The sequence below is a fragment of the Muntiacus reevesi genome, chromosome X, assembly GCF_963930625.1.
Source record: "Muntiacus reevesi chromosome X, mMunRee1.1, whole genome shotgun sequence".
Taxonomy (NCBI): domain Eukaryota; kingdom Metazoa; phylum Chordata; class Mammalia; order Artiodactyla; family Cervidae; genus Muntiacus; species Muntiacus reevesi.
The window spans coordinates 142,986,066-143,220,199 of record NC_089271.1 but is presented as its reverse complement, the minus strand read 5'-3'; the positions used below and the strand labels follow the sequence as shown (position 1 = coordinate 143,220,199).

Sequence of the window (234,134 nt, the reverse complement as noted above, 5' to 3'; positions counted from 1 at the left end):
TGGGTTGCCATTTCCTTCTCCACTATGTCCTTAAGTATATGAAAAGAAAAGCGTTCAATCTCACTCATAAGTGACTTGTATATTTCAAAGTACATGGACTATAAAATATCTGACCTCTATACCTCCAAATTGTCGAGGTCACCAAACCATTAAAAATCCTTGTCACAGCTAAAGGAATCAAAGGGACATGATAACTAAATGTAATGTGGTATCCTGGATGGGATTCTGGAACAGAAAAAGGGCCCTAAAGAAAAAATAAGGAAATATGCACAAACTATGCACTTTAGTTAATAGTAAGTTTCATTAGCTGTGACAAATATACCAGTTATATATGATGTAAACACTAAAACTAAGTGGAGGAATACAGAATTCTGTACTAGGCAACCTATCTTGTGTGTGTTTGCTTGTATATGCAGTAGAATACCTTGTGGAAAAGGAAGACATACTTCCTATCCTGAGAATTTCTAAAAGATGAGACTGCCATGGCAAGTACTAGAGTTATCCAAAACCTGGCCTTGTGTATTAGTTGCTCAGTCATGTCCAACTCTTTGTGACCCCATGGACTGTAGCCTGCCAGGTTCCTATATCCATGGGATTCTTCAAGTAAGAATACTGGAGTGGGTAGCCATTCCCTTCTCCAGGGGATATTCTTGTCCCAGGGATCAAATCCCGGTCTCCTGCATTACAGGCAGATTCTTTACTGCTGTCTGATCCACCAAGCAAAACATGGCATATGCAAACAACTGTGCTTCTGAAGCACACAGGTGAATGGATACAGCTCTAACATGCCCTTTTGTGGCTTTGGCACAGAACAGTCAGAATCTAAGCAAAAACAGTGTGGGTTATATCATAGTCCACACCAGGTAAATTCTATTTGGTGGTCGGGCTGAATTCTGCTGCTCAACCAAACTGTCCAGTTGACACAGTGATAAACGATGAAATGGAAAAATACACCAAGGTTGCTAGTGTGTTTGTCCCCTGGGAAGGTGGCAAAGGGTGGAACAAATACTACACTGACCACCACACCAGACTTGTACGCAACTTCTAATAAAACATATATCCTTCTGGCTTACTTCACTCTGTATATACGGAATTTAGATAGATGGTGGCGATAACCCTATATGCAAAACAGAAAAAGAGACACAGAAGTACAGAACAGACTTTTGAACTCTGGGGGAGAACGTGAGGGTGGGATGTTTTGGAAGAACAGCATGTATATTATCTATGGTGAAACGGACCACCAGCCCAGGTGGGATACATGAGTCAGGTGCTCGGGCCTGGTGGGCTGGGAGGACCCTGAGGAGTCGGGTGGGGAGGGAGGTGGGAGGGGGGATCGGGATGGGGAATACGTGTAACTATATGGCTGATTCATGTCAATGTATGACAAAACCCACTGAAATGTTGTAAAGTGATTGACCTCCAACTAATAAAATAATATTAAAAAAAAAAAAAAAAAAAAAAGAAGTGAAAAAAAAAAAAAAAAAAAAAAAACATATATCCTATTGGTACTGAAGCGATACACACTACATTACAAATCCACTAGGTGGGATGAGTGGAGAATGAATGGCTAAAAAGACATATATGGGGTGGAATTACTAGAAAGCAAGGTCATAAGGAAGTGCTCTATGTATTTGTGTATAATTGTAGTCAGTTTAGTGGCAGGTACCAAGGGACAAACATTTAGAAAATTGCACTAGAAGGAAAACTGGGCTATTTTTCTAGCTCTGCCAAATTTATTAACTGTGGAATAATAGCTATTCCATTTCCCACAGCATCTTCTCCCCAATTCATAAGGCTATCAGACAGTACATAAAAGGCTTGGAGATTTCTAGATGTTATTCATGGGCACAGAGATCTTATCATGAGGTAATTTCACAAATTCACCCCAGAAGAATTTATGACAAGCTGAAAAATATGCCTCATTTGTCTTTCTGACAATTTAACAAGGTTAGTTTAATTAAGCTAGAAGTTCCTCCTTAACATAGACATATTTTCAGGCTTTGTCCTTTTTAGGTGTTTTGTTCACAACACACTTTTGATGAATATATTATGAAGCAATTATAATTTCCAGATATAAAAGAGGATGCTAAAACCAAAAACCTTCTCTTTAAGAGGGAGAACATCACTCATCTAATATTAAGAGTAAATAATTGTGCATGTCTTTCAAATTCTCCAAATTAGATAGCATAAATGCTATTATAGAGAGAACAAATATAGCATCTTTTTCAAAGGACAAAAAAAAGTAGATAAGCACTGGGAAAGTGTCAGCATGACAAATTTAAGAATTCTCCTTCAGCTAATACAGCTGGTCTTTAACAATGAGGGGGTTGGGGGGTGGAGGGGTCTCAAGAATCCAGTACCTAACAAAAATGTAGACTTAAAATTACTGGCATGAATAGGTTATTTCTGATCTTGTAATTCATGTCTGCTCAACAATGTCACATCTTTTAGACACATTAGAACCACAGTCAGTGAAAAAGTGAAAGTATAAGTCACTCAGTCACGTCCGACTCTTTGCAACCCCATGGACTATATAGTCCATGGAATTCTCTAAGCCAGAATACTGGAGTGGGTAGGGTAGCCTTTCCCTTCTCCAAGGGATCTTTCCAACCCAGGGATTGAATCCAGGTCTCCCGCATTGCAGGCAGATTCTTTACCAGCTGAGCCACAGGGAAGCCCAAGAATACTGGAGTGGGTAGCCTATCCCTTCTCCAGCGGATCTTCCTGACCAAGGAATCGAACAGGGGTCTCCTGCACTGCAGGCAGATTCTTTACCAACGGAGCTATCAGGGAAGCCACGTCTTTTAGATACATGTTAGAACCACAGTCAGAAGTAACCTTAAAGACAATTTAGTCTAAGGCGCCAAACAGTACACAGATCCACCAGTAAACTTACAGTGTAACTGCACTGATCTAGAAGTCACTTGCCATTCACGTGCCTCTTTTATGTCCTGGAAAAAAAAATATTAGACTTCTCAATGCAAGGTCAACAGGAAAACTATAGCCCCCTCTTTATTTTACTGAGGAAGTTTTAGGGTAAGCATGTATTGGTAGTGAAAAGATATAAAGGAAACACAAAACTTGAGAGAAGTGGAAACTAGTTTATCCCAGTTGGGAAAACTTTCATATGGTCCAACTCTATTATGTTGCAGACAAAAGATAATTCTCCAGATGAAACTATCTGTCCAGTTAATTAAGCAGGGACAAGAATAAACCCAGTGTTTTCTTCTATATATTGTATTCTCTTTACTGAATGTGAAACAACATATTCACAGACTACAAGAGTTGAATTGCAAAAAAAAAAAATACAGAAAATGTCTTTATCTAGGGTACAGTAGTGACAATATTGTACTCAAACATTAAAGATTACTCAAGATTATACTCAAAAGCTGTTTACCTACAGAAATCATCCATAAAATTAAATGGCCTCTGAATTTTTTTCATATTCTATAATTTTGAGAGGTAATAAAAATTTATCTGATTAGAGGCTGCTACTTTGAGAAGTGTGGGTAGGAAAAAAAAGAGGCCATGTAACTATTGATATTTGGCTTACTCATAAGGTGATGTAAATCGCTAATACTCATTTCAAAAATATTTTCTTTCCATAATATGTCTCCCTCAGGATGGTCATGTTCAGTTAGTACAATAGAAGTTCAGCGCAGTAATGACAAGCAACTAGCACTAGTCACTCAAAAACTTTTTAAGTAGTTTATTTTATTTTTCAGAGCATTGCCTTTATTTATGACTTAGGTAAAACACGAAACACAAGAAATCAGAGGCTAAGAACAAGGCTTTTTCTTGAAAAACAAATAAGTACACAAACCCCACAAGTATTAATCACATGCTAAAATCAAGTAAAATTCCAGATTATTTGCACATTAAAAATAAACTGCCTGAACCATACCCTTTAAAAATAGCCTAATTCAAGCCCTAAATCCACTCTAACTTTTCCTCCCTTCTCTGAAATTCTTTTAATATTTTTATTTATTTATTTGGCTGAGTTGGGTCTTAGTTAAAGCAGGCAGGATCTTTAGTTGTGGCATGCAAGGACTTTCAATTGTGGCATGTGAACTCTTTAGTTGTGGCATGTGAACTTAGCTGTAGCATGTGGGATCTAGTTCCCTGACCAGGGATCAAACCTGGGCCCCTTGCACTGGGAGGACAGAGACTGAGCCACTGGATCACTAGGGAAGTCCCACTTCTCTGAATTTCTATAGCATACTTTCTGTAATTCATAACATGCTTTCTTGTATTGTCTATACTATTTTCATATAGAAGGCATTAATTGTATCTCAAAGGAGACAGTAAGTGCCTTTGAGGAGAGAGACTTCACAGTAGCTAACACTATATGCTGAATGTTAACAAGCACCAAGTAAAGACTGGCTGGCATCTATTTTTTGGCAAACATTTCTCTATGATCTGGCTAGAGTGAAAAGGACAATGCATACTGGCAGTAAGATATGGAGTCTGGGAGAGTAAGCCATGAATTATACACACAGCGTCAACATCAAAGAGGTTGCTGCCTAGACAGAAGAGCTGATAAAGTTCTGATTTGCTAATACTAAAAGCCAAACTACAGAATCATTTTCAAACAGCACAATATTTAAGTGGAAAAAAAATACATGCATACTTTATTGTCACCAAAGAGGGAACAGTAGCTGTAAATACTATTCTAATGAACACCTTCAAAATTTGAAGGTAGTGTATAATCCAAAAACAACATGCTCAAAATAGGGTCATTTAATCAAAAGCCATCTTGACGTTGCATTCTTCCTCCTTGCAATGACGATCGTCTAGAATTTGTGTTACCTCTTCTACCTTCCTCTGCAGCATGTCTATAAGGGGAAAGGCACACAGCGTTACTCAGAGGTAGAAATATCCCAGGAACATAATAACTTAATTCTCCCTTCAACATATGATTGATAAAACTTTACATGTCAATTTTAATAGTGTTAAGTATTAAAAGAAGAGAAAAACATGTGTCTATCTGGTAGGAAACTACTGGATAAAAGCGTTCTTGATTTTCTCTCCTTAGCTTTCATGGAAATTATGGTCTATCCTGATATTTATGCTTTGCTGAAGAGAAGTGTTAACTGCTTTTTACTCATTACAGCCTAAAAGTGCCATGAAATTGAATGTGTAGATCTTTGCTGCCTATAAGCAAATTAGTACACTGAGTAGCTTCATATTTCTATTTCATTCTAATGATTAATTTAACTTGGTGGTCCTTAAATTTGCTCAGAGCACAGCAACACAAAATATCACTAGTTTTACAATATAAAACAGTAACTTTCTGTAATAAAAATAAGCTGTTGAAGTAAGTGTGATAATCTGAGTTTTTCTATTAATGTGTATAAATAAATGTGGTCATTTGCTTTAGTGTTCATTAATGCTCACTGGTTGATAAGCAATAACTGGGCCCAAAAATTTAAGAAAAATTTTACAAGAGAAAAACTAAAAAATGTAGAGCACTATACTTTAATTTTCTTTAGCCAATTGGAAAAGAACAGATGTTATAGAGTTTTTGAAGTATAGTACCTCATTTTATCCTATGACATACAGGTACTATAAGATCACATCTTTTAAGAACAAGTGATTTAAATGATGGTTGTCTACTGAAAGGCTAGGAAAATAATCTGGAAAAAACATCTCCTTTCTGTTGAAATAACAAACTGCAGGGTGCAATTTTTCCCCCTAAATAACATTTTTCAATGTGATAAAAGCACAAATGGGCACTACAACAAATCATTAACTTGAGGCCAGAAGTGTCAACATAAGCACAATCTACTTAATTTGCTGATTGATATATATTAAATGCAAAGGAGTAAATTTATAAACATTTTAAAAAATCAATGAAATGTTGAGAAACACAAGTCAGCATTATTAAGAGAGCCTTACCATAAATATTTTGTCATGTTTTCAAATTGAATTCTCGACTATTTCTGTATTAACATACTTCATATTTTTCAGAAGTGTCATTCTTTAAGGGCAAAAACTGCACCTAGGCACTTAACTGTGCAGAGTAATGGTCCCATGATATGCATCAGTGATTAGTCCCTGCATGTGTGCATGCTAAGCCACTACAGTGGTGTCCAACTCTTTGCGATCCTATAGACTGTAGCCCACCAGGCTCTTCTGTCCATGGGGTTTCCCAGGCAAGAACAATGGAGTAGGTAGCTGCTTCCTCCTCCAGGGGATCTTTTCAACCTAGGGATCGAAACTGAGTCTCCTGTGCCTTCTGCATTGCAGGCAGATTCTTTTTATTTATTTATTTAATTTTTTTTAATTTATTTTTTTTATTAGTTGGAGGCTAATTACTTCACAACATTTCAGTGGGTTTTGTCATACATTGATATGAATCAGACATAGAGTTACACGTATTCCCCATCCCGATCCCCCCTCCCACCTCCCTCTCCTGAAGGCCTATTAAATTATATGCCATACTAGAAGTAAAATGCTAGTAATAGTTGAAATTTGATGGGAAATAAGCCATACACATTTGCTATTATTTACAAAGGAACTGTACTGAACAATATGAAATTGAAATTAATAAAACAACTCCATTCACAAGAGCATAAAAAAGAATTAAAACACCCAGGAATAAATAAAGATAAATTTAGGAATAAACAGCAAATGAACTATAAGACTTGTACACTAAAAACTATAAATCACTGCTAAGAGAAACTAAGAAGATCTAAAAAAATGAAAAGATATTCCATGTTCATGGACTGAAAGACTCAATAGTTTTAAGATGTCAATTCTCCACAAATTGATCTACAAATTCAATGCAATGCCTATGAAAATTAAAGTGGGCTATTTTTTGTAGAAATAAACAAGCTTTAAAATTTACATGAAAATACAAAGGACCCAAAACAGCTAAAACAATCTGAAATAGAATAATAAATTGCAGGAATTATATCACCCAGTTTTAAAACTTATTACAAAGCTACAGTAATCAAGACAGTATGGTATTATCATAGGGTAGCCACAGAGATCAACAGAACAGAAAAAAATATCCAGAAAAATCTTATTATTTATGGTCAATTCATTTTTAACAAAGGTGCCAAGATAATTCAATAGGGGAAGCATACTCTTCAACAGATAATACAAGGACAACTGCAAGTCTAAGTGGAAATGAAGTTGAACTCCTACCTCTAACTATGAACAAGGTAGACTACTGGTTAAATCTAAGAGCTAAAATTATATTTGGAAGACAAAACACAAATGTCAAACAACTGATGAATGGGTAAACAAGATATGATATGTACATGCACTGGAATACTACACAGCAATGAAGAGCAATACAATACAGATATATGTTACAATACAGATGAACCTGGAAAACATTAGGTCAGACAGAAAAGGCCACATATAATATGATTCCATTTAATTAAACTCTCCAGAAAAGGCAAATCAATAAAGACAGAAAGTAAATAAGTAGCTGCTTAGGGTTCAGAGTAGGAATGGGGATTAACCACAAACAAGCTAGAGAGAACTTTTAGAGGTAATGGAAATGTTCTAAAAGTGGATGGTGTGATGTTTGCACAGACCTATATCTTTAAACAGCTATTGTTTAAGACAGCATATTTGTGTGTTTAAAATATTTCTTAAAAATGACTTCCCCCAAAAAGGTTCTGGTAAAACTGCTTCCAGCTAGTTCCATTCTGTTTAGGGACAGACGTTTTCTTTACCTTACTTGAAGTGAAGTGAAGTGTAGTCGCTCAGTTGTGTCCGACTCTTTGAGACCCCATGGACTGTAGCCTACCAGGATCCTCAGTCCATGGGATTTTCCAGGCAAGAATACTGGAGTGGGGTGCCATTTCCTTCTCCAGGGGATCTTCCGACCCAGGGATCAAACCTGGGTCTCCCGCATTGTAGGCAGACGTTTTACCGTCTGAGCTACCAGGGAAGCCCTTACTTAGTCTACTTGCAAATATTTCACATAAAGATTGCAAGATTTTCATAGAAATTTATGAAAATTAGCAATTTGGTCATTAAACACAAGCACAGCCTTCTACTATAATTACTTTTAAGTTATACATATAAATATTATTTGATGCTATTAAATTCACTATCAACAGAAGCAAAGTATTCTCATAAACACTACTATAGTATACCTCTTATTCTCCTTTTAGAAAAACAATTGGGGTATTAAAGGAAAAAATAATCTGACAAAAATGATCAAAAGACACAAATAGGCAACTTAAGAAATGAAGTACAAATTGTTTATAAACATTTTTTTAAAAACTCAACCTCATTAATAATGACAGGAATGTAAATTAAACAAGGGAAATATTATTTTCATCTATAACTTAGAGCAAGGAATGATAACAATGATAATGGTGGTAGTGATGATGATTTCAGGTGCAGAAAAATGAGTACCTAATGAATTGTATCGATGTGAGAGTTGGACCACAAAGAAGGCTGAGCACCAAAGAATTGATGCTTTTGAATTGTGATGCTGGAGAAGACTTTTGAGAGAGTCCTTTGGACAGCAAGGAGATAAAACCAGTCAATCCTAAAGGAAATCAACCCTAAATATTTATTGGAAGAACTAATGCTGAAGCTGAAGCTCCAATACTTTGGCCACCTGATGTGAAAAACTGACTCACTGGAAAAGACCCTGATGCTGGGAGAGTTTGAAGGCAGGAGGAGAAGAGGATGACAGAGGATGAGATGGTTGAATGGTACCATTGATTCAATGGATAGGAGTTTGAGCAAACTCCGGGAGATAGTGAAGGACAGGGAAGCCTGGCATGCTGCAGTTCATGGGGTTGCAAAGAGTAGGATACAGCTTAGTGACTGAACAACAACAATGAATTGGTGGTGAAAATATAATTAGGGAAACTTACTTGGAAAGAACCATAAGTCAAAAGCCTTTAAAACAAATATTACTCCTAATTCAGCAGTTTAACTTCTAAGAATCTTATCTATGTCCAATAACCATGCATATATCCTAAAATTTACCTACACTGGGGCTCACTGAAGCACAATTTAAAGAAGCAAAAAGCTAGAAACATTAACTAATATGTAACAACAGGTACTAGTTAAATAATAGTATATCCTTATAATGTAAAATTTAACAACCATTAAAATGTAGACTATTTAATAATATGGAACAATATTCATGTACACATATCTGTTACATCTGTATCTCTTTTTCCATCAAAGATTGAGTACAGTGTGCTGTGTAAATATCAGGGGACAAATAAATTTAAAACATATATACTGGCCCCCAAGTTCATCTCCAGTGAATGAGTGAAGTTGCTCAGTCATGTCCATCTCTTTGTGATCCCATGGACTGTAGCCTGCCAGGCTCTTCCATCCATGGTATTTTCCAGGCAAGAGTACTGGAATGGGTTGCCATTTCCTTCTCCAGGGGATCTTCCCAACCCAGGGATCGACCCAGGTCTCCTGCACTGCAGGTAGACGCTTTACTGTCTGAGCCACCAGGGAAGCTCAAATTCATCTCAGACAATGCTAAGTTCTGAAGAAATAACTAAGATATAACCTCTATCATCAAGAAGCTCAAATTCCAGTAATGAAGGTAAATATGTGAATAAATAACTACAACAGTGTATGATAAATGCTGACAATATTGTATATAGAACAAGTTATTAAAAACAGGAGTCAAGGAAGGCTTCATAAAAGAGATGGTCTGAGCAATTACCAGGTAGCAATTACCATGGGGGACCATGGGAGCAATTACCAGACAGACAATGATGGGGTGGGGTATGCCAGGAGAAGCATCTGAATATCCAAAAATATGGATAAACGAATACTGAGTGTTTGCAAAACCATAAATATTACTCACACACATAGAAAACAAACTTATGGTTACCAAAGTGGAAAAGAAAGGAGGGACAAATTATGGGTATGAGATTAACAGATACAATCCACTATACATAAAACAGTTAAGCAGCGAGGATTTACTGTATAGCACAGGAAACCATACTCATTATTTTGTAATAACCTATAATGGAATATAACCTGCAAGATACCTGAATCATTATGCTGTATTCCTGAAACTAACACAATATTGTAAATAAACTATACTTCAATTTTAAAAAGTAATGCTGCAAACAAAAGATGAGGCTGAAAAATACGTAGGGGCTCGATTATACATGGTACTCTGTATATTATGCAAATAAAAAATACAGAGCAATGGTAAGCACTGAAGACATGATTAGCAGAGAGTATTGTTATATCAAAATCAATCTGGTAGTTGTGTAAAAGTGAATTGGATTGGGGTAACACTGGGAAAATGAGACCAATAAAAGACTAACTAAAGATTTAAACATATGTATTTATTGCTGCTGCATTCCAAAACACTTGTGAAATGGCAGTAAGGAGATTTTAAAAAAAAGAAGAAAAACATAAAAGCACAAAACCACAAGGACAAAGGTGTAAGAAAGGAGACAAGAACAAAATTTTGAAAACTGTAACATCTGAACCCTAGAAAGGATTTGGAATTAGCAGGAAAAGGTAATTCAAAGTGGTGCTGCACTATTTACAACAGTTAGGACATGGAAGCAACCCAGATGTTCATTGACAGATGAATGGATAAAGAAGATGTGGTACATATACACAATGGAATATTACTCAGTCATAAAAAGGAATGAATGTGAGTCAGTTGTAGTGAGGTGGATGAACTTAGAGCCTATTATACAGAGCAAAGTAAGTTAGAAAAACAAATATCATATATTAATGCATATATATGGAATCTAGAAAAATACTACTGATGAACCTACTTGCAGGGCAGGAATAGAGATGGAGACATAGAGAACAGACATATGGACACAGTGGGGGAAGGGGGAGAGGGTAAGATCAATTGAGAAATTAGCATTTACACGTATACACTATCATGTGTAAAACAGGTAATTGGTGGGAAGCTGTTGTATAACACAGGGAGCCCAGCCTGGTAGCAGAAAGGTGGGATGGGAGAGGGAGTGGGATGGGATACACACACATACACACACACACATATATAAACACCATATACCCATGGTGGTATATATATTATGAAAGGTGGTGTTAGTCGCTCAGTTATGTCTGAGTCTTTGTGACCACATGGATTGCAGCCCACCAGGATCCTCTGTCCATGGAATTCCCCAGGAAAGAATACTGTAGTGGGTTGCCATTCCCTTCTCCAGGAGATTTTCCCAACCCAGGAATTGAAGTGGGGTCTCCTGCATTGCAGGCAGATTCTTTACCATTAGAGCCACCAGGGAAGCCCCACATATATTATATGTATTGCACAATTATATATCTAATTGTGTACTACATGCATATTTTATTAATAATATATTACACATGGATAGAGAGAAAGAAATGGTGTGGTAAAAAGAGTTAAATCCTCACCTCTCACTTTGGGAAGTTAGTACAGAAGGCCTAAAATGGAAAAGCTACAAAGTAATAGTATATATGTTTTTTAGAGATATAGACATGCTTTTTTAAAAAAGAGCTAAAACAAAGAACATGTTTCTGGGGAATGGGAAATGTGATGTGGACAAGGAGGTGATATTTTTCATAAACCTAATAAAACTGATCTACTTTTAAGGTAGGAGATGAAGACCCTAAATAAGACAGCAACAGAAATCTGCTTAAAAGAAAAGATTCAAGAGCTATTTAAAAAGTATAATCATCATTGGGTGGCTGAGCAGTAAAGAATCCACCTGCCAATGCAGGAGACACAAGAAACATAGGTTCGCTCATTATTGAATATCAATACTCACTCCAAGTCTATGCCCTAACCATTAATGTTGAAGAAACTGAAGTTGAATGGTTCTATGAAGACCTACAAGACCTTCTAGAACTAACACCCCAAAAAGATGTCCCTTTCATTATAGGGGACTGGAATGCAAAAGTAGAAAGTCAAGAGATACCTGGAGTAACAAGAAAATTTGGCCTTGAGTACAAAATGAAACAGGGCAAAGGCAAACACAGTTTTGCCAAGAGAATGCACTGGTCATAAAAAACACTGTCTTCCAACAACACAAGAGACGACTCCACACATGGACATCACCAGATGGTCAATATGGAAATCAGATTAATTATATTTTCTGCAACCAAACATGGAGAAGCTCTATACAGTCAGCAAAAACAAGACTGGGTGCTGAGTGTAGCTCAGATCATGAACTCCTTATTGCCAAATTCAGACTTAAAATGAAGAAAGTAGGGAAGACCACTAGACCATCCAGGTATAACCTAAATCATATCCCTTATGATTATACACTGGAAGTGATAGATAGATTCAAGGGATTAGATCTGATAGACGGAGTACCTGAAGAACAATGGACAGACGTTCATGACATTATACAGGAGGCAGTGATCAAGACCATCCCCCAAAAAAGAAATGCGAAAAGGCAAAATGGTTGTCTGAGAAGGCCTTACAAATAGTTGAGAAAAGAAGAAACACTAAAGGCAAAGGAGAAAAGGAAAAGATATACCCATTTGAATGCAGAGTTCCAAAGAAAAGCAAGGCGAGATAAGAAAGCCTTCCTCATTGATACAATGCAAAGAAATAGAGGAAAACAATAAAATGGGAAAGACTAGAGATCTCTTCAAGAAAATGAAGAGATACCAAGGGAACATTTCATGCAAAGATGGGCACAACAAAGGACAGAAATGGTATGAACCTAACAGAAACAGAAGATATTAAGAAGAGGTGGCAAGAATACACAGAAAAACTGTACAAAAAAGATCTTCATGACCCAGATAACCATGATGGTGTGATCACTCACCTACAGTCAGACATCCTAGAACGTGAAGTCAAGTGAGTCTTAGGAGCATCACTACGAACAAAGCTAGTGGAGGTGATGGAATTCCAGTTGAGCTATTTCAAATTCTAAAAGATGATGCTGTGAAAGTGCTGCACTCAATATGCCAGCAAATTGGGAAAACTCAGCAGTGGCCCAGGACTGGAAAAGGTTAGTTTTCATTCCAATCCCAAAGAAAGGCAATGCCAAATAGTGTTCAAACTACTGCACAATTGCACTCATCTCACACTCTAGCAAAGTAATGCTCAAAATTCTCCAAGCCAGGCTTCAACAGTATGTGAACCATGAACTTCCAGATGTTCAGGGTGGATTTAGAAAAGGCAGAGGAGTCAGAGATCAAATTTCCAACATCTGCTGGATCATCAAAAAAGCAAGAGAGTTCCAGAAAAACATCTACTTCTGCTTTATTGATTATGCCAATGCCTTTGACTTTGTGGATCACAACAAACTGTGGAAAATTCTTAAAGACATGGGAATACTAGACCACCTAACCTGCCTCCTGAGAAATCTGTATGCAGGTCAAGAAGTAACAGAACTGGACATGGAACAACAGACTGTTTTCAAATTGGGAAAGGAGTACGTCAAGGCTGTATACTGTCACCCTGCTTATTTAACTTCTATGCAGAGTATACATCATGAGAAATGCTGGGCTGGATGAAGCACAAGCTGGAATCCAGTTTGTCAGGAGAAATATCCATAACCTCAGATATGCAGATGACACCACCATTATGGCAGAAAGTGAAGAACTAAAGAGCCTCTTGATGAAAGTGAAAGAGGAGAGTGAAAAAGTTGGCTTAAAACTCAACATTCAAAAAACTAAGATCATGGCATCTGGTCCCATCACTTCATGGTAAATAGATGGAGAAACAATGGAAACAGTCAAGAGACTTTATTTTGGGGGGGCTCCAAAATCACTGCTGATGGTGACTGCAGCCGTGAAATTAAAAGATGCTTGCTCCTTGGAAGAAAAGCTATGACCAACCTAGACAGCATATTAAAAAGCAGAGACATGTGCTCGCTTCGGCAGCACATATACTAAAATTGGAATGATACATAGAAGATTAGCATGGCCCCTGCGCAAGGATGACACGCAAATTCATGAAGCATTCCATATTTTTGTCAATGTATGACAAAAACCACTACAATATTGTAAAGTAATTAGCCTCCAACTAATAAAAATAAATGAAAAAAAAAATAAAAAGCAGAGACATGACTTTGCCAACAAAGGTCCATTTAGTCAAAGCTATGATCTTTTCAGTACATGGATGGATGTGAGAGTTGGACTATAAAGAAAGCTGAGGGCCAAAGAATTGATGCTTTTAACTGTGTTGTTGGAGAAGACTCTTGAGAGTCCCTTGGACTACAAGGAGATCCCACCAGTCCATCCTAAAGGAAATCAGTCCTGAATATTCATTGGAAGGACTGATGCTGAAGCTCAAACTTCAATACTTTGGCTACATGATGCGAAGAACTGATTCACTGGAAAAGACCCTGATGCTGGGAAAGACTGAAGGTGGGAGAAGGGGATGGCAGAGGATAAGATGGTTGGATGGCATCATTGACTCAATGGACATGAGTTTGAGCAAGCTCAGAGAGTTGGCGATGGACAAGGGAGTGTGGCACGCTGCAGTCCATGGGGTCGTAAAGAGTAGGACAAGACTGAGCATGAACTGATTCAACTGAATGAAATGTAAACAGCCTACCTTAAGTCCTGAATAAATAGCAGCAATCAACTGAAAAAAAGAAAAGTAAAAGGAGTTACAGACCTGGGAGGCCCAGGAGAGAGTGAAGATAATGAGTTTAGTTTTATACAAGTTTAATTTGAGGTGCCATGGGATATCTTAAGTGCAGATGTTTGTTACCATGAAGCTTTAGAACAGACAGTCAGAGAAACATTAGTGAAACTAATGGTTAGAGATGACAACTGAGGTTTCAAAAATGTTGATTATCAGGAAAGTCTTAGAAGAGAATACGTTTAGAAACAAGGAGAGGTTGCAAGTAAAAACCTTACTTCCTAATTCCAGAAAACTGAAAAAGAGCAAAGCAGGCAAAAGGAAGGAAATAATGAAGATAAAACTGGTTATCAATGAAATTGAAACCAGGAACACTACTGAGTAAAAGCAAAGAAACAAGCAGCTTAATTGTTCAGAAAAAAATCAGTAAAATTGATAAACCTCTACCAAGATAGAAAAAAATAAGAGAACACAAATCACCAATATAGAAATAAAACAGGGTATATCACTACAGGCCCTGCAGCCAATAAAATGATAAAAATCCTATAAACAACTTTATGTTTATAAATTAAATGACCTAGTAGAACTGCACCACAAATTATAATAACCACAAATTATGAAAATTCAACCAAGCTAATCTGAATAGACTTAGAAGCATTAAAGAAATTGACTTTGTATGTAAAAAGCTTTCCCAAAAGAAATAACCAGGCCCAGGTGGTTTCACTGGAGAATTCTACTAAATACCTAAAGAAGAATCAAGAACAGTTCACAAATGCTTCTAAAAGTAGAAGCCAGTATTACCCTAATAACAAAACTAAAAATGACAGTATAAAAAAGGAGAAAACTACAGATCAACATCTCTCATGAACATTTAAAAATCTCTCACCAGAGAGATAGAGGGTGATAAATTTAAGAGGTTGGGTTTAAGATATACATACTACTATATAAAAGACAGATAATCAACAAACACCTATGTATAACACAGGGAACTCTACTCAATACTCTGTAATAACCTATATGGGAAAATAATCTGAAGAAGAATGGATATATGGATATGTATAACTGAATCACTTTGCTGTACACCCAAACCTAATACAACATTGTAAATCAATTATATTCCAATGCAAAATAAAAAAATTTAAAAATCTCTCAAACACTTAAAGATCCTCAAGAAAATTCTAGCAAACCAAATCCAATAATATATAAAAGGTACTAAAAACTAGGACCAAGTAGAATTTATTCCATAAATGTAAGGCTGATTCATTTGATGTTTAAAACTGTGTCAATGAAGGGACTTCCCCAGTCGTTCAGTGATTATGAATCCACCTTGCAGCGTAAGGATGCAAGTTTGATCTCTGGTCAGGGAACTAAGACCCTACATGTTGCAGAGGCAGCTAAGCCCATACACGGCAACTACTGAACCTGCACGTTCTGGAGCCCAACAGAGATCCCATGTACTGCAAATAAGATCTGATACAGCCAAATAAATAAATAATTTTTAAGGATGTGTCAATGTAATCCACCATATCAACAAGTTAAAGAAGAAAAATCATATGATTATATCAATTGATGTAGAAAAAGCAATTGACAAAATGCAATATTCATGAATGATAAAAATTAGTGATTAAAAAGAAGTCAGGAAAAGAGTGGAATTAACTCAATTTGATTAAAAAAAGCATCTATTAAAAAACCTATAGCTAAAATCATATACTGCTAGTGAAAGACTAAACTCAGAGGCAAGGCAAAGATGTTTGCTCTCATCACTCTTATTCAACATGGTACTGAAGCTCTAGCCAGTGCAATGTAAGAAAAAGAAAGAAATAGCATACTGATTGGAAAGAAATAAAACTGTCCCTTTTTGCAGATGATGTAACTACCTCTGTAGAAAATCCCAAGGAATCAAAAACAAAAAACAAAACTCCCCAAATCAAACTCTTAGATCTAAGAAGTGAATTCAGCAAGCATACAAGATCAACATTAAAAATTGTGATTTTATGTATTAAAAATGAACATGTGGAAACCAGAATTTAAAACACAATACCATTTATAATCACTACAAATAAAATGAAACACTTAAGTATAAGTCTAACAAAATCAAAACATATAGATGACGTGAGTGCTGAAAATTACAAAATGCTGATAAAGGCAGGCGCTTTACCATCTGAGCCACCCGGAAAGTCCTAAAAGAAATCACAGAAGACCTAAATAAATATTTAGACATACTATGTTCGTGCACGAGAAGATTCTACATGCGAAAGATGTCCATTTCCTTTCAAACTGATCTGTAAATTTAATGTGTGTGTGTTTAGTCGCTCAGTTGTGTCCGACTCTTTGTAACCCCATGGAATGTAGCCCACCAGTCTCCTCTGTCCATGGAGATTCTCCAGGCAAGAATATTGGAATGAGTTGTCATACCCTCCTCCAGGGGATCTTCCCAACACAGGGAAAGAACTCAGGTCTCCTGCATTGCTGGCGGATTCTTTACCATCTGAGCCACCAAGGAAGCCCTTGGTAGCTCATAATGATATAAATTTAATGTAATCCCTATCAAATCACAGCCCAGCAAACTTTTATGGAAATGCAAACAAATTAAAATAGCTAAAACAACCTTGATGGAGAAAAATAAAGTGGGAGAAATCAGTCTCCAAGATATTAAGGCTTATATGGGAAAGGCTTACATTAATGAAGAGAGTGTGGCACTGGTGGAGGGAAAGACATAGATCTATGGAACAGTGATTCCAGAAAACAATTTGATAAGGGAAAAACTTCCATAAAAGGAAAAAAAGTTGATCTAAACTTCTCACCTTATGCAAAAATTAACTCAAAAAGCCTTAAATGTAAAATATAAAACAATAAAACTTGTAGGAAAAAAACAGTAGAAAATGGGAGGATATAGGACTACACAAAAAGCTCTTAGACTTGACACCAAAAACATGATTCATAAAAGGTAAAACTGATAAACTGGACTTAATTGTAAAACTTTTGTCCTATGAACAACTCTGTTGAGAACAGACAAGCTACAAAGTAGGAGAAAATATCTGCAAACCACATAGCTACCAAAGGACTAGTAGTAGCTGGAATACACAATAACCTCTCAAAACAACAGGTAAAGAATCCAGTTAGGGATAACCAACAAGGACCTACTGTATAGCACATGGAACTCTGCTCAATGTTATGTGGCAGCCTGGATGGGAAGGGAGTTTGGGGGAGAATGGATACATGTATATGTATGGCTGAGTCCCTTTGCTGTTTACCTGAAATTATCACAACATTGTTAATCAGCTATACCCCAATATAAGATAAAAAGTTAAAAAAAATAGTAACCAACAATATATAATTCTCAGTAACCAAATGAATCATCTAATCAAGCTTCATAATGTTCTAAATAAATAAACAAATATAAAGTTGAAGTATATTGTTATATATTGGCATTAATTTATTATTTTTAAAAAGTTCTTATTTTAAAATATTTTAATGACACATAGTAAAAAACTAATGATATAATAAATATGGATATGTCCCACATGAAGGTTTATTTTATCTTACCCTGATAACTTTATTTCTTTTCCTGTTTTTAATAAAATGAGATTCCAGCTAGAGTTGATACCCTTTGTGTAACTCCCCACAATCATACCATATACCTCTTACCTCTCCTGCCATAAACACAGACTTGAATTTGTGGTTAAATATTGCCATCAATGATACTATATTTTGCTGAATATGTCTATCTTTATAAAAATTACACAATGTGATTCAGAAGACTTTTATATTCGATACAATAGATATTATATTCTACACATAATTCTTCAACTTGCACATTTCACACATTATGTTTTTAAAATTAACCTACGTTGATGTAAGTCAAGTTTGTTCATGTGAATTTTTAAATACTTGTACAATATCCCACTGAACAAATATAACATCAACTTATTTATGCATGTTCCTATTGATGGATATTTGGGTTGCTATATGTTCTATGTCATTACAAATAACAATTGCAATAAATTTTTAAAAATCCAATTAGAAAATGGACAAAAGATGAAAACTGATATTTCATCAAAAAGGATATGCTCATGACAAATAAGCACATGAAAAAGATGTTCAACATCACTAGTCATTTATGTCGGAGAGTGTTTTGCCTATGTTCTCCTCTAGGAGTTTTATAGTTTCTGGTCTTACATTTAGATCTTTAATCCATTTTGAGTTTATTTTTGTGTATGGTGTTAGGAAGCTGTGGTACATATACACCATGGAATATTACTCAGCCATTAAAAAGAATTCATTTGAATCAGTTCTAATGAGATGGATGAAACTGGAGCCCATTATACAGAGTGAAGTAAGCCAGAAAGATAAAGAACATTACAGCATACTAACACATATATATGGAATTTAGAAAGATGGTAATGATAACCCTATATGCAAAAAAGAAAAAGAGACACAGAAGTACAGAACAGACTTTTGAACTCTGTGGGAGAAGGTGAGGGTGGGATGTTTTGAAAGAACAGCATGTATATTATCTATGGTGAAACAGATCACCAGCCCAGGTGGGATGCATGAGACAAGTGCTCGAGCCTGGTGCACTGGGAAGACCCAGAGGAATCGGGTGGAGAGGGAGGGGGGAGGGGAGATCGGGATGGGGAATACGTGTAACTCCATGGCTGATTCATGTCAATGTATGACAAAACCCACTGAAATGTTGTGAAGTAATTAGCCTCCAACTAATTAAAAAAAATTAAAAAAAAAAATCACTAGTCATTAGGAAAATGCAAATTAAAATTTCAATGATATCACTACACATCTATTGGAATGGCTAAAAAGAAAAAAAAATAGTGAAAATACCAAATGTTTAGGACACAGACAAATTAGATCACTCATACATCACTGGTGGGCATGTAAAAAAGGTACAGTCTCTCTGGAAAACAGTGTATCAGTTTCTTATAAACTTAAACACTCAACTACCACATGACCTAGCAACTGCACTCTTGGGCATCTATCCCAGAGAAATGAAAACTTACGTTCACATAAGACTCTGTACATAAACATTCACAGGAGCTTTACTCATAAGTAGCCCCAAACTGAGAACATCTAAGATGTACTATAACAGGTAAATGTGTAAACAAATTGTAGTACATCCAAACCATGGAAAATTACTGAGCAACTAAAAGGATCAAATCATTGATACTAATATACATAGCAAGTTAGATGAGTCTCTGGGGAACTAAGCTGAATGATAAAAAGTCAGCCCCTAAATTTTACATGCTATATGATTTCATTTTATATAGTATTATAAAATGGCAAAATTTTAGAAATGGAGATTAGATTAGCGGTTGCCAAGAACTGGGGAGCAGCGATTAGGGGGATTAGAAGTGGGTGTGGCAATAATAGAGGAATATGAGGAATTCTTGTGGTGATAGAATTATTCTGCATTTTGACTATGGTTGTGGATATAAAGTTGTTTATGACTAAACACACACACGCACAAGTAAAACTGTGGAAATCTGAACAAGACAGATTTTATTGATATTAATATCCCAGTTGTGATATAGTACTAGCGATTTGTAAGATGTTATCACTGGGGAAAACTAGGTAACAAGAAATAGGAACTCTACATTATTTCTTCATTACCTATATTATTTCTTATGTTATATGTGATTCCACAATTACCTCAGTAAAAATTTCATTAGTGTAAAAGACTAACCCACACAAATAAGATTTTGAGTCCCAACTTCTTCTAGAAGTGCCTGCTGATTAGGCACATAATATGACCCCAAATTTTTGTGAGGCAACAAACAGCTTTAACAAATTTATTCTCACTGCTTAGTATGCTTGGCCATCTTTTCAGCTTCCAATATGGGTTTCTTTACTTCTGTACGATTGCTAAGCCAAAGGCACATTTAAAGGTTTTTAGTTACTGTAGTATATACTAGGTTAGGCTGCTATTTAAAAGCAACCTTGAAATCTCAGGAGCTTAACCTGATTAAGGTTTATTTCTCATTCAAAAAGGAGAAGGAGGTAGGAAGAGGAAGAGAGGTGGAGGGAGAGAGGAAGAAAGAGAGAGTGGGAAGGAGGGAGAAAGAGAGAGAGAACACTATCCTCCTACTTGTCATTGGTACTTTTAAGAAGAGTCCCAGGTTATTGAAACTAAAGTAACACTCAGAATAAATACACTTGAATACTTAGTGCTAACTATGGCCTGATAGAAAGAAGAGAGTTTCTAGCTCAACTCTGCCATCAGAATTCTCATCCTGATCTTATCATTGATACATTAAGGTGATGTTGATAACACAGTCTGCTTGTATAAAGCAGTACTGCTTACTCAAAATTAATAAAAAATATGTTTCAAGGAAAGGAATAAAATAAAAGGTGGTAAAGGTATTGTGAATTCTTGGAGGCTAGGGTGGGAGAAAGATAGTAGAATTATTGCATTTGAAGTGGTCCTCAGACAGTCATCCTGTTGAAATGTTACTTACTCTTCAAGTCTCACTTCAAATTCTAGCTCTTCTAGGAAACCAACAGAAGATAGGTTTCTCTTTCTTTACTGACTCCACACTTTGAAACTTTTCAAGGCAGAGATGCATGCCATTGATGTTTATATCTCCTATACCGATTTAAGAGAACACCTTGACACATAGTAGGTGCTTTGTATTGAGAATCACTACTCTGTGGTTTTGACTTGCATCTAAAAGAACACTTTCCATTATACAGCACTTGAGCAAAATGCCTATGCATATTACCTTATTCGATTCCCACAATAGCTTAGAAAAACTAAAAACTCCAGAATGCTCAGTGGCTTCCCAAAAGCCAAAAGTAATGAAAATTGATAACAGGACTCATATCTTCAGACTCCCATCTAAGAATGCTTTTCCTATTACAATGCATCTGTATGTCAAAGGCTATGAAAATTTTAAATAAAATGTACTAACTGGCACCACAACATAACACTATTTGTTATTCCTTCACATACTGAAGTGCTCAAAATAGGGTAGTCCTATCTAAACTCCAACTGGGGAGATTTCATTGGTGAAATACTATCAGGCCACTTTATAGATAAAGTACTATATAGATAAAGTACCTCATAGATGAGGAGGCCATAGAGTGTGGGCCCCTAAACTGCATTATAGCAAGGCTCCAGTATATTTATAGTTTTTAGTCACTAACAGGAAGAAAATTGCTTTGGAGAAAAATCTGTATATCTCACAAACAATATAAATTCTGCTATTTGGGAGTGATTTAAATGATGTTACATATAATTCATCTGGGGAAATGCTCCAGCTTGAGGAAATTCACTTGGGCACAAAATGTACATAAGGAGGATTAGTGGAAATCTAATTTTGCAGATGTATTGAGTGTATTTCAAATCTGGATTTACATATAGAAAAGAAGTTTGGGAAGAGAAGCTCTGAGAATGTTAACCATCATGCATTCTTTGCTAACAGGAACTGAAGACTTGATCATTTTTAATCTTAGTGTTCTAATCTAACCTACAAGAAATTCTTCAGAATCAAGGAGAAATTGTGTGACAATAAATCTATTTTGTCTGTAATGGGGAACAGAGATGAGCAGGTAGCTCATTAAACAATGGAAAGATATAAAATACCTTTCAATTAACAGGCAGTAGGTAGAAGCAAGTAAGTAGCTATCTCTGTTGAGCTTAAAGAGACCTTTAAAGTGAGTCTTTGTGTTGTTGCCACATCTCTGACAGATCAAGAGCTTTCACTTCTGAAGTATCTGAAGTGGAACATTATACTCCAGAACACAAGAGATGATCTCATCGATCAACCAATGTGTCAGCAAGATTTCCCATGAAATTTCAGAAAAAGAGGTAAAAGAAACCAGCTCAATCTGTAAATCAGATTCTGCTCTAGAAGATGGAATAGGAAAAAGACACTTTGATTGGAATTCAAAGGTGTCTTTTGGTATCTCAGCATTAGATACGCTTCAGATATGAGAGGGCTAAAAGTAATTAATAAAATTTTTTTTTACCATTTCTTATCTGTGCCAAAGCTTCTTAAAAAATACAGCACAGTAACTATAGTTAATGTGTGTATGCATGAGTGCTCAGTCATATCCAACTCTTTGCGAGCCCATGGACTGTAGCCCACTAGGCTCCTCTGTCCATGGGATTTTCCAGGCAAGAATACTGGAATGGGTTGCCATTTCCTTCTCCAGGACGTTATTAAAACTGCATTGCATATTTGAAAGTTGCTAAGAGAGTAGATCTTAAAAGTTCTCATCTCAAGAAAAAAAAAAGTTTTGGTGACTATGTAAGGAGACGGATGTTAACTAGACATCGTGGTGATCATTTGGTAATGTGTACAAATATTGAATCATGTGGTACATCTGAAACTAATATAATGCTCTATGTCAAATATACCTCAATTTTTTAAAAAAGGTAAAAACATGCCCAGACCTGAAAAATCCAATTTAAAATAATCTCTCAAACAATAATCACTAACATTGGGTAAAAGTGAAGTATGATTATGACATATCACAAAAAGCTGCTTCTCTAAAATGATCCTGAGAGGGTATTTTATGCAAGTTAGTAGAATCATGCTAGATTACCAAATATGTTTTACGTCAAAAATAAATAATTAAGGTGTTCACAGACCAGTGCTAATAGAACTATACTGGAGAAATATCACAAAACTCCTCATGGCATTTTAGTTACTCTAAAGATTCTTCTCTTTCTGTCATAAATAGCAGTCTAAATGTTGTGAGCAACTATTAAATAATTATGGGGTAACCCATGAGAGACTACAGTGATTATGGGTGAAATACGTTTTAGTCACTTCTTATCATCATGAAGCTCTGGGACACTTCATGAAAGAAGCAAATGCCATCAAAATACTCAAAGAACTTTGAAATAATGACAAGCCTAAGATTTTCTGCTGCCTGTCTCTTTATTACAGTGTTTGACAAATATTAACAGACAAGACAAGGTTGGTTATATGAAGAAATACAAAACACCTAAACTTCAGCCCTACCTCCCTGCTCTAAAAGAGTAGCTTCATATATTTATTTATTTATTTTTAGCTTCATATATTTAAAATGAATAACAAGTTGGCTCAGATTGATTGCCAACCCTGTCATAAGTGGTCCCAGTAGAGCTGAAGCTGCTGCAGTTTCAGTGACTGCCAGTTGAGAAGACAGATGTGTGACTGCAGCACTGCCATCAAGCCAATCTTGAAATAATGACATAAGTTTGCACAAAGAGAAATACAAGAGAGGGACCAGTATTTGACTATAGTTATTATTAATTTTCAGTTAGCTATATTAATCATGAGGAAAAGAGGCATATAAAATGTTTCTAAAATAGATAAATATCTATTTGAAAAAATTGGAAGAAAAGTTATGGCAAAACCAGACAATGTATTTAAAACACAGAGACATCCCTTTGCTGACAAAGGTCCGTCTAGTCAAATCTATGGTTTTTCCAGTAGTCCTGTACGATGTGAGAGTTGAACCATAAAAAAGGCTGAGTGCTGAAGAACTGAAGCTTTCAAACTGTGGTGCTGGAGAAGACTCTTCAGAGTCTACTGAGGGCAAGGAAATCAAACCAGTCAATCCTAAAGGAAATCAACCCTGAATATTCACTGGAAGGACTCATGCTAAAGCTGAACCGCCAATACTCTGGCCACCTGATGCGAAGAGCCAACTCACTGGAAAAGACCCTGATGCTGGGAAAGATTGAGAGCAAGAGGAGAAGGGGACGACAGAGGACAAAATGGTTGGATGGCATCACCGACTCAATGGACACGAGTTAGAGCAGATTCCAGGAGATGGTGAAGGACAGGAAAGCCTGGCATGCTGCAGTCCATGTGGTTGCAAAGAGTCAGACACTACTTTGCAACTGAACAACAATAGCAGCATATATGTTCAGTGTGCTCAGTCACTCAGTTGTGTCCGACTATTTGCATCTCATGGACTGTAGCCTGCCAAGCTCCTCTGTCCATGGGATTTTTCAGGCAAGAATACTGGAATGGGTGCCATTTCCTCATCCAAAGGATCTTCCTGACCCAGGGATCGAACTTGCGTCACCTGTGTCTTCTGCACTGAGCAGGTGGGTTCTTTACCACTGAGCCACCTGGGAAGCCACTCTCTCACTCAAAACTCTTATACTTACCTCTTCCTGATTTGGTTCCATCAGTGAAGTTCTATGTGATTTAGAGGAAGAAAGGGGCCTGGTTCTCTACTTACTCATGGATATTGAAAAGTTGACTGGACAGTATAATATTTTAACATATATAAAGTGTAATGTGTGATTTTCAAATCACTTTTAAAGACAAGCTGATTTTTAAGTTAAATATATAGCACAATATTTATGGTCCATAGCAGAAAAAAATTCTATACTGTCATTAAAGATACCAAATCATAAAAATATTTCCTAGAAATGTTTCAGAATACAGATTTAAGCTTTAAAATAATTTTTTAGAAAAACCTACCAGTTAGAGATTTCTCTTTACAATTTTTCTTATTTCTATTATTAAAATAACATGTTTTGGGTTTTTAAAAAACTATTATTTGGATGTGAATAAAGAGATTCATTGAAAAGTTTAATTTTAAAATTTCTCAGTCCACAGACCATTTCAGCAGACATGATGCCATTAATTATTAAGTAAAATAAACCACCACCATCACCACCAAAAAAAAAAAAAAAAAAAAAAAAACCCCTCTTAGCATAATTAAATCCTGCCACTCCATTCCCTGATCGTTTTTTCCTGACATGAAAAAGAAAGGTTTCTTGTGGGAACAAAAAAAGCAGCCCACAGTATCAAGAATCCCTAGGCTTTTTTCCATTATCATGGCCTCTCCACCTCATTTGAGAACCTGTATGAGCTCTCATTGCCTCTTCAGCTCAACTCAATTTTTAGCAGAAAAGTAACTCCAAGTAATCGTTACTTTCTATTGTCTTATCTTTTTTACTGTGTTGACTGAAGCTTTACCCAGACCACTAGAGTTTACATCCTACCCAAGTACTACCATTATCATATTTTGAAAACCCATGTCCTCTACTGCTAGGTAAATGATTGGGATTTGTTTTTATATCCGGTGACGCCCACGTTAGAATTGTTTTAAGAGCATACCAGTAGAAAGAATACTATTCTGATGATTATTCTGGTCTGAGCTCTGCCACTAATTAACTGTGTGTTCTTAGGGAAGTCGTTTAACCTCTCTGAACCACAATTCCTTCATTTACATAATATAGTAAGTTCTTGGTAGCACTAACAACCTTAATTTTACTAGTAGGAAAACAGTGGCTGAGAGCCTTGAGATTTCATTTATGACAAAGAGGATCCCAGTCAAAAAAAAAATCATTATAATCTTTCTTTACCTAATTACATTTTGACATCTCTCCAACTCCACCCAAAAGCACTGCTCACTGTAGGGAAATATGCAACAGAGAGGAATACAGCTGAGTCAAACTTTCTATGATCTCATTCCTCAGTGTTCTCTAGCCACCGATATGCTTCCACATCACAGCTGTTCTTAACCACTTCTCTAGGTAAGTGGTTTTCAATGATAATGTGTGGAACTGCCTTCTCTAGACTCAATTTAATAGCTCCCCTTTGAACCATATGACCCTTTTTTGTCTTTCTCCCTCAACCCATCCCCATCCACAGCAAACTCTGACAACCAGTTCTGCCGCTATCATTTACAGACTACCAATCATGGAACAGACACTGCTTAAGGAAACTTCAATGTTGCTTCTTTTAATCCTTACAAAAGCCCTAAAAGGTATATATTACTCATTTTTAAAATGAGGAAACAGACTCAGAGAAACTGAGTTACAATTAAGGTCACACAACTATTAAGTGGTAATATCTTGACTTGAGGGCTTCCAGGTGGCATAGTGGTAAAGAATCTTCCTAACAATGCAGGAGATGCAAGAGATGGGGTTCGATCCCTGGGTTGGGAAGAGCCCCTGGAGTAGGAAATAGCAACACACTCCAGTATTCTTGCTCATGGATAGAGGAGCCCGGCAGGTTACAGTCCATGGGGTCACAAAGAGCTGGACACCTACTGAGCATGCACACACACACACCCCTTGACTTGAATCCATATCTATCTGATTCAGAAACCTCTCCCCATCAGGTAATTAATACTAAAGTGAAAATCGCTCAGTCGTATCCAACTCTTTGTGACCCCATGAACTGTACATTCCATGGAATTCTCCAGGTCAGAATACTGGAGTGGGTGGCCTTTCCCTTCTCTGGTGGATCTTCCCAACCCAGGGATTGAGCCTAGGTCTCCCGCATTGCAGGTGGATTCTTTACCAGCTGAACCACAAATTAAAGCAATATAGAATTTAACCTCCCTCTGATGATTCAAAATACAGTTTAGAATAGAATAGGATATTTTTTTCTTTTAACGCAGGAAAGAAGGAAGTAAACATGGATGATGATGATACAGGTATATTTGGAAGGGAAAGAAGCAGAAGTTCATGGTTGATGACCTCTATTAATGCAGAGAATGAGGAATCTATAAAGCCAAATAATATTTGTATTATTTTCATACTACATCTTTAAAAATAGTAACTCTGATTGGTTAACTAGCTCCCATTTGTCTCAATTACTGACGTCTCAGTATATTCCATATAGGCAAAGGTCTATGACAATCATTTCCCACCAGTTTTTATTTTAAATCTATTGAAAAGCTGAGAGAATAGTAAAAGTCACAAATTTAAAAACCTTTTTCCTAGGTTAACCCACTGTTCCCATTTTGCCACAAATTTCTCCATCTTTTTCTCCTCACAAATGATTTTGGTTGAACCACTTGAAATAAAACTAGCATGCAGCTAATTTTATTCTCTAAATGTAGCATGCAGCTTCTAAGAGTAAAAATACTTTCTTGCATAACCATAATAACATACATAGGAAAATAAAAAATCCCTTAATATTTAATGTGCAGTTCATACTCAGTTTCCCTAAATGTTCTAAATAATGTCTTCTGGGCTTTGATCCAGTATCTAATCAAAGTTAACATGGTAGACTTGATTGTTATATCTCTTTTAATCTATAACAATCTCCTTAATTTTTTTGTTCTGAACTTTCTAGTTATCCATGACTGATTTTTCAAGAGTTGAATCCATTATCTTTCAGAATATATTCCCCATAGAATGTCTGATTATTTTCTTATCATTAGATTCAGGTTAAACATTTTTAATAAGAATACTACATATTATGCACTTCTCATGTCAGATCAAGAAGCACACAATGTCGACTTATTGCAATACTAGTGATATTAAATTTGATCACTTGATTAAAGTGGTACTTGTCAGACAGCACTGTTGCAAAGGTACATTTTCTCCTTTGTAATTTTTAAAAAATGGGTAGAGTTTTAGCATTCCTAAGTGGTTTTAGCATTCCTTGATGACCCTTGCCAGAATCAATCAATAAGCCAGGGCTAAAAAATGGTAACTTTCTCATTAAATTGTACAATTAAAATGACTGCATGTAAATTGAGTACATAAATTATATCTAAATAAACTTAAAAATCACTTAGTAACTTGTAGTCTATATTTGATCCGTTTCCTGTCTGTGTGTGTATATACATATATATATAATATATATATATTTGTTTTTTGCCAAGAAATGACTGACAGTTTAAATATAAATGAGGTAGAGGATTCAACATCATGGAAACCTTAATGAAAGTATTCTTTTGATAATGTTTTAAATAGTGGTTCTCTATTTCTTCTACAATTATTAGCTGTACAATCATTCCTTCTACAATTATTAGCTGCCATGCTTCTATAAAGACTCTTCACTGCATCTCCCATTTCTCTCTGTCTCTGTCTTTTTTGGGAATATCACTGTGGTCTCATGAGGTTTTTCTCCCTCAGTGTATTATAATCCATCACTGTCATTATTCTTTTTGACGTTGAAACCTGATTTGGCCAGTAGAAGCCCATTAAAGCACCATCTCGTGTCCTGAATATCTCATTAGTTTTTGAATAATCTGTTTTCTGGCATAAAAAGTGCCAAACTCACCCTGTACTTCCCCTGTGTAAGACCTGAGATCAGATATTTCTCTAAGAAGCCTTGGTTCACTTTAATGGTAATGGTATGTAGAAACCAAGATCTAAGTGCTAGATGTGCTCACTGCTATCAGGGTATATCATTGCTTTTTGGCCCTTTCCGTGTATAGAAAAAGGGAACAGTAATTCATACTGATGTTTGCAATTCAAATTTATAACAAAATATGAAAGAAAGAAAAATATCTTATTTCTGATTTATCTTTTAATGAAAATCTTGGTTTCTATTATTAATAAATCTGTGCATTTGCTTTCTACTATATTTATAATGATGGGCTTCCCAGGAGGCACTACCAGCCTGCCAATGTTAGAGATGTAAGAGATGTGGGTTCGATCCCTGGTTCAGGAAGATCCCCTGGAGGAGGGCATGGCAATCCACTGCAGTATTCTTGCCTGGAGAATCCCATGGATAAAGGAGCCAAGTGGGTTACAGTCCATAGGGTTGCAAAGAGTCAGACATGAGTGAAGTGACTTAGCAAGCACACACATATTTATAATGGTAGAAATATCATTATACCACATGCATATGTAATATATAGCATCATCCTGAAACTAATGATAAATTTATTAAGAAAGCTTAAGATTTCTTTGTAGTTCTTTTTATCATTAAGATTATATCCTAGCAAGGATGCACCATCAAAAACACAATGTACAAAAGTTATCCGAACTGCATATTTATGTTATAAATTAGTTACACAGGTTTGTTTGGTTTCATTTTGTATTCAGTTTTAGCATTTGTCTTTCTTCCCACTATTTTTGGCTTAATTTTAATTTTTGAATATTTAAATTTTTACATGGTCCAGAAGTCAAAACTGTATAAAAAAAAAAGGCATACCCAGAAAAGTCCTGTTTCCATTCCTACCTCCTCCACCCCATTCCTAAACACCCCCTATTTTCATCAGTTTCTAGTTTATCCTTCCTATGTTTCATTTTATAAAAATAAGCAATTACAGTTCTTCAGAATTAATACAGACATAACATGTGTTAAATAGTACTCCTACAACTGAGTTCTTATTTGAGTGTGGTCATGGTGCACAAAACCTGACTTGTATCACATTTTCTACTTACAGATAACTTGAGGTACAAATAAACTCCCACCTGAAGTATGATTAATCCACTGTAGACAGTCCAAATGAACATTTAGAATTCTGCAGATCTGCTGGAGCTAAAAACACACAGGAATGCATTTGAATAAGTTCTAATAAGGTGGAAGAAACTGGAGCCTATTATACAGAGTGAAGTAAGTCAGAAAGAAAAACACCAATACAGTATCCTAACGCATATATATGGAATTTAGAAAGATGGTAACAGTGACCCTATATACAAGACAGCAAAAGAGACACAGATGTAAAGAACAGTCTTTTGGACTCTATGGGAAAAGGCGAGGGTGGGATGATTTGAGAGGGTAGCATTGAAACGTGTACATTATATGTGAAGCGGATCGCCAGTCAAGGTTCAATGCATGAGACAGGGTGCTCAGGGCTGGTGCACTGGGATGACCCTGGGGGGTGGATGGGATAGGGAGGGAGGTGGGAGGGGGGGTCTGGATGGGAAACACATGTGCACCCGAGGCTGATTCATGTCAATGTATGGCAAAAACCACTAAAAAATTGTAAAGTAATTAGCTTCCAATTAAAATAAATAAATTAATTTAAAGAATATTAGCTGTAAAAAATTAAAATAAAAAAACTGTTCTGTAAAGCAACTATCCTTCAGCTAAAAAATTAAATTTAAAAAACTGGAAAAACAAACAAACAAAAAACTACACAGGATTCTTAGATTATGATTATTCTGATATGGTAAAGAAAAAATAAACATAAAAAATGAAATTAGGAAGTTATTTACATTTCTTCTGATAAGAAATTTACTGAGAATATGCTAAGTATTAACTGCATGGGTTTTTTGCTATTTTATGTTTGTAATGTTCATATATTAGTTTAATCTATTTCAACTGTCAAGAATTCAATTCCTACAATTCAGTAAAAAAAAAAAACCACCTAACTTCTATAGTACAAAAATAAGGAAAGAAAATTAAGAGACATTTGACAGAACAAGAAATTCATATAAAACCTTTAAAATATGACCTTTTATCAACCAAACTAACTTTTTTTGGGGGGATTTTATTTTATTTTATTTTATTTATTTATTTATTTTTATTAGTTGGAGGCTAATTACTTCACAACATTTCAGTGGGTTTTGTCATACATTGACATGAATCAGCCATAGAGTTACACGTATTCCCCATCCCGATCCCCCATCCTTTTAAATTGAGGTATAATTGATACATATAACATTATATTAGCTTTAGGTATATACAATAATGATTTGATATTCATATATATTATGGAATGACTACCACATTAAGTCAGTTAATACTCACCATAGTTACAAAAATTTTTTTCCTTATAAGGACTTTCCCAATTTATTCTTTTAGCAATTTTCAAATATGTAATACAGTATTATTAACTGTAGCTACCATGGTTTTTTCATTTTGTAACTAGAAGTTTGTACCTTTTGACTCCCTTCAGCCATTTTCCCCACCACTCACCTCCATCCTATGGCAGGCAATCACCAATCTGTTCTGGGTATTTATGAGCTTGGTTTAGTTTTAGTTTTTTGTTTTCAAATTCCATATATAAGTGAGATCGTATGGTATTTGTCTTTCTCTAACTGACTTATTTTACTTTGCATAATGCTCTCAAGGTCCATCCATGTTATTGCAAACAGCAAAATTTCCAAATCATCCATTTTTAATAACGGTAATATTCAGTTGTCAAGTGTGTGTGGAAAATAGGTACATTCATACACAGCCTATGATAATATAAATTGACCCAGCCCTTCAAAATGTAAATTTTTGCAATATATACCAAAGTCTTATATATATATATCAAACTAAGATATATATCAAATAATATATATATATCAAATTATGTATGTATATTTATCAAATATGTATGTATATTTATCAAATATTTCAAAACCTAAGCTATCAGGGTTTCCCTGGTAGCTCAGCTGGTAAAGAATCTGCCTGCAATGAAGGAGACCCCAGTCCGATTCCTGGGTCGGGAAGATCCTCTGCAGAAGGGATAGGCTACCCACTCCAGTATTCTTGGGCTTCCCTTGTGGCTCAGCTGGTAAAAAATCCATCTGAAACGCAGGAGACCTGGGTTCAATTCCTGGATTGGGAAGATCCCGTGGAGAAGGGTATGGCTATCCACTCCAGTGTTCTGGCCTAGAGAATTCAGTCCATGGGGTTGCAAAGAGTTGGACACGATTGAGTGACTTTCACACCAAAGTCTTACCTTTTAACTCAGTATACTCTACTTCTAGAAATCTATCCAGAAGAAATAATGAAATCTAAACATACACCAGGTCATTACAGGTTAATTTCATAATGGTAAAATTTTGCAACAATATCTCCATCAATAAAAATGATTAAATATATTATGGTAAAGTCATCTCTAATGAAATATTATAGAGTTATTATAACCATATTTTCAAAGAATGGTTAAAATTTGGGGAAAATACCATGAAAGAATATTAAATGAAGACAGAATCCAAAACTTTACATAGATGTGTTTCTAATAATATTTAAAAGAAAAAAAGTATATACCTCTATTTTAACTGTATAGCAAAAATACTTGAAAGAAATATACTAATATATTGGCAGAATACTGGTAACACAGGGGATTTAATTTTCTTTACAGATTCTCATATTTTCTAAGCTTAACACATTGAATAAGCATATATATTTATTTTGTAACAAAATTACTAATCCTTTTAAAAATGTTAGAATACTTTTGACAAATAGACATATATTCTGGCAAAGTCCAGGATAATGAAAAACGAGGAGAAACGAAAATGTTACCACACTTAAGTGGTATGTAATAAAAATAACAGATTTAGTGTATATTAATATAATAAACAGAAATAAAATTTGTAGTAGGAACAATGAATTTTTATAAAAATCTGTGGCTGAATATCATATACCATAATATAAACTTGCTTAATAAAAATTTCAGAAAGTAAGTGGTCTTTCCTATGTACCCCTTACCCCTGAAAACGGTAAAAATAAACAAGTAAATCCCATCACTGTGAATATCGTTGAACATACTTGCTATTTTTCTACCCTAGTGTATTGGCCTACAGTAATAAGGCTTTGTTGATCTGGTTACAATTAATTATCTACAAGAATATTAGTGTTCAGCAAATGTTTTCTCTGCTTCCTGTCCAATGATTTATGCTATCTGAGAAAAGAGATGAATTATTGCTGATTTCTTGCTTCTTTTGTCCTGCTATCAAGAAGCAATTATCCTTGCATTAACTCATCTTAAACATCTCAATCACTCTTGCCAGGAAAAACAGAAACAAAAGACTCAAATCCTTTACTCCCTACTACTAAAACAAAATAAAACAATCCAAGGCTTAGTAGAGATAAAGGATAAGGATAGGATTACAGTTTCCTTTCACTTACTCTGTTTAGAACACTTATCTTACATTAATTCAACATAGAGACTAGACATCAGCTCTGCCTTATGTCTAAATCGACATGTATTTATTTATGCATCAAAGTTCTATGATAAAACAATCTTGAATTTTGAAATCATAATGGTGATCTGATCTTTCACTAAAAGGAAAGTCTATAATGTTAACTCTTGCAGGAAGATGGTAGCATGTGTAAACTCAAGACTAATTTATATTTGTTTTTGTTCAATTTTAGATTCACTTGAAGTAGAGAATAGCAAATTTTTATAGTTGGAGGAAAATTCAAGATCATTTAGTCCACCCTTGACATTCTACAAAAGGGGCCAAGACTTAGATTAAGTGACTTGAATAAAATTCTAGTGCTTTCTCAACTATACCATGCTGTCTCTTTCTAATTAAAAAAGCTAGTAAAATGTTATATAAAGAACTGTCTGTATATAATTGGACAAACAGCTTAATCACTACTTATAGATATGTCATTCATCCTCACCTCTCCAGCTTCAGGCTCCACTCCTAATTATAATCAACTGGTAGAAAGTACAACCTGAGCTCCCACAACAGGAGACTTCTCTTACCATTATTGTCATGGGGTGGGAGTGGGGAAAAGGACTAAGACGATAGGGAAAGGCAGAGGAAATAAGTTCTTTAATTAGAGTATAGATAAAGGAAAATAAATCAATCTTTTCTTATCACCAAATTAATTGAAAACATCTCAACTCTATAACTGGAGCCTCGGCTGTATTTTCTCATGTTATAATAAATTTACATTATGAGTTAACTAGGATTCCACAAGGCAGGTGGAAACCTAATAACTATACTTAAAATTTCTATGGAAAAATATACTGTAAGTCTTGAGTAGTTGACTTTTCGAACTTTTGAAATATAACCTAATTATAAATTAAGGATTGCCTGGATATACCTACAAGACTCAAAATGTGTATGTATATATATAGACATACACTCACAATTATATGAACATGTAGATGAATATGTGAAAGGACAAATAAACTAGCTAAGGAGTAAGTGAATAGAAAAATTAGAATAGAGACATATTTATGGGAAGAACAGAGAGAAAACCCTGAAAATTTTGGGAGACCAGTAATTTTTTTACCCTCCTGGAAATAATATCAAAAAACTCACAACCTTTTTCTGCTCCTGAATATTTCCTGCTCCACTAACTACACCCAAAACTTCATACCTCTGGAGGCAGATAAGGAACACTATAGAGGACAGGAGAAGGTGACTAGGTAAAGGAACAACAGAATGCTAATTTCATACTAAATTTTGGTTGTCTAAATAGATAAAGCAGTTAACATACCGGGTCAGTAGAGTCAGCAGGACTTTCAAATATATTCAGGTACTCAATGATGTCCTTGAGATCTTGGGTTATTTGTTTCAGCTGAGCATCTACATTTTCTGCTAACTTGTAACTGAAAAGGCAGGTAAAATAAAGGGATTAACAAAAAATGTTTTCTCCACTATGCATTGTTACTGACATACAAAGAATGATACTGCCAATTGAATTTGCCCTCATTCCCCTACCTTCTCACTGTGTCTCAGTCATGACTAACAGCACATTTTTATGGATGTAGCATTCATGACCGTATTCTAAAAAGATTCCATAGGTGAAGGCTTTTATGCACTTTGCCATTTTTACAGTAACCCATTACCTCACCTATTAGATATCAGAACAAATCCATAGGTTACTTAGTTATATGAGAAGTTATTTTGGGGTTTAGTGATTTTAAGAAATGTTGAGATGTCTGCAACAATTTTGAATACACAAATCTTCAAAGTAAAATCTCATACAAATATACTCCATCATCCAAGAAAAGATATTTTAAAAAATGAGATTCATAACAATCAAAGTCAGAAAAATCTGCTGAGTTCACAACAAATCGATTAGTTGGCTAAGTTCTCAAGATTTCCACCCCAAGTATTTGTGTGTGCATACACACACAGTTAACCTGTCAATGAATGTGTTTATGAGAATTAAAGTAAGCAGAGGATTTTTCAATGTCTATCAGTTCAGTTGCTCAGTAGTGTCCGACTCTGCAACCCCATGGACTGCAGCACTCCAGGCATCCCTGTCCATCACCAACTCCTGGAGTTTACCCAAACTCATGTCCATCGAGTCGGTGATGCCATCCAACCATCTCATCCTCTGTCGTCCCCTTCTCCTCCTGCCCTCAATCTTTCCCAGCATTAGGGTCTTTTCCAATGAGTCAGCTCTTCGCATCAGGTGGCCAAAGTATTGGAGTTTCAGCTTCAGCATCAGTTCTTCCAATGAATATTCAGGACTGATTTCCTTTAGGATGGATTGGTTGGATCTCCTTGCAGTCCAAGGGACTCTCAAGAGTCTTCTCCAACACCACGGTTCAGAAGCATCAATTCTTCAGCACTCAGCTTTCTTTATAGTCTAACTCCATCCATACACAACTACTGGAAAAACCATAGTCTTGACTAGATGGACCTTTGTCTATAAAGACTAAATAATTCAATTAAATTTATTTGTAACTACTACCTTTCTGTCCCAAAGTACTTATAGATAATTGGCTGCCTAGATTGTTGAAGATTCTAGTAAAGATTCCAAAGCAATATAAATCTGACTACCTAAAAAGCAATTAGAAAGAAAGTAATGTTTCTTTAACCTACAGGTAGGATCACATGGCTGAAAATGTAACTCTATATTTCCAAGAGAATGATAGAATGCATAGGATAATCAGTGCAATGAAAAGAAAGATTCACAAAGGCTGAAATACAAAAGAAGAAACAGAGAGCTAGGGTTCATACAGATTAGGTGTACTTAATCACATTTAATACATCTACAAAAAGTTAACTTGCAAGGTTTTAAAAAATAAGCTCAGTCTTAACTAACTAATAAGCCATTGATAAAATCAATCAGATTTAGTTTATGTAGTACATTCATACAAGTTCTTCTAATAACATTTTATAATTTGGCCTGATTACCAAATCTCAGTTCTAAAGAAATAAAGTTACTGTGGGAATATTGGCAATATATTGACTAAAGATAAAAACCAAATCACACACAAATAAAATATATTCAATCTAAGACATCGACAAAATCATTCAATGTTTAAAAGCCACACAGTCTGCTCCTGTATTAACAAACTTCCTTTAAAATAAGAAACAGATTTATCACTGAAGCAACTGCATAAACATTAGGTTTAAAAGAGTCAGTACAAATAGGAGGTCATAAATATTCCATAATATAATGATACTGCACACATAAAATTTGTATTTATAATTTAAGAACAAACTTGACAAATATAAAAAACTTTACAGTGGTCATGTCTAACCCTGAGATTAATAACAGTGTACAAAATGCTACAAAACAAAACTGCCAGAATGACTACTTCATTTACAAGCATCCTGAAAACATAAACAGCAGTCAAATAAGTTGACAAATGGCAACTGCCAGAACTTGCACTTTTCTCCTGATTTTTATTCCCTGCCTTCAAAATCATTTTTACTTTTGTTCAGTTAGCTAAGACCTGCCCTATTCCTCAGTCTTTATTTAGTTACTTACGTCTTCTCATGCTCATCTATATAGTGTGGATAAACAGACCCACTATGGTCCTTTAGAGACTCCTCCAAAGGGATCAAGAGATTTTCCAGTTCCTTTTGCTGTGACAGGATAAAATCCAATTCTTGTTCCAGCCTGAAAAAAAAAGTCAATAGAAGGGCTGATGAAAGGAATTTGGAGTGGCAAAATAAATGTCAATAAACTATAACAAGGAAAAACAACTAGACAAAGAAATGGATCTTTAATCTTCCAACCTAGGGAAGCTAAGGTTCTACCTTTTCTGATCCAGTTTCACTTTTTCTACTTCTCCATGTAAAGCAGTTATCTATAAAGGAAAATAAGAATATAATAGTATAAATATTTGAATTTATATTGTAACTGTAAGGCAATATTTATTTTGTAATATACACTTCAAGTATGAAAGAGTTCCTAATTCAGGACACTTATTACCTAAGGAAAATATTTTTAAGTTTATCGCTAATATTGGAAGGAAAAATTAACCATGAAACATGGGTCTATTTTCCTGTGTTCATCAGAAAATACTTGTACAATGCAGGTAAATTAATCAGAATATATTCTTACTTTCTCACCATTCTTCATCAGTGTATAGTCCCAAGCATTGACCAGGGTGGCCTGATGAAGAAAGTGTTTCTCTTGATCCTCTAACTCAAGGCTCCATTTGTTTACCAGACCATCCAGCTGACCATATGTCATCACAGGAGTTATGATTGCACTAAAAAGAAGGATACAGTATGATTGGATGATCATACTTTCCAGAGTATGATCAGATTTTTAAAAGTATAACATAGAAGAACTTAGAGAAAAAAATACCACATTTTACAGGCATTTCTCCGACCTGCTCCCCAACAAAACCACCAAAACTGGTAAAGATTATTTTAAAAACAACCACTCAAAGTCTCTGGAAGTTATCCTAAGGAAATACAGCAAATGTAAAACTATAAATCCTTCAGAAAAAAATTAGGAGAAAATCTTTGGAACCTAGGCAAAGAGTTCTTAAACTTGGCACTAAAAGCACAGCTCATTAAAGGAATAATTGATAAATCAGACCTTGTCAATTAAGTTTTGTTTGGTGAAACACTCTTTAAAAGATGAAAAGATAAATTACAGAGTTGGAAAAAACTGTTCATAAACCACATATCTGACAAAGGGCAGGTATCTAGAATACATAAAACTCTCAAAATTCAGTAAAAAAAATTCAAGTAGAAATGGACAAAAGATATAAACAAACACTTTATCAAACAGAATATGCAGATGGGAAATAAACATATGAAAAGATGTCCAACATCATTAGTCATCAGGGGAATGCATATTAAAACTACTATGAGCTGAAGACTCTTGAGAGTCCCTTGGACTGCAGAGATCAAAAAAGTCAATCCTAAAGAAAATCAACCTTGAATATTTATTGGAAGGACTGATACTGGAAGCTGAAGCTCCAATGCTTTGGCCATCTGATGCAAAGAGCTGACTGCTAGAAAAGACCCTGATGCTGGTAAAGATTGAGGGTAAGAGAAGAAGGGGGCAACAGAGGATAAGATGGCTGGATGGCATCACTGACTCAATGAACATGAGTTTGAGCAAACTCTGAGAGAGAGTGAAGGACAGGGAAACCTGGGATGCTGCAGTTCATGGGGTGGCAAAGAGTTTGACATGACTGAGCAACTGAACAACAAAAATAAAAAAAATAGTGACAACACCAAATCCTGGCGAGAATATGGACAAGCTGGATCTCTCAACATTGTTGTTGGAGAGGTAAAATGGCACAGCTACTCTGGAAAAGATTTATAGCAATTTCCTTAAAACCTAAACTTGCAACTGCCATACCACCCAACAACTGTACAGCTGGACTGTACAGAGAAATAAGACTTAGGTTCACCAAAAGCGTTAGTTGTTCAGTCGTGTCCGACTCTTGGACCCCATGGACCATAGCCCAAAAGGATCCTCTGTCCATGGAATTCTCCAGGCAAGAATACTGAATGGGTAGTCGTTCCTTTCTTCAAGCGATCTTCCCAACCCAGGGATTGAACCTGGGTCTCCTGCATTGCAGGAAGATTCTTTACCATCTGAGCTACCAGGGAAGCCCAGCTTCACCAAAATCCTGTACACAAATGTTCATAGCAGCTTTGTTCATAATAGCCCCAAACTGGAAATAAATTATTTCCAAACTGGCATAAATTATAAGAATTTAGGCTCTAAAGCTCGACTGCCTGAATTTTAATCCTGGCTCAACCATTACCAAGTATATGACCAAAGGCAGATTATAAAATCTTAATGTGCTCTAATTTCCTCATCTATAAAGTGAGAACAAAATAGTACCTAACTCATAAGGTTATTGTGAGGATTAAATGATATGATGTGTGTGTAAAGCACTGTCATATTGCTCAACATATAGTAATCACATAATAAATATTATGTTATTTGCAATAGTAATAAATGTATTATAATGATATTCAGAAGACAAAAGTATCCACTCATGGCAGATTCAAGTCAATGTATGGCAAACCAATACCATCTTGTAAAGTAAAATAAATAAATTAATTAAATTTTTAAAAAGTATCCTTTTAGTTGTTCAACTTCTAAGAAACAGAAAGCCTTTCTCTAACTGCTCCTTGACTCTGAGTCATTTACCTAACTTTCAAACACTATTCTAAAGATATACAAGCAAACTATGTCCTGTGTATGACAAATAAAATGAAACTAATACAAATTTTCAAATGAATACTTACTTAACAGTCGGAGTAAAAGGTATAGATGTAATGCTGACTGGAACAGTGTTATTAATCCCAATTGATGTCAGTGGTTTTAGGTTCAAGGTAAAGCTACTAGTGGTGGTAGTAGTGGTGGTGGTGGTAACAGTGGTGGTAGTGGTGGTTGATGCTGTAGCTGGAAAATAAAGTGTCTAATGTTAATAATAAGTAAGAAATTTTAAAACTCAGCACTTGATCATTCAGGATAAAACACCACAGAAGTACTTTTTAATGTGAATTTGAATTCAAAGTTGTAATGGGTTTTAACTCAACATTGCTATAACATATAGCAGGCCAGTTATCTGGATTAAGCTTCCTGCTAAAAACTGAAAATCTTGGATAAGTGTGTAGAAAAATAAAATTTATAACCTAACCAGACCTATAACCATTAAAGAAATTGAATCAATCCTCTAAACTCTTCCCATAGAGAAAACTCCGGACCCAGATAACCTCACTGGTAAGTTCTGCTAAACTTTGAAGAAAAGAATAATTGCAATCTTACACAAAATCTCTGTACATCTCTAACCTTGCATACTTACTTGAATATATCTGTGTAATTAATCCTAGAAATGAAATTGCTAGACCAAAGGGTCAGCATGCTCTAAATTATAATTCTTTCTTTCCAAATTCCCCTGTCAAAAGATTTTGCCAATTTGCATTCCTATCAGTAGGGGAGACTGCTGCTTCTCTAATACCATAGCTCATAGTTGGCATACATCTTAGTTGGTATTATAGTTAAAAGCCACAATTTTTTTGTGCATTGTTTGTTAAGTGCTCATTGTGTAAGAAAGAACCAAAATTGCAATACAAGTTCAGAAAACCAAGAGAGAACTATGGGTAGAAGATAAGTGGGCAATAAACATGCGGAAGGATAGAGTTACTAAAACTCTATCCTTTGATCCTAGTTCACAAGGGTGGGCATCTATGTTACTGGCAGCCTATGAGAGGGTCTGGCACAAAAAGCTCTAGCCAAACAGGGATAAGATAGGTCAGAATCTCATTTTCAAAAAGTTAGGAGTCTGGAAAGAATCAGATGGCAGGTAAAAATATGGAAGTATTTCCAGAAATATGGAAAGCATCAGACTCTAAGCAGAAATTTGGAAATATTTCCAAACATGTAGAGAGAATCAGACAATAGACAAAGGGGAGCTTAAAGGACTGACAGAGGTAAAACACGAAGTAGAATTAAAGAGTAATGAGCAAGTCAAAATTAAAAATAAGCTAAAATAGTAAGGCAGAAAAAGGGGTAAAGAAACCAAAAAGAAGTTAAAAAAAGACAAGAGGAGAATGGCTGAATTATGTTTATGCAACATTAAATTCAGGAGGTCCCTAAAGCTGACTATAAAACAACTTCTAAATTCCAATTTCCTTTAAGTTCTTTGCTATGATAATACCTGTATTAGCTTTCCACAAGATTTCATTTCCCTTTTGGCCACAAGGATCCTTACAATAATTCCCCTGTTCTTTGTGTTAGAAAGTGGAATGGGCAAGAGAAGATCATGCCCAAATACAAAAGATCTCTGGGGTCACCATCACTGGAGAGATTACAGACTAGATCCCACGTGGCATTCTTCACTGACACATGTCATCACATTCTTCATCTAAGAATAAAAAATCTGATCTGGAAAGAATTCCTTCCTCAGAAATGCTGAAAATTAATGACATTATCAAGGCCCCCCCTTTACTGATTAATCATTCTAACATTGTGTAATTACTACATTCAAGACAGAAAAACAGGTAAACCATTAAGAAAAACACAAGTCTTTCTTGTAAAGGACCTTATCTTCACCCAAAGAAGTTTATTTTTTTTTAAAGTCAACATTTCCTGACATGGACAGATGTCCAAAGATAATATAAACTTAAGAAAACGGCAAATTCTAAAATTAAGTGTGTGCATCCCATTTTTTGGGAAAAAAACAAACACATTTAATGTATGTTTGTATATGCTGGGAAATAAAGCTGCTAAGGAAAGAACCATACTGTTCCCTCTAGAGGGTGTGATATATGTATGTATGCACGTGTGTATGCTTTCTGTAATATTTAGAAAAGCAACTACCATCACTACCACTAAACAAAGAAATTAACACAAATCAATGTCTCTCCAAAGATGCTGTGTGATACATTCAGGAAATTAATACCTGTCAGTCTAAACACAAAGGAATCAAGTCATAAAAAACAGTATGATTATTTTAAACTTTTTTATAGAGTCATAAAAAATGGCATGATTATTTTAAACTTTTTTATATAGTATTTTAATTCCTTATTCTTATGGTAAGAATTAAAAAATTCTTATTTTTAAAAGGTATAAATTAGTTCTGTCATAGTAGACAATATTAAAATAACAATATTTCAACTAATTCCAAAACAAGCAATAGTTTTGAGAATGAAGGTTCTATCACAGTCTGATTTTACAGGTTACAACTCTGGTCAAAACTAAATACAAGTCAACTCCATGTTATCTGTGTACTAAAAGGAAAGTACTGTTCTATAAATAATAGAGAATAATTACATAACAAATTTGGATTTACATTTAAATAAATCTCATTCTGATAATCTTAAAAATCAATACATAAAAAAGTGAGTGCTCAATGTGTTATGCTCAGTGTGCTCAGTCGTGTCCAACTCTTTGACATCCCCTGGACTATAATCCACCAAGCTCCCCTGTCCATGGGATTTCCCAGGCAAGAATATTGAAGTGGGTTGGCATTTCCTCCTCCAGGGGATCTTCCTGACCCAGGGATCAAACCACGTCTCCTGCATCTCCTGCACTGGCAGGTGGATTCTTTACCACTGCACCACCTGGGAAGCCTAAAATAGTGAGACCATCCTTTAAAAGACCCTACAATTCAATTTTCCTATCCTGTCTGATCAACAACTACGTATCTTATTCCATGCTAGGAATGGACAGCATTAGACTCATTTCTTAAGATTCACTTTAGATTCACTTTCTTAAGACTCATGCAAAAGATGAGATTGACAACAAACAAGCTTCTCTTAAAACTTGCTGATTATATCCAGGACAGAAAACAATCCCAAACGGTGATAGATTTACAGACACAGGTATCTGAGAGCTGCCCTACAGGGCTAATTTGTGAGATGAATTTGAGCAAGTAAATATACTTGGGGAGAAAGAAAGGTGAGTAGGGGAAAAAAAACAACTCTGAGCTGGGTGTACTGAGTTGAAACACATCTGATGGGAGGTGGGTTAAGTACACAAGGCAATGGTAGATACATGGGCTTGTAGCAGAGGTACCAGTATGCAGGAAGGAATTTGAAGACTTAGGTGGGGGTGAGGTATGGCAGAGTCACCAAAGAGCTTGCAAATTCATACTTCACTGACTTAACCCAGGACTGAAAGAATCAATTTTTTGTTCAGCATTTTATAAGGGAAACTATGTTTTACATTTTTTTTTGCAAATATGGTAACTTAAAAAGTTCTCAAGCCACACCCTTCATAATGCTTATAGGATGGCCAGTTAGCCAAATACACAATAGAAACTCAGTTAAGTGTTGGTCATGCAAAAGATGGTGTACATCTCTGTTTACAAATAATTACTTTAAACTTAAGAGGGACTGACTTTTAGCTTATGACGGGGTTTGAAGATTCATTTCAGCCCTAAGTAAACTTTTTAAAGTGAAAACAAACAACACTTCCCTAAAGTGGAGTCTAACTTAAATGGTAGGTTTAAGTAGTAACTGATCTCTAACCACCCAGCTCACAATAGGTAACAGTCAATGGATAACTATAGGTAATAGACAATGGATAACTAGGGGCTTCCCTGGTGACTCAGATGGTAAAGAATCTGCCTGCAGTGAAGGAGACCTGTGTTTGATTCCTGGGTTGGGAAGATCCCCTGAAGAAGGGAATGGCTACCCACTTAAGTATTCCTGCCTGGAGAATTCCATGGACAGAGGAGCCTGGTGGGCTACAGTCCATGGGGTTGCAAAGAGTCGGACACAACTGAACAACTAACACTTTCACTAATGGATAACTAAGTTTTCTTTAATTTACAACCTACCTAGTATCTAACTGGCAGAAATAAATTTAGGATATGTCTACAGGAACTCTTGTCATCAACTTTAGGAGAGGATCAACACAGGTCAAATCTTAAGATTAATTTTTAGAGACTAAAACTAGGAATCCCAATATATTGGGTCACTTTAAACAGTATGCTCAATAATAAAAATGTTTAAGCTTCAAAGTTGACAAGAGTTTGATAGCATCTCTGATTATAGTCATATAAAAGAAGTAATATCATTGGTATCAACTATCTCCTTCCACTCTTCGACAATTCTCAACATTGACGTACCTTTTGGATACTCCGATGAGATGATCAAAACCAACTGAATCCTAGAAACTAAGGAATACAGCCTACTTACTGTTGTTACATTTCCAATGAGTATCCAGATATATCCTAATAGTTGTAAAATCTTACTAGATGCAACAGCAGCTGCTCCATATGCTCCAGAGAAATTTAATCCAAATCTCAAAGATGTACCACCAAACATTCCAGCTGAAGTTACTGGGGCACCAACTGCAGAGAATAACATACTACCTATTACCCTTTTAATCAAACATAGTGAATGAAGAATTTATATAGAGTCTTTTTCATCTGAGGAGTCCTTTAGTAACTTTGGCTAAACTTCAAAAAACTATAGTCAACCCATTTATATGAAAAGTGCGGAAAAGGCATAGATAGAGACAAAAAACAGATCAGTAGTTGTCTGGGACTGAGAGATCTTACTGGGATGATAGAAATGTTTTAAAACTGGATTATCATGATAGTTATACAATTCAGTAAATTTATTAAAAATCAGTGAAATACACACTTAAAATAATTATAAGACATGTAGACTATACCTCATTAAAGTTAATTTTAAAAAATACTATTTTCAAGATTTCCTTTCATTTTTTAGGCAAGTACATCAAAGACAGGAAAGAAAAAAAACCTATCAAAAGTCAGAAGTCAAGACTTTGAAAATGGAATTCATTCAATAACTCTAACTCTCAACCTCAGATAGGGTCATATTCACAACATTTATTATACTTGAGAAAGATATTATATATCAAGAGGTTTCCAGAATCTCAGTCATGTCTCAAGATTAGAATCATCCCTACTTGGAAGAAAATACAACTCAAGTGGTAACCTGCAATTTCAACCAGTGTTCACCTATGCCAACTGCACAAGATGATGGGGATGGCAAGCCACCAGTTTTCATGCTGAACTAGGTATTAGCAATTCCTGGCAACTTTTATTAACAGAAATGGTGACAATTTTGCTATAACATAGCTTTGGGAGGACCATATTACTGCTAGGATTATAATAACGAAGTCTAACGGTTAATATCACGGCATTGTGTAGATGCCTCCAAAGCACCAGCAGTTTATGTGGATCTATAAAAAATAATTACCTATGATTTATACAGAATTCAATATTCTCAACATTTGTTATTACTCTACTAATGGAAGATGTGTAGCAAAGAAGTTGGGGTTATGAGATAATTAATGTCCCACTTCTCAGCTCAAAGCATCCAGGTGTTCATCTTTAAGAGGAGAGAACAGGAGACATCTCACAGTGTCATAAAAGTACAAAACTACAGCCGGTCCTTCTGTCATGTAACACTTCTTATAGGTAAAATGTAAGGATCACAGACTTGGTCTATATAGAAGAATAAAATACAGCAAGGCTCCAACATTTGTTTCCCATTCTATCTTATTCACAAGGATAAGACTTCTTTCCTTCAGACATACTCCCACTCTACCCCTTCAGACAAAACTCCCACTCTTCCTATTCCCATTAGCTTCAAGAAGTTGTTTCAAAACATTACAATGTTAATGAATTATATGCTTAAAATCATCACATTAAGCTGTAATAATCATGTTAATATAAAATTCACAGTGGAAGCCATGATAATTAGGTTCTTAAGCAAAGCTACTACTGATATCAGCAATTACAGATGGGATCAAGCATAATGATAACTTATGAGATGTCTGAGATCCATAGCTTCTACTGGCAAATTGAGTTAAATGGCCTAATGCAAAGTAATAGCATTTTCTTTGCAATCAGTAACTTACACAAGGGCCCAGTAGCAGCAGTGCAGGTAGAAGAATTTGAAAACGAGGTAAATAGCATGGTATTTGAACTAGCAGTGGCAGCAGGAGTAGATGCTGGAGTAACCCTAAATTAAAGTAACAAGCAAAAAAAAAAAAAAAGTCAAAATCATTTTTAACAAGTAAACACCATTATAACAAACTTTACTTATATAGAGAAATGACAAAGCAAGGAAAATTAAGTAACGTGATATTTAATAAGTATGACATAGTAAAATCCTGATTTAAAAAATAGTTCATCAGTACTGATTAGTATGGGCTTCCCAGGTGACTCAGTGGTAAAGAATCTGTCTGTCAGTGCAGAAGATGTGAGTTCAATCCCTGGGTGAGGAAGATCCCCGGAAGAAGGAAATTGCAACCCACTCCAGTATTCTTGTCTAGAGAATCCCACTGAGAGGAGCCTGGTGGTTTACAGTCCACGTGTGTGTTCAGCCACTCAGTTGTGTTCAACTCTTTGTGACCCCATGGATTTTAGCCCACCAGGCTCCTCTGTCCATGGGATTTCCCAGACAAGAATACTTGGGCTTGGTGGCTCAGAAGGTAAAGAATCTGCCTGCAATGCACGAGACCTGGGTTGGATCTTTGGGTTGGGAAGATTGCCCTGGAGAAGGAAATGGCAACCCATTCGGTGTTCTTGTTTAGAAAATCCCATGGACAGAGAAGCCTGTCGGGCTACAGTCCATGCGGTTACAAAGAGTCGGACACAACTGAGCGACTAACACTTTCACTTTCAAACACAGGTTACATATTGTATGATTCTATTTATATGAAATGTCCAGAAAAGGCAAATCCATAGACAGAAAGTATAATAGTGGTTAGTTACCAGGAGCTGGGAGGAGCGGGTAATGAGGAGTGATTGCTAACGGTTACAGGGTTTCTTCTAGGGGTCATGAGAATGTTCTTGAATTACATAGCAGTGATAGTTACACACTCTGTGAATACATTTAAAAAAAAACACTGTTTTGTACATTTCAAAAGGGTGAATTTTAAAATAAATGAATTATACCTTAATTATCTCATTATTTTAAAAATACATGATCATCTCAATAGAAGCAGAAAAGCATTTGAGAAAATCCAACACTTTTTCATGATGAAAACACGCAGCAAACTAGAAAAAGAAGGGAACTTCTTACACGTGATTAAGGGTATTTATGAAAAACTTACAGCTAACATCATTCTTAATAGTGAAAGACTGAATACGGATATATGCTCTTACCACTTCAACAATACATAGGAAGTTTTTCCCATGACAATTAAGCAAGAAAACAATTAAAGGACACCAGATTGCAAAGAAGAAATAAAATTATCTCTATTAACAGATGATATGATCATGAATACATAACAACCTAAGGAATCCATAAAAAAATCTATTAGAACAATAAGCAAGTTCTGCAAAGTTGCAAGATACAAGATCAATATAAAAATAAATTACAATTCTATTTATTATCAATGAACAATCCAAAAATGAAATTAAGAATATTTCATTTATGATTACTCAAAATGAATAAAATAGTTATGAACAACCCTAACAAAAGAAGTGCAAGCCTTGTATCCAGAAAAATAAAATATTACTGAGAGAAAGACATCCTAAATAAATGGAAAGATCTCATGTGCATGGATCAGAAAATTTTATATTGTTAAGATGGTGTGGTAGACAGAAAAATCGTCCCCCAAAGATGGTTACATCCTAATATCCAGAGATTGTGAACACATTGCCTTATTTGACAAAAGGGATTTTATAGATGAGGTAATGGTTAAATTGGTTAAGTAACTTGATATAGGGAGTTTATCCTGGATTATCCAGGTAAGCAAAACTAAGGACATGAATCCTTAAATGTAGAGATCCTTTCCAGGCTGTGGTCAGGAGAAGATGGTGACTAAACAAGAATGGTCAGAAAGATGGTATAAATGGCCACCTAACACTTGAAATCATACTTAATGCCATCAGTCATTAGGGACTTGCAAATCAAAACCACAATGAGATACTATTTCATAGCAACTAGAATGGCTAAGGGCTTCCCTTGTGGCTCAGCTGGTCAAGAATCTGCCTGCAGTGCAGGAGACCTGAGTTCAATACCTGGGTTGGGAAGATCCCCTGGAGAAGGGAAAGGCTACCCACTCCAGTATTCTGGCCTAGAGAATTCCATGAACTGTATAGTCCACGGGGTAACAAAGAGTCAGACACAACTGAGCGACTTTCACATTAAAAAATCAAAAAGAATGGTTAGAGTAAAAAAGACAGATAATATCAAGTGTTGGCAAGGATATGGAGAAATTGGACATCTCATGCAATGTTGATAGGAATGTAAAACAGTGTAATCTCTTCAATAAAACTGTAGTATAGAACAGACTTTTGAACTCTGTGGGAGAAGGTGAGGGTGGGATGTTTCGAAAGAACAGCATGCATATTATCTGTGGTGAAACAGACCACCAGCTCAGGTGGGAGGCATGAGTCAAGTGCTTGGGCCTGGTGGGCTGGGAAGACCGAGAGGAATCGGGTGGAGAGGGAGGTGGGATGGGGGACCGGGATGGGGAATACGTGTAACTCTATGGCTGATTCATATCAATGTATGACAAAACCCACTGAAAAAAAAAAAAAAACTGTATGGCACTTTCTCAAAGTGTTCAACATAAAGTTACCATATGACCCAGTAATTCCACTCCTAAGTACAGAAACAAAAGCTATGATAATATAGATCCACACTGAAATATGTATATGAATGTTCACAGCAGCATTATTCATAAGAAAGGATGAAAGAAATCAATCCAAATGAATATCAACTGATGAGACGATGAATGAAATATGGTATATTAATACAATAGAATTTTATTTGGCCATAAAAAGGAAAAGAAATATAGATATATGCTAAAACATGGATGAGCCTTGAAAACATGCTAAGAGGCTAATCACAAAATACCATATATTGTATGATTCTATTTGTATGAAATGTACAGAACAGAGCAGTCTATAGAGACAGAAAGCAGATTTGTGGTTTCCAGAACTGGGGTGAAGAAAGAATGGGCAGTGACTGCTAAGGTGCATGGTGTTTCTTCAGTGAATGATGAAAATGTTGTAAAACTGACTTCAGTAATGGCTGCATAGCTCTGTGAATATCCTAAAAAACAATTAACTGTGCACTCTAAATGGGTAAATTATGTGGTATGTGAATTATACAATAAGTCTGTGAGAAAAAATAATAAATAGAAATCTGGAATAAAGTTTCAGAAAACATTACTTGGCCGCTTGCTTGAAATTTTAAAATAAGAACTATAAAAGAAATAAAGTTTGAGAAATCAAGTACATAAAGACACAAATAAGATTAACTGGTTAACAGAAAACAGTTTATCTTTTCATCCTCACTATAGATCACTGCACAGGGCACATGATACTAAGTGCTCAATAAATATTTGTGCTGAATTGAACCAACCGTTTCCAGACTCCAATACATAATTACAGATATTCTTCTTCCTTTTTAAAAGGGAAAAAAGTGCTTAATAAGTAATTGCATTTGAATCTATTGCTGCCTACATCCAACTGTTAAACAATTCATGACAATAAATAAGACCCTGCTATCCAAAACATGTAGGGCCACTGGGGGTTTGGGGAAAGGGAGGAGATGCTGGGAAAGAATTGGGAACATTACCACCTACCTCCAACTATCATGGGGAATTTCCCTGGTAGCCCAGTGACTAAGACTCTGAGTCCCCAATGTGAGGGGCCTGGGTTCGAACCCTGGTCAGGAAACTAGATCCCACATGCAGCAACTAAGATCCTGGGTGCCACAACTAAGACCCAGTGCAGCCAAATAAATAGATTAATTTTAAAAACTGAAGCCTATTATACAGAGTGAAGTAAGTCAGAAAGAAAAACACCAATACAGTCTATTAACACATATATATGGAATTTAGAAAGATGGTAATGATGACCCTATATGCAAGAGAGAAAAAGAGACGCAGATATAAAGAACAGACTTTTGGACTCTGTGGAAGAAGGCAAGGGTGGGATGATTTGAGAGAATAGCATTGAAACATGTATATTATCATATGTGAAAGAGATCACCAGTCCAAATTCAATATATTAAACAGGGTACTCAAAGCTGGTGCACTGGGACAACCCTACTGGATGGGATGTGGAGGGAGGTGGGAGGGGGATTCAAGATGGGGGATGCATGTACACTCATGTTAATGTATGGCAAAAACCACTACAATATTGCAAAGTAATTAGACTCCAATTAAAATAAATAAATTATTTTAAAAAATGGAGAGATATTCCACGTTCCTGTGTAGGAAGAATCAATACTGTGAAAATGACTATACTACCAAAAGCAATCTACAAATTCAACATGATCCCTATCAAATTACCAATGGCATTTTTCACAGAACTAGAACAAAAAATTTCACAAGTCATATGGAAACACAAAAGACCCCGAATAGCCAAAGCAGTCCTGAGAAAGAAGAATAGAGCTGGAGGCATCAACCTTCCTGACTTCAGATTATACTACAAAGCTACAGTCATCAAGACAGTATGGTACTGGCACAAAAACAGAAACACAGACCAATGGAACAAGATAGAAAGCCCAGAAATAAGCCCATGCACCTACTGGTACCTGATTTTTGACAAAGGAGGCAAGAATATACAATGGGGCAAAGACAGCCTCTTCAATAAATGGTGCTGGGAAAAGTGGACAGCTACATGTAAAAGAATGAAATTAGAACACTTCCTAACACCATACACAAAGATAAACTCAAAATGGATTAAAAACCTAAATGTAACACCAGAAACTATAAACAACTCTTAGAGGAAAACATAGGCAGAGCACTCGATGACATAAATCAAAGCAAGATCCTCTACTGACCCACCTCCTAGAGTAATGGAAGTAAAAACAAAAGTAAACAAGTGGAACCTGATTAAACTTAACAGCTTTTGCACAGCAAAGGAAACTATAAGCAAGGTGAAAAGACAACCCTCAGAATGGGAGAAAATATAGCGAATGAAACAACTGACAAAGGATTCATTTCCAAAATATACAAGTAGCTCATACAGCTCAACGTCAGAAACACAAACAACCCAACCAAACAGCGGGAAAAGACCTAAACAGACATTTCTCTAAAGAAGACATACAGGTGGCTAACAAACACATGAAAAGATGCTCAACATCGCTCATGATTAAAGAAATGCAAATCAAAACCACAAGGAGATATCAACCTCACACAGGTCAGAATGGCCATCATCAAAAAGTCTACAAACAATAAATGCTGGAGAGGGTGTGGAGAAAAGGGAACACTCTTGCACTATTGGTGGGAATGTAAATTGATACAGCCACTATGGAAGATGGTATGGAGATTTCCTTGAAAAACAAGGAATAAAACCACCGTATGACCAGCATTCCCACTCCTAGGCATATATCCTGAGGAAACCAGGGTTAAAAAAGACACATGTTTCCCACTGTTCATTGCAGCACTGTTTATAATAGCTAGAACATGGAAGCAACCTAGATGTCCATCGGCAGATGAATGGATAAAGAAGCCGTGGTACATATACACGATGGAATATTAATCAGCCATAAAAAGTAACACACTTGAGTCAGCTCTGATAAGGTGGATGAACCTAGAGCGTATTATACAGAGTAAAGTGAGTCAGAAAGAGAAAGATAAATATCATATTCTAATACACATATACAGAATCTAGAAAAATGGTATAGAAGAATTTTTTTACAGGGCAGCAATGGAGAAACAGACACAGAGAATAGACATATGGACATGGGGAGAGGGGAGGAGCGGGTGAGATGTATGGAAAGAGTAACATGGAGACTTACATTACCATATGTAAAATAGATAGCCAATAGGAATTTGCTGTATGGCTCAGTAAACTCAAACAGGAGCTCTGTATCAACCTAGCGCAGTCGGATGGGGAGGGAGGTGAGAGGGAGGTTCAATAGGGAGAGGATATATATATACCTATGGCTGATTAATGTTGAGGTCTGACAGAAAACAACAAAATTCTATAAAGCAATTATCCTTCAATAAAATAATAAAAAGAAAAAAATTCAAATGGTTGCACTGCATTGTTTAAAAATATAATAAAATAAAATGTATATCATAGAATATCCCTATATTTCATTTTAGAGAAGCCCTAGATGTATAACATATATATTTTTAAAGAAATAACCAATTATCACAAAGGTGTTTTAATATTTCTAAATCAATACCTATCAGTGAGACTAAATTTTTATCATGGGTTTAATGGTTACTTTAATTTCTTCATTTGAAATTGCCTATTCATATCATCTACCCATTTTCTCATTGGATTAATGTCTTATTACTGATTTTTAATAAAAGTATATATCAAAGCTATTTAGTCAAATGTTGCAAGTACTTCCCAACCCCAGTTTGTCATTTGTTTTTCTTACTTTGTTTTTATTTTTTATGTAGTCAAATCTTTCCACTGTTTTCTCCTTTATGGTTTATGCCTCCATATCATGCTTTGAAATTCCTTCAAACATATGAAATGTTCAACCTCATTTTTAGGAGAAAATCACAAATTACATCTACCTTTAGAACAATTTTACCTAATACATGGGAAGAAACTTAAAAAAAACGATTAATACACTGTTTGAGGACACTGTGAAGAAAGGGGCAACGTCTGTGATTTCTAATGGGAGTGTAAACTGGTATAAACCCTATGGAAAATAAGTGGCCAATGTTTGAAAAAGTACAAATGCATCTATCTTTTGAACCAGTAATACTTCTTTTGGAAATTTATCTACAAAGATACACATCTGTAAAATGACATATAAAATGATATCCATTGCACCACTGTTTATATTAGCAGAAGAGGAAACAACCCAAACACCCACCAGCAAGGGGCTAGATAAACTATAGCACATGCAGAAAATGTATGATGCTATAAAAATTCTGAGGAAGCTGTCCATATACTGACTGATGTGAAAAGAACTACAAAAAGTTTAAAATAAGTGTATAAGCTTTAAGTTTAAAAAGCAAGGTACAGTGTGTAGAATATATTATCATTTATATTTTTAAAACAAGCAGAGGGCTAAGAATATATATTTTTATTTGCTAGCAAAGCCATAAAGAAAATTTGGAAGAGTATATACAATTACAGTGGTTAGCTGAATAGAAGGGGGGAGGGGGCAGGGAGTAATACAAGGTAGATGGGGGACAGTATACTTATTTATACTATGTTTATAGTCTTATTCTTGAACCATTTGACTGACTATTTATATATTTTTAAATTATACTTCAATAAATGGCCCTCTCTCCAACCCAACAATTATTATTTATACATCTTCATATTCATATTTACACAATTTAAATATTTATGGTTTCATTTTCTAGCTTTAATTTACCTAGCATTTCTTTCAGTTAATATCTTTAGGCAAAACATAACCCACTTCCCCCAAATCACCTGGCTAACCTGCTACTGCAATTCATTTATTCACTATTCCATCCTCTCTCTCCAGAATGGAAATGTCATCTTCATAAACCCAGGTTTGATTCTCTACTTTAAAATTTTTCACTGATTTTTCTTTCTGTCCTTGTTCTACAAGAGATTTCCAATTACTGAAGCACTAGAACTCATTTATTTTTATATTAAATATTTTAAATTTACAGTCAGATAATAAACTTACAATATATTTTCATGTTTTTCTACAAGCAAGCTGTCATTACTTTCCTTAAAAAACAAGAGATGACTAATCTCATGCATTTATCCCCTCCACTTAAAACTTTAGAATCCTGTCGAAACTCTCCTTCTTTTCCTTTCCCCAAAGATTCCCAATGTGGTTTTATAAGAATCATATTAAATGCATCAATTAATTTGGAGCTAAATGACATTCTTATACTATTGAGTCCGTGTATTCTTCATTTATTTATGTCTTCTCTTATATGCCTCAGTAAACTTTTATGGTTATCTTCATATAGGTTATGTACATTTTTAAAGTTCACTCTTATGTAGGTACTTCATACTTCTGGTTGAAATTGTTAATGGGAACTTCCTCCATTATATTTCCCAATTACTACTGTTTAAACATGGGAAAGCTACTGTTTTTTGCATTATTTATTTTGTAACTGGCTGCATTACTGAAACCTCTTCACTAGCACTAATTAAATTTACACTTGATTTATGCCCATATTTTAAAATCTTGATCATGTGTCTCAGAAACTGGCATAATTTCAGGAGCCTGACCTTAAATCAAATACCCAGAGGTAACTAAGGAAACAAATGCCATTTAATATGACTTGCTTTCAAGCTAAAGCCTTACCCTTTATTGAAGAGGTTTCAGTAATACGGGTCAGTTACAAAATAAATAATGCAAAACCAAGAGCTTCTTTTTTAAAAAAAAAAAAACAGTCTCATTTTCCTAATCATAGGACTAGAGCAGAGTTTTTCAACATGGCACTGGTGACACTGGACCCGATAATACTTTATGGCAGAGGGCTGTCCCATGGTAAGATATGAGGCTTGTATATTTCGTCTTGTCCCTTTTTCTAAACCCCTCGTAACTTCCTAAGTAAGGAGAGAGACAGAAGCTTATTTGGGTTTTCTTCACAGTTCCAGAAACAGCTCCAGGAGCAATAAAGGTTTCAATCACACCTGATTTATGTTAATGAGGTGAAATTTAGAAAGCCCCTCAGGCTGAGAGGCTGGTTACCAGAGGAACCAACAAAGTGATTCAGTTTAGTTCAGTTCAGTTCAGTCACTCAGTCATGTCCAACTCTTTGCGACCCTATGAATCGCAGCACGCCAGGCCTCCCTGTCCATCACCAACTTCCCAAGTTTACTCAAACTCATGCCCATCAAGTTGGTGATGTCATCCAGCGATCTCATTCTCTGTCGTTCCCTTCTCCTCCTGCCCCCAATCCCTCCCAGCATCAGGGTCTTTTCCGAAGAGTCAATTCTTCGCATGAGGTGGCCAAAGTACTGGAGTTTCAGCTTCAGCATCAATCTTTCCAATAAACACCCAGGACTGATCTCCTTTAGGATGGACTGGTTAGATCTCCTTGCAATCCAAGGGACCCTCAAGAGTTTTCTCCAACACCACAGTTCAAAAGCATCAATTTTTCGGTGCTCAGCTTTCTTCACAGTCCAACTCTCACATCCATACATGACTACTGGAAAAACCACAGCCTTGACCAGATGGACTATGTCGGCAAAGTAATCTGTCTGCTTTTTAATACGCTATCTAGGTTGGTCATAACTTTCCTTCTGAGGAGTAAGTGTCTTTCAATTTCATGGCTGCAATCACCATCAGCAGTGATTTTGGAGCCCCCCCAAAAATAAAGTCTGACACTGTTTCCACTGTCTCCCCATCTATTTCCCATGAGGTGATGGGACCAGATGCCATGATCTTAGTTTTCTGAATGTTAAGCTTTGACCCAACTTTTTGACTCTCCTCTTTCACTTTCATCAAAAGGCTTTTTAGTTCCTCTTCACTTTCTGCCATAAGGGTGGAGTCTTCTGCATATCTGAGGTTATTGATATTTCTCCCGGCAATCTTGATTCCAGCTTGTGCTTCATGTAGCCCAGCGTTTCTCATGATGTACTCTGCATATAAGTTAAATAAGCAGGGTGACAATATACAGCCTTGATGTACTCCTTTTCCTATTTGGAACCAGTCTGTTGTTCCATGTCCAGTTCTAACTTGCTTCCTGACCTGCATACAGGTTTCTCAAGAGGCAGGTCAGGTGGTCTGGTATTCCCATCTCTTTCAGAATTCTCCACAGTTTATTGTGATCCACACAGTCGAAGGCTTTGGCGTAGTCAATAAAGCAGAAATAGATGTTTTTCTGGAACTCTCTTGCTTTTTCGATGATACAGCGGATATTGGCAACTTGATCTCTGCTTCCTCTGCCTTTTCTAAAACCAGCTTGAACATCTGGAAGTTCACGGTTCACGTATTGCTGAAGCCTGGCTTGGAGAATTTTGAGCATAACTTTACTAGCGTGTGAGATGAGTGCAGTTGTGCGGTAGTTTGAGCATTCTTTGGGATTGCCTTTCTTAGGGATTGGAATGAAAACTGACCTTTTCCAGTCCTGTGGCCATTGCTGAGTTTTCCAAATTTGCTGGCATATTGAAGGCAACACTTTCACAGCATCATCTTTTAGGATTTGAAATAGCTCAACTGGAATTCCATCACCTCCACTAGCTTTGCTCGTAGTGATGCTTTCTAAGGCCCACTTGACTTCACATTCTAGGATGTTTGGCTCTAGGTGAGTGATCACACCATTGTGATTATCTGCATTGTGAAGATCTTTTCTGTACAGCTCTTCTGTGTATTCTTGCCACCTCTTCTTAATATCTTCTGCTTCTGTTAGGTCCATACCATTTCTGTCCTTTATTGAACCCATCTTTGCATGAAATGTTCCCTTGGTATCTCTAATTTTCTTGAAGAAATCTCTAGTCTTTCCCATTCTGCTGTTTTCCTCTATTTCTTTGCATTGATCTCTAAGGAAGGCTTTCTTATCTCTCCTGGATATTCTTTGGAACTCTGCATTCAAATGGGAATATCTTTCCTTTTCTCCTTTGCTTTTTGCTTCTCGTCTTTTCACAGCTATTTGTAAGGCCTCCTCAAACAGCCATTTTGCCTTTAAGCATTTCTTTTCCATGGGGATGGTCTTGATTCCTGTCTCCTGTACAATGTCACGAACCTCCATCCATAGTTTATCAGGCTCTCTATCAGATCTAGTCCCTTAAATCCATTCTCACTTCCACTATATAGTCATAAGGGATTTGATTTAGGTCATACCTGAACGGTCTAGTGGTTTTCCCTACTTTCTTCAGTTTAAGTCTGAATTTGGCAATAAGGAGTTCATGATCTGAGCCACAGTCAGCTCCCAGTCTTCTTTTTGCTGACTGTATAGAGCTTCTCCATCTTTGGCTGCAAAGAATATAATCAATCTGATTTCGGTGTTGACCTTCTGGTGATGTCCATGTGTAGAGTCTTCTCTTGTGTTGTTGGAAGAGGGTGTTTGCTATGACCAGTGTGCTCTTTTGGCAAAACTCTATTTGCCTTTGCCCCACTTCATTCCGTACTCCAAGGTCAAATCTGCCTGTTACTCCAGGTGTTTCTTGACTTCCTACTTTTGCATTCCAGTCCCCTATAATGAAAAGAACATCTTTTTTGGGTGTTAGTTCTAAAAGGTCTCGTAGGTCTTCATAGACCTGTTCAACTTCAGCTTCTTCAGCGTTACTGGTTGGGGCATAGGCTTGGATTACTGTGATATTGAATGGTTTGCCTTGGAAACGAACAGAGATCATTCTGTAGTTTTTGAGACTGCGTCCAAGTATTGCATTTCGGACTCTTTTGTTGACTATGATGGCCACTCCATTTCTTCTAAGGGATTCTTGCCCACAGTAGTAGATATAATGGTCATCTGAGTTAAATTCACCCATTGCAGTCCATTTTAGTTCGCTCATTCCTAGAATGTTGACATTTACTCTTGCCATCTCCTGTTTGACCACTTTCAATTTGCCTTGATTCATGTACCTAACATTCCTGGTTCCTATGCAATATTGCTCTTTACAGCATCGGACCTTGCTTCTATCACCAGTTACATCCACAACTGGGTATTGTTTTTGCTTTGGCTCCATCCCTTCATTCTTTCTGGAGTTATTTCTCCACTGATCTCCAGTAGCATATTAGGCTCCTACCGACCTGGGGAGTTCCTCTTTCAGTATCCTATCATTTTGCTTTCTCATACTGTTCATGGGGTTCTCAAGGCAAGAATACTGAAGTGGTTTGCCATTCCCTTCTCCAGTGGACCACATTCTGTCAGACCTCTTCACCACGACCCGACTATCTTGGGTGGCCCCACATGGCATGGCTTAGTTTCATTGAGTTAGAGAAGCCTGTGGTCCTGTGATCAGATTGGCTAGTTTTCTGTGATTATGGTTTCAGTGTGTCTGCCCTCTGATGCCCTCTCAGAACACCTACCTTCTTACTTGGGTTTCTCTTACCTTGGATGTGGTATCTCTCACAGCTGCTCCAGCAAAGTGCAGCCGCTGCTCCTTACCTTGGACAGGTGTATCTTCTTACGGCCGCCCCTCCTCACCTTGAACATGGAGTAGCTCCTCTCGGCCCTCCTGTGCCCACGCAGCAGCTGCTCCTTGGAGGTGGGGTAGCTCCTCTCGGCCGCCGCCCCTGACCTCGGGCCTGGGGAAGCTCCTCTCGGTCACCACTCCTGCGCTGTCGCAGCCTGGCATTCTCGGTCACTACCTCTGACCTTGCGCTTCTGTGTGGTCCATCGCAGCCAAAGCGCTTCAACTTTTAGCCTAACCCTCTGACCTCCCAGGAGAGGAAAGGAACTGGAGACTGAGTTCAATCATCAGAGGCAAAAGATTTAATCATTTATGCCAACATAATAGAACCTCCATCAAAACCCTAAAGGAAGGGGTTTGGAGAGCTTCTGGGTTGGTGTAGGTGCTAGGAGGGTGCTGTTGCCTGGAGAGGACATGAAAGATCTGTGCTGATCCCCGATACTCAGCCTTACAGCATCCCTCTATTTGGCTGTTCCTAAACTGAAGCATTTATAATGAGCCAGAAATTGTAAGTCAAGTGTTTTCCAGAGTTCTTTGAGGTGGTGAGCATCATAACTGAACTGTAGAATACCCAGCTGGTGTCTGGAGAGTTGGGAGAATTAGTTGGTATGGGAAGAACTCCCACATATTTGGTATCAAAAGTGTTGTGCGTTGAGGACAGTAAAAATTTCCTTTATGTGCACTGCAAAGTATTAAGCAGCATCCCTGGGCTTTAGCCACTAGATGCAGGAACACTTACACAGTTTGGAAAACCAAAAATGTTTCCAGAGGGACCTCCCCGGTGGTCCACTGGTTAAGAATCCACCTTCCAATGCAGGGGACGAGTTTGATCCCTGGTCATGGAACCAAGATCCCATATGCAGAGTGGCAGCTAAGCTCACATGCCATAAGTAGAGAGAAGCCCCAGGGCCCCAACTAAGACTCGACATGGCCAAAAATAAATAAATAAATAAATAATAGTATTTTAAAAGATTGTCTCCAGATAATGCCAAACATTCTCTGGGAGAGGTGGTGAAAATTGCCTCCACTGGACAAGAGGAAGAGTTCAGTATCACAATTTTCTCCATCTAGTGCTATAAAGATAACATAATCATCCTTAATGTCTTCATGTTTATGAACACAGGAAAATATCAACTATCTTAAAAAATTGTTGATCATAGAAAGTAAGCATGATTTTTTTAACAATAGGGGAAGGTGGCCTTACAAGATAATGGCACTTGCTACAATAACAAAATGTTGATACTAGAACAAGAAAGGACAGATCAATAGAACAAAATAGGATGCCCAGAAGCAGAACTAACCATATATAATAATTTGGTGTATGAGTAAGGCAGCATCTCAAATCAGTAGAGAAAGAATGGCTATTTAATAAAATACAACAGTTTAATTCACTGATCATTTAGAAAAAATTAGATTCCTAAAAATGTTCAAGTAATCAATAAGAAGGCAGGAAATTTCTAAAAATATAAACCATAAAAGAACAAAAAGAATTAAATCATAAGATGAAAAATGTCTATACAAATAAGTCCAGAGAGAGAAATTCAGAAGAATGAGAGATTTGAAAACATGAATATTTAAATCTTAAGGAAAATGTACTTTTCCCTATTTTCCAGGAAAATGTACTTTTCCCTATTCCTCCTCCTACATACAGCTAAAATCCCTGGACATTATATATAAAACAAACAAGAAACCCTGAAAGGTGGAGACAAGAAGGAAAATTAGCTAGGGATCTTGAGACCCAAGAAACACTGTGGTAATGAATTCCACAGGTTTTCTTTCTGTCTTATACTTCCCAGGCATGGAGTTGAATAGGCTGGCCAGTAAGAAACAACAATGGGTATAGAAAAATAAAACCCAACAAAAGCCTGCTCTTTAGACAAAAGACAGAGACAGACCAATAAGACAAAACTTTTAGACAATAACCACTCTCCAGTAACCAAACACCACAGGAAAAAAGTGTGGTCTCACAACCTACCTATCCCAGAGAACAGCAAGTGAGGAGCCTAAACTTCTGCCAATGCGAAGCTACAGTGAGGTGTCTCAACATCCTAGCCAGGATAGTATCAGAGGAGGTCAAGTAGGGAGCCAGGATGTCATCTCTGCCAGCAGTTAATGAACCATGTCCTCACAGTGTCAGGGGAAACCACATCAGAAGCAGGAACTCTCACTCTCACCCAGCAGGAACTAGCAGACCTTTGCTTCCGGTAGCAATGGAGACGAACTGGGGAAAACAATGTTCTACTCCCACCTTACAGTAACACAGCGAAACCCTTCTTTCTCATGCCAGATGAACCCAGCTAAAGCAAAAATCTTCTATCTGATTTAAAGTCTCATAACATGATCCAACCAGTCTATCCTGAAGGAGATAGGTCTTGGGTGTTCATTGGAGGGACTGATGCTGAAGCTGAAACTTCAATATTTTGGCCACCTCATGCAAAGAGTTGACTCATTGGAAAAGACCCTGATGCTGGGAGGGATTGGGGGCAGGAGGAGAAGGGGACGACAGAGGATGAGATGGTTGGATGGCATCCCCCACTCAATGGGCATGAGTTTGAGTGAACTCCGGGAGTTTGTGATGAACAGGGAGGCCTGGCGTGCTGCAATTCATGGGGTGGCAAAGAGTCGGACACAACTGAGCGACTGAACTAACTAACTAACTAACATAATATGTCCAGGTTTCAGTTAAAAATCACTCATACTACCAAGAACCAGAAAGAACTCAGATGGAATTTTAAAAGACAATACCAAGATGACAAATGTTAAAGCATCCATGATAAAAATGCATCAAAAAGAAATTACGAACACACTTAAAACACAAGAAAAAATAGCCTTAGCAAAAAAATAAAAGAAGAAGAAACAAAAGTCTCTACAGAGAAACAGAAGACAGAAAAAAGAGCCAAGTGGAAATTTGAGATAACCAGGTAACCAATAACCAAAATGCAAAGTTAAAGTCAAGCAAAAGGACTCAGCAGTTGACTAGAGGGGATATCCTAGATTAGTGATCTTGATGACAGAATGATAGGAATCCACACCAAGACACTTAATAATAATTAAATTTCTGAAAATTAAAGTCAAAGAAGAAATATTGAAAACAGCAAGAGAATAATGGCATCTGACCTATAGAGGAAAAATTATTTGAATGACAAATAGTTACACAAACTGAGGTCCATCCATACCATGGAACACCATGAAGCAATAAAACAAAAAACAAACATGTAACAATCTGGATGATCTAAAGAAAAGTATACTGAGTGAAAAAAGCCATTTCCAAAAGATTATATGCCATATGATTCCATTCATACAACATTTTAATTTATTTATTATTTTTGGTTGCACTGGGTCTTCATTGCTGTGTGTGGGCTTTCTCTAGTTGTGGAGAGTGGGGGCTACTGTCTGTTGTCGTGCGCAGGTTTCTCACTGTGGTGGCCTCTCTTGTTGCAGAGCACAGGCTCTAGGCATATGGGCTTCAGTATTTAGGGCATGTGGGCTCCGCAGTTGTGGCTCGCAGGCTCTAGAGCATGGGCTCAGTAGTTGTGGTGCACACAGGCTTAGTTACTCTGCGATATGTGGAATCTTCTGGACCAGGGATCAAACCTGTGTCCCCTGCATTGGCAGATGGATTCTTATCCACTGCACCACCACAGAAGCCCCATATAACATTTTTGCAATAACAAAATTATAGTAATGGAGAGCAGATTAATGCCTGCCAAGATTAAAGAGTATGGGAGCAGTAGAAAAGTAGGTGTTGCTATCAAAGGGTAAAATGGGGAATCCTAGTAGTGAGAAGAACTGTTCTATATCTTGACTACCAATATCAACATCCTGGTTGTGACACTGTACTGTAGTTTTGCAGTATGTTATCACCAGAAGAAAATGGACAAAGGGGATGTGGGTGGGATCTCTGTAATTTTTCATACATACATTTCATACATACATACATTTCTCATACATGAGAATCTATAATTATGTCAAAATAAAAAGCTTAATTTAAAAATTTAAAATCTTTTAATATTCATAAAATTCTAAGAAAAATAAAACAAACAAATGGGGGAAAATAATTATTTTGGAGGTGGATGGAAATTACATCTATCTTCACTAATGTCTAGCAGAAATTGAGCACTTCCCTTAATTATAAAGGTAAACAAATCACAAAGGTTAGCAGTACCTGTGATTTTTGTCACCAACAGAAATCACAGGTATGAAAATACTTCTTATACAAATATCAGAGTTAAGATGTTGCAATTGCATATAAACAAGAAAAAAGATAAGCACCATATTAGAAAACTGAGCAGGGAAATCCCTGGTGGTTGAATGCTTAGGACTCCATGCTGTCACTGCTAAGGGCTCAGGTTCAATCCTGGGTCAGGGAATTAAAATCCCACAGGCCATGCAGTATGGCCAAAAAAAAGAAAAAAGAAAGAAAGAAAACTGAGCAATGAAAGATACAAAAAGGGAAAAGGGAATTCATTCAATTCCCACTCTCTTCCCCACACAAACATATACCAAAAGAACACAAGTACAATTAATCAATAATTTGAATAGAAGTCAGTCTTACTAATAATTAAAGAAAATGTAGATGAACACGATGCTGTGATACTATTTTCAGTGTTAAACTACCAAAGCTTAAAATACAAACAAACAAAAGGGATTATATCCAACATATTTAATACTGCAGGGAAATGTATACTTTCATAAAAATAACAAACATAGCTAATATTTATTGAGTACCTATTACATGCATGTCAGACAGGGTTCTAAGCATTTATTTATTTATTTACTTTATTTATTTATTTATTTTACTTACTTACCCAATCCTCACAACAACCCTACAAGGTAAAATGTTGAGCACTTATTGATGAGCAAACCAAATATTAAGAGATTAGAGTAATTTTTCCAAGGTCAGAGGGCTAGTAAATATCAGAGACAAGATTCAAACATTTATTTTGTAGCTATTTTTTGATAACAGATATGTATTGCTTGTAGCATCAAAAATTCATTTATGCATAATTAAAATAATGCCCCCCAAGGTAGTGACCAACTATTCTAGCATCATAATGATTTTAATACTCTACTTCATCTCTTTGTGTCCTACAATGCCAAACCAATCAATTAAAATTGGTTCAATTATCACTATTACAAATTATAAATAAGCTATTTCTCTATTATCTATAATTGTAAAAATACTTTACCTTTTTGGTTGTTTCTAAAAGCTCTGAAATCATGACTATGAATATGCAATTTAATAAAATATACCATAAAGTAAAATGCTTAACTATCTCACTCAGTTCTAAAGTATCTGAGGCATTTACAATAAAACCATGCTTATATGGCTTATAAACCAGTACTCTTTATTAACTGCATTTTGCTTTAGCAAGATCCTAAATGTCTTCTCAATAATTTCCAGTTAGGTTAAATGTATTTTACTGAATCCTACTTATTTAGAAACCCATGCATGTAAGGTGTCTCTACTAGCCTAAATATTTTACCATTTCCCAACTATGCCATATAACTCACTTTATTATCACATCATTATTTTAATATTCTCTAAAATTTTATACTACTGCAAAAAATGTTCTTTCCTGTTCCATTGTACCTCCTGATAAATTTCATTTCGTAAGTTTTATTTTTAAAAAGGAAAACAGAACATAGCAACAGATTGTGAAAATATATATACTTGGTAAATACAAGCGTTAGGCAAGTTGAACAAAACACTTCAGTGTAACTTTATTATTACTAGAGGCCAATTTGTCTAGACTACTCATTCTCATAAGGGTTGTAACTTTCCCCCTCAAACATTCCTTGGTTCTAAACCTAAAACTGCAAAGTCAGAAGTAGTAGTTTAGGTTTAATTTCTATCACATTTTTCAATACTACTAATCTCACAAGAGAAGGAAGTCATATTTGGATGAGTCAATCAAATTAGAATCTCAAAATCAATCTTCTTCTCCATTATACAATATTGTGCTTCTCCATTAGAGAGCACAGTTCAAACCCTACCAGTGGACTGTTCGCTGAAAAGAGCAATTGATTTTGTAGCAATTGTTCCACTAGATGCCCATGTAGCAGGAGTGAAGAGTAATCCTACAAATGCTTCATTCCTCATCAAGACTATATTGAAACTGGTGCAACCAGTCTGCAGTGCACTTCCACCAATGTGATTAAGAAGCCTGTTGCAGTTGCACACCTAGTAACTGAGTAACAGAGCTAGCAGGGCCAAAAACAAAAGGAGTGGATGCTGTTACCTGGGGTGATAGGTCTCTGCTTGTTTTAGCATTAGTATGGATGCTGGCACCCAGCCTAAGTGAAAGTCGATCAGTCGTGTCCGACTCTTTGTGACCCCGAGGACTATACAGTCCATGGAATTTTCTAAGCCAGAATACTGGAGTGGGTAGCCTTTCCCTTCTCTAGGGGATCTTCTGAACCCAGGGATCGAACCCAGGTCTCCCACATTGCAGACAGATTCTATACCAGCTGAGCCACAAAACCCAGGTTCGATTCCTGGGTCAGGAAGATCTGCTAGAGAAGAGATGGGCTACCCACTCTGGTATTCTTGGGCTTCCCTTGTGGCTCCAAAAACAATGAGAAGCTGGCACATTGCAATGAAGAGTAGCCCCATCCTTGCAGCAAGAGAAAGCCCAGGCATAGCAACAAAGACTCGGCACACCCATAAATAAATAAATACTTTTAAAAAACAAAGCAGTTCTCTGACACACTAAATGGCAGCTAGATAGCATAGTTTCTGTCAAATTTTTTTAATTGAAGGATAATTGCTTTACAGAATTTTGTTGTTTTCTGTCAAACCTCAACATGACACAGACATAGGTGTATATATATATATATATATATATATATCCCCTTCCTTTTGAACCTCCCTCCCATCTCCCTCCCCATCTCACCTCTGTAGGTGATACAGAGCCCCTCTTTGAGTTTCCTGAGCCATACAGCAAATTCCTGTTGGCTATCTATTTTACATATGGTAATGTAAGTCTCCATGTTACTCTTTCCATACATTTCACCTGCTCCTCCCCTCTCCCCATGTCCATAAGTCTATTCTCTATGTCTGTTTCTCCATTGCTGCCCTGTAAAAAAATTCTTCTATACCATTTTTCTAGATTCTGTATATGTGTATTAGAATATGATATTTATCTTTCTCTTTCTGACTCACTTTACTCTGTATAATACGCTCTAGGTTCATCCACCTTATCAGAGCTGACTCAAGTGTGTTACTTTTTATGGCTGATTAATATTCCATCGTGTATATGTACCACGGCTTCTTTATCCATTCATCTGCCGATGGACATCTAGGTTGCTTCCATGTTCTAGCTATTATAAACAGTGCTGCAATGAACAGTGGGAAACATGTGTCTTTTTTAACCCTGGTTTCCTCAGGATATATGCCTAGGAGTGGGAATGCTGGTCATACGGTGGTTTTATTCCTTGTTTTTCAAGGAAATCTCCATACCATCTTCCATAGTGGCTGTATCAATTTACATTCCCACCAATAGTGCAAGAGTGTTCCCTTTTCTCCACACCCTCTCCAGCATTTATTGTTTGTAGACTTTTTGATGATGGCCATTCTGACCTGTGTGAGGTTGATATCTCCTTGTGGTTTTGATTTGCATTTCTTTAATCATGAGCGATGTTGAGCATCTTTTCATGTGTTTGTTAGCCACCTGTATGTCTTCTTTAGAGAAATGTCTGTTTAGGTCTTTTCCCGCTGTTTGGTTGGGTTGTTTGTGTTTCTGACGTTGAGCTGTATGAGCTACTTGTATATTTTGGAAATGAATCCTTTGTCAGTTGTTTCATTCGCTATATTTTCTCCCATTCTGAGGGTTGTCTTTTCACCTTGCTTATAGTTTCCTTTGCTGTGCAAAAGCTGTTAAGTTTAATCAGGTTCCACTTGTTTACTTTTGTTTTTACTTCCATTACTCTAGGAGGTGGGTCAGTAGAGGATCTTGCTTTGATTTATGTCATCGAGTGCTCTGCCTATGTTTTCCTCTAAGAGTTGTTTATAGTTTCTGGTGTTACATTTAGGTTTTTAATCCATTTTGAGTTTATCTTTGTGTATGGTGTTAGGAAGTGTTCTAATTTCATTCTTTTACATGTAGCTGTCCACTTTTCCCAGCACCATTTATTGAAGAGGCTGTCTTTGCCCCATTGTATATTCTTGCCTCCTTTGTCAAAAATCAGGTACCAGTAGGTGCATGGGCTTATTTCTGGGCTTTCTATCTTGTTCCATTGGTCTGTGTTTCTGTTTTTGTGCCAGTACCATACTGTCTTGATGACTGTAGCTTTGTAGTATAATCTGAAGTCAGGAAGGTTGATGCCTCCAGCTCTATTCTTCTTTCTCAGGACTGCTTTGGCTATTCGGGGTCTTTTGTGTTTCCATATGACTTGTGAAATTTTTTGTTCTAGTTCTGTGAAAAATGCCATTGGTAATTTGATAGGGATCATGTTGAATTTGTAGATTGCTTTTGGTAGTATAGTCATTTTCACAATACTGATTCTTCCCACACAGGAACATGGAATATCTCTCCATCTGTTTGTCTTTGATTTCTTCCATTAGTGTCTTATAATTTTCTGTGTACAGGTCTTTTGTCTCCTTAGCTAAGTTTATTCCCAGATATTTAATTCTTTTTGTTGCAACAGTGAATGGGACTGATTCCTTAATTCCTCTTTCTGATTTTTCATTGTTTGTATACAGAAATTCAAGTGATTTCTGGGTATTGATTTTGTATCCTGCAACTTTGCTAAATTTACTGATTAGCTCTAGTCATTTTCTGATACTGTCTTTAAGGTTTTCTAGGTACAGAACCATATCATCTGCAAACAGAGAGAGTTTTACTTCTTTTCCAATCTGGATTCCTTTTATTTCTTTTTCTTCTCCGATTGCTGTAGCTAGGACTTCCAGAACTATGCTGAATAATAGTAGCGAAAGTGGGTATCCTTGTCTTGTTCCTGATCTTAGGGGGAATGCTTTCAGTTTTTCACCATTGAGAATAAAGTTTGCTGTCAGCTTATCATGTACACCCTTTACTATGTTGAAGTAGGTTCCTTCTATGCCCATTTTTTTTGAAGTTTTAATCATAAATGGGTGCTGAATTTTGTCAAAGGCTTTTTTCTGCATCTATTGAGATGATCATATGATTTTCATCTTTTACTTTGTTAATATGGTATATCATGTTGATTGATTTGTATATATTGAAGAATCCCTGCAGACCTGTAATAAACCCAACTTGATCATGGTGTATGAGCTTTTTGACGTGTAACTGAATTCTGTTTGCTAAAATTTTGTTGATGATTTTTGCATCTATGGTCATCACTGATATTGGCCTGTAGTTCTCTTTTTTTGTGTTGCCTTTGTCTGGTTTTGGTATCAGGGTGATGGTGGCCTCATGGAATGAGTTTGGAAATTTTCCTTCCTCTGCAATTGTTTGAAAGAGTTTTAGAAGGATAGGCACTAGCTCCTCTCTAAATGTTTGATAGAATTCTCCTGTGAAGCCGTCTGGTCCTGGGCTTCTGTTTTTGGGGAGATTTTTGATCACAGCTTCAATTTCAGTGCTTGTAATTGGGTTGTTTATAATTTCTATTTCTTTCTGGTTCAGTCTTGGAAGATTGAACTTTTCGAATAATCTGTCCATTTCTTCCAGGTTATCTATTTTATTGCCATATAGTTGTTCATAATAGTCTCTTATAATCCTTTGTATTTCTGCATTGTCTGGTGTAACCTCTCCTTTTTCACTTCTAATTTTGTTGATTTGATTCTTCTCTCTTTTTTCCTGATGAGTCTGACTAAAGACTTGTCAATTTTGTTTATCTTCTCATAGAACCAGCTTTTAGTTTTATTAATCTTTAATATTGTTTCTTTCATTTCTTTTTCATTTATTTCTGCTTGGATCTTTATTTCTTTTCTTCTACTAATTTAGGGGTTTTTTGTTGTTGTTCTTCTTCTTCTTTTTCCAGTTGTTTTAGACATAAAGTTAGCTTGTCTATTCGATGTTTTCCTTCTTTCTTGAGGTAGGATTGTATTGCTATGAACTTCCCTCTTAAAACTGCTTGCGCTGCATCCCATACGTTTTGAGTTGTCATGTTTTCATTGTCATTTGTTTCTAGAAATTTTTTAATTTCCCTTTTGATTTCTTCAGTAACCTGCTGGTTATTTAGAAACGTGTTGTTTAATATACATGTGTTTGTGTTTCTTACACTTTTTTCCTTGTAATTGATATTTAGTCTCATAGCCTTGTGGTCGGAGAAGATGCTTAATATGATTTCAATTTTCTTAAATTTACTGAGGTTTGATTTGTGACCTAAGACGTGCTGTATCCTGGAGAATGTTCCATGTGCACTTGAGAAGAAGGTGTATTCTGCATTTGGATGGAATGTCCTAAAGATATCAATGAGATCCACTTCTTCTAATGTATCATTTAAGACTTGTGTTTCCTTATTAGTTTTCTGTTTTGATGGTCTGTCCATTGGTGTGAGTGGGATATTAAAGTGTCCTACTATTATTGTGTTACTGTCAATTTCTCCTTTTATGTCTGTTAGTGTTTGTGTTATGTATTGAGGTGCTCCTATGTTGGGTGGATAGATATTTATAATTGTTATGTCTTCCTCTTGGATTGATCCCTTGATCATTATGTACTGTCCTTCCTTATCTCTTGTAATCTTTATTTTTAAGGTCTATTTTGTCTGATATGAGGATCGCTACTTCAGCTTTAATTTGCTTCCCATTTGCACGGAATATATTTTTCCATCCTCTCACTTTCAGTTTGTATGTGTCTTGAGGTCTGAAGTGGGTTTCTTGTGGACAGCATATATATGGGTCTTGTTTTTGTATTCAGCCAGTCAGTCTATGTCTTTTGGTTGGAGCATTTAAACTGTTTACATTTAAAGTAATATTGATGTATATGTTCCTATTGCCATTTTCTTAATAGTTTGGGGTTGATTTTGTAGATCTCTTTTCTTCTCTTGTATTTCTTGACTATATAAGTCCCTTTAAATTTTGTTGTAAAGCTGGTTTGGTGGTACTGAATTCTCTTAACTTTTGCTTGTCTGAAAAGCTTTTTATTTCTCCATCAATTTTGAATGAGATCCTTCCTGGGTACAGTAATCTTGGTTGTAGATTTCTCCCTTTCAGTACTTTAAATATATCCTGCCATTCCCTTCTGGCCTGCAGAGTTTCTGCTAAAAGATCAGCTGTTAAGTGTGTGGGGCTTCCCTTGTATGTTATTTGTTCCTTCTCTCTTGCTGCTTTTAATATTCTATCTTTGTGTTTAGTCTTTGTTGGTTTGATTAACATGTGTCTTGGGGTGTTTCTCCTTGGGTTTATCCTGTATGGGACTCTTTGTGTCTCTTGAACTTGATTCCTTTTACATGTTGGAGAAATTTTCAACTATAATCTCTTCAAAAATTTCTCATACCCTTTCTTTTTCTCTTCTTCTTCTGGGACCCCTATAATTCAAATGTTGGTGTGTTTGATATTGTCCCAGAGGTCTCTGAGACTATTCTATATTCTTTTCATTCATTTTATTTTAATCTGCTCTTCAGAAGTTATTCCCACCATTTTATCTTTAAGCTCACTAATTCATTCTTCTGCTTCAGATATTCTGCTATTGATTCCTTCTAGAGTATTTTAATTTCAGTAATTGTGTTGTTTGTCTCTGCAGGTTTATTCCTTAATTATCCTAGGTTTTTTAAATTTATTCTTGCATTTTCTCCATTTTGCATTCAAGGTTTTGTTTTTTTTATCATCTTTACTATCATTATTCTGAATTCTTTTTCAGGTAGTTTGCCTATTTCCTCTTCACTTATTTGGACTTCTGTGTTTCTAGTTTGTTCCTTCATTTGTGTAGTATTTCTCTGCCTTTTCATTATTTTTTTTTAACTTATTGTGTTTGAGGTCTCCTTTTCCCAGACTTCAAGGTTGAATTCTTTCTTCCTTTTGGTTTCTGCCCTCCTAAGTTTGGTCCAGTGGTTTATGTAAGCTGAGTTTTTGTTCGTTCATTTGTTTTTCCTCTGATGGGAAATGCTGAGTCAGGTGGTAATCCCGTCTGCTGATGATTGGGTTTGTATTTTTGTTTTGTTTGTTGTTTAGATGAGGTGTCCTGCACAGAGTGCTATTGGTGGTTGGGTGATGCCAGGTCTTGTATTCCAGGAGTTTCCTCTGTGTGAGTTTGATACCTTATTTGATACCCTCCTAGGGTTAGTTCTCCATAGTCTAGGGTCTTGGAGTCAGTGCTCCCACTCCAAAGGCTCAGGATTTGATCTTGTCAGGGACGAAGATTCCACATGTGGTTTGTTATGGCATTAAGTGAGATTAAAACAAATATCCCAAAATGAGAAACTAAAGATGAACCCCAGACAAATGGCATTTACAAAATCAGGCAAATAACAATTAAAATAATGGAACATACACATATACATATACACCCATGAGCAAAGTCAAAAAAGACCAACAAAAATAAAGTACAGTAGATTGACCTGGCAAACAAAGGAAATCAAAAATTATATTTACCAGTTAAGAACAAGACTAACTAAAGCACAAACTGGAAAACAAAACTAAAGCAAGGTGTCAACTGGGGAATAAAGCAATGAAAATAAAACTAACAAATATGTTGAGACTAAAGGAAAGAAAGAAAAGAAAGAAAGAATAGATATGTAAAGTTAAATAGTGTTAGATAAAGAAGATTTATATATGTTAAAGACTAACTGCAAGGGGGAAAGAACAGTAGGAAAACCAAACAAGAAATTAATGCAGAAGAAATAATAATGGGTTTTAAAAATTAAAAATTAAAATTAAAAAAAGAAAAACAAAAAACAAAAAAGTCCCCAGAACTGCAAAAGATAGAGGCAGAGGTTTATAACAACAATTAAAAAATGTGACTGAGAAAGAAACAGAAAAAAAGAAAGCTCAAAAGCTTAATTAGATTTCATACAGCCAATAAAATCAAAAACTACAACAGGGGTGGGGGGGAGGAGAAAAAGTACAAATGAATCTATAAAACAAGTCAAAACATAAGAATAATAAATGTTTTTTTTGAGCTACTGCTGTCAGAGTCCTTTCCCTCACTGGGAGTCACAGTCCACTTCACCTCCCTAGGATGCCCTCTAACACTGTGCTGATCTCTGGAACTGCTGTGGGGGGAGCTCAGATTCTGTTCTGGTCCTACTCCTCTGTGTTCTTGCCTCCAATGTCCACAGCTATCAGAAATAGTGTGCTTTCTTTTGTGGGAGTTCTCAAAGACATTTTATATATTCCATAGACACAGAGTCTGCCTAGTTGATTGTGTGGATTTAATCTGTAGCTTATACAGCATGAATACGCAGAAGAACTGTACAAAAAAGATCTTCAAGTACCAGATAGTCACGATGTGTGATCACTCACCAAGAGCCAGACATCTTGGAATGTGAAGTCAAGTGGGCCTTAGGAAGCATCACTATGAACAAAGCTAGTGGAGGTGATGGAATTCCAGTTGAGCTATTTCAAATCCTAAAAGATGATGCTGTGAACGTGCTGCACTCAATATGCCAGCAAATTTGGAAAACTCAGCAGTGGCCACAGGACTGAGGTCAGTTTTCATGAAAACTGACAAAGGTCAGTTTTCATTCCAGTCCCTAAGAAAGGCAATGCCAAAGAATGCTCAAACTACTACACGACTGCACTCATCTCACACGCTAGTAAAGTGATGCTTAAAATTCTCCAAGCCAGGCTTCAGCAATTCGTGAACTGTGAACTTCCAGATGTTCAAGCTGGTTTTAGAAAAGGCAGAGGAACCAGAGATCAAATTGTCAACATCTGCTGGATCAGAGAAAAAGCAAGAGAATTTCAGAAAAACATCTACTTCTGCTTCACTGAGTATGCTAAAGCCTCTGACTGTGTAGATCACAACAAACTGCAGAAAATTCTTCAAGAGATGGGAATACCAGACCACCTTACTTGCCTCCTGAGACATCTGTATGCAGGTCAGGAAGCAAGTTAGAACTGGACATGGAACAACAGACTGGTTCCAAATAGGAAAAGGAGTATGTCAAGGCTATATATTGTCACCCTGCTTATTTAACTTATATGCAGAGTACATCATGAGAAATGTTGGGCTGGATGAAGCACAAGCTGGAATCAAGATTGCGGGGAAAAATATCAATAACCTCAGATATGCAGATGACACCACCCTCACGGCAGAAAATGAAGAAAAAGAGGCTCTTGATGAAAGTGAAAGAGGAGAGTGAAAAAGTTGGGTCAAAGCTTAACATTCAGAAAACTAAGATCATGGCATCGGGTCCCATCACTTCATGGCAAATAGATGGGGGAACAGTGGAAACAGTGGCTGACTATTTTTCTGGGCTCCAAAATCACTGCAGATGGTGACTGCAGCCATGAAATTAAAAGATGCTTACTCTTTGGAAGGAAAGTTATGACCAACCTAGACAGCATATTAAAAAGCAGAGACATTACTTTGTCAACAAAAGTCCGTCTAGTCAAGGCTATGGTTTTTCCAGTAGTCCTGTATGGATGAGAGAGTTGGACTATAAAGAAAGCTGAGCACACAAGAATTGATGCTTTTGAACTGTGGTGTTCGAGAAGACTCTTGAGAGTCCCTTGGACTGCAAGGAGATCCAACCAGTCCATCATAAAGGAGATCGGTCCTGGGTGTTCATTGGAAGGACTGATGTTGAAGCTGAAACTCCAATACTTCGGCCACCTGAAGCTAAGGGCTGACTCATTTGAAAAGACCTGATGCTGGGAAAGATTGAGGGCAGGACAAGGGGATGACAAAGGATAAAATGGCTGGATGGCATCACCGACTAAATGGACATGGGTTTGGGTGGATTCCGGGAGTTGGTGATGGACAGGAAGGCCTGGCATGTTGCGGTTCACGGGGTCACAAAGAGTTGGACACGACTGAGCGACTAAACTGAACTGATACAGCTGGTGGGAGGGTGTTGGGTCTTGTTCCTTAGTCACACTGACCCTGAGTTTCAATTGTGGTTTTATTTCCACCTCTGTATGTGGGTCCTCCACTGGTGTTTGCTCCTGAGGCTGCCCTGGAGGACGAGAGTTTGCCCCTGTGCAGGCCAGGTGTGGAGGTGGTGCAGTTGCTTGGGTTGCAGGGGTTCTGGCAGTACCATGTCCTCAGGGGAGCTGGCATCTAGAGCAGCAGGAAATATAGTGCTCTAGAAGGGTATGGCAATCAGTATTGGCCAATACGCTACAGTATTCTTACCTGGAGAACCCCCCCTCCCTGAAAGAGAAGCCTGGCAGGCCACAGTCTACAGGGCTGCAAAGAGTCAGACACTACTGAAGCAACCCTACACGCATAGGCACAAGACTTTTTTTTTTTTTTTGCCTGTGGCATCTCTGTCCCAGTAACATTGAGCGTGAAGGTGGAGAAGCTGCTTGCCTTGCGGGGACCCTTGCCGGACTCTGGCGGCACCAAGTGTGCAGGGACATGGACTGCCTCCACCTCAGTAATTATGGCCTTATCAGAGTCTTTTTCCTAGCTTCTTGTAGCTGGCGATCAGGTCTTTTTGGCCAGTCTTTCTCTGTAGCTCTGCATGTTCAGGCACTGAGAGGGCTTCCTTGCCTGGGGTCCTTTGTTGTTCGGTGCTTCAGGCACATACAGCCCACCCCATTGCTGCCCCCTGTCCCTGGCCCGGGCCCTGACTGGGGTCCTACTCTCAAGTTCAGTGCATCAGGCATTTGATGGGCCAGCCTCTCTATTGTTCAACTGCCAGTGCTGGCCTGTTGGGGGAGAGAGGTGAAGCTCCCCCTTTGGTGATGGCTCCACCACCATGCATGACTCAATAGTATCGCCTTGCTTCCATGGCTGCCTGGCTTTCCTCCAAAGGCATTTCCCACCACGATCTCCTCCCTCACATCCCCTCAATTCATCTCTCCACAGTCAACAGCAGCCCTCTCCCTGGGATTGCTCCACAGTCCCTGAACTCCAGCTCCCAGCCACCATGCTGTCTGGGGTATGTATGGCTGCAGCAAGGACTCTCTGATTCTCATTCCATTTAGGCTGCCACAGATCAGCTGTTTCACCATCAGCCTTAAATGTTTCTCCTCTGACTCAGAAAGTTGCCCCTATGTGGGTATCGGACCCCTGCTTCAGTTCCCTCACATGCTGAAGGCACGTCTAATCCTACTAACACTCCTGTTTTTCCCCCTAGTTCCTTCATCCTACCCAGTTTTGAGTGGGTCTATATATTCTTTTCTGCTGGTCAGGTACTCCTGTCCTCTCTCAGCTGGTGTTCTGCATGCACTTCTGTGTCTGAAGGTGTATTCCTGATGTATCCATGGAGAGAAATGTACTCCACGTCCACCTACTCCTCCACCATCTTGTTCTCCCCTCCAAATTAACTTTTAAATATGAACATTTTATAAGATTTTACTGTATCAATTAGTTCATCTCAATACAGAAGGAAAGACAACCAGATATTAATACAGGAATACATGTACAGAGCTCCCTATTTGCCTGCCAGGACACAGGGCAGATTAAGTGATGGGAAAGAAGAGAGAGATAAACAGATACGGAGAATATAAAAGAGAAGTTTCAATATATATCCAGAAGGAATGTCAGAAGGAAAATAACAGAATGGCAGAGACAATATTCAGAGTTAATAAATGAGTTTGCTAGAATTGAAGAAAAATGAGTGCTCACGTTTAGACCCACCAAGTGCAAGGAGGTAACCCCTCCCATCACCATACACACACACACGCACACACACAGCCTTTACAGTGAAACCCTAGAATATTAAGCATAGAAAAAAAAATCTGAAAGTTACTAAAGAGGAAAAAACACTTACCTAATAAGGAGTAACAATCAGATTGACAGCAGGCTCTTCATTAGCAATGATAAATGTTAGAAGAAGATGAAATAATATCTCTAAATATCCTTTAAAATGTAAGGATAAAATCACTGTGTACTTATAACTCTATCTCAGTCAAGATTTATAAAATGGGATGCGACTAACAATCAATTTTTATACAATAGCTCTGAAAGGCTATTCTAAGAAATTAGTATCAAAAATATTTCATCAAAGTTAAGAGCCCCATTACTTTATGCACCAGTAAAAAGGAAAAAAAAAAAAATACCAACCTGTCACAATTTCTTATCATTTAAATTTTTTTACACTTTTCAAAAGATCTCCTTTCAGTGTAGACACACTTTTATTCAAACGTGCATACATTAAGAAAAATATTCAGAATCCAACTTTCAACTCAAATTTCTTGAGGTCTTCTGTGCCACCAGGAGCATTGTTGCTGCAGCAATTCTTAAAAGAACTCACAAGAGAACTAAAAGCCATTTTTGCTGTGCTTTCAAGCCAGCTTTGCAAGTATGTAGACTAGCTTCCTTTTGTCTCCCACTTCAGCATAATCAATAACTAAACTTAATTAACCATCTTTTCCATTCACTCCCCACAACCACTGGTTTCCAGGAGTTTCAGGCGATTGCCTGTTTTCTCTGGGATTTTCACTCAAGCCACCCATTATGCAGGTTTTGATTCTAGATGTGTTGATGTTACATGTGCATATGGAAACAACTATGACATTCACAACTGCCACCAAGCCAAAAGGGATTGTAAGATACAATCAACTGTTAAGATTCATTTCAATGTCAGAGATGTTAAAATATGGAAAACTGTACCTCTTAAAATTGATGAAATACAGTATCTTGAGTAGTGTTAGTGTTACAAGTGAACACCTACCCAAGGGGAACTCTGAAGGACAAATTTATCTAAATGTGTTAATATGACATGCTTATTTTTATGTCATACACATCTCAAAACTTTAAAGAGCTCCAAAGGTGATTTCAATGATGTGATAACTCAGTTGTGAAAGGCATAGAAAGAAAGGTATTCTGTACAGAATAAGAGCCCTTGCTGTATTTTCTTGTTTTCTCTTTTGTTGGCCAGCATGTGGGATCTTAGTTCCCTGACCAGAGATCAAACCTGTGCCCCTTGCACTGAAAGTGCAGTCTTAACCACTAGACTGACAGGGAAGTCCTCATGTATTTAGTCTTCTATTTCCAAAGGTACCACTCTCCTGAGAATATAGGCATTATGTTATAAATTATATTACAATATTACATTATCATGCTATATAATTATATATACATATTTATGATATGCAAGTATATGGTAATATTACAAATGCCGATAGAAAAACTACTGTTGTCAAACCATTGTTCTGATACTGTCATAGAAACTGATCCTTTCACAATGGGTACTGTCATCAATGTGATACTGTAGGTCAAATTAAAACTTCTGGTAGCCATCAAAGGGTGGAATTTTTCTGTGCTCTTGCATTTCTGGACTTTCTTTTCATCTGAAAGTAATTTAAGAATTACCTTGCTATTAGAATTTCTCTATTTAATGTAGCATGTACATTCAAATTTTTTCTTCCTTAGGAATTTGAAAAATAAAATAAATGAAAATCACCTTTGGATTAAAAATATCTCTTTGTCATTAAGAATTTGGAGTTAAAGATTCTTTCCCTTCCATCTCATTTAGATCATATACCTGTCACATCCTTGTACTTAAAAAAAAATTTAATCTATTTTGCTTAACCAGTTTCTGCCAAAAGTGTTTTAAGTCTCTCATTATTATTAGAGTGTCAATTTCTCCTTATAATCCCAATGCTTTTGCTTTATATATTTCAAGACTACGTTAGGGGTATAGATTCATGGTCGATATTCTCTTGGTAGATTCCCTTCTTTCATCAGTGTGAAGTATCTATTTAATACTAAACTGCCTTAAACAGTATTTTGTCTGACATTAATGTTGCCTCACCATTTTAATTTTGGTTGGCATACGCCTAGTGTATCTTTTCCCATCACTTTGTTTTCAACCTCTCTGAGTCATTTTCAGTGTGTTTTTTAGAAATAGCAAAGCTGAAAATTTTAAAATATAGTCTTGTTTTTGTTGTTGTTTAGTCGCTAAGTCATGTCCAACTCTTTTGCAACCCCATGGACTATAGTCCACCAACCTCCTCTGTCCATGGGATTTTCCAGGCAAGAATACTGGAGTGGGTTGCCATTTCCTTCTCCAGGGAATCTTCCAAACCCAGAGATTGAACCTGCATCTCCTGCTTGGCAGGTGGATTTTTTACCACTGAGGCACCTTGGAGGCCCTAAAATATAGTCTAAGAATCTCATCCAAGGTGGAAATGTAAGCTGAGTTCAACATAAAAAGCTGTAGTTTTGTCAGCTTTAAGCTTCTAGTCATGCAGTGTGGATAAGGAGAGAGCTTTGAAGAGAAACAGAAGTTGGCTAGAGGAACTCAACATTGACAGAGACAGATATTCCTACTCATAGCCACCCAGAAGGAGTACAGAGTTGTTTTCCATTTTTTTATTAAAACATTTACATGCAGAGAGAAGCTGAAGTGTGCTATGGTCTTTTTTGTTAAAAAGGATATAGAATACTCATTAGCTTCAGGCTTTGTTAGAAGAACATACATTTAAACATGTTAAAGAATTCAAGAGAAACTCATACAAATAAATATTATTAGAATATGTAACTCCCCAAGTATGGGAAAAATGAAGGAATAGAAAATTTCATCAATCCAATTATGCATAAAAAGATAAAAGATAATACAACATAGCAAATAAAATAGATAGAGACACTGAGATTTAATGAGCTGAGTTTAATTTATTTACATTTATATGACTACTGATACAACTTGACACTTATTTAGTCCATCCTATTTTGTCTTATTTATCTGCCACATCGTATTATCTTTTATCTTTTTCTGCATAATTGGATTGATGAAATTTTCTGTATTTCTTCATTTTTCCCATACTTTGGAAAAGTTACATATTCTAATTATATTTATTTGTATGAGTTTCTCTTGAATTCTTTAACACATTCAAATTTATGTTCTTCTAACAAAACCTGAAGTTAATGAGTATTCTGTATCATTTTTAACAAAAAAAGATCTTAGCACACTTCAGCTTTTCTCTGCATGTCAATGCTTTAATAAAAAAATGGAAAACAAATCTGTACTCCTTTTATGTGGCTATGAGTGGGCTATGAGTCTTTGTCAATGTTGAGTTCCTCTAGCCAACTTCTATTCCTCTTCAAAGCTCTCTCCTTATCCACACTGTCTGAGTAGGAGACTAAAGTTGATAAAACTACAGCTTTTTATGTTGAACTCAGCTTACAGTTCTGCCCTGGATGCCTTAATGCAAGCACACATGTTCAAATAAAAAAATAATAGGTGGTAAACGACTCAACTGAGTCCTTTACACACACACACACACACACACACACACACACACACACACACACACACACACACTCAAACACACACACAAAGAACTTCTGCAGAAAAATCACTAGGCATACAGAAAACACCAGAGCTCCCTGAAAAGGCTCCTGGAAATGGGCAGATGATCCTTGTCTAGTAGTCCAATCTAAATGAAGCTTCCTGAATTAACTAAATACCTGGATAGGCAGAAAACAATTCAGTGAGTGTTACTGCCTATCGCAGGACTTCTCTGGTGGCTCTGACAGTAAAGAATCTGCCTGCAATGCAGGAGACCTGGGTTCGATCCCTGGGTTTGGAAGATCCCCTGGAGAAGGGAATGGCAACCCACTCCAGTATTCTTGCCTGGAGAATCCCATGGACAGGAGAAGCCTGGCAGGCTACAGTCAATGGGATCGCAAAGAATCAGACACAACTGAGTGAGTAACACTGCCTATCTGACCATGCTAGTCACTTAAATGCATTAGAATCTCAGTTTCCTCACCTCTAAAATTCTGGCAGCTCCACTAAGCAAGAAACCAAAATGTCTTCTTAAAAATAAGTTTACAAAGGGCCCTCCACATATATTGTCTTGTCTAATGTAAAGTGCTATACAAAAGTTTTCCAAAATATAATGCTGGGGTTCTCCTCACTGTCAGTAAAGGATCAGTCAATCAGGGATATTTATGGAACACTCTCTGAACTGGCCCAGAGAGTGAACATAAATTGCATTTCAAATTACAATTCAAAAAAATCACTACATGACTATCTCATTTATCAGCATACCAATTATCTTCTCTGTATGCTACCAATCATCATTTATAGATCCTGGGAGTCTTCTGGGTAGTTAGAAATCTGACTGAGGATCAGTAAACAATGGTAGGTCATTTCAGGATACACCATTTTATCTCTTAAGTTTTTGAATCTCTTATATAAAAGGAAAATGACAAAATCATTTATTGAATCTGAAATTCCTCATCTTTGGATTACCTACAACAAACCATTTTGATCTCCATATTACAGCTGAAGAAACTGAGGCTCTAGGATAATAAATTACTTTCCCAAGGTCAAACAAGTAGCAAGTGAAGGAATTGGACATAATACTTTCACTGTGATATTAGTTTAAGTAACACAGATTAGGAAGATAAAATTGATTCTCAAAAGGCAGATTCAAAGTAAGTTCAAGTCTGGGTACTTATTATAAGCCATTTCAGCATAAATGTTTACGGGCTTCTGTCTCACAAAGTAAAAAATGATTTGGGGGGTCACTCATGCCATCATTTCCCTACATTACTTTCAGAAATGACTGTCAAGAAGTGACTAGTATGAAAGTTCATCCCTGTAACTGACTTAAAAACTTCCCCACCTTCTTGGAAGAAAATCTCTGGAGACAATATTCTCCCAAAAATGCTTAGTTACTTGATAACCATTAAGTATCACGAATTCACTTCACCTTCTCAAGAACATCATGACTAAATGATCTGGTCTGAAAATTCATGCAATGTGATTAGTCATGTTATAAAACCATTCCTATAAATAGTCACTTCTGATGATACATACAGTTCCTTAACATATCATTAATTATCAAACTAAGGAGAGAGGCAGAGAAGCAAAGGAAAAGTACAAAATCACTGAAGAAACCTCTTGTTCCACAAAGAAAAGCCTTACAGAAATGGAACTAAAGAAGAAAGTGGGAAAATTAAAGTCTCAAAGTACAGCAGGGTCCTTATTTGCACTGACAGTCATTGATGCCAACTCTGGAAGTGGAAACTGAATTACAAATGTTTTATCTTAAATGTTTGAGTCCCCAAAGAGAAATGGATAGGGAGAGGTGAGATCAGTACAGCCACTGTAAAGGAAATAGGAAGGGGTAAAACTTCTAATGGTGATCATTTGTACTTTATGCCAAACTAAAATATAGAGCTACTGAAAATGGTGCATTAGATTTCACTTCATATTAAACATCTTAGGCAATGTAACACACTGATTATCATTCACATTAAGTGCTTTTCTCTTCCTTTGTACTTAAACTTGTCAAGGCCATGCCTGAATCTTATTTTAAGGGCTAGAAGTGAGTGAAAGCCACTCAGTCATGTCCAACTCTTTGCAACCCCATGGACTACAGAGTCCATGGAATTCTCCAGGTCAGAATACTGGAGTGGGTAGCCTTTCCCTTCTCCAGGGGATCTTCCCAACCCAGGAATCAAACCTAGGTCTCCACATTGCAGGCGGATTCTTTACCAGCTGAGCCACAAGGGAAGTCACAAGGGAAGTCCCCTTGAAGGGAAGGACTAGAAAGACTTTTTCAAATCCCCAAATTAAGACCAAACTTTCCAAATATTACAAGTCTGACATCACAGAAAACTGTAACTTTCCATAAAACAGGTCTTATTTTCAGCAAATGCCTTCAGCAGATACAAAATTGGAAAAGACCAGAGATGGGACCAAAGGAGAGGGTGAGCAGAAGAACTCAAGAGAGGGGAAATCTGGGAAGAGCTGAGAAGGATGCAGGAGTGGGGCAGAGTGTGGGGGGGATGGGGTGGTACTCAAGAGAGGACCAAAGTGGAGGGTGGAGAAACCCAGAGAGAAGGCTGGGCTAAGTGGAAAGGAGGCAGAGGGATCCAAAAGGGCAGAGCTTGGGGGAGGAACTGGTAGAGTATAGGGGGGCAGCAGTGAAAGAACAGGGTTAAGGGAGGGGAGAGGAGAAAGGAAAGTAAATCACTGGAGAAAACTAGCACAAGAAATGAAAGAGGAATGGTATTCTAATGCAAAATACAGCCTCAAAGGCCTACTTACTTTCAGAAGTATCCTCTCACAAAACCTTAGAGGAAAAAGGCAAAAAGAACCAACAAAACTGGAGACTTCTGAAGTATGGTATTCATAAAAATCTTATACAAGCATGAAGTAACAGTAGTTATCTAAAGATTTCAAAAAATTTGATTTTACAAGGAAAAACAGATCTGGCTAATACAACTTAATTTGTTTATTTTTAAAATACATTTCTCTTTTCTCAGGGCTTTGATTCACAGAAAACAAGTCATAGAGTATATGTCTCTGAAAAATAAGTGTAATTGTTATGTTTGTAACTTTTTATTGTGGCAAAATATAATGTAAAATTTACCCTTCTAACCATTTTTAAGTGTACAATTCAGTGGCATTAAGTATTAATACAGTCACAACATTGCTCATCCATCACCACTACCTATTTACAGAACTTTTTTATCACCACAAACAAAAACTTTGCACCAATTGAACAATAACTCCCCATTGTCCACTCCCCCAGTCCCTGGTAACCTCTATTTTACTTTCTGTCTCTATGAATTTCCCTATTTTAGGAAACTTTTTTAATGGAATCATACAATATTTGTATAATTTACATGAACATTTGTATACCTAAATGTCTAACAACAGTGGAATTTTTAAGTGGCATAGTTATATAAGGACTACCTTACAGTAATAAAAATAACTGGTTTTTTTTAGTTAATTTAGATTTTATTACCCCTAAGTGATTTTCTATTTTAAGCTTTATTCCTGGACTGTGCAATAAATTCACTGGGAGAAGCCTATGAAGATTGTACATATTAAATGGCAAGATAGCATTTTTGAATATTTCTGTGTTATGGAAATAACTGTGAAAAATAAAAAAACCACTTCACATTTTAGTATTTATGTGAGTTATATATATGTTATATAATTTAAAATTTTTATTTAATTAATTTTTATTGGCATATAGTTGATTAACAATAAAAGGAACAAAGCATTATATAAACAGGGATTAAGATCATGCAAAAAAAATCAATACATTTGGGTAAAATAGGAGAGAAACAGAAATATCAGTTTTCTATAGGTAACAGAATTGAGGGAAATCTTTCATCTTTAATTTCTTCTAATTCTGGTTTAATAAATTATTTAATTAGTGTTTTAGAACAGATTATATATTATAAAAGAATTAGCTAAGCTGTATCCCTTTGTCACACCTATAACTCAAGAAATATTTAGTTGTCTTTTTGATATTTTGGATCTCTCAAGTTTCCCTTCTTTAAGATCAAACTTGTAGTCAAAGCCAGAAATTCTATTGCCTCTGTTTCTGGGATAGGCAAGCTTGGGAAACTTCTTGTTTTCAACAGCTACCTCTACATCTGACCTGCTAACAAGGCAAGATGGATGAGGATATTAAACTTAATCAAGTGAGCTCCATCTCTTGAGATCCACTCACTGACAATGTGACTCGGAGAAAGTCTCTGAACTCCTCTAACCTTTATGTTCCTCAACCACTAAGTTTTTGTATTTACGGAATCCTCTATGGAAGTGAAGTGCTTGAAGATTCACCTCAGATACAGGATGGATCTCCAACCTTCCTAGCTCTCCAACCCTAAAGAAAATAGCCCTTAGCACGGATTCAACCATGTCATGACATGTAGGGCCACCCAAATGGACGGGTTATGGTGGAGAGTTCTGACAAAACGTGGTCCACTGGAGAAGGAAATGGCAAACCACTTCAGGATTCTTGCCTTGAGAACCCCATGAACAGTATGAAAAGGCAAAAAGATAGAACACTGAAAGATGAACTCCCCAGGTCAGTAGGTGCCCAATATGTTACTGGAGATCAGTGGAGAAATAACTCCAGAAAGAATGAAGAGAAACAGCCAAAGCAAAAACAATGCCCAGGTGTGGATGTGACTGGTGACAGAAGTAAAGTCCGATGCTGTAAGGAGCAATATTGCATAGGAACCTGGAATGTTAGGTCCATGAATCAAGGCAAATTGGAAGGGGTCAAACAGGAGTGGCAAGAGTAAACAACGACATTTTAGAAATCAGTGAACTCAAATGGACTGGAATGGGTGAATTTAACAGATGACCACTACATCTACTACTGTGGGCAAGAATCCCTTAGAAGAAATGGAGTAGCCATCATAGTCAATAAAGGAGTCCAAAATGCAATACTTGGATGCAATCTCAAAAACGACAGAATGATCTCTGTTCATTTCCAAGGCAAACCATTCAATATCATAGTATGTATATATATCAAGTCTATGCCTCGATCAGTAATGCTGAAGAAGCTGAAGTTGAACAGTTCAATGAAGACATACAAGACCTTATAGAACTAACACCCAAAAAGGATGTCCTTTTCATAATAGGGGACTGGAATGCAAAAGTAGGAAGTCAAGAGATGCCTGGAGTAACAGGCAAATTTGGCCTTGGAGTATAAAACGAAGCAGGTCAAAGGCTAACAGTTTTGAAAGAGAACGCACTGGTCATAGCCAACACCCTCTTCCAACAACACAAGAGAAGACTACACATGGATGTCACCAGATGGTCAATACCGAAATCAGACTGATTATATTCTTTACAGCCAAAGATGGAAAAGATCTATACAGTCAGCAAAAAAAAGACCAGGAGCTGATTGTGGCTCAGATCATGAACTCCTTATTGCCAAATCCAGACTTAAATTGAAGAAAGTAGGGAAAACCAGTAGGCCATTCAGGTATGACCTAAATCATATCCCTTACGATTATACAATGGAAGTGACAAATAGATTCAAGGGATTGGATCTGATAGACAGAGTGCCTGAAGAACTATGGATGGAGGTTTCTGACACTGTACAAGAGACAGTGATCAAGACCATCCCCAAGATAAAGAAATGCAAAAGGCCAAAATGGTTGTCTGAGAAGGCCTTACAAATAGCTGAGAAAAGAAAAGATGCAAAAGGCAAGGGAGAAAAGGAAAGATATACCCATTTGAATGCAGAGTTACAAAGAATAGCAAGGAGAGATAAGAAAGTCTTCCTGAAGTGATCAATGCAAAGAAATAGAGGAAAACAATAGAATGGGAAAGACCAGAGATCACTTCCAGAAAATCAGAGACACCAAGGGAACAATTAAGGCAAAAATGGGCGCAATAAAGGACAGAAAAGGTTTGAACCTAACAGAAGCAGAAGATAATAAGATGTGGCAAGAATATACAGAAGAACTATACAAAAAAGATCTTCATGACCCAGATAACCACGATGGTATGATCACTCACTTAGAGCCAGACATCCTGGAGTGCGAAGTTGAGTGGGTCTTAGGAAGCATCACTATAAACAAAGCTAGTGGAGGTGATGGAATTCCAGTTGAGCTATTTCAAATTCTAAAAGATGATGCTGTAAAAGTGCTGCACTTAATATGCCAGCAAATTGGGAAAACTCAGCAGTGGCCACGGGACTGGAAAAGGTCAGTTTTCATTTCAATCCCAAAGAAAGACAATGCCAAAGAAGGTCCAAACTACTGCACAATTGCACTCAGCTCACAGGCTAGCGAAGTAATGCTCAAAATTCTCCAAGCCAGGCTTCGACTGTATGTGAACTGTAAACTTCAAATGTTCAAGCTAGATTTAGAAAAGGCAGAGGAACCAGAGATCAAACTGCGAACATCCATTGGATCATTGAAAAAGCAAGAGAGTTCCAGAAAAACATCTACTTCTGTTTTATTGACTATGCCAAAGCCTTTGACTGTGTGGATCACAACAAACTGTGGAAAATTCTTAAAGAAATGGGGATACTAGACCACCTGACCTGCCTCCTGAGAAATCTGTATGCAGATCAAGAAGTAACAGTTAGAACTGGACAGGGAACAACAGACTGGTTCCAAATTGGGAAAGGAGTACGTCAAGGCTGTATATTGTCACCCTGCTTATTTAACTTCTGTGCAGTGTACATCATGAGAAATGCTGGGCTGGATGAAGCACAAGCTGGAATCAAGACTGCCGGGAGAAATATCAATAACCTCAGATTTGCAGATGACACCACCCTTATGGCAGAAAGTAAAGAAGAACTAAAGAGCCTCTTGATGAAAGTGAAAGGGGAGAGTGAAAAAGTTGGCTTAAAACTCAACATTCAGAAAACTCAGATCATGATGTCGGTCCCATGACTTCATGGCAAGTAGATGGGCAAACAATGGAAATAGTGAGAGACTTTGTTTTTTGGGGCTCCAAAATCACTGCAGATGGTGACTGCAGCCATGAAATTAAAAGACACTTGCTCCTTGGAAGAAAAGTTATGACCAACCTAGACAGCATATTAAAAAGCAGAGACATCACTTTGCCAACAAAGGTCCGTCTAGTCAAAGCTATGGATTTTCCAGTAGTCATGTATGGATGTGAGAGTTGGACTATAAAGAAAGCTGAGCGCTGAAGAATTGATGCTTTTGAACAGTGGTGTTGGAGAAGACTCTTTAGAGTCCCTTGGACTGCAAGGAGATCCAACCAGTTCATCCTAAAGGAAATCAGTCCTGAATATTCATTGGAAGGACTGATACTGTAGCTGAAACTCCAATACTTTGGCCACTTGATGGGAAGAACTGACTCTTGGAAAAGACCCTGATGCTGGGAAAGATTGAGGGCAGGAGGAAAAGGGGACGACAGAGGATGAGATAGATGCATGGCATCACTGACTGGATGGACATGAATTTGAATAATTTCCAAGTTCCGGGAGTTGCTGATGGGCAGGGAAGCCTAGCATGCTGCAGTTCATGGAGTAGCAAAGAGCCAGACACGACTAAGCGACTGAACTGAACTGATGGATTCAACCTTGCAGGGGCAGAATGAAGAGACAGTTATAGCCCTAAATATAAATAGCATTTGTTTCCCAAGAAGAAAACTATTATTTATTAAATATTTGTGCATCTGGTACCTTGCCTAGAACTTTATATTTGCTATATGAACCACCTTTAGGGGGGAGCCCACCACAGAGGGACAGAACCAGTTCCTGTAGTAAGTTAGGAAAACCGGCATTTGTAACAAACATGCTAAGTGATTCCTAAACACACACAAGTTTGAAAACCAATGATCTAAGACCAGAGTTTTCAAACTGTGAATGGCAATTCATTAGTGGGTAGTGGTCCACATTTAAATATACATATTATATATATAATATATATATACACACACACACACACACACACATATATATATATACACACACACACACGTAAAATTGGAAGTTTCAGAGAATTATCCAGAATTCCACAACACGGGTGTGTTAACACCGGGCAGAAAGGGGGCGTGGGGAGAGCGTGTGAAACCGCAGCAAAATCTCCTCAGCCCCCGGGCCACCGAGCCTACCCTTCAGTCCCCCTGCTCCGGGTCGGCGGGAGAACAAGAAAGATAAAAGCAATCAAGAAAGAAGAGACAGCATATCTTACATAACTTAAGCTCCACAAGTATCTGAGAGAAGTAATATTTAATACACTTCAACTCTGATCACCTACAGTAATAAAGGGAATTACGGTATAGGTAATTTGGCCAAAAAGCCAAAAGTTTAGCCAAAACTTAAATGTTCTACGTTCGCTTTTTGTTTACTGTGGTAATAATAGCAAGTAGAATAGACATATTACTCAAGCTTTACTATTCTCTTCACCAGAGAGCTGAAAGAAGGAAAACAATTTAGTTAATTTATAACTGAATTCCAAGCCCTGGAAAACCAACAGTAACCATCCATTAAAGCCGCCCTATCTCTCTCCTCACTTACAACACACAAATACTGTATGAAGTGACCCACTAGCGAACACAGCCGATCGGTTCTGAACACTCCAAATATTTATTAAGCCAAACAAACCACAGGATTATGGAGAAACGAGGGTCACAAAGGACCCTCTAGAGGAAGGGTAAACACTCCGATAGTAAAGCAGCGACAAACCCGCGGAGCGCCTGCGTTTCTCCACTCCAAGGCGGGAAACGCGGGGTACCGAGTCCGGCGACTTTCCCAGGAGTGGGACCAACACGTAGCTCCTGTCCTCTAGTAGCCACACGGCAGCAGAAGAAGCGCTCCCCATTGGGGCTCCGGATCCCGAAGGCTTGCACACCACAGGAGGGGCGATCCCACCCTACACACCCATACACACAAACACACAAACGGTAAGTCGGGATGTTACCACAACACGCCTCTCTAACACCGGGCAGAAGCGGGGCGTGGAGAGCTCGAGTGAAGCCGCAGCAAAATCTCCTCAACCCCCGGGCCACCGAGCCCACCCTTCCCACCGTGCTCCAGATCGGCGGGAGAACAAGCAGTCCGACCTAGAATTCACGCTCAGGAAAAAAGTAACGAGGGAACTGGCTGATGGCCGGAACAAACGAAACCCCGCAAACTTACCCTGGTGGCACTTCGAAGTAAATCGTGAGGCGGCCGAGACTACGAGAGAGGCGAGGTCGGGGCCTTCTGGGGCCGGAAAAAACCGGTCTCCAAAGTGGCCGCGTCCCCTTTGGAGCGAAGCTCACTGAGACCGAAGCTTAAAAGGGTCGACCTAGTTAATTAGAAAGGGCGGTCACGGACCCCAACTGGCACAAGCTCCGATTGGTTGATTCCCGTGAGGGTTCAAAGAAGACTCCTCTATGATTGGCCAGCAAAGTCAAGCGGGAACCCGGAGGTGGGGGTTGGGGGAGTTGGGAAACAAAGTTGTTACCCAGGCAACAGAGCGACGCAGAGCTCTCCGCTTTATTTTCGGAGCCAAGAGAGGCATCCCAAAAGTGACGCAGGTGAGGAAACCTGACCCTTAGGAGGGGAAAAGAAGAGGTCCTCAGATACCTTAGCTATCTGAGAAACTAGGGAGGACTCTAAATACTAACGGCTCTGAGAGATACCCCGCAAACGCCACAAGTTGCAGATAAAATAGTCTTGTTCTAAATCCCGCAGCCTTTGGTGCTAGAAGCAGGATTCAGCTTTAATATAACTCAGTCTATTAGAATGTGAGTGAGATGAGCCAGTTTTACTAGACAAGGGATGGTTGCTTCTCGAATGTTAGAAGGCCAAAGTGAGTCTGTGACGCCTTACCCACTTCTTTAGACACTCACACGCACTTAATCTGAGAGTATCGCTAATCTGAGAGTGAAAACTTTTTCGTTGTAGGTAGATCTGGGTGCTCCAAGTTGGAGCAGCCGGTGTACTTTTTGTTTTACACGTATAGGCATGATTTATCTTGGACCAGCATGCTTGGTTGCGATATATTTTTAGGGGGTATTTCGCTGTTCAGACTGTCCCTTGCTACGTGGACAATGCCCTGTGTGAGGGAATGTGAATGCTGGGCCTGAGAGCTCTGAGGGATGTTAGTCAGATCAGTTGAGTGAGAAGCGGTCAGACGACACTTGGGGGTCTGGAGCGTGGTGTGTAAATGACTACTTGTACCTACCAAACCTGCTACTGACCAAGGGCTGATTGAGATAGTATTATATTGTTGTTGAACTGTTCACATCAAAAGGTAACAGACTGTGACAGAAAATAAAATCTGAGTGAGGGTAGAGAATAGAGTTTGAGCCGAGAGTTAGGGGTCATTTCTCCTAAGAGCTTTGATTCAGAACAGAGACTATTTCCTGAAGAAATGAATAAAACAGACCTGTTGACTTTGGGAGAAAATTTAAAAGTACTAAAGGACAATGAGCCATCTCAACTTTTCAGATAAAGGTGGAGTATGGGAATGGGACAGAAACAACAACACGAATTATTGGCAAGTGTTTTAAGTTTGGCTAAAATAAAAAATAATGGATATAGGAAATACTAAATCAAGCGGCTCATTTCTTGACCTTTACGTTTATGAAATATCCCAGGTACTTTCAAAAATCATCTTTCATTAAATATTTTAAAATTGTAATTAAAACTCTGTTAAGTCCCCATAGTTACTTATGACTTAGTACACTTGATGGCAGTGAAAGTTAGAGACATAAAATAGGAAAATCATTCTTGGTATTTTAAAAACAAAGTCAAAATGAATTAGTTTTAATAGTCATGGAAGGACTTCTCTGGTGTTTCAGTGGTTAAAATTCCATGCTCTCACGGAAGGGGTCACCAGTTCCATCACTGGTTGGGAAGTTCCTAAAGCATGCACATGCATGGTGCAGCCAAAAAAGAAGGAAAACGAAAATAGGGAAGCATTGATGTGTATAGTTGTCAAAAATGTAAGGAAAAAAAACTCAGTTAACCAGTACATTATAATTTAACTCAGACATAGGCAGCGATGATGTTTACGTTTGTGGTTTTGGAAGAATTTTAATACAGGAATTGTTAAATAAGGCACTATGTAAATAAAGTTGCAGAAGATATGCCAATTTTAAGAGAGTAAATGAATTTTTAATACTTTCAAATCATTCAGCTGTAAACAGTCAGTACTCTACATGGGGATATGTGTTTACCTATTAAACAAGTTTCCAAATGATAATATTTGGTAAGCCTTTATTATTCTAATTTTATTTGCTATATAAACTTGAATCAATAAGATATCATTTCTTTTTGAATAGTGCATAATTCAGAGTTTTCACCCATTTAACCTAGACTTTCCTCCAGTTAGTTCAAGTCAGAGAGCCGTTCCTATTGACACTGTAAAAATAAAAAGAAATAAAAGGTAAAAATAAAAAGGAAGTATGATCCCAGTCCTCTTAACTACAGTCTGACTTAATCTCATGTTATTGATTTTATTGTTTCAGTACTATCAGTCGGGAGTAATCCTAATTGATCTTGTTTAGTCCCTAAATGGCTCCAATATTTTGGTTAAAGAGCTGATCCTGAAGCATTTGCCCCTTTAGTACCAAGAGAGATCCCCCTCCATTACCTGTGAAGGCCCTAAGGTTTCAAGTCAGTGTGGGAAAAATGAAAGGTACTGTCTAGAAAACTCTGCCACTGGAACTGGCCAGCAAAAGAGAGTGAGAGAAAACAAAAGGGGGGGGGGGGAATCTAGAAAATTTATTTTCTATATAACCAAACCTCAAAGAAAACATTTAGCAATATATATTTAAAATGAAATTCCTACTGGCCTTAAATTTATTCCTGGCCTGTTTAAGTGGCAATATCAGAAAAATCACTGTACTCTCAGTACTGTAAGCAAAAGGAAGAATGCATTCCAAAGTACAAAGGCAGGAGGTTATAGGGTATGTTTAATTAGAAGTTCAGTTTTTAACAGAATGCAGATTACATGTAGGAGAATAATAGGAGGGAAGGGCAGAAAATTAGGCTGGGGTTATATCCTGAAGATCCTTGATTGCCAGGCTCAAAATGAACTTTATATCAAATTTACAAATAAAAGATAGTCCTACAAATAAATAACAGTGCATAACTCATAAAAAGGTATATTGCTCTAATTTTTCCAATGTGATCTATTTGTGTCAAATGAATTACAGTAGGTTTTTAGTAGTTTTAATGAATTATTCTTGATTTGTTAGACTTCTAAAAAAGCTAGTAGAATCTTCACTTTCATTGAACTTAGAATATAGTTTTCTGACAATTCAAATTCTTGTTTTTCTCTTTAGACACTTTGAGTTCTTTGATTAATATTGCTGATTCTTTTGTTTGTTGGAATACAATATCGAGAAGCTTGTCATGGTTTATTATTTTGTGCTTATAGGTGATTATTATAGTTGCTATGGTAAAAATTATTTTTGCTGGCATACCAACTTTTTATGATATTTCCACTTCAATCTATCTAAGTATGAATCTATGCCATTCTATGACAGCATAATTTGGAATTTAAGAAGTTCGATTCCTAATATACTTCAGATATAAAAAGCATTATTATAAATTATTGTAATTTGTATTACATCCCAAGGAGTGGTATTCCCTTCAAAGCAGTCACTTTGGGAGACTATCCACTTATTATAATGCTGTTGTTATTGCTCAAATTACTTTTGAAACTACTCTTAGAATCGCCTTAAGGCTTGTAGCTCATTCTTTTGAATATCCTCAAAGTATCAGATCTTCATAGTTTGAAAGTAGATGTGATATCTAGATATAGCTAGAAATCACTTGGAGACAAATCTGATGTGTAATCAAACTGAGTGATACCATAATGACAACTGTTTTTTTGGTAATACATATGAAGGCAATTCCAAAATACTTTGAGCATTGATAGCATAATTTCCATCAATGTATAACCTTCCAAGATGACTAGGAAATCAACTTTTGTGTGAATTTAATCATGCTTTGTTCAGTCTTCACCAACTGCTGACTACATGCTGGCTCTAGTTACTGAAGACACGCAACTTCCAGGTGTACCTTCCCATTGCCCACACTGCTTTGTCTCTCACCAAATGAGAACAAGGCCAGATGTGCATTTAGAATTAATCTGCTTTTCCTAAATACAGTATCCAGTGCATCTAATGAACCGCAGCTTTCCTTCATAACCTGTCCTGGCACATTAGAAAGCCTCTGATGGAGTGTCTGGTTCCTCTTCTCTTTTCTAGCTGTGATGTTGAACCCTACCATATTCTGAACCTTTCTCTGACTGCCAACTCCCACCTCAAGAACTCCACTCTGCCTCCTGTACTCCCACCTGTGGACCAGGGTCCTGCTTTACCTAAATAGACCTCGCTGTAACCATGGCTATTCAACCTTTCTGCTGAAACACTGTTCATGTGCTGAAACTCTCGCTACCATGTCACTGCCAAGCTAATGAGCATGCATGAATAGCAGTTCTGATTGCTATCTCAGATGCTGTATTTGGGACTTCTGAATGCCCTTCTTCTGGGTTAGCTCTACTGGTTCCAGTTTCTTCCTCTCTCACCAGCCCACTGTTGATCTCTAACAATCTTCATCATTGTGTACCTGTGTTGCTGGCACTATGTACCAAATAATAATATTTTTAGAAAGTTTTTCGTATTTTAGCAAACTCTTTCACCCACATTGCATAATATAGCCATCACAACAATACTGTGAGGTAGATAATGCTGGAATAATAAAGCAATTTCTGCTATATTTGTTTTTTAAAAGTCTCATTGTACAATATCAACTCAAAATACCACTCATATCATTGCATCTGATATCTGGACCCATTTTTTCTCTTTCATTATCTAAGGTAGAAAATGTTTCAGTAAACTTTTTGCTTTTAATGTTAAGTAAATATTTAATGAACACATAATCAGCTAGGTCTTTAAAAATATAAACAGGAGCCTCTTCATTTAATTTAATGTGTCAATTATTCATTCCCATAGCAGACTACCAGACCATATTGTGAGAGAAGATTGTTTTATTGCCTCTTATTTCACCTTTTCCAGTTTAATGAGTTTTCAGTGTAATGAGTTTTATCATTAAGTTATTTGACATCATTATTAGAAATGATATTCATGCCCAGCAAAATTAAATTTTTTAAGAACCAATAATAGCTAACATGTGTTGAGTACTTGCTATGTGCCAGGCACTTTTCCCAGCTCTTTTATGTGTATTAAGCTACGTAATGCTTGTAACAACCTATGAAGTAGCATTATTATCATCCCTATTTTATAGATAAGGAAAATGAGGTATAGAGAGATTAAATGATGTGTCCAGGGTCGCAGAATAGGAAGTAAATGATAGATACATACCTAGGCAGCATGACTCCAAAGCCCTTACTCTTAACCACTGTGATATACTTGCCTCTATGCAAGATGTACAGAGTTATTTAACATTTGTTTCATACCCTTGACATCTCCAATAAACATTCAGATCAGTTTTCCTGTTAAAAAAAGAAAGTCATAATAATGGTAAAACATAAGAGTAAAACAATAGATTTGTAAACTGCCATTACATGCAGATTGATTTTGACAGGAGATTGTGCCAGCAGTCTTTTGAGAATCCTTTTATATTACTTTTCTATGCACAATGGAAACATTTTAATGGGTCATTTAATATAAGCACTAAAGAAATTTTTTCTATGAATTAATTTTATAGAATAATGTTTGAAAAATATCAGAAATGTAGAAAAGATTCCTATTATATTTATGCCCAAATCACTAATAATAAGCCTAATTCTACAGTCTTTATTCAGGTTTTTCATTAGAGTCTGACACTTTCAAGATTTTTAAAAATCCTGAACTCCTACTCTAAATACAATGGTAGAGAGTATTTTAAAGACTGATGTCTGGTTGGTAGGAGTACAGGTATTTGTGATTTTCTTATTTCTACTTTTAATGTATTATTTCCTAAAAGTTCCACAATAGACATATACAGTATCACTATTATAATCAAGAGAAAGCAATTTGTTTCCATGAACTTTCACTAAAGTTAATGAACCAACTCACTAGAGGCCTCAAACAGCTGCATAATGCGAGACATCATCAAGGGTTGATTAAAATTTTAAATAACAGAAAGTACGGGGCTGCCTGAGGCAAAAGTGTGAAATGAATAACTTTCCTTGAGACATTCACCCCAGCAAACATCCTTTTCAGTTCACTAAATAGAATATACAGCTTAGACAGCATAAAAGAGACAAGGTAAAAAGGTAGTCTATATAAGTACATTTCTAAATAATGATGTACATTCTACATGACACTGACATACCCTTTCTCTAGAGGTAGAGTTTAAGAACGTGCATTTTTAGTTAACTCCCCAGTGATTCTTAAGCACACTAAAACCTGAGAACCACTACGTAGGTGCTCAAGAAATGCTTGTTAGATTAAGCATGAAGTTTTAATAAAGCAAGTTGAATACTTTTGTCTACTTGCTGCCCTGTGAGTCTGTGAGTCTCTGTGAATCAGCACAATATATATATTTGAAGGCGTTTACAAGGATTTTCAAGGAGGAATAAGAGATCATGGAGCGACCCAGGGAAAGAAGGGAGATAGGACAATTTAGAAAAATCTTCATGTCTTAAATAAAATAGAAAACTAAAATACCTCTTTCTGATTATCTTCTTCCTCAGAATATGGAATCTGAAAATGCAGAAAGTGAAAATATGGAAACAGAAAATATGGAATTTGAAAATATGGCAATTGAAACAATTTCTTCAGTTTCAGCATTACAGGCTCTCTCTAAGCTACTTTATCCTGAAGAGGATGACTTTGAATCTGAACAGGTGGTCGTATACTTACAGATGAATTAGTTCTGATCACACTAACTCGTGAAACTGTCTTTGAACAACTTGTTCCAACCTTGCTGTGGGAGCAGGGCTGTGTCATCTAATACATTCACAGGAGGTTGCAGGACTCATTATGCATGAGAGTATAACCTCTAGTACATTTCTAGCAAACATAATTATATTTTTTCTAAACTACCTGAACACTGAATAGGAAAATAGTTCTGTAACTATGGTAGCAATAGCCACATTTTGTTTGTCATTTATATTTATGGCCAGAGAATGCTTGACAACCAATGCAAAGAGTGGTAGCTAGGATTTTTAAGCCTAGACAATATTTCTATAAAACAAATAATTTTAATTAGGCAGTATTAATTAAGCCTCCAAAACCCTTAATTTTTTTTATTTGTCTACACATGAAAGCAGAACAGAAAACATTTTGAGCCAAATAATGGGACAAACTAGCTTCAGCCTATTAAAATTGGCTTCCGGCTGCATGCTCAAATAGAGCTGCGGAATCTAGTTAGCCAAATAGCATTTGGGGTCAGGAAAGGGAACCTCAGGGAGTCTTGCAGCAGCAAGATGGGATTCATTTTGGGTAGGAGAGTTGCATGAATTGACCTTTGACTTTTTCACACTCACTGTCAGTATGCTTAGAATACTCAAAATACTTCCGTGTAACCCCTTGCTCTCCATTCTCCATCTCTGTGGACATTGGCAAACTTTGACTATCAGACTGCCAGTGTGAAGGCACACAAAATTTGTTTGAAGGCAGAAATCTCCTAGTATAGCAGAATATATCAATTTGCTTTAAATTATTTTAATGTTCTTTGTTATCATGGTCAGTTTACCATGAATAAACCATCTCCCATGACCATACATATCAATTTTCTCCTCCCCAAATTCTTTTTTCCCATAGTGTGGAAAAACAAGTAGTATAATCTAAATAGGCAGCCAATTCAGTGGTTCAAGTTGACACTGGATTGAGCTTCTACCCTCCAGGAAGAAGTTAGGTGGAACAGGGCAAGTAAGACTTGCAGATGGAAATAAAATTTGTAGAGGAGGGGAACTAAATTGGCTTGGAGCCAGAATTAGTAACCAAGAAGTTTTAGTCAGGGAAAATTCTTAGTAGAGGCCAAAGAAAGAATCTCATTAGTAACAGCATTGAAGATAGACAACAAATAAGACCCAGAAGAAAAAGTTAAGAGCAATATACCAATAAGTTGGGAAGGCAAACTCATTTTTGCTACCTTAGCTGAAATAGAGTGGTACATCCTGGGAAAGGTAAGGTTATGCCATATAGAAAAAGTATAGCCAGTGCTTGAGAAATAGTGATCTTGAATAAAGTGAGATGGAACTTGTAACTGGAACAGATTCAGAGATAAGAATTTATTCTGGTTACAAAGCCTGTTTCCTTTGGCATTTATGCATGGTGATGTTTATTTGTAACTAGAGGCATTTTCAGGGGAAAGATGAGTGCCTATGAGAATAAAGAGACTAGAATCATTTTACCAAATTGTAAAATTTATAGAGGAAAATTACTATAATAATGTACAATTCTGTATATCTGGGTTATAAGCAATATTTTAGATAACTGGTCATTCAGACGCCACAGTACAGATATTATTAGAGGATGTAGAATTGGAGTATCAGAACAGTAGGAGAATAATTAATGTTTCTAATGAACTATTAAATTTTCCAGGAGAGAAATGGCTCTTCATTTTTTAACATGCATTAATCTTGGGAACTGCAGAATGATTACAAGAGTGATGTGTTTTTGAAAATATACTTACTGTAAACAGCATTTAGAACTGTTGCATACACGTTGGTTTATTTACACTATCCTCACCATGAATTGCTAAGAATATAGGAGATTGGGAAAGAATATGTCTGTTATCTTTTAAACTCACAAGGGATTTTAAGACCTTGGGAAATAAGGTTCACCACTTTGCACAGGGATGTTCTAACTCTCTTACATATTGCAGGGTGGCATGAATTACAATGATAAATTGCTCAGATAATTGGATGTAGATTCATAGTAGAGGCTGAAATGATAATCTTACAGAAACAATTGCCAGATGGTTTTACTGTTTTTTATTATCCTGATCCATCTTTTCACGTGAAAATTTTATTTTTAATTATTTATTTTTATTATGTTAATCAACTGAAACTCCCCTCTGTTCTGATATACTGATCCAATCATCAGTGTTCATAGAGGGCATACCAATTTTTGTCAGGAATGTTCAAGTGTTTATTTCTATGGATTTTTATTTGCTATGGAAGGAAACACTCAACAAAACAAGAGACCCTCATGTTCCAAAAAATCCTTTACCCTGATCGACTGTTAGTATTATTAGTATTCTGGTGATTAATAACTTAAGAAAAGCACTGCAATTTTATATGACTTCAGTGATTTAAAAGAAAAAAATGTACAGAATATTATCTTGGGAGTTGCACATTAAAATGCCTGTAACACCTTAAGGGTTTCCCTGGTGGCTTAGTAGTAAAGAATCTGCCTGCAATGCAGGAGACACAAGAGATGTGGGTTCAATCCCTGGGTCAGGAAGATCCCCTGGAGGAGGAAATGGCAACCTACTCCAGTATTCTTGCCTAGAGAATCCCATGGACAGAGCCTGGCGGGCTACAGTCCATGGGATCACAAAGAATCAGACACAATTTAGCAACTAAACAACACCACCTTAACCACAGACATAGCACTTTTCAAGCAACTTTCTGGAAAGGAATAGTTACTGCCTGAGAAACTGTTGAAATGTTATAGATTAATTTATAACTAATAACCTACAGCTGTTGGAATAATTTAGTATAATAAAGACAGGTGAGATTTTCCACCAGCTTTCAAGGACAGACCCTATTTCTCTTGCCCAAACAGGACATTTTAACTTTTGTACTTGTCTGAAATCTTGGGAGATAAGGGCAGGATCCTGGAAAGGGAGAGTTAGAGGCGCTGGTTGGCCAGGGCCAAGTGATAAGACGTTTTCCACTGCCAGCAATGGAGTGAATTGGAGTTAGAGAATCTGACATCAGATTAGTAAAAAATTGGGATTTTCTTGAAATACTGAAGAACTCCTGAGAAGGACCAATGAAGTGGTTGCCAGTATATTGAAGGTGTAATGTGTGTTATGGCAAATAGATGGGGAAATAATGGAAACAGTGAGAGACGTTACGTTTTGGGGCTCCAAATCACTGCAGATGGTGACTGAAGTCATGAAATTAAAAGACACTTGCTCCTTGGAAGAAAAGCTATGACCAACCTAGACAGCATATTAAAAAGCAGAGACATTACTTTGCCAACAAAGATCCATCTAGTCAAAGCTATGGTTTTTCCAGTAGTCATGTTTGGATTTGAGAGCTGGACTATAAGGAAAGCTGAGAGCCGAAGAATTGATGCTTTTGAACTGTGGTGTTGGAGAAGACTTTTGAGAGTCCCTTGGATTGCAAGGAGATTCAACCAGTCCATCCTAAGGGAAATCAGTCCTGAATATTCATTGGAAGGACTGATGCCGTAGCTGAAACTCCAATACTTTGGTCACTTGATGTGAAGAACTGACTCTTGGAAAAGACCCTGATGCTGGGAAGGATTGAAAGCAGGAGGAGAAGGGGATGACAGAGGATGAGATGGTTGTATGGCATCACCAACTGGATGGACATGAGTTTGAATAAGCTCTGGGAGCTGGTGACGGACAGGGAAGCCTGGCGTGCTGCAGTCCATGGGGTCGCAAAGATTCAGACACGACTGAGCGACTGAACTGAACTGAATGTGTGTTATACTTAGTTGAAAAAAAAAAAAACTATTCTGCTGGTGAGCCAGAGGCAGTCCTGTAAGCTGTGTGTTGGGGGGTATGTATGCTTGTGCAGAAGATGGCAAAGTAAATCTCAATTTGCATGAAGACTGAAGTGGTTCATCATGTGTTTGACACTGTTACTTTGGGGTTGCTGTTTAAATTCACTCATTTAGTGTCATGAGGTGGTGAGACGAAGTATTTCATACCCACGGTGGAAAGAAGTAAAAGCTATTAAGACTTTTTTTTCTTTTTTTTTCTTTTTTATTTTTCAATGGGTTTTGTCATACATTGATATGAATCAGCCATAGAGTTACACGTATTCCCCATCCCGGTCCATTAAGACTTTTAAATGAGTTGTTTGATGTCTAAATAGTTCGACTCTATTTAGTTGTTTGTTTTCATTTCTATAAAGCCTACCCACCCTTCTGTTCCCCATCTAACTAGACCAGACAACTGCCAAAATCCAAAATCCATGTTCTTATACTAACGCTTGGTTATAATCTTCAAAGAGATGAATGTGGCTCATTCCCCTATCCCCAGAAACACATGATTCACTGGGCTGGAACTGGGGATTTAGTCTGATCAAAGATCAATTCTGCCATAGGGTCTGTTAAACCAAATGCTTTTTGAAAGGACAAGGAAAACACATTCAAAATAATACTTGATATCTGTCTCTTGGTTGTATAACAACAATGGATAATTAAACTGGGTAGCTCAATGAAATTGTATCTGGAAAACTTATCAAATTTAAAGTATTACTGGTCATATAAGTTATACAAGTAGTAATTATAGAACACTGGACTTTTTTCTTCTCCTCCAGTCAAATAGTTCACCAACAATGGGAGCCATGGGACCTGGAAATATTGGACCACCAAAAAGAGAAGAGCTTAAAGGTAAGTTATACTATAAGAAGTATAGCATATAGATCAATATAATCAGCATACTCTCTTCTTTGGGAGCAAAATTATAGGGAGAGTAATGCTAACACTAGCACTTATCAAAGATGAACTCAAATAATTGTGGGGATGATGAACAGCTATTTACATATAAAGATGCAGTTTTTACCCTATGTTGCAGGTAAGTTGTTTTTCTAGTAATTGAAGTTAATTTGCCTTGAGTTATTCACATTTTGGGGCATATTTCCTGAGATGGGAAAAAAAGAAAATCCATGTGTTTAGAGAACTTTTTTTTTAATTATTATTTAGGGTCTAGTTAATGGCAACCCTCTCCAGTATCCTTGCCTGGAAAATCTCATGAACAGAGGAGCCTGGTGGGCTGCAGTCCATGGGATTGCAAAGAGTCGGGCATGACTGAGCGACTAACTCTTACTTACCAAGATGCTTAGCTTCTTCACCTTCTATGCTGCTATATTCTGGCAGTTTCACAGAATTCATTCATTAATTCATTAAATAAATATTTGTTGAGAGCCTATTATGTACCAAGTAGTATGGTCATCTCTGAGACTACAACGGAGATCAAACTAGAGTCATTGCCCCCTTTGAACTAATAGTCTTCTGGAAAACACAATAAAACAAACAACTACAAGATTTCATCTAATGTTAAAAAACATAAATTAAGGCCCTTGGGGTGACTTATAAAGTCATGGGTCCAATAAACTAGAATAAGTATTTTTTGGATGTTTTACTTGTGTTTTGGCTTGTACATTTTCACAGAGTTGAACATTTTACACAACTTTAAAAATCTAGAAAGTTCTAATTCTATTGGTCATGATTACAGTTACCAGAGGGTGGACTGGGAAAGGAAATGAAGTATTTAGGTAATTGTGAAAAATTTTGTCTGGAAAAATGGTTAAAATAATGACTAAAATGAAAAAAAAAATAATGACTAAAATGATGTCTGAGTGGACAATTTTTAAATTTCGGTAGTTATTATTCTACATACTCAAGAGTATATTTGTCTTATTCAAGAGATATTCACTTCATAGAAGACTAGTTCAAATTTGGATGTATTTCTGTGCTGCCTATATTTCTTATAATGTTATGTCTAATAATCCTGAAATTCTGAGAACAAAAAGTCATACATAAAACTTTATATATAAAATTGTAATTATGCTTTACAAAGCCCATGTTAGATAGACACAGGTCATTTCAAAAGAACTGGCAGAATTGCAAACCTGACAATCAGGTACATTTCTGGGAATGCTTGAAAGACTCAAAATACTGTTCTGCACCTAATGTGGGTTGCCATTTGCTGTCCCAATAGTTGGAACAAATTCAAGCTAAGATTTTGCATGCTTATTTACCTTTAAACATTCGAATATGACATGTAGAAACCCAGGCACATACTCAGTTTGATATAAAAGACAAGTAAGAGAGATTTTCTTTAGAGCTCATGTCTACATGAGGATAATACTGAATTAAAAATGATCATTGTCTCAACTGTTTTCAATTTCTTTCACTGATAGAATTTTTAAAGAATTATGTCAGACTTGCATGGAGAAGGTATTGAAGGGCTTTTATATAATAAGACTTCAGTTCAGTCACTCAGTTGTGTCTAACTCTTTGCGACCCCATGGACTACAGCATGCCAGGCTACCCTGTCCATCACCAACTCCCGGAGCTTGCTCAAACTCATGTCCATTGAGTTGGTGATGCCATCCAACCATCTCATCCTCTGTTGTCCCCTTCTCCTGCCTTCAATAATATAGCTTAGTACAAGATAAAATATTTCTACCCAAATCATCTTGGTTGCATATTTGGTTTGTCCTTTAATGTAAAAATATTTTACATATGATCCTATTTGTTTTTGAAAAACAGTGTAATATTTCTTTGCATATATGTTGTGCAATATATTATATATACATTTTATATATAATATATTTTATATTCAATGTTATTTTATGTACAAAATATTTCTATATCATATGTTCTATATGTGTATATACACATATATGTGTGTATATATATATTTGTAGATATATATATGCACACATGTACAGAGAGAGACTAGGAAGATATACACCAGAATGCTATCATTGACTATCTATGAGTGGTTGGATTGTAGATTATTTTATTTTCTTCTTTTTTGCTTATATATCTTTTCCAAATTTTCTACATGTATTATTACAACTCTTCAATGTATTGATTGTGTGTTAATTAAAAACTTTAAGTCAATTGTTACTAATTTAGCTTCCTTTGACCAAAAAACAAACTAGCGATTACAAATAGAAAATGTTTCACTTCAGTGATCCCAAACTTAACGTAAAGAAAGACAGGAGGAATTTCAAGGGGTAAAAGGGGCAGGAGTTTCAGCTTTATCTCCTCTTTCTTCACAGTCATCCCTCAAACTCGTAGTGAAAATTGTGAGGAAATCTGGAATCCAGAGGAAGTTTCAGAAGGAGCAGAGCATCACGATACGTGGGATGTTAGAGACACACCAGAGTAAGTCAAATGAAGTCAGGAACATGTTTGGGAGTTTAAGTTAGATGTGTCATCTAATACTGTTCTATTTTTGATAAGATTCACAAAGTAATTTCTACCACTTAAAAGATAAAACTATGGTGACACACAGAAGGCATGTGTAATTGATTATTTTTCTTCCTTTTAGAGCAGAAATGAATAATAAAACCTAATACCTTTCTTTCAGTTATTATCTAGCAAAAGATGAAAAATACAGTCACTTCCATTATAAATTTATATTTAGTATCATTTAGTTGTACAGTGTGTAAGTACCAGTGGGTAAAACCAGCCCGTTAAATTACAAGTATTCATACAAACTAAATTGTTATGCCATGTTTTTGTGTCAAAGACCTGCTTTTAATTACTCAATGTTCCATAATCTGAGTAAAATACTATGTTCTCCCACCAATTATCTGCTGTTACCTGGACTTATTTACTACTTACTTTAGTATGGTGTTTAGTATATTTTGCAGGCAGGATTAAAGGCTTGCTTTCTAGCCTTTTCAATGGGAATCATAAATATGAATTTTAGAATTATCACAAAAGCCTTGCATACTAATAAATGAAATCACTCTTTCTTTTAAGAATTAAAGTATGTTTACATACATCATTGGAATTAATGATTAAATACACCAAGCTTTAAATATATGTATTTTAAAATAAAATCTTGGTTGAATATTTAGCTTGAAAAACAAAGGCAATACTTATTGAATTATAATGTACTTTAGAATTTATTGAAAACTTCTATGGTAAGTGATCTGAGAAATTTTCTAATTCCAACTGCAAAACTGTGTCCAATATTAAAAAAAAAAGCTATGCTTCTATCTTCTACCTCAGTTCTGAAAATAGAAGCAGTGGGAGGCTGCAGATAATTAACTGGAAAAATGTAGTCAACTTTCAAATAAACAATGTTTAAAAAACAGTAAATCTCATAAATAGAGAAATCAAAGGGGATTTTAAAACATTTCTGTCTGCATCTTAAATATCAAGGGAGTGAATCCCAGGTTATGTTTATACAGTGCCCACACATTCCTGTGAAAGGTAAGAATTAAATCATTCATTTGTCATATAGTTTCAGTTCAGTTCAGTTCAGTTCAGTCGCTCAGTCCTGTCTGACTCTTTGCGACCCCATGAACCACAGCTCTCCAGGCCTCCCTGTTCATCACCAATCCCTGGAGTTTACTCAAACTCATGTCCATCGAGTCGGTGATGCCATCCAGCCATCTCATCCTCTGTCGTCCCCTTCTCCTCCTGCCCCCAGTCCCTCCCAGCATCAGGGTCTTTTCCAATGAGTCAACTCTTCGCATGAGGTGACCAAAGTACTGGAGTTTCAGCTTCAGCATCAGTCCTTCCAATGAACACCCAGGACTGATCTCCTTTAGGATGGACTGGTTGGATCTCCTTGCAGTCCAAGGGACTCTCAAAAGTCTTCTCCAACACCACAGTTCAAAAGCATCAATTTTTTGGCACTCAGCTTTCTTCACAGTCCAACTCTCACATCCATACATGACCACTGGAAAAACCATAGCCTTGACTAGATGGACCTTTGTTGGCAAAGTAATGTCTCTGCTTTTTAGTATGCTATCTAAGTTGGTCAAAACTTTCCTTCCAAGGAGTAAGTGTCTTTCCATTTCATGGCTGCAATCACCATCTGCAGTGATTTTGGAGCCCCAAAAAATTAAGTCTGACACTGTTTCCACTGTTTCCCCATCTATTTGCCATGAAGTGATGGGACCAGATGCCATGATCTTAGTTTTCTGAATGTTGAGCTTTAAGCCAACTTTTTCACTCTCCTCTTCCACTTTCATCAAGAGGCTTTTTAGTTCCTCTTCACTCTCTTCCATAAGGGTGGTGTCATCTGCATATCTAAGGTTATTGATATTTCTCCCAGCAATCTTGATTCCAGCTTGTGCTTCTTCCAGCCCAGCGTTTCTCATGATGTACTCTGCATATAAGTTAAATAAGCAGAATGACAATATACAGCCTTGATGTACTCCTTTTCCTATTTGGAACCAGTCTGTTGTTCCATGTCCAATTCTAACTGTTGCTTCCTGACCTGAATATAGGTTTCTCAAGAGGTAGGTCAGGTGGTCTGGTATTCCCATCTCTGAGAATTTTCCACAGTTTGTTGTGATCCACACAGTCAAAGGCTTTGGCATAGTTAATAAAGTAGAAATAGATGTTTTTCTGGAACTCTCTTGCTTTTTTGATGATCCAGCAGATGTTGACAATTTGATCTCTGGTTCCTCTGCCTTTTCTAAAACCAGCTTGAACATCTGGATGTTCACGGCTCATGTATTGCTGAAGCCTGGCTTGGAGAATTTTGAGCATTACTTTACTAGCGTGTGAGATGAGTCATATAGTTTAGTGAATGTCAAACAGCCATCTGTGACAAGCTCCAAATCTGAGTAAATTTTTGCTTTTCATCCTGATGTTTGATGTTCTGTTGAAAGAATATCCCTCAAAACTTCAAATGAACAAGAACTCCAGTCAAGATATGAAGATAACTGCTTTACAAGATTTTTTCATCTTTATTTTCTACCTTATGCAAATACATTTCAAAATGTCCTAATTGATAAAGAACAAAATGGATAGAGAATGGGAACAGGCAGATCACAAAAGAAGAATCACAAGTTACCAAATAAAAATAGTAAGGAGCTGAGCTAAGTCACTGACCTTAGAGAGAAATATAAGGGTCTTTATCTGAGAGATATTTGAAGGAAGATTTGGCATTTGATTAGATATGATGAATAAGAGGAAAACATCAAAGATGGTGCTGAGATTACTTGCTTGGGTGACTGGGTGAAGAGTGAAGCCATTAACTGCAATTGGGAATGTAGTGAAGTAGAAGCGGTGGGAGTTTGATTTTGGTTGTGTGGATTGTGAGGTGCCGTGGGACCTTCAGGCAAATATATATAGAAGGCAGTTGGAAAATTGCATCTGGAGATGAGGGGAAAGGCAACAGCTAGAGCAAATCCATGTGGGAGTCCAGGGCATGTAGATCAATATCTTTCTGTTTTGTTTTAACCTGGCTTCATCTGTGTAAATATCTGGGAGCTGTTATAGTCTATTAAGAAAAAAAGTGTTCCATCTCAAAATGCTGTTTACTCTTAGTCCTATTCCAACTCAGAGAAATCCCTCTTTCATTCTTGGGTATTCTGGTTTGCAAGTGATCAGAAGTTCAGTGTTGTCTTTTAGTCTTCTATCCAGAGATTTGCCATTTCTTCATTAGAGTAGAATTAAACAGACAAGATTATTTGTAAATGTTTACTTACTTCATTCCATCTAAAAAGATAGGTTTCATTTATGGCTGGGTTTCTATAAACCACTGTATCCCTAGGGTCCCAAATTTGGAGCCTAGGAAAGATTTGTGGATTGTCTTGTGTGATGTAAAATACCAGGAAAATCATTCCTTGAACTAAGGATTCTATAGATTCTAAACACTATAGTTGTAGCTGTGCTGTCTACATGATCAGTGTTTCTACTTTAGAATTTTTGAGGTGGAAAAGACAATACAGATCATTTAGTTCAAACCTACCCCTTTCCATAAATTGTACAAATCCAGAAGCTGAGACCACATGAGTTTGGGATTTGACCAAGATCACACAGCTAATGACAGAAAGAATACTAAACCTGGATTTTTTTTCACTCTAATCTGTGGCTTAAATTTGGCAGAAGGTTTCTTTCTGCCCATGAAACCCTGGATTATGGGTCCACTATTCTTCTGAGCCATTGTTTTCCAGGAAAGAACCTTCTTTTTTTCTTCTACTTTTACTGTTTGTATAGCTCTGAAACAGTTAAGTTTTATTTTTAGACAATTAAGTATATACAACATAAATCCTGCTTTACAGTTTTAGGTATTTTTGACTAAATTTCTGATTTCTATTTTCTTTAAGTTGTGCTACATGCCTGAAAAACTGAAAGTGCTTTACTTATTTTGTCCTTTTATGTTTTGTAAGAACATGTCCTTATAAGTTTTTAGTTTTCTGCTCTGTGACAGGAAATTGCTCTTTCATTTGAGTCTCTGTATCACTGGCTTTTTTTCAGATATGAAATTGTATTCAAACAACAGGTGGGAACAGAAGATATGTTCCTAGGATTGACCAGAAAGGATGCGTCAACTGCATGTTGCAAGGATCTAGTGGTAAGCCTCTCCCCGTTCCCCATTTTCCATATGACCATTATAGTTAAATTGACTGTTATGCAAGGCTGTAAGCCCTTTAAAAATAGTGGTTGCTATGTTTGAGGCACTAAGGGAATAATAGAATAGACTGTTTGTTTTAAATTGATAAACATGTACAAAATAAAATAAGTTTACACATGTGGATAAGATTTACAAATAAATAGAATCATATGATATAACACACTATTTCTAGCCTAATAACACCACCCAATCTGCACTGAGTTTTCTTTCATCCTAGTTCTGTCCTATTCATACCATCTGATTGGTTATTAATTTCTGATGAGTTGACAGTCAATCAGAATGAAATGTTTCCTTCCCTGAATCTGGCTTATCTCTTATATCTGTATCTTTTAATGACTCAGCTTACATTAGGAAATGTAAAAGGGAATTTTTTTCCCCTTAAACTTTGGATCTGAACTACCGATTTAACACTCTAAAAAGACATCCAATGAAACTGGAGCCTATTATACAGAGTGAAGTAAGCCAGAAAGATAAACACCAATACAGTATACTAACGCATATATATGGAATTTAAAAAGATGGTAATGATAACCCTATATACAGGTCAGAAAAAGAGACACAGATGTATAGTCTGTTGACTTTTGGACTCTGTGGGAGAAGGCGAGGGTGGGATGATCTGAGAGAATAGCATTGAAACATGTATGTTATCAAGTGTGAAACAGATCGCCAGCCCAGGTTGGATGCATGAGACAAGTGCTCAGGGCTGGTGCACTGGGAAGACCCAGAGGGATGGGATGGGGAAGGAACTGGGAGGGGGGATCAGGATGAGGAACACATGTAAATCCATGGCTGATTCATGTCAATGTATGGCAAAAACCACTACAATTAAAAAAAAAAAAAGACATCCAAAATGTTGCTTGGCTCCCTGCTGAATGACGTACAGCATGTTGGAGGGCATCCTTTGCCAAGCAAAGGATGTTTGTTTCTGTGTAACAATAGCAATACCAGTGATATCAGTGAGACTACCTTACTGGATCTAACAAAGAATGTGAAATGCAACTCACTTTGGCAATATACACTAGTAATTCTGGTGTTTGGTGCTGGGAGTTTATTTTTTGAGATTAGAGGCTGTGCATCTGTATTTTCCCATCTCTCTTTTAGAATACTCTATGACATAGAATACTGAGGTGCCCATAGGAGATACTTAATATTTTTCCTTAAGCAACTGGTAAATGGATTCTCTTTTGCATAAATTTCAGGTTTTCTCTTATTAACAAAATCTAAAACATTCAATTGGATCAAATAACATAATGGGAATAGCATCTTTAAGGACCTCAGGAGATTTTTCAAACTCTAATGAGTTAGGTTTCAAGTGATCTTGAAGTAATTAGCCCCAGGGTTTTACCAGTAATATTCAAATTTCTCCCTCTTAAATGACTGTAAGATTATGTTTTTGATGTTTGATATTGTGAATTACTCTAAACTCTAAAGAAATGTTAGGCCTTAAATAAATAAAACTGTTGTGAGCCTTGGCATTTCTCTCATGAAAATTACTACTAGCATTAATAATAAAGGTATTCTGAGTGAAGAATCTTGGAAACTAAATCACACCTCAGAATAGGAGTGTATAGTTTGTCTGAAACAGGCATGTACAGAAAAAGACTTGATCTCCCCCTCTAATGATCTTATAGTTGATTAGAGAAATAAAACTAGCATAATTTAACTCATTTTATATTTAACAATTATGCTCTGTGTTGATGATTGTAATTTTATCATGAGTTCAGAAGGTTTGGATAAGACATGAACACCTTTGAAGTCAGAGACAAATGAAATATTTGTTCATGCTATGGGACTTCACCACATGTATAGTATTCTTTTTATTCATACATTCAATCTTTAAATACTTACTGAATACTACTGCTTATTACGCACTGTCCTTAAGTATTAGGGATGCAAAGACAAATAATTAACAGTCAATTGCCATCAGGGAATTTACAGTTAAGGGGATGGAAACCTAATAAATCATTGTAGTTCAGTGTGGTAAGTATATATTTAGAGGCATATACCAGATATGTGGTGACAAAGTAGAAAGGGATCAACGCTGGGTGGATAGAATTTCTCCAGTGGACAACATTCCAAGAAGAGCTTTCCAAACAGAAGTAAGAGCACATGGCAAGGTATCCAGGCATGAAATAGCATGGCCTATTTGCGTAAGCATTGAGTGTAAGTAAGAATAAAGAATAATTTGGACAGTGGTGTACTGGTAAGCTGTGTGTCTCTAAAAAAAGAAAAAAAAACAACAACTGTAGCTTGAATTTTATGACATCCACTGTTATTACTTAACCCCACTGGGAAGGCTCCGACTGCAGAGGTTGATGACCTCATCTCAAATATTTCTTGCACAAATTTTAAGCTTGAGTATTTTAAGCTTAATGTTAAGCTTTAAGTATTTCAGTTAATAATATGGCATTTTCTCAACTCTAAGACGTCATCAAATTGTAGATATGCCATTTGTTTAGTAACAAAGCAAAAATAGGTACACTACCACATTAAATATAAACATTGATTATGTGATTCATCCCAATAACAGAAACATAAAAATGTGAGGAAAATAGCACCTTAGAATTAGCTAAATATGATGTTTGGGGCCTGGATCTGATCTCTGTGTAACAATCAGACACAGAGACTTTAAGAAGAAGGCCTATGCTAAAGCTGAGGAAGGTACTGGGTTGTCCAAAAAGTTCGTTCGTGTTTTCCATCACATCTTGCAGACAAACCTGAATGAACTTTTTGGCCAACCCAATAATAGGACCATAAACAATCTATTTAAATACAAGGACTGATTTGGAGTTTAAAAATTTATAAGAACCACCTTTCCTTTACCCTCTCCAGACTCCAAGTAAGAAAGCAAGATTTATGAGTCCTAAATCAAAGAGTGAGTCCTAAACAAAAATCAGAGTTAGGAATATGTATGTTTTCAGCAAACCTTCTATCCTTTCCTTCTAACCCCAACCAGAGGGTTCCATTATTCATATTATGCCTGCTGCTCCAATTCTGAGTTTGTAGCTACCAAGCTTCCCTTGCCTTAATCTATATTTAGGCATCTTATTTTTAAATAAAAATTATGTGTATTTAAAGCATATAATATGTTGATTTGATAGACATAGTGAAATGATTCCTACAGTCAAGCTAATTAACATACCATCTCCTTGCCTACCATTTGTGTGTGTGTGTGTGTGTGTGTGTGTGTGTGTGTGTGTGTGTGTGTGGTGAGAGCACCTTAAGTCTACTCTCAGCAATTTCCCAGTATTCAACACAGCATTATCAACTATTATTATCATGCAGTACATTAATTTTAGAGCTAGAACCAGGCCAGTGGTTTGCATGTTTGTTTTGTTTTGGGTTGCTAACCCTTTTCTTCAAGCAAAATTCTATGAGAAAGCCAAACATATAAAACAATTACTGCTGCCTTAGTTTAAAAGGTACTATCATCCATGACACAGCTCCTAGGAGAAAAATTTGGGCTCTTTGGAACACAGTTTGAAAGATGTTGATTTAGGATTTCCTCCTTATATTACAGGTGAGAAAATAAGGTCAAGCTTACAAGGTCTCTTGTACTAACACAAGAGAGTCTAGAGGGCCTTTTCTCCTAGATGGCATGCATGTTTTTCTTTAATCCTCATGAGTAGAATCCTATTTTATTTTATCTTAAATCATATTTTATCATTTATCTTCTATACTCTCCATTCCTCCCCACAAGACTTCTACTATAATGGATTTGATACATATCATTGAATACATATTTGTCATTGTTTTCTGTAATTTTTAAAATTCAACACATACTTATTGAGCATTTACTGTAGGCCAGACACTTGACATACAGTGTTGAACAAAATAGATATAAGGTTCTCTTTCTCTCCAGGTGATTACTGTTAAGAGATCAAACAGTCCATAAGCAGCACAGATTTTCATAGCCCCATCCAATAAGGAAATAAACCCCAAAGGATATAGTTTATGATTTACACAAATGGCATAGCAGAATTAGCATGGTATCAGATCCCCATGTCCCTTTGCCCCACAGGACGACAGTGAACTACAGGAGCCAGATGACAGGTAACGTGAATAGTGAGACACTCTTGCTGAAGAACCAACTCTAGACTTCAACTAAGCTGTTTTATGGCCTGCATCTATACCCAGGGAAAGGGAGGTGGAAAGTCCTTTGTTGGAACCTCATGACAGCCTCCTGCAAGATAGGGTGCTTCCCACAAAGTAGAAAGACAGATAAGAAACAGCCTTGAGACAGCTCCTCACAAGACCGCCTGTCTTCTCATGCTCCAAGAGAATTACAGGATGTTCTGCCAAGACCTCCAGCAGACTGCAGCTGAGCCTTGCTTACATGGCCTCCGTGAATAGTGGAAGATTGCCAGAGTGCCATAGTGGAGCCATTTCCCTACATTTACAGTCCATAAATAAAAGTTTTTATCCTGATTGTTTTCACTTAACATGATATAATAACAACAAACAATTGATACAATGCTTACTATGTGCCAGGCATTTCCCTAAGAACTTTGCACATAGTTATTCATTAATCTCCACACCAAAACTCGATGAAATAAGTGCTATTATTCCTGTTTTACAAATACAGTTCCTGAAGCACAAGGAAGTTAAGTAACTTGCTTAAGGTCATGCATTTAGACTCTGGCAGAACTACAATTTGAACCTAGGCCCAGCTTGAATTTGATAGACATGTATGCAAAGTGATCTGGGTACAAAAAAGAGGAAACTCAGGTAGACTTCACAATACAGGTGGCATCTGATGACATTTGAGGGACATAATGGTTTTCCAGGTTGGAAAAGCTGTCTAAGAAGTGTAAATAGGGTGAACAAAGGTGTAGTCCTGTGAAAGTATAATATACAATGTATTTTGAGAACTATTTGTAATGGTCTTCGAACCCCAGAATTCTTTGGCATGAAGTAATAAGACAGAATACCCAGCTTAGAGCTAGTTGTAAAAGTCTTTGAATATCATACCATATGTTACAGACTGAATTTTGTCCCCCTCAATTTGTATCTTGAAACCCTAACTCCCAACATGATGGTATTCAGAGATAGAACCTTTGGCAGGTAACTAGGTTTAGATGAGGTCACATGGGTAGGGCCATCATGATGATATTAGTGCCCTTATATCAGAGACGCCAGAGTGCTTTCTCTGCTTGCTTTCTATCCCTGCCATGTGAGCATAATGAAAAGGTAACCATCTATAAGCCAGAAAGAGCTTTCACCGGAGGCCAATCATGCTGGCATGTCTGGCATATTCAGACTCCCAGTCTGTAGTACTTTGTTATGGTAGCCTGAACAGACTCAGATGCCATGAAATTTGGACTTACTGTGGGGTTTAGAGTTCTTAGACATTTTAAAGTGGGTGAGTTAAATGAGTAGATGTATATTTCAGAACAACTCTATTTTGGCAGATTATGGTGGAGAATTTGGTGGAGATTATGGTAAGAGATGAGTGTGAGTTTGGGAGACTGGTGATAAGAAAACCAGATGATAGTCAATTGCAGTAGTTCAGGTAAGAGAAATAAGAGCCTGGATTATGGCTGTGGAGACAAAGAGGAAAAAATGGTTTCAGTAGACATTTTGAAGATACAGTTGACTCTTGAACAATGTGGAATTTTGGGGTGCCTGCACTCCATATAGTCAAAAATCTAATTCTGACTTTATAGTTGGCCCTCTACATCTGTGAATCTGCACCCATGGATTCAACCGACTGCAGATGTGTAGTCCTGTAGTATGTATTTATTAAAAAAAAATAAACAGATAAGTGGACCCACACAGTTCAAACTCATTGTTGTTCAAGGATCAATTGTAGTATTTTTGAATTAATTAATTTATGGCTGTGCAGGACCTTTGTTGCCACGTGGGCTTTTTTTTTTTTTTTTTTTTTAGTAGTTTCGGTGAGCAGGGGCTATTCCTCACTGCAGTGTGCAGGCTTCTCACTGAGGTGGCTTCTCTTGTAGCAGAGTGTCTCTAAGTGGGCAGTCTTCAGTAGTTGTGGCGTGTGGGCTTCGTTGCTCTGCAGCACGTGGGATCTTCCCAGACAGGGATCGAACCTGTGTCTCCTGCATAGGCAGGCAGATTCTTTACCACTGAGCCACCAGGGAAGCTCTCAATTGTAGTATTGATAGTATTTAGAAAGTGGTCGAATGTGATGTGTAAGGGAGAAACAGGAGTCAAATTTCTAGCTTGGGTGACTGGGTGAATGGTGATGGCATTAATCAAGATATGGGAAGATAAAGTGGTTTATACCTGGATAACAGGCTTATGTTTTTTAATTCATATTTGCTCATCTGAATTTTCTACATTTTTTATAACTACTTTGTATTACTTCTGGAATGAGAGTAAACAAAAGGTGGTTTTGTTTGTTTTCTAGGGATCGGGTATGGAGTACAAAAGAAAGAAGACAAAATTCTAGAACAAAAATATTAAGTTTGGGCTATACTGAGTTTGAAATACAAATATGTATGGAATTCAAAGATAGAGACTAGAGATGTTGATTTTCAGATTGGTGTTTGTTCTCTATAGGGGTTAAAATATACTACCACAGACTGCTGGCTTTGCGTCTGGCTTGGAATGAAGTAGAACTGTTTTTAAGTAGTAAGTGTGTGTGTTTGGAGAGGGGTAAGTATGGAGGGTTATACTAGGAAACTTGCAGAAATGGGGCTAATTGAAGACAAAATAGATGACCCTTGGGGAGGCTCAACAATCAGAGACAAAGTTCAAACAGACATTGTAAATTCTCAGTCAATTTCCAGGCTAAGCATTGAAAACTGAGATGTTAGCTCAACGAAATGAGGTTGGAATTGTGGCAGGCTTTAGAGATACAAACAATGATGATGGAGAAGCCAGGAAACTGTCATAGAAGCAAGGGAAGAATGGGAGCCTGCCTACCCCTGACAAACAGGGATGACTGTGGTACCTGACCTTTTGGGTGCCAGCTGGGGAGTGTGAAAAAGGAATTTTAGGTATTAAAAATGTGTAAGGAGGCCTCCCCATAGGACTGTTGATGGCAGGAATGAGGATGGGTGCAGTGGAGAGGTAGGTCAGTGGATTTCCATCTTCACCTATGGGTGTTTAACAGCACACTATCTCTAAAATCCAAAAATGAATGACTAGGTTTCTTGATTTTCTGCCAGATGGCCCATCATTTGTTCGAGGAGCAGGGACAAGCCAGCAGATGGCTTCATACATACTCTTTTTGAGCTGCAATGGATACATAATATTTTGGTGCTCCTACTATAATGGATCTCTATTGATAAAGGAACATGCTGATGTGACTTTAAAAACAAGCCATTAAGCCTATTTTTATTTTTCATTGTCACCTCCTCACTGGGATATGAGCCTTACTCCATCTCTAAATCTAACTGGGAATGAAGAGTCAGGGATAGGATGGGAGTCGGTCACCATCTGGCAGACACAATGAGGAGTCACATGTTTATCACACGTATTCATCTCAGAAAGAGCTAGCAATCATTCTGAGCAAAGTGTCTGCACATCCTCTGAGAAGTCACTTGTTTTTTGAATGGTATGCTTCTCAAATCCCGATTTCTCTCTTAAGGTTAAAACAGTCATTTTCATTTACTTCTTATAAATAAATAGATTTGGCTGCTTGATAATGGAATGGATTCTCTTTTTCATTTAAAATTCTGGAGAATGGACACCTTTTTTTCTAGGCTTTCTGATTATGCTAACTGTACTTGATTGGTTATATATCAGACTGTGTGGCAGGGAGAAAGATATTTGAGCTGTAATACAATTCCTCATTATCAGCTCCAGGCAGCACAGTAAACCTTCAATTAAATTTCTAACAATTCTTACAGTAATATACATACATTATAGTTAATATCATAATATTTTTCCATAATGATGGTAGGGGGATAAATACCTCTTTAATAGCTAATTTAACTGTATAGACTTAATATATATCTGATGATGGAAATTATATATATTTAAAGTTTTAAATAATAGCACAATTAGTAGAGTTGATAATAAAAGTCCCCTATAAAACTTCCCTACTGGTCCAGTAGTTAAGACTCCTCACTCCCACTGCAGGGAATGCAAGTTTGATCCTTGGTTAGGGAAGATCCCACAGGCTGCAGTATGTAGTAAAAAAAAAAAGTTCCCTGTAATGAGAAAGCTATAGATAGATAGACTGGGGGCGGGGGTGAGAGGGAGTTTGAGATGGGCTTAAGGTCATGGATTAAATAAGGGTGAAAGATGTCCTATATATATTACTTGGTAGCAAAATCAGTAATTTTACATTTTGATTATGTCATTTGGAGGAGGTTTCATCAAATATCTTAATTATATGGTCCAGAATTCTTGAACCAGAACTGGAAGAACCTTCTGAATACATGCAAGCAGATTCACAGATAGACCATAGAAAATACAAGTATTTGAGGGATGGATAAAGGAAAGGAATGTAAACGATATGCAGAGATGGGGAAAACCATAATAGTATCTACTGCTGCAGAGAAGTAAAGCAGGATTAAGAAGTCTTTGGTGATTTTTGAAAGAGAGCAGCTTCAGAGGCATGATAGTGGTTAACACTGGGTTGCAGAAAGCTGAGAAGTGGATAGGAAATGAGAAAGAGAAGGCAGTAAATATAGATTATTCTTTGAGACAGCTTACCAGTGAAAGGGAGGAGAGAGAAGAGATGGGTGGTGAAGAGAAGGCCTGGTTTAGGAATTTCTAAAAGAATATTTTTCAGTTAATGACAGGAATCCATTCACTTACTCATGTAATATTTATTGAGTGGCTACTGTGTGTCATTAGACTTAATGAACAAACCATAAAGAAGTAGTCATGGTACTGGCCCTTAGGGGACTTCTAGAATTGGGTAGGGGCTACTCAAGTGGCTCAGTGGTAAAGAATCTGCCTGCCAATGCAACAGATGCAAGAGACTCGGGTTTGATCCCTGGGTGGGGAAGATCCCCTGGAGTAGGAAATGGAAACCCACTCCAGTGTTCTTGCCTGGAAAATTCCATGGACAGGGGAACCTGGAGAGGCTGCAGTCCATGGGGTTGGAAGGAGTTGGACATGACTGAGCATGCACACAGAAATGGGTAAAGGCATTTTTGGCTACATGATGTTATTGACATTTAGTACTCAGGGGCCAGGGATTCTATAAATCCTGCAATAAGAGGAACAATCCTAAAAAAATGAAGAGTTGTCCTAGACAAAATTAGAAAAACAGAGGTTGAAGACATGAGAATGACCACTCAGCAATATTCTACCCTGTTGATTACTCCTTCCTTCTTTTTTTTGAATACAAAAATATTCATTTTAATAAACTTTATATTTCAAATAGAATTTTAATCTGTCTACTCACAAAACCTAATTCAAAACATGATACATTTATCTCTCTAGCTGATTTGATGTTACTCTCTCACAAACAATACTCAATTTGTAATTGTTTTATATTAAGACTCTGTAACTAAATGAAGTCTATTTTATCAGAAAACATTTCCCTTTAATCTTAAAGAGTGTTTTTTTAAAATGAAGTCACCGACAAGAACTACTTTCAGATAGTACAGAATTTCTTATTTCTTAAAGACTCTGTGGTTGACCACTTTTTCATTAGTTCCCTGTAGCAAGACACTTTCTATTTTATTCTCAACACATTTTTTCTCTTTAATGACCTCACTCTTCTGGTTTTCCTCCAAAATCTCTGGACATTCCTCATCTCCTTTGCTTCCAGATCACTGGCTCTTCTCCTGCCTGAAGTTCTCTAGGTCTCTGAAAAAGACCTATGTATTATTTCTCTAATATCTTTCTATCTAGTCCCATGGTTTTAAATGCTGTTTATCTGTATAGTCTTAATCTCTTCAATGAGCTTCAGGTTCCTATAACCAACCTCTCACTTGACATCTCCTACTTGTTTAATAGGCGGTGCAATCCTAACATGTCCAAAACAGAACTCTTGTCTTCTCCAAGCCTATTTCCTATTGATATTCCTCATCTCAAGAGACGACAACATTCACCCAATTGCACAAGCTAAAAATTTAAACCATTCCTTATTTCTCTTTTCTTTATACCTCATGTGCAATTCATGAACAAGTCTTATCGGCTCTGCTTTCAAAATATATTCTAAATCCATCTAATTGTTATTACTACAACAACTACCATCATCTTTCAAACCACCATCACCTCTCAACTGGACCATTATGATTCTCTCTTGATTCATCTCCCTGTTCCCACTGTTGCTCCTTTGGAAACTTCCCACAGTGTCCAGAGAAATCCTTTTAAAAAGTGTATCACATCACTCCTTCACTCAGCACCCCTGATGGATTCTTATTGCACTTAGGACAAACTCCAAATTCTTTATCTTAATCCTTGAGGTCTCAGATTATCTGCCCCTGCATACTCTTCAGTTTCATCTCATGCCACATTTTCTTCCTTGTTCATTATGTTCTAGTCACCGTGGCCTTCTTTCTGTTCCTTTAGTATGTCAAGTTATTTCCTGATTCTTGCTGTTCATTCCAGGCGGAAGACTCTTCCTTCAGTTCAGTTCAGTTCAGTTGCTCAGTCGTGTCCAACTCTTTATGACCCCGTGGACTGCAGCATGCCAGGTCTCCCAGTCCATCACCAACTCCTGGAGTTTACTCAAACTTATGTCCATTGAGTCGGTGATACCATCCAACCATCTATCTCATCCTCTGTCGTCCCCTACTCCACCTGCCTTCAATCTTTCCCAGAATCAGGGTCTTTTCAAATGAGTCAGTTCTTCACATCAAGTGGCCAAAGTGTTGGAGTTTCAGCTTCAGCATCTGTCCTTCTAATGAATATTCAGGACTGATTTCCTTTAGGATGGACTGGTGGATCTCCTTGCAGTCCAAGGGACTCTCAAGAGTTTTCTCCAACACCACAGTTGAAAAGCATCAATTCTTTGGCACTCAGCTGTCTTCTCCATCCAACTCGCACATCAATACATGACTACTGGAAAAACCATAGCTTTGACTAGACAGAACTTTGTTGGCAAAGTTATGTCTCTGCTTTTTAATATGCTGTCTAGGTTGGTCATAGCTTTTTTTCCAAGGAGTAAGCGCCTTTTAATTTCATGGCTGCAGTCACCATCTGCAGTGATTTTGGAGCCCCCCAAAAGTAAACTCTGTCACTGTTTCCACATTCCCTATCTATTTGCCATGAAGTCATGGGACCAGATGCCATGATCTTAGTTTTCTGAATCTTGAGTTTTAAGCCAACTTTTTCACTCTCCCCTTTCACTTTCATCAAGAAGCTCTTTAGTTCTTCTTTGCTTTCTGCCATAAGAGTGGTGCCATCCGCATATCTGAGGTTATTGATATTTCTCCTGGAAGTCTTGATTCCAGCTTGTGCTTCATCCAGCCCAGTGTTTCTCATGATATACTCTGCATAGAAGTTAAATAAGCAGAGTGACAGTATATACAGCCTTGACGTACTCCTTTCCCAATTTGGAACCAGTCTGTTGCTCCATGTCCAGTTCTAACTGTTACTTCTTGACCTGCATACAGATTTCTCAGGAGGCAGGTCAGGTGGCCTGGTATTCCCATCTCTTTCAGAATTTTCCACAGTTTATTGTGATCCACACAGTCAAAGGCTTTGGCATAGTCAATAAAGCAAAAGTAGATATTTTTCTGGAACTCTCTTGCTTTTTCAATGATCCAGTGGATGTTGGCAGTTTGATCTCTGGTTCCTTTGCCTTTTCTAAATCCAGCTTGAACATCTGGAAGTTCGTGGATGATGTACTGTTGAAGCCTGGCTTGGAGAATTTTGAGCATTACTTTCCTAGCATGTGAGATGAGTGCAATTGTGTGGTAGTTTGAGCATTCTTTGGCATTGGCTTTCTTTCGGATTGGAATGAAAACTGACCTTTTCCAGTCCTGTGGCCACTGCTGAGTTTTCCCAATTTGCTGGCATATTGTGTGCAGCACTTTCACCTCATCATCTTTTAGGATTTGAAATAGCTCAATGGGAATTCCATCACCTCCACTACCTTTGTTCATAGTGATGCTTCCTAAGGCCCACTCAACTTCTCACTCCAGGATGTCTGGCTCTAGGTGAGTGATCATACCATCATGATTACCTGGGTCGTGAAGATCTTTTTTGTATAGTTCTTCTGTGTATTCTTACCACCTCTTCTTAATATCTTCTGCTTCTGTTAGGTCCATACCATTTCTGTCCTTTATTGTGCCCATCTTTGCATGAAATATTCCCTTGGTATCTCTAATTTTCTTGAAGAGATCTCTAGTCTTTCCCATTCCATTGTTTTACTCTATTTCTTTGTTTTGATCACTGAGGAAGGTTTTCTCCTTGCTATTCTTTGTAACTCTGCATTCAAATGGGTATATCTTTCCTTTTCTCCTTTGCCTTTAGCTTCTCGCCTTTTCTCAGCTATTTTTGAGGCCTCCGCAGACAACCATTTTGCCTTTATGCATTTCTTTTCCTTGGGGATGGTCTTGATCCCTGCCTCCTGTACAATGTCACGAACTTCCACCCATAGTTCTTCAGGCACTTTGCCTATCAGATCTTATCCCTTGAATCTATTTCTTAGTTCCACTGTATAATTGTAAGGGATTTGATTTAGGTCATACCTGAATGGTCTAGTGGTTTTCCTGCTTTATTCAATTTCAGTCTGAATTTGGCAATAAGGAGTTCATGATCTGAGCCACAGTCAACTCCCAGTCTTGTTTTTGCTGACTGTATAGAGCTTCTCTATCTTTGGCTATAAAGAATACAATCAATCTGATTTTGGTATTGACCATCTGGTGATGTCCATGTGTAGAGTCTTCTCTTCTGCTGTTGGAATAGAGTGTTTGCTATGACCAGTGTGTTCCCTTGGCAAAACTCTATTAGCCTTTGCTAAGTCTTTACTTCATTCTGTACTCCATGGCCAAATTTGCCTGTTGCTCCAGGTATTTCTTGACTTCCTACTTTTGCATTCCAGTCCCCTATTATGAAAGGGACATCTTTTTTTTTTTTTTTTGGTGTTAGTTCTAAAGGGTCTTGTAGGTCTTCATAGTGCCGTTCAACTTCAGCTTCTTCAGCATTACTGGCGTTGACTTGGATTACTGTGATATTGAACGGTTTGCCTTGGAAATGAACAGACATCATTCTGTTCTTTTTGAGATTGCATCCAAATACTGCATTTCAGACTCTTTGTTGACTATGATGGCTACTCCATTTCTTCTAAGGGATTCTTGCCCACAGTAGTAGATGTAATGGTCATCTGTGTTAAATTCACCCATTCCAGTCCATTTTAGTCCACTGATTCCTAAATACCAATGTTCACTCTTGCCATCTCCTGTTTGACCCCTTCCAATTTGCCTTGATTTATGGACCTAACATTTCAGGTTCCTATGCAATACTGCTCTTTACAGCATCGGACTTTACTTCTATCACCAGTCACATTCACAACTGGCTGTTGATTTTGCTGTGACTCCGTCTCTTCATTCTTTCTGGAGTTATTTCTCCACTCTTCTCCCGTACCATAATGGGCACCTATCGACCTGGGGAGTTCATCTTTCAGTGTCCTCTCTTTTTGCCTTTTCATACTGTTCGTGGGGTTCTCAAGGCAAGAATACTGAAGTGGTTTGCCATTCCCTTCTCCAGTGGACCATATTTTGTCAGAACTCTCTACCATGACCCGTCCGTCTTGGGTGGCCCTACATGGCATGAGTCATAGTCCATGTGATCAGTTTGGTTAGTTTTCTCTGAGAGTTGTTTTTAGTCTGTCTGCCCTCTGATGGAGAAGGATAAGAGACTTATGCAAGCTTCCTGATGGGAGAGACTGACTGAGGGGGAACCTGGGTCTTGTTCTGATGGGCAGGGCTATGCTCAGTAAATCTTTAATCCAATTTTCTGTTGATGGTTGAAACTGTGTTCCCTCCATGTTATTTACCTATGACCAAACTATGGTGGAGGTAATGAAGATAATGGCGACCTCCTGCAAAGGTCCCATGCACTCACTGCTACACTCAGTGCCCCCAACCCTGCAGCAGGCCACCGCCGACCCACGCCTTTGCCAGAGACTCCTGGACAATCACAGGCCAGCCTGGGTCAGTCTCTTCTGGGGTCACTGCTCCTTTCTCCTGGGTCCTGGTGCACACAAGGTTCTGTTTGTGCCCTCCAAGAATCTGTTTCCCCAGTCCTGTGTAAGTTCTGGCAGCTTTATGGTGGGGTTAATGGCGACCTCCTCCAAGAGGGCTTATGCCACACCCAGGTCTGCTGCACCCAGAGCCCCTGCCCCTGCGGCAGTCCACTGCTGACCTGTACCTCCACAGGAGATGCTCAGACACAGTTCTGTCTTGGTCTCTGTGGTGTCTCTGGGTCCTGGTGCACACAAGGTTTGTTTGAGCCCTCTGAACGTCTCTGGCGGGTATGGGGTTTGATTCTAAACGCTATTTCACCCCTCCTACCGTCTTGCTGGGGCTTCTCTGCCCTAGGCGTGGGGTATCTCCTCATAGTCGCTCCAGCGCCACACAGCTGCTGCAGCTCCAGCACTGCACAGCCACTTCCGCACAGCTCTTCCTTCAGATAATGATAATTTTACCTACTAATTCTTTCCTATTGAATTACATAAGTTAGTACCTCCAGAACTATGTTACATAATAGTAGTAAATAATGGTTTTATTTCTTATTTCTCCCCTTTAGAATATTTCTGATGTTTCTTCATTCACCCTGATACTCACTTTTGTGTTGTGTTAAGAACCTGCTCATCTATTCTGATTGATCAAATGCCTTTTTAATGTTTATGGAGATCTATGATATTTTTACTTTTGATCTATTGGTAAATTCCATTTCTTAATATTGAAACATCTTTGTATAAATTCATTTACTTAAAACATATTTATTGATTACCTATGATATTCCAGGTACTGTTCTAAGCATTGAGATCCTATAGTAATAAACAAAACACAAATATCACTGTATTCACAAAGTATACTTTCAGTGGGAGAGTTAAATGAACAAAATAAAGGCATAAATTTTATTTTACATTGGAAGGTAATTAATGCTATGAAGGGGGAAAAGTAAGGGGAAGTGATAGGGTGTACTAGAGTAGCTATTGGCTGCAGTTTTAAATACCGTGATAAGGGAAGACCTTACTGAGAAGGCAATTTGTTCAAAGACTTGAAGGCATCTCTCCCCATCAGGAAGTAAGGCTGGGATGCTGGAAAGTTTATCTAAGTGGATATTTAAATCACCAATGTTCAAGATACCAGTTAATGTTAGAAATATCAATAGAGAACAAAGAACTATTCTTAGAGAAATAGATGTAGGAGATCTGGCACAGGAATTGGTAGATGGTGCCAACAAGGAGGGTAATTGGTGGTATAGTATGAAGACATGAGATTTATTTTTAAAAAGATGGAAGGAAGCAGAGGCAGACCTAATGATATATGGGAATTGGGAGGGGAAAAAAAGACAGGCACAAATTGAGAAGACTATAAGGGAATCAGTGTCATCAAGGTAAACTAAGGTAAACCATCAGTTAAACTAAGAAAAGTTGCAGAGAATATTCAGAGAGGCTTATGAGATAAGGGATGTTGTACTATGTGTTCCAGAAGATCTAACGGAAGTGTTTCATGGGTTGGTAAGGGGTAGGAAATGGAAACAAAACAGAAGCTAGGAAGACCAGATGGTAATTATTAGGTGATAAGGAAAGACTTAGAACTATCTGAGGCTTCCTGCGTTTATTGACAAATAGAGATAAAAAGTATAATGAATTTAGTTCCAACAGTCTCAAAACAGATAATGGCAGTGAGGCTGTGTTTGGGGATAAATGTGGGTACCAATAGAAGTATGAAGGTCCTCTAGATGAGTGTTCTTACTCCAGAATGAGCTGGGCTTACTCTGGACTCCTGTGAGAGGAGAGGAATCATGCTCATGATCTTACAAAACAAACATGGCCATATCGTACTGGAATGTTATAGAAAATGTATCCATTACTTTTAAAAGATATCTGTTGGTTTCATATCTTAGTTTTTGAGAACATATATCTCCATATTTTTATTCTCCAGAGGTAAATATTTATACAATTTCAAAGTAGGGGAATCTACCACCTTTAATTTTTTTTTCATTTTCCTATAGATTATCATTGCTCCTGAGAGTTTTTATAAAATACTATGGTTGCACTGGAAAAAAATATCTCACATGTGTTTCCATAGGTAAACAATGAGATGTTATCACTGAAGCAATTCAAAATGAGACTTAACCAAATTTTTCTGTTAATCAAAATCTCCTAATATTTTTGTATTTCAAATGGAAACTCATATAGTCTTAACTTCTTTGTCGAGAATCAAATATACTGGAGGTGGTTGCTGTATTTCAATTTTTTCTGTATATATTAAGCTTCACTAAAATTTCAGTAGATCACACAGACTAGTCAAGTCACATATATAAGGTATGTATCACTTATTCTTCTGTTCTGGCATACAGGAAGTGACAGTTGAGGAGAAAGCCTAAAATGGTTGATTTCTAACAAACACTTGCTATTTGACTTTGTCATTTTGATTTTCAAACAACTTAGAGTATGATCAAAGACACTTATAGAGGACCTGGAAAGTCTATATTAATCACTTACAGATTATAGTAATATACTGTCTTTAAGAACCATCTTGTCATATAAATCTAACATATGAATAAGACAATAAAGAGGAAATTTAAGACTCAAAATGACAATCTCACATTAATGACCCCACTCCCAAAAGCTTTGGCATATTAAGCTAGCTCTGTTACAACACATAGGGGAGAATAAATGAATGACAGTGAAAACAATTGGTAAGCAATTTGACCTACATTTACCCATTTCCAGGAAAGCCTCAAAGTGAATTCCTAAAGAGACTGAAGAAGTAGTTTTGACTACTCACCTGAAGACAAGCTGAAAGTAGAAAGAAGGAATCTCACAAGCTTTAAATTAGTGGACTCTTCCTGTTTTATTCACATGACTGAAAGGCAGAAGTGTAAACTTAAGTTAGTGTTGGGTATAGCGGTAGTCAGGCTTTGAGATGACCCACAATGATTCTCACCTTCTGATATTCTTCCCTTTGTGTATTCCACTCTCACATCGAATGGGGCTGACCTGTATAACCACTAGGATATTATAGAAATGAAAGTATACAACTTCTGAGGCTACATTTCTGAGAAAGGCATGCCTTCTGCCTCACACCTTTGGATCATTCACTCAGGGGAGAAGACAGCTGTTGTGTCATAAGGACAGTCAAGACCCTAAGTCCTATTGAGAAGTCCATGTGGTGAAGAACTGATGTTGCAGGAAGGGGAACCCCTTCAAGGGCCCAAGAATGGGCTCTTGTCTAACACTTGGAAATGAATTATCTGAAGAGACACACATGCTGACAAAGCAAGAGACTATTGGGAAGGGGTGCCTGGGTGGAAAGTAGCAGGATAAGGCAACATAGAAGAACTTCTCTGCCACGTGGCTCACAGTCTCCAGTTTATAGTAATGGAGCTAGTTTCTGGGTTGTCTCTGGCCAATCATTCTGACTCAGGGTCCTTCCTAATGGTATCGCTCAGCCAAGTGAGAAGGATTCTGGGAGGTTGGTAGGACATATGAACTAGTATCTCCTCTCTCCTTTTGACCTTTCCTGAATTCTTCCTGTTGGTGATAGCTTGTTAGTTCCACATTCTTTACCAGGACCTCCTGTTGTAAGATAACTCATACACATGGTTACTATGGTGCCTAGCCAGTGTAGGTTGTTTTGGTCAGTGATTCCCTTAACACTGAGGACTCTTGCCATCAGATATGTGAGTGAGTCATCTTGGAGGCAGATTCTCTAGTCCCAATAAAGCGTCAGATATCTGCAGCTCAGCCAATATCTTGAGCATAAACTCATGATAGAACTACCTAAGACAGAACTACCCAACTAAGCCACTTCTGAATTCCTAACCTATGAAATATATATAAGATAATAAATGTTTATTGTTGTTTTTGAGTCATAAATTAAGGAGGGAGGAGATATAATTGGTTTTGGTTATACAACAATAGATAACTAATAAACAGTAACTATTAGGTTGGTACAAAGATAATTGCAGTTTTTGCATTGTTGAAATTTGCCACTTGATGTTAAAATGCATTCTTAATAAATGTGATTATGTTGTACATCATTTCAATGTGCATTTCTCACTTTGTGCTTTTTTTTTTGCTAATTACTTTGCATGCATGCTAAGTTGCTTTGGTCATGTCCAACTCCTTGTGACCACACAGACTGCAGCTCACCAGGCTCCTCTGTCCATGGGGATTCTCCAAGCAAGAATACTGGAGTGGTTTGCCATGCCCTTCTCCAGGGAATCTTCTCGACCCAGGGAAATGACTTATTGCTTGCTGTTTATTTTATATTAATTTTGGACTATGGAAGTAATGTTAGACAAAAAGTAAATTCAAGCGGTTTTCTTATTTGAGTTCAAAATGAGTTGTAAAGCAGCAGAGACAACTCGCGATGTGAACAACACATTTGGCCCAGGAACTGCTAATGAATGTACAGTGCAGTGGTGGTTCAAGAAGTTTTGCAAAGGCGATGAGAGCCTTGAAGATGAGGAGCATAGTGGCCAGCCTTCAGAAGTTGATAGCAATTAATTGAAAGGATCATTGAAGCTGATCCTCTTACAGCTACACAAGATGTTGCCAAAGAAATAAACATCAACCATTCTATTGTCGTTGAGCATTTGAAGCAAATTGGAAAGGTGAAAAAGCTTGATAAGTGGGTGTCTCATGAGCTGATTGCAAATTTTTAAAAAATCATTTTGTCATGTCGTCTTCTCTTATTCTTCCCAACAACAAACCATTTCTCAATCGGATTGTGGCATGTGGCAAAAAGTTAATTTTATATGAAAACTGGCAATGACCAGCTCAGTGGTTGGACCAAGAAGAAGCTCCAAATCACTTCCCAAAGCCAAACTTCCACTAAAAAAAGGTCATGGTCACTGGTGGTCTGCTGCCAGTCTGATCCATCTTTCTGAATCTGGCAAAACTGTTTTCTGAATCCAGCAAAACCATTACATCTGAGAAGTATGCTCAGAGCAAATCAATGAGATGCACTGAAAATTGCAACACCTGCAGCTGGCATTGGTCAACAGAAAAGACCCAATTCTTCACGACAATGCCTGACTGCATGTCACACAACCAGCACTTCAAAAGTTGAACGAATTGGGCTATGAAGTTTTGCCTCGTCTGCCATATTCCCCTGACTTCTTGCCAACTGACTACCACTTCTTCAAGCATCTTGACAGTTTTTTGCAGGGAACATGCTTCCACAACCAGTAGGATGTAGAAAATGTTTTCCAAGAGTTCGTCAAATCTCGAAGCATGGATGTTTATGCTACAGGATTAAACCAACTTATTTCTTGTTGGCAAAAATGTGTTGATGGTCCCTATTTTGATTAATAAAGATGTGTTTGAACCTAGTTATAATGATTTGAAATTCAGTTTGACAGATCACCAGCCCAGGTTGGATGCATGAGACAAGTGCTTGGGCCTGGTGCACTGGGAAGACCCAGAGGGATTGAGTAGAGAAGGAGGTGGGAGGGGGGATCGGGATGGGGAATACATGTAAATCCATGGCTGATTCATGTCAATGTATGGCAAAAACCACTACAATATTGTAAAGTAATTAGCCTCCAACTAATAAAATTAAATGAAAAGAAAATTTGCCAATGAAATTTTTATCAGTTTTCCTTAGTTACCTATTAAAATAATTTTTCTTTGAAACGAATTCGATTTGTATCCTATGTAAAGAGAGGAAAACCAATTCCTTTGGTCAGTGAAATACTCTGTTTACTAATACTGGACACATTAGGTCTTGGGTACAGTCAGTTCTAAGTCAATAATAGCCATGTCTATTTTCCAGGTATTCATTAAAAGTATTTTTGAAGAAGTCTGACTCATGTTTCAGGAGGAGTCTTTCTGTTGACTCTTCATTGACTCTTCTACTTTATGAGATATTAATGTGTACCATTCCACTTAATTTGTTCTTTCTCCTGTCTCTCCTCTGAAACCATTTTAGTATACAATTTTAATTTCCTCAAGAGGAAAAATTACTGAGTTGTTTCTGAATTACCCTTGACTAGACTTGCAAGCAGTTTTAAGAACCACTTTGAAGTTTCTACCCAAAAGTTGTATCAAAATTTCATGTAAGTCATTTTTTTAACTCAAATGTCATTTAAACCCTGGGGAAATAACCTTTTACCTTGAAAGATATAAACATTTCAAACTAAAGAAAAATTTTTGTATTTCTGAGTCCAAGTGAAATGAGTCATCTGGCAACTAAAGAACATCTCAACCCGACTATCCTATCTGAATGTTATTGTGGTAAAAATTGGTCTTTCTTGTCCAATAGACTGCTCATTTAATTTGAGGTAGAGCCTCTATAACTACCTCTTTGAGAAATGTTCTGTTCTCTCATTAAAAGCATCTCTATTTTAGAAGGTTTGAATTTTCAAAATATAAATTAGGAGGTAATTCTTTGTTTAATGAAAATATGAACCAAAGGATGCATTTAGATGGTAGGACCTCCAGAGTTCTATTTACAAATGTTTGTTTATATACAGATTTAATAAAGTAAAATATAACTCACAGACATGTATTTATTCTCATACTTAATATTGTGAAAACACTATTGCCTATTTTAAGCTTCTTGTAAGAAATTCTGATTTTTCCCACTATTTGATTTGTATTTTCTTCATAATGTATTGCTTTTATCCTTGCTATTCCAGCTCTGAACTCAACAGATGTTCAGTATTTCAAGTCTTCTAGCTCATATTAGTGAAGATTTCATAATTTGACTTAAACTTGTTTATGGAAACTATATGCCAAGAGAGATCAACTTCTATTGAAAAGAGAATGGATTAGAGTTAGAGATGAGACTTTGTATTGTGATAAAATACACATAATATACAATTTACCATTAGTGACATGTAGTGTGCTCACAATGTTGCACAACCATCACCACTATCTAATTCCAGAAAATTTTCATTAACCCAAAAGGAAATCCTTTTGTCACACCTCTTTTCTCCTTCCCTAGTCCCTCCAGTAACCACCAATCTGTTTTCATTCTCTATAGATTTGCCTATTCTGGATATTCCAGATAACTAGAATCCTACAATATGTGACTTTTTAGCTTAATGTTTTCAAGGATCATTCATGTAATAGTACTTCACTCCATTTTATGGCTGAATAATACTCCACGGTAGGGATAGACTACATTTTGTTTATCCATTCATTGGTTGATGCGCATTTGGGTTTTTTATGCCTTTTGGCTATTGTGAATAATGCTACCTTGAACAAAAACATTATGTGCATATTTTTGTTTGAGTGGTTGTTTTTAATGCTCTTGAATAAACACACACACACACACACACACACACACACATATATATATATACTCAGGAGTTGAATTGCTGGGCCATGTGGTAACTGAGATGAGACAGTTTTGAGTGAAATCTTACTAAATCAATAAATAGTCCCATTTTTGAGTAGTGGTCATATTGTTGTTTCTCTTTTGTTATGTTAGCAAGTTTTCTGGACTCCTACATTTCTCTAGGAAATGTGGCATGGGAGTTTATGCCTAAAGACTACAACATAACGTCACCAACCCACACCCAACAAGCATCACCAACCCACATGCAACATGAGAATTAACCATTTTTTATACAAAGTACCCAGTGATATAAAGGCAGTGGAAGGTTCCCAGCTCTAGCAGGTGTACTAGCATGCACCTTCAAGCAATGAAGTTACTGGCATGTAACCAAAGTGTTTCAATACTAACTTTGAAGGCAGATAATCTTAGTCAAATTACAGATGGTTGCCTTGGTTCACTCACTAAACTTCTATGTATCTTGGTTTCTCCATCCGTAAAATGAAGGTAATAAACACTGCTTCTCAAGATTGTTATAAGAGCAGAGTCTGGCACATAGTCGGCATTTAAATAAATTTTAGTTCTCATTCCCTCTTATTTTACTGGACTCTTCAAATTGTGCTTCAAGACAACAGTATTTTTCTTCTCATTTTTTCTTTCAGGTGAAAATTAAACTGCCAAACACCAACCCTTCTGATATTAAAATCGACATTCAGGAGACGATCTTTGACCTCCGTACTCCTAATAAGTGAGTAAAACTTGGAGCTAGAATAATGAAAGTTATGATGTTAATGAATCTTTAGTCAATATCCTTTATAAAAGTGTATATAGTTATTTTGTATCACCCCCAAAGTCAGAAGAAAAGTGAAAAAGTCAGTTAATCATTCAGATGTTTGATCTGGTTAATATAAACATAAATAGATTTGTAAATACTTAGATTTTTTACCACTTTGCATGCACAGATTTGGAGTAGGTTGATACCACCAAAACATAGTCCCTGACATTCAGATGCAGTTTGCTTATCTGTGAGGAAAAATAGCTAGAGGTGAAAATCTCTTAAGTTGTAAGTCTTGTGTGTGATATTTTGGTACAGTGATGGCATGAAAGAAGCAATCTTTAAACATTTTGAGTATTGTGGGGCTCTAAAGTTGTTTGATTATATTCATATAAAAATCAATGAAAAGTCTTATCAATTACTTAAAGTAAAAATCTAACAGCTAACTTATCACTGGATCCTCAAGTTGCATGAATACATTTTAAATTAATGCAGGTGATAATGGAATAATTCAATTAAACATTTGATATTTTCAAAAATAGTCTTGTGATTATACAAGTTCAAATCATGTTCCCCAAACACAATATATAAGGTAAAATTTTGATAAAATGTTTACCCTGAAACCTGGATAAATCAACCCTGTCTCTCAAAACTAACTATATAAGGAGGGAATCGATAGAACCTGGCATGTGTGCTAGATAAAATATCTGAATATCTCACTGCTTTGTTCACTTTTCAGCTGGATGTATAGCAGTTAGCACACTTGGTTGACTGCAGTGGTCCTTTCTCTGTTGACTTATAGACAAAATGGGTGTGGGGAGCAGTCAGCTGCTAGCATATTATCTTCCTTCTGTTATCAGTACCTATAGTTCTTCTTTGTTGATCATAGGGCTTTGGGAAAATAACAAAATTAGATCTCTGCTACAAAAGACTTCTATGTGTAAACACACCAATGTACATGCGTAGCTTAACCTTGATTTCTACAATAGAGGAATTTAACCACAAATGATCTACAGAGAAACACATATCAAATATTTTCTCCTTACTTAATATAATTTAAAAAATATATTCACTCAAAAATTGTTTCATGTTATGAAAATCACATTCCTTATTCTCACCATTGACATCAAGGAGTATAGTAGTTTCTTCATTACATGCTGTACACACATTTACTCTCTCCACACAACCTTTGCAAGGAAAGTTGGTCAGATGAACAGTCAATCTTCCATGATATTTGCACACTTGTTAAAAGCACAGACATATCTACACACCATGAAGTTAATATCCATTCCCATAGTGGTTCTCACTGTCTCCATCAATCTTTAGGCAACTGCTCTGGCTATGCTGTCATTATAGATATCTTTCAAAGCCCACTAAATGAAAGACTCACACAGAGATATTTTTCCATATAAAAATTGGGCCGCAGTAGGTCATTTGGATTATACAGTACTTATATATTAAATGCTCAGCACATAAAAATACTGTTAAGAAAAAGTTCATTAATTAAGATAGAAGAGAGAAGATAGAATTAAAATTTTTATCACTTTTCCTGAAAACTTGAACATTCTTTGAAGCCCTGTTATTATCTGAACTTGTATTATTGGAAATGTGTCTTGCTTTGAGTTTGCCGATATTCACATCTACTTTCTTTAGTTTCTAACTTTGACACCCTGTAACACTATGCTTACTGGTTTCAAGAAGCATTACAGTGGACATTCTGCTCATGAACCTATAAGGGAAAACGAGCGGAATTATTTTAACTAAATTGACTAGATATCAGTCTATTGATAGTCAATTGCATTAAAATTATGAATAAAACCCAGATTTTTAGCATTATAGAATGAAAAGAAAGGTTTGCTGAATCCTTCATTTTAAAAAACTGGTTGTTTTGGCATATAGATTCCCAACAGGGTAGATAGAAAGGAGGAAAGATAGGGGAAATTGTATAATGTCTCAAAATCTCCTGACTTTATCTTCATATGGAGTTTCATTATTTTTTAAGATGGATTCTAAGAATTTCATCAATGAATTCCTTGAATGTGATAATAAAAACACATTCTAAAGATAAATATGAGTTAATTTCTGATTGTGTGGTACTTTAGATTATCTCACCTTTGCTGTGCTCCTTTGATTTAGATTGAGTTGACTGATATTCAAAGACATAAACACCTTAAAAAAAGTTTTCTAAATGGAATAGTGAATTGCAGCTCAGTAGCTGTTTCTGCTTTCTTTGAAAATAGTTATGTCTCCAACAGAAACCTTAAAAAAGCCCAGATATGTAAATCAAATAATTCATAAAATACATAAAATAAAAAGTGCATTATGTGAATATGCACAGAACAAGGTTGTTATATATTTAAATCTCTTGGCAAGAAACATCAGCTTGAATTCTCTAATATAAATGTAAGCATGTAAGTCTCTAAATTAGAATTCACTGTATAGATAATTTTTTGTTTTTACTTTCATATATTATTATTTGCATTTAAATAATTTCTAAAGAAAAGCAACACTTGGAGAGACATTTTTTTTGCTTTTTATTTTATATTGGAGTATAGCCAATTAACGATGTTATGATAGCTTTAGGTGGACAGCAAAAGGACTCAGCCAAACATATGCATGTATCTGTTCTCCCCCAAACTTCTCTCCTATCCAGGCTACCACATAACATTGAGCAGAGTTCCCTGTGCTACATAGTAGGACCTTGTTGGTTATCCATTTAACACTGGATAAACATTTGATCAGTGACTAAACTTCAGCTTCTTAAAAAGCAAATATTTTTCAATGTAAAGGCAGAGAGATTGGGTTTAAATGTTCACTCATATTTTATTGTAGTACTGATCTATACTAGTTATTCAAATATCATTTTGTAGTGACCTGTTTGCTTTTCATTCATTTATTCATTCACTCAACAAATAATACTTTCCTTCTTTAAGAGCCTAAATAAGTTTCTACTCTACACAGTTTCTACTCAAAATTTTCGTATGTGAAGCTATACTACTAAGGACTAGACAAAACTGCAGGGATGGATGGATCATTCCAATGGCCACTGTCAGTTTTTGAATTTATTTCTCTCTGGACAGAGAAGTGCACATTATCATTGGAACTTCTTCAGCTGATTGATAGTTGTCTTTTAGTGCAATGAAACTGTCACCACTGAACTTTGCTTTCTTTTAAAAGTAAATATATTATCATTTGTAGAATAAGGGATGAAGCAAATTTAACTCTAGTACAAGCTATATTGTAAACAACTTTAAAAAGACGGACTCTCAGGAACTCCCTGGCTGTCCAGTGGTTAGAACTTGACACTTTCACTTCCAAGGGCCTGGTTTAATCCCTGATCAGGGAACTAAGATCCTGCAAGCTTCATGGCACAGTCAAAAAAAAAAAAAAAAAAAGATGGACTCTACATGGTTTTTCCACCTACTTTTTTTCTTAAGATTCCAAATATTACCGGGTATATTAAAATACATTGCGATTTCATTACTTCAAGTGGAGAGAATTGTTTCTCCTACCCCAAATATCTGGAATGGAACAAAAGTAACAGAAAACTTCTCCTTTAGGTTCCAAAGCTGTGTGATAAATACTTTTAATGAGGCCAGTTTCCTGAATTTAGGTCTTTGCAAATGAATAGTGAGATTGATTTTCGAGGATTTTGTTTTCAAATACTAGTTCTTTGTACAAGTATTCAATAAATACTCCCTAAAAATTACCCAAAGTACCATATTCCTTTACCGACTTGGATCTTAGACCTTCTAAAAGAGCTTTTCTGTCCACTTTCTATAGAGATCCTCAAGCCTTCTCTATTGAGAATGTGAGGTAACAAGTGCTTCATGTATTTCATTTTCTTCAGATACCAGCATGTGCTGACCCCATGCATAATTCAGATTCATACCATTATGACATATTTATGGATGTCTCATCCCAGCCATGCGTCTGAAGCATACAGCTATCCAACAACTGAGCCATAAACCACAAACTACACTCAGCAGTCTCTCACAGGAAATTTCTGTCAATGTAAAGTAGAAAGAACCAGAGGCAAGCAAAAGAAAACACATTGATTTGGTACTGATATCACTGCAGGTCTGAGTTTCAATAACTACACCTGGAGTAGAGACTCAGTTTAAAGTAGTGCTAGCAGAATTATTGTAGAACTATTTGAATTTCAGATTTCTGTCAGGCAGTCACATTTCTTCTACACATAAGGATGACTGGCAACAGATCTATCCAAACAACTTAAAGTTGCAGAGGTTCTATTTCTATGCCAATAAACATAGCCTGAGACTATGTTTATGTAATGCAAAATGAAGTCAATTTAGAAAAAAGCTTGCTTGCTTGTTAAGGCACTTCAGTCGTGTCTGTCTCTTTGTGACTCTATGAACTGTAGCCTGCCAGGCTCCTCTGTCCATGGGATTCTCCAGGCAAGAATGCTGGACTGGGTTGCCATGCCCTCCTCCAGGGGATCTTCCCCAACCAGGGATCAAATCCGAGTCTCTTAGTCTCCTGCATTGAGAGGTGATCCAAACTGCTGCTTGGATTTTGAGGGCCCCCCCCCCAAAAAAAAAAGGTATACTGTTTGTGTTAATTAGGCATATTTTTGATCCAGTATTCATACTGTCTAGTTTTTTGGTTTCTAACATTGTGATGATATATATTGCTTCCTATTGCTTTTATTAAAAGTGGTATCTTCTTGATGTCACTGATTCTAGGTTTTCATTTTTTTTTTCAGGAAGCTGCTGGTAACCCTTCCCCATCCTGTGGACTGCAGCAGTGCCAAAGCCTTCTATATACTCGATACTGAGACTCTCGAAGTCACCATGACTATGAAACGAGAGTTGGATTTCATTAATTTCTTCTGAAACAGTATGGACAAGGATGAAAAGTGGCAAATAACACTGATTAAAAAATAACTGAAAAAATTAAATAATGTTTTCTGTCTTTATTATTCTGACATTTTTTTTTGTTTATCTGTTAGTTTTTAAAAAATTTTACTTTTTATATATTTATTTTTTTTCATTTATTTTTATTAGTTGGAGGCTAATTACTTTACAATATTGTAGTGGTTTTTGCCATACATTGACATGAATCAGCCATGGATTTATATGTGTTCCCCATCCTGATCTCCCCTCCCACCTCCCTCCCCATCCCATCCCTCTGGGCCTTCCCAGTGCACTAGCCCTGAGCACTTGTCTCATGCATCCAACCTGGGCTGGTGATCTGTTTCACACTTCATAATATACATATTTCAATGCTATTCTCTCAGATCATCCCACCCTCGTCCTCTCCCACAGAGTCCAAAAGTTTGTTTTATACATCTGTGTCTCTTTTTCTGTCCTGCATATAAAGATATTGTTACCATCTTTTTATATTCCATATAAATGCGTTAGTATACTGTATTGGTGTTTTTCTTTCTGGCTTACTTCACTCTGTATAATGGGCTCCAGTTTCATCCACCTCACCAGAACCGACTGAATTGTATACTTTTTAATGGCTGAGTAATATTCCATTGTGTATAAGTACCACAGCTTTCTTATCCATTCGTCTGGTGATGGACATCTAGGTTGCTTCCTTGTCCTAGCTATTATAAACAGTGCTGCAATGAACATTAGGATACACGTGTCTCTTTCAGTTCTGGTTTCCTCAGTGTGTATGCCCAAGTGGGATTGCTGGGTCATATGGCAGTTCTATTTCCAGTTTTTTAAGGAATCTCCTCACTGTTCTCCATAGTGGCTGTACTAGTTTGCATTCCCATCAACAGTGTAAGAGGGTTCCCTTTTCTCCACACCCTCTCCAGCATTTATTGCTTGTAGACTTTTGGATAGCAGCCATTCTGACTGGCGTGAAATGGTACCTCATAGTGGTTTTGATTTGCATTTCTCTAATAATGAGTGATGTTGAGCATCTTTTCATGTGTTTGTTAGCCATCTGTATGTCTTCTTTGGAGAAATGTCTGTTTAGTTCTTTGGCCAATGTTTTGATTGGGTCATTTATTTTTCTGGAATTGAGCTGCAGGAGTTGCTTGTATATTTTTGAGATTCATTCTCTGTTGCTTCATTTGCTCTTATTTTCTCCCATTCTGAAGGCTGTCTTTTCACCTTGCTTATAGTTTCCTCTGTTGTGCAAAAGCATTTAAGTTTAATTAGGTCTCATTTGTTTATTTTTGCTTTTATTTCCAAGATTCTGGGAGGTGGATCATAGAGGATCTTGCTGTGATTTATGTCGGAGAGTGTTTTGCCTATGTTCTCCTCTAGGGGTTTTATAGTTTCTGGTCTTACATTTAGGTCTTTAATCCATTTTGAGTTTATTTTTGTGTATGGTGTTATAAAGTGTTCTAATTTCATTCTTTTACAAGTGGTTGACAAGTTTTCCCGGCACCACTTGTTAAACAGGTTGTCTTTTCTCCATTGTATATTCTTGCCTCCTTTGTTGAAGATAAGGTGTCCATAGGTTCGTGGATTTATCTCTGGGCTTTCTATTCTGTTCCGTTGATCTATATTTCTGGCTTTGTGCCAGTACCATACTGTCTTGATGACTGTGGCTTTGTAGTAGAGCCTGAAGTCAGGCAGGTTGATTCCTCCAGTTCCATTCTTCTTTCTCAAGATTGCTTTGGCTATTCGAGATTTTTTGTATTTCCATACAAATTGTGAAATTATTTGTTCTAGTTCTGTGAAAAATACCGTTGGTAGCTTGATAGGGATTGCATTGAATCTATAGATTGCTTTGTGTAGTATACTCATTTTCACAATATTGATTCTTCCAATCCATGAACACGGTATATTTCTCTATCTGTTTGTGTCCTCTTTGATTTCTTTCATCAGTGTTTTATCATTTTCTACATATAGGCCTTTTGTTTCTTTAGGTAGATATATTCCTAAGTATTTTATTCTTTTTGTTGCAATGGTGAATGGTATTGTTTCCTTAAATTCTCTTTCTCTTTTCTCATTGTTAGTGTATAGGAATGCAAGGGATTTCTGTATGTTGATTTTATACCCTGCAACTTTACTATATTCATTGATTAGCTCTAGTAATTTTCTGGTAGAATCTTTAGGGTTTTCTATGTAGAGGATCATGTCATCTGCAAACAGTGAGAGTTTTATTTCTTTTCCTATCTGGATTCCTTTTTTTCCTTTTCTGCTCTGATTGCTGTGGCCAACACTTCCAAAACTATATTGAATAGTAGTAGTGGTGAGAGTGGGCACTCTTGTCTTGGTCCTGACTTTAGCGGAAGTGCTTTCAATTTTTCAGCATTGAGGATAATGTTTGCTGTGGGTTTGTCATATATAGCTTTTATTATGTTGAGGTATGTTCCTTCTATGCCTGCTTTCTAGAGAGTTTTAATCATAAATGGATGTTGAATTTTGTCAAAGGCTTTTTCTGCATCTATTGAGATAATCATATGGTTTTTATCTTTCAATTTGTTAATGTGGTGTATTATGTTGATTGATTTGTGGGTATTAAAGAATCCTTGCATTCCTGGGATAAAGCCCACTTGGTCATGATGTATGATCTTTTTAATATGTTGTTGGATTCTGTTTGCTAGAATTTTGTTAAGAATTTTTGCATCTATGTTCAACAGTGATATTGGCCTGTAGTTTTCTTTTTTTGTGGCATCTTTGGTTTTGGTATTAGGGTGATGTTGGCCTCATAGAATGAGTTTGGAAGTTTGCCTTCTTCTGCAATTTTTGGAAGAGTTTGAGTAAGATAGGTGCTAGCTCTTCTCTAAATTTTTGGTAGAATTCATCTGTGAAGCCATCTGGTCCTGGGGTTTTGTTTGCTGAAAGATTTCTGATTACAGTTTCGATTTCCATGCTTGTGATGGGTCTGTTAAGATCTTTTATTTCTTCCTGGTTCAGTTTTGTAAAGTTATACTTTTCTAAGAATTTGTCCATTTCTTCCAAGTTGTCCATTTTATTGGCATAGAGCTGCTGGTAGTAGTCTCTTATGATCCTTTGTATTTCAGTGTTGTCTGTTGTGATCTCTCCATTTTCATTTCTAATTTTGTTGATTTGGTTCTTCTCCCTTTGTTTCTTGATGAATCTTGCTAACGGTTTGTCAAGTTTTTTTTACCTTTTCAAAAAATCAGCTTTTAGCTTTGTTGATTTTTGCTACGGTCTCTTTTGTTTCTTTTGTATTTATTTCTGCCCTAATTTTTAAGATTTCTTTCCTTCTACTAATGTATTCTGGCATATTACAAAATGGGCTTATATTCAACTCTAATGCTATTCTGATCATTTACAGTCATTTCTATTAATCTAGTAGGAAATACTGTTTTCTCATACTAATAAGCTATCCCATTTTTATAGTGATAGCTGGATGGATTTTACAGGTTAACCAATTAGATTGCTACATGTCAATTAAATAACTGAAATATGACCTTGAAATGGTTGGTCCACTTACTTCAATAGTCTAAAGGCCTTAAGCCATTTGATTATAGCATGATACAATCAGTAACATAGGAATTGGTCATTATTATCACCAGAAAAGTTTAAGTGGTTTACTTTTTGATTTAATCAAAGGATTTCTAGTGTTCTCTATTTAGGCTCTCACTATTGTTCAGGAATATACAAATATCAGGATTATAAATATACAAGGCTTCCCTTGTAGCTCAGTCGGTAAAGAATCTGCCTGCAGTGCAGGAGACCCGGGTTGGATCCCTGGGTTGGGAAGATCCCCTGGAGAAGGAAATGGCAACGCACTCCATATCCTTGCCTGGAAAATCTCATGGACGAGGAGCCTGGTGGGCTGCAGTCCATGGGGTTGCAAAGAGTCGGGCACGACTGAGCGACTAATGCACATGACTAACACATAAATAGTTTGATGCACCATACTAACAACCTGTTTTACTTGAATAAGAAGTACTCTTGAACACACAGTGTTATTCGGCTTCCTCAGTCTTGTTCTCAGCGTTTGAATCTTATTTAGGTTAAAAATATTTTCCTTTTGTGCACTAATAATTATTAACAATGCCTTTTTGAGTACTGTGTTTATATTTAGTAGTTGAATCCCTGACACTTGACTACAAAGAATAGTGTGGCTCATTTACAAATACTCTTCTCTCTCATTTCCTATATTTATTCATAATTGGACATACTTATTTTATGAATTATGTCAATGTACCTGCCTCTTCTGTACTATATTGCATAAGTGTATTTTAGAATTATTTATGAATAAATCATATTTTAAAACTTGTGTGACTTGGTCTCACACATCATTGCAGAAATCTGGAGTTACCTGGGGGTAAGTTTTGAAAAGAGATAATGGAAAGATGTGAGCTATTATGGGACTAAATACTCAAGCAGATATTTTCTAAGCTTAATTATACAGACAGCTACTAAGCATCTAGTTTGTGACTAGATCAAGTAGAAGGAAAAGACTGAGATTTTGGGAAAAGTGGTTGTGTTAAAACACTAAGTTCTTGCAGAGAATTTGACTTTGAAATTCCACCATGACTTTCTTCTGTGGAGGCAGGAGTTGAGGGTGGTATTAACTGAAAGGAAATTAGTGTCTGTGAATTTAAGTCCATGATGTTACAGAATCAAGAGTGTCCTACTTTGCTTTCATAAGATCTTTTTAAAAGCTGTATTTTAAGAATTTAAGATTACACCCTAAACTTGAAACTCTGGAATAAGCCTAAGCAGTAACCAGTATTTTTCTTCTCTAGAGAGCAACAGTGAGTCAGTGGAAATTGTATCTTTTTTTTCCCTGTGTACTGGCCCTAATTACAAAGACCATTATTATTCAAACTGACAATGTGTACAAGTTGTCCTTGGAAGAGAAGATAGAGCATATCCAGGTCAACTTGAATCAGGCGTTGGTTATGTGATACTGTATCAGTTTTATAATGAAACAGAGCTTCAAGACAATGAAACGTGATCCAGTAATTTATACCCATCCACGAATCATCCTACTTTGGCCTCAGAAGTAACAACTTCGTTATCATTGTTGTTTGTTTTTAAACTAATTCACAGGACTTTTCTCCTTTAAAGAGGAATCCTCCACTAAAGCAAATGTAGATAAAGAGAATACAAAAGGAAATTTATCTTCTTGGAATTTTTCAATGCCTCTCAGCCATGACCCAGAGAACTGGAAGTTAAAGCCAGGATTGTGGCATGTTATTAACCCTCTCCTTCATGAACTTTACCTCCCTTTTTGATTTTATAATCTCTGGTCGACTTTGTACAGATTCTTTCATTCATGCACTCATTAATTCATTCTTTCAACAGATATTTACTTAGTATTTATCACATGCTGGGCACTATGTTAGATGCTAGGCATATAGCAATGAGCAAACTAGATGTGGTCATTGTCCTCATGGAGCAAGTTGTTTAGCAAGGGAGACCCAACAATAACCAAGTAAACACATAAACACGTTTTCAAGTTTATTATTAGTATGGAAGAAAAGAAAGGGTGCTTTTGAGAATATCAGAAAAACCAAACCTAGTCTGGGAAAGGAGAGCAGAAAAGGCTTCCCAAAGAATTTCATACTCAACTGAAACTTGGAGAATACCTAGGATTTAACCGTGCAAAGAGAATGTTGAGGGAAGGAAGGTAATAGGGCTTCTAGATGCTAGGAATAGCAAATGTGAAGACCCAGAATGGAAACAACCTGGAGCACAGAGTTCAAGGAAATGAAAGTCAGTGCAGCTGGAGTAGAATGAACCTGGCAGTGACTGGCAGTAAGGTTGGAAATGAAGGCTGGAGCAATGTCAAGTAAACTTTACAGGCTAAGGTTAGGAATTTGAATTTATTCTAAGTGTTTTGGAGAAGAGGATGTATTTGGAGGCAAGAATGGAAATGGGGAGACCACTTAGGAGACTATAGCCCAGATAAGTTATTCTACACTTCATCCTAAGTAAAATTCATTCTTGATTTTTTTGTAATTAGAAAAAAAACTGCATGCTTACACAGTCCAAGCAGGAAACTTTAACAATACAGAAAAGCTCTTCAAAAATAAAGCAAAAATTTCCCACCACGTGTTGAGACCAAGGTCTGGTGCAGAGAGCCCTTCGTCCTGGGACAGGGGGCACAGCCGGAAAGTTTTATTTTTCTTTTAGAAAAAGAAAAAGAGAAATAAAGGAAAAATAAAGCAAAAATTAAAATCACCTGTAAGCAAACAAACCATAAATAACCACTCTTAACCATTTTTAATGCTTCTTTCTAACTCTTTTTTCTAATGCATAATATAAATGTTATTTTTCTGCAAATAGGAAGATAACACACAAACTGGTTTTATAACCTACTTTCTTTTCATTTCCAACTGCATTCTTTTTTATCATCTGTTTCTAGGAATTCCAGTTGTGTTGCATTGTTATAAAAGAGTACGATAAAAAAATAAAAATAAAAGAGTGTGAAAAATGATCCATGTTGGAATTTAGAAAGATGGTAATGATAACCCTATATGCAAAACAGAAAAAGAGACACAGAAGTACAGAACAGACTTTTGAACTCTGTGGGAGAAGGTGAGGGTGGGATATTTCAAAAGAACAGCATGTATATTATCTATGGTGAAACAGATCACTAGCCCAGGTGAGATGCATGAGACGAGTGCTCGGGCCTGGTGCACTGGGAGGACACAGAGGAGTCGGGTGGAGAGGGAGATGGGAGGGGGGATCGGGATGGGGAATACGTATAACTCTATGGCTGATTCGTGTCAATGTATGTCAAAACCCACTGAAATGTTGTGAAGTAATTGGCCTCCAACTAATAAAATAAAATTAAAAAAAAAGAATGAATATTAAATAATGAGTATTCTATAATTATTGGGTACAGAATTCTATACATATATATAAATTCAAGGTTTTTTAATATTTTAATTTTATTGAAGTATAGTTTATTTATAATGTTGTGTTTCAACTTAAATATTTTAAAACAGTGTTGTTCCAATCTTATACATTCTTGTTAATTTTTGGCCTTCTTTCTGTATCAACATGAAGATGTGTATTAAACTTTACCAATGATGATAGATTTGGTCGTATCTCCTTGTAATTCTGTCAATTTTTGCTTTATATATCTTAAGACAATATATTTAGGTGCAGACAGACTTAAATTTGTTCTGTCTTCCTGTGGATTATTCCTTTCATCAATATTCTGTGACACTCTATCTCTAATAATATTTTTTGCTTTAAATATTTTTTGATTAACATTAACATAGCTACATAAACTTTTTACTATTCTCCTGGCATATCTTTTCCCATCACCTTCCTTGCCTGTATGTTTTAGATATGATGTTTATAAACAGAATTTATATAAATTTTGGATTTGGGGTTGGAGGTTGAGGCTGTGCTGTGTAGCATGCAGGATCTTAGTTCCCCAGCCAGGGATCAAACCTGGGCCCTTTGCATTTGTAGCACAAAATCTTAACCACTGGACAACAAGGGAAGTCCCAAATTTTGGATTTTTACAATTTTTAATAATTATTTAAATCCCCCACATTTTAGCATTTCTCTTATATTTTATACGATTTTCTTCATTTTTAATAATTTCATTTATTTATTTTTGGCTGTGCTGGGTCGTCTTTGTGGTGCAGGCTTTTCTCTAGTGGTGATGGGAGGGGGGTTGCTACTCTCTAGTTTTGGTACGTGGGTTTCTCACTGCAGTGGTTTCTCTTGTTGAGGAGCACAGGCTTTAGGGCACACAGGCTTCAGTAGTTGTGGCTCCTGGGTTCTAGAGCACAGGCTCAATAGCTGTGGTACATGGGCTTAGTTGCTCCATGGCATGTGGGATCTTCCCAGACCAGAGAATGAACCTGTGTCTCCTGCAGGCAGTTTCTTTACCACTGAGCCACCAGGGAAGCCCTTGGATTTTTAAATGCAACAAAGATTCTGTCTTTAAAGTCACATGTTTTAGTCCAGTTACATTTATTTTGATTAATGATACACTTGGTTTATTAATGATTTATTTATATCACCTTATCATGGGATTTCTGTCTTATTCTGCTTTTTTCTATGCTTTTTTTCTCCTTTCTTGCTTTTTTTCTATTAATTTTCAAAATCTTTTTTTCCTTTTACTGATTTTAAAGTTATATATACATTTTTTAAAACTTCAAATGTTTAAAGTTTCTCAATAGTTCTACCCACCTTTAATGTTCCTTTACCTGCTGGGTATTTCTCTGCCTTTTCTGTACCCACCTTTAAGAAAATTTAAGGACATAGAAAGTTTTAACTAAAGCGTACCTCTCCAATTTTGTTTTCATACCCCAAATTATCCATCATCCTCATTATTTTTTTACAGCCAATGCTTATTTAGATCTACCCACATGTCTACTAATGCTTCACTCACCATTCCTTTTTCCACATCAGCACTTCCTTTCTGAATTGCATACTTTAAGTATTTCTTTCAGCGACAGTTTATGAGTTCTTGATTCTCTCAGTTCATTTCTGGAAATGTTTTCATTGCCCTCACTCTTGAACAATAATTTAGCTGGGCTTAGAAATCTAGGTTGACAGTTATTTTCCTTCAGAATTTTGAAGATACTGTTTACCTGTGTTCTGGTCTAAATTTTGTAATTTGAAAGTCTGCTGTCAATCTCATTGCTCCTTTGAAGGTAATCTATCTTTCCTCTCTGGTAGTTTTAAGATTTTTCTCTTTCTTTTGGGTGTTTTGCAGTTTGATTATAATGTGTCTGAATATATATTTAATTGTATTTATTTTGTTCAACACTTGTTTTTAAATCTTTCATCAGTCCTGGAAAATCCCCAGCCATTATGTACTAGAATATTGCCTTTCTCTCATTCTATTTTCCTTCTATTTTCTTCTTAGGCTGGACCTTTCATTCTATATTCAGTCATGTTTTCCATCTCTATTTTTCCTTAATATTGGGTAATTTTCTCAAATCTATTATCCCCCAGCTCAGTGATTCTCAGGATGCTAATCTTGCTGGTGATTGTGTCCACTGACCCCCACTCATGGTAGATAATTTATTCTTGTGGGTTTCACATATCTTCCTTAATTGGGCTTTAAAAAATTTCTTAGTCTGTGTTGAGGGAGCAGCCCTTCAGGGTGGTTTTACCTTTTCTTTTTCTGAGAGCCTCAGTATAGTTTTCCTGGTCATGCAGGTAGTTTAAATTAAAACCCAAAGCTCACATGAGTTTCAGGTCTGTGTTTTAAATTCTCAGAAGAAATTTTTTCTTCCATCTTTGACTTACCAGCTGATAAACTTACTGGTTTGCCTATACCAAAGATGTAGATTTTGTTTCTACTCCAACTTTTTATAGAGAGTACAGTCCTTCCAGGGGATCTTTAGGTTGGTTCCAAGATCTTGGGTCCAAGACCTCATCTCCTGTTCCCGTGGTTCTTTTCTTTTCTTTTCTTTTTTTGGCTGTGCTGGGTCTATGCATGGGCTTTCTCTAATTGCAGTGAGCAGGGGCTACTCTTAGTTCTCTTAGTTGCAGTGCAAGGACTTCTTATTGTGGTGGCTTCTCTTGTTGCTGAGCAAGGGCACTAGACATGTGGGCTTTACTAATTGTGGCTCATGGACTGAGTTGCCCCATGGCATGTTGGATCTTTTCAGACCAAGGATTGAAGCCACACCCCCTTCTTTGGCAAGTGGTCTCTTAACCACTGGACCACCAGGGAAGTCCCTTGTGGTTCTTAAAAGCTGAAGCTTCCTTCCCAGGGTAACCTCAGCTCTCACTCACAAGATTATAACTCTGATTTTCCATTTCCTCTTCATTTCTGGCACCTAAGAGTTTTCCTTTATTTATTGTGAAGTTAGTTATGCAATTAAAAAAATGTTTGTGTATTTTATCTTACACTCACAGAGGTTATTTTTTTGGGCTTCAAAATCACTACAGATGGTGACTGCAGCCTTGAAATTAAAAGACACTTGTTCTTTGGAAGAAAGGCTATGACAGATATAGACAGCATATTAAAAAAAGAGACATCACTTTGTTAACAAAGGTTCATTTAGTCAAAGCTATGGTTTCTCCAGTAGTCATGTATGGATGTGAGAGTTGGACTATAAAGAAAGCTGAGTGCTGAAGAATTGATGATTTTGAACTGTGGTGTTGGAGAAGACTCTTCAGAGTCCCTTGGATTGCAAGGAGATCCAACCAGTCTATCCTAAAGGAAATCAGTCTTGAATGTTCATTGGAAGGATTGATGCTGAAGCTGAAACTCTAATACTTTGTCCAACTGATGAGAGCTGACTCACTGGAAAAGACCTTGATGTTGGGAAAGATTGAAGGTGGGAGGAGAAGGGGACGACAGAGGATGAGATGGTTGGATGGCATCACCGACTCGATGGACATGAGTTTGAGCAAGCTTCGGGAGTTGGTGATGGACAGGGAAGTCTGGTGTGCTGCAGTCCATGGGGTCGCAAAGAGTCAGATGTGACTGAGAAACTGAACTGAACTGAACACAGAGGTTTGTATCAAAAGGGTTTTCAGTTAATTTAATCGGTCGTGTTGCCAAAAATGGCCAATCAGCTTTCTTAATTTAGCAAAATATTTTTAATATCTTCCCATGTTAATATTCTTCAACACAATTGTTGTAGATTGAATTTCCCAGAAATCAAACTCCAACTCAGCAACAGTATATTAGTGAGTGCTCTTGGGATCAAACCTGTGGGAGAAAGGAAAGGAAAAAAGATTGGACCAAGAGAGAAGTTGGGCTGCAATGCAGTCACAAGCACACCACATAGCAAGCTCTGGAATAATCTAGAATTGTTCCCAGTTGGAGCAAGGAGGCTGAACCTTTATACTCCATCATTGACTGGTCATTTAATGCAAGCTGATCCACGGAAGAGAGTGTAACCTTGAGGTAGGTCACTCTCTTCGGCTGAGTTCCCAGAAAAAGCAGACAGCTGAGGACAGTATGCCAGCAGCTCTGCTAGTTGCTGGAAGAGTAAGGCCTTCTGTCTTACAGCAGGATCTGTGTGCACATAATAGTGACCATGACAATGATTTTAAATGGTTTCAGAGCATCCCATCACATGTATATAACACAATTTACTGATTCTACATAACCAATAATAATGGACTAGCTATTGATAATTTTTCTGTATCAATAATACTGATAAGAACATTATTGTACTTTCTCCTTGTCCACTGTTTCCTTAAGTTAAATTCTTAGAAGTGAAATCATTAGATACACACATTTAAAAATTTTTTTTTCTTTAGCCAGTTTGCCTATCAAAATGCTTATACTAGTGTGTATTTCCCCCCAAAAATGTATGAGTACCCATTTCCCTACATTCTAAGAAATCCTGAAAATCATCATGCCTTTTCATCATCTCCAATTTAATAAGAAAAAAATAGCATCATGTCATTTTCACAAATGACCTTCTTTGACATTGTTTTGTTTTTTTCCACCTATAGCTAGTGATGCCTGTGGCACTCACTTGGGCCTGTACTACCTGTGAGGAGGCCCCATAGACAGTTACCCGTGTGTATGTGCGTGTGTTGTCATTTCAGTCATTTCTGATAGTTTGTGACTCCATGGACTGTAGCCCACCAGGCTCCTCTGTCCATGGGATTCTCCAGGCAAGAATACTGGAGTGGGTTGCCATGCCCTCCTCCAGGGGATCTTCCTGATCTGGAGATAGAACCTGTGTCTCCTGCATTTCCTGTATTGCAGGCGGATTCTTTACCCTTGAGCCACCAGGAAAGCCCCAGAGAATTCCCCAACTGGAGCCAAAGTTGTGGCATGACTGACCCTTGTGGTTGTTATTATAATTGCAAGACACACTTCTGCCACAACTATCGGGGAACTTTGAAAAAACAAGGTCTGTTACTTAGGTTCTAGACAAGGTTACAAGGTTCTGGACAGTACACAGCATGTCCAAGGGCCACAGAGAGAAGTGATGGGTAAAAAAAGAGTGTGTGGAACTGGGATTCTGCCTTTGGTGGGTTAAAGGATGAAGTATCCAACGTTCCCCTTGATTCTTCCTTCACTGGTAAACATGAGAGCAAGAATTAAAGCACAGTAAAGGAAATGTAAGCGATCAGTTATCTAGGTCACTCAGGGCTTTCTAAATTGAGAACTTCATAGGTGGGGTGGCCTGGCTCTTTATCTACTTGTGGAGCTGGCACTATGTTTATTGAAGATGGACATCTTTGAAATGGATGACACAGCAATTGAAAGCTTAACATCAAGCACATATTACAATAAAAAATGCTAATTGTTGGGGATTTACACTACAGACATACTAGTGAGGTTGAACAGTGTTTCATAACATTTATTGGCTGTTTATGTTCTTGCTTTTGAGTACTGTTTTTTTTTTCAATCATTTTACTATTAGACTATTTAACTTTTTCTTATTGATTTGTAAAATTTCTTATATTTTAAAAATATCAAGAGATTTCCCTGGTGGTGGCTCAGCTGGTAAAGAATCAGCCTGCAAAGTAGGAGACCTGGGTCCCATCCCTGGGTTGGGAAGATCCCCTGGAGAAGGGAAAAGCTACCCATTCCAGTATTCTGGCATGTAGAACTCCATGGACTGAATAGTGCATGGGGCTGCAAAGAGTCGGACACTACTGAACGACTTTCTCACACTCCCTGGTGGTCCAATAACTAAGACTCCACACTCCCAATGCAGTGGGCACAGGTTCAATCCCTGATTGCGGGACTAATATCCCGAATGCTGCAACTAAGACCCAGCACAGCCAAATTTGCTTATTTTACAAAGTGCGTGCATGCTCAGTCACTCAGTCATGTCTGACTCTTCGAGACTCCATGGACTGTAGCCTGCCAGGTCCTCTGTCTGTGGGATTTTCCAGGCAAGAATACTGGAGTGGGTTGCCATTTCCTATTCCAGGGGATCTTCCCAACCCAACTGAACTTGCATCTCTTGCATCTCCTGCATTGGCAGGTGGATTCTTTACCACTGTATCACCTATTTCCCCCAGAATATTCTTTATCTTTTAATTTTTAGTATTTTAGTAGAAAGTTTTTATCGTTATGTAGTGTTTTTGTAGACAGATTATCCATTTTATTTTGGTGATTTTAAGATTTCATCTTCTACTTTAAAACTATATCCATCTGAAGTTTATTTTAGAACAATTAAATTTCAGCCTCCTAATACTAGATTTGAGCATTATAAAATACATTTAAAACATTCACTGTCACACTCTGGCATCTCCTATTTAATTTTACCATGAAATCATCCATAAATTATGCTGTTAGAAGAACAGTTGATGATTTGTAATATATTACAGTAACAGAATTTGAGTGCAATGCACTTTTAGTCAACTCTTCTGACAAGATAATTTTTCAATGTTTCTATTTGACTTTAAAATGCATTCACATATATATGAATGGGGTATTACACTGAATTTGCACTAGTACAAATTTAAGAAGCCTCATTATAAACACTCAACTAGAGAGGTGCTGAAAAGCAACCTTTTCTCCTCATCCTGACTATGTATTGTATTGTTTGTTTCATCCTGCATGCTGAAAAGGACCTATCACCTTTCAACCTAAGCAGGGTTTTAATATAAATATACTGCCTAAATATTTCCACATTAAGGAGTGGTACGGGGGTGGAGGTAATTGAACAGATAGGTAGTAAGGGCAAAGGTAATTTTTTTGTTTACAACCTTATGAATAACTGAGAGGATACAGAGAAAGGCAAGGTCAAGGTTAACATGGAATTGTTATGCAAATAAGAAAAAGCTACCCTGCCTCATGCATTGACAAAAAAGCCCCCCAAAAGCACCCTCCCCCAAAGACCAGTAACAAAAAGGCACACTCCCCAGAAGTCAATTAGGAAGAGGCACTATACAGGGCCTATTGTGAATTTGGGGCACAATTTGCTCCCTTTTACTCAATGCCTTTGGCCCTAGGCAACTTCATGCAGTCCTTCTTCCTCTACATCCTCCATTGTTTCTTTACAATCCTTGCTGTACTAAAAGGCAGTTGAGGAATCTGAATAAAGTCTATAGTTCAGCTAATATTAGTGTGCATGCATACATACTAAGTCTCATCAGTCATGTCCAACTCTGTGTGACCCTATGGACTGTAGCCTGCCAGGTTCCTCTGTCCATGGGATTCTCCCGGCAAGAATACTGGAGTGGGTTGCCGTGTCCTCCTCCAGGGGTTCTTCCTGACCTAGGGATCGAATCTGCTTTTCTTATGTCTTCTGCAGTGGCAGGCAAGTTCTTAACCACTAGTGCCACCTGGGAAGCCTTAATATTATTTTACCAAGGTTAACATTTCAGTTTTGATAATTGTACTATGGTAATACAAGATCTTTACATTAGGAGAACCTAGGTAAACTATGAAAACCCACTACACAATTTATGACACTTCTTATGAGTCTAAAACTCTTTCAAAATAAAAAGTTTGTTCTAAAAAGTCAGTAGAGGAGGGACTTCCCTGGTGGTCCAGTGGCTAAGACTCTGTGCTTTCAGTGCAGGGGGCCAGGGTTCGATCCCTGATCAGGGAACTAGATCCCAAATGTTGCAACTAACAATTCGTGTGCCACAGCTAAAAATCCCACATGCCGCAACTAAGACCCAGTGCAACCAAATAAATGAATAAAAACAATTTTTTAAAAAAGTCAGTAGGGGATAAAATCTACTGGAGAAGGGAATGGCTACCCACTCCAGTATTCTTGCCTGGAGAATTCCAAGGACAGAAGAACCTGGCAAGCTACAGTCCATGGGATCTCAAAGAGTCAGACATGACTGAGCAAGTAACACCTTCAGAGGAGAAAAACAGCTATAGAATTATAATTATAGCATCACTACTCTGTCTGCCTTTTGTAGCTTGGGACTCTCTTTATTTTTTTCCCTTGTCACCTGTGGAGTGTTTCAAGTTTTGCTGAATACACTCCACCAATATGTTTGTAGATGACAGCTGATTTTATCTTGTAGATACAGTCTGTACAATATAAAGACATTAAAAAAACACAATGAGCTCAATCTCAATTCTTGCTAGACACTTTAGAGGTACTGTATAGAAGTATACAGTCAAAAAACCTACAGTATAGTTTGGAAAATAGGAGCAGCACATGATAAAAAAGCAAACAAATTTCGTGTCCAACTCTTTGCGACCCCATGGACTGTAGCCCTCCAGGCTCCTCTGTCCATGGGATTCTCCAGGCAAGAATACTGGAATGGGGTTGCCATTTCCTTCTCCAGGGGATCTTCCCGACCCAGGGATCGAGCCTGGATCTCCCACATCACAGACAGATGCTTTACCCTCTGAGTCACCAGGGAAGCATATATGTGTGTGTGTGTGTGTGTGTGTGTGTGTGTTAAATTGCAGGATGTTAGCAAAAATGGTAGTGTAAGGACTGCTGAAAATCCTCATCTCCATAAAAGCAGTGAGAAAACTAGCAAAAATTCTTAAGGATTAACTAAGAACTTTAGAAATTTAGCAAAAAGCTTGCAATAATCCAGGGAATGTTTATTTAAGGAACATGGCTGTATCTGAGTAAAAATAGAAAGATTTGTGTCACTAAAATTTACTGTATTCCTACCTCCACCTTTTCCCTGATTTCACAGTAACTTTGAAAATCAGTGGCCAAAATCATGGTGAAAACAAGCAGCCTAGGAGTCAGTGGAGGGAGCAAAATGAGGTTGGAGCTTGTGTTGATTAATTGTATGTGTCAACATGACTGGATCATAAAGTGCCCAGATATTTGGCTAATCATTATTTCTCGGTGTGTCTGTGAGGGTATTTCTGGTTAAAATTAGCATTTTGAATCTATGGATTCAGTAAAGCAGTTTGCCCTGCCCAGTGTGGGTGGGCATCATCCAATATATTAATTGCTTAAAAGGAAGAAAAAAGTGAAGGAAGGAAGAATTCAGCCCTTCTTGTCTGATTGCTTGAGCTGGACCATCAATCTTATCTTGCCCGCTGTGTTCCTGTGGTTCTCAAGCCTTCAGATTCAGATTGGAATTTACGTCATTAGTTCTTCTGGTTCTCAAGCCTTAGGACTCAGATTGAAATATACTACTGGCTTTCCTGGGTCTCCATATTGCAGATGACAGATCATGGGATTTCTCAGCCTCTGTAATTGTCTAAGTCAATTCCTTATAATAAATCTACATCTATACACACATATATATCTCTTATTAGTTCTGTTTCTCTAGAGAGCTCTAATTAAAGCAGAACTCCTTCAAGGTCCATACTTAGTATTACTCTGATACCTAAACAAGCAAAGACATCACAAGAAAACTACAGATAAATATTCTTTATGAATATAGATGTAAAAGTTCTGAACAAAATAGTAGCAAACTAAATCTAGCAACATATCAAAAGGATCATACACCATGACTGAGTGGGATTCATCCCAGGAACGGAAGGTTGGTTCAACAGACGAAAATAAATCAGTGTATAACATAACATATTAATAAAATAGAGGGGGAAACCACGTGATTATCTCAATAGATACAGAAAAAGCATTTGACAAAATTAAATACTCTTCATGACAAAAACATCCAACAAATTAGAAATAGAAGGAAATTTCCTCACCCTAATAAAAGGTATCTATGAAAAACCCTCAGTCAACATACTTAATGGTGAAAGGCAGAAAGATTTTCCCCTAAGATCTGGAACAAGACAAGGAGGTCCACTCTTACCACTTCTATTCAACAGTTGACTGGAAGTTCTAACCTCCAGAAAAAGAGATAAAAGTCATCCATACTGGAAAAGAAGTAGTAAAACTATTTGCAGATAACATGGTCTTGTATATAGAACCAAATCAACAGATTTTTGTATATAGAAAACCAAGACCCCTCAAAAAAAACTCATAGAGTCAATAGCTGAGTTAACCAGGGCTGTACAAAAAAAGATCAACCTACAAAAATCTGTTGTATTTCTATAAACTAGGAATGAACAACGTGAAAATGAATCAAGTAAACAATTAGCATTTACTTTGGCATGCATTTGTGCTCTGGACTATAACCCGCCAGGCTCTTCTGTCCATGGGATTTTCCAGGCAAAAATACTGGAGTTGGTTGCCATTTCCTACCCCAGGTGATCTTCCCAACCCAGGGATTAAACCCATGTCTCTTGCATCTCCTGCATTGGCAGGTGGATTCTTTACCAACGTACCGCCTAGCATCAAAAATTAAAAAAAAAATACTTATGAATAATTTTTAAAAATGTAAGACTTGTGCATGGAAAACTATAAAATACTGTTGAAAGAAATTAAAGAAGACCTACATAAGTGGAAAGACAATCCATGGTCATGGATTAGAAGACAATATTGTTAAGATGATAATATTCCCTCAAATTAATCCACAGATTCAACATAAATTCTATCAGAATCCCAGGTAGCTTATTTACCTGGGATTCTACCAATCCCAGAAATTGGTAGATTGATTCTAAAATGTATGTGGAAATGCAAGGGACTCAAAATAGCCCAGACAATCTTGAAGAAGAGAAACAAAGTTGGAGAACCCACATGTTCCAATTTCAAATCTTACTAGAAAGCTACTTTGATCAATAATGTTCAGATCTACAGATATAAAGTGGATTTAGGGTTGCCTATGTCTGACAAAAGGAGGAATGTGGAGGAATGGGCTAATGGGAATGGGGATTCTTTGTGGAGTGATAAAAATGTTCTAAAAAGTGGATATGGCTTGTGCTAAATATTATGTACTTCCTTGACATCTAAAGTGAGGAGGAATGCGTGGGTCTAATAGTCTAAAGGTAAGTCATTCTCCCCAATATACTCCTGTGCATAAGATTCCCTGAATAAATAACCTTACTTATTACAGGGGCCAGGCAAAATTCCTGCTTATCTTTAAGTAAAAGGTTTCAGCTCCCTGTCAGTCTGTGAAATTATTTAAACAAATCAATCACATTCTCATGTGGGAATCAAGGATCACTCCATCCTCCTGATATTACAAAGCTTGTCTCCCACAGTCCCTGCTTATTCATTCTGTTCCCAAGAACAATTCTGTGGCCTTCTGTGACATGCTGTGTCTTCCCATGGGGACTGAGTATATGTGATTAATAAACTGCTATTAATCTCATCTGTCCAGTGTCAGGTGTCATGTGCTTGGCAATCCCCACAAACCTGGGGTGGAACACCCTCTCTAACCAATGGGGTGAAGAGCAGGCAATAAAAATATGATTGTACCTCTTTGTGAATTATACTAAAAACCACTGGACTGTACACTCTAAAAGAGTGGATATCATGGTATCTAAACTGAACCAGGAAGAAATAGAAGATCTTAACAGACCCATCACAATGACAGAAATCAAAACTGTAATCAGAAATCTTTCAGCAAACAAAAGCCCAGGACCAGATGGCTTCACAGATGAATTCTACCAAAAATTTAGAGAAGAGCTAGCACCTACCTTACTCAAACTCTTCCAAAAATTGCAGAAGAAGGCAAACTTCCAAACTCATTTTATGAGACCACCATCACCCTAATACCAAAACCAGACAAAGATGCCACAAAAAAAGAAAACTACAGGCCAATATCACTGATGAACATGGATGCAAAATCCTTAACAAAATTCTAGCAAAGAGAATCCAACAACATATTAAAAAGATCATACATCATGACCAAGTGGGCTTTATCCCAGGAATGCAAGGATTCTTTAATACCCACAAATCAATCAACATAATACACTGCATTAACAAATTGAAAGATAAAAACCGTATGATTATCTCAATAGATGCAGAAAAAGCCTTTGACAAAATTCAACATCCATTTATGATTAAAACTCTCCAGAAAGCAGGCATAGAAGGAACATACCTCAACATAATAAAAGCTATATATGACAAACCCACAGCAAACATTATCCTCAATGCTGAAAAATTGAAAGCATTTCCCCTAAAGTCAGGAACAAGACAAGGGTGCCCACTCTCACCACTACTATTCAACATAGTTTTGGAAGTGTTGGCCACAGCAATCAGAGCAGAAAAAGAAATAAAAGGAATCCAGATAAGAAAAGAAGTAAAACTCTCACTGTTTGCAGACGACATGATCCTCTACATAGAAAACCCTAAAGACTCTATCAGAAAATTACTAGAGCTAATCAATGAATATAGTAAAGTTGCAGGGTATAAAATCAACATACAGAAATCCCTTGCATTCCTATACACTAACAATAAGAGAAAGAGAAATTAAGGAAAGAATACCATTCACCATTGCAACAAAAAGAATAAAATACTTAGGAATATATCTACCTAAAGAAACAAAAGACATATATATGGAAAACTATAAAACACTGATGAAAGAAATCAGGAGGACACAAATAGATGGAGAAATATACCGTGTTCATGGGTTGGAAGAATCAATATTGTGAAAATGAGTATACTACACAAAGCAATCTATAGATTCAATGCAATCCCTATCAAGCTACCAACGGTATTTTTCACAGAACTAGAACAAATAATTTCACAATTTGTATGGAAATACAAAAAATCTCGAATAGCCAAAGCAATCTTGAGAAAGAAGAATGGAACTGGAGGAATCAACCTGCCTGACTTCAGGCTCTACTACAAAGCCACAGTCATCAAGACAGTACGGTACTGGCACAAAGTCAGAAATATAGATCAACAGAACAAAATAGAAAGCCCAGAGATAAATCCACATACCTATGGACACCTTATCTTCGACAAAGGAGGCAAGAATATACAATGGAGAAAAGACAACCTGTTTAACAAGTGGTGCTGGGAAAACTTGTCAACCACTTGTAAAAGAATGAAATTAGAACACTTTATAACACCATACACAAAAATAAACTCAAAATGGATTAAAGACCTAAATGTAAGACCAGAAACTATAAAACCCCTAGAGGAGAACATAGGCAAAACACTCTCCGACATAAATCACAGCAAGATCCTCTATGATCCACCTCCCAGAATATTGGAAATAAAAGCAAAAATAAACAAATGAGACCTAATTAAACTTAAATGCTTTTGCACAACAGAGGAAACTATAAGCAAGGTGAAAAGACAGCCTTCAGACTGGGAGAAAATAATAGCAAATGAAGCAACAAAGAATGAATCCCAAAAATATACAAGCAACTCCTGCAGCTCAATTCCAGAAAAATAAATGACCCAATCAAAACATTGATGTATGACAAAACCCACTGAAAAAAAAAAAAAAAAAAAAAAAAAACATTGGCCAAAGAACTAAACAGATATTTCTCCAAAGAAGACATGCAGATGGCTAACAAACACATGAAAAGATGCTCAACATCACTCATTATTAGAGAAATGCAAATCAAAACCACAATGAGGTACCATTTCACGCCAGTCAGAATGGCTGCTATCCAAACGTCTACAAGCAATAAATGCTGGAAAGGGTGTGGAGAAAAGGGAACCTTCTTACACTGTTGATGGGATTGCAAACTAGTACAGCCACTATGGAGAACAGTGTGGAGATTCCTTAAAAAACTGGAAATAGAACTGCCATATGACCCAGCAATCCCACTTGGGCATACACACTGAGGAAACCAGAACTGAGACACGTGTATCCCAATGTTCATCGCAGCACTGTTTATAATAGCTAGGACATGGAAGCAACCTAGATGCCCATCAGTAGACAAATTGATAAGAAAGCAGTGGTACATATACACAATGGAATATTAGTCGGCCATTAAGAAGTATACAGTTGAGTCGGTTCTGGTGAGGTGGATGAAACTGGAGTCCATTATACAGAGTGAAGTAAGCCTGAAAGAAAAATACCAATATAGTATACTAGCACATATATATGGAATTTAGAAAGATGGTAATGATAACCCTATATGCAGGACAGAAAAAGAGACACATATGTATAGAACAGTCTTTTGGACTCTGTGGCAGAAGGCAAGGGTGGGATGATCTGAGAGAATAGCATTGAAACATGTATATTATCACGTGTGAAACAGATTGGCAGTCCAGGTTTGATGCATGAGACAGGTGCTCAGGGCTGGTGCACTGGGATGGCCCAGAGGGATGGGATGGGGAGGGAGGTGGGAGGGAGGTTCAGAATTGGGAGCACATGTAAATCCATGGCTGATTTATATCAGTGTATGGCAAAAACCACTACAATATTGCAAAGTAATTAGCCTTCAACTAATATAAACAAACAAACAATCAAACAAAAAATCAATCTTTAAATCATTGAAAAATAGACCAGATGAAAAACTTACGTGTTATTGATGATAAATTCTATAGGTTTTTAGAGGAATAGATCAGGAAAAGCTTCGTTTTAGAGATGAGTCTTGATCTGGCTTTTGAAGGATGACTGAGATTTGAGCACTCTTGGTAAGTGAAGGCCCAGAATGAGAAGTGCATTTGACAGATTTGAAGCACAGTATGCAAACGGATCTGACTAAATTGGATGATTGCTTTAGCGATTTGCAAAGAATAAATCTGGCTAGGTAGGTAGAAGAAAAATTAGAGAGGAGCTTGAAAGTCAGAAGAAGAGTTTAGCCTTGATTCAGTAAATCTAGATTTTTATCATGGAATTGACATGATATGGAGAGAAGAGGCAATATATAACTTAGTAATTAAAGAGAATAGCCTGTAGAGTCAGAGAAACTAAGAACTAAATTGTGGCTCAGACTATTTTCACCACGAATACTGTACCTTTACTAATTCACAGTGTTGAAGTTAGGTAATACCTTTGAATCTCGACATAGCAAGACATCATTGTCACTTTCTCTCATTAACTGTGCCAACATTCTCCCACTTACTGCTTGTTCTAAATATTCTTTTTTTTTTTTAAGTCTAAATGATTTAGCAACAAGACTCTGGAAAAGCTTGCTAACCTGATCCTCAGTTACATTTAAAATGCTTAGGAAAAAAATTTTTTTAAGTAGTTTGACTTGAATTGAGCTAAAATTTACCTTTCATTGGTTTTCTAGGAAATGATGTAAACAAAATGATATATTTCCTTGAAGTATTGAGAAATTAATTTTGTGATGACTTTAGCAATTGTTTTAACGGAATAGATGCCTGAGATAATGGATAACAGTTGGTGCAAACAATAGATTACCTTAAAACTTAAAAGGAAAAACTGGAAAATGAATCATCCATAGGGACTTTGAAAAGCTAGTACATATTTCTTGTAATATAGAAGACCAGGCACATATGTAGAACTGTGCACATACTCAGGAAGGACCTGAGAAAGCCATAAGCTATCATCCACTCCTGGCTGATTTGTGGTTCTGTGTAAGCAGGAAGTGTAAGTTAATGCAGAGTTGTTCTAAAGTGTTTAGATAATAGTTGACGGTGTGCCCAATGTGCTTGCAGAGCCATTTTGCAAACACTCAAAGATTTTTAGATCTAGGCAATTAAGCTGCCTTCTAAGCTAATTGAGCACAGACTTCACTGGCCATGTATGACAGAGTACAGAGCTTACTGAATTAATTCAGGAAACTCACTGAACAAGTAAACAACTACAAAAAACAGCAATAGCAACAACAACAACAACAAACCCTGGAGAGAGTAAACAACATAATTCCCAGGACTGTCAAATTATATTATTTAAAATACCTAGTATGTAATGAAAAATTATAAGACATGAAAAAAATTCTATAGCCATAACACAGGTAAAACACCAAGCAATAGAAATTGTCCATGAGAAGCCCAGACATTGGCAATACTAGAGACAAACATTTAATCAGTTATTTTAAATATGTTCAAAGAACTAATGGAAACAATTTCTTAAAAAACTAAGGAAAATTAGGAAAATAGAGTCTCATTAAATAGATAGTATAAAGAGATAGCAATTATAGAAATGAACCAAATAGAAACACTAAAGTTGAAAAGTACAATAAGTGAAATAAAATTTTTGCTAGAGAGGTTCAATAGCATATTAGGATAAAAGAGTAAATGCACATAATAGATATATTGAAATTGTCAAGTCTGAGGAATAGTAAGAAAAAAGAATGAAGGAAACTGAACAGAACCTCAGAGATCTGTGGGATATGATGAAGTATACCAACATACTTATACTGTGAGCCCCAGAAGGAAAGGAAAGAGATCAAAAGGAGGCAGAATGAATATTTGAAGAAATATAACTGAAAAATTCCTGAATTTGATGAAGAGTCTTGCTGATAAAAGAGGCCCAATGAAATTAAAGTAGGACAAACTAAGAGATCCACATTGAGACACATAATAATCAAACTGTCAAAAGACAAGGAATTTTGAAAGCAGAATGAGAGAAATTACTAAGTAAACACAAGAGCTCCTCAATAAGATAAGCAGCTAATTTCTCATCAGAAACCATGGAAGAAAGAAGGCAGTGGGATGACACATTCAAAGTGCTGAAGGAAAATTTTTAAAGGTCAACCAAGTGTTCTATGTCTGGCAAAACTACCTTCAAAATGAAGGGGAAATGAAGACACTCAAAGACAAAAATCGTGAGCATTCGTCTCTAGCAGAACTGTTTCTCCAAGAACATGAAATGGAGTTTTGCAGGCTGAAAATAAAGGACACAAGATTTTAAGTTAAATCAACATGAAGAAATAAAGGGTGCTCACAGCTACATAGAATGCTATAAAAGACAGTGTAAATGTATTTGTGCATGTAACTCCATTTTTTTCATATCTGATTTAAAAGACAACTTCATAAAGCAAAATTTATAAGTCTGTAGAACACACTATATAAAGATGCAATTTGTGACAACAATATGGATAAAAGAGGGGTGGATGAAGCAATGTAGGAGCAGTTTTTCATACTATTGAAATTCCATTGGTTTTAATCTTTTTTTTTTTCAATTTGTTGCTCTGGATCTTCACTGCAGTGTTTTCTTTTTTTGTGGAGCACAGGTTCTAAGATGCATGGGCTTCATTAGTTGTGGCACATGGGTTTACTTGCTTCACAGCATGTGGAATCTTCCTGAACCGGGGATCGAACCCATGTCCCCTGCATTGGCAGGTGGATTCTTAACCACTGAACCACCAGGAAAGCCCTCCATTGGTTTTAATCTAAACTATTTTCTTATAGATTAAGAGGTTAATTATACTGCCTAGAATCACCACAAATATACTCTAAAGTATATATAGTGGGAAAAGAAGACAAGGAATTAAAATAATACACTAGAAAATATTTAACACAGAATAATGCAGTAATTGAGAAATAATGAAATAAAAGAGCACAAGACACAGAAAAATTAGCTAAGTGACAGACACAATCCTATCTTAACAGTTATTAAATGTAGATGAATTAAACTCTCCAATCAAATGGTAGAGATTAGCAGAATGGATAAAAATCAAACTCCAATTGCATGCTGTCTTCTAGAGACTCATTTTAGATTCAAAGATAAATATGTTGAAAGTAAAAGTATGGGAAAGATATATCACTCAAACAGTAACCAAAAGATTGCTAGGGTGGCTAGACTAGTAACAGACAAAATAGACATGAAAACAAATATTATTTAGAGAGACAAAGTAGGACATTTTATAAGAACAAAATGATTAATCCAAAAAGAAGATACAACAGTTACAAATATATATTTATCTAACAACAGAAATCCAAAAATATTTGAAGCATATACAAGCAGAATTGAAGGGGAAGATAGACAATTCAACAATAATAGTTGGAGATTTTAATACACCATTATCAATTATGGTTAGAATAACTAAACAGAAGATCAGCAATAATAAAGATAAAGAAGATTTGTACAACACTATTAACCAAGAAGACATGACAAACATGGGAACACCATTCCATCCAATAACAAAATATATGCATTCTTCTCAAGTGTCCATGGAACATACTTCAGGATAGAAGATGTATTAGGTCATAAAACAAGTGTCAATAAATTCAAGAGTATCTAAATCATACAAAATATGCTTTCTGAACACAGTGGAATGAAATTAGAAATCAATAACCAAAGGAAATTTTGGGAAATTCACAATTATGTTGAAATTAAACAACCAATGGACCAAAAAAGGGTTGCAAAGCAAGTAGGAGAATTATTTCAGATGAATGAAAGTGAACACACAACATTTAAAAACTTAGGAGATGGAATTAACTCAGTACTGAGAGGAAACTTTATAGTTGTAAATATCTACATTAAAAAAGATCTCAAACTAAAAATCTTACCTTCCACCCTGAGAAACATACACACACACATACACACACACACACACACACATGAGCAAATTAAACCAAAAGCAAATAGAAGGAAGGAAATAATAAAAATTAAAAGAGAAATAAATAACATAGAGAATAAAAATACAATAGAGGAAGTCAACGAAACCAAAATTTTCTCTTTGAAAATATAAACAAAATTGACAACCTTTAGCTAGACTGACCAATAAAAAAAGAATGAAAGACTGATAGAGCTAAAATTGGAATGAAAGAAGGGATATTATCAACAACCTACATAGAAGTAATTATTACAAGGGAATACTATGAATAATTGTATGTCAGCAAAGTAGATAATCTAGATGAAATAGACAAATTCCTAGAAACATAAACTACTGAAACTGATTTGAGAATAAGTAACAAATCTGTTTAGACCTGTAACAAGTAAAGAGATTGAACTAGTAATAAGAAAATTTCCCACAAAGGAAAATTCAAGACCAGATGGCCTCAATGGTGAATTCTGGCAAATGTCTAAAGAAACATAAACAGCTATCCTTCTCAAACTTTTCAAAAAAATTGAAATGAAGGAAAACTTCCTAACATATTTATGAAATATTACTCTGATACTGAACACAAAGACATCACGCACAAAAATAAAACTAAAACCTGTTATCTTTTATGAACATAGAAGCAAAACACTCAACAAAATGTTAGCAATATGAATCCAACAACATATGAAAAGGTGTATATACCATGACCAAGTGGGATTTATTCCATGAAGGTAAGGTTGGTTTAAACACTCAACAATTCAGAAATAGAAAGGAAATCCCTCAACATGATAAAGAATATGCATGAAATACTTACAGCTTACATTATGGTGAAAGGCTGAAATGCTTTCCCTGTGAAACAGGAACAACACAAATATGTCCATTCTCACCACTTCTTTTTTTATTATTATTATTTATTTATTTATTTTTATTATATATCTCACCACTTCTATTCAACACTGTACTTCGGGTTAGGGTTAGGGTTAAGATTAGGGTTAGGGTTTGCTGGAAGTTCTAACCAGAGCAGTTCATCAAGAAAAAGAAATAAAAGTTATCCAAACTAGAGAAAACTATCTCTATTCACTGATGGAATCAATCTTACAGAAAATTCTATATAACAAAAAATCTTCTAGATCTAGTAAATTAATTAAGCAAAGTTTCAAAATACAAGATCGACATACAAAATCATGGGACTTTCCTCGTGGTCCAGTGGCTATGACTCCATGCTTCAAACGCAGGGAGCCCAGGTTTGATCCCTGATCAGGGAACTAGATCCCACTAAAGATCAGCAACTACAGATCTCGCATGCTGCAACTAAATATAAAAGAACACACATGCCGCAACAAAGATCGAAGATCTTGCATGCTACAACTAACACCTGGTACAGCCAAATAAATAAATAAATATTTTTTAAAGCATACAAAATCCTTTGTATTTCTATACAGTAGAAATGAACAATTTTTTAAAAAGGAAACAATTCCCTGGTGGTTTAGATGGTGAAGAATCTGCCTGCAATGCAGGAGATCTGGGTTCTATCCCTGGGTTGGGAAGATCCCCTGGAGGAGGGCATGGCAATCCACTCCAATATTCTAGCCTGGGGAATCCCCTTGGATGGAGGAACCTGGCAGGCTACAGTCCACGGAGTTGCAAAGAGTTAGAAACGACTGAGCCACTAAACACGCACATGCTAGAAATGAACAATCTGAAAACAATTAAGGAAAAAGTTATACAATAGAATCAAAAAGAATTATATACTTGGAAATAAATATAACCAAGGAAGTAAAAGACTTATACACTGAAAACTACAAAACATTGTTGAAAGAAATTAAGAAGACATAAATCAATGGAACAACATCTTATGTTCACAAATTGGAACTTTAAATATTGTTAAGATGATAATATCACCTAAAGCTATCTACAGATTCAATGCAGTCCCTATCAAAAGGCAACTGATTCATGTTGAGGTTTGACAGAGAAGAGCAAAATTCTGTAAAGCAATTATCCTTTAATAAAAAGTAAATTAATTTTTAAAAAAGGCAACTGCCTTTTTTTGCAAAACTGAACAAGATTATCCTAAAATTTGTATGGAATTTCAAGAAACTCTGAATAATCAAAATGATCTTGAAATAAAAACAAAATTGTAGGAGTCACACTTCTCAATTTCAAAACTTACTACAAACTATAGTAATCAAAATAGTCTGTTCCTGGCATAAGGACAGACATGTAGATCAATGAAATAGAATTGAGAGTCAGATAGAAACCCATACACTCTATGTTCAACTGATTTTTGAAGAGGTGCCAAGATGGTGCAATGGAGAAAGAATAGTCTCTTCAACAAGTGGTGCTGGGACAGTTGAACATCTACATGCAAAAGAAAGAAGGTGGACCCATACCTCACATCACATACAAAAATTAACTCAAAGCAGATCAAATGCCTAAATGCAAGAGCTAAAATTATAAGTCTCTTAGAAGAAAACATAAAGGTAAAATCTGTATAACCTTGAATTTGGCAGTGAATTATTATTAAATAAGACAAAAAACATAAACAATGAAAGAAAAAATACACAAAGTCAACTTAAACAAGATTAAAACTTTGGAGCATCAAAGAACACTATCAAGGAAGTGAAAACACAACACATAGAATGAGAGAAAATATTTACAAATCATATATTTGATAAAAGTTTAGCATAAATATTATGTATAAATTTATATAAAATATTATACATATATGTATATATTATACACAAGAACATATACATATGTTGTTATATACTAACAACAAAGAAAGACAAATCAATTTCTAAATGGGCAAAGGAGTTGAATAGTTTCTTATTGAAATAAAATATACCAGTGGCCAATAAACACATGAAGAGATGTTCAACATCATTAGTCATTAGGGAAATACAAATCAAAATTATACTCGGCTACCATCTCACACCTGGAAGGATGGCTATAATTAAAACCAAAAAGAGAAAATAGCAAGTGCTGGCAAGGACGTGGAGAAATTGGAACTCTTACACACTGTTGATAGGAATGTAAAGTAGGGGAGCCATTGTGGAAAGCATGTTGGTAGGTCCTCAACAAGTTAAATATAGAGTTACCATTTGACGCAGCAATTCCACTCCTAGAGAAATGAAAACATATGTCCACTCAAAAACTTGTACATTAATAGCAGCATTATTCATAAGAGTAAAAAAGCAGAAATAATTCAATTGCCTATGATAGGGTATGTTACATGCAATGGAATATTATCCAGTCACAAGAAGGAATAAAGTATTGGTACATGTTATTGATACAACATGGATCAACCTTGAAAACACAAAGGTTTATACAGTATATGATTCCGTTTTAATATGACATATCCAGAATAGGCAAGTTCATAGACACAGAAAGCAGATTAGTGCTTTCTAGGAGCTGGGGGTAGACAGAGGAATGCACAGTGATGGCTTAATGGGTACAGGGTTTCTTTTTGGCAGGTGGAAAATGCTTTGGAATTAGATGTTGATAATGGTTTCACAATATTGTAAATAAACTAAAAGCATTTGAAATGTACACTTAAAGCGGCTACAATCGTGATTTATAAGTTATGTGAACTCTACCTCAATATAAAAAGGATATGTGTACTGGCATAAAGATAGACATATAGATAATTGAGATTGGTAAAAACCTGTCTGCCAATGCAGAAGACATAGAGATGCAGTTTTGATCCCTGGGTTGGGAAGATCCTATGGAGGAGGACATTCCAGCCCACTCCAGCATTCTTGCCTGCAGAGTCCCATGGACAGAAAAGCCTGGTGGTTTATAGTCCCTGGGTTCGCAAAGAGTCAGACATGACTGAAGAGACTTAGCACACATGTATACACTGAGAAAGAATTGAGAGTTCAGTAATAGACCAGTACATATGTGGTCAATTGATTTCCTACAATGGTGCCAGGACTAATCAATGGGGAAAAGTAGCCTTTTCTAAAATCAGGTGTCTATCACATTGCTAAAGATAAATGATGAAGATGGGTTGAGGATTGAGGTCACAGCACCATGAAAGAGAAAGTTTCTCAGAATGTGGTCCTTGGACAACTGAGCTCAGAATCGGTTGGGGATAGATTGGGAGTTTGGGAAGGACATGTATACACTGCTATATTTAAAATGGATTACCAATAAGGACCTACTGTATAGCACAGGGAACCCTGCTCAATATTATGCGGCAGTCTGGATGGGAGGGGAGTTTGGAGAATGTATACATGTATATGTGTGACTGAGTTCCTTCACAGTCCACCTAAAACTATCATTACATTGTTTGTTAATCAGCTATACCCCAATACAAAATAAAAAGTTAAAAAAAAAACTGTATGGCTCAGGAAACTCTGCTCAATATCCTGTAATAACCTAAATGGGAAAAGAATTTGAAAAAGAATAGATAAGTGTATATGCATAACTGAATCACTTTGGTGTACACCTGAAACTAACACAACATTGTTAATCAATTATGCATGTGTGTATGCTAAGTCGCTTCAGTTGTGTCTGACTCTTTGAGACACCGTGGACTGTAGTCGAAGCCCTAATCAACTCTGCTGTGATGTGCTCAGTCGCTCAGTCATGTTTGACTCTTTGCGACCCCGTGAACTGTAGCCCACCAGGCTCCCCTGTCCATGGGAATTCTCCAGGCAAGAATACTGGGGTGGGTTGCCATGCCCTCCTCCAGGGGATCTTTCCAACCCAGGGATCAAACCCAGGTCTCCTGCATTGCAGGTGGATTCTTTACCATCTGAGCCACCAGGGAAACCCATCAACTATACTCCAATATAAAATAAAAAAATTAAATGCCAATTCCTGGGCCCTAATATAGTGAATCAGGTTTGAGGCTCAGAAATCTGCATTTTAACTAGCTCCCTAGGTAATTCAAATGCATACTGAAGTCTGAGAACAACTAATATAAAGAACAACTGCATGGGTTTTAGAGCCAGAAGAACTTGGGTTCAAATCTCAGCTCTGCCAATTAGTAGTTTAACTGTCTTTTTTTAGGTGTCACTGCTAATTTCCTACTTTCACATCTGTGTTCCTATCTCACTGGCTTAGCTCTTACACTCTGAGACCAGGGTTGATTACTTGTTATATACAGGAGTCACAATGTAAATGAACAAACCCAGGTGCAAAATCTTAATGCAAAACCTAAATCCTTCCTTCCAGCACTATCTCATCTCTCTTATCCAGTGCCTCCAACAATGCCCTGCACCCCAGGTCTGGTGCCCCTATCTCTCCTTTTCATTGGATTTTGAGTGGGCTCATCTTCCTGTTGGGGATGGGAGACATGAAAACAGAGAAGCTTCATAAAAGGGGCTTCAACCTGAACTGGGCCTTGGAAAACAAACAGGATTTCCACATGCAGAGATGCGAAAAGAAAGAATGTTCCAGAAGGAGAAAGGAGACAAGGCCAAACATTAATGTAAAGAGAGGGGTTGCTACACAGATTGAATTCGTCACTGGAACAAATCAGGAGGCTAGGCCTGGGTTTCTTCATTATTGGTTTCCTTCCAATTGTTGTTTTATGTTCATCTTTCTGATCAGCACCGGGGGGTGGGAACTTGCCCTCACTAACTTTGTTGTTGGTTGCCCCCTCAACTCCTTTCCCTTAGAGCAACCCTAACTTCTGTGTACAAACTATATGCAAAGCTGTGCTCCTTCCTGACCTTTCTAGCCTAGCTGTCCCAGTGTCAATACTCCCTTGAACCCTAGCACTAAAGCCTTTCCATAACTCCTCACGGTCACAGGAGAGGTCACATCCATTTAAGGTAGAGGACATGGAATCAGGAAAGGCTTCGCAAAGGAGGCTGTGTTTATATCAAGTATAGTTTATATCAAGTATCACTACTGTATAGTGCAGGGAACTTTGCTTAATGTTATTGTGGCAGCCTGGATGGGAGGGGAGTTTGGGTGAGGAAGGATACATGTGTGGCTGAGCCCCTTTCCTGTCCACTTGTAACTATCACAACATTTTTAATCGGCTACACTCCAATATAAAATAAAATATCAAAAAATAATGCCACACAATTTTTAGAACATCTACTAAGTGCTGTGCTAGGCTCTTAGATGCTTGTTCATTCAGCCAAATTCCCACTTAACAAGACTTTGCTGATCACTTGCCCATCATTGTACTCTGTAGCTTATGGAAATATGCTCCAAGGACTACCTGCACCACTCACCTGAATGGCATCTCATATACTACCTTCTGTATTTTTGTTGCAGTGTTCCAGGCCCTACATAATCCTTATCTTCAAAGCTTCAGGCTTATCAGGCAACTACATTAAGGGCATCAGGCGTCCCGCCTCTCCTCCAACCTACCACCACCCCCAACCACCTAGTGCCTACTCATTATCAGGGTTTTTTTTGTTGTTAATTGAGGCAAAATACATATAGCATAAAATGTTAACTGTGTTTAAGAACACAATCAGTGCCATTAACTACACTCAAATTATTGTACAATGATTACTACAATCTATCTCTAAAATATTTTCATCACCCCAAACAGAAACTCTGCACCCACTGAACAATAACTCCCCATTTCTCCCTTACTCTAGCCCCTGGTAACCTCTAGTCTACTTTCTGTCTCTGTGAATTTGCCTATTCTAGATATTTCATATAAGTGGAATCATACCATCTTTGTTCTTTTGTGTTCGTCCTATTTCATTCAGCATAATGTCTTTAAGATTCATTCATGTTTGGAGTAGGAAACGACAATCCAGTCCAGTATTCTTGCCTGGAAAATTCCATGAACAGAGGAGCCTAGAGGGCTACAATTCATGGGGTTGCAAAGAGTTGGACATGACCAAGTGCACACACACACACACACGTTGTAACATGTGTCTGATCTCCACTCTGCTTGAAGGGATTTCATTTCTTTTTATGGCCAAATAATATTCCATTGTATGTATACATATACCACAATTTGTTTATCCATTTATCCATCTATGGACATTTGGGTTGTTTCTACCCTTTGGCCATTGTGAATAATGCTGCTGTGAGTATTTGCATATAAGTATTTGTTTGAGTCTGTTTTCAGTTCTTTGAGGAATATACCTAGGAATAGAATTTCTGGGTCATATGGTAATTCTATGTTGAACTGTTTGAGGAACTGACAAACTTTTCTATAGCAGCTTCACCATTTTACATTCCCACCAACAATGCACGAGGGCTCCAATTTCTCCACATCCTCACCAACACATACCACAAACTGTAAATAGCACCTGTATTGGAAAATACACCTTTACTCTTCAGACTGGCTTATATGAAACTAAAGATGGTATCCTTAATTGTACACACTTCAACGATGAAATCTAAGGTGGAGAAACTGAAATGAATTTCAGGTCATAGTGACAACAGAGCAGAAAATCTTTGAAAGAATTGGAGATGATTGAGGAAAGAGAGATTGGTGTCCTTTGACACCCTTTCATCGACTGAATTCAAATTTATTCCAGTGACAGCATCTGCAACCGTGATAGAAAGGTTAACATTTCATAGATCACTTAACTCTGCCCATAGCCATTGAAATGAAGAGGTCAGCACACTGGGAAGAAATGACACTCTGCCACTTACATTCTGAGTGGTTCCTTTTAGCTGATTATCTTAGACCTTTTTGGGTGATACAATTTGGCCATTTCTCCCTATTTTTAAAGTACTCAGGCAATTTAGGCATTTAAATGTTCTTCCATCTGTAAGAGGTTTAATCACTTAGCCCTGCATTTTCAATCTTCTTGAATCAATTGAAGCCTTACAAAGTGTTCCTTTTAGCTAAGGTTGGAAAGAGAACAGCAGCAGCTGAGCCAACCCTATTATTTGGTATCAGAATGGAGATCAGAGTTAGTGAGGCAAGTTGGGCCTCCACCAAATCTTTTGATTCATGTTGTAGTGCCTCAAAGTGTGGCCTGGGGACAACCTGCACCAGGAACACCTGGGGATGTTGTTTTAAAACAACTCATTCAGAACCAGGGTGACCAATCATCTGGGTTTTCCCAAATGTTGGACTTTCAGTACTAAAACTGGGAAAGTGTCAGACAAATCTTCATAGGTTGTCACCCCTACCCCAGGTCTACTGAATCAGAACCACTTCTTTCTTATCAATACTGAAGTTTGAGAACCACTTCAGGGAGGAAAGCACTCTACTTCCTTCACTCCCCACTGAAGACCACTGCCTACACGCACACACAAAGCCTGCAGTTGGCTCACTGTGGCACTCACTGCCTTGGCTAACTGCTTTAACTGACATATAGGTGGCCCTTCTCCTTCATTTGGAGGACGGTGCTTTTAGGGAAATATAATGTCCAAGCAAATATCAGAATCATCACTGTTGCTTGTATCTATGTGTGAGGTGAAACAGAGAGGAGATTGTAGAAGTTCATTCTTTCATCTATTCATTCTAGGAATATTTACTGGAAAAATGCATAATATATATATGTATATGAATATGTATATATATTTTAGTGTATATATATATATATATATATATATATATATCCATATATATATATGGAGAGAGAGAGAGAGAGCCATACGTTCCTCAGAAAAAAAGAGCCTAAGTTTAGGTGTGAATATAGGCATCTATGTAGGGATTTATGTCTGGCATGTTACAGCATACAGATGGAGAACTCCCCACTTTCCTAGAAATACAACTACAGTTAGCCTTTCATATCCACAGGTTCTGCCTCTACATATTCAACCAACCACATATTGAAAAATATTTGAAAAAATTCCAGAAAGTTCCATAAAGCAAAACATGAACTTGCCATGTGCTGGCAACTATTTGCATAATATTTACATTGTTATTAGGCATTATAACCTAGAGATGATTTAAAGTATACAGGAGGATGTGCATAGGGCATATACCAATACTATATCATTTTATATAAGGGACTTGAGCATCTGCAGATTGTGGTATATGCCAGGGGTCCTGGAAACAATCCACAAAGAAATATATTATGACAGAAGCTTTGATAAATGCTGTGAACAAAATAAAATAGAGTAACATGATTGAGATAGAGAATCTGCTTTTGATTGGTTGATAAGGGAATGGTTCTCTGAGGAGGTGACATTTGAGCCAAGCTCTAAATGATAGAAAGCCAGACATTTGCAGGCTGGGAGAGAAATGTTCCAGACAGAGGGAATAGCTAGTACAGGAGCCTGAAGGCAGGAAAGTGCTTAATGTGTTGGAGAAATACAAAGAAAACTGGTGTGAGAGGAGTGTCATGAACAAAAGGGAGAGTCATATGAGAGAAGTCTGGGGAGGCAGGAAGGGTCTAAGTCTGGAGGCCTGGATTTCATTCTTTTTCTGAGTACTCGTTCAGAAAAGTTATTGGAAGGTCTGAAGCAGAGGAGTGAGATGGCCAGATTGACATTTTTAAAGAGCTCTTTGATATTTTCAGAGAACAAATCATCATAGAGTGAGAGCAGAAGCAGAGAAACCAGTTAGGGGACTATTGGCAGTAGCCAATGTCAGAGGTGGTGGTGGCTTGGAGTAAGGTGATGGGGAGTAGAGAAAAGGACAATTCTGTATGTATTTTGGAGTTAGGGTTTTGGTGATGGTTTGGAAGTTGGGTCTAAAAGAAAAGAGAAGACACAGGGTATTTCCAAGTCTCTTGACGGGTGAGTCGTGAGATCGTTTACTAAAATGGAAAGACTCAAAGAGGAGTTGGTCAGGTATCAAAAATTCAGCTTTAGACATGTAAAAGTTGAGATGCCTAATAAAATGCAAAATTGAGGTATCAAATAATCAGATATACATTCTGACTTCTGGGTGATATGAGAGTTGGAGATACAAATTAAATTTGGAGTCAACAATAGGTAGATAATAGTTAAAGCTCTGTGATTGAGTGACCTTGTCTAGGAAGAGAATGGAACAGAGAAGAGGAAGAGGTTCCTGGACTAACCGTGGAGCCTCTAACATTTAGAGGTCAAGAAGAGCATTTTGAGTGGTTACAGCAAAGAGTTACTTTGCTGATCAAGTAAACAGCAAAAGAGGCTGAGGGGCAATAAGGTGTAAGAGAAACCAGAAAAGTTTAGTGTCACTGAAACCTAGAGGGAAAAAAAGTGAGAGTTTCAAGGAGAGAGAGTATAATTATTTCCATTTTATAGATAAGGAAACTGAGGCATGGGGGTATTAGTAATCTGCCCAACGTCACATAGCTAGTAACAGAGGAGAGGGAGTTAAACCCAAACAGTCTGACTTCAGACTCTGTGTTCCAAACCACTACATCTGTGGCTCCCCAACTGTCATGTTATCAAAGTCATGTGAATGACTTGTTAACAGATTGCTGAACCCCATCTCCAGAGTTTCTGATTCAGAAGGCTTCGGATGGGGCCCAAGATCTTTCTTCTCTAACAGACTCCTAAGTTATACTGATGCTGCTGGTCCAGAGACCACACTTTGAGGATGACCATCCTTCTGTACATTACCTCGCATATGATCTATACATTGTGATAACGTTGGTATTGCTTGCTTTCTCCAACTGGCTTTGAAAGTTTCTCCCTTAGTTTGTAGGGGAAGATTAGCATACCATCCTGTCTAGAAGCATCTGAGTAAAGCACCCATATTTCTGACTAGTATAGGAGAGATCAGTTGAGCTTTAGGGCCTGAGGGATGTGGTGGGACTGGGGAAAATGATGAGCCTACCAGCTCCTTGATGTTTACTCCACTCCTATGATAGCCTAGATGGGACATTGCTAAGGCAATCCAAAGCCTGAGAAGGCAAATAAAGCCTTCAGGGTAGTCTTGTTCTTAGGACTCAAACAAGGGAGGGACTGAACCTAGAGATATCCCTTTGACAGTTGTCACATCCTTCCTCTACACTGCTCATAGTCATTTATTTCAGCTTTATAAAGGCACTAGGTAGCAAAAGCATGCAGGGCAATGGGAGGCAGAAGACTGGAAAAATTGATCCTGACCTAGGATACACATGCAAAAAAGCCTGAGGGCAAAACTGGCATGCTGTGAAGTCTAAAGGCAGAAAGTTCAAGAGTAATTGAATAATAATAAATGAACACTCATTAGAGGGGGCAAGGACACTGCTGACAGAGGCCCCAGAGAATAGTGATCAGTGTGAGCTCCCAGGAGGTTTCATCAGACCCAGCCCTACCCAACAACCTACAGCCTCCAGTGCTGGAATGACCCAGGTCATACAACCAGCAGGATAAGAACACAAGTCCACCCATCAGCAGACAGAGTGCCTGAAGTGATACTGAACTCACAGGCACCTATAAACATCCCCCTTTGACACAGCGTTGCACACCAGAGGGACAAGACCCAGATCCACCCGCCAGTGGGCAGGTACCAGTCCCTAGCACCAAGAGTCTTATACAAGCCTCAGAACCAACCTCACCCACCAGAAGGCAGATACCAGAAGCAGGAGGAACGATGAGCCTCCAGTCAGCAGAAAGGAGACCACAAACACAGAAAATTAGACAAAATGAGATGACAGACAAATGTGTTTCAGACAAAGGAACAAGATAAAATAAATGAAGAGGAGATAGGCCACCAACCTAAAAAAGAATTTAGAGTAATAATAGTAAAGATGATTCAAGATTTCAGAAAATAGTAAACGAGCACTTACTGTATGCTAGGCATTTAACATATGCTATCTCATTTCATCCTCAAAGCAACTTATGAGGTAGATATTAATATTACCCTCATTCACAGATGAGGAAACAGACTCAGTAGCCTAAGGTCACAGCTAGGAAGTGCCAAACCCTTCATTCAAACCTAGATCTAATTCCAAAGCTCTTGTTCTAAAGCAGTACACTCTAAAATGATGAAAAAACAATATTTTCTAGATGACCTCTGTATAAATAAAATGCAGGAGAGCAGCATGGCTTAAGGAAGGACTAGCCTGGAAGACTAATTAAGGCTGCCAGATCTATTTGAGATAGCCTGTCAGTGCAAGACCCTGGGCCAGTGACTTCTATACTGTCGTTGTTTTAAAACCACTAGATTTATAAAAGGACAAACAGTTCATCAATAAGAATACTATGTGTAAGAAGAAGTGTGTGAAATGAGACAGGAAACATGACCAAGAAATGCTTGGCAAGATGCACATAACACATAGCAGCAAAATGGGGGCAAGTGAAAAAGTATAGGCACATAAGTGAAGACATTAATGAAGAAAAAGGTTGGCGCTAAAGGATGAGACATCTGGCAGAAGCAAATAGATGAAGGGACTTTATTACATTGGAGAACTCTGAGGTCAAGCAGCTTCTTTTCTTCTTTCTTTTTTTTAAGCTTCTCTGACATTTTAATTGGACATTTAATTCAGAATTGTAAATTCACATGCAGTTGTAAGAAATAATACTTTGTCTGATTTCTCCAGAGGGTGACATCTTGAAAAATTATAATATTACAATAAGGATGTCAACATTGATATAACCTACCAATCTTACTCAGATTTCCTCAATTTTCTTATACTCTGTGTGTGTGTGTGTGTGTGTATAGTTGTATACAATTTCATCACCTGTGTAAGGCCATGTATTCATCATCACAGTCAAGACACTGAACTTCCACCACCACAAAGATCCTTCCTGTGGCCATTGATAGCCAAGCTCGCCTTCATCTTTCACCATAGTCCCATCCCTGACCCCTGGCAACCACTAACCTGCTCTCCATCTCCATACTTTCATCAGGAATGTCATATAAATGAAATCATATAGTGTGCAAGTTTTCGTGATTGGCTTTTTTTTACTCAGTATAATTTCTCTGGAGATTCATTCAAGTTACTGTGTATATCAGTAGTTTGCTTCTTTCTATTGATGAGTAGTATTCCATGGTATAGATGTATGACAGTTTGTTTAATGATTCATCTGTTGAAGGACATCTGCGTTTCCAATTTTTGGCTATTATGAAAAAAGCTGCTATGAACATTCATGCACAGGTTTGAGTGTGAATATAAATTTTCATTTCTCTGGGATAAATGCCCAGAAGTGCACTCACTGGGTGGTTTTATAGTGGCAAGTTTAATTTCTTAAGAAAATGCCAAATGTTTTCCAGAGTAGCTGTAGCATTTTACATACCCACCAGCAATGTATAAGTGATCCAGTTTCTCCACATCTTCACCAGTATTTGGTGGTCTCACTACCTTTTTGTTGTCATTGCTATTGTTGTTAGTCATTTGAATGCATGTGTAGTGATGTCAATATTTTATTTTTTAAAAACACAGACTTGAAAGGAGAAGCTGTTTTGAAATTCCTTTGAGATAAGACCTCTTATAGTTTCAGTTTAAGCATCCTGACTGGTTTTGGCTGGGAAGCCATTTTGAACTTTGCAATTAAAGATCTCCACTCATACAGGAGCCAGTAGCCCTAAAACTACAAACTAACTGCTTAGCTTCTACTAGGCCCAAAGAAAAACTGAGCGAGCTACAGGAGATTCATCTAGGGTAATCAGAAGAGCCAGGCAAAGAAGGGATATCAGGAAAGATTTTCCAGGACTATATTCACAAATGATAACTTCTCCACTTTATTCCATATTCCCCTCTGAGGGGGACAGCAGTATGGTTTACATGCTCCAGGAGAGAACTAGGTTGTAAAGGCAACATGAAGAGAGCCGATTCTGCACATGTATTCTTAACCGTGTGTTCAGTGACCTTATGTTGGTAACTGCCATGGTGGGAGTATTTACACCACAGAAATTGGTAAACACTGCAAATCAGAGCACATTTTTATCCAGGGAATTGGTTGGTAAACATTAATTAGCACAATGTTGTGCATTTCTTTCCAAAGCGTGTTCTCAATCATTAAAAGGAAGAAGATAAGGAAATATTAATTGAGCACCTACTATATTTATTAGCTCATATAATTCTCATGACAACTTTATGAGATAGGTATTATGTTACTCATATTACAGATTAGGAAACAGATTCAAGACATTAAGTTTTGTTTGTTTGCTTGTTTTTGGTCATGCCTTGTGGTTTATAAGAACTTAGTTCCCCGACCAGGGATAGAACCAGGGCTCATGGCAGTGAAAGCACTAAGCCTAATCACTGAACCACCAGGGAATTTCCAAGACATTAAGTACATTATTAATGTTGCATGTCAAGTAAATATCCGAGCCCTAATTCAGTCTTGCTCAATATAGTCTAAGTTCAATACACTGGCTCTCTACAGAGGAGGAGACATTATATATCAGAGGGAAGTGATGAGGCAAAACTTAAAAATTTTCCTTGACGTTAATTTTCTTTTCTTTTTTTTTGGCTGTGCCACATGGTTTGCAGGATTTTAGTTCCCTGACCAGGGATCAAACCAGTGCTCCCTGCAGTGGAAGCACTGAGTCCTAACTACTGGACCACCAGGGAATTCCCAACCTGAACATTAATTTTCAAAAAATAAAGTTAATTAAAAGGAAAAACAAGTCTGCCTCTGGCATTGTGTAGCACATTAGTTTATCTAAAATATATTTATATTCTTATCTAAATTGTATTTACATATATGTAGTCCAGCTGTAGTGGACATATTAACTATGGTTTTGGTCTACTTTTTCCTACTTCTCTTCTTCTGGTTCCATTGGAAAACACTTCCCCCTCTCCATATGACCCTAGTAAAGCTCACAAGAACTCTGGCCTCCCCCAACCACAGGTATAACTGAGCCAATGAGGATCCTTCTCAGGACCTGTCTTTTTTTAAAGTATAATTGATTTACAATGTTGTGTTAATTTCTGGTATATAACACCATGGTTCATTTATACACGCACACACACACATATATTTTGACAATATTGATTCTTCCAATCCATGAACACAGTATATTTCTCCATCTGTTTGTGTCCTCTTTGATTTCTTTCATCAGTGTTTTATAGTTTTCTATGTATAGGTCTTTTGTTTCTTTAGGTAGATATACTCCTATTTTATTCTTTTTGTTGCAATGGTGAATGGTATTGTTTCCTTAATTTCTCTTCCTGTTTTCTCATTGTTAGTATATAGGAATGCAAGGAATTTCTGACACACACACATATATATCCTTTTTCAGGTCCTTTTCCCTTATAGGTTATTACAAAATATTAAGTACAGTCCTCTGCACTATACAGTCGGTCTTTGTTGGTTATGTATTTTATATCTAGTTATGTGTATATGTTAATCCCAAGCTTCTAATTTATCCCTCCACGACTTTTCCCCTTTGGTAACCATATGTTTTTTTTCTACGTCTGTGGGACTATTTCTGTTTTGTGTATCAGTCATAAAAAAAGAATGAAATCATGCCATTTGTGGCAGCATGAATCCAACTAGAGATTATCATAATAAGTGAAGTAAGTCAGACAGAGAAAGACAAACATCATATGATACTGCTTAGAAGTGGAAACAAAAAAAACAGATACAAATGAATTTATATACAAAACAGAACTAGGACTTGCTTGTTAAAGCTAGGGGAAAAGAGGCTCTTTTCCCTTCTCGGGTTGCTTACCTAGGACATTGTGAGTTTGGGGCTCCTATAGCATCATCAGAACTGTTGCAGTCTTGGCTATGTTATTTTCACATGGTACACGAGATGGCTTCCTGCAGTAGGTTTCTCAGTTAATTGAGCCAATAAAGTATCATCCCCATCTTCTGTGTGTGTGTGTGTTTAATTAAGATGAGCTGAGTTTTCTGTACATCTGTGTCTCTTTTTCATCATTTGTTACCAAGAGTCCCATCTCTTCTGTGACTGCTTCAGCTTTCTATGAATTCTTACAACCCAACTATCTATACTAGCTCTGTTCAATAGAAGGGAAATGAGCCACATTTACATATAACTTTAATACTTCTAATAGCTACATTTTAAAAGGTGGAAAGAAATAGGAGAAATACACTTAACATGTTTTATTTAAGCCAATATATTTTTAAATTATCATTTTAAACTATGACCAATATAAAAATTCTTAGTGAGATGATTTACATTCTTTACTTTGTCCTGAATCTTTGAAATCTGGTGTGAATTTTATATTCATGGCACAGCTCAGTTTTAACTAGTCACATGTCTGTTGCTGAATAGCCATGGCTACATATTAAACTACTCAAATTTATACTATATACTTTGGCACCTAATCATATATCATGATATATTGCTACTTAAATGTTTCATGTGTAAATGTCTAACTTTTCCACCTAACATGTAAGCTCCTTTAGAACAGAAATGTCACCTTAAAACTATTTTATGACCCACTCCTGGGCATATATCCAGAGAAAACCATAATTCAAAAAAATACATGCACTCTAATGTTCATGGCAGCACTATTTCCAGTAGCTAGGATATGGAAGCAATCTAAATGTCCATCAACAGAAGAAAGGTAAAGAAGATATGGTACATATATACAATGGAATATTACTCAGCCATAAAAAGAACAAATCAATGCCATTTGCAGCAACATGGATGGACCTAGAGATTGTTATACTGAGGGAAGTAAGTCAGACACAGAAAGACAAGCATCATATGATATAGCTTATGTGTGAAATCTAAAGAAAAGGCTACAAATGAACTTATCTACAGAACAGAAATAGAGTTATAGATGTAGAAAATAAACTTGTGGTTGCCAGGGGGTAGGGGGAAAGGGATAAATTGGAAAATTGGTACTGACATATTTACACTACTATATTTAAAATAGATAACTACTAAGGACCTACTGCATAGCACAGGGAACTCTACTCAATATTCTGTAATGGCCTATATGGGAAAAGAATCTTTAAAAGGGTATATATATATATATATATATATATATATAGAGAGAGAGAGAGAGAGAGAGAGAGAGAGACATATAACAGACTTATTTCACTGTACACCTGAAACTAACACAACATTGTAAATCAACTATACCTCAATAAAAATTTAAAAATAAAAAGCATTTGGGAATAAGAAAAAAAAATTCTTCTATGGCCATCAAGTTTTAGCACGGCATTACACTAAAAAAGTGGAAAGTCAAGAGATACCTGGAGTAACAGGAAAGTTTGGCCTGGGAGTACAAAAATGAAGCAGGGCAAAGGCTAAAGAGTTTTGCTGAGAGAAAGCACTGGTCATAGCAAACACCCTCTTCCAGCAAGCACAAGAGATGACTCTACACATGGACATCACCAGATCGTCAATACTGAAATCAGATGGATTATATTCTTTGCAGTCGAAGATGGAGAAGCTCTATACATTAAGGAAAAATAAGACCTGGAGCTGACTGTGGTTCAGATCATCAGCTCTTTATTGCCAAATTCAGGCTTAAATAGAAGAAAATAGGGAAGGCCACTAGGCCATTCAGGTATGACTTAAATCAAATCCCTTATGATTATACAGTGGAAGTGACAAATAGATTCAATGAATTAGATCTGATAGACAGAGTGCCTGAAGAACTATGTGCATAAGTTTGTAACATTGTACAGGAGGCAGTGACCAAAACCATCCCCAAGAAAAAGAAATGCAAGAAGGCAAAATGGTTGTCCAAGGAGGCCTTACAAATAGCTGAGAAAAGAAGAGAAGTGAAAGGCAAAGAAGAAAGGGAAAGATATACCCAACTGAAAGCAGACTTACAGCGAATAGTTAGGAGAGACAAGAAAGCCTTCTTAAGTGAGCAATGCAAAGAAATAGACAAAAACAATAGAATGGGAAATACTAGAGGTCAAGAAAATTGGAGATACCAAGAGACTATTTCATGCAAGGTGGGCACAATGAAGGACAGAAACAGCAAGAACCTAAGAGAAGCAGAAGAGATTAAGAAGAGGTGGCAAGAATACACAGAGGAACTATACAAAAACAGTCTTAATGACCCAGATAACAATGATGGTGGTCACTCACCTAGAGCCAGACATCCTGGAGTGTGAAGTCAAATGGGCCTTAGGAAGCATTACTACAAACAAAGCTGGTGGAGGTGATGGAATTCCAGCTGAGCTATTTTAAATCTAAAAGATGATGCTGTGAAAGTGTTGCACTCAATATGCCAGCAAATTTGGAAAACTCAGCAGTGGCCACAGGACTGGAAAGGTCAGTTTTCATTCCAATCCCAAAGAAGGGCAGTGTCAAAGAATGTTCAAACTACCATACAATTATGCTCATTTCACATGCTAGCAAGGTAATGCTCAAAATCCTTCAAGCTAGACTTCAACAGTATGTGAACCAAGAACTTCCAGATGTACAAGCTGGTTTTAGAAAAGGCAGAGGAACCAGAGATCAAATTGCCAATATCCGTTAGATCATAGAAAAAGCAAGGGAATTAAAAAAAATCTACTTCTGCTTCATTGACTACGCTAAAGTCTTTGACTGTGTGGATCACAACAAACTGTGGAAAATTCTTAAAGAGAGATGGGAATACCAGACCACCTTACCTATTTCCTGAGAAACCTGTATGCAGGACAAGAAGCAATAGTTAGAACCAGATATGGAACAATGAACTGGTTCAAAATTGGCAAGGGAGTATATCAAGGCTGTATCTTGTCACCCTGCTTATTTAACTTATATGCAGGGTACATAATGCGAAATGCTAGGTTGGAAGACTCACAACCTGGAATCAAGATTGCCAGGAGAAATATCAACAACATCAGATATGCAGATGGTACCACTGTAATGGGAGAAATCGAAGAGCAACTAAAGAGCCTCTGGATGACGGTGAAAGAAGAGAGAGAAAAAGCTGACTTAAAACTCAACATTCAATAAACTAAGATCGTGGCATCTGGTCCCATTACTTAATGGCAAATAGAAGGGGAAAAAGTGGAAACAGTGACATATTTTATTTTCCTGGACTCCAAAATCACTGCAGATGTTGACTGCTTCTGCTGCTGCTAAGTCACATCAGTCGTGTCCAACTCTATGTGACCCCATAGACATCAGCCCACCAGGCTCCCGTCCCTGGGATTCTCCAGGCAAGAATACTGGAGTGGGCTGCCATTTCCTTCTCCAGTGCATGAAAGTGAAAAGTGAAAGTGAAGTCGTTCAGCAGATGGTGACTACAGCCACGAAATTAAAAGACACTTGCTTCTTGGAAGAAAAACTGTGAGAAACCTAGACACCGTATTAAAAAGCAGAGACATTACTTTTCCAACAAAGGTCCATCTAATAAAAGCTTTGGTTTTTCTAGTAATTTTGTACGGATATGAGAGTTGGACCTTAAAGAAGGCTAAGTGCTGAAAAATCGACACTTTAGAATTGTGTTTCTAGAGAAGACTCTTGAGAGTCCCTTGGACAGCAAGGAGATCAAACCAGTAAGTTGTGAAAGAAATCAACCCTGAACATTCATTGGCAGGACAGATGCTGAAGCTGAAGCTGAAGCTCCAATACTTTGGCCACCTGACATGAAGAACTGAGTCATTGGAAAAGACCCTGATGCTGGGGAAGATTGAGGGCAGGAGGAGAAGGGGGCAACAGAGAATGAAATGGTTGGATGGCATCACCGACTCGTTGGACATGAGTTTGAGGAAACCCCAGGAGATAGTGAAGGACAGGGAAGCCTGGTGTGCTGCAGTTTATGGAATCACAAAGAGTCAGACATGACTTAGCGTGACTGAACAACAGCAATGCTAATAGTAGGTAATAGATGAATAAGTGATTTTGATTGCATCATAGAATGAGCAGAGGGTTGTAATTCACACCTTAGTAAAGAAATGTGACTGAGAAACATACTGCAGGTCCACTGGAGATATGTCAGGATGACTTCTGCAAATGTTTCTCTGATAGCAAATTATCAGACCCCAGGCAAAGGAGATAAGGACCAAAGTGATAAGAATGCTTTCCATTCAGTTCAGTTCAGTTGCTCAGTTGTGTCTGACTCCTTGTGACCCCATGAATTGCAGCATGCCAGGCCTCCCTGTCTGTCACCACCTCCTGGAGTTTACTCAAACTCATGTCCAACGAGTCGGTGATGCCATCCAGCCATCTCATCCTCTGTCGTCCCCTTCTCCTCCTGCCCCCAATCCCTCCCAGCATCACGGTCTTTTCCAATGAGTCAACTCTTCACATGAGGTGGCCAAAGTACTGGAGTTTCAGCTTCAGCATCAGTCCTTCCAATGAACACCCAGGACTGATCTCCTTCAGGATGGACTGGTTGGATCCCCTTGCAGTCCAAGGGACTCTCAAGAGTCTTCTCCAACACCACAGTTCAAAAGCATCAATTTTTCGGCGCTCAACTTTCTTCACAGTCCAACTCTCACATGCATGACCACTGGAAAAACCATAGCCTTGACCAGATGGACATTTGTTGGCAAAGTGATCTCTGCTTTTTAATATGCTATCTAGGTTGGTCATAACTTTCCTTCCAAGGAGTAAGTGTCTTTTAATTTCATGGCTGCAGTCACCATCTGCAGTGATTTTGGAGCCCAAAAAAATAAAGTCTGACACTGTTTCCTCTCTCCCATCTATTTCCCATGAGGTGATGGGACCAGATGCCATGATCTTAGTTTTCTGAATGTTAAGCTTTAAGCCAACTTTTCCACTCTCTTCTTTCACTTTCATCAAGAGGCTTTTTAGTTCCTCTTCACTCTCTGTCATAAGGGTGGTGTCATCTGCATCTGAGGTTATTGATATTTCTCCCAGAAATCTTGATTCCAGCTTGTTCTTCTTCCAGCTCAGCATTTCTCATGATGTACTATGCATATAAGTTAAATAAGCAGGGTGACAATATACAGCCTTGATGTACTCCTTTTCCTATTTGGAACCAGTCTGTTATGATTCTCAAATGAAAAGTGCTAAATTCAAAGTGTTAAATGAGTATCCTTTTCCACTGCCATTCCATTTTATAGATGAGAATATTAAGGTATAAGATGAGTGATTTCTACCTCTGGTAGTGTGTAACCAGCAAATTATTAGCATCTGAGCACAGAGGCCATTTATTTTGCCTCATATAAGCCACTGCTTTTCAAAAAAAAAAAAAGCAGTGGACAATGTTGGAGGGGGTGTTAGGGTGAGGAAAAGGTGGTGGAGAGAAGAAATCAATTTATAGCATTTTCCCTAGTGTACATTCTCCATCTCCACTCTATCACACACACGCATGCGTGCACACACACACACACACACACTCTCTCTCTCTCTCTTTCCATCAATACATCAGTGATTGATTCATCAGAGTTCAAACGAAGTCTAAGATGTCTAGTGCTCCTAAATCTTACCAGACCTCCCCCTGAACACAAATACTCAACTTCAAATAACCCTTCAGATCAGTTGGTCATTCATTGTTTTCATTCATTAATTTATTTGGTATATATTATATGCCAGGCACTATGAAGGCTATAAAAATCAAAGATGCAATCTCTTTTCACACAGAGCTCAATATATTGTGAGTGTGTTTGTGTGTTGGGAGGTGGCAATGATAGCAGAGATTATTCACTATAATGCTGCATGATAAACACTAAAGAAGAGCTATGTCCATCATGTTATTATGGAATGTGGTGTAGCAGTTTTTAGAATAAAGTGAAGTTTAAGCAAGTGGTTCTCAAAGTGTGGTCCCTAAACCATCAGATTCAGCTCACCAGATAATTTTTTAGAAATGCAACTTCTTGGGCCTCATCCCAGACCTACTGAATCAGAAATTCTGGAGGTGGGAGTCAGAAATTTGTGTTTTAACAAACCACTCCAGGTGTTTCTTATGCATACTAATATTTGAGAATCACTAGTTTAAAAGGGACAAGGCTATGGAATGAAATAGTGTGATTCTATAGTGCAATTATATATATATATATATATATATATATATATATATATATATATATATAGGCTCAAACAGTAAAGAATCTGCCTGCAATGCAGGAAATCCGGGTTCAATCCCTGGGTTTGGAAGACCCCCAGGAGAAGGAAATGGCAACCCACTCCAGCATTCTTGCCTGGTGAGTTTTGTGAACAGAGGAGCCTGGCGGGTTACAGTCCACAGGGTCACAAAGAGTCAGATATGACTGAGTGACTAAATTTCACTTTAAAATTTCATTTAAAACCATTGACCTAACCTTAACTGAATGCTTTCAATATGTATTTATATATATATATACATATATATATTTGTAAGTACATATAATACATCTCTGATAATAGGGGGTACTTCTGGATAAGGGATTAGTTTACAGGGTAAGGAGGTAGATAAATGAGCTTTTATCTTTTCCTGAATTATTTGAATCCTTTAAGAATATATTCATATATTAATCGAGCAACCAAAAAGGAAAAAAATGCTATTTTAAGATTTTTTAAATACTCTGGAATACAAAGGAAAGAACATTAAATCTTTCCAGAGGAGGTAGCTTTTGAACCAGGTTCTGGGGCTCTCCTAGTCTTTGCTCTACATCCAGCCCTGTGGCTCTCCCATGTCTAGAACATAGCTCAATTTTTTTTGTATCCTTGTCCTTTCAGATGACAGAAGCATCTCCAGAGAAGCTACAATGTGATTTCTTAAATAGTAGAGTGGGTCACCTATTAGTCCCCAAACTTCAAGCCTTAGAGAAAGCAATAAGCTAAAATCCTGAGGTGAAGATTGAATTGGAAAGAAAATGTGACTGTCTTTCCAATAGAAAGAAACTGCCCTCCATCCTGTTTTTTAACAGTTATGATGCTCTGAGTAGTAGCATATTAGGGTGAATGAAAAACATAAAGCAAAGATCATTATTGATTCACCCTGGACCAGGCTCATTCAAATTCAAGATGGAAAGGCCCTTAGAGAGCCATCCATGTCCTTGTCTTCCAGTGTTCAGTGACAAACAATTTTGGGGAAAAAAGCATGCCCTTTAGAAGGCCAAGCCCTGCATCCCATTGACCTACTCTCTTTCACAGTCTGTTCTGGTTCTTTTTTAGCTGATGATACTAGTGGGAGGTGACAGAGGGAAAATAACAATAGTAAGATTCACCCAGAGCCCCTAGCAGGAACATGGCCTTTTCAAGTTATAAAGATAAATAACTATCTAAGCCACATTCTAGGGAGTTTGTTTCCAGTAAAGTGAATCTGAGGAGAAAAAAAATAGTCACATTAACCTCTGACACAGCTTTCCAGGCAAAAGCTTTCATAACTAAGGGCCAATAAAATGATGGCAGGAAGAAGCTCTGTAGAATGGGCCAGGTTGCCCTATATAATCAAGAAGGGTAATGAAACCAACAGGCTGGGGAGGAGCCCTATCATTATGATCATTTTCTGACTGCCTGAATATTAGAGAAATGGACAGATGCATCCCAGAGTTAATTAACTTGATAGGTTGTGGAGAAATGGACAATTGCAAAGTTTCTCTTGCTTCCTAAAAGGTCTGAGATGGAGAAACAACACAACATGCTGGGAATTTTGACTTTGAAACCAGGGTTGTTTGGACTAAAAGAGCTTCTGGTGCTTTAGATACTAGCAGGAGGTAACTCTCAGTTAACAGAGAGCAGAAGGACTTAAAGATTGAAGAGTCCTCCTTGAAAGAGAATTTCTTTGATTTGAGTCATGAATTTTGCTCCAATCTGAGTGTGATATAGGATGCTTGCTCTCTGCTAAAGCATGTCAAAGCTGGTAACTGAGCTCAGAAAACTAATTGTCACTCAAATGATTTGCCTTAATATGGAGATGTTGAATTTCATCTATTTTTTGAGATAGTTTTTATCAGGCTAGAAATATTTTTAAATGTTAATTGGAGACCCACTATGTGCATAGCACTTCTTGAATTCTATAACAAATACAAAGAAATAGATGTCAAAATATACTCTCAAGGACATTATAGAACAATTCAGGAGGGACAGTAGAGGATGAGTTGAGCTGGCATACATGAAGAGTTAACACTACTATGGTACAAAAGCAATTCATGATTTAGTGACAGAAAAGTAATACAAAAATCAGGATAAGAATGGAGAAATCTCTGTGGATGGGACAAATCAGAAAAGTTTTGGGGAGAAGAAATTGAACGAGGTGTTAATAAGCATAGAATGAATGCTTTTTGTGTGTCTCAGAGGTTTACTATGAGGCCAGGTCACAAGTGATGGCCATTGGTAATTGATCTAGTGCAAAATTATAAAGTAAAAGTTTCTCTTCCCTGCCTTTTCATTCTATCCCTTTCCCTAGACAGTGTCTAATACTTTTTAAGTTAGCTAGGAGATAAGGGATAGCATCCAAGTTGTTGCCCTCTATTTAACCCAACTCACCTGTCCTATGTCCACATTTTTCTCAAAATCCACCTTCTCCTTGGAAACCAATTAAAGCTAAGGTGGTTATGATCTCTAAGTCTTAGTATGATGGTGGTGATTTAGTTGCTAAGTTGTGTCCGACTCTTGCGATCCCATGGACGGTAGCCTGCCAGGCTCCTCTGTCCATGGAATTTTCCAGGCCAGAAAGAGTACTAGAGTGGGTTGCTATTTCCTTGGGTTGCCATTTCCTTCTCCAGGGGATCTTCCTGACCAAGGGATCGAACCCAGGTCTCCTACATTGCAGGCAGATTCTTTACCAACTGTGGCTTAGTGTGATACTCTTTCCAAACAGCATTTTGGAAAACTCCCATTGCTAGCTTACCATGCTAGATTGCACTGTTTAATTTTTATAACAACCTGGTGAGATGTTGCATTCTTCCAATTTGTCAGATGAGTAAACTGAGGCCAGAGAGGTGAAGTAAACTGAACAAGTTAAATTTATCAGTGAAAATGTCAGAGTAGGGAATTCCAAGGGTCCATCCTTCCACCAAAACAGCAAATAAATGGGCAAAAAGTGTCAGAATCTACTCTATTGGAGCTCTGGAACCTAATCAAATGTTTATAGCAACCAAGCAAGTGTTTAATCAAGAAAAATTGGGGAATGAATCTTTGTAGAAGAGCTTTGTGATTTTCTACTCACTAACCAACTACTAAGTTAAATGAACAGAAACTTCAATAGTCATGGGCTTCCCTCATACCTCAGTTAGAAAAGATTCCGCCTGCAATGCAGGAGACCCTGGTTCAATTCCTGGGCTGGGAAGATCCCCTGGAAAAGGGATAAGCTAACCCCTCCAGTATTCTTGGGCTTCCCTTGTGGCTCAGCTGGTAAAGAATCTGCCTGCAGTGCAGGAGACCTGGGTTCGATATCTGGGTTGGGAAGATCCTCTGGAGAAGGGATTGTGTCCTGGAGAATTCCATGGACTGTATAGTCCATAGGGTCACAGAGTCAGACACAACTGAGTGACCACAACTGAGTGACTTTTACTTTCACTTTTAACTTCAATAGCCATGCACAACAATGGATATAGAGTTTACAAAATTAGTTCAGAAAAGCTACTAAACAAGCAAACAAGAGCAAACACAACAGGGAACAACAGAAAACTATGTGGGGCAGGAGAGGGGGAAATATAACTTCAAGAGTTGCCATAATAGTCAAAGTGTTTAGTGTTCAACAAAAAAAAATTACAAGGCATGCAAAATAAATAAATGCATACATACATAAAAGTAGATCTCTTACAAGGAAAAAAAAAAAAAAGGATTAATAGAATCTGTCCCTGCAGAAACCCAAACACTTAACTTATTAGAATAAGACTAAATCAACTAACTTAAATATACTGAAAAGATAAAGGAAACCAGGTATAATGAAATAAAGGAAACCATGAGAAAGATGTCTCATCAAATGTTCAGTCCCTCAGTCATCTCTGATTCTTTGTGGCCCCATGGACTATAGCCTACCAGGCTCCTCTGTCCATGGAATTCTACAGGCAAGAATACTGGAGTGGGTTGCCATTTCCTTGGGGATCTGATCTTCCCAACTCAGGGAATGAACCCACGGCTCTTGCATCTCCTTCATTGGCAGACAGATTCTTTACCGCTAGTGCCACCTGGGAAGCCCCGTCTCACCAAATAGATAATATGAATAAAGAGACTGAAATTATAAAAAGGAACCAGATGGGAATTTTCAGGTTAAAAATGATAACAACTGAAATTTAAAATTCCCTAGAGGAGTTGAATAGTAGATTTCAATCAGTTTCAACTAGTAGATTTTCAATCAGTAGATTTCATAGTACTATTTCAATCTACTATGAATTGAAATAATAGATTTCAATTCACTGAAGAAGATGAATAGGTGAAGATAGGACAATTTAACTTATCTAGTCTGAGGAGCAAAAAGAAAAGGGAATGAAGAAAAATGAATGATGACTTGGAGACCTAGAACACTGTTAAGTGTACAGTCATATGCATAAGAGTGGTCACTGAAGGAGATGGGGGTGTAGAAAGAATAGCTGAAGAAATAATTGCCAAATTCAATTATATTAGGGCAGAAATAAATGCAAAAGAAACTAAAGAGACCATAGCAAAAATCAACAAAGCTAAAAGCTGGTTTTTTGAAAAAATAAACAAAATTGACCAACCGTTAGTAAGACTCATTAAGAAACAAAGGGAGAAGAACCAAATTAACAAAATTAGAAATGAAAATGGAGAGATCACAACAGACAACACTGAAATACAAAGGATCATAAGAGACTACTACCAGCAGCTCTATGCCAATAAAATGGACAACTTGGAAGAAATGGACAAATTCTTAGAAAACTATAACCTTCCAAAACTGAACCAGGAAGAAATAGAAGATCTTAACAGACCCATCACAATGACAGAAATCAAAACTGTAATCAGAAATCTTTCAGCAAACAAAAGCCCAGGACCAGATGACTTCACAGATGAATTCTACCAAAAATTTAGAGAAGAGCTAACACCTATCTTAATCAAACTCTTCCAAAAAATTGCAGAAGAAGCTAAACTTCCAAACTCATTCTATGAGGCCAACATCACCCTAATTCCAAAACCAGACAAAGATGCCACAAAAAAAGAAAACTACAGACCAATATCACTGATGAACATAGATGCAAAAATCCTTAACAAAATTCTAGCAAACAGAATCCAACAACATATTAAAAAAATCATACACCATGACCAAGTGGGCTTTATCCCAGGAATGCAAGGATTCTTTAATATCCACCAATCAATCAATGTAATACACCACATTAACAAATTGAAAGATAAAAACCATATGATTATCTCAATAGATGCAGAGAAAGCCTTTGACAAAATTCAACACCCATTTATGATTAAAACTCTCCAGAAAGCAGGCACAGAAGGAACATACCTCAACATAATAAAAGCTATATATGACAAACTGACAGCAAGCATTACCCTCAATGGTGAAAAATTGAAAGCATTTCCCCTGAAATCAGGAACAAGACAAGGGTGCCTACTCTCACCACTACTATTCAACATAGTTTGGAAGTGTTGGCCACAGCAATCAGAGCAGAAAAAGAAGTAAAAGGAATCCAGATAGGAAAAAAAGAAGTGAAACTCTCACTGTTTGCAGATGACATGATCCTCTACATAGAAAACCCTAAAGACTCTACCAGAAAATTACTAGAGCTAATCAATGAATATAGTAAAGTTGCAGGATATAAAATCAACACACAGAAATCCCTTGCATTCCTACACACTAACAATGAGAAAACAGAAAGAGAAATTGAGAAAACAATACCATTCACCATTGCAACAAAAAGAATAAAATACTTAGGAGTATATCTACTTAAAGAAACAAAAGATCTATACATAGAAAACTATAAAACACTGATGAAAGAAATCAAAGAGAACACAAACAGATGGAGAAACATACTGTGTTCATGGATTGGAAGAATCAATATTGTCAAAATGCCTATAATACCCAAAGCAATCTATAGATTCAATGCAATCCCTATCAAGCTACCAATGGTATTTTTCACAGAACTAGAACAAATAATTTCACAATTTGTATGGAAATACAAAAAACCTCGAATAGCCAAAGTAATCTTGAGAAAGAAGAATGGAACTGGAGGAATCAACCTGCCTGACTTCAGACTCTACTACAAAGCCACAGTTATCAAGACAGTATGGTACTGGCACAAAGACAGAAAAATAGATCAATGGAACAGAATAGAAAGCCCAGAGATAAATCCACGAACCTATGGACACCTTATCTTCGACAAAGGAGGCAAGAATATACAATGGAGAAAAGACAACCTGTTTAACAAGTGGTACTGGGAAAACTGGTCAACCACTTGTAAAAGAATGAAACTAGAACACTTTCTAACACCATACACAAAAATAAACTCAAAATGGATTAAAGATTTAAATGTAAGACCAGAAACTATAAAACTCCTAGAGGAGAACATAGGCAAAACACTCTCCGACATGAATCACAGCAGGATCCTCTATGACCCACCTCCCAGAATCTTGGAAATAAAAGCAAAAATAAACAAATGGGACCTAATGAAACTTAAAAGCTTTAGCACAACAAAGGAAACTATAAGTAAGGTGAAAAGACAGCCCTCAGATTGGGAGAAAATAATAGCAAATGAAGCAACAGACAAAAAATTAATCTCAAAAATATTCAAGCAACTCCTGCAGCTCAATTCCAGAAAAATAAATGACCCAATCAAAAAATGGGCCAAAGAACTAAACAGACATTTCTCCAAAGAAGACATACAGATGGCTAACAAACACATGAAAAGATGCTCAACATCACTCATTATCAGAGAAATGCAAATCAAAACCACAATGAGGTACCATTACACGCCAGTCAGGATGGCTGCTATCCAAAAGTCTACAAGCAATAAATGCTGGAGAGGGTGTGGAGAAAAGGGAACCCTCTTACACTGTTGGTGGGAATGCAAACTAGTACAGCCACTATGGAGAACAGTGAGGAGATTTCTTAAAAAACTGGAAAGAGAACTGCTATATGACCCAGCAATCCCACTTCTGGGTATACACACCGAGGAAACCAGATCGAAAGAAACACGTGCACCCCAATGTTCATTGCAGCACTGTTTATAATAGCCAGGACATGGAAGCAACCTAGATGCCCATCAGTAGACGAATGGGTAAGGAAGCTGTGGTATATATACACCATGGAAAATTACTCAGCCATTAAAAAGAATTCATTTGAATCAGTTCTAATGAGATGGATGAAACTGGAGCCCATTATACAGAGTGAAGTAAGCCAGAAAGATAAAGAACTTTACAGCATACTAACACACATATATGGAATTTAGAAAGATGGTAATCATAACCCTATATGCAAGACAGAAAAAGAGACACAGATGTACAGAACAGACTTTTAGACTCTGTGGGAGAAGGTGAGGGTGGGATGTTTCAAAAGAACAGCATCGAAACATGTATATTGTCTATAGTGGAACAGATCACCAGCCCAGGTTGGATGCATAAGACAAGTGCTCAGGCCTGGTGCACTGGGAAGACCCAGAGGAATCAGGTGGAGAGGGAGGTGGGAGGGGGAATCGGGATGGGGAATACATGTAACTCCATGGCTGAATCATGTCAATGTATGACAAAACCCACTACAATATTGTAAAGTAATTAGCCTCCAACTAATAAAAATAAATGAAAATAAAATAAATAAATGAAAAAAAAAAAGTCCCAATTATAATGAAAAACATGTATCTACATGCAGAGTAAGATAAAGAACTCCAAAAAAGGATAAATCAGGAGATCACATTATAATCAAACTGTCAAAAGAAAAAAATAACTCAGAAATCGGCAAAAGAGAAGTATTAATAACTCACATACAAAGGATCGTCAATAAGATAAGCAGCTAATTTCTCATCAGAAACTATGAAAGCCAGAAGGCAGTGAGAAGACATCTTGGAAGCTAGAGCATGTTGCTACATGAAATAAAATGAAAATAAATGACAGTCAACCAAGAATTTTATAGTGTATTTGGCAAAAATAAAGAAGAAATTGTCATTCCCAGATAAAAATCCTAGAGAGTTCACTACTAGTAGGCTTGTCTTATAAGAAATGCCAAAGGGAATCTTTCACGCTGAAATAGAAGCACACTAAACATAGCTCAAATTCACATGAGAAAATAAAAATCACTGGTAATGATAAATACATAAATATCAATTCAATATTACTTTATTTTTGATTAGTATATCCTCTATTTTTCCTACGCAACTTAAAAGAGAAATACATAAAGCAATTACTATAAATCTATGTTGCTAAATTCAAACAGTATATATACATAACATATGACCAAAACAATATGAAGGGGGAGGACAGAGCTTTATAAAAGAAAAGTTTTTATAGACTAGTGAAATAAAGTTGGTATTAATTTCAACTAGATTGTTATAGATTCGGTTCAGTCAGTCAGTTCAGTCACTCAGTCTTATCCAACTTTTTGCAACCCAAAGGATTGCAGCACACCAGGCTTCCCTGTCCATCACCAACTCCCAGAACTTGCTCAAACTCATGTCCATTGAGTCAGTGATGCAATCCAACCATCTCATCCTCTGTCATCCCCTTCTCCTCCTGCCTTCAATCTTTCTCGGCATCAGGGTCTTTTCCAATGAGTCAGTTCTTTGAATCAGGTGGCCAAAGTATTGGAGTTTCAGCTTCAACATCAATCTTTCCAGTGAATATTTGGGACTGATTTCCTCTAGGATGGACTGATCTCCTTGAAGTCCAATGGACTCTCAAGAGTCTTCTCCAACACCACAGTTCAAAACCATCAATTCTTCGGTGCTCAGCTTTCCTTATAGCCCAAATCTTACATCCATACATGACTATTGGAAAAACCACAGCTGTGACTAGATGGACCTTTGTTGGCAAAATAATGTCTTTATTTTTTAATATGCTGTCTATGTTGGTCATAGCTTTTCTTCCAAGGAGCAAGCATCTTTTAATTTCATGGCTGCAGTCACCATCTGCAGTGATTTTGGAGTCCAACAAAATAAAGTCTCTCACTGTTTCCATTGTTTCCCCATCTACTTGCCATGAAGTGATGGGACCAGCTGCCATGATCTTGGTTTTCTGAATGTTAAGTTTTAAGCCAACTTTTCCACTCTCCTCTTTCATTTTCATCAAGAGGCTCTTTAGCCCTTCTTCGCTTTCTGCCATAAGGTGGTATCTGCATAACTGAGGTTATTGATATTTCTTCCTGGCAATCTTGATTCCAGCTTGTGCTTCATCTAGCTCGATATTGCACATGATGTACTCTGCATAGAAGTTAAATAAGCAGGGTGACAATATACAGCCTTGACATACTCCTTTCCAGATTTGGAACCAATCTTTTGTTCCATGTCCAGTTCTAAGTGTGACTTCTTGACTTGCATACAGATTTCTCAGGCGGCAGGTCAGGTGGTCTGGTATACTCATCTCTTGAAGATTTTTCCACAGTTTGTTGTTCCATTCTTTTTGTTGATCTACGCAATCAAAGGTTTTGGCATAACCAATAAAGCAGAAGTAGATGTCTTTCTGGAATCCTCTTGCTTATTTGATGATCCAAAGGATGTTGGAAATTTGATATCTGGTTCCTCTGCCTTTTCTAAATCCAGCTTCAACATCTGGAAGTTGACGATTCACAAGCTGTTGAAGCCTGGCTTGGAGAATTTTGAGCATTACTTTACTAACGTGTGAGATGAGTGCAATCATGTGGTAGTTTGAGCATTCTTTGGCATTGCATTTCTCTGGGATTGAAATGAAGACTGATCTTTTCCAGTCCTGTGGCCACTGTTGAGTTTTCCAAATTTGCTGACATATTGAGTGTAGCACTTTCACAGCATCATCTTTTAGGATTTGAAATAGCTCAACTGGAATTCCATCACCTCCGCTAGCTTTGTTTGTAGTGATCAAAGGCCCACTTGACTTTGCATTCCAGAATACCAGAATATTGGGCTCTAGGTTAGTGATCACATCATGTGGTTATCTGGGTCATGAAGATCTTTTTTCTATAGTTCTTCCATGTATTCTTGCCACCTCTTCTTAATATCTTCTGCTTCTGTTAGGTCCATACAATTTCTGTACTTTATTGTGCCCATCTTTGCAAGAAATGTTCCCTTGGCATCTCTAATCCTCTAGAAGAGATCTCTAATCTTTCCCATTCTATTTCTTTGCATTGATCACTGAGGAAGACTTCTTATCTCTCCTTGCTTTTCTTTGGAACTCTGCATTCAAATGGGTATATCTTTCCTTTTCTCCTTTGCCTTTTGCTTCTCTTATTTTCTCAGCCATTTGTAAGGCCTCCTTGGACAACCATTCTGCCCTTTTGCATTTCTTTTTCTTGGGGATGGTCTTGATCCCTGTCTCCTGTACAGTGTCATGAACCTCCATCCATAGTCCATCAGGCACTCTGTCTATCAGATCTAGTCCCTTGAATCTGTCACTTCCACTGTATAATCATAAGGGATTTGATTTAGGTCTTACTTGAATGGTCTAGTGGTTTTCCCTACTTTCTTATATTTAAGTGTGAATTTGGTAATAAGGAGTTCATGATCTGAGCCACAGTCAGCTCCCGGTCTTGTTTTTGCTGACTGTATAGAGCTTCTCCATCTTTGGCTGGAAAGAATAGAATCAATCTGATTTCGGTATTGACCATCTGGTGATGTCCATATGTAAAGTCATCTCTTGTGTTGCTGGAAGAGGGTGTTTGCTATGACCCATGTGTTCTCTTGGCAAAACTCCATTAGCCTTTGCTCTGTTTCATTTTGTATTCTAAAGCCAAATTTGCCTGTTAGTCCAGGTATCTCTTGACTTCCTGCTTTTGCATTTCAGTCCCCTATGATGAAAAGGACATCTTTTTTTGGTGTCCGTTCTAGAAGATCTTGTAGGTCTTCATAGAACCATTCAACTTTAGCTTCTTCAGCATTACTGGTTGGGGTATAGACTTGGATCACTGTGATATTGAGTGGCTTGCCTTGGAAATGAACAGAGATCATTCTGTCATTTTTGAGACTGCACCCAAGTACTGCGTTTTGGACTCTTTTGTTGACTATGGTGGATACTCCATTTTTTCTAAGGGATTCTTGCCCACAGTAGCAGATATAATGGTCATCTGAATTAAATTTGCCCATTCCGGTATATTTTAGTTCACTGATTCCTAAAATGTTGTTCACTCTTTCGATCTCCTGTTTGACCACTTCTAATTTACCTTGATTCATGGACCTAACATTCCAGGTTCCTATGTGATATTGTCCTTTACAGCATCAGACTTTACTTCCATCACCAGTCACACCCACAACTGGACACTGTTTTCGCTTTGGCTCCATCTCTTAATTCTTTCTGGAGTTATTTCTCCACTCTTCTCCAGTAGCCTAGTGGGCACTTATCGACCTGGGGAGTTCATCTTTCAGTGTCATATCATTTTGCCTTTTCATACTGTTCATGAAGTTCTCAAGGCAAGAATACTGAAGTGGTTTGCCATTCCCTTCTCCAGTGAACCACATTTTGTCAGAACTGTCCACCATGACCCGTCCATCTTGGGTAGACCTACATGGCATGGCTCATAGTTTCACTGAGTTAGACAAGGCTGTGGTCCATGTGATCAAATTGGTTAGTTTTCTGTGATTGTGGTTTTCAGTCAATCAGCCCTCTGATGGTGAAGGATAAAAGGCTTCCTGTTGGGAGAGCCTGATTGTGGGGGAAACTGGGTCTTGTTCTGATGGGCAGGGCCATGCTCAGTAAATCTTTAATTCAATTTTTTGTTGATGGGTGGGGCTGTATTCCTGAGATCAAACTATGGTGAAGGTAATGAAGATGATGGCGATCTCCTTCAAAATGTCCTGTGCATGCACTGCCACACTCAGTGCCTCCAACCCTGCAGCAGGCTACCACCATCCCACGTCTCTGCCAGAATCCTGGACACTCACAGGCAAGTCTGGGTCAGCCTCTTGTGGGGTCACTGCTCTTTTCTCTTGGGCCCCAGTGTACACAAGATTTTTTTTGTGCCCTCCAAGAGTTTATTTCCCCAGTCCTGTGTAAGTTCTGTAATCAAATCCCACTGGCTTCCAAAGTCAAATTCCTTGGGGGTTCTCAGTTCCTTTGCCAGATCCCCAGGTTGGGAAATCTGTTGTGGGTCCTAGAACTTTCTTAACAGTGCGAGAATTTCTTTGGTATAATTGTTCTGCAGTTTGTGGGTTGTCTGCTCAGTGGCTGTATGATGGGGCTAATGGCAACCTCCTCCAAGAGGGCTATAGGTTAAGATGTTAATTATAATCCTTAGGAAAAGTTAAAAAATTTATTTAGTAAAATATGGACTTCCCTAGTGGCCCCGTGGCTAAGACTCCACACTCTCAATGCAGGGAGCCCAGGTTCAATCCCTGGTCAGTGAACTAGATGCCATATGCTGCAATTAAGATTTTGCATGCTGCAACTAAAGAGCACACATTCCACAAATAAAGGCTCCCAAATGCTGCAACTAAAAGAATCTGCATGCCACAGAGAAGCTTGAATATTTCATGTTGCACAAAACATCCAGCAGAGCCAAATAAATAAATACTTTGACTTTTATATAGTAAAATAAATGAGAATTGAATCTAATTCATATAATAAAAAATATCTAGCATAAAGAAGGCAGTAACAAGAATTGGTAAAATGATGTAAGATATATAGCAAACAAATACCAACGTGGCAGAGGTAAGTCCTTCCTTGTAAGTAATCTCACATTAAACATAAATGGAGTAAACTCTCCAAATAAAATGGGCAGAGTTTGGAAGAATGGATAAAAATCATGAAGCAGACAAGAGATTCAATTTAGTACCAGAGACACACATTGGTTGAAGGTAAAAAGATGGGGTAAGGTATTCCATGCAAACAGTAACCAAAGAGGAGCTGGAGTGGTTACTAATACCTGACAAAACAGACATTAAGACAAAAATTGTTACAAGACACACAAAAAAAGGGCATTATATAATGGTAAAAGGGTCAATCCATCTATATATAAACATATATATATATATATATATAGCTAACAATAGAGCCCCAAAATATGTAATACAAAAAACTGATAAAATGGAAAGGAGAAATGCATAGTTCAATGATAATTGTTAGAAACTTCAACATCTCAATTTCAATAACAACTAGGCAAAAGATAAGCAAGGAAACAGAAGACTTAAACAAGTAAACAAAACAGATCTAAAAGAATGTGCAAAGAGTCAGACATGACTGAGCAACTGAGCACGCACAGATAAAAAATTGACAGACTTTAGCTAGACAGACTAAGAAATAAAGAGAGGAGGCTTACACCACTAAAATCAAGTGTGAAAATAAGGACATTACTACTGACTTTACAGTAATAAAAAGAATTATAAAAGAAAAACCCATGACCAGATGTTTCACTGGCATATTTGATTAAATGTTCAAAGAATAATTAAAACCAATCCTTCTCAAATTCTTCTGAAAAAAGAGAACACTTCCTAACTTATTCTAAGGCCAGCATTACCATGACACCAAAGCCAGACAAAGACTTCCAAAAAAAGAGAAAAGTACAGACCAATATCCTTCATGAATATAGTTTGAGTAATCCTTAACAAAATACTAGAAAACTTTATCTAGCAGCTTATTAGAAGGATTATACACATGTACAAGTGAGACTGATACCAGGAATGCAAGAGTGTTTCAACATATAAAAATCAATCAATAAAATATACCATATTAAAAGAATGAGGAGGGGGGAAAGCACATTATCATTTCATTCAATGCATAAAAAGCATTTGACAAAATCCAGTACCCTTTCATTATTAAAAAAAAAAACTCAACAAACTAGGAATACAAGGGTACTTCCTTAACCTGATAAAGAGGATCTATTAAAAATTCAAAGTTAAACAAAATTCAAAGTTAACATCATACTTAATCGTGAAAGAATTTCACCCTAACATCAGGAACAACACAAGAATGTGTGATCCCATCATGCCTATTTAACATTATACTGGAGGTTCCAGCTACTGACATTACACAAGAAGAAGAAATATAAGTCATCCAAATTAAAAAGGAAGTGGCAAAACTATCCCTATTTGCAGATGATATGATCTTACATATAGAAACTCCTAAAGAATCCATATACAAGGAAACTGTAAGAGCTAATATATGAATTCAGCAAAGTTGCAGGATACAAAAATCAGCTGTACTTCTATACACCAGAAATGAACAATCTGAAAACCAAATTAAGAAAATTCTATTCATAAAAGCATTAAAAAGAATAAAATATTTAGGAACAAATTTAACCAAGGAGGTATAAGACTTATAAACGTAAAACTTAGAAATATTGTTGTAAGAAGACCCAAATAAATGGAAAGGCATCCCATAGTCATGAATTGGCAGACTTAATGTTAAGATGACAGTAGTATCCAAACTGATCTACAAACTCAAGGCAATCTTTATAAAAATTCCAAAATTTTTTTTTATAGAAAGACATAAACTGATCCTAAAATTCATTGAATTGCAAGTGACTTTGAATAGCCAAAAGAATACTGAAAAAGCAGCACAAAGTTGGCAAACTATTCCTGATTTCAAAACTTACTACCAAGCTACAATAATCAAAGTACTGCAGTCCTGGCATAAAGATAGGCATAGAGATTAATGGAATAGAATTGAGAGTCCATAAATAAACCCATACATCTATGGTCAACTGATTTACTGCAAGTGTTCTAAGACTATTCCATGGGGAAAAAAGAACCTTTTCAGTAAATCGGGCTGAGATAGTTGAATAATCACATGCAAAAGAATGAAGTTAGACACTTACCTCACTCCATATATACTAGAGTTCTCCAGTGAAACAGAACCAATAGAATATAATGTTGGATAGCAGACGTGAGAGCACACCTTCTTGTGTTCTTCCAGATTGATAGATGATGGAGGTGGAGCAAACTGGAAACTCAGGAAAATGTAGTTCCAGTCCAATTCTAAAAGCTTGAGAGAACTAATGGTATAGTTCCAGTCCAAAGGCTGGTAGACTTGAGATCCAGGAAGAGGTAATATTTCATCTTGAATCCAAAAGCAGTAAAAAGGCAATGTCCCAGTTCAAAGGCAGGAAAAATTCTTTCTTCTTGAGAAGAATAAAGTGTTAGCTGCTCAGTCATGTCCTACTCTTTGCAATCCAATGGACTGTAGCCCTCCAGGCTCCTCTGTCTATGGAATTCTCCAGGCAAGAATACTGGAATGGGTAGCCATTCCCTTTTCCAGGGGATCTTCCTGACCCAGGTATTGAACCCAAGTCTCTCCCATTGCAGGCAGATTCTTTACTGTCTGAGCCACCAGGGAAGCCCATGGCCTTTTTGTTCCATTCAGGCATTCAACTGATTTGATGAGGTCCATCCACATGAGCAATTAACTTTATCTTTTAAATTGGCAGAGGGCAGTCTACCAATTTAAATGTTAGTCTTATCCAAAAACACCCTCAGAGAAACACCCAGAATAATGTTTAAGCAAATATCTGGGCTCCTGTGATCCAGTCAAGCTGACACATAAAATTAACCATTACATCACATTAGAAACAAACTAAAAATTGATCAAAGACCTATGTAAGAGCTGAAACTATAAAACTGTTAGAAGACATAGATGTAAATCTTTGCAACCTTTAATTTGACAATGGATTCTTTAAAATAACATCAAAAGCAAAGTAATAAAAATAGATAAGTGAGGTTTCATCAAAATTAAAAACAGCATCAAAAGACATTATCAATAAAACTAAAAGATAGCACATAGAAGGCAAAAAAATCATAAATTATGTATCTGAAAAGGGTCCAATATCCAGAATACATAAAAGAACTCTTACACTTCAACTACAAAAAGACAAACAATCTGATTTAAAGATGGACAAAGAATTTAAGTAGATATTTCTCCAAAGAAGATATACTAATGGCCAATAAGCACATGACAGCATTAGTCATTAGGGAAATGCAAATCAAAACCACAGTGAGATATCACTTCATACTCATTAATCGCAATAACTAATAATTATTAAAATTTAGTAATAATAATAATTAGTGGCAATAATTAAAAAACAAAACAGAAAATAACAAGTGTTGATGAACATATGGAGTAACTGGAGCCCTCATACATTGCTGGTGGGGAATATAAAATGGTGCAGCCACTGTAGGAAACAGTTGGGGAATTCCATGAAGTGTAGAAAACAGTTGGGGAATTCCATGAAGTGTTAAACATAGAATTGCCATATGACCCAGCAACTCCACTGTTAACCACATACCCAAGAGAAATGGGTATATGCTTAGAATATGGAAATATGGAAACATGTCCACACAAAAATTTGTACATGAACATTCATGGCAGCATTGTTTTAATAGCCCCATAGTGGGAACAACCCAAATGTACATGAATTGATAAATGGATAAACAAAATGGCCATTCAATGGAATATTATTTAGCAATAAAAAATGAAGTGCTGATATATACTACATCAATGAACCTTGAAACCATTATGCTAAGTGAAAGAAGCAAAACAGGAAAAGTTAAATATGGCATGATTCCATTTATATGCACTATCCAGAATAGGACAGTCTCAACTAAAAGCAGATTTGCAGTTGCCAGTGACTGAAGGAAGCCAGGAAAGGAAAGTCACTGATTAGTGGCATGGGTTTCTTTTTGGTGTGATCAAAATATTCTGGAATTAGAAAACAAAGAGGTTATGCATCATTTTGAATGTACTCCAAGAGACTGGATTGTATACTTTGATATAGTTAAAATGGATAATTTTATGTTGTGCGAATTTTACCATAATAAAATTGAAAAGATTCAAATAATCCAAATCCATCTTGATAAGATAGATTTTATGGGGGGAATCTTACAAAATACAGAGAAAGCGGATCATCATTCCCAAGTTGGGCTTCGTTGCTCAGTCATGTCTGACTCTTTGCGACCCCATGGACTGTAGCCCTCCAGGCTCCTTAGCCCATAGGATTTTCCAAGCAAGAATACTGCAGTGGGGTGCCATTCACTTTTTCAGGGGATTTTTCCAACCCAGGCATCAAACCTGGGTCTCCTGCATTGCAGGCAGATTCTTTAGCAGTTGAGTCACCAAGAAAGTCCCAAAGTATGTTGCTAATCTGGACAGAGGTTGGCATTCTATGGTATACAGGCCAAATCTGACCAACCTAAAACATTTACTACAAATAAAATATTGCTGATCCTGAGCTAGGGTGATGATGAACAATAATCCCTCATGTTTATAGAGGGCATTTCAGTTTACAAGGCACATCCACATTCTCAGCTGACTTCAAAATAATGTTGTGAAGTAGGCGAGGTGTTGCTCTTCCTTACAGAGGAGGAAACTGAAGTTTGGAGAGGTTAAGCTACTCAATAAACTGTGGAAAATTCTGAAAGAGATGGGAATACCAGACCACCTGACCTGCCTTTTGAGAAAACTGTATGCAGGTCAGGAAGCAACAGTTAGAACTGTACATGAAAAAACAGACTAATTCCAGATAGGAAAAGGGGTACATCAAGGCTGTATATTATCACCCTGCTTATTTAACTTATATGCAGAGTACATCATGAGAAATGCTGAGCTGGAGGAAGCACAAGCTGGACTCAAGATTGCCAGGAGAATTATCAATAACCTCTGATATGCAGATGATACCACCCTTATGGCAGAAAGTGAAGAAGAGCTAAAGAGGCTCTTGGTGAAAGTGAAAGAGGAGAGTGAAAAAGTTGGCTTAAAACTCAACATTCAGAAAACTAAGATCATGGCATCCGGTCCCATCACTTCATGGCAAATAGATGGGGAAACAGTGGAAACAGTGGCTGACTTTATTTTTGGGGGACTCCAAAATCACTGCAGACGGTGATTGCAGCCATGAAATTAAAAGACACTTACTTCTTGCAAGGAAAGTTATGACCAACCTAGACATCCATTACTTTGTCAACAAAGGTCCGTCTAGTCAAGGCTATGGTTTTTCCAGTGGTCATGAATGGATGAGAGAGTTGGACTATAAAGAAAGCTGAGTGCCAAGGAATTGATGTTTTTGAACTGTGGTGTTGGAGAAGACTCTTGAGAGTCCCTTGGACTGCAAGGAGATCCAACCAGTCCATCCTAAAGGAGATCAGTCCTGGGTGTTCATTGGAAGGACTGATGTTGAAGCTGAAATTCCAATACTTTGGTCATCTGATGCAAAGACTTGACTCATTTGAAAAGATCCAGATACTGGGAAAGATTGAATGCAGGAGGAGAAGGGGATGACAGAGGATGAGATGGTTGGATGGCATCACCGACTCGATGGACATGGGTTTGGGTAGACTCCGGGAGTTTGTGATAGACAGGGAGGCCTGGTGTGCTGTGGTTCATGGGGTTGCAAAGAGTTGGACATGACTGAGCGACTGAACTGAACTGAACTGAACCTTGCTCTGCAATTTGCTAGAACTCAGATGGTCTGAATGTAATTCATTGTTCTACCCCTGCAGCCGATTGCCTTTCTGAACACGTTGGAACAGTAACTAAAGGATCTGTGAAAATACAATACAATTTAGGCTTGACAGATCAACCCAAGGTTGAGAAAAAGGCCAATAGGGCTTTGGCTCACTATTGCTGGGATCTTTCTCTCTCACTCTCTTAGCTTTATATCTCCACCGGTGATGGTTATATATTTTTTTAAACGAAATGCCACCCATATTGAAGGGATCAGAAACTGTCAGGCCAAAATCTTTCAAGTGTCGTAGTGTTGGACAGTTTGCCATATTTCAAGCACATCAGGTCAAACAATACAATAAAAATGGATTGTTTTGTGATATGTCTCTTTATAGGAGCCATGACATTCACTCCTTCCCTTCATGTCCTGCATCCAACCTGCAGCTTCAGCTGTCTTCTGGACGGCATATCATGCAGTCGCTATTCTGTCTTCCCATTAATTAGCCTGAGGTCACTCTGCAATCTGTTAGTGAGGAGGAGTAGGTGGCAATTGATATAACTATTTCCTAATAGGCCCTCGGCCCCTGAATCAGCAGCTTCAAAGATGGGTTCCCTACCTCAAGGTCAGTGTTTTCTCACACCATCCTTCATCCCACATGTACCTAGCTTAGTACAATTTCATGCACTGTTCACAGACGATCTTTAATCTTCTCCAGTCAGTTCCGGATTATGGTCACATGTTGTGGGGGAAGCAGCACTGCATGCACTGTTGATTCAGGTGCTCAAGGGCCATGAAGTAAATGACTGGCCCTACTGGAGGCTCTGTAATAGAATTGTGAGGGGTTTATAATTATATCTCTCCATACAGGTCAGTTAATTAATCAGCCCTTCCTACATATTTCCATTAGGTTCCTCTCACTAGGTAAGCCATTTTACTCACAGCATGTAGCCTCTCCATTCAATTCTCTTTCTGCTGTCTTCTCAGGTCTTCTTTTCACTGAGGGGCCAGCATAACCTCTCCCCAGGTACTCACTTAAAAACTTCAGGCCCTTCCATTCTTTGGGGCCCTCATATAGATGCCAGATTACCGGTTAAGGTATTTGTGTTTTGAATTTAATCCACATGGCCAAAGTCCCCTGATTTTATTTTTTAGAAGCAACTTCAATTCCCCCACCTGATGTTTCAATTGTATCCCTGGCCTCGAGGATACCTTAATTTGTGTGTATTCATTAGAGGAACGAATTTAAAACCCTTTCTTTGCTTTCACAGCTGGACCTGTGATCTTCTTGCCTTTAACACCTGAGTTCTAAATATCCTTTAGGGACAAATATTATTATTAATAGTAGCCTTTCTTCCATCTAGACAGTCCCAATATCTTGGACTTTTTGGTTTATTTTTTCATGCAAAGACCTTGTCTTACCAGCACCACTAGTACATCTGGCAGTGCACTACCTTAGATTCCCATCAGTTTGTAGCATCCATCTGCACCTCCTCCTTGTTGTCTTCTAAATTTCCCTCACTCTTGCTGGACTCAACCCTCTATATGTTCAGTTGCTAGGATATGAGTCCTAGGTCTTTCTTTTTAGTCAATGCTCCTGCCTCTTTGTGGGGAGGGATTGAGATTGAAATAGCCTCCCTGGTTCTGCCTCTCAAAATTCTTCCCTAGTTGATGATGTCACTCTGTTGTGCTCAGGCTTCAGCAGAAGTCTTCTTGGTTTGCTCTCAGCAAAAAACCTAACTTTGACAGAGTACTTCAGTGGGCCTCTGTTCCCATATCTCTCCTAAGATTTATTAAAGGAAGTTCCACGTACAGAACCTTGCAGTGCACACAGGTGATGTTATGGTGGAATTGTAATTATACCTGCACTCCTCCCAATCCTGCCGCTGGCAGAGAGAATCTGAGAATGAGACCAAGCTGCTGTGTGGTTTCTCTGCAGGGATTTATCAGGAGGGGAAAGTGGATGTTCCATGGACAGCTTCCTGTTCAGCCCTTTTCTCTTCCAAGTCCTGAACCTTGACTTGGGGGAGATTTTCAGCACAGATTATTGACCACTAAAAGTTAGGTGAAAGTTGCTGCTGCTAAGTCGCTTCTGTCATGTCCGACTCTGTGCGATCCCATAGACGGCAGCCCACCAGGCTCCCCCATCCCTGGGATTCTCCAGGCAAGAACACTGGAGTGGGTTGCCAGTTCCTTCTCCAGTGCATGAAAGTGAAAAGTAAAAGTGAAGTCGCTCAGTAGTGTCTGACTCTTAGCGACCCCATGGACTGCAGCCTACCAGGCTCCCCCGTCCGTGGGATTTTCCAGGCAAGAGTACTGGAGTGGGGTGCCATTGCCTTCTCCAGAGCTGAAAGCTACTCATACTTTAATTATGAAACTGGCCAGTGGACCAAAGAATCTTCTCCCTATCTCTTCTAGGCCATTTTATGGACTACTATTCTTCCCTCCTCATCTTTTCAGTATCCAGCTAAGGTGGACTCTGCATTCTTTAAAGTTCTCTTTATAAAGGGGCAGGCTTTGATGACCTGCCCCAACCATCTGCAAAAGTGGTGTCACTCAACTAACTTTCTGGAGGGTGTATTAGAGACTTAAGTTAGTTTTTCACTCCCTGTGTATCAGTGTACCATGAGACTGACTGCTGTTAAAGTAGCAGAATTAGTGATAGCTTTCAGTTTTGTATTGCTTATGGGAATCTTGCTTTCTATGTATAATTATCCTGAAACAGGCTAATGATCTTTTTAAAATGCAAATCAAAATATATCATTCTGCTACTGAAAACCCTCCAGTGGCTTTCCATTGTACTTTGAATAAAACCCAAACATCTTCGTGTGGCTCACAAAACTCTACATGATCTGGGCTCTGCTCAACCTCTCTGAGCTCATCTTGTACCATGTTTCCAGCACTCACAAATTCTTCTGTCACACAGAACTTCTTTCTGATCTTTTAACCACAAACCTGTTTCTACCTCAGGAACTGGGCACCTGCCCCTTCTTTTGACTGGTACACATTTGCCCCAGATCCTTGAATAGCTGGTTCCTTCTCATTATTCAGATATCAGACCAAATATCATTCTATCCAAAAGGCTTTCCATGACCACCTAATCAAAGAGAACCCTTTTTCTTTAGGTCATTTACTTTCATGTCATTCTGCTTTATATTCCTCACAATAGTTGCCACAATCTGGAAATTATTTTAATTATCTATGTGCTTAGCATCTGTCTTCCCCCAGTAGAATGTAAGTTCTATGAAAAAGAGGGCTTGTGTGTCTTACTCACTGCTATGTCACCAGTGCTGGGCACAAATATTTGTTGATGAACGATTGGATTGCATAATATGTGAGCTCATAACTCTGTCAATTTTGTTAAATGACCCTTGATGATTTTCTGTCATATATCTTTCAAGACAACAGTCTGCAAAATATAACAGCTCCTGGATACTTGGCTGTTTGATTTTGGATAATACATTTATTCAAGCATTTACTGAGGGCTAGGCCCTATGCTAAGCTGTGGGAATATAAAGATAAATAAGACTCCAGCCTCTGCCATCAGGGATCTCATAGTCTAGTGGGGAAAATGGACATATAAATGATTGTAGTACAGTGGAGTAAATGACATAATAGAAGCTTGAATTAAGTGTTGTGGCAACACTAAAGAGAAAGAATCCATCTCTTTGGTACTAAAGTAGGGATGGAAACGGTTCAAGGATGTAGTCTCAGTGGAAGTGATATATTGGCTGGATCTTGACAAGTGAATGAGTTCACTGAGTAATGAGGACAGGAAGCACATTCTAGTATGTGTGGAATATGGGAAAGAGAAAGAGCATTGGATATTCTGGGGGTGGCACATTGAAGGCTTTTACTGGAACACAGGGTGATTGTGAGAGATAAATCTGGAAAACAAGGCTGAAATCTGTTGAGCTGAAAGTACTTTTCATCTCAACGGAAGTGGGAGCGCCTATATGATATCCCCACTCCTTCCAAAAACAGTGAATAAAGTTGCCACCTGAGAGAGAAACTAGTAAAGTTCACAGGCAAGTCACATGATTAGATATCTGGAAACCAACCAGGAAATTATCAGGAAACACATGACTGGAAATTTTGTAGACTCTTAAAACTCTGTTAATGGTGAACTAGGACAAATCTTAAGGAAGCGGAACTGGAATGCAACTGTAATTTTGGTAAGTGGAAACCAAATTAATTGTATTATACACTTCTTAGAGTGAATAGAAAATAGTTGGCCAGCTAGAAGCAAAAAAAAGAAAAAAAATGACTGTTACCAGCCAGCTCCATCCAAGAGAATGATCTCGGCAAAGTGAACTCAGCATTATGGGTTCTTTGGCAAGGCTGGCCCTATAGTTGATGAGAGTGCTTCAAGTTGTCTAATCTGAGAGACTATTCTTATGATCAACGAACTCCCCTTGTTCTGATTTTATGCTCACCAAGCAATCTTTTGATAATTTACTCTCCATACAACTTGCCCACAGGGAAAGAGTACACTGATCTGCCTACTCAAGCATTTTGGCCTGTTTAACAATTGTATTCCTCATTGTAAATTAATAAATTGGCATCCCAGCATAGATATGTATAAGATCAGAATGTCAATATATTTGTGGAGTATAGAGAGATATAGATATAAATACAAACATTACTAAAGTCTCTATATATCAAGAAGACATGTGAGGCTGCTTAGGTTGACTTTACCTTATCGAATTCACTCAATCCAGACTCTGATCTTTAGCCTTATGGAAAGCTAATTTTGTCTTTACGCTGAGAGTCCAGACATCTCCTGTAAGGCTTTTGGAAGCAACCAACTAGTATTCACCAGGTGACAGGACCATCTGCTTTGCTGTGTCTTGCACTCCAAAGTTTACTGTGGGGATAGTGTTTGTTCTTCTGTGTTTGTTTTCAAATATGCCATTCAAATTGGAAGAATTCAACCTGAGAATGAACATTGCTGTCAAAACGTGTGCGGACAGAAAATATTGTGGTTTCTTTCTTTTTTTTTTTTCTGACTTCCAGTTCTCAAAAATCAGGCCCTGAGAAAAGGATTTGGGTACATGTGGTTTATTTTAGGAGGCAATCTCAGGAAGCACAAGAAGAAAATAAGGAAAGAGAGACAGGGAAGAAAAGCAAATATGGAAGATGTTAATGAGCAAGTTACCCTGTGGGCGGCTGAGACTCAAGCCTGCTGGGGACTCTCTGAGAAACTATGTGGAATGTGTCTCAGAATCAGTCTGCTGGAGAACATAGAGTCTGTGATGTCCATGGACTTCCATCCCCATTGGTTGAAGTTTAACTTCAGTGGTGTTCATTATCCAGCACTTCAGGGTGCACCTGGCTGAGGCCGAATAAGCTTCTACTGTGCCCAAAAAAACCTCCAGTAGAGAGGAAAGACAGTCCACTTGAGGTGGATGACTGTCAGGAGGCTGGAAACTGCAGCTGCAGGTGAAATCAGGTGGGCCAGGGGAATATGGGACATGAACAGCATCTTGGACCTAACTGGAAACAAATACAACAGACTCTGAGACCCCAGTGGACACAGGAGCAAAGGGCGTGAACTGGTAAATTGTACACAAAATATATAAATCCCAACAATTATATTTTTAAGCATTTAAGCTCAGTAGTAATTGATGAACTGCAAGTATAAATGAGATGTTATCTTTTTTGCCAGTCAAATTAGCATAGGCCTATTTTTTTTCAATTGAAAACATGTATATTGATGACATATGCTCATCCACTGCAGGCAGAATTGTAAATTGGCAGAACCCTTCTGAGAAGCAGTTTTTCAATATCAATATGTATCAAGAGTCCTCAAAATTTTTATGTCTTTCAACTGAGGCATTCTTGATAAAAGATAAGGATGTTGATCTCAGTGTTCTTTATAGCACTAAATGTCCATTGGTTGAAATAATTGTGGTAGAGTCATATACTAAAAAAATAGCCATAGAATCAGGTTTTCAAATATGTAGTGACATTGAAAATGCTTTTGATTTATTAAATTAAAAAACATAATCTAAAGCTGTATAAACAGTATGATCACAACTATTCTTTTTTTCAATTCACAGAATGACATAGATTGTAAGACATTGAATTATTAATAGCTTAAGGAAAAAGAAACACTACCTTTAGTATACCCAAATTGTATTCTGCTGATAGTAAATGTGCATGTGTGTGCTAAGTCATTTCAGTCATGTCCGACTCTGTATGACCCCATGGACTATAGCATACCAGGCCCTAGGGTCCTCTGTCCATGGGATTCTCAAGGCAAGAATTGGAGTGGGTTGCCATGCCTTCCTCCAAAGGATCTTCCTGACCCAAGGATGGAACCTGCGTCTCTTGTGTATCCTGCATTGACAGGTGCGTCCTTCACCACTAGCACCACTGGAAGCCTGTTCATATGTCCATACAATTTACACCATTTTCTTCTTCAGGAACATCACCAAAAGTAGAGTCTAAGCTTTCTTCATGTTCCAGAATGTAAAGATTCTCCTAGGGCTTCCCTGATGGTCCAGTGGTTAAGAATCTACCTACCAATGCAGGGAACACTGGTTTGATCTCTGGTCCAGGAAAATCCCACATGCCCATGGGGTAACTAAGCAACTGCTGAAATCCACATGCCCTAGAGCTCTTGCTCCACAAGAGAAATCAACACAATGAGGAGCTCATGCATTGCAACGAAGAGTAGCCCCTGCTTACTGCAACTAGAGAAAACCTATGAGCAGCAACGAAGACCCAGTGCAGCCAAAAATTAAATAAATAAAATTTTTTTTCATTTATTTTTATTAGTTGGAGGCTAATTACCTTACAATATTGTAGTGGGTTTTGTCATACATTGACATGAATCAGTCATGGATTTACATGTATTCCCCATCCCAATACCCCCTCCTACCTCCCTCTCTACCCAATCCCTCTGGGTCTTCCCAGTGTACCAGGTCCAAGCACTTGTCTCATGCATCCAACCTGGGCTGGTAATCTGTTTCACTATAGATAATATGCATGTTTCGATGCTGTTCTCTCGAAACATCCCACCCTCACCTTCTCCCACAGAGTCCAAAAGCCTGTTCTGTACATCTGTGTCTCTTTTTCTGTTTTGCATATAGGGTTATCATTACTGCCAATGCCCAAAAATAATTCAGAAGAATCTTTTAAAATGTCTATTTATTAATAAATAAATAAACATTATTAATAAATATTAATATTAATAAATATTAATAAATAAAAATTTAAAAAGATTCTTCTGAATTATTTTTGGGCATTGGCAGTATTGCAGAATATTGTGTTGACATGTGGCTGCTTTTCCTAACCCTGGCTTGTAACAGGACAAGATCCTATCAAAGCATGTAGAAGAATCTTGGGAGTTCATCTGCATTTCCTGTTTGGTTAAACTCATAGTTTCTTTTTTTCCTTTCCTTTGTCTATTTTTTTTTCAATTCAATTACATTAGCCAGAAATCAATCAGACTTTCTCTTGAAAGTCACTCAGAAGTTTTTGATAGATAGATGTTCAGTGCCTGAGTAATAGTCCCTCACAATGCATGCAATGGTCATACCAACCTTTCCTAGCTTTGTAAATTGTTTGATCTATTCCAAGAGATTTGGCAATTTCTGCTGTCTTTAATTGCATTGTCTGGAGTATGACGAGCAGTCTTCAGCAGACACAATAATTTTTCATTTCAGTGATGCATCATAGTGTAATTTTTAGAAGACATTTTAAGTGACACTTAGGGAGAAAGCCAAATTTAAGTTAAAAATTTAACCATGAATCATGTTACCAAGGCAGATAACTCAATGGAAGTGACAATCAGATGAACAGATATCCTCTATACCTGGCTAAGTCTGCGCACACACAAGCATTGACAACAATATCACAGTGGATTGCTCTGCCTGGCCATTTGCAAGTCACTTTTGACATCCATTGTAAGATGCATCCTGATTTCAGAAATGAAGAACATGTGTCTCAGGATATAGGAAATGTGGTTTGAAATAGGTCTACCAACACATACAGAAAAAAAGACAAAAAAGAAATGCACCAAAATGCTTACAGGTTGTGCATATTTCAGCTTATCTTCATTCTCTAAATATCTGAAGTAAGCTTGTATTACAGTTATATTGTGAAACTGTAGAGAGATTTATAAAAAAGAACTGGACTTTGTAATTTATTTTTTTCCATTTATTTTTATTAGTTGGAGGCTAATTACAATATTGTAGTGGTTTTTGCCATACATTGACATGAATCAGCCATGGATTTACATGTATTCCCCATGCCGATCCCCCCTCCCACCTCCCTCTCCACCCCATCCCTCTGGGTCTTCCCAGTGCACCAGCCCTGAGCACTTGTCTCATGCATCCAACCTGGGCTGGTGATCTGTTTCACCCTTGATAGTATACTTGTTTCAATGCTGTTCTCTCTGAACAAACCACCCTTGCCTTCTCCCACAGAGTCTAAAAGTCTGTTCTGTACATCTCTGTCTCTTTTTCTGTTTTGCATATAGGGTTATCATTACCATCTTTTTAAATTCCATATATATGTGTTAGTATGCTGTAATGTTCTTTATCTTTCTGGCTTACTTCACTCTGTATAATGGGCTCCAGTTTCATCCATCTCATTAGAACTGATTCAAATGAATTCTTTTTAATGGCTGAGTAATATTCCATTGTGTATATGCACCACAGCTTTCTTATCCATTCATCTGCTGATGGACATCTAGGTTGCTTCCACGTCCTGGCTATTATAAACAATGCTGTGATGAACATTGGGGTACACGTGTCTCTTTCAGTTCTGGTTTCCTCAGTGTATATGCCCAGGAGTGGGATTGCTAGGTCATATGGCAGTTCTATTTCCAGTTTTCTAAGAAATCTCCTCACTGTTCTCCATAGTGGCTGTACTAGTTTGCATTCCCACCAACAGTGTAAGAGGGTTCCCTTTTCTCCACACCCTCTCCAGCATTTATTGCTTGTAGACTTTTGGATAGCAGCCATCCTGACTGGCATGTAATGGCACCTCATTGTGGTTTTGATTTGCATTTATCTGTAATGAGTGATGTTGAGCATCTTTTCATGTGTTTGTTAGCCATCTGTATGTCTTCTTTGGAGAAATGTCTGTTTAGTTCTTTGGCCCATTTTTTGATTGGGTCATTTATTTTTCTGGAATTGAGCTGCAGGAGTTGCTTGTATATTTTTGAGATTAATCCTTTGTCTGCTGCTTCATTTGTTCTTATTTTCTCCCATTCTGAAGGCTGTCTTTTCACCTTGCTTATCGTTTCCTTTGTTGTGCAAAAGCTTTCAAATTTCATTAGGTCCCATTTGTTTATTTTTGCTTTTATTTCCAATATTCTGGGAGGTGGGTCATAGAGGATCTTGCTGTGATTTATGTCGGAGAGTGTTTTGCCTATGTTCTCCTCTAGGAGTTTTATAGTTTCTGGTCTTACATTTAGATCTTTTATCCATTTTGAGTTTATTTTTGTGTATGGTGCTAGAAAGTGTTCTAGTTTCATTCTTTTACAAGTGGTTGACCAGTTTTCCCAGCACCACTTGTTAAAGAGGTTGTTTTTTTTCCACTGTATCTCCTTGCCTCCTTTGTTGAAGATAAGGTGTCCGTAGGTATGTGGATTTATCTCTGGGCTTTCTATTTTGTTCCATTGATCTATATTTCTGTCTTTGTGCTTGGAACTTTGTATTTTAAAGCCTGTTGCTCCCTATTGGGATATGAAACACTGGACTAGAGAAGGACAAGCTTGAGTCTAAGTTGGAGGAATATTTGGAGGACCATAGTAATCTCTGGATCTTCCTGGCCCAACAGAACAAATAAACAAGTACTCAACTCTGAGATAACTTAAAGTGAAGAAACAGAATTTCACTGGTGGGCTAGTGGATAAGAATCTGCCTGCCAATGCAGGGGACACAGGTTCAATCCCTGGTCCGGGAAGCTCCTACATGCTCTGGGGCAACTAAGCCCATGCTCCACAACTACTGAAGCCCGCGTGCCCTAGAGCCCATGCTCCACAACAAGAGAAACCACCACAATTAGAAGCCCCTGCTCTACAACTAGAGAAAGTCTGTGCACAGCAATGAAGAACAAGAACAGCCAAAAAAATTTTTTAAGTGAAGAAACAAATCAGAAATTCTGAGGCTGCAATTGCTGTTCTAGTCCAGCTTCTGATTTGTCACACCATTTTGATAAGTCTCTTACCTCTCATACTTACTTTCTCACCTGGAAATGAAGGGCTTCTTCTTCATGGTAGTAGCAGAAATGCAGCTAATACAGAAACATTGATCGAGTACTTCATAATCTTGCTTTCGTTCCCATAAGCAATGCAAATATACACCAGTAATCCATATATTATCAACCCTCAAGCCTTGAGGGCTGTCTCTGTCCTGCCACCCATTTCTTAGGAGGATCTCACCAGAAAGCTTCCTCAGGGTGTGTGTGTGTGTGTGTGTGTGTGCGCGCGTGTGTTTGTATGTATGTGGTGTGTGTGTCCACGTACACATTGTGAAATGCAGATCAGGAGTTGGGGGTGGTGAGCAGAGAGCCTCAGGGCTGACAGTCTGCACACAGTTCTGTTTCTGAGGCTTGGGGAAAATGCCAGGGCTTGTGTAATTTCCATCACCGGGCACAGGCAAATGAATTTTATAGTGGTAGCCCTTGGGGACAGTCTGTAGCTGAGAGAACTTCATTTCAGCCAATTAACATGGACTCAGTTCCCACTACCTGTGGATGGGGAGACAGGCCTGCAAAATTTGCTCTACACACTCTTACTAAGTCTTACCCTCAGGCCGAACTCCTAAAGCCCAGTGGGGGGAAGGGGAGACAGGCTGTCAGTGAGGAGCCCTGGTTACAGGCCACAGAGCTGAAGTGTGATGTGAGGAGAAGTAGAGCTCGCAGCACCTCGACTAGTACAGTCCTCAGGAAATATGCATTGAAGCGTTGATACCTTAGCTCATTTAATCTTCCCAACAGCTCAAGGTTGTGCATAGTAGGGTTTGGAGGAGGCCAGCCTGCTTGGCTTATGTCTAGCACTGTGTAAACAGCTCCAATCCCGTCACTGCTATTATTCTCATCAGCAGCATCATTATTCCCAGCCCAGAAAGGGTCTGCTAATCAATACCTTGCCTTGAGCAAAGTTGTCACCGTCACTCCATCCCAACCTGCACTGCTGTACCCTGTGAGTTTAAATCACTCCTTTGAGGTAAAGCAGTGCTGTGCTGTGCCTAGTCACTCAGTCGTGTCTGACTCTTTGTGACCCCGTGGACTGTGGTCTCCCAGACTTCTCTGTCCATGGAATTCTCCAGGCAAGAATACTGGAGTGGGTTGCCATGCCGTCCTCCAGGGAATTTTCCCAACCCAGGGATCGAACCCAGGTCTACCCACATTGCCAGTGGATTCTTTACTGTCTGAGACATGAGGGAAGCCAGTAAAGACCCTGTTAAGGTGCAGGTGTTTCCCAAGAGATGATCTGCCTTAGGCCTTTCTCATCCATCAGCAACTTTGCAATATGACGCTAGTGGGCAATCAGAGTGGAGGAGCCCAGGAATGAGGTTGCTGAGAGCTGCAAGTTGTCTCCAATGAGACCAACCTATAGTGTCGGTAAGCAGGGCAGTGGAGGGGAGTGAACAAAGGAATCACCCCAAGTCTGACTCCCTGCCCGGTCTGTAGGGATCAGGATCAGGAAGAGAGACGAAAGCAGTACAAGCCAGGAGGAGTCTCATAACTCAGCCTCAAAGCCAGGAAGATCCCAGGCTTGTTTCTTTCCCCATTGGCTTGCCTTTAATTAGACTTAATCCTTGGGTTTTTAAAAGTGGAATCACCAAAGGCAAGGGTGTAGGGGGATAATTTTCCAATACTTCCCTTGTAAACTCAAATTCTTCTTCAGAGTACAACAGGCTTTTACTATTCACAAGTTATTTGTGAGTTACAAAAAATTTTTCTTGTATTCCCCCATTCAATCTGGCTGCCACAATCAACAGAAAACACAAGGACACTTTTTTCTTTCTTGCGTCTGTAGTGGAAGAAGACTCCAGGTTTTGAGAGGGGAAGTTGATCCCAGACTGGTAGAAGAAATATGTCCTTCCCCTTCCTGGGCTCTCAAGTGTCAGAGAGGAGGCCTCAGGAAGTGTGAATACAACGAGGTGGGAAGGGAGACTTCTGGCCACCAACAGCAAGCTGGACACTGGTTTGAACAAGCCAGCAGGACACAATAATTGATTGCCTCTTGCTGCAAAATCAAAATGGCTTTTGATGTTCAGCCATTCATTGCCATAACTGGAATAATAACACAATTCATTTTAGCTGCAGCCCTGCAAATGGATGGCTTTAATAATGGCTAATTTGGGATGATGAATGTGCCATTTGGGGGTGACATTAGTGCTGAATAAGGAGAAGGGCGTGCAAGAGACAGGGAGAGGAAGGGATGAGTTATACGAGACTAGCCATGTTTGCTAACTTCCGAGGCTGCCAGGGCTTCAGTTCCACTCCACAGTTTTGATTTAGCAAGCACCTACTCCCTACCTGGAACTAGGATGAGGGTTGGGGGAGATTCAGAAAGGACATATGATTAGGATGACCGCATATCCCAGTTCCCTTAGGACAGTCCTGGTTTATGCTGCAACCTGATGCCATTATGAATACCTCTCCCCTACTCTAAAAAATATCTTGGTTTGGGCGATAAATTATATTGTCATTCTGTGAGGCTTATTCTCTGCTCTTCATGAGTATACAGCTTTTCTGGGAAGACAAGACTTATTTATGCACATGGAGCAATTATAGTGTGTCGGGAGACAGTGTGTAACCAACAGATGAATCAAATACGCACAAACAACCAAATCAATGTTTACAAGTTTGAAATTGATAATGGCTGTGGATTCCAATACATTGAAGATGACTTTTACACGCATTGGGGATGATAAACCCGAATATGATATCTTTCTTGATCTTCACAGCAGACTTAATGTAACACCCCAACCTCTCCCCTACACACACATCTTATAGATAAGATACTAGAGGCCCAGAAAAAGGAGTTGATTGCTCAAGGTCACAGAGCTAGTAAGTGATGAAGTCAGGAGTTGAATCCAGGGCTATTTTAACTTGGAAACCAACTATATTTCCTATTCAGAATGGAATAATAGACATCAGGGCTGGCTGGAGTGATCAAGGGAGCCCATAAAGGAACTGTATGGTTATCAAGGAATGAATTCACAGGCAAAAGGGAACAGAGTTTTAAAAAAAAGTGGAAGATGTAAAGCTTAGAATGGAGAGTAAAGAAATCTAAGTGAGGTGTGATTAATCGAGGATGATTTGTGCCAGAGGTGAGTTTGCTCTAAGTTTGAAATGACTGATGAATATGGGTTAACAGAGATCAAAAAAAGCACTTTCATATGCAAAGGAATGATGAATTCCAAATCAGGGCACCATTTCTTGGGCGTGGGGAAATGGATGGGTAAATAGGAAATGCCAATGATGTTTGTAAGGCTGGATTTCTTAAAACACATGCATGCATGCATGCATGCTAAGTTGCTTCAGTTGTGTCCAACTCTTTGTGACCCTGTGGACTGTGTCCACCAGGCTCCTCTGCCTATGGGACTCTCCAGGCAAGAATACTGGAGTGAGTTGCCGTTCCTGTCTCTAGGGGATCTTCCCAACCCAGGGATTGAATCCATGTCTCTTATGTCTCCTGCGTTGGCAGGTGGGTTCTTTATCACTATCGCCACCTGGGAGCCCCTTCTTAAACACAATGGTAACTAAATGGCCACATATTATGCTATTATATATATTTTGTATATCTGAATATTTCATGATAAAATATTTTAATAAGAGAGAGATTGGTCTTTTCAGATAAGAGAAATATATTAAACAGAATACAGAAGCAAGGACAATAAATGTCCATTCTGGTTAGGTTTTAAACAGTGCCCTTCTGTCTGAATCGAGCATCCACAATCTTCCTTGCAGAGTGACCCACTGCTATTTCCTCCTCTCAACCCAGCACAACACTTTTGAATGCCTTTTTTTGCCCTCACTCTTATTTGAATCAAGTCTTGAAACTTCTAAAAATGTCCATTTACTGCCTTCTTCTAAGGTGTGTGGTCCACACGTCTCGCTTGCTGTGGGGCACTGGGAACACTGCATTGAGTATTGAAGGGGTTACTACTTGAGGGATTAGCTGTTTAAACAAAAGCCTTGTGTCTCCCTAATTACTTGGCTTCCTGATTGTCAGCTGGGGTCAGAGGCTCCCTGCCAGTCCCTCTCCAGCTCCCCAAGACAGAGGGCTGATCCTGAAAGACCAAGGGAGCTGCTAAAGTCTAGGTTTAGCCTCCTTTGGGTCTCACTGCCTCTGCACAGCAGTAACCAAAAGCAGCAAAGGAATCCATACAAATTCCATCACTGTGGCTCCACAGGGCTGTAAACATGCCATAATGTGAGGTTCCACATACTTCACCACCAAACAAGCTGCAGCAGCAGCTGGCACATTGTGAGGGAGGACACCAGTGAGCAGATCCTGCAGGTGGGCACAGAATGGGTACCAGTTGGGAAATGAGGAGCAGAGAATCTTTTCGGCAGGGTGTAGTGGGCTTCTGAAAACCCCTAGCATTCCTCTCTCTGTCTTGGGGCAGAGTTTTTGTTCTCACGTGGTGGCTCAGCTGGTAAAGAATCTCTGTAATGTAGCAGACCTGGGTTTGATCCCTGGGTTGGGAGGATCCCCTGGAGACTGAAATGGCAACCCATTCCAGTATTCTTGCCTGAAGAATTCCATGGACAGAGGAACCTGGCAGGCTACAGTCCATGGGGCTGCAAAGAGTCTGACATGACTGAGCAATTAACAATTTAGTTCTAAAGGCCAGCTCCTCCTGGTCCAGGGCCATGGGCTCCAAGTCCTGAGCCATCAACATGATCTTTTTTATTTTAGCCTGCTCCAGGTTGAGTTCCCCTAGCCACAGTCCCAGGCAAGTGGAGAAGGTTCCCACAGTCCTCTGGGGGAACCAGAAAGGTACCTCCTATTTCCTTCCTGTGGAAGAACCTGTAACAGCACTAATTTTTCCACCTTCATAAACTCATTGCCCTGCAGGGTGCTCCTGGGGCAGGAGGGACATTTCTCCTAACAACCTTTGACCCACTCTGTAAGGTCACTTGTCCCAAATCCCTGGATGGATGTTACAGAGAAAGAGCTAAGAGGAATCAATCAGTGTGGGAAGTCAGCCATGTGTGATAGGAAGGTCCAAGGTCAGAAGACATGTGTTCCTGTCCTGACTCCACTGAATTGGCCTGTGACTTGGGGAAACGTCATGGGCTATGTTCCCAGGAAAATAGAGTGTGACACAGACCTTTGTGGGCAAGAGTTTTCTTGGGGAGAATTCTCAGGATCAACACCTGCAGGGAGTGAAGAAAGCAGGACCAGGGAGAGGAGGAAGTTGAACTGTGATACAGCCATAACATGGGCAGCTCTGGAGCCAGTGTGGCCCCTCAGAATTGTCGTAAATGGTGGTAAAGGAGCCAAGGCTTACTATGGAAAACAGTGTGGAGATTTCTTAAAAAACTGGAAATAGAACTGCCATATGACCCAGCAATACCACTTCTGGGCATACACACTGAGGAATCCAGATCTGAAAGAGACACGTGCACCCCAATGTTCATCGCAGCACTGTTTATAATAGCCAGGACGTGGAAGCAACCTAGATGCCCATCAGCAGATGAATGGATAAGGAAGCTGTGGTACATATACACCATGGAATATTACTCAGTCATTAAAAAGAATTCATTTGAATCAGTTCTAATGAAATGGATGAAACTGGAGCCCATTATACAGAGTGAAGTAAGCCAGAAAGATAAAGAACATTACAGTATACTAACACATATATATGGAATTTAGAAAGATGGTAACGATAACCCTATATGTAAAACAGAAAAAGAGACACAGAAGTACAGAACAGAATTTTGAACTCTGTGGGAGAAGGTGAGGGTGGGATGTTTCGAAAGAACAGCATGTATATTATCTATGGTGAAACAGATCACCAGCCCAGGTGGGATGCATGAGTCAAGTGCTCGGGCCTGGTGGGCTGGGAAGACCCTGAGGAATCGGGTGGAGAGGGAGGTGGGAGGGGGGATCGGGATGGGGAATATGTGTAACTCTATGGCTGATTCATATCAATGTATGAGAAAACCCACTGAAAAATAAAAAAAAAATAAAAAAAAAAAGGAGCCAGGGTTTTATGTCCCCGCATTGACCAGTCACTAGATGCAGGCTGCCACCTGGGATTGGTGCATGGTCTTGGGCATGGTGGCTCCCTTCAGCTGCAGGTCATTTCCTGCGAGGGGCCCAGCTGTGTGCTGTCAATCACCAACAGGCTGAGGGCTCCAGCACTGAAGGGGGTGTAGAGCTGGGCAGTGCCCCACAGCATCCTCCTAGCAAGTTACTTCCCTTCTCTGGGCCCCAGTTTTCTCATTTGTCAGATTCCAGTTCCAGGGCTCTGATTCCATCAAGCCATCCTCTCTGCTCTTACTAATACCTCCCTTTCTCTTAGGCTACACCCAATTTAACATCCAACCCCTTCTACAATGTTTACAGCACCTCCTCCTTGACTGTGATAAAGTGCAAATGCCTTGGGTGACAGTCAAGGCCCTTCACAATCTAGTCCCAACCTACCCGTTCAGCCTCCCTCCTCATTACTTATTCTCCATGGCAGATATTTTGTTTATATCATGATTTCCCTGAAAACACTCTCCCTCCTTTCCTCTGCTCTTTCAGTAAGGATGCATTCATGAGCAGGGTATAGTGGAAAGGACTTTGTAGTAAGACCTCAACTCAGGTCCAGCTCTTATCAGCTGTGTGTCCTTAGGCAGGTCATGAGCTCTTTGAGGTTGTTTCCTCATGTAAAAAAATGAGAAAAAAATTGATGTCTTTTTTCTATGTTTGCTGCAAGAAGCAAGTGATGCAAGAAGCAAGTAAAGGGTCTTCTGCAAAGCATAACAGCTCAATAAATGTTAGTTCTCTTCTGTCTTCCCTTTGTTGAAATAGCTGAATGTAAATAACATCATCCAATGATTAGTTTCAAATACATTTAGAATGTGTAAATACTGTATTATTTGGTGCTTTACTCACTAATCCTTAACTTTACAAAAATCCAGTCATTCAGAAACTTTAGCCTGGCACCAAGTAAATTCCCAGTCTCTGCTCAGGCTCTCCTGGCTTACATTTTTCTCACCAGCCTCTCTGCCTCAGTCAGAAGAACAGAGAAGCCTTTTTATTCTCTTGGCCAAGAGGCATAGGTCAGCATCACCTGGGAACTTGCTGGAAACTGACATTCTCAGCCACCACCACCCTAGACCTACCATCCCAAAGTTCAGGGTGGTGGGGGGGGCAGCAATCTGGGTTTTCCCAAGCACCCCTGCCCCAGGGGATTCTGATGCATGCTCAGTCTGAGAACCACTCCTGCTCAGCAGCAGGGGGCCTATCTCAGGCCACATTTGCTTGGGTTTGTTGATGTCTCAGGTCCCTTCACCATCCAGAAAGAGGGAGGTATGAAGGAGGGAGTTAGATGACTCCAGAAGAGATCAGGCCTTTGACAGGAGGTCCTGACTGTAACCTGTGCTCTCCAGCCCCTGTAGGAGCCCCAGGAGCAGATTGCCGAGCTCTGCCCAATGCCTGGACTCATTGAGCTAGAACCTCCTCTGGTTCACATGCTGGGCAAGTCTTCCCAGGACCAGAGACTCCTAACCTTCAGGCCGACTCAGCACAGCCCCGAAAGCAGTGGTTCTCAAAGTGTGGTCCCCATTACTACTGACCTTAGAGAAATAGAAAGGATTATAAGGAATACTATAAAAAATTGTATGCCAATAAATTTGATAACTTAGACAAAATGGACAAATTTGCAGAAAACACAAACTAATGTAACTGACTCAAGAAGAGATCATCTGAATAGACCTATAACAACTAAAGAGATTTAAGAGATTGAATTAATAATTCAAAGGAAAGCCCAGGAAGAGATGACTTCACTGGTGAATTCTATCAAAGATTTACAGAGGCATTAACACTAATTCTTCACAAACTCTTCCAAAAATAGAAGAGGAAGAAGCACAACCCAACTCCATCTACAAGGCCAGCATTACTCTGATACTGAAACCAGACAAAGAAAATACAAGAAAACAACAGATTAATATCAGTTATGCATATGGATATAAAAATATGCAAGAAAATCCTAGCAAACCAAATCTAGGAAAATGTAAGAAGAATCAGATACCATGACCAAGTGGGATTTATCTGAAGAATGTAAAGTTGTTTTAACATCTGAAAATCAATTAATGCAATAAACCAATCAATAGGATAAAAACACAAAACCAAATGATCATTTCAATAGACACAAAAAATTTTTTTGAAAAAATATCTAACATCTTTTCATAATTAAAAAAAATAGTCAGTGAACTAGGAAGAATGAAGAACTTCCTCCATCAGATTAAGGACATCTCCAACACACTGCAGCTAACATCATGCTTAATGGTGAAAGATTAATGCTTCCCCACTACGATCAGGAATAAGACAAGATGTTCACTGTCATGACTTCTATTCAACTGCACAGGACATTCTGGTCAGGGCAATTATGCAAGAAACAGAAACAAAAGGCATTCATATTTGAAAGGAAACAGTAAAACTACCTCTATCTTCAGATGATATGATCTTACATGTAGAAAACCCTAAGGAATACACGAACACAGACACACACTGTTAGTGTTAATAAATTAATTCAGAAAATTGCAGGATGTAAGATCAATATATGAAAATCAATTGTATTTCGGGCTTCCCTGGTGGTCCAGGTTAAGAATCTGCCTACCAATGCAGGGGACACAGGTTTTGATACCTGGTCTGGGAAGATCCCACATACTGCAGGGTAACTAAGCTTGTGCACCGTGACTACTGAAGCCCATGCACCTAGAGACTGTGCTCCATAACAAGAGAAGCCACTGCAATAAGAAGTCCATGTACCACAATTAAAAGTAGTCCCATTTTGCTGCAACTAGAGAAAGCCCTCACACAGAAGACCCAACACAGCCAAAAATATATAATTTTCAAAAAATCAATTGTATTTTTATACATTTACAGAAAAATCTGAAAATGAAATCAAGAAAATCCATTTACAATAATATTCATATTAATTAGAATAATATTTATTAATAATTAATAAAATATAATTAAATACATAAGGTATCATTTATTATTGTAATTATTTGTTAATATTAATAATATGATAGCATTAAAAAATAAAATTCTTAGGAATAAGTTTAGCAAAAGAAACACAAAACATTCTCTGAACACTATAAGACATTGTCAAAAGATGTTTAAGAAGTTCTAAATAAATAGAAAAATATCCCGTGTTCATGAATTGGAATGCTTAATGTTGTTAAGATGGCAGTACTCCCCAAATTGATCTACAGAGTCAATACAATCCTTGTCAGAATCCCAGATGACTTCTTTGTAGAAACTGGCAATGTGATGCCAAAATTCATATGGAATTGCAAGGGGTCGAGAATGGCCAAAATAATCTTGAAAAGGAAGAACAAAGTAGGCAGGCTCATACTTTCTGATTTCAAAGTGTGGTCTCCGCTACTATATAGCACAGGGAACTCTGTGTCTCCACCACTATATAGCACAATGTTATGTGGCAGCCTGGATGGAAGGGGAGTTTTGGGGTGAATGGATACATGCATATGTATGGCTGGGTCCCTTTGCTGTCCACCTTGAGTCCCTTTACTGTCCGTCTGAAACTATGGCAATATTGTTAATTGGATATGCCCCAACATAAAATAAAAATTAAAAAAAAATGTGTAGTTCCCAGACCAACAGCATCAGTATCACCTGGAAACATGTTAGAAACACAAATTCTCAAGCCATTCCCCAGATCTACTGTAACTGATTCTGAAATAGGTTTAAGCTTGAGAAATCACCACCAGCCTGGACTACTAACTAGATTAACTCTACAAGATAAACTTCATTTGCTTTTTCAACCTCCCCATTCTCTGGCTACTTCTTCGTTACTACACAGAAGACGAAAAGGAAGACAAAAACACATTGATAAGGAGGATATATAAAGCCTTGTTCCCTAATTAGAAGGAACTCCCTTTCTGCTTTACTCTTTGGAGTTATCTGTTCTGACCAGTCATTTTGAATGTGACCTGTGGCTGGTCTAACGTGATTTGCACTTGATACTTAATTTCTCCAATGGCTTGTTGCTTGTGGTAAGAGCTTCCATACACAGACCAGAACATTTGGAATACACTATGAATAAGCATTTTGAACAGAGATTTAGTATCATTACAGTCACTGGCATGGTGTGTTTTAAAGCTCTGATTTCAGTTCTAGTGGTAAAGACTCAGGGAAGGCAGACAGATTTCAGAAAATAAATAAGAAAATAAAGGGTGGGGTGGAGGGGAGGGGAGAGATATACTCCCCAGTTGGCAGATCAGGGCCAGAAAGCTAAATTAGGCAGGCAGTTTTATAGCAAGGGGAACAGAGGAACTTATTGCTGGAGCATAATTAAGCTGTGGAGTCCTCACCAGGGAAGGAGGGGCTGGAGGACTGCAGGGCTCCATGAGGGCCTGGATAGGAGAGATCAGGGGCAGGTGGGGGTTCTGAGGCAGAAGCCCAGAGGGCAAATTAGGGCCAGGGGCTCAGACCTATGGGCCAAGGGCATGAGCCCGGTGATTTTTCTTGCCTGGATTCCAGTAGGGATGAGCCTTGTCTGTTTGTGCTCCTGGTCCGAAGTTGCAGCCTTCTCCAGCTGTACCTCCTGACAGCCTCTCCTTTCTCCAGCCAGGCCCCAGCACTGTTTGTTTCCAGGGCTGAGGGCATTCCAAGATGGTTGCAGCGAAAGGCTCAACTCAGTCTTTGTAGGAACCTAGAAACATACTCCCACCCTCTTTCCTCCTGCCCCAGTCCCCCTCCTAAAGGCCTCTCCTTTGCATTTAGCATAAGATCTTGTCCAGATTCTCACTCTAGCTTTTTTTTTTCTTTTTTGGTTGCACTGGGTCTTTGTTGCTGCGCATAGGCTTTCTCTAGTTGTGGCACTCAGGTTTCTTGTGGTGGTGGTTTCTCTTGTTGTGGCACACGGGCTTAGTTATCCTGTAGCATGTGGGATCCTAGTTCCTGGACCAGGGATGGAACCCATTTCCCCTGCATTGGCAGGAAGATTCTCAACCACTGGATCACCAGGGAAGTCCTTTAGTCTAGCTTTTTAAAAGTTTTCTGGATGTTTACTAGAAACTCACACAAAATTGTTACTCAATCATACTCCAATATAAAATTTTTTAAAAAGAAAAGCACTGACTAGTTAAAGAAGGAGAAAAGAAAAATGGAGTCTGGGACCTCCCTGGTGGTCTTGTGATTAACACTGTGCTTCCGCTGCAGGGGGCATGGGTTTGATCCTTGGTCAGGAAACTAAGATGCTGCAAGGCACACCCTTTCCCCCACCCCAAAGAAAGATTTTCTTAAAAATTGGGAGGCTAACTCCTTTTAGTCACTGAGTCACACAACTCCAGTGGCACTGCTTCTATCATAGACTACAGAGTGAATGGCGCCCCCTGAATTTGTGCAACACAACCATTTGTCCTGCTTGCAGCCTTTAGTCATCTCCCCACCCCAGCCAGTCCCTCTGTTGAACTCGATAAATTCTGCGCTTTCAGGACTTAAGCTCTTCATCTGTTCTTCCTCCAGGAAGCCTGCTCTGGTTCTCAAGCCCAGGTGAGATGGCCCTCCTCGCCTTGCACAGTGCCAAGGTGTCTCCCTCTGCTAGAGCACTGATCACCTTATAGAATTATCTGGATACCCATCATTCTCCACCCCTAGACTATATGCTTCTTAAAGGCAAGAGCTAGGCCTCCCTCTCTGTCTGATTCTCACCTCCCTCCCCCGCCCCGGGCCTGGGCAATAGTAGACACTGAGTAAACACATGCTGTTGAATGAACCAGCACTCTGGAGTGTGGAGCATTGTCTACCTGGAGAACTTTGGGAATACAGATCTGACTTCCCCACCTCACCACCCAGAGGACACTGTGCTTATTTAATTACTTGTGTGTGTGTTGCGGTGGAGGAGGAGGGGGGACTCCAAACAGATGTTATAACAGCTCACTTAGGAAAGGACAGTGATTAGGGTTCTCTTTTATTAACTAAATAGATAGCACCCAAGTGGAATATTAAAAGCCAGATGGCACAGCTTCCAGTTTGTGTATATCTGGAAAGGATGCACTAAAAGTGCCAGCACTGTCCCATTTAATCTTAAGTTCAGTCTCAAAAGATACTCTGTACCCACTGCAGGCCTAAGGCAAATGCACAGAATCACACAGGCCTCAGCTCCCTGGGTACATGAATGAGACCCGGTGTGACTATACATTTACCTCCCTGCCATAATCATTTCCCTCCTACTTAGTTGAGGAAAAGCCATGGGGAAGATGGAATATGGGGTCTATTACAGGCTGAATTACGTTCCCCCAAATGCATGTGTTGAAGCTCTAACCCCAATACCTCATAATGTAATTGTATATGGAGGTAGGGCTTTTAAAGAGGTAACTGAGTATAAAATGAGGCCATCAGTTGTTGTTCAGTCACTAAGTCATGTCCAACTCTTTGTGACCCCATGGACTGTAGCCCACCAGGCTCCTCTGTCCATGGGGATTTTCCAGGCAAGAATACTGGAGTGGGTGGCCATGCTGTCCTCCAGGGGATCTTTCCAACTCAGGGATCAAACCAAGGTCTCCAGCACTGCAGGCCAATTCTTTACTGTCTGAGCCACCAGGGAAGCCCTTTTCCAATGAATATTCAGGGTTGATTTCCTTTAGGATTGACTGTTTTGATTTCCTTGCTGTCCAAGGGATTCTCAAGAGTCTTCTCCAGCACCACAGTTGAAAAGCATCAATTCTTTGGCATTCAGCCTTCTCTATGGTCCAACTCTCACAACCATACGTGACTACTGGAAAAACCATAGAGTTGACTACACAGACCTTTGTCAGTAAAGTGATGTCTCTGCTTTTTAACATGCTGTCTAGGTTTGTCATAGCGTTTTTTCTAAGGAGCAAGCGTCTTTTAACTTCATGGCTGCAGTCACCATCTGCAGTAAATTTGCAGCACAAGAAAATAAATCTGTCACTATTTCCAATTTTCCCCACCTATTTGCCATGAAGTGATGGAACCGGATGCCATGATCTTAGTTTTTTGAAAGTTGAATTTTAAGCCAGCTTTTTCACTCTCCTCTTTGTCCTTCATCAGGAGGCTCTTTAGTTTCTCTTCACCTTTTGCCATTATGGTGGTGTCATCTGCATATCTGAGGTTATTGATATTTCTCCCAGAAATCTTGATTCCAGCTTGTGCTTTATCCAGTCCAGTATTTCTCATGATGTACTTTGCATATAAGTTAAATAAGCAGGGTGAAAATATTCAGCCTTGATGTACTACTTTCCCAGTTTTGAACCAGTTTGTAGTTCTATGTACAGTTCTAATTGTTGCTTTTTGACCTGCATACAGGTTTCTCAGGAGGCAGGGAAGGTGGTCTTGTATTCCCATGTCTTTAAGAATTTTCCTCCGTTTGTTATGCTCCACACAATCAAAGGTTTTAGCTTAACCAATGAAGCAGAAGTAGATGTTTTTCTGGAATTCTCTTGCTTTTTCTATGCTCCAACAGATGTTGGCAATTTTATCTCTTGTTCCTCTACCTTTTCTAAATCCGACTTGTACATCTGGAAGTTCTCAGTTCACATACCGCTGAAGCCTAGTATGAAAAATTTTGAGCATGACCTTGCTAGCATGTAAAATGAGTGCAATTGTACAGTAGTTTGAACATTTTTAGGGCTTCCCTGATAGCTCAGTTGGTAAATAATCCACCTGCAATGCAGGAGAACCTGGTTCGATTCCTGAGTCGGGAAGATCTGCTGAAGAAGGGATAGGCTACCCACTCCAGTATACCTGGGCTTCCCTTGTGGCTCATCTGGTAGACTCCACCTGTGATGTGGGAGACCTGGCTTCGATCCCTGGGTTGGGAAGATCCTCTGGAGAAGGGAAAGGCTACCCGCTCCAGTATTCTGGCCTGGAGAATTTCATGGACTGTATAGTCCATGGAGTCACAAAGAGTTAGATACAACTGAGCGACTTTCACTTGAACATTCTTTGGCATTGTCTTTCTTTGGGATTGGAATGAAAACTGACCTTTTCTAGTCCTGTGGCCACTGCTAAGTTTTCCGAATTTGCTGGCATATTGAATGCAGCACTTTCACAGCATCATCTTTTAGAATTTAAAATAGCTTAGCTGGAATTCCATCACCCCTACTAGCTTTGTTTGCAGTAATGCTTCCTAAGGCCCACTTAACTTTACACTCCAGAATATCTGGCTCTAGGTGAGTCCAAGAGTCCATCAGGGTGGGTTCTAATCCAATGGACTGATGTCTGTATAAGAAGAGGAAAGTTGAGCACACAAAAGGGACACCAAGGACATGTAAGCCCAGGGCAAACAACCACATGAAGATGCATCAAGAGGGCAGGCACCTAGGGACTTCCCTGGTGGTCCAGGGGTTAAGGCTCCACACTCCCAATGCAGGGCAGCCCAGGTTTGATCCCTAGTCAGAGAACTGGATCCCACATACCACAACTAAGATCCTACAAACAGCAATTAAGATCCTGCATGTCACAACTAAAACCTGGGGCAACCAAATAAATTTAAAAAAAAGAGAGAGTGGCTATCTATAAGCCAAGGAGATTGGCCTCAAACAAATCCAGGCCTGCTGGCACATTGGAAGTTTAGCTTCCAGAACTATACATTTCCGTTGCTTAAGCCAGCCAGTCTGTGATATTTTGTCATGGTGGTCCTAGAAAACTAGACAGGGTCCAATCATCAGCAAACCTTGGGCTCCAGTTTGGCTGTGGGATGCTGGGATACTCTCAGAGTCATCCCTGAGCCTGAATCATCTGGGCCTCTGACATGGAGCTTGCCCAGATTTGTAACCCTCCCCCAACCCACACCCTGGACTGTAGACCCATTTCTTCATAGTTGAATTCATTTGTCTTTTTGGTCCTTCATTCACTTCCTCCTTCACTCATTTACTCACCAGTTATGAAGTGCTGCAAGCAATATAACAAGTTGCCCTCAAGGAACTGGTCTTCCCTAGTGGCTCAGCAGTAAAGAATCCACCTGCATTGCAGGAGACGAGGGTTCCATCCCTGGGTCAGGAAGATCCCCTGGAGGAGGAAATGGCAACCCACTCCAGTATTCTTGCCTGGGAAATCCCATGGATAGAGGAGCCTAACAGGCCATGGTCCATGGAGTCACAAAGCTTTGGACAGGACTGAGTGACAGAGCACACAGCACCTAAAGGAACTTAGTGTCTTGTTCCTTGATATGCATACAGGATGCACATCTACCCTGTAGTGTGAGAGATGAATGAGGTGTTTGACATCACTTCTAGCTGAGGTGATAGGACTGGTTGCTGAAAAAGGAAGAACATTAGTCTGCATTAAAAAAAAAAAAGAATCTCAGACTTGCAATCCAATATGGTACAACAGTTAAGAGCTTAAACTCTGAAGTCACTCTGGCTAGTTCCTTGAGGGCAATGTTCCTAACTACGTTAAGAAGAAAGACGCTAAGGCTAAACTGTCTGGGTTCAGATCTGGAACTTAGCTCTATGACTTTGGCAAGTTACTAAACCAATCTGTTCCTCAGGTCTCCAGTCTGTAAAATGAGGCTATAGAATACTTGTCTCATAGGGTTATATTAAGATTAAATAAGTTCAAACACACAAAACTCTTAGATTAGTGCATAATACATAGTAATTGCCACATATATTTTACTTTTAAAAGGATTTAGGGACGGAATATCTGCGTTTCAGTCTGTTCTTTACTGGCCGTGTGTGTGCTAAGTCGCTTCAGTCATGTCCGACTCTTTGTGACCTCATGGACTGTAGCCTGCCAGACTCTTCTGTCCATGGGATTCTCCAGGCAAGGATACTGGAGTGGGTTGCCATGACCTCCTCCAGGGGATCTTCCTGACCCAGGGATCAAACTCAAGTCTCTCATGTCTCCTGCACTGGCAAGTGGATTCTTTACCACTAGCACCACCTGGAAAGCCCTACTGGCCATGTATACTAGAGCTATTAAGTTCTGTTCCTGTTCGTTGCCTTTCTACCAGACAAGGTGCTTGGAAGAATCAAGTGAGAATATCAACATTTAAGGGTGTTGAAAACTGTGGGAATATTATTATTCTGATTATTGAGTTGAGCCTCAAAGGATGGTGAAGACATTTATTTTTAATGTTTATTTATTTATTGACTGTGGTGAGTCTTTGTTGCTGAATTCAGGCTTTCTCTAGCAGTGGTACACGGGCTTCTCATTGTGGTGGCTTCCCTTGTTGTGGGGCATGACTCTAAGGCACATGACTTCAGTAGTCACAGCTCCCAGGTTCTAGAGCATAGGCTCAGTAGTTGTGGTGCACAGGCTTAGGGGCTTAGTTGCTCCTCGGAATGTGGGATCTTCTCAGATTAGGGATTGAACCTATGTCTCCTGCATTGGCAGGCAGACTGTTTATCACTGAGCCACCAGGGAAGTGCAAGGGTGCTTAAGATGTAATATGAAAGTTATCACTTGCTGAACACTTAAGCAGAGGGGACTCAGGAGTCCTAGAGTGGTACCTGTGGCATAGCATCATCAGCAGTGGCATTTTAGTTAGACTGACCCTGAGATGTGAGCTACTTGGATGTGCCCCCAAGTTCCTGACCCTTGTCTGAACTGGATAGCCAAACTTTTCATTGATTCTGTGAGCAACATGATAGTTTTTCAATAATTCCCTCTTCTGAACATAACTAGAGTTGGATTGTTGCTTGCCCTAAGAAGCACTGAATACCTTTTAAAAATGTACATGTTTCTCCCATCATCCCTGAATGATATTGTTTTTACCCCCATTTACTGATGAGGAAATGGAAGTTTGTGGGGGTGAGGCAGGGCAAAACAGTTTGCCCAACTGTCACACTGACAATAAATGACAGCAGCTGTTCTTGGCTCTGAGTGTGGACTTAGCGATGATGGCCTTAGGGGAGAGATTGGTGAAGAGCATTTCAGGTGGAAGGAATCTGCAGGTCAAACCCAGATGTAGGACAGCATATGGGGGAGTTCAGAAAACTGAGGAAGGTGGTGACTCAGACAGTGAAAAGTCTGCCTGAAATGCGGGAGACCCAGGTTCGATCCCTGTGTTGGGAAAATAACCTGGAGAAAGAAATGGCAACCCACTTCAGTATTCTTGCCTGGGAAATCCTATGCATGAAGGAGCCTGGTGGGCTACAGTCCATGGTCTCGCAAAGAGTCAGACACGACTGAGAGACTTTCACATACATACATACAGAAAACTGCAAGTTTCTATATTGGAAGGAAAAAAGGTTCATGCTGTAGATGGTAAGAAACAAAACTAGAAAGAGAGTTTGGGATTGGCAGTGTGTATTCTATCTATTTGACACCATGGAGCCACTAAAGACTCTGGGCTTTTGGAGTAAACTATGGTATATGCGGGCTTCCCAGGTGGCGCTAGTGGTAAAGAACCCTCCTGTCAATGCAGGAGACTTAAGAGACACGGGTTTGATCCCTGGGTCAGGAGGATCCCCTGAAGGAGGAAATGGCAACCCACTCCAGTATTCTTGCCTGGAGAATCCCATGGGCCGAGAAACCTGGCAGGCTACAGTCCATAGGGTCACACAGAATCAGAGGGTTGCACAGAATCAGACACGACTGAAGTGACTTAGCATGCACACACAAAGAACTTAACTGGGGAAGGGCAGAGAGAAATTTTATAGAAAGATTAAACAAGTCTTGATGAATGATTAATTAGAGAGGAAGAGCCTGGTGATTGAAAGGCTATTTATACCCTTGATAGAAATGGGGAAGCCTGAGCCAGGAGTCATCTGGGAGAGACAGGAGGATGGAGGAACATTCTATTCCAGGCAAAGGACTTTCTTTCTGCTTTGTGGACTGGCCTTCTTTGAGTCCAGGTCACACTATCATAATATCTAGGCTTTCAGCTTCTTATTTCAAAGCCCTTGTCATTTGTCTTTCCTCTGTGTGGCTTAAAAGCCAAAACCACTTGGGATTAACTGATGGTACTATGGCTTCATTTGGGGAACTGCACCATTACCCACAGATGTGGGAAGCAATGGCTTATTTGAAAAGTGGAATCCTAGCCAGCTGGAGGCAGTCACCTCTCTGGGTCCCCATGGCCTAGTTACAGTTATTAATAACTGATGGCTCTCCCATCTCTTGTTCCAGTAGCCCAGCAGGACTGCATCCTCTTATAGGCTGCTGCCCTTTTGCTATAACTGTCAGCAGTGACCCAGCTGACGGCCCTTTCACCTACATTTCCATCTGTCTCTAGAGCTTCTTGTGCCCAATCCCAGACAGACCTCTACCAGCTTTTATGATTCTAAGAGAGGGAAAAGGGGGGTGAGCCAGTCCCAGACCTCTGGCTAGTTCCTCTGACTTTTGTCAGGGGAAGGATGATTTTGACCCAGTGTGGTGATTCCTCTCACTCTCTCCCTCTTCCCTCTCATCTTCTCTATCTTCCCTCGCTCTTCCCCTCCTCATCCCCATCTCCTTTCTGTCACTGACCTGCCCATGATCACCTCAGCTTTCTTTTCCTTTCCTTCCTCCATGCATTCAACAAAAATTGAGCCCCTACTGACTGAGCGACTTTCACTTTCACTGCATGTCAGGATCTGGCCTAGGTATTAGAAATACACGTGTGAAAAGGACACAGGCTCTGCCTTCTGAAGAGCCATGTGAGAAGATAGGCAATGATAGAAATAAGACTAGGACATAATGAGCACATAGAGGACTACCTTGTTCACATTGGAAAGGAGAGAAAAGACTAGGATCCTTTCCTGGAGGAAGTTATATCTGAACAGAATCTGAATGATCCTGGCAGAGATCATGTGGAGGAAAGAATGGGGGGAAGATATTCCTAGCAGAGAGGGTCAGCAGAAGCAAAGGCATAGAGTGAGAAACAACATGCTGGGAGGAGGGAATTAGAGCTGTGGTGATGCTGAGATGTGAAATGAAAGGCAAGTTGTGGCAGCCAAGGAGATGGAGCAAAAGGAAGAGCAGGGCCCTGCATGTTAAGTGCTTAGTCTTGATCCAGTAGATGATAGTCACTGAAAGATCTAAAACAGAGAAGAGGAATAGTCATGTATATATTTCATTTAAGAAATATAGATCACTCTGCTGGTGATGTGAGGGATGGTTTAGAGATGGACAAGACAATAAAAGAGGAACCCAGTTGGGAGGCTGTTGCTAACATCCAAGTTAAAAATAATGGTGGCTAAAACTGGAGCAGTGTGGAAAGGAGAGACTGGAATTAAATATAAAAATTAAGTGGTAAAATAGGCAGGGCTTTGTGATCATTTGAATATGAATGACAGATGTGAAAGAAACTTCAAAATGATACTTATATCCCTAGTTTGGTTAGTTATAGGTATGTTACCAATGACAGCAGTAATGAAAATAGCAGTAAAAATAGTGGTGCCATCAACAGTGATAGAGAATTCGAAAGGTGGTGTTTGTATAGAAGGAAATGGAGAATTCCCCTTTCAGACATGTTGAGTTTAAGGTGCTAGGGAGCATCCAAGAGGTGGTGCCTAGCAGGTATTTTGAAATTTAAATGTTTCCATTTTAATGCTAAGAATTTAACTGGTTTAAAGCAGTAGGTGGGGGGACTTCCCTGATGGCTCAGATTGTAAAGAATCTGCCTACAATGCAGGAGACCTGGGTTCGATCCCTGGATTGGGAAAATCCCCTGGAGAACGAATGGCAACCCACTCTAGTACTCTTGCCTGCAGAATTCCACGGACAGAGGAGCCTGACAGGCCACAGTCCACACAGTCCATGGGGTCACAGAGAGACACAAGTAAGCTACTAACGCTTTCACTTTCACTTTCAAAGCCACTGGGGAAAGTCTGTGCTGGACATTTATTTTTATTTTTTTTATTTATTTATTTTTCCATTTAATTTTATTAGTTGGAGGCTAATTACTTTACAATATTGTAGTGGTTTTTGCCATACATTGACATGAATCAGCCATGGATTTACATGTATTCCCCACCCCGATCCCCCCTCCCACCTCCCTTTCCACCCGATCCCTCTGGGTCTTCCCAGTGCACTAGCCCTGAGCACTTGTCTCACGCATCCAACCAGGGCTGATGATCTGTTTCACCCTTGATAATATACATGTTTCGATGCTGTTCTCTTGAAACATCCCACCCTCGCCTTCTTCCACAGAGTCCAAAAGTCTGTTCTGTACACCTCTGTCTCTTTTTCTGTCCTGCATATAGGGTTATCATTACCATCTTTTTAGATTCCATATATATTTGTTAGTATACTGTATTGGTCTTTATCTTTCTGGCTTACTTCACTCTGTATAATGGGCTCCAGTTTCATCCATTTCATTAGAACTGATTCAAATGAATTCTTTTTAATGGCTGAGTAATATTCCATGCTGTATATGTACCAGCTTCCTTATTCATTCATCTGCTGATGGGTATCTAGGTTGCTTCCATGTCCTGGCTATTATAAATAGTGCTGCGATGAACATTGGGGTGCATGTGTCTCTTTCAGATCTGGTTTCCTTGGTGTGTATGCCCAGGAGTGGGATTGCTTGGTCATATGGCAATTCTATTTCCAGTTTTTAAGAAATCTCCACACTGTTCTCCATAGTGGCTGTACTAGTTTGCATTCCCACCAGCAGTGTAAGAGGGTTCCCTTTTCTCCACACCCTCTCCAGCATTTATTGCTTGTAGACTTCTGGATAGCAGCCATCCTGACTGGCGTGTAATGGCACCTCATTGTGGTTTTGATTTGCATTTCTCTGATAATGAGTGATGTTGAGCAACTTTTCATGTGTTTGTTAGCCATCTGTATGTCTTCTTTGGAGAAAGGTCTGTTTAGTTCTTTGGCCCATTTTTTTGATTGGGTCATTTATTTTTCTGGAATTGAGCTTCAGGAGTTGCTTGTATATTTTTGAGATTAATCCTTTGTCTGCTGCTTCGTTTGCTATTATTTTCTCCCATTCTGAAGGCTGTCTTTTCACCTTACTTATCGTTTCCTTTGTTGTGCAAAAGTTTTCAAGTTTCATTAGGTCCCATTTGTTTATTTTTGCTTTTATTTCCAATATTCTGGGAGGTGGGTCATAGAGGGCCTGCTGTGATTTATGTCGGAGAGTGTTTTGCCTATGTTCTCCTCTAGGAGTTTTATAGTTTCTGGTCTTACATTTAGATCTTTTATCCATTTTGAGTTTATTTTTGTGTGTGGTGTTAGAAAGTGTTCTAGTTTCATTCTTTTACAAGTGGTTGACCAGTTTTCCCAGCACCACTTGTTAAACAGGTTGTCTTTTTTCCATTGTATATTCTTGCCTCCTTTGTTGAAGTTAAGGTGTCCATAGGTTCGTGGACAAACCCACAGCAAGTATTACCCTCAATGGTGAAAAATTGAAAGCATTTCCCCTGAAATCAGGAACAAGACAAGGGTGCCTACTCTCACCACTACTATTCAACATAGTTTGGAAGTGTTGGCCACAGCAATCAGAGCAGAAAAAAAGTAAAAGGAATTCAGATAGGAAAAGAAGAAGTGAAACTCTCACTGTTTGCAGATGACATGATCCTCTACATAGAAAACCCTAAAGACTCTACCAGAAAATTACTAGAGCTAATCAACGAATATAGTAAAATTGCAGGGTATAAAATTAACACACAGAAATCCCTTGCATTCCTATACACTAACAACGAGAAAACAGAAAGAGAAATTAAGGAAACAATACCATTCACCATTGCAACAAAAAGAATAAAATACTTAGGAGTATATCTACCTAAAGAAACAAAAGACCTATACATAGAAAACTATAAAACACTGATGAAAGAAATCAAAGAGAACACAAACAGATGGAGAAATATACCGTGTTCATGGATTGGAAGAATCAATATTGTCAAAATGAGTATACTACCCAAAGCAATCTATATACTACCCAATGCATATACTACCCAATGCAATCCCTATCAAGCTACCAACGATATTTTTCACAGATCTAGAACAAATAATTTCACAATTTGTATGGAAATACAAAAAACCCTGAATAGCCAAAGTAATCTTGAGAAAGAAGAATGGAACTGGAGGAATCAACCTGCCTGACTTCAAACTCTTCTGCAAAGCCACAGTCCTCAAGACAGTATGGTACTGGCACAAAGACAGAAATATAGATCAATGGAACAGAATAGAAAGCCCAGAAATAAATCCATGAACCTATGTGCTGGACATTTAGATGTGAGGTTGTGCTCGGGATATTAGTCTCAGCCTGTCATGATTACACAACTTCTACAGGAACTTGCTGCTTCAGTTGACTGCTGTCCAAATAGCCATAATCTGTACTACATGATCTATCCAACAACTCCCCCATACCTGCCTTGATTGCAGTCAATGGAACCAAATAAGTCCCTGATCTGAGGACAGCCAATCTGTAAACTGATCAGAGACTTATGACCCATGATCTGCTGAAAAAGATAAACTGGGATAATTAGAATCCCTCCCTAAGGACTTTGAACTAAGAACTACAGAGATTCCAGACCAGTTAACACTGGAAGTTGAAGCTGGAAGATTGTAGGAAATTGGGATATGACAAGCTGAGGTCATTTGAAGTTCAGGTGACAAGGAGATGAAAACAATGGTTAAATAGAGGATGTTGGGCAGTAGAAAGAGAAGAATGGAGTAGACACTGGTGAAAAGGATACAAACAGAGAGACACAAAGTGAGCCTGTGGCCCAAGAAAAAATATGAAAGGATTTACAGCAGCTTCAAGCCCATTCATGAAGCTGATTCACTACCTGAGAGATTTCCCATCACAGCTTATGTGCAGCCTCAAATCAAAACCCCGCCAGTGAGGATAACTTGAGTGAGGGTTCTTTTTTTCTCCAACTGAAAGAGGAGTTACTAACATGAGAATGAATGAGATCATGCAGGGAGAAACTAGCACAGGATGAAAGCAGTGGGCTAAGGACAACCATGGGAAATACCATCAGTGAAGGACTAAGTGCCAGAAGAGGAACCTACACACATACAGAAGGATGAATAACGGGTATTACAAGAACAAGGGGGCCCTGGAAGTAGAGAGCTTGTTACTTTTTTCTTTAAAGAGGGAATGGTCAGAAATGTCAAAACCTGCAGAAAACCTTTTTATGTCCCTGGATATGTTCCAGCATCTCTTGTTTATGGTGTATAGGAACTTGAACAGAATTTGTATCCTATATGCAGATGACACCACCCTAATGGCAGAAAGTGAAGAAGAACAAAAGAGCCTCTTGATGAAAGTGAAAGAGGAGAGTGAAAAAGTTGACTTAAAACTCAGCATTCAGAAAACTAAGATCATGGCATCCGGTTCCATCATTTCATGGCAAATAGACGGGGAAACAATGGAAACAGTGAGAGATTTTTTTTGGGGGGGGGGGCTCTAAAATCACTGCAGATGGTTACTGCAGCCATGAAATTAAGAGACGCTTGCTTCTTGGAAGAAAAGCTATGACCAACCTAGGCAGCATATTAAAAAGCAGAGACATTACTTTACCAACAAAGGTTGGTCTAGTCAAAGCTATGGTTTTTCCAGGAGTCATGTATGGATGTGAGAATTGGACTACAACCTCATCAATTGGAGCACCGAACAATTGATGCTTTTGAACTGTGGCATTGGAGAAGACTCTTGAGAGTCCCTTGGACTGCAAGGAGATCAAATCAGTCAATTCTAAAGGAAATCAGTCCTGAATATTCATTGGAAGGACTGATGCTGAAGCTGAAGCTCCAATACTTTGGCCACTTGTTGCAAAGAATTGACTCATTGGAAAAGACCCTGATGGTGGGAAAGATTGAAGGCAGGAGGAGACGGAGACAACAGAAGATGAGATGGTCAGATGGCATCACTGACGTGATGGACTTGAGTTTGAGTAGGCTCCAGGAGTTGGTGATGGACAGGGAAGCCTGTCCATGGGGTCACAAAGAGTTGGACATGACTGAGTGACTGAACTGAATTGAACTGAATTGTATGAAAATTGTATAAATCTTAACTATGTTGAATTGGTTCATGGTGCTTTTCAGGTCTCCTATATCCTTCTAGTTTTCTGTGTACTCTTTCTGTTAATTTTTGAAATTTTGATATTGAAACTCCAACTAAAAATCTTACTTTATCTACTCAAAAAATAATTGCAATATATAGTGGAATTATATGTAACTTTGTTCTGTTTTTTCAAAATCTCCTGTAAATGTGCTATCATACTTTCATAATTTTAAAAAACATTTAAAAAGAAAGAGAAAAAACTGCAGAGAGATTTTCTAAGAACTGAGCTGTGTCCATTGGATTCACAAAGAGTAGGTAACTAGTGATTTTAGGGGAGGTATTTGGTAGAATGGTAGGGGAAGGCAGAAGCCAGACTTTAGTTGGTTGAGAAGTGAATGTGAAGAATGTGAAGATAGCATATGTAGAATACACTTCTGAGAAAATTATATGAGAAGAAGAGGAAAACAGACTGAACAGTAGCTAGAAGGGATCGAACAAAGGGCCAGAAAAAAAAAAAGATTTGAGGGACTTCCCTGGTGGTCCAGTGGTTAAAACTACACACAGCCAGTGCAGGGATCACCAGTTTTCTGCCAAGAGTGAGGCAAGCAAGGTCAAGTAAAGGGCTGGGGGAGGGTAGTGAAAGGTTTGCTGTTCAACTGTTAAGAGCAGAGAAGGTAGCATTGTGCTGTTTCCCATTTGGGGTTTGGTTGGGTGTGTGTGGATGAAGTGTAGGGGTGCTAGCAAAGGGAGGGTGATGCTGAGGGAGGGATTTAGGTATTCAGCCATGTGGTCCTGCTCAGTAGGGAAGGAAGGAAGACCAGGAAGGGACTAACAGACTGGGAGAATGGAGAGCTCAAGAGACTGAAGGAGGCAGAAAAGGAAGTGTTAGAAGGCTGGCAGGTGTGGGGACATCCGTGGTGCTCCAGTGGCTAAGAGTCTGTGCTCCAAATGCAGGGGGCCTGGGCTTGATCCTTGGTCAGGGAACTAGATCCCACATGCTGCAGTTAAGAATTTGCACGCTGCAACTAAAATGATCTTGCATGTAGCAATGAAGATCGAAGATCCTACATGCCACAATTAAGCCCCAGCATAATCAAATCAATAAATAATATCTGGTGGCTCAGATGATAAAGAATCCAACTACAATGCAAGAGACCCGGATTCGAACCCTGTTGGGAAGATCCTCTGGAGAAGGGAATGGCTGCCCACTCCAGTATTCTTGCCTGGAGAATCCCATGGACAGACGAGCCTGGTGGGCTACAGTCCATGGGATTGCAAAAAGGCGGACATGACTGAACAACTAACACTTTCACTTTGGGAGTTTTTAAAAAGATTGGGAGGTGTGAACTCAGCATGTTCCAGGAACTGTTCCCAGTCCTGTTGACTGGATCATAGGAAAATAATGGAGACTTAGAGAGAGAGGAGGTCAGAGTGATAAGCAGGGCTTGGCACAGGGAGACCTTATGGGTCACTACTGAAGTTGGATAAGTTAGATATTGCAGAAGAGGCAGAAGCCAGGTAAGCTTACAGAGGTGTTTTTACAAAGTGAGTCACGGAAAGAAATAGACCTCTGGAGTCCCGCTGGATCTTTCCCTGAATTCTGGTATTCTCTTCTGATGATGCCCAATGCTGCATTCCAACTGTAAAAATCTGCACTGCAAATCATCCCCTCCTGCCCCCTATATAAAATTGGGATGGCAGGGAAATAAGATTAATTCTTCATCTGTTGAAAGAGCCCCAGAACCCTGGACTCTAGTCTCAGCTCTACCACCAACCAGCTGTCTGTATGTGTCTCCATCTATCTGGGCTTCTTTTTCATTATCTATAATGAGAGAAATATTACCTGTCCTGCTTATCTCCTAATGTTGTTGTAAGGGTGAAATGAAGTGGTAGATGTCAATGTGCACATTGGATAGTTAATAACAGGGTCTGGCCAGGTTTGCTTTGTGTCTTTCCCTTACAAACCTTTGATAGCAGAGTCTAGCTTTCTGTTTCCTTCCCTCGTTTCCAGTCCCCCCATGCCCTCTAGATACCCCTGATCAAGAGGTCAGGCTTGTGCTGGTAGGAGTCAGAGAAACAGTCTTAGCAGCTCTGTCTGGGATGATGAGCTGAGAAATCAAAGGCTTTTTCTTTGCCCAGAAAGGGGTTTTCTTTTCTTCCCCCACTCCCTCCTCTCCAATACATCTGTCTGACTCCACCGTTCCATGACAAGGCTGATTGGCCTTGCCCTTGGGATGTGCCAGCTCAGCATGGGAGAGGGAGATGCTACAAGATTTGATGCCTCCCTTTTCGATACATGCTTAAATTCATTGCTACAAAGACTTGGATAAGTAAAACACTAAGCCCCGTCCAACTGGGTTTCCTGGAGAGAGGGATTCTAACAACTTTTAAAAGAAATGTCAAATTGGTAAGAGTTCAGGCTTCAAGCAGCTTAATGCTTTATCATGTTTTACAGTGAATATTCCTGGATTCTTAATGCCTGGTTTATTTAGAATGGAAGAGAACTGATCAGCTAGTCGATCTGATGAAACCGCGACAACCAGTCAACTCTGAAGAAAGATGGATCCATTTTACTCATGGCTGTTTACCTTCTTCCCCACCAAACCAGTTCATTGATCAAGCAATCAGTAGGAATTAGGCACCACTGTATGTGCAGCTCTTTGCAGGGTACCATGAAGGTCATACCAAAACAAACAAAAACAAAATGCCCTTTCCAGGGCTTCCCTGGTGGCTCAGTGGTGAGGGGTCTGCCCACTAATGCAGGAGACATGGGTTCAGTCACTGGTCCGGGAGGATCCCATATGCCACAAAGTGGCTGGGCTCGTGTGCCAAAACTACTTGAGCCTGTGGTCAAGAGCCTGTGTGCCACAACTACTGAGCTCATGCACCACAGCTACTGAAGCCTGCACACCTAAAGCCCATGTTCCACAACAAGAGAAGCCACCACAATGAGAAGCCTGTGCACCGTG

The 234,134-nt window shown here is 38.0% G+C and overlaps 2 protein-coding genes and 1 non-coding gene across 6 annotated transcripts; 2 read left to right on the top strand and 1 right to left on the bottom strand.

Annotated features, from left to right (window-relative positions):
* Positions 1-3,697: 3,697 nt before the first annotated feature.
* NUP62CL (nucleoporin 62 C-terminal like) lies at positions 3,698-87,028 on the bottom strand. Of its 3 annotated transcripts, XM_065915413.1 has the most exons (11): positions 86,889-87,028; positions 45,421-45,524; positions 43,781-43,879; positions 43,655-43,702; positions 39,324-39,480; positions 37,162-37,312; positions 36,855-36,904; positions 36,583-36,714; positions 34,351-34,462; positions 29,646-29,712; positions 3,698-4,835 (listed from the first exon to the last, which is right to left on the bottom strand). In XM_065915413.1, the coding sequence occupies exons 2-11, from the start codon at positions 45,476-45,478 to the stop codon at positions 4,741-4,743; spliced, it is 969 nt and encodes a 322-aa protein (XP_065771485.1). In that variant the 5' UTR covers positions 45,479-45,524; positions 86,889-87,028; the 3' UTR covers positions 3,698-4,740. The 3 variants fall into 3 exon arrangements, with proteins under 3 accessions (XP_065771485.1, XP_065771487.1, XP_065771486.1); XM_065915415.1 differs by lacking the exon at positions 29,646-29,712; XM_065915414.1 differs by lacking the exon at positions 43,655-43,702.
* On the top strand, positions 13,791-13,897 carry LOC136154846 (U6 spliceosomal RNA). The gene has a single exon (XR_010660554.1). It is a non-coding gene; the product is annotated as a U6 spliceosomal RNA (small nuclear RNA).
* Positions 87,029-87,189: 161 nt separating the features above from the next.
* DNAAF6 (dynein axonemal assembly factor 6) lies at positions 87,190-131,978 on the top strand. 2 transcript variants are annotated; one of them, XM_065916532.1, is made up of 7 exons: positions 87,190-87,271; positions 93,391-93,543; positions 98,167-98,239; positions 100,642-100,747; positions 104,813-104,909; positions 126,979-127,064; positions 131,818-131,978. In XM_065916532.1, the coding sequence occupies exons 2-7, from the start codon at positions 93,394-93,396 to the stop codon at positions 131,945-131,947; spliced, it is 642 nt and encodes a 213-aa protein (XP_065772604.1). In that variant the 5' UTR covers positions 87,190-87,271; positions 93,391-93,393; the 3' UTR covers positions 131,948-131,978. The 2 variants fall into 2 exon arrangements, with proteins under 2 accessions (XP_065772604.1, XP_065772603.1); XM_065916531.1 differs by having other exon boundaries at positions 93,391-93,546.
* The last annotated feature ends 102,156 nt before the right edge of the window (positions 131,979-234,134 follow it).

What these genes read in the sequence shown, in the direction of transcription:
- NUP62CL (XM_065915413.1), bottom strand. Translation starts at nt 45,478, where the DNA reads ATGCTATTTACCTCGTTTTCAAATTCTTCTACCTGCACTGCTGCTACT. An exon ending in AGCAGCTGCTGTTGCATCTA is followed by an intron (nt 43,703 to 43,780) that starts GTAAGATTTTAC and finishes TGTATTCCTTAG; the next exon opens with TTTCTAGGATTCAGTTGGTT. An exon ending in TGATGAAGAATGGTGAGAAA is followed by an intron (nt 36,905 to 37,161) that starts GTAAGAATATAT and finishes TTTCCTTTATAG; the next exon opens with ATAACTGCTTTACATGGAGA.
- DNAAF6 (XM_065916531.1), top strand. Translation starts at nt 93,394, where the DNA reads ATGGAATCTGAAAATGCAGAAAGTGAAAATATGGAAACAGAAAATATG. An exon ending in GATGTTAGAGACACACCAGA is followed by an intron (nt 100,748 to 104,812) that starts GTAAGTCAAATG and finishes GCTTTTTTTCAG; the next exon opens with ATATGAAATTGTATTCAAAC. An exon ending in GACCTCCGTACTCCTAATAA is followed by an intron (nt 127,065 to 131,817) that starts GTGAGTAAAACT and finishes TTTTTTTTTCAG; the next exon opens with GAAGCTGCTGGTAACCCTTC.